The following is a 288,358-nucleotide window of genomic DNA, read 5'->3' as shown; positions in this document are numbered from 1 at the left end:
CTTCCAGTATTATATTGAAAAGCAGTGGTGAAAGTGGACATCCTTGTCTTGTTCCAGATCTTAATGGAATTGCTTTCAGCTTTTCACCATTGAGAATGATACTGGCTGTTGGCTTGTCATAGATGGCCTTTATGATGTTGAGGTACGTTCCTTGTATCCCAAGAATTTCAAGGGCTTTTATCATGAATGGGTGTTGCACTTTGTCGAAAGCTTTCTCAGCATCTATTGATATTATCATATGGTTTTTATATTTCTTTTTGTTGATGTGTTGGATAACATTGATTGATTTTCGGATGTTAAACCATCCTTGTGTCCCTGGAATGAATCCTCCTTGGTCGTGATGAATTACCTTATGGATACACTGTTGGATTCTGATAGCTAAAATTTTATTGAGGATTTTTGCATCCGTGTTCATTAGGGAGATTGGCCTATAGTTTTCTTTTTTTGTGTTGTCCTTGTTCGGTTTTGGTATTAGTGTAATGTTGGCTTCATAGAACGTGTTAGGTATTATACCTTCCTTCTCAATTTTTTGGAAGAGTTTGTGAAGGATAGGCACCAATTCGTCTCTGAATGTTTGGTAGAATTCATTTGTAAATCCATCAGGTCCTGGGCTTTTGTTTTTGGGGAGGTTTTTGATTACCATTTCAATTTCACTAATTGTAATTGGTCTGTTTAGGTGTTCTATTTCTTCTTTATCTAGCTTTGGGTGATTGTAGAGTTGTAGGAATTTGTCCATCTCCTCTACATTGTTGAACTTGTTTCCATATAACTGTTCATAGTAGTTATTAATTATTCTTTTGATTTCTGCTGTGTCTGTTGTGATTTCTCCTCTTTCATTTATTATCCTATTTATTTGTGCTTTCTCCCTTTTTGCCCTTGTGAGCCTGGCTAGGGGTTTATCTATTTTATTTATTTTTTCGAAGAACCAGCTCTTGGTTTCATTGATCTTTTGGATTGTTTTTTTAGTTTCGATTTCATTTATTTCTGCTTTGGTTTTTATTATTTCTTTTCTTCTACTGGTTTTGGGGGTTTTTTGTTGTTCTTTTTCTAGATCTTTGAGCTTCAAGATTAGGTTGTTTCTTTGAGTTCTTTCTTGTTTCTTGATGTGAGCATCTATTGCTATATATTTTCCTCTTATTACTGCTTTTGCTGCATACCATACATTTAGGAAATTGGTGTCCTCCTTGTCATTCAATTCAAAGAATTTTTTAATTTCTTCTTTTATCTCCTCGTTAGTCCATTGGACTTCCAGTAGTGTGGGTTTCAATCTCCACGAGGTAGGAGAGTACCTTGCCTTCTTTTTATGGTTTATTTCTAGCTTGATGCCTTCATGGTCAGAAAAGATGGTTGATATGATTTCAATCTTGGTGTATCTGTTGATGTTTGTCTTGTGCCCCAGTATATGATCGATCCTAGAGAATGATCCGTGTGCGCTTGAGAAAAATGTATACTCAGATTTTTTTGTGTTTAGTGTTCTATATATGTCTATTAAGCCCAAGCACTCTAGATCCTTATTTAGAGCTTTAGTGTTTTTACTTATTTTTTGTCTTGTTGATCTATCCATTGTTGATAGTGGTGTGTTGAAGTCTCCCACTACGTATGTGTTTTCTCTGATGTCTGTTTTCAGAGATGCCAATAGTTGTCTGATATATTTTGGTGCTCCTTCGTTTGGTGAATATATGTTAATGAGTGTTATTTCTTCTTGAAGTATTGTCCCCTTGATCATAATGTAGTGACCACTGGGGTCTCTTTTTTATCTTTTTAAGTTTGAAATCTGTTTTATCTGATATGAGTATAGCTGTTCCTGCCTTCTTTTTTGGTCCATTTGCTTGTAGAATTGTTTTCCATCCTTTAACTTTGAGTCTATTTTTATCTTTTGCAGCTAAATGTGTTTCCTGGAGACAGCAAAAGGTTGGGTTTTGTTTTTTAATCCAGCCTGCAACTCTGTGTCTTTTTATTGGAGAGTTTAGTCCATTTACATTTAGAGTTAGTATTGATATGTTAGCATCTGTATTTGCCATTGTGTTTGTCTTTCCTTTGATTTTATTTATTTATTTTTTTAATAACTTTCTTTGGCCTTCTTTTGTTGTTATTCGTCCCTCTGAGGTTCTGGCTTTAGGACTCCTTGTAGTATTTTTTGGAGTGGGGCCACCCCCTTCCTTAACTCATTATCCTCTCCCCATTACTTTCGGGTCAGGATATTCATGGTATTCCTCTCCGACTGTTCTATGATCAGCTCCTGCAGCTCCACCATCCCTCACTTCTGTTCAATTCACCCTCCTCAACTGTCAGCCCACCTGCACACCCACAAGTGCACACCCATGGGTGCACACCCACAAAGCTGTAGCCATTCTGAACTCCTTACAGGCCTGCAGGCACACTCCTGTCCTCTTATCCATAGGTTTTGTACGTTGTTCCTGAAATGCTCTTTCCCTGCCCTTCTCACCCACTCCTTCCCACCTCTCTTTATTTGGATAACTTATTCTCATCTTTTCAGGGCTCATGTTGGTTCTCATCTCCTCCAGGAAACCTTGTCTGAACACTCCCACTCCTGCCTAGGTTGGGTTCCTTTTCTAGTTCTTGCCACAGAGCATACTGGATACTTACATCATTACACACACCACCCAGAATTATAATTACTTACTTGTTTTTTTTCTCCCCAACTAAACTAAACTTTTTCCTCCCCAACTAAGCTCCTAGATGGGAATAACTATCTCTTACAGTCTTGCTATCCCAGAATCTAGCATAGGGCTTGGTTCATAATAAACATTTAATACAATTTTGTTGTGTTTTTTATGAATGAATGAGTCTCTTGGCACTATTGATGAAAAGAATTGGGTCCAAAGAGGACAAGCAGCCTGACAAATTCACTTTTGGGGGGTTAATGGCCTGGTCCCCTCTTGTTCAATGCAGTGTTTTTGCATGAAATCATGCTGTTGTTTTTCAGACAGGAGAAAAATATTCATCCCAATTTTTCTGTGTTTCAATTTGTTATGTGCTAGAGAGAGATCTGGGACTAGGCAGCCGACTGGGTTCAATTTGTAACAAATCTCCCGACCCATAAAATCCATTATGATTTTATGATTATATATCCTAGGAAAGATAATGACATCGTTATCATCACAGGTTAGGGCAGAGTAGCATGACACTTAGTGCATTATCTCTCAAATCCTCTAGCATCTTTTAACTGTGTGGTGCAGAGATTTCCTTATGTCTTGGCTAGATGCCGACATTCTGTTGGCTTGAAGGATCTAATAAAGTAACTAAACCAATGTGCTGATATTGCCAGATCTCCTCATGTAGTGGGGGAGAATGTGGGTCCTGCACTCAGACTTGTAGCTCAGATCTCATCCCTATGCTAACTATTCTGACATGAACACTTCAATTTCTTCATCTGCAAAATATGAGCGAAAATGCTATTTAATACATTCTTAGTACTGGTTTGGAGGCTAAAGAAAGGTGATCAAACTAAAATAATTTAGTGCAATGACCTGTAGGAAGTGGTTGATTTTAAAACTAGTAAGATATTGAGCTAAATTAAAACTAATAAGATGTTGAGAAATGTAGCAATGAATTTCAACAGAGATCAGACATACAAAAAAAGTTGAAATGCAAGTTAGTATGTAATTTAGGTTAAGATTTCCCTAAAGGATATTGTTTGTTTCTCATATAAGTTATTTTGAAAATCTATTTTATCTGGGAACAGCGAAACTATGGTAAAGTTCAGACCCAAAACGTTTAACATTAACATAATGGCACTTATTTTTTCCCAAATTTATTGAAGTATAATTGAAAAAGTTGTAGATTTTTAAAGTGTATCATGTGATGATTTGATATATGTGTACATTGTGAAACAATTCCTACCATCTAGTTAATTACTACATCCATCACCGCTATTTATCTATCTCTCCTCTATTTATTTTTGATGAGCACATTAAAGTGCTGCTCTTAGCACATTTAGCTCTTTTTCCAGGAAGTGTGTTAGAAACTAAATTTCAGTTACACAATAGAGTATTATCAGCTTTAGTCATATTATTTTGCATTCTATGCTCAGATCTTATTATCCTAAGATTGAAACTTTGTGCTCTATCTCTCCTTATTTTCCCTTCTGCCACCCCCCCATCCCAGCCCACAGTCCATGGCAACCACTCTTTACTCTCTGTTTCTATGAATTTGACTTTTAAAAAATTCCACATATAGGTGATACCATGCAGTATTTGTCTTTCTCTTTCCATTTTATTTCACTTATCTGAATACTTAGTGGCACTTTAATGTAGATTGTTTATTAAGGGCAAAACATTTGGGCATTTAAAAATTTACTCTATTTTTTCCTTTACAAGAATTGAACGCTTATTGCCATCATGGCTTTAAAACATTCACAGGATTTTTTTCAGTCTACAAGTTTTATGCATAGGTTTGAATATGAGAAAATATGGAGGACATTTCCAATTAAGATTGGAGCTCTTCCTGCTTATTGAATTGTGATCCTCTCAATTTTTCACTCTACATCCTTTATTTTTTTTCTTTTTTTAAAAAAAAAGATTTTATTTATTTATGCATACAAGAAGTGGGGTATGGGACAGAGGCATGGGGGTGTGTGTGAGAAAATTCACCAGAGACAGAGGGGGGAACAGAACAGGCAGACTGAGGACAGCTTCACAGTGCTGTGCTTATTAATCCCTTGAGCCACCAGGGAGGCCCCCTGCATCATTTAGAAAGAGCCTCACATGAGCACAGCAGACCTCTTCTGACTTGCCCGCTGCTCCCCTCAGCAGTGTATTTCAGTCAGTCTGCCTGTTCTGTTCTCCACTCTGTCTCTGGTGAATCCTCTCACCCCCCACACGTCTGGCCTGTACCCCAGCTCTTGAATGCATACATAAATAAATCTTTAAAAAAAAAGAAAGAAAGAAGCTCACATGAAGGACCTTACATTCCATGGGAATGCTATGTCCAAACATACTTCAGAAGCAGAGTGAGAAAGGGACAACCCCACAATAAAGGATGGAGATCCTTGTTAGAGATGAGACTGCTTTTTTTCAGAATTATGTAATTAATGACTTCTAAAAGACAGTGCAGTATCTGCTCCAGAAACAACAGTAAATCAATCCACTGCTCTCATTGAGATATTACTTTGTCAGTAGACATGCTCACCAAGTAATTAAAAAGAATCCAAACCCTGTCTGATAATGAGCAGATGGCCAATTTGGTTATTAAAGTGTCTGATATTGTTGAGTGTGCTTTCATGTTTGATGTTGTACTACAGTTTAGACGAATCAGTTGAAGAGTAATTTGTCAAGTTTGCATTTTAAGTTACAAAAATCTGACTGTAGTACTTACGAGCTAGGAGATGGTATAATTTAATCTTTCTTAGCTTCAGTTTCTTGATCTATAGAATGAAGGTCTGTAAAATGGTATATCTTACTAAGAGTTTAAGGATTACACAAGATCTCTGTGAAGTGGAAAGCATTATACCTGACTCAGAGCATTCAGTAAATATTATCTATTATAATCCAAAATCAGGGCACCAAATCTATCAGAGGATTTTTTTTAAAGATTTATTGATTGATTGATTTATACATACATATATACAAGCACTGGGTACAGTCAGAAGCGTGGGAGGGTGAGAGAATTCACCAGAGCCAGAGTGGGGAGCAGAGCAGGCAGAAGGACCGAAGTACACTGCTGAGGGGAGCAGCGGGCGGCAGAAGAGGTCTGCGGGCCATGTGGGACCCCCCTCCAGTGGCCGGGGAGCAGCCGGGGATCGAACCGGTGCTGCAGAGGCTGCGGGCAGCTTCGCGACCCAGCGCTCAACCGCTGCGCCACCAGGGAGGCCCTATCAAAGGATATTTTATGAGAGAAGTTGATGGCCCCCTGTAGGGTAAATGATTTTCAGGCTTTTCTGCCCTTCCACCATTAGGATTGCCCTGCCTGATGGTGGGCACCTGCATTTGTTACATTGTTATAAGTTGTGTTGTTTACTTCTGTGGACCATGGCTGAGTATTGAGATATTTGCCAAGAGAGGCAGAAGGGAGAGGCAGGGGAGAGAAGGGGAGAAAGGAGGCCAGAGAAGCCCAGAGTGAAGACATGCTGGGGGCTTGGAGGTCTACTGGCTTCCTGGCCCCCTGGCACTCCTGCCTGCCATGTGCCTGGTTGTGGAACTACAGGTAATAGCTCAATAAAAGCCTGAGAAAGCTACTGAGGGCTCCAGGACTCTCCTTTAGCCCATCTGCTTGGATCATAGATATCCTGCTCTGTCCCCGTCCTGCCATTACACCCTCATTTTATTGTGTGGCCCTCAAAAAGTTAAAAATGTGATGATTCTTCCCCCACTACATACATACATACATACATACACACACACACACACACGCACACTCACACACTCACATCCTCACCTGTCCTTATTAAAACTCCAGTGAAGTTGAAGTCCAGAGATATGAGACTGTCATAATGGAGACTGAAGTTCTCCTCATCCAGAAAGTTCAGTGATGCGTTTTGGAAACAAATATATCTAAACTAGCTGAGGTGGGGCAACAATGAATACTCTGAAGCGTACTCAGCCTTTGAGAAAAGAATGGCTGAAAATGTTTCTCTATTTTTTTTTCTCTACATTCACTCATGGCTCTTAAGGTCTTCCATCACCCCCATCTTTCGGGTTTTTATTTCCTGACCCTTTTTCTCTATCCACGTCCCATCCTGCTTCTCTCTCACTATGGATCTATGTTCTTCCTCTTCTTCCACCCAGATTGTCTTCTCTTCTTCCTTTTCCCTTACTGATATCTATAATAGTTTTGAAGAAAGTTGTTATATGCATTTTGTGTTCTGCATACATTGAACTGATTTGGCAGATTAAACTGTCATTGATGTTATGCCCTGGGTTGATATAGAATCAAAGAGCCAAAGAAGGGTTAGTTTAACTCTCAGTGGAGTAGGGGGTATATGTGGGGTCTGTTTAGAACACAAATATGAACTTAAAGGCGAGATTACTGAAGTCTCTGAAGTAATGAAGATTAACAATGAATTGAAATAAACTTCTTCATTCTGTCTGGAATTTGAGAATTAATGAATCTTCATTGGTGTCTGAAGGGGATAGTCTTAATAAAAGTAAAAGAGGCATAATATTGTAAACTTATGCAACAAAATTCCCTGCAGGTTTTTTACAGGCTGGAAACAAAAATCATTTAAGAAGGAATTGGATATGCTATAACTGATAGATCCTATCAAATTGACCTTATTTGACCAACCTTCATTGCTGTTTCAGGACCAACCTTCATTTCTCTTCTCAGGTTATGAATTACCTTTTCTTAAGAGCCATATATCAGCTCTGAGGATACAGGGAGTCCTGAATTTTTAATTTCATTCATCTTTCTGGAATGTAAAATTTTGTTGGGCCATAGTTATACAAAATGAAAATGTAACTTCAGAAAGACTAGTGAAAGGATAGTGCATAAAAGCTGAGGTGTGTAATCTAAATTATTGTCATCCCTAATTTGTTGACTGGCGATTTGACCATTTCATCATGCCTGAATGTTGCATGCTTCACTTACTACCTCTGAAAGTCATGACTGATGGTTTGTTTGGTCACATTCTCTCAAGAAATGTCTTTGTTCTGTAATGCAGGGATAGCTGAAAAATGACAGCATACAACAGTACAAGGAATCCAAGGTCTGGTCCCTAATCTTGAAACAATCAGAGGTGACAATAGTTTCATAGTTGACATACCTATGGGTATAAATTCATCTTCACATGTGGTCTGTGGTCAATCTTTCCTCAAACATTTCAATACAGAAAAGGACCTGAAAATGCCATTTATTTTTTAATCATGATTTTTAAAATTAGCACTTTCTTATTTATAGGCCAAAGAAAAACACTTTGGTCACTGTTTAGAAAGTTAAGTGAGGTCCTGATCTTTAGTTTCTGTTTCCTTCCCTGCACCTAGATACACCTTACATAAATATATTTATGAAATCACAGGAAAGTGGAATTGGGATTCTGAAATATTGCTAAAACTGGATGCTATTTTAAAGGAAACATATGTGTGTTAGACTTAGAAACATCTGTTCCTCAATTATAATCCTCCCCCCCCCAACTTTGAAGGTATCAAATTTGACATGTATTTTTTTTCACTGTAAATGTCTTATTTGAGTTTCTGGCTTTTTCCTCCAGAATGAATTAACTATAATTTTTGATTTGGAGGTGGGTGGGGGAGGTTTATTTGTTAGTGCAGATCAAACAGAACATCTGGGACATTTCACGCTTCTTTACAAGTGCTGAATAAAATGGACAGGCTAAGGAGCCTTGTTGGGTTTATTTAGCGATTTTTATCCAAAAAGCAAGAATAAAATTATGATTATGTTTATTTTAAAGAAACAAAACTAAGAGTTCAATACCTATTTCTTAATTTTTAAGAATCATAGCATTAGATGTGATTTTTTTCTTTTATGTTTTTTATTGAGACTATTATAAAATTCCTTTGTATAAAGATTAAAGTGAAATTGAAAAATGTAACAGGAGAAAACAAGATATATACTTTGTGCTCAGGAAAAAAGGATTGTCCCTTCCTATCAGGAAAAAGCAACCCCTTCAAATGAAACATGAGCACTGCCTTGGTTGACAGATTAGGACTATATCTAACAAGAGGCTAAGCAAGATAACTGACTAGGGATGGCTACACCCTGTTTTTGCTTCCACACATTTTCCTGTTGGGGAAGCCTAAGCAAAAAATGTAAATCTACCTCAGAGATGTTAAATCTTTAGAGAATTCCAGCCACCCACATTTTAGGGTTATAAATTAAACTCAGCATTGGCGTTCAGTATCATTGTACACAGCACACATTGGTAATTGGCTTTGGAAGTTTGATCAGTACTTTGGAATAAAAATAGATAATTAGGGAAAGATAATTATCTTTAAAATAGTTATAATTTTGGAAGGTGTTTGATCAGAGCATAAATTCTAGAGTAAAATATTTGCATTTTAAATACCTGGGACAATGGTATCAACAAAATGCTCCTAAGAAATTTTATGAGGTTTATTATTCCCTCAGTTATCCAAAACCTATCATACTAAAGCATTCATTAGGTTTCATCTTAAAGTTGATAGGACAGAGAGGTCATATTCGCAATAATACAAAGAGGCCAAAGTTAACATCTAGTCTGAGGTCCCACAACCTAATCTTAGAATTGTGCTGCCTCTCTTCAGATTTTACTCCCTACACTACTATAATATGGATTTTAATAGCCCTCTTGATCTTCCCAGCAACTGTTTCCTTTCCTGGTTCCTGACCCAGGCATATCTGGGTTATATTCTGTGGGGGCAATTTTTTTTTGCTTCAAATTGTGATTTTGGTGTTTTTACTAAACTTAGGAGAATAGAATAAATTTCTAAGAGGCAACAGAACTAAATATTTCTGGTTCTGATTACTCCCTGGTTTTCAGGATGACAACTAGTAATTCCAATAAATTGCACATAGAACTCTAACCGAGCCACACCAAATTAAGCCAATGCATTGATATTGTGCTGATTATTAGTAAATCGGTTGTGAGGGGATTAGGGCTTCTGCTTTCTCCTTTCATCATTGTGCTTTAATGGGACCATCTTTAATTATCCCTTTTGTGACTGTATGTAATCCAAAGAAATCTCTTGAAGAATGGGAATTCTAGGCATTCTCAGCAGGCAATGAAGAGGGCATTTCATAGCAAGTGGGTCTTGTGTCAGCTTTCATAATGTACACATTTAGGTAGTTCCTACACCTATAATTAGACCCATTACCTGGTATTTTATAAAACCTTGGGAAAAATCTCTGAGCAAAGATTTGATAAACATTTAAATGGCTGATTTCTCAAGGTTAATACTAAGTGGTACCTCTGAAGTTTTATGAGATTATAGTCTCCTGCCTACTTTCTGAAGAACTTGTCTGGGAGCTCTATATCTTGCTATACTCACAGAGCTATTACAAGAAACAAACACATTCCATTGCATCAAAAGCAGCTATCAGTGCTTTTAGAGCTATTTCATTCCTCATTTCAATAGGTATACTTAAAACTCAGTGGCCTGCCAAGATTGAGAACAATCAGTTCTCAGATAATTTTATCTGATGTACTATATCATTAAAGGAAATGTATTCAATCATTTATTATCTTTGATTTTGTATAAATTCCTTCTCAGTTCCAGTGTCCAAGAGAACAGTGTTTATTAGTAGTGCTGAACTCAAGAATGCAGTATTTAAGCTTCTCTTTACATTCTATGAAGCATAGCTTTAGGAATTCTTAGCCCTTATACTGTAACAATTCTCTGACCTAAATGGGTGTTGACCCTGTGTGGTTTTTCACAATGCTTCCATTGATAACCTAAGATGTCAATTACCAAAGTGAATGTGCTGGTGATGTCATTGCTGATACAGTTTCACCAAATCACATGCTCTACTGAGGCAAGAGAAACAAAGGTTGCAACACCCTAGTGGATGACCATGGTAGCAGTGATAAGGAGACCAGAGAAGTCATTAGATGCCAGCTTCTGACCAGAAAAAAACAGAGAAAACTATGCAAACTACACTTGTACCCTACAAAGGCAAGCAAAAAAAAAAGTAGCTACTTTTTGGGGGGTTAGGGAGAGTTGCTTTTACATAAAACAGAAATGCCAAAGAATAAAACTTCAAATTCTACTTTGTGACTTGGCAGAAAAAGAAAGCTATTATATTATAGTCATTCTACAAGGCACAAAATTAATTTTTTCATTTTATTATTTTTTTAGCTCTTACCTGGGAGCACAAAATTTAAACTTGGTATAATCTCATCTTCATCACAAATGGTATAGGCAGTTCATGAAAAATTCCCTAATTAAGAAACAGGACTTCCATCCTACACATCCTGAATGAAATAGGTTTCATTGTCTTGAACAGGTAGGGAGATTTCCAGAGGCACATATCTCTGAATACATGAATTTCCTCTCATGTTAACGCTTGGATTTCTGAGCATGGGGTGCAATAGTCTATTGTAATTTGACTAGAAGTTGGCAGAAAATACTAATCGCTATAAGGAGTCACAATTCAGAGACTATCATGGAAAGAGGGCAACTCCCCAGAAAACTTAGGGCCTCAGGCTTCAAGACAACTCATTTTAACCTGGCAGTGGGTAGTTATCACAGTGATACCTAGGAAGTACAAAAAAATTACAACAAACTTTGATTGAATTTCCATAGTACCACGATGAAAAATACACATTTCTTGCCCTCAAGTGCTAACTTATAGCTGGGGAAATATACAAGAAGACAGCAATCACAGCATAGATGAAAGGAATGACTAAAATTGGGGTCATAGAGGCACAGGAAAAAAAGGCACTTCCTTACAAAAGGCTTTGTGAAGAAAATGAGGCCTGAACCAGTTGCTGGATGATGAATGTGAGTTAGGTGAAGGAAGACAAGGAAGAAAGATAAAGAAGGAAGAAGGCCCAGGGCATTCCAGACAGAGGCAGAGCGGCCTGTTCAAAGACGTAGAAGCAAAAGGGACATTGCACTCCATTTTTTATTTATAAAAAAATAAATCTTTAAAAAATGATAAAGCTGTTTTGAATGTTCATAAAAATATTAACACTTTTCTATAATTCACCTATTTCTCAATAATTCACCACTAAGAACCCAAAACAATAACAAAAAAGGGCAGAGCTTTAATCACAACTGATTCTCTGAACAGGTATTATTCAGGCTGAGGGAGAAGGGTCCCTTGCTCAGAAATATGTAGTGTCCTTACCAACTTCCAATCACGTGTTGCAGATCCTGAAATTGTCATTAGAGAATTATTCTTTTTTATTTTTCTAAGAAGAGTAAAACAAACAGGCAAATCATTTGGAAAACTTTTCACAATATACTAATGCTGATCCTATATATATAGTTTATGACCTTGTTTAAAAAATAAGCAAATATAATATATGGTATTTGGAATAATTTCCAAATATATTCATATATCAAAAAAATCAAGATATTGATTAGTCTTAGAATGGGTAGTCATTGGAAGAGGTTAAGGAGGCTTCTAGGGTACTTGAGAAATAACTTGTTTCTGGATCTGGGTATTGATTACATAGATGTGCTCATATTGTAGATATTTTTCAAGCTGTATATTAATGATTTTGTAATTTTCTGTATTATTGTTTTATGTAAAAAGGAGTAATTTTTTGAATTTACACATATTAGAAACAGAAAATAAATGCCTTATGTTAAAACAAGTACCATATATACCTTATGCTTTGTAACAAAATTGACTCAAAATAGGTCAAAGATCTGTATGTAAGAGCTAAAGAATGTCTTAGAAAAAAGCAGGAGAAAGTCTTCATGACATTGAATATGTAATGATTTCTTAGATATAACATCAAAAGCATAGGCTACAAAGAAAATAACAGATAAATTAGACTTCATCAAAATTAAAAAAGTTTTGTGCCTCAAAGGACACTATCAAGACAGTAGAAAATACTTCACAGAATGGAAGAAAATGTCCAGAACATATAAATAACTCTATGATTCAATAACAACCCAAACAACCTAATAAAAATGTTTAAAGGACTTGAATATCCATTTCTCCAATGAGATATTCAAATGCCCATTAAGCACATGAAAAGATGCTCAATATCATTAGTCATTAGGGAAATTCCAAACAAAACCACGATAAGTTACCACAGTGAAATACCACTTTACACCCATTAGGATGGCTTTTATAAAATGGGTTGGTGAGAATATAGAGAAATTGGAATGCTCTTGAACTAACAATGAGAATATAAAATAGATCAGCCATTGTGGAAATCAGTTTAGTGATTCCTCAAAAATAGAATTATTATATTACTAAGCAAATCCAGTCAAAACTTAAAGCAAGGTTTCAGATTGTTGAACCAATTTTCATAGAAGCATTATTTACAATAGGAAAAAGATGAATATAATTCAGACATTCATCAGCAGATAAATGAATTAAAAATACAAATATTTAAACAATGGAATGTTACTGAACCCCGAAAAGGAATGAATCTCAGATACACACTACAACATGGATAAATTTTCCAAATATTATGCTAAGTGAAATAAACCAAACACAAAAGGACAATGTATGGTTCCATTTAGATAAACAAGCTAGAACAGACAAATACAAAAGACCACAAATAAAATAGTAGTTACCAAGGACTAGGGCAGATGGGACAATTGAAAGTTATTATTTAATGAGTGTGGTTTCTGTTAGGTATGATGAAAAATATCTGTAAATTCATAGTGATAGTTGTGCAATATTTTGTTTTTTTATTTTTTTAAAGATTTATTTATTTATGCACGCAAGAGCTGGGGTACAGGCTAGAGATGTGGGGTGGGGTGTGTGTGTGAGAGGATTCACAAGAGACAGATTGGGAAACAGAAAAGGCAAACTGACTGAAATACACTGCTGAGGGGAGCAGTGGGCGAGACAGGAGAGGTCTTCTTCACCATGTGGGGTGCTCTCTGGCTAGCTAGGGCTCGAACTCGTGCTGCAGAGGCTGCGGATTGCTTCATAGTGTGGTGCTTAACCCCTTGCACCACCAGGGAGGCCCTGTGTGCAATATTTTGAATTAACTGAATACCAATCAAATGCATGCTCAGAATGGCTAAAATTACAAACTTTGTTTTATATATTTTTGCCACAATAACATGGTATCACTTAGACTAGAAGTGATATGGTGGCGCAGCAGTTGAGCACTGGGTTGCGAAGCTGCCCGCAGACCCTGCAGTGCTGGTTCGATCCCCGGCTGCTGGGGAGGGTCCCATATGGCGCGCAGACCTCTCCTGCCGCCCGCTGCACCTCTCAGCAGTGTATTTCATCGGTCTGCCTGTTCTGTTCCTCGCTCTGGCTTTGGTGAATTCTCTTACCTTCCCGCACTTCTGACTGTACCCAGTGCTTGTATAAATAAATAAATGAATCTTTAAAAAAAAAAGTAAATTATGAAATGTCTAAGAGCCAATTTAAGAGAAGATATGTAAGACCTTTATGGAAAAATGTATAAAATCAGTTGAAGATCATAAAAAGAAGAGGTAAATAAATAGAAAGATATGTCATAGTTAAGATTAGGGGTACTATAGATGTCAGTTTTCCTAAATTAACTTGTAGATTAAATGTGAACCTAATGAAAATTCAAGTAACTTTTTGTTGGTTTTGTTTTGTCTTTAAACTTGACAAATTGATTTCGATATTTAAATATGAAATTAAGTGGTCAGTCAGGAACACATGAAATTTACTAGAACTCCTTGACAGAATACTTCAGCTAAACATTACACTTTATAATAAAACCATAGAAATACACACAGGAATGGATAATTAGATCAACAGTTGATGGCTTATCATTGGTACAACGGCCATCTAAAGAGGTCACTCCCTAATCTCACCTACTTTATGTCTTTGCTCACATGCCATCTTAGTAGTGAAGACTCCTACATACAATAGCAATATCTGCTCTCCCCAATCCTGCCAATCTTCTTATTTCCCTATTTTCTTCACAGCAATTTATAGCCCTTTCACCTAATAGTTTACTTGTGTATCTTTTTTGTCATCTGTCTCTCCACTAGATTGTCAACTACACAAAGGCAGGGATTTTATTGCTTTTGTTCACTGCTGTGTCCACAGGATGTAGAACACTACCTATTATATAGTAAATATCCAATATATTTTAATATAATTGTATGTGACAGTTTGGAATTCTCAGAAACAGACTCACACTTAAAAGTTCATCTAATATGTGATCAAGTTGGCAATGTAGGTTAACAGGATAGAATGAATTATTCGGTAAAGGCATTTCCCTTTAATTTAGCTCCTCTTATTCCTAAATTTGACTGGCATTGAAATAGTTGACTCCTACAACTATTTCATATCTTTTAGTTTCTCACTCTTTATATTATCCCCTCAATATCAAAAAGCACAAAGTTGTAGAATAAAATGAGACAATTAGCCATGAATATAGATTTTAAAATGGATCCCTTCCTTACATCATATCTAGAAATCAATTCTAAATTGATCAAGAACTTAGAAGTAAAAATGAAACTTTAGAACTCTAAAATAAGTAGAATTTATTTAAAAATCCCAGTCAAGAAAAAAGTTCAAGCAGAAAATATAAAATTACAAATAATCTGGTATGTTTGACTATATTAAAATTAAGTGCATCTATTCATAATGTAAACTATGTAAAAAGAAGAAAAATACTAGTCATATACTGGCAGAAGACACTTGCAAACGCATAACCCACAGAGAATTAGAATCTAGAATATTTAAAGAAAAAACTATAATCAATAGAAAAAGATGAATAATGCAATAGGAAAGTGGGTAAAAATCATAAATAAGTAATCTTTTAGAAATCAAAGACGTGCAAATTAAAACCAAAAGGAAATGCCATTTTTTGCTGTTTAAAGTAACAGAGCTCTCTCTTGTGGGTGGGCAATTGGTACAGCTCTTTTGGAAAAAGATTACCTTCTGCCCCAGCAATTTCATTCTTATGAGCATAACCTAGGAAAACAATCGCACCTGTACCCCTGGAGACACACACAAGATTGCTGTACAGAAGTTTGCCCACAACAACGAAATGCTGGAAGCAACTCAACTACACATAATCATAGAAGGGTGAAATGAATTTTTCTGGAGTCTAACAATGGAAATCTACACCACAGTACAAAGGGAAGACTCACACTTTGTGTCATCACGGAGGAGCCTAAAAACATAATGCCAAGGGCAAGGGCAAATCACAGAGGTGAACCTATGAATCAACTTATATAATGTGCAAATCCAGACAAACTTAATGTTTTCTCTAGCTGTAGCAAATTTATGAAGAAGAGCAATAAAGTGCTAGAAGTAAAAATGAATCATTGAGCATGACAGTATAGTTATTTACCCCTGGTTGAGAAGTAGTACGGTTATAAAGACATGGGTTGAACTTCTTTTTGATTGGATATTAAATAGAATAAATAAAACTAGTGTCTTCCCTTGGAAAAATTTTTGTCTGTGAAGTACCAAAACAAAGCAAAACCAAAGAACCCTATGGTTTATTTTCTGATGTTTTTGTGAGGTACCTCATATGCTCCACATTCTTCACAATTAAACTTCCCAAACGTGGTAGGTGCTATTATTCCTTTCCTGTGGAAAGGTCAATTAATTCAAGATCCTGGTGTGTCCATAATCTAAAATGAATTTGCTCCCCCTCAAAGTTGTAACTGTGTAATAGTTTCTTGTAAAGGAAATTGATGTGATCATGTCTGGCTAACAGGAAATTGAGCAGATAAGTGGTCAGACAATTACACGCAAGCTTTAATGGACCAGCAGCTGGATAACCTGTCTCTGTGTGTCACAATCCTCCATTTTGTTCCTCAGGCTGTATTTTGTCTTAGCACCATTTTTCATTATTGTGTATTATTTTAAAATATTTAAATTATTTTAAGAGATTAAAATGAGCATTAAAAACACCTTAACAAGCTAAAAATATTTCTCACAATATCAAATGTTGAGCCTGTAAACTTTTATTAGCCGAAAGATGCTAAATAATCATATCAGGAATTCAAACAACAGTACCAACAACCAAACTACTTTTAAAAAAGTTTTATTAGAAAAAAAATATTGTATTGCATATTTAAAAGTAACTAAACAAAGATCTTTAAAGTTATCAGATAAAAAAAGAACTTTATATGTAGAATGACAGTATTTTTTTTTTTTTTTTTTTACATAGGAGATCTGTGGTATAGGCCAGAGATGAGGGGGTGAGAGGATTCACCAGAGAGTGAGAACAGGCGGACTATTTACTGAAATACACTGTTAAGGGGAGCAGCGGACAAGACAGGAGAGGTCTGCTGTGCCATCTGGTTTAGCTCCCTGGCCAGCGATCAAAGTCAGGACATGGTGGTGATAGCACTGAGACTTAACACCTAGGCCACCAGAGAGGCCCAGTTTTTTTGTTTGTTTTAAGTAACATTGCATTATAACAGTATGTAAGCTTCAGGTGTTTACTGTGGATAATCAACCTGTGCATATACTACCTCAGGGTCACCCACCTCTAAAAATCTAAACCCAGGTAATAGATGTTAATGAGAGTTAGTGTGATGATTATTTTGCACACCTGAAACATTAATTAAATGTTCTATGTAAATTGTACCTCTATTAAAAAATAAAAGGGGAAAAATTTTATTAGAAATAAAAAACCTGTAACCATAGAACTAATTTGTAACTGCTGATTCTTGTAGAAGGTTGCATTGTCTTCCCTTTCTGTATTTGAAAAGGGAAAAAATTCATTCCATAAAAGCATTAGAGTTATCACCAAAGTACCATAAAACCCAAGGAGCATAGTTTAAGTCACATAAAATGTTGCTGGATAATTTGTATTGAAATGGACAGTCATACAAATGTAAAATCATCATTACATCTGTTACCTCTTAGAAAAAAATCCATTATCTCAGCATACACTAATTGTATATAGTTTGGGGAGTTGAAATTACTGTTTTGATATATAAAAGCAATGTTTAAAAGGTCTTTGGGAAGTAGTACTATAATGGGGTGAACTCAAAAATACTGTATTTGACTTATTTTTGCCACAGCTTAGCTGTGGGATCTTGAAGAAGTAACATTTTTTCTGGAACTCATTTTCCTTGTCTAAATCTCTTTTATGATTGTTTCCATTCTAATTTACAATGCTAAATTTTATTTTTGTCTTCTGATACAAAAACATGTTGTAGGGTAAGGAAAAATGTCAGGCTTTTCTGCCCTCTCGCCATCAGGACAGATGATGGATCCTTGCAGTCCTGAATGCATGCCTGATGGCGGGCACCTGGAGTAGGGTGTGGGCATAGGTAGATGGGGTTCACCTGGGCTGAGACTGGGCTTTTAAGGGCGGCGTCACGGGGATGCCAGTAGAAGCCGAAGAGAAGCAGAAAGGAAGATGAGAGCAGAGAAGCAGAGAGAACGCCAGAGAGCCCAGAGAGAGTGCGGATTTGCTGGGGCCTGGGAGGCCTGCCAGCCTCTCGGCCCCCCAGCACCACTGCCTGTTGTGTACCTGGTAAATCCCAATAAAAGCCTGCAAAAAACCACTGAGGACTCTGACTCCTCCTTTGCCGGGTCTGCTGGATCAGGAAACCTGCACTGTGTCATTTCTGCTCCTGCACATGTTATTTAAGCATGTGATACAAATATTTTGGGGAGCAATTATAGTATTGGGAATCATTAGATAATTCACCCTGGTGGCACAGGAGGTTGAGCGCAGCACTGTGAAGCTGTCCGCAGCCTCTGTAGCATGGGTTTGATTCCTGGCTGGCCAGGGAGATACCCACATGGTGCAGCAGACCTCTCCTGTCTTGCCCGCAGCTCCCCTTAGCAGTGTTTTCAGTCCGTCTGCCTGTTCTGCTCCCCACTGTGTCTCCAGTGAATTCTCTTACCTTCCCATGTGTAAAGGGCAGGAATGGACACAGTGTAGGTTTTCTGATCCAGCAGACTGGTTAAAGGAGGAGTCAGAGTCCTCAGCGGCTTTTTGCAGGTTTTTTATTGGGATTACCAGGTACACAGCAGGCAAGGGTGCTGAGGGGCTGGGAGGCTGGCATTCCTTCCAGCCCCCAGCAAATCTCCACTCTCTCTGGCGTTCTCTCTGCTTCTCTTCTTCTCAGCTTCTGCTGCTGCTGGCATCCCTGTGACGCCGCCCTTAAAAGTTCAGTCTCTCAGCCCAGGTGTACCCACTTCAGGTGCCTGCCAGCAGGCATGCATTCAGGACCACAGGGTTCCCTCATCTATCCTGATGGCAGGAGGGCAGAAAAGCCTGAAACCTTTTACCTACCCTACACCATGCCTCTGGTCTATTCCCCAGTTCTTGCAGGACTCAGTGGACTATGATGGACGATTGTTGGTGCTTTGGTGGTAGATGTGGTGTGATATCATGCATTTAGAGAAGTGTGAACCTATACCCTTAAATGTATAGTATTGTATACCAACTCTATCTCAATAATAATAAACTTAAAACATCAGTAGGTATTCCAGAACTATTTTAAATAAACCAGTAAATAAATGAATGAATAGCATAAACTCAGTGAAGCTAAACAAAGCTTATAATTTAATTGAAAATTGATGATTTTTACTTCATTTATGTATTACAGCAAATTCTGTGTATGAGTTTTAAATTATGTGACTTTAAACATATATACCGTGGAATATTACTCAGCATTCAAAAAAGATAAACACATGCAATTTGCAGCAACATGGATGGCGCTGGAAGGGATCATGCTCAGCGAAATAAGCCAGAAAGAATAAGAAAAATACCGGATGGTCTCACTCATAGCAGGAATCTAGAAAACTTAAATAAGGGACCAGGAAAATGAATAACTATAAGAAAGTGAAAATCAAAATCAACAAAAAACTATGAACCAGAGACACTCTATGGGGGGTAGGGGGCAGGAGGGGAGGGATTGGGGTCAAAATAAGGGGGTTGCAATTGTATGGGGAATATAAAAATAAAATTTATTATAAAAAATAAATTATGTGACTTTAATTGGACATTATTTTTAAACTCTACCTTTCCAAATTTTCTGACCCACTCACACACTAACTTTCTACAGAACTAGAGTTTTAAAAAATTACTGAAGGAAACTGACTAGCTAGCAAGTATTTACTTTTCACATTGGCATTTTATTGGCCAATTGACATGCCTCGACCCACTCACTAAACAATCTTGGGCATGTTAATTCTCCATTTTGGATCCCTGGCTCTTTGAAAATTGAAAATAACAATGTTGACCTATTTTGAGGATGAAACAGCTAACATAGTCATAAAGTTCAAAATTCATCAGTTAGTCTGTGGAAGGTTTATCTGTAATATTAATCAGTAAGAGGTATTTACTGTGTTGCTTCCTTTAGGGAAAATTTCTGGAAATGAAACAGTACCAATTAAGAAATACGGGTTTTTTCCATTCACCATTGCCAAAGATTGTTTTGGGGAGCAGGGTTGTTGTTTAGTGTGGGGGTTTGCTCTCCTAATTTTCTTCAAGGAGTTTTGGAAGTAATATCTTTATCCTTGTGGGGTATCTGCTGGGTAGCTTACCCTTCAAGATTATTTTCATGATACAGTGAAAGAAATAATGAGGAGGTGAGAAAATTTTAAGTCCAGAAACAGGTTCTTTGTGGAAAAAAATTTAGCACTAGTTCTTTTTTTCTTTTTTGACAATTGAGAAAGAATATTTCTGGATCGTTATTGCTAAATTTAAGATTAGACACTTTTTGAAGGCCTTATTACAAAATTATGAAGCTATTATATTAAAAAAATCTGCCCATTATAAATATAATTTCTAGTTTTGTTTAAAAAAAAAAAGGGAGTCTAAGGCTAGAAGGCCTCCTCTTCCTTGCAGATTTTACTGACTGTGGTAATTAATCTTAACATCTGTTAAGGTCACTTACCTAGTGAAATAATAAATTATCAAATAGCAGGATCATAAAAGAGTGACGATTGCCCCTATGTGGTACACCATATGGCCCAATTTAGTACTACTATAAGAAATGCCACATGCTTGGTATACAACAGGCTTAATATAGCCTGGATTAGCAAGAGTGGGATTCTATCATGCAGTGGAAGTACAAAGTTACAGAGTATAATGATAAATTTTGGCTTCACAAAGATGAAACTATTATCATTAGCCATTAATTGCGAAGGAACTTAAATCTTTTCAAATTAAAATCATGATGGATTTTAATCACTTGGTTAATGTTGGTAAATGATTATGCCTTGAGCCATTACTATAATGATCATTATTAGCAAGAGTCTGTTTTCACAATGCTTCTAGTGTTTAAAATTAATCTAGAAGTCAAGAGCCATTAAATCGTTTCACCTGCAGCAAAATTTAAAAGATGCGCATATTTCACATAAAAGCAATTTAAAAACAAAAGCCAAGAAGAATGCAATGGGAAAAGACGCATGAAAATTAAGCTATTAACTGCAGCGCCACCAAGTGACCAACCTCAAGATTCCATGGAGAAGCAAAAGGGCAAATACACCAAAGAAAATATAGATATAGTATAAACCTCCAGTAGATGTTCGTTATTGACTTATAATGGGTCTCAAAACTCTAAAAAAGTCAACTTCTAACTCTCTAGAACTACAGGGTTTATCTGGGAAACCTCAGGAGTCTGCAGTGGATTTTCAGAGAGCCTGCAATTTGCAGAACTGGAAACAGAAATGTAGATTACACCTTTAAACAGAGGGTAAACTTTAAAATACAAGAAAAAAATTGTGCTTGAGTGATGTGAAAGGTTGGCCATTACACATACCACATGGTGTCATCTTCCAGCTTGAGGAATAAAGTGTGAATATAAGGTAGAACAACAGTACAAACTTTTTAGTTATGTCTCCTATATTTGAGAAATCTCTTATCTGCTCCTTCGTGTCAGGTTTCATGTCCATAGTGTTGGAATCATACTAATTGTTTTCTGAAGTCACTTACCAGACTGGAAATGCTATTGCAAAATCACTTCAAGGCACATGGCTCCACAAAGTTTATATAAAAATATGCACATGAATGTTTGTATAGAATGCGATTGTACTGTGGCAATCTTATTGGTAACATATCTAAATTGAAGTAAAACACTAAGAACTATTAAAGGAAAAAAAGGGTAAAAATAGGAACATATTAATAAATCCAGACAAAAATCAGAAATAATCCTTAAATTCTTAAAGATTATTAATTAATTTATGAAGTATATCTAAGTTTCCAACATGTCAGCCATGGTTCTAAGTTCTAGGAATAGCATTATATCATAAACGTTGTTCTTCAAGTTGGGAAGTTATCATTAATAGGAAGGAGTTTTAAAATAATGATGGGCAGTTGAAGATGAGTTGAAAAAGAATGAAAAATTAGATTAGTTTCCAATGTAAAATCATTTCCATTTATAGAGTAAAATATCTGACCCCACCCTAATGACCTGTCCCTGAAAATGCTGTTTCTCACTTTAGGCCAAGTATCAGACACTGAAAACCAACCAATCAACAACCAACAAAAATTACTAAGGAAATGATGAGCTTGAATGACTAATGGAAACAACAAAGAGGAGCTAAATATAAATTATCTGACTCTATAGTTTGAATTGCCAGGTCTAAAAGCAGAAAACTGATATGAAGGTCAGTATTGTTTTCCAGTGCACAAAGAGATAACCTTGGGAGTGAATTGTAAGAAAAAAATGAGAAGAGGAAAATCTAGACAGTATTAAAATTTAGAAATTAGAAAATTTAGAAAATTTAGACAGGGAAAAAAACTTCATATCAGAAAAAATCATTTGTTTAATATCATCACTTAGGGGAAATTTTACAAGTTCCACTCGGTCTGTTGGGAGCCCACTGACTGGAGCTCTGGGGCATATATTATTAGCATCCCAGAAGGACAATGGGCTGGTGCTGCTTCACAGTTTCCCATTTACACTCTGTAAATGCTAAGGCAAGGAGGGGAAAATCATAGAGAGGGAATGGTCAAGGATAAGCAAGTATGTTTTAGTATAATATGGACATAAATTATGGAGGTTTTCAAAATTACCAAGTACTCAAACTGTTTTCTGCCTTCACTTGTTTATCTATCATTGTTTGATTCAAGGGGTTAAACTGATCTACTACTACTTTCCTGAGGAGAGAACTGGATTCCAGTATTTAGTGCCACTATCTAGACATCATACAGGAAATGTTATTTAGGTGGGGGGGGGGGACTGAGAAGGGAGTGGGAGTAAATGGAAGAGGAGGAGCAGGAGGAGGAAGAGCAAGGAAGTCAACACTTGCCAAACAGCATTCAAATGACATCTTCTCTTTCTCCAGTTCAGAAACAAGGAAATCATGCAGAAAGTCACCTGGCTAAGGTGAGTTAGTTAAACAGCATTCACTCTTCTTTCCTTTGACTTGTCTATTCCCTCGAGTTCCATTACAATGACCTCTAAGGAATGAGAATGTTTCTCATATTGTTGGACTGGTATAAACTGTAAATCATCACATACTGTGCAGTCACTAATTATCTTCTATTGCATTTTTAAAAGGTCAGGAAACAAAAAAAGCTCTGTTATTTCAATAACCACTTTTGGGTTCTGTAACTGGGCACCTTTTCTTGGCTTCCACTTTGAGCAAATTACTGCTTGGAGGTTGGAGCCCAGTCATTATTTTTATAACTTCTGCTTGGTGAGTAGACTGGGGCTCTTTTAGTTACTTAAGTGACTTCTGACTTTGACCTGCTGCCATGTTCCTCGACTGACAGTTGGCTGCATTGTTTTTTGGTTTCCTGGTAGTTTTGTTACTTCTTCTAGACCTAGGCTATGACCCTGATGTTGATTCATAGAACTTTGTTCTAATCTTTGCTTTGATCTATGGAGTCATTTTAAAAGTATGTTTTAAGGGGGCCTCCCTGGTGGTGTAGGGGTTAAGTCTCAGAGCTATCACACTGTTGCTGCTACAGCCTGAATTCAATTCCCAGCCAGGGAGCTAATCCATATATGGCACAGCAGACCTGTCCTGTACTTCAGTAGATCTGGCTGTTCTGCTCCCCACTTTGTCTCTGGTGAATCCTCTTACCGCCTGCACCTCTGGCCTATACCCTAGTTCTTGTATGTCTAAATAAATAAATAAAAACGAATCTTTAAAAAATATATGTTTCAGGTTTATTTTTTTTATTTTTTTTTATAAATTTTATTGTTATATTCCCCATACAATTGCAGCCCCCCCATTCTGACCCCAATCCCTCCCCTCCCGCCCCCGCCCCCCCTAAAAGTGTCTCTGGTTCATAGTTTTTTGTTGATTTTGATTTTCACTTTCTTATATTCATTTTCCTGGTCCCTTATTTAAGTTTTCTAGATTCCTGCTATGAGTGAGACCATCCGGTATTTTTCTTTTTCTTTTTGGCTTATTTCGCTGAGCATGATCCCTTCCAGCGCCATCCATGTTGCTGCAAATTGCATGTGTTTATCTTTTTTGAATGCTGAGTAATAATCCATGGTATATATGTACCACATCTTCTTGATCCAGTCATCTATTTTTGGGCATTTGGGTTGTTTCCAAAGCTTAGCTATTGTAAACAGTGCTGCTATAAACATAGGGGTGCAGATGTTCTTTGGAATTGATGTTTCTGTGTCCTTTGGGTAAATACCTAGGAGTGGAATTGCTGGATCATATGGAAGCTCTATGTTTAGTAGGTCCAGAAATCTCCACACAGCTTTCCACAGTGGTTGGACCAGTTTGCACGCCCACCAACAGTGCAGAAGAGTTCCTTTTTCTCCACACCCTCGCCAACATTTGTTGTTGCTAGTTTTTTTAATATGTGCCATTCTCACTGGTGTAAGATGGTATCTCATGGTAGTTTTGATTTGCATTTCCCTGATGACAAGTGATGTTGAACATTTTTTCATATGCCTGTTGGCCATTAAAAAATATATGTTTCAGGTTTAATCTGCTTAGTTCTGCTGGGAGAAAAGCTCTACTTTTAAGACCTGTGTCTAAGAATTTGTCAAGTAAAAACAAATTCTTGTCTTTTGTCATTTCAAGTACAAATGAATCATTACAATATCTCTGCTGAAGCAATACAGTTTAAATTATCATTAAGCATAAACTTTAGTTGTTATTAGTTACTCTTATGGATAAGGGAATTTTTAAACTACTTTTACCCTTTTATTTCTGCTAGGAATCAAGGTAGTGGGATTTTTTTTTTTTTTTTGGTTTGTTTGTTTTAATAGCAGCAGCTAGAAATACAGGTTCTAGAATAATCATATAACTGATATATCCAATTGGTTTACCAAAGCATTATGAAACATAGCTTATTATGCATACTCTGTAATTTTCTTGCATAAGTAAATTATTGTTATTTCCTTTAAGTACAGCTGGCATTCACATTTTTCTCCCTCCGTAATTTAGAAATTTTGATCAACAGACAGGTAAATAGATGGTCTTTTGTGATAAGTTATAATTAAAGTACCAAATGCTTACTTATGTTAGGAAATAGATTGCCTTAAAATACACCTATGCGTACCAGTTAAGTGGATCCACATGATTTCTATAACAGAAAGTACTTATAATGGAAAATTGCAATTCTGAACTATGGTGGAATACAAATACTAAATATCCAGCATTTGCTAGAATTATGCCACAATTTACAGAGATTCTCTGATTTACAAAATCATCAATTCATGCCCTCCCAAGACAGCATCCGTTAACATGATTGCCTAATTTCTCCGCGGTTATCTGCTTTAACTGTCAGAACATATGACTGGGCAATGGAAGATAAAATGACTCCTTTACCCGCACATGCTCCTTTCTCCCATAAATTTGTGATATGGGCTTCCAGGCCACATGGGTTTTGGAATTCTATATAATATGTCAGTTTGTACCCAAGGATAGACTAAAGATCTGAAGTCAAACTAATCATTTGGACTGGAATGGAACTTCTAAAATAAAAAGAAAACTTTTCACCTTTACGTCATCATACTATGCTTTTTTTTTTTACAAAGAAATAATGAATTTTTTTACAAAGCAATAATGAATCAAAGTCTTTGTAAACGTTAGATACTAAATCTGAATCATAAAATCTTTAATATTTTAGAAAGGGGAATTTAGTTGTTGCTACTTTTGTTAATATAGATTAAAAAGGTCAAATGTTGGAAGTTTCGTAAGATTTATAATGACATGAAATCACAGTGTATTAAGAAATTTCCTTGAACACAATTATGTGCTAAATGTTCTACTAGACAAATATCTTTAGTATTGTAGAGCTTCACAAAACCTGTAAAATAGGTCGTATTAATTCCTACTCAGAAGAGAAAATGATATAATTTGACAAAGTTGCTACTAGGTTTTGGTTTTAAACCTGTTCTTTTTACTGCGCTGTGCTGCATTCTTAGATTATTTCAGAGGTAATAGCTCTACTTTTCCCTACTTAGTCCATTAATTCTCTCTAAAATGTCCCTCAATTTTAGTCTGTTCGATAGACCAATGTTTAACCCTCTATTGAATACTTACTATCTAAGGTAGTCCTAAGTATTCCAATTTTGTATAGCTTTTTCATAAACTTTTATTCTTATGAATCAAAATTTGCCACACTATATATTTTCTACTTCTTCCTATTTTTGTGCTCTGGAATAATACAGAAAAGGCTAATTGCTCATGCATACAGCAGTCTTTGAAATATGCACATTACCATGCTTCAACATCTCTAATTCTTTTTTCTTTAAAGATTTATTTATTTATACAAGAACTGGGGTACAGGCCAGAGGTATGGGAGGGTGAGAGAATTCACCAGAGACAGAGCGGGGAGCAGAACAGGCAGAGGGACCGAAGACTCTGCTGAGGGGAGCAGCAGGTGAGACAGGAGAGGTCTGCCGCACCATGTGGGTATCTCCCTGGCCGGCCAGGAATCAAACCCACGCTACAGAGGCTGCGGACAGTTCCACAGCACTGCGCTCAACTCACTGTACCACCGGGGAGGCCCCAACATCTCTAATTCTTAAAAATTCGTGTATTGCAGAAATCATTGATTGTCCAATTATGGTCTGTAAAATAATAAAACATGTGACAATGATGTCTGTTTATTAACTGGAGAATATGGTTTCAGTTACCTGTTTTTCTGGATGGGTGTTGTTTATAAGAAAGCGATTAATGAGAAAGATATTCATGCAAGTCAGGATTGGGCTTGTATGCATTTACTTTTTTTTTTTAATTAAGAAGAAGTGCAAATGTGCATGTAAGGTATTCCTAAACGTTGCCAAGTTTGGTACTTTGGAATAGGATTTGTTGAGACATCAAATAAATGTACGAGATGAGAATAAGAACAGAAAATGCATAACTTATATGATACAGCATGAACAATGTCATTGTAATAAAGCTTTCAAGACTTGTTTCATAGTAGGGCATTTGGTAAAAGTAGGTCTGGCCTTCTATCCAGTAGAGAAAGCTAAACGCAGTTCAACTGTCTTTGTGATATGCCAAGGGAAGTGACCTAAGGTGAGTTTAGATAGATTTTTTTTTGTACTGTGGCTAACTGTCAGGGACTTGGAAAGAAAAGGACTGGAAAAGTAGGGCATGTGTAAGAAGAGGCATATGAGGGGCCTCCCTGGTGGCGCAGCGGTTGAGCGCTGGGTTGCGAAGCTGCCCGCGGCCTCTGCGGCGCCGGTTCCATCCCCGGCTGCTCCCCGGCCACCGGAAGAGGGTCCCACATGGCGCGCAGACCTCTCCTGCCGCCCGCTGCTCCCCTCAGCAGTGTACTTCGGTCCTTCTGCCTGCTCTGCTCCCCGCTCTGGCTCTGGCGAATTCTCTCACCCTCCCGCGCTTCTGACTGTACCCAGTGCATGTATAAACAAAACAAATAAATAAAAAAAAATGCCTCTATAAAAAAATAAATAAAAATAATAAAGTTTCAAAAAAAAAAAAAAAAGAAGAGGCATGTGAATGGACATGTAAGAGTGGGCAAAAGTGTGACATTTTCATATTTGTGTTAATGGCCACCAGAAAGCATCTGACATCATGTCAAGAAGCATTGAACAAACAAGTCAGCAAAATGACTTGCCCAGTTGATACTAAGCATTCTTTGTCATTGGCCACTCCAGAATCAGGAGGCAGATATGTGAATAGAGTAGCCCAGTGATGGAGACTGTGCGTGATGCCACCAACATGAACTCCTATTTAAGAGGCCAGTATTACTGTTGCTGTCTCTGATTTTCAATACTGAGCCTTCAGAGTGATGCTATTCCTCAAGGAGGCCAACTGTCCACTTCACAAGAAGTTGGCTACATTGAGCCTTTTCTATCCTAGAAAGGCCAGTGGTTCATTGTCACAGGGATAAATACCTATTCCAAATACAGGTGTTTTACTTTTTGCCTACAGAATCTGGACAAATACTGCTATTTGGAGGACTTGTGGAATGCCTTGAGCCATAGCTGGAAAGCATACATGCTATGAAAGACATAGTTTCCAACCAGGCGGAACCACTTCAAAGCATGACTGTGGGGTACACTGAACTTTTGATATACCACCTTGTCCAGAAGCAGCCAGCCTCAGAGGGTGCTGCAACATTCTTCTCTAGATAGAGTTGACATTTTGATGCAAAAGCAATCCCTCTACAAATATATCATTTTTAGGATGAAGTTTATGCATTAAACCAGAAACTCTTACTTAGTGCTGTGTTCCCAACAGGGTGTGGAAACCAAAGACTGAAAGCAAGATGGCCTTACCATCGCTCTAAATGACACACTGGAAGATTTTGTGCTTTCCACAATTATAAACTCACAAGGTTAGAGGTATACTGACCTCCAAAGAGAGACCACTCTTCTCAGGGAACAAAGAAGGGGTCCTCTTGAATTATAAGCTATGGCTGCTACCAGGGCACTTGGGTCTTGTGGTCCCTGGCTGGAGCAGACCAGAAGAGTGAACACACTGGCTGGGTCTCTTACCTTGATCAACAAGAGGAGGCAGAGCTGTTTTTTACACCATAGAGTCAGGGAGGAATATGTGTGGATCTGAAGTGATCCATTTGGACACTTCCCCATACCTCCTTGCCCCACTGTAATGGTTAACAGACAGGTACAGCACAGTGTTCTGAGAAACATGATTGCCAAAGGCTGATACACCTCAGAAATAAAGATTCAGGTAGCATGCTTGGATAAGGCACTTGGACATCTGGAGGTGGCAGCTGAAAGCGATGGGAATTTAGAATGCATAGCACAAGAGTAAGGGGATAAGTACCATTTAAAGCTCTGGGACCAACTTCAGTAATAACATGCCATTTACCCTGTTAATTTCCCTATAAGTTTTCCCTCATGAAGCAGGGTACAGGGAAACCATGGAGGAAGTTTTCCCAAAATGAGAATAGAGCAGATCTGTAGAGTGCATAGGATGGGCAGTGGCACCACAGAACTCCTGACTGATGTCCCTGTTCTTGTTTCTCTGTATCCATTACTGTGTTCACACTAAGGCCACGCCTCCTGAAGGATGCTCTAGGCCAATGTGTCTGGGCAGTGTACTATTCCCACCCATCCTACTGGACACAGAATTCCTATGACATTCCTATGCCCCAAGTCCTCAAATGTGGGTAAAACTTCCCTAGAACTGCATCGAAATCTGAGGCTCTTTCTCCTCCTCTCTTTCACAAGTGTAAGACCTAAATGATAGTGTATGTGCTCTCTGCACCTTCTCCTGCTCCCTCTCCGTTATCTTAGGTTTTTCATTGTATAACTCTCTTGCATGTCTAGTCTCATCTTGGTGACTGCTTCTCAGAAGGCCTAAACTAACATGGGAATCAAATCCATTGCAGCATCTCTTACCATCCTCTCTGCTCAGAAATCGGGAGCAGCATAATGTTTTCCAAAATGTTACCTGCTCTGCCTCTTTCCAGATATGGTTGTGATAGGAACCATAAGCTCCTTCTCCACAGGATCTCTTCCACAAACCCATCCTCCACTTCATATCCTCCTAACCCAAGGAAATTGCGTATGGAAGATGGAAAATAAGATGAAATAGTTAATATGGTTTTACATCTGACTTTGAGGCCCAAGCTCATTTATTTCATATCTAAAATCTGTGGCAGCTTGCTGCTCCTCTTCTATCATCCTGCTTATAGGACATCAACAAACATTTCTTGAGTAAATCCTTGTATTTCCTTCACATAGCACCAATTAAGGGCTCAAAATACTTGTGGTGGTAGATGCCAGATGCTTCACTTACTTCATTTTTCCTCATAAGAGAAACTCACCAACAGACTCCCACATTGCACTTAGGCTATGTGCACCCAGTTTATTTTCCCATTTTGCATTCTCTCAGAGCTACACCCTGTGCTTTTCCTCATTTGCCCTTTTCAACATGTAAAGCATTCGGTGTGTAGAATCAGCAGAATGCTTAGATCCTGGTTCTGACACTTATTCTGAAAACATAGCTCATTTATCCTGAGCCTCGGTGTCTTCATTACTAAATGAAAATGATACCTTCCTCAGGTGGTTGCTATAAGTATTAAATAAAACAAACTATAAATTATAAAAGGAGCACAAATGTCAGTCATCATTGGTTTTTGCTTTTCTGTCCTATTCAAACCATCTTAAACCACAAACTATTCCTTCAGAAACTTTTCCCAAGATGACTAGATGGTGATAAATCTTCTCTATTCTTTGTTCTCCACTTTACATATATGAACTTATTCTTGTTTGCTATGTAATGTGTAAGCAATATATTGCATACCTCTCTGGAAGCTTCCAGAAGTGCTTCATATTCTCATTTTGTTTTCTGTCTGAATTAATGTTTTCTCTCATATTTTATCATGAAACACATAAATATACAAAACCCTGAAAACAACTTTTTGTTACATCTTTCTCAGTGATCTGTTCAATTAAACACATAATGCATGCTTAAAATGATAATTGTGATAAGTGGTACTAATAGAAATATATTCACTGCCCCTCTTTGCTGGCTTCCTTTTAGGTCACTTTTGAGCAGGAGCTTTAAGAACTATTATGTGGTCTACCATTGCCCTTTTCTCCCTTGACATAAGAAAGCCAGTATTCCAAGTAGGAGCTGCTTCTTCAGGCTCAATATCTAGTATGAGAACCAAGCCATGTGTGAAATAATATAAAGGGAAAAAGGAATGCAGGGTGTACCAAAATCAGACGTGTCTGATATTTTATCACGCAACAATTCTCTTCCATTAAGACCCCAGGAATTGTCAGTTTACTATTGTGGAATACTAAACAGAAATGTGAGAGCATTCTTATATTTTGCTTTTCTTCTACTTTAAAAAAATAAAATATGGGGCCTCCCCGGTGGCGCAGCAGTTGAGTGCTGGGTTGCGAAGCTGCCCACAGCCTCTGCAGCACTGGTTCAATCCCTGGCTGCTCCCTGGCCACCGGAGGAGGGTCCCACATGGCGGGCAGACCTCTCCTGCCGCCCGCTGCTCCCCTCAGCAGTGTACTTCGGTCCTTCCGCCTGCTCTGCTCCCCGCTCTGGCTCTGGTGAATTCTCTCACCCTCCCGCGCTTCTGACTGTACCCAGGGCTTGTATGAATAAATAAATAAATCTTAAAAAAATTAAAATAAAATAAAATGTTTGTATTTTCCCTTATACAACAGTTCTATACCAAATGAAACTGGAATGAAACATAACATATGGATGAAAAAAGAAAGTTTCATTTGTTGCCAAATATCTTATCTACATAACATCTGGATTTTTAGAGCATCTGCACAACTGACAGTCTCTCGACTTTTCATCTCAATGTTTGGTAAATACAGAGAAAATATTTCCTTTCTAAATCTAATTCTTTTTCGCAGGCAGCGCTATCCTAATAGCATATTTGTTAATATCCTTATCACCCTACTATTTGGTCAAATAGAATATGGATACAATTTTAGAGCAAACTAAATAGTTTAATGTTATGGTACATGCCTACATACAAGCTCTGACAGTTAGAAAGGAAAATTCTTGGTGAATTCGTTCTCTATAGCAATCAATCTATTTCAACAGAGACTAACAATAGAATATATCAAAGCACTCACTCCACATTCAGTGGTCTCTATTGTGTTTGTCCTTTATGTGAGATGAGAGGATTCTATTCTTTGACCAGATGCTAATATAGTCCTATAACATCTGCATGAATGTCTGCTTGGCACTTAGGGTAAGGGGGGAAATTTGATTGTACTCTTGAGGTTATGGAACATGGAGACAAGCATCATAATCATCCTTTGCAAAAACTCCAAGGGGCTTAGTTACATGTTTTTCCCTTGTCAACATCTGTCAAGAACCACATGTCAATTACTACTCCATCTTTTCTCAGGTAATAAAGGAACAGAGAACTCCCAAATGAACAGTCTTTATCTTCCCAACAATATGCCCCAGGCCTTTGTTTTTGGATCTAGCCCTCATGAATTTTTGTCATTTTCTACTTACAGAGATCTTGGCAAAGAAAGAGTCCTGAATGGGAGAAAAGGGTGTGTTACTTCTAGTACAGCAAACCATATATGAGTGTCTTTGTTCAGGAGATCTAATAGAAAAAAAAAAGACAGGGGAATTTTAATTCAACTATTTCCCTTTCCCTGGAGCCACCTCCATGTTTTATTGAAAACATCACTGAACAGCTGATTTCTATTCAGTCTCATTCTGTATGACTGATTTTCTTTTCTTTTGCATTAGTTGCCCTCTACCTGTGTGTGTGTGTGTGTGTGTGTGTGTGTGTTTTACCTAGACAAAAAACCCTACCCTATAAAATAGTGACTAGGTAAGTGATGATACTGCACTGTCTAGCCAGGAGTATAATGCCTAGAATGAAACATAAAGCCACCTATGCTTCAAAAATACTCCTAGAACCAAGAAATGTTTAATGTGTGATCTAGGCAATTGGTTAGTCTTCCTTCTAAGACACAGCTCACAAAAATGAACAGAGATCTTATCTTAGCAGAATATTTTCATAGGCTTCCTCATTCATTTGACAATGAATCACTTGGCACATCATCATTTTCCTTGAATTCCAAATGGACCATTTGTCATGACTTTCAGACTAGAATCAGCAGAAAGATTCCATATTTCAGGTTGGAAAGCATTTGAAAATAGCTAAGCACAAATGAAGAGAACTTGTAAGTTGTCAGTGTGTTGCCAATGTAAGAAGGGGTTGAAAATAGCTATTTACCAAATTTTGCAGGTGGTTCACTTGAGGTTCTGTGTTCTGTTGTGAGTATTCTAGGTTGTTTTTTTTTTCTTACACCTAAATTTTAAAAGTTATGGTTATTCTATAGTCGGGCTTCAAAATTCTCGGAATTTTTCTCTGTGGAGCATAGTCTTGGATGCTAAAACCACGAAGACCCAGATCTTGCCTTCAGGAGTTTAGTTGGATGACAGAGCCAGACACTTACACAAAGAATACTATGCAGTTAACTAAAGATGGTTACACATACTTTGCTGCTACTCCCACCAAAGGGTGAAGTCTCCCTCCTCACTCCCTTAACAGTCTGGTCTCATGACTAATTTAATCAATAGACTGCAACAGAAGTAATGCTTAGCTACTTCTGTATCTAGGCCTTAAGAGGGCTTGGAGCTTCCACTTTCTCCCTTTTGGAAAATAACTCCCCTGTGGCAAGGAGTCCAGATTATCCCTCTTAAAATAGGCTATCCTGGAATTGGATAGCCTGGAATTGAAAATTGGAGGAATTGGAGCAATCCTGGAATAGAAAAAAACATGGAGTGTAAGATCACATGAACAAGAATTGAAGAGTCACAGCTGACAATACCAGAGCCCAAGGTTATGTAACCTTGGACCTACTAGTCAACCCAGCCTGCAGTTGGGTGCAGTTTCTTCCATAATTCCAGCTAATACCAAGTAGAATAGAAAGACCATCCATCCAGTCAGCCTAAAAAGTAATGAAAAATAATAAGTTATTCTTGTTTTTCCTGAGTTTGGGGAGTATTTGTTGTACATCATTAGTTCACTGGTACTGCTTACAAAAAAAAATATATATATATATAAACATTTTTCAAGAGTCATGTTGAAGCATAAAATGCAAAGAATAATGAATTAATAAATGAGTAGAAGTCACAGGAGGCTATAATAAAGTCTAACAGTTTTGAGAGGAAAACCTATATATGAATCTTTACCCCACTGCTTACTATCTTTATAATCTTGGACAAGTCGGGACCTTTCTTGAAATTCAGTTTCTTAATCTATAAAATGGAAATAATAATTCCTACTTCACAGAAATATAGTAAAGGTAAATAAATTTAATACTATTTACAAAGCTCTTAGCACAGCTCTTCGCAGAGATTAAGAGCTCAGTGCCAGCTATCATTCTTATAAAGTAATCATAGAAAAGCTTTCTGGAGAAGATGGATTTTGATTTGCATAAATATTAATTTTTAGATTTTATTTTGTAGTAATGAGATAGATTTAATTCATTTATCCCTGAATCTCCATGTATGATTCAGTTTTCTCTTTTCTCCTACTAGATTATAAATTTATATTGATTTGTATTAAGAAAGGTGACATAGTCACTTTGCAAAAAAGTGTCTTCGGCAGTGATATATTTCAAACCCATGTCCTTTCTGCTTGTGCATAAGTTAAATGTAGGTATGGCCATGAGACTGAATTCTGGCTGGTAGAATGTGGGCCAGAATGATAAATACTACCCTGGGCCTGAACCACAAATACCTCCCACCTCCAATACTCCCCAAGATTTCCTTTTCCAGTTTGTCTGGAACAGAAGTTCCTGTGAGGTGAGCTAGGGGATCTCTGTATTAAAATAGTGCATCTTTAAGGTGAAAGGAGCTTAGTGCCAAAACATCTTAGTAGAGAGCTATTCATACAGGAACTGCTTCACTGTGAAATAAGCAAGAAATACTTTTGTGTTGAGCCTCTGATAGTTCAGCATTTATGTAGTATAGTGGCTAGTATTATCATAACTAATGATTTTAATAGTATTCTGACAATTATTCAGAATTAATAATTCTGAAAATTATTATTTTGCTCCCCCATTCTTTTTTTCCACAGAAGTAAACTTACCTTTCACTTCATTCATTATCTCTGCCCTCACTTCTGTGCATTCTCTCTGTACTTTGCCTCTACCAAGGCCACCAAGTTATTTACCTCTCCAAGAGTTACAAAGCTTCTTCCCAAGCTTCTCCCAACTAAAGAGAAATAGGAACTTTCTTTTCCCCTCCTTAATTGCCATTTCCATTTCATTTTCTAAAATACAAACTAATACTCATAGCAGAGTCTCTGAGATAGGTGATGTTAAATTTTCTATAAAACAGTGGATTATTTTTAAGTGCTTAAAGTAATGAAAATTTAAAACAGTTGATTACTGATTGAATACAAGATACTATGTACTTTATATTGATTAAATTATTTAGTCCTCATAACAAAACTGTGCAATAGATATCATTATTATCTCCATTATACAGATGACAAAACCCAGACTAAGAATAAGCTACCAAAGTCACACATAGAAAAGCCAGAATATCTGAAACCAGAACCTGCATATTTACTTATATCTTTTATGGCTTCTCAGCATGTGATCATAGACATTATTTTCTATTATAGTGTGCTGCATGAATTAAACAGAAAATAGATAGTTTATGGAAAAAATAATCTGAAATGCTTGTTTTGAGACCAAAAGCCATTAACAGTATTGAGTTAAATATGAGATATTAGCGTACAGTCATTAATTGCATTATTTTCCATAATCTCTTAGACAGGAATTGTCACTCAGTAATTTGTAACATCCTCTTGTCCATAGGGTCAGGTGCTCTGCTTTGGAGAAAAAAAAAGTGAACAACGAGTCCTGGTGGTCAGTTTGCCCTTTTCAGTGTGATGAGTTACTGAATTCTTGTTTGCTTTTTCAGCTGAAAGCCTTCTTACAATGCTAACAATGTTACAGTGATATTTTTGGAGGAAAAAATCTCTCAAAAGCATCATCATAAGGAGCACCATGCATTAAATAATTATTATATGCCAAGAACTATGCTAATTACAGTAGCCCTATAATTGGAATTCTTATCCCCTTTTTAAATATGAAAAAAATTAAGGCAAAGATGCCAAGTTATTTACCACAATCACACAGCAAGGAAGTAGCAAAGCCTAGCTTTGAGCTCTGTCTGATGCCAGAGCCTGCCTTCCCAACTATATAACACAAAGCGCGATCTTCAGACACCTGATCTATGGATGACCCCTGGGTCAATATATGGCAGCCTGAAATTGATCATCAAGCTGTGAATGGGTCTTGGTCTCTCCTGTTTGGAGAGGGCAGCATTCTGGGTTATACTTCAAATAAGAAACCTCAAATTTGATGGCAGGAAGTTAAAAGTATGCAACTCTCAAAATAATGTACATGTATTTTATTATAGCTTTTTTCAAAAAGCAGTTATTTTAAGGGCACAACACTGAGATGGGTATATTGGAATTGATCTTTATACTCCCTACAGACACACACATAGGGAACAACTTCGTAAGTATTACTTGCTAGCAGATTGCCTTTACCTGGGAGAGAATCACTCAAATTCTAGAATATAGGCATACCATTCATGAACTATTTTCCTACATGTATCCAGTAAGGGACATTTGGGCAAAAAAGAGGCCCTCTAGATGGGGCTAGGAAGGAGTGTACATGTTCCTCAGGCTTTTTTTTTTTTAAGATTTATTTATTTATGTATACAAGAACGGGGGTACAGGCCGGAGGTGTGAGGGGGTGGGTAAGAGGATTCATCAGAGACAGAGCAGGGAACAGAACAGGCAGATTGACTGAAATACACTGCTGAGGGGAGCAGCGGGTGAGTCAGGAGAGGTCTGCTGTGCCATGTGGGTTGCTCCCTGCCCAGGGATTGAACTCGTGCTGCAGTGGCTGTGGATAGCTTCATAGGTTGTGTCTTAACCCCTTGCGCCACCAGGGAGGCCCTCCTCAGGCTTTTTAGGACCTAAAGAGCACAAATCAAAATCTCAAAGGAAGTATGTATATGGTTTATATAGGTCAATGTACATTTCTTTTTTCAAATAGAGATATGGAACTTTGTCTTTATTAGAGACATTTGCCAATATCTTCCTTTGTCTTTGGTCTAGGTCTTTGGAAGATTGAATAACCAATTTCATGGTTATTTCTGGCACCCCAGGACCCCAGCGATTATAGTGAAGTTATCATTATATCTAATTGGTTTAGAAAAATTGTCAACAAAACATATAGTTTGAATATTGTTGATAGAGGAATTATTCATTTTCAAACATAGGCAATCATTCTAGATGTAATTTGGAGCCAGATCACTTTATGGGTTTTTGTTATTGTTGCAATTCTTTCATCCAATGAAAGAATCAATGTGCAGGTGTTTTTGCCTTTCTGCAACATATGTTTTCCTGAAAGAAGAAAAAAACAACTCAAATCTATAAAATCACATACTAAAAATAGTAGGGTTTGTGGGCAAAATAGCATCGGGATCAAACCATTCAAAATGCATGTAGTTTCCACTTAAAACATGAAAGGTTCTAACTGGTGCTAACAAAACGCTATTATTTCTAAGAAAAAATACAGCATAATTTAGAAAGCTATTACATAAATTCTACTGCACAAATAGGACTTTGCATTAGAAAAAAAATAAAGCTAACTGGAAGCACTGGGGCAACTGAGAGCAAAGCACACAAGATTAGGAAGAACCATTCTTTATGGTTCTCTAACCATTCTTTAGAGAGGGCTTGAGGCTAAATGGAGCCAAAAGAACCATAGCTAAACTGGCCCGGGACAGCCCTGTCTGAGATGTTTAGCCATTTTAGGGCACTTTGCATTCAGCTGCTATTTGCACAGTGAGACAAGACATTAACTTGCTGGGAAAAATCACACATGAACCAGTGTGTCTTCACAATGACATCATTCCTTGATCCTTGTTACACAAGAGCGTATTCACATTGCAGAAACATGTATTAAAGCAGGACAAACTGTGAGAGGAAGTACAACAATATGATTCTGGAAGATACTGTGTTCAAAAACTGATTAAAAACTTTTCACAGTTAAAGTGGAAACTAGATTATTATTAGTCTGACTTTTAATAGAGAATGAGTTAGCTAGTTAACTTTGTCAAGTATGTTATATCAAATTTAAGCCTGTTAATGTTTAAAGAAATGTAATCACTACTATAAAGTAAAATTAGTGACACATGAAGAAAAATCTTAAAAACAAAAATCATTTACCCCAGAATATCTTGCTCTCCTGCCAGCTTCAGTCCAAAGTCATTATACATTTAGAATCAAAATGCAATAGTGCTGCTGAGATACTGTTTCTGCACTATTTAGTCAAACTTTTGAACTTTGGCCAGTAAAATTTTATAGTACATTTTTATGGGAAAAGATGAATAGGACTTCAAAACTATTCCCAAGTTTCTGTTATAAGAGTGATTTTTAGCTGTGACCTTAGTTCTGACTTAACATCGATTTTAACACTCAGCCATATAACCTATTTTATTTACTTCTATCCTTAATAGAAAAATTATTAGTATGATTTTTGAATAATTTCTTATGAATAATGAAACAATTTTAATTACTTTAAAGTTATGTTATCTAATATGGTAGCCACTAGCCACATATAGTTATTTAAATTAAAGTTAAGTAAAAATGCAACTTCTCAGTCACACCCACCACGTTTCAAGTGACAAGTGTATTGGACAGTGAAGATATAGAATATTTCATTATCAGAGAAAGTTCAACAGTAAAGCAATAACTCTATTGACCTTCACAGCTCTGCCAAATTTCTGAAAAAACACAATAAATCCATGGATCTGTGCTGTCATTAGAAAGTGTTAGTATACCTTCTGTACCTTCAGCCTCTTTTTCCCCTTCCTTTGCAGTGGTAAATGGTGAGATTGTTCTTCCTTCGTTTTGCCTTGGGTGCTGGGGAGAGAGTTCACCCAGGTACCCTTGGCCACAGTGGACCAACTTTTGCAAAATGCTGTCAGTGACCTGTTATTTCCTCGGCCCCAGTCATCTTCCAACTGCATCCCTATTTGTTTGCCCAAGGTAATTTTCTGAAGCTGTTGTGATATTCTGGCACTAATGCCAGGAAATTAACACAAAGTAAAAGATATCTTCAACCAATAGTTGATTGAAGGTGGAGTAAATATACTGTAGTTTCCCCTCTATTTTGTAGCATTGTCTGGAATGGCACAAGGTGGTAGCTTTTTGGAAAGTACGCTCTCTATTGATGATCTTTCCTCTCCTTTTTCAAATTTCATGTGAGTTTCCTTGTATTTCCAAATTAAAGTGTGCACTCAAATCTTTATCTCTGGTTCTCTTTTGGGAAACCCCAAATAAAACATACCCCAATGGAGAGGTGAGATAGGGTGATCAAAAAGGAGGTGGCATAACGATAATAAAGACAACTAACCTTTATATACAATCAGATTTTTAATCCCTCTACAACAAGAATTGATTGTATGTTATTATTCCCAATGTCTAACACACGTAATATGCTTAATAATATTGTAGGTTATGGTGATTCACACTTTTTTTAATATCTCGACAATCCTTATCAATAGCTATACTGCCATTTTTTTAGTTGAGTAAATTAAAGATCAAATCATTTAAATGAATTGCCCCAAGTTACATAGTAAGTGATTGTGCTCAGCTTTGTAAGGGTCTTCAGAATCCATCCTATGCTTATTTTTTTCACTGATCCCAGTGATCCCATGGTCTTGCTTATAGGACTCTTAGTGGACCTCAACTAGGGATACTTCAGGTGAGCATTGCAATGCCATGCTCTGTGTACCAACTTCTGCCTGACTGAATACAATGAAGAGTGTTATTTATTTCTGTCTCTGATTAGTGTGGTAGTATGTATTATTGGTCTCATACAATGGTTTCTATCTTCAAGGACCCTGCATATTTCTTTATCTCTAAATTTCATCTTAGAAAAAATATGAAGACAACAGTAAAATGCTTGGCTTCCCACTCTGTCACCTCTGTGTGTCACAATCTCTCCTGGATTCATCTTCCTAAGTCTCACTGACCTATATTATTGTACCCTGACCAAGTTTCCCCACCCATGCAGCACCAAGACTCTGGAACTATTGAGAAGTGAGAGGTACTTCTATATTTCAGGGAATCACTTTAAGTTCTATGCCTATCCTTAATTCTACTACTTTCTGAATCTTTTGCTTCAACTATTAGTTTGTTCCTTGATTAGGGATACTTTCCCTTTAAGGGAATGTTTTCCCTTTAAGAGGCAGTATCAGGTTTTGGTCAAGCTGACTGCCTCTGGAAAGAAAATGCCCAGATTAGAATTTATTTCCATTGCTTTGTGAGAGTGAGATCTTGGGAAAATATTTTAAATTCTCATTATTAAAATGGCCATCCTTCCAAAAGCAATATACAGATTCAATGCTATTCCAATCAAAATTTCAATGTCATTCTTCAAAGAAATAGAACAATTATTGATGAAATTCATATGGAATCACAAAAACCCCGAATAGCCAAAGCTCTCCTGAAAAAAAAAGAAGGGAATGGAGGCATTACACTCCCAGACTTCAAACTATACTACAAAGCCATAATCATCAAAACTGCATGGTATTGGAACAAGAACAGACATACAGACCAATGGAATCGAATAGAAAATCCAGAAATAAACCCACAGATTTATGGTCAACTAATCTTTGACAAAGGAGCAAAGACTATGCATTGGAGCAAAGAAAGTTTGTTCAATAAATGGTGCTGGGAAAACTGGGTCGCTACATGCAAAAGAATGAAGCTTGACCACTACCTCACACCATACACAAAAATCAACTCAAAATGGATTAAAGAACTAGACATAAGACCTGAAACCATAAAATATATAGAAGGAAATATAGGCGAAACACTACGTGATTTGCACATCAAAGACATCTTTACAGACACATCACCCAAAGCAGTGATAGTGAAGGCAAAGATCAACAGCTGGGACTACATCAAATTAAAGAGCTTCTGCACAGCAAAAGAGACAATAACAAAAACAAAGAGAAACCCCACTGACTGGGAGAACATTTTTGCACCCAACACTAATGATAAAGCACTGATCACAAAAATCTGCAAAGAGCTGATGAGACTCAACAACAACAAAGAAAATAATCCAGTCAAAAAATGGGCAGAAGAGCTAAAAAGAAACTTCTCTGAAGAGGAAATGCAAATGGCCAACAGGCATATGAAAAAATGTTCAACATCACTTGCCATCAGGGAAATGCAAATCAAAACTACCATGAGATACCATCTTACACCAGTGAGAATGGCACATATTAAAAAAACTAGCAACAACAAATGCTGGCGAGGGTGTGGAGAAAAAGGAACTCTTCTACACTGTTGGTGGGAGTGCAAACTGGTCCAACCACTGTGGAAAGCTGTGTGGAGATTTCTGGACCTACTAAACATAGAGCTTCCATATGATCCAGCAATTCCACTCCTAGGTATTTACCCGAAGGACACAGAAACATCAATTCCAAAGAACACCTGCACCCCTATGTTTATAGCAGCACTGTTTACAATAGCTAAGCTTTGGAAACAACCCAAATGCCCAAAAATAGATGACTGGATCAAGAAGATGTGGTCCATATATACCATGGAATATTACTCAGCATTCAAAAAAGATAAACACATGCAATTTGCAGCAACATGGATGGCGCTGGAAGGGATCATGCTCAGCGAAATAAGCCAAAAAGAAAAAGAAAAATACCGGATGGTCTCACTCATAGCAGGAATCTAGAAAACTTAAATAAGTGACCAGGAAAATGAATAACTATAAGAAAGTGAAAATCAAAATCAACAAAAAACTATGAACCAGAGACACTTTTAGGGGGGCGGGGGCAGGAGGGGAGGGATTGGGGTCAGAATGGGGGGGCTGCAATTGTATGGGGAATATAACAATAAAATTTATTATTAAAAAAAATGAACAGTGATGTAAAAAATAAAAAAAAAATGAACGTTGGAATGAATAAATAAATAAATAAATAATCTTAAAAAAAACGTAAATTCTCTAAACTTCAGTTTCCTGAACCACGGAATACAAGTGGTGATGAAAGTAAAGAAAGAAAATAGTATCCATAGGTTGTTTTGAAGATCAAATGAAATAATCCGTGCAAATTACCTGGCACATTACAAACACATAATCACTATTTAGACACCATTATTGGCCACACATTCTGTATGTAACACTTTCCCCCTCACTCCCATAAGCCCGATTTGGATTCCAGGAAACCCAGATCCATCACTGATGGGGTGGTCTGTGCCCTTATTTATCTAGAAATAGAATTTAGATTACTGTGTTACTTTTTTCAGGATTAATGGGGACTCTGGGAGTTACAATTCCTCAACTAAAAGGCATGCATTTTTCATGAGAGTAGTCTAGGGAGAAAGCCCATTTGTGACCAGGATGCCGCAAGATGGTAGAAACCATTTGCCTCCATGTAAAAGCCAAACCTGTTTATCTATCAGTTATTCACAAGACTGTGCTAAATGCTCTGTGTAGGTTAAACAGCACATTCTGTACATGAAGGCAGCAGATACATCCTGATAAACATATACATGCGCATGTGTTCATATCCAAAGTCTGCAAAAAGGAAGGGCAGAGCTTGTTCAAATAGAATAATTAAAGACTGAAAGGATGTTTTAAATAAAAGTCATCTAGTGAGCTATATGGTTAGCTATATTCTTATTTGCAATATTTTTATGTTTAAATTGACTAGCATATCAATCTATGAGACTGTGATCTGAACCAAAATTTTGAGTGCAGTCTGAAAAACAATTTTTTTTCTAATTCTAATATTCATGCATCTGTAAAGTGTTAAAAAAAAATACCTAAGAATTCCATTCCAATTGGTTATATATCTAATGAAGTGCCTAGTAAAGAATGTAAGTATAAGAAATTGGAAAAACCCCGCAAATCCCAGAACCACAGCAGCAAACCTCAAGTGATGCTGCCTTAATTTCCTTTTCCAGGCTTTTGTGCAGCAAAGCTCATTTTCTAGCTCACAGACACTTTCAAAATAGAATGACTTCTAAGGAAAATATACTTTCCCTTATATGCTGTCATAAACTGTAGATCTCAGGAGGACCAAGGATTTGGTCACACAATTGGAGTTGATAGGAATAATTTTTTTTCAGCATCTTATTACCAATCAAGATGGAGTCACACTTAACTCCTTAGAAAATTGTTCCCTGCGAGAAGCTTGCCTCTCGGTCTGGTTGCTTGACATCCTATTAACAAGCTGTCCTGAAGATGGCGCCACGTACTTAGCTATGTTACAACTTGCGTCACCTCCTGATTCCTTCTGAAACCACCAAGCCCCTAAGAGCTACACAGACTTACCGAAGGATCTCTAAGAAATACTTTCTTGAAAGGATAATGCTATATTAAAGTATAAAGATTAAGCTAATTCATTCAAGGGATAACTTGATTAGATCATTTCTTTTTTTTTTTTCTAGTTAGGAGAAGAAATTACAAGGAAAAAATACCATAAATGCCATTTGAGTTAGGTAAGGGACATGTTTCTGAAGGCCAAAGTCTGCTTCTGACCTTGTTTCTTCACCTTTGTTCCTTATTTCAGCCAGTGGTACTACCATCCACCAAGTTGCTAGAGCCAGAATCTTGAATCACATATTTGGTCCTTCTCTCTGCTTTAAATTTCTCTACTAGCAACCCCACAGCCATTCACCCCATCCTATCTGTTTTAGTCTTTAAATCTCTTTATGGTGTGTACATATTTCTCCACTCCCTCTGCTACCTGTAAAGTCCAAAGCACCCTCCCCTCCTCTCTTCATCACTGTTTAACTTTCCCCTTTACCACAGCTGGTCCCCCTTGATTTGCTCTCCACTCTACATTAGGATGATCCTTCAAAAAACAGACCAAATCATTCACTGTCCCTGTTTATAATCTCCCATGACTCCCTAGTGTTCTCAGATAAAGTTTGAACTCTTACATAACTTTACAACATTTTTTTTAATCTAACTTATTTATCTTCCAGAAGTCCCATACTTCTCCAGCTTCATTTTGTAATATATTCCTCTTGGTCTTCTGCCTTAGCCATAATAAATTCCTTTTCAATTCCTGGTATATTCATCTCAGAACTATTTATACTTGTTGCTCCTACTTGTGGTCCCAGTAAGAGTTGCAACTCAACCCTCCCTCCATACCCTGAGCCATCACCACCTCCCTCAAGCTGAAACCATGCTCACCCTGTAGGTTTCAACATAATCACCATTTCCACGTGGAACTCTTTCCCTCTAGTACATTGGCACCCAACATGGTCATATGGTTGAATCCTGCTTGTACTGTCCTAATTTTAATTATCTCTTTTTTTTCATAATCTCTTAAGTATTTTTTCCCTGCTAGGTTATAAACCTTATGAAAGCAGGGGCCGGGTCACCTTATTCAGCAGTCTTCCGAAGACTTATAAGGCCTTCCCTCTCTTGCCTGCCTATAATTTTCCCTCACTTCTTGGCCTGAAATTCCTTGTTAGAAATATAAAGTAAAATTGTGACTGAAAGATGAGAATTTAAAATGAAAAATATTTTCAGAGATTCTGCTTTTTAAAAAGCCTTAATTGGGACTCCATGGTGGCGCAAGGGGTTAAGCATAGAACTGTGAAGCTACCCGCAGCCTCTGCAGCACGAGTTCCATCCCTGGCCCCACCAGGAAACTACTTACATGGCGCAGCAGACCTCTCCAGTCTCACCCACTGCTCCCCTCAGCAATGTGTTTCAGCCAATCTGCCTGTTCTGCTCCCCACTCTATCGCTGGTGAATCCCCTCTCCACTCCTCCCTCTGGCCTACAACCCCATTCTTGTACGCATAAATAGATAAATCTTTAAAAAAAAAAAACCTAAATAATAAAATTAGGACTATATTTGGTCTTGGACCTATTTGGTCTTAGAGAAAATTATCTTATAACTTGACCAGAAAAAGGTTATTCTTTATGAGTCCCAGTCTTGATTCAAGGGCAAATTGATTGGAAGGGAGGAGTAAATCCTGGAAAAAGTTGCCTTCCTGATCCCATGTTGGAAAACCTCTCCCTTACACACTATTTTTTTTCCCCAAAAGCCATGGAAGAAGGTAAAATAAAACATTCTGATCTACTGCCACAATGTGAAATCCAAAAATGTGAACAAATAACAGTTGATTTTCTCAAAATATGTTCTATTGAATGCTTCTGTCTGGTCAAACATATTGGGAATTTCTGGGTCAAACAAAGTTAACTACGTCTTGCTTCTGTTGGGAGAAGCAATCTGCTCTGGTCTCTGAGCATTCCTGTGCATTTTGCTGGCTGTGCTGATATTGCAAGACCCTGGACACTTTTATGGGCCATTTCTGGTTGTGTTTCAGTGAGCAAGCTTGCAGCAGGCAACTTTCAGGAATGAGGCAGTCTTTCTCAGGAGCAAGAACAAACTAGCTAGAAAAGATGTGGGATTCCCCAAGCCAGGAAGTGAATTCCTTGATTCTAGAAAGACTTGCTTTCCCAGAAGCATCTCTTTTTACTGCCAGCTATGGTAAAATGCATTCTTTCCAGAAATCTCCCATTAAAACACAAGCATGTTCCTTAGAGGTGTGATTCATGAAGACATTAATGCTTTAATGTAGATTACTCTCTTAACATAGAGTAGATTCAGAGTGTGGACTCTGAGGGAGTATGTAGAGTGGACTATGGATTTGGAAAAGTCCTGGAGTTAAAATTGTGTCTGTGGAGAAGAGGCAAAATAGATACACCCCAGTGATGACTCGTATTTCCTCCTCAGTCCTCCCCAAATTTGGTACGGTTAGTCAGAATTTACTTTTTAAATGAATTGTGAGATGTGTATGTTGCCTTTTTCCCTTTTTATTTCTCTCTTTTTCCATTTGAATGTAAATGTGTCAGTCTCACCAAATAAGCAGGTAAAAATTTGAATATTAGGTTTTTCAAAGGAGAATTTGAGTCAGCAGCATTTGGGGGAGCAGGGGAGGAATTAACATGATTAGCTCTCTGGCAGATATTTCAAAGAAATTCTCCATACCCATAAGGAAATCTTTGGAAGACCACAGACTGAACAAGCGGAGGTTGAACTTTTGTCCTACACTTCCAGACTCTCGAATGTCAGTCTGGCTGGTCTGGTGATTTTGTTTTGTTTGTTTTATGTGTTTTGGGTTTGAAATATTCTTTTAAGTGGGACATTTACACTAGGTATGGCTCAATTATTCTTTCAATTATGGAAATTTCTGCTTGCAAACAATGCATACTCTAATACACTTCCTTGAATCACACTATTTTAGAAGCTGTTTATCACAGTTTCTTAAATTGTACATGATTTTGCTATGTTCTCATCACCATTTGGGAAAAGTTGTTCAGAGAGAATGAACTAAGAGTTCTTGTGTTTGCTGTCTAAAAAAAAACAAACCAAGGTTATGTGTACTCACTTGTAGTGCAGGACATTGTGCTACAAGAAACTGAGACCTTTTGTCCATAAAAAAGATGTTTCTCCCTTAGGTGTTTACACTGTGTTCCGCACACATCAGGTTTTATGCCAGAGCGAGGATCAGCACCATGTTATCCTACACTGGCATTTCAAACATCGCCATGCCAGATGGGTTATTACAAGAAATATGTAAAATGTTCCAGAACAGCCAATTAAATTTTTGTGTGTGTTATAAACAGATCTAACATAATATATTCACTCTGGAAGAAAGTATTCCTGGAACAACCAACTGTTAGTTCTGATGTCATTTTCAGGGTCATTTTCATTCATAGAAAGTCTCTGTAAAGTCATCAGGAAAGCTTGACCCTGACCATAGATGTTACATAAAGTACTGTGTCATTTGGGTCTAAATGAATTCTAAATCATCAGAACACATGACTTATCTTTTAACATAATCCTCTTCTGGAATACTGGGAAATAAATATTACTGCATATAGACTCATTGGTTATCAGAATCAAAATTCATAAGCAAACTGAAAAATAAGACTGCCTACAAGTTATTTTTGTCTCTGATTGTAGATGGGACACTCCTTTGGCTCCATAACCTTGACATGGTATTATCCCTTCATAGGATTTAACAGCATTTTCTGGCATAAGAAGGTCATATAAAACATTATTATCTATGCATTGTCATTGAACCTGAAATGAATCATCCATTGACAAATTATCACCTCCCCCCCCAAAAAAAGTGAATGCTTTCATTTTGTCTTCCAGTCTCAAGACAACTTTAATTGAAAATCTTCCTTTCCCTGAAACAAATAGAACAAAATATTTTAACAATGGACAGTTTTTTGGCTGCTTTATTTCATTTTCTCTAAGATTTTAAGAGGGGAAAGTACATTTTCGTCTACTCAGCACTGAGAGTTGATGGGAAACGTAGGATTTGCTCTTCAAGTGCCACTAGTGTTGCACAGCGTTCCTTATGTTTAGGACAGGTTAGCTCTGGGATCTAAAACACCTCATTTAGCTCAGGAAATTCTCATAGGTTCTGTCTTCTCTCCTGTTTCAACTCTTATCTGTTTGTTTCTTTGTTTGCTTGTTTTTTTTCAGTCATTTCCATATCTCTGTAATTTAGGGAGTACAACTTCACATCTCCAGATGCGCATGTGCTTTCACACACCCTCCACCAAAACCAAACTCAAACTCCACTGCCTCTTTGGTATCCCATTCCTACCCACATCCTCTCTTTCTGGTCCCCTTTCCTTCAGGTAACCAGTATATTTTTCAAAAAGTCTAAGAATTACTCTCTTGTTATGCTTTGTCAATTTGTTTACTTTGGTTGTTTAAGTTCTACAAATGAGTGTAGCTATCCATAGCTGTCTTACTTTCTGACTGATGGATGTTAAGGTGATTATGTTAAGTGTTTCAATTCATCTTACTCTTCTCGTGGCTCCCACTTTGTATCCTGTGCTGTCTTGTCTTCAATTATGCTCCATCTTAGATGTGTTGCTGCCCAGTTCATATCCCCTTGGGCCCTGCTATTGTAGTACACGCAGGCCTCACCTTTAGCTGCCAACACTTGCATCTCATTGTAGAGCCTATTCTGCCCATGTGCCTGGGAGCAACCCTCACCAATGACTAACACACTGGTGTATCCAACTTTAAATATCTGACTTTTTTTTTTTTTGGTAAACTATGCCTCGGTGTAGCTGGAGATAAAGAACAACAACAACAAATTGGAGTATATTTACCCTAGCCTCCTTGCCCTCAACTGGAAGACTTCTGAGACATACATTCTGCAACGACACCAGGATTTCTCTGGTAGTCTTAAGAGCCAGTTATTCATGGTAGTAATTACCTGGTTCTCCATTCCCTTACTTCTGTATCCTGGAATAACTTCCCAGATAGCTACCTTATTTTCAACTCAAGGTCTGTTTTCAGGGAACCCAAACCAAGATATTACCAGAAGATTTTCTTCTTTTCTTACATGTTTTTAACGTTAAGTCATACTTCAGCAAGTGATACAATACTCCATTTCCACATTAGGCAGCCAATAATATCCCAGATCCAACATTCTGGATTTCTAATGTTTTGAGATAAGGCTGAGAATTAGATATACTTTTACTTGAAAGGTATGACTTCACATGCTGTATATTGTCCTTTTATTGTATCTGTATTCCCGAGATGAAATGATCTGTTAGATTAATATACAAGTGATCTCTAAGTCTGTATTTCCAAGTCAGAATTCTCTCTTTCAATTTCTGAATATATATACTGAATGGCCTACTTTGTCACTTAGATATATCCACACCCATCGTATTAGACATAAACAATCTTTAGTCAACCAAATTTTCTCTTAACCTTGTTCTGCCTCCAGGCTTCTCTACATCATTCACAAAATTACTTTAAGTCAGAAACCAGAGAAAATCCTTGACAACTTTCATTTAATCCAATGTCAAGCAGGCATTTGTTCAGCTAAAGTAACAGGCAACTCAATTTACACATTCTTTATTAAAAGCCACTTTAAATAATGTTATTTTATTTTTCTCATATAACAAGTAGGTTCAAGGTAAGTGACTTTGGTGTTGATTCGGTAGCTTAAAATGCCCAGGAATATTACTACAATTTACTTGTTGTTCCTCAGTGGGATCAAGATGGAGCTGCATCATTTTCTTTTTCAAGGGAAATAGAGGTATAAAGAACCAGTACAGCCATGAGTTCCTTTCACCAGGAAATAAAGTTTTCCCTGAAAAACCTTGCAAAAAGACTTTTGTAGGTAGCTCATTTGTCAAAACAGTTAACTACCCCAGTTACATAGGTGACTGAGAAAGAAGGGAGCGAGGTTGCTATGATTGGATTATCCCAGTCAAGCTCCACTGATTAAAAAGGAGGACCTTGGCACCTCAAAAGAACAGAATTCTTTTAGTGCGAAGAAAGTGGAAATAGATAGATATTGATTAAGTAATTTGTAGCAGCTGCAAAAAACTCCATCCTCCTTCCAAATATTAATTTGGATTTTTTCTATCCTTTAATATCTCTAAAACTACTATCATATATGTTCAGAACTACAGCAACATACTCTTGATGACTATTCTCTGTTTCAAATTTCTTCCCTCCAATCTTTTTCAAAAAGGTGAGTTTGAACTTGTTATTCATTGACTTAAAACACTTCAGTGGCAAACACCAGGTTTTTTTCCACTTCTTATCTTGTCCTCCCTGCTTAGAACTTGCTTCACCAAACATTTATCTCTACTTACCCACTTTTAGCTAATTCCTTCTCATCCTTTAAGACTTTCTCTTATTCTTTCCACCACATTCCTCATTGCTGGACTATGGTAGGTATACTTCATGTGTTCTCAAGTACTGTATTTATATCATGTAGTTGCCTAATATAATGCAATATTGTATTATTGTCTTATTATATGGTTGTCGTCACCATTAGTTTCCTTAAAAGTAAAGCATTTGGGATTCCCTGGTGGCGCAGCGGTTGAGCGCTGGGCTGCGAAGCTGCCGGCAGCCTTTGCAGCACTGGTTCGATCCCCAGCTGTGCGGCGAGGGTCCCACATGGTGCGCAGACTTCTCCTGCTGCCCGCTGCTCCCCTCAGCAGTGCACTTCTGTCAGTCTGCCTGCTCTGCTCCCAGCTCTGGCTCTGGTGAATTCTTTCATCCTCCCATGCTTCTGACTGTACCCAGTGCTTGTATGAATAAATAAATAAATCTTTTTTTAAAAAAGTAAAGCATTTACTTTATTCACATCCTGTCCCCATTATGCGACACAATATCTTGCACAAACGATTTCAGTTAGTGCTTAATTGAGTGAAGATTGGTTGATTAAAGAATATTTGCATATTGTTTGTAATTGGAAAAGTGGGTAGTAATTATTTCTATATATATCTGGAATGAAAGAATGAGTAAGAGATAGTATAATAAAGTTATTGAGAGTATGAGGTCTTTATCCCTACAATCCAGTTCTACAAGGTCAACTTGGAGATCTTGAGCTAGTTGAGTTAATCTCTGTATAAGTTTCCTCATATATAAAATGTGGATAATAGCAATGCCTAAAAGGATGTTTTAAGAATTTCAAAACTTAATGCTCGCACACAATACCTGGCACTTAGCAAATGTTAAGAATTTTTTTTTAAATAAATGAATAAGACAGTCATATTTCCTGTCCCCAACAAGGTCATTACTGTCCAATGGAAATATAAGGTGAGCCATGTAGATAATTTAGAACTATCCAGTAGTCATATTAAAATGATTGGATTATCAGTAAAGTTAATTTTGAGGATTTACCAATACATCAAAATATATCACTTTAACATGTGGTCAATATAAAAAGCTTTTGAGATATTTTGTATTCTTTTTCATACTAAGTCTTCAAATCAAGAGTGTTTTTTTTAATATTTATTTATTTATGCATGCAAGAACTGGAGTACAGACCAGTGGTGGGGGAGTAAGAGGATTCACCAGAGATGGAGGGAAACAGAACAGGCAGACTGACTGAAATATAGTGCTGAGGGGAGCAGCGGGCGAGACAGGAGATGTCTGCTGCACCATGTGGGTAGCTCAGAGGCTGGTCTTCTGTGCTATGTGGGTTAGCGCCCTAGCTCCCTGGCCAGCAAGGCATAGAACCCATGCTTCAGAGGCTGCAGATAGCTTCACAGTACTGTGCTTAACCCCTTGCACCACCAGGGAGGCCCCAGAGTATGTTTTAAACATATAGCACATCTCAGTTCAGATATTTAATTTTTATCTATTGAATCTACATTTAGATATCATAAACTTAGAGTTAAAAATTAGACACATATTCAAGTTATTAGAAATATACTTAAAATTTTGGGGCCTCCCTGGTGGCACAAGGGGTTAAGACGCAACCTATGAAACTAGCTGCAGCCACTGAAGCACAAGTTCTATCCCCGGCCAGGGAACTACGCACATAGTGCAGCAGATCTCTCCGGACTCGCCCGCTGCTCCCTTCAGCAGTGTATTTCAGTCAATCTGCCTGCTCTGTTCCCCACTCTGTCTCTGGCCTATACCCCAGATCTTTATGCATAAATAAATAAATCTTTAAAAAAATTATAACTATTCAATATCAGCTTTAAGTTTAAATTTATCAAAACTAGTAAAATTAAGAGTTCAGTTCCTCAGCCACTCTGGTTACATTGTAGTGCTCAAAAATTATATATATGTATAGGACAGTCTAGGACTGGAGGAGAATATGATAAGCAAGCAGAAAATTAAGAGGGTGAGTAAATGCTATAAAAGGGGAGGATAAAGTGGTCTGGGAGCTCATATTAGGGGGGCAAATTTAGCTTAGGCAGAAGAATTTATCAAGGAAACTATGCAGGAAAAAATCCCATCTATCCTGAGGCCGCTAGAATAAGCCAGAGGCAGACAGGTGATAAGGAGAAATGAGCATCTGGCAGAGGAAAAGGTGTTGACTTTGTGAGGAAAGGTAACATTTTTACAGACCTGCCCATATTTCAGTTGGACACAAATACACAAATGCAGAAAATAGCATGATAATTGCCAGGGGCTAGTGAAGGACAACAGCAATTGTTTAATAGCTATGGAGTTTCCGTATTTAAGCAGAAAAGAGTTGTGGAGGTGGATGGATAGTGATGGTTGCACAACAACATGAATGTACTTAATGCCAATGAATTGTGACTTAAAAATGGTTAAGATAGTCACTTATATGGTATGTGTATTTTACCACAAAAAAAAGAAGTTGGGAATTAAATTTAAAAAGGTTGTTACTAATGTAGTCAAGAGATATAGATGGGGGCTGTAATGGAGTGAAAGAAATACAGAGGGAAAAAATGTGTTGATCTCAGGAATATTAGGGATATGATTAACAAGAATTTATTGGCGGCTGATTTTTTTCAAGAGGGAAAATTAGAGGCCCAACTATGTCTTAGGTTTCTAGCATGAGCAACGGGGGTAGACAGTGATGACATTCATTGAGATATGGAATAAAGATGAGACATAGATTTGACAGAGGTTAGGGTTGTGGAAAAATAAAGCGTTTGCATTAAGATTGATTGACTTTTAGGTGCTTGCAGGGAATCCAAGGGGAATTGTCTGGTAAGGAGTTGGGAATATAGATTGTAATTTCTGGATACCTGTCTTGGAACCACCCCCTCACATGGATGCTAATTAAAACTTTAGGTGTGGATGATTACCAACAGTCTGCATGGTGGTATGTGATTGGTGGGCCAGCCTATTTCCCTGAACTTTCTCTGTGAATTTTTTGCTTCCTCACCAATAGTCTGTGTAGTTTAAGTGAGACTCCCTCTTTGGGAAGCTATGGAAACAACCCAAATGCCCAAAAATAGATAACTGGATCAAGAAGATGTGGTACAGATACACAATGGAATATTGCTCAGCAATCAAAAAAGATAAACTCATGCAATTCGTAGCAACATGGATGGAGCTGGAAGGGATCATGCTCAGCGAAATAAGCCAGAAAGAAAAATAAAAATACGAGATGGTTTCACTCATAGAAGGAATTTAGAAAACCTCAATAAGGGACCAGGAAAAAGACAAATTATGGGGCCTCCCCGGTGGCGCAGCGGTTGAACGCTGGGTTGCGAAGCTGCCCACGGCCTCTGCGGCGCCAGTTCGATCCCCGGCTGCTCCCCGGCTGCTCCCCGGCCACCGGAGGAGGGTCCCACATGGCACGCAGACCTCTCCTGCCGCCCACTGCTCCCCTCTGCACTGTACTTTGGTCCTTCTGCCTGCTCTGCTCCCCGCTCTGGCTCTGGTGAATTCTCTCACCCTCCCACGCTTCTGACAGTACCCAGTGCATGTATAAACAAACACACAAACAAACAAATAAATAAATAATACATGCCTCTTTAAAAAAAAAGACTAATTATAATAAAGTAAAAATCAAAATCAACAAGCAACTATAAACCAGAGACATACTATGGGGGGAGGGGAGGGAGTAGGATCAAAACAAGGGGTGGGGTGGAAATTGTATGGGGACTATAACCAAGATAAAAATGCATTCATTGTGTAAAAATGAAAAATGATGTAAAAACATATAAAATTTAAATAATAATAATAAAGAATATAAAAACACAGGTCCCAGTCAAGTAGAGGGTCATTTATACCTGGTCACAGCCTCAGCTAATTAAATGAGAATGAATCTAAGGGCTTAAATAAGATCTACACATTTAAAAGGAAAACTTCTTCTGCTTGATCCTGATGGATAGAACCTGAAAAAATATGAACTAGGAATATTGCAGCTAGCATGTGAAGCCCAAGGACAACAATATAGATTTAAGATGAAGAAAAACTGAGTTTATGTCATTTCAGTCCTGAATCCAGTCATACCTAAAGCAAGATCGAACCCCAACCATATCAGTATGTGTCCCAATAAAATGCTTTTTTTTTTTTTTTAACTTAAGCCAGTTTGAGTTGAGTTTTCTGGATGTGCATCATAATGAATATAGGCATTTCTCACCTTGAATGATAATGCAGGACCAATGACCTGCATGCTGACACCCTCCAGTGATCTTAGTCATTAGGAATGTTTTTACCTTTCGCACTTTCAGTGCTGCAAAATATCCCTGTGATTTACTTTAATTTGGAGGCTTTTTGTTTTTGTTCTTGCCAGCATTACTTTTCTGGAACACCTACGTCCTTTTTGTCATGACCATTTTGCTCGTTTATGTTGATTCATTTCCCTTCATGAAATTCCTGGTGGTTACATGTCCAGAGTCTCTTGAAGGGTGACAGTTCCAACATTCCCACAGTCAGCTACTTCTCCTGTAACCCCATTTACGTTTCATTCTGCAAAGTTATGCCAGCTTCTGAAACAATGAAATCTACCTTTTCCAGCAGTCAAAGTATCTCCTTCATTTTGCTTATAATACTGTTTTCTTTCAACGAAGCAACTTATTTCAATGTTTGGCCTAATGCTAGTTAAACTGACTGATTTTTTTTTTTTTCATTTTAGTCTTCAATCCAAAGTAGAAGTGCTCCATCTCCACCATAAGGGACTTTCTGTTCTGAGTGTTTCCATGTATAAACCAGTGTTTATTCTGAGTGTTTCTGAGTATAAACCAAACAATGTTGACACCATTTAAAAGTGTACAGTTCAGTGGTTTTAGTGTATTCACAATATTGTGCAACCATAATCATTATCTATTGCCAAAATACTTTCATCAAAAAAAAAAAAAAAAAAACCAGCACTGTACCCATTAGTAGTAATTTCCTATTCTCTCTCTTCCCAACTCTTTGAAACCACTAATCTACCTTCTATCAGTATGGATGTATCCATTCTGGACATTTCATATAATGGAATTAAAGGACATATGCCTTTTGTTTTCAGCTTTTTTCACTTAGTATAATATCATCAAGGTATACCCAGGTTGTAGCCTCTATCACTACTTACTGCTTTTTATTGCTGAATAATGTTCTTTTGTACTGATATACATTTATCCATTCATCAGGTGGTGGGCACTTGAGTTGTTTTTACTTTTTGGCTGTTATGAATAATGTTACAATGAGCAAGTTTTTTTGTGTGTGAGTATATGTTTGCAATTTTCTTGGGGATATCCCTAGGAGTAGAATTTCAGGGCCATATGGTAACTAACTTTTTGATAAACTGCCAAACTTTTTCTATAGTGGCTGTACCATTTTGTATTCCCAACACCAAAATATAAGGATTCTTTCACTTCTTTTAAAAAAATCTCATCCGTGACTATTTCCTCTCTATTCTGCATGTCTCATTTTATTTCATTTTATTTCACCATGTACATTTCCATCTTACATCTTTGACTTCCTCATCCCACATTTCTTATCTTCTAAATATGCAAATAATAGGCTTTTCTTTGTCCTGGAGTCATTTATGACTTTCTTAGCCTGCACTGTATACAATGTATTTAAACTATGAAGAGCAAAAAATCTCTCACGTTTCAAGTTATTTGTAAAAAGACATATTCAAAGGTGGTTAAATATGGATAAGAACCCTGACTTTATTTGCCTTCCCTTTCTCTTCAATTATATTTATTTAATCCAATTTATTAATTTTGAGATGAAAAGTCTGAAATCATATTCTTAGTGTGTAGATGGTGTAAAGTGAAGCAAATTTCCTTTTACTGTGGAAGAAATACCTCAGTATGCCCCGGTCCATTGGACCCTCAAAATCTTTACTGAGGTGTCAAGCCCCTACATTTTCCTTGGATTTGCTTCCTGTCCTTTGGTATATATGGACCTCTTCAATGCATCTAGGATGTCTGTCACTTCCAACATTTTATATCTATCCACAGAATGGTGGATGGACAATGTCCTTGAAGGCTGAATTATGGCTCAAAGTACAAAAGTTGTTCTATCTGAAACAATATGTCAAGGCACACTGCTTCCGGTGCTCTCTACTTATTGGGATAAATAAAAAGAAAATTGTCAGGCCAATAGCTGAATAATAGGCATCAGAACTGTGTTGACTTATTCAACTGAAGAGGTCATGTGGAATAGTATCTGTATTTAATATCACCACTTGTTTAAATTTACAGTAATTCACTGACATTCTCCAAGACTCATCAGTCACCTGCATATGCTAAAGAAAGGGTTGTTCTAATGAGAATATGACAGGAATCACTACCTTTATTGGTTAGCATGAGTTATTTTATTGAAAAGAGATCTAAAATGATAAAGGCATTAAACTAGATGAATTAATTTCTCAGTAAATGAAAGTTCTTGTGTAAGCAGACTATAGTTAGGATGGTGGTAATGTCGATGATGCATTTCCTCTATCTTGTTCTCCACTGTTCCTAGCATTGTTCCTTGGTCTGCATTCCAACCAGCACAAAGGGAAGAAGGAAAATAATTAGACCCATGCTGCACTTTTAAGGTAAGATCCAGAAATTGCCCTCATTACTCTCACTTTAACCTATTGGCAAAACTTAGTCACGTTGTCATACATGAACAATATGGCAGGGAAATGTAGACTTTTTTTCTGGGAAAATGTAGGCTATTTTTCTAGCTAAAATTTGAAGATATTTCTCAGAGAAAAGGGGAGCATGGCCAGTGGGAGATAAGAATAGCTGTTGTCATATCACCTTATACATTTCAAACCTGAGATGCTGAACTGACCTCTGCAATTCCCCTAGAGTGCAGCTTTACTTGAATAAGGACTGGAAACTCAAATTGTTTAACTTGACCCTTTATTGCATAATAACCCTCATTTGGCAGTTCAGTCATCTCTACACATGGGAAATGTGGAAATAACCACAGTCTGTGTCTGCAATCTACCAATGCCATTTTGATAGAATTAGGCCAAAAAATCCAATTTTCACTTCACCTTCAAATGTCCACATTTTGCTAAGGAAATCATCATTACATTCTGACTATGTTACTTCAGAAGCAGGGGTCAATAATTCATGAAAGATCTACGTAATAACTTTAGTATAACTACGTAATAACTTTAGTAAATAGTCAAAGGTATTTTGACTATTTTGGAGGCAAGACCTTCCTTCAAGGTTGGCTGGCTTCCTCTACATTCAGAGCAGTGTGTTTAGAATCAAGTTTGAAAATTGGATGAAAACCATGATGACATCATGGTGAATTGGGAAAGGTTTCCATCAGATTTTATCATCCTTTTTTTTTTTTAAGATTTATTTATTCATACATACGAGAACGGGGGTACAGATCAGATGTGCGGGAGGGTGAGAGGATTCACTAGAGACAGACCGGAGAGCAGAACAGGTAGACTGACTGAAATACACTGCGGAGGGGAGCAGCGGGCAAGACAGGAGAGGTCTGCTGCGCCATGTGGGTTTCTCCACGGCTGGATCGAACCAGCACTGCAGACAGCTAGCTTCACAGTGCTGCACTCAACTGCCTGTGCCACCAGGGAAGTTCCTTATCATCCTTATGTTAATTTTATTATCTCAACCTGTTCACTCCTAGGGACCTCATGAAAAGTTAAGCCACTCACTACCACAAATATGTTTCTAACACCCAGTCACCACTCCAACTCTGCTGCACATTACAGTAAAATTCCCTTTGCCTCTAATTCTTATGATGTTCGCTGGCCTGTCACCCTAGAAACCCATGATCACAATTGCTATCAGGAATCCAAGTTCAATAGTAATGTTGGCCGCCTTCCTTCCCAGCCTGGAGAGAAGATTTTTGTAAAGATATCTTTGGTCTTCAAACAATGCATATGTGTTAGTTATAGTCAAGCATAGTCAGGAGGAAAGCCAGAGCATGATGAATTCACTTTACCTCCTTCAAATTTTAGATTGCTTTTTCCATATCATGGAAAGAAATAGTTTGTATTTCAGCTTCATGTAGGTTATTTTTGAATGTCCACTTTAATCAACCTGTCAGCAAACAATGAGAACTATTCCTAGCAGTTTCAGCAGCACTTGAATCTAGAATTCATAATTACAGCTGTATCCATAAGTTTGCCCTAATGTTCCATCCTCCATAGAGTGGTATATTTAGAATCTATTACCCCCACATTTGCCCTTCATTGAGAGAAATAAAAATAAACAAAATCTTGCAATTACTCACTAGCCTTCTGCGTGTGCTAGTGTTCTTGTCTCAGCTGAGCCCTGCTGAGGTCTGATAGCAGTAAAAAGATTGGAAGCCATACAAAGTGGAAAATAGGGGCAAGAAGAGAATTTCTTTTTTTTTTTTTTTAAGATTTATTTATTTATTTATTTATTTATACAAGCACTGGGTACAGTCAGAAGCGCGGGAGGGTGAGAGAATTCACCAGAGCCAGAGCAGGGAGCAGAGCAGGCAGAAGGACTGAAGTACACTGCTGAGGGGAGCAGCGGGCGGCAGGAGAGGTCTGCGCGCCATGTGGGACCCTCCCCCAGTGACCAGGGATCGAACCGGCACTACAGAGGCTGCGGGCAGCTTCGCAACCCAGCACTCAACCGCTGCGCCACCGGGGAGGCCCAAGAAGAGAATTTCTACTATCTTACAACTTGAGTACTTCAGATAAACCCTCAAGTCGCTGCACGGAACATGGCAGGAGGAGTTGCTTGTATTGGTTAGGAGGCGCTCGTGTCATTTGAGTGTTTAGAGTAGTTGGAGCCATCTAAATCCTCCCAAATGTTTCTGTTACATTTCTTGGTGTTTGCTCCTTTACAACACAGATCTGCATTTGGTTGTGGGGGGTATTGAAAAACTTCAGTTTCTGTTGCACAGAAAGCAGAAATAAGATAATTTATCAGTTAAATTATGAATGCTAAAATAACCAGTAAGTTCCCATAAACTATGTACAGTAGAGGCAAACCATTTTCTAAATTGGTGGTTTATTTGAACACTCAAGAATAACCAAAAAAATGTATACATCAATTGATGGGAATACCAGGCTTGACTGATTGAATCAGAGTCTACTTGGGAAAATGATTCCAAGATTGCACAGGTTTCTCTGTATGTTAAGAGGGAAGCAAATGGAGGTCATTTCTAGGTATATGTGTACATGCAACACTAAGAAATGCTGACATTAATATATAATATAACCCTGGAGACCACATTCAGTGCATTTTCTGAAGCAGACAACTTTTACAAGATAGTTTGGATAAAACTGACCATGACTATCTTCAGAGAAAGAAAAATGAGATATATTTTTGTGCGTTTAACTCCTGCATTGCATCATGCATATTAAATAATACATCTGCTTGTTAACTCCCCAACTTGAAATATATGTATGATTGATTGGTGCTTTCCATGTCTATTTTCCCATGCGCTATGAAGATCAACAATAAATATATTAACAAGATGTGCCAGTTAATCTTCCCTTTTCCCGCTCCCCACTCCATGTAAGAGTATTCTCCTTTTAAGTATAGAGGCAATGGATATGTCCAGGAACAAGGACTGAGCTTTAATTAGATAAGATTAAATTTTTCCAAATGAAACAAAAATCTTCAATTCTTTATTAAAATCTAAAGTGGAGGCATGCTAAATGAGTATTTTATTTTGAAATAGATATGTCCAGAGCAAAAACAATTCAAACCCTTCAAGTAAAACATATTTTAGTATAATTCTTGAATAATGAGCTTTTTGTGAAAAAGATTATGCCTATGATGGAGAATAGTTTATCTGCCTGATTTTGTTCAATCTGAATGAATTTCCTAAGTTCAGTTAGTTCACTACAGAACTGGAAAGTTGTTTTAAATTATATCTTCTTTCTCAAATGTTTTTAGTTCCTTGAAAAAAAAAACCTTCATGTCAAAGATAAATTAAAAGACCATAAATTTTATGAACCTTTCCTTTTACCTTCCAAACATCTGAAAGGCTCAGTAAATGATGGCTGGAGACAAAGCTTCCTTAGAGACTGCACCATCCTCAACCCCTAGCCACATATGCCACTGATGCAGGACAGGTCTTGAAAGTGGGCAGACAGACTGCATCTGTACAGGAGGGCCACATACCCCAGCCGCCATCCAAATCCTACTTCGCTTAGCCTTTAGTCTTCTCTGAATGTTAATATTCCTTTTCTTTTTCTTAGTATCCATTCTTTATCCTTGATGTCCTATTTCTTGTTAAGCATCCCAGTTAAGGCCATCACATTAAACCTCTCTCTTTCTCTCCTCGTTCCCTCCTCTTTCTTTCCTCCTTCTCCCCCCTAAAATGAGTATATTTCTGGATTCCTTTCAATAGTAGTCATGGACCAGAAAAGTATGGAGGTATCATGAGAACCTAGAGAGACTGGAAAGGTGTCACCAGTGGAAAGAAAACAAGAACATGTAAAGGGTAAGAGGGGGGCCACAGAAGACACTTGGGTTTAATTTATAATCTGGGCAATCTTGCTTGTAATCTGCCTCATCAAATTAAATATTCTTCAAGGTAAAGAAAACAAGGTATACGGACAGGAAACTGTGGTGCCTGACCTCACAGCTTCTCACAAATGCTAGGAGGGCAGGGATGGCTCTTCGCATTGATACTCCTCCCTCTAATGTTTTTCTAGCCCCCCTTTTTCTTCCAGAACTAGCTTGTCTGCCTATGGAGAGGATAGGTCTGTAAGTATGAGTGATGAAAGAATCTGAGACTATCAGACCAGCTCACAAAAGAGCAAAGATATCAAAAGGAGGAAATAGACTTAACTTTGGAGGTTATTTTTAAATATCTAGTCCCATTACAAGTAGAGTGTGTTGTGACATCATTGTCTGCAAAATGCCTATAATGTAGGCAAATGCATGTCATTTATTCATGTATGTATTAAAAGACCATAAATTTTATGAGCCTTTCCTTTTACCTTCCAAACATCTGAAAGGCTATGTATTTGTTTGTTTATTTTTACTGCTTGACTTCATAATCAGATTCTCCTGTTTGGACCCCAAAAGTGACTTGTCACTGAGTGAAGGTAATTTCCCATGGCAGGTGCTCCCAGCAGGTGGCTGTTCAGGGTACCTGCATGGAAAAGGTAGATTTAGTCAGAGATTTTATTTTAATATGAAATCTGTATTGCAGCCTGAGCCACTACTGGGTGATGTGCCAAAATTCATGTCTGCAGCATGATTTATTATGTGAAAATACCACAGAACTAATCAGTGGAGTTACTAATTAATACAAATCTGCATTTTTGCATAAGCAATTAGTGCAAGGAGAGAGCAGTGAAAGAGGAAGTTCAACTCCTTTAATCTCAGTGCCTACTCGAGCGGAAAGACCCACCAGGGCCAAACTCCAAGATCTACATTTGGAATTTTCCCCCTTTGATTAGTTAAAGACATGAAAGGTCAAACTATCAATATTCATGTGAAAATGTATTTGTTACAGAGGAAATATTTTATTTAAAGGAGGTGAAACTTTAGGAGTCAATTCTTGAATCAAAACTAGTTTTATTTTCCATTACAACAAAGTCTGAATAATATTCAGTAAGGATTTGGATAGCTAATAATAATGTTTTAAAATTATATTAATAATGGAGTATATGTTTCTAAAATGTTTAAATTAACAAAGGTCTTGCTCTTATCAAGGTCACATCTGTACTAGAATTTTTCTAGTGTATTTTGGAGAAGTCGTGTGTATTATGATGCGATACTTTGAATCTAGTATAATTTATAATTGTGTGGTTCACCAAGTTTGACATTATCTTTATTCTGAAATTATCAGAAAATAATGTCATTTAATTCAGTTAATTTATTTTCCTACTGATTTAATAGAAACTGAATATAACTAAAGAGTAAATAGGATGATCATGATGGAAAGAGACATCAATAAAATATATGCTCCATAAAACAAAAGTAAATAAAAACATTTTTAGAGATGATTTATTATTTCTGTGGACAGCAAACAGGAGTTCATTTTGATTTTGAAGTTGTGTGGCAAATAAGTGCAAATATTAGAACCATGGCTATCTTTCTGAAAGTTCTTTATCATTTCTTTGTTTCACACCCATTAAGTCTTTCCCCACCCCTAAACCTGGATATCTAGCTTTCAGGAAACTTATTATTTTTTTAAAGTGGATAATTAAGTGCAAATTTACAAGGTTCTCTAGAAGTTAGAGTGTGGTGGTCAATGATTTTATAAAAGAAGGTGGACAGGAAAAGCAAAAGCTGCTGGAAGGGGAGTGGTTTTGCTGAATTTACTGCAAATGTCAGGGTCAGCCAGGTGGGAATTGTCCACGGTGCTGATACGTAGAATTCATTTCTCCTACAAGCTGGATTGGGGCAACTTGGAGCTTACCTTCAGGAACTTGCCCTGTCTCCTCCCCCAACCCCTTGCAGCAGCCTTTGTTCAGAGGATGCTCAGACGCTGCCGGTCCATGTGTCTCTGCTCTCCACGTAGCAGCTACACCCAGCTACCAGGGATTGTTGCTTTCTGTTAAGGCAAAGGTTGGCAAACACTGGGCCCTCCACAGTTACCTGCCCTGCTGTCCACTTCAAACTACAAGCTGTTCCTCAATCACAGTGAAACAGGTGTGCACTGTGAGTTTATGCTCCTTACCTGAGAAGACACATACAGATTTATGCACACTCACATACCCACTTGCACTCACATAACTTACATCTCCCTACACTGACACGAATCACATACTCATTCACACACCTGTACATTCACTACACACAATCACATGCACACACATTTACATACACATTCCATTCTCATACAGTTCACACACGCTTATACACTTACAAATTCACACTTGCACATTTAAGCACACTCACACATGGAGCCCATCTGACAAACGCAGTCTTGAGCAATCATGTCAGTGACCCATGCCTGCCAACATGCTCCGAGCTGAGTTGATTTTACAGTGTTGAATCTCTGTAAGATGGTTTCAGGAAAGACAGTCAGTCCTGACCAGGAATAGAAGACAAAGTCCCCAGAAGCCTGTAGGCATCATGAGGTGAGCCCCCGGGGCCCGCTGGGACTGGAGGATGTAAATAATAAATAAAAGAGCCCAGACAGGCTGAGCTGGAGAAAGCTGGGTACTAAATCACTCCCCAAATCACAGCCGCGTCCTGCTCCATCCAATAGCTCTAAGCGATTTGTGGGGTTGGGGGTTGGAATCAATTTTTTTTCCGTTCTCGCAGGTGCAATATGAATCAATTATCTTAATTAAGATTATGCTGCAAGCCCAGGAGATTTGGGGAGGACGGATTTTGCGCTCGGGGCGCCGGCGAAGCATTTTAATAGCTTCTCTCTTGCTCTCGGCTCTCCCCCGTCGCCTGCCTGTCGAGCCAGGGCAGCTCCAGCCTCTGGCCAGAACCCGGGCGCCCTGCGGCCTCCCTCGAGGCGGAGGCGCGCAAACCCAGCGCCAGGCCCTCAATCTGGGTAGAACTCGCAGTGGCACCCTCCAGCTTCCCAAGGGTCACTGGGCTGCAAGGCTTATGAGGAACCTACAGCCCTCAGCCCTACAGTCTCAGCGGTCTACCATCTCACCAACTCCTTAGCCCCCACCACCACCGCGGCGCCTGAACGCATCCAGACCAGGACACCATACTCCTGGTTGGAGCGGGAAGGGGACGCGGGCTCCGCTCGAGGTCGGCGGGGCAATCCTGGCCACACTTGATTCTTTCATTGAACGCAAACCTCCCTTGCAAGAGCTAGCATCTGTTTCCCCTAGAAACAGGTCACAGCCAGGGACGCCAGCCCGGCCCCTGCTCTTTATCTTGGCCCTGTGAATGCGTCGCACTCCCCGCCCCCCGCCTGCTACACGCTTCCCACTTCTTAAGTCCCGACCACACGCCTCCATCCCTCCCCCCTCCCGCCACCCTATTCTCCCCGCCCAGGTCACGCTCCCCACTCCCCACCCCCGGCCACACGCTGCCTCCCGCTACACTTCCCGCCGGCTCTCCGGCTGCTGCTGTAACGGCCGGGACCGCCGGACCGGCGCCGCGCACTCGGAGCGGGGACCCGCGGGGCGACAGATTTGGGGCATTGCTCGAGGGCAGTGAGTCATGAAAGCGGCTTTTGTTGCCCGCGCGTGCGGTTCGCGTGCCGCTCAGCAGCCTGCAGCGCTCAGTGGGGACGCGAGCTGAGGAGGGAGCGCCGCTCAGCAGCAGTGGGGGCAGGAGGAAAGGGTAGCTTTTAGGGAATTGAGAGAGGAAAAGTATGCAACCGTCGGAACGAAGCCCAAAAAGGAAGAAGAGAATAAGAAGGAGCGAGGCGGTGGGCACTGTTCTCTGTGCTGGACCGAGACGCACCTCGAGCTCCCTCCTCTCCTAGCGTTTGGGTAGCCGCTGTCCTCCGACCCTGATTTCTCCACCCTCCCGCTCCCAACAGAAAAAACACCTCAATCCAGTCTTCATCTAAGATTCTCCCGCCTGGGTCTAACCTCCAGGCAGCGACCTCCTGGGAATCCTGAGGGCACTAGCTGAGTGTTGCCATGTGGGCAGCTGAGGGGTAGCCCGCACCTGAGCGCTGCGGGCTGGGAAGCACAATGAGAACCGCGGCGAGACCGAACCTCAGTGGGTCTCTGGAACATCCTGGAATGCCCCTTTCTTTGTACAAATTCCCCAGCCTGGCGAACAATAGGCAGTGGGGTGAGGGATAAATTTACGGGGGGGATGAATTTAATAATATCTGGCACTTAGCACATTTGAGTCTGGGCTGACGAAACTCCCCGGTTTCCTTCTTTGCCCAGGAATTTCTGGTTCCAAGAAGAACCTGTATTCCACAGGATGTAACAAACGGGAAATGTCTGCTTCCCAGGGGAGAGGGGAACCCCTAGTCGACCTGGTACTTCCGAGCAGCTAGAGCCCTCTCACTCCACTCTCAATGTTTTTCCCCTAAACTGAGAAATGAAATCCAAGGCAGGCGGTGCACATACCTAGGGCACAGTGGGTTAGCTTTTCTGGGCAACTCCCGGGACAATGGCAGCACTTGATCTGGTTCTGCTGCAAGTATTTTCGAACCTCCAAAGTTGTGATCTAGCCTCCAAAGGTTGTCATCCCGATGCTCCTCGAGTTTATCATCTCACTTAAGATACAGAAGGTGCAGGAGTAAGACAGATGGTTCTGAGTCTAGGTGAATTATTCTATCCTCCTCTGTTCCCTACTTCTGCATGGGAACCCAGCAGAGCTTTAGGCAAGGGGACATCTCACACCACATACCTCCCCTTTCAGATTTCCCCTGGAAGCGGTAGAATGCATATGCCAGCTTTCCAGACACAGAGATCCAGTTAGGACCCTCTTCTCCTCGCCCGCAGCATGTCCCCTGCCCCGGCCCTCCAGCTCCAGCCTCTCAACCCTGACAGTGTTTGCAAACTCAAGGGGCTTTTAGAGCAATTGGCTTTAAATAAGCAATTCAGGTTTGAGGCACTCATTGCAAGGGGCTAAGTTCTGAGGAGTTAGTTAATGGAGGCTTAGAAGTAAAGCTGGCAGAGAAAGGGTGAGAGGGAAGGGATCTGACCAGCATTTAAAAAATGTTATCAATCTGGAATGTGCTGCAGCAGGGAACAGCAAATAAAGAACTCACATTTAAATACAAACATGGCTCCATCAGAGTTAGTTGGGGAGCTCTGTAGTCTTTGCTTGGCTTGGTGGAGGTTGTGTCAGATCAGTTTTTGATTTCTGTTGGGGTTTGGGGCATTGACTCTTCCCAGAGTTGAGCTAATGCCCTTTCTAGAAAGAGGACAGAAAAGATCCATGTGGCACGAGTCCTGGGCCTGTTGCATCCTTTGAGAAGATTTATCTGAACCACGTACTTATTTACAGGCTCAAGAGTGAAGACTGAAAGGGCAAGGTGGCCTTTGGAGGGATCAAGGGTATCTGGGTGTGCGATCCCTTTGCAACAACCAAATGGGCTTGGTTAAAAAGTTAGATTTCAAACAAGAGAGGTCCAAGGTCACTGCAGCCACCTACTAGCTCTCTCTGAGCGCGAGGACCTAGGGTGGGTAGGGGAGGGCAGAGGAAAAAGGAAGTGGGGGTGGCTAAGGTCAGCGGTAGCTGAGGGTTAAAACTCACCGAGGCTGAGTTTAGGGGATTAGGGGTAAATTTGGGGTTGTGTGCAGGGTGGAGTGAGAGACACAAAGTTTCTATACTGGAAAAACTGGGAATGGGCGATCCAGTTGGGAGGCTAGAGGACTAGTTTCAGTGCTGTATTTACAGATGAAGCGGTTTTTATATGGTGTATGTATCTGTTTAAGGGGCTGGTGGGGATGATGAAAAGTCACCCTTTGGCGCCAATGAGCAGAACGTCTGCCAATGGGGAGAAATCAAGAGATCCACACGCAGAGAGAGCAGGTTGTCCTGGTGTCCGGGAGGGATCGAAAGGTGCCTGGACGCTTCATTGCGCATCTCAGTCTCCCCGTTTCCGCCTCTTTCACCTTTACACCATTGCCCGCCCTAATGCCAACAATTCTCTAATCTGAACCCGGGCAATGTTAGCTTTCCCGCTCCTTTCTCTCAAATCCTTTCCCCCGCCCCCGCTACCCCCTCTCCCCTTCTGCCGCCTGAAAGGGTTAATCTCTCCTGCGGGTAAAAACAGGTCCGCATAGTCTCTAACTGGCGACAGATGGGCCACTTTCTTCTGGCCACAAAGGGGCCGGAATGGAGCGCTCCGCGGCATACAAATGGGCAGGTCACGTGGTTCCCGGCTCTTGGCTGGACCGGGAAGACCATATGGCGCATGCCGGGGAGGAAGAAGAAGGGGCGGAGGTAGGGGTGGGGGATAGGGGAGCAGGAGTCGGAGAAGGGTGGGAGAGGAGCTAGGCTGAAGGGGCGGGGGCTGTGGGGGCTGGAGGGGGGAGTTTGAAGGGAGAGCACCGCCTAGACGCCTGCGCAGACGCGGGGTGTGGGGACCTGCTTGCCTCTCCGCTCCGCGCCCCGCCCGCGCTCAGCATCCCCAACTCGGCTATATAACCTGAGCGCCCGCGCCTCTCGGACACGAGGAATTCGCCCCACGCAGAAAGGCACGGCGTCCGGAGACCCCAGGGTTATGAGACCATCACTGTACAGGACATATTAACAACTACAGGTAATTACAGTTCTTTCATTTTTTGCTCAGAAATAAAAGCAGTTAATTGAAGACCCGAATTGCCAACGTATCCTGTATGTGTGCGTTGTGAGCGTGTGTGTCTGTGGAGACAGGCATTTCTCCCCATAATTGCAGGCAAGTACGCACATCTATTGACTCCCGCCACTCAAGTTTTCACTGCAGTTTTTTAAATGTATTTTTTTATTATTATTATTAACTTGGGGAAGTATAGGAACATCTTTGGATTGATTTTTTTATAATTCAAAGTAACATTATTTTATAGTGGTAATTTCAAAGTCGCGAAAGCAAATACTTCACTTTCTCACTTCTTTCAGTAAAAAGGTGCGTGTGTGTTGGGGAGTAGGGGTAGCCTGTGTAACCAACATTTATTTTATGTACATGTATCTTATGCACATTCAGAGTGCCAAGTTATTTTTTTCAGTGAATGAAAAGGACCCTGGTAATTGCAGTATACACACGCTGGAAATTAACTCTAGTTTAGAGCTAGTCTCGTTAAGGAGGGAGGGGATTTAGAGTAAGGGAGGACTTATTCCTGCTACCTGTTACTGCTCCAGAGTCGGCCAAGTCCTCCCAAGCCACTGTAGGAACTAAAAACTCAGTTGTTTTACTAAAGGCTTATTATTTTACTTACTAGAAGCGGCAACTTCGCCATTGCCAATCGTTGACCATTATAATTACACAATCTTTTAAAGGGGGATTTGAGGCGAACTTTGAAAAGCCCCAATAAAGAACGGGCGGCCCTTTCAATGGGCTGTTTATTAGACAGGAGCCTTCCGCACCTGATCCCAGGCGCGTGGGAGAGCGCTCTGCGCCGCGCCCCAGTCCTGGCCACGCAGCGAGGGCTTTTATGCAACGTGGAAATTCAGCAGAGGGCCAGGGGGTGGGAAGCGAGTAAAGAAAGGTGAGGGTGAAGTGGGAGATCTCTGCTCACTTTTCTTGCCAAATGTTTCGTTGATGCTGAAATAATTTGCTAGAAAATACTTTTCCTCCTCCATGGATTTGCTCTTCAATCGTGCTTCAGTATAATCTTCTTAAAAATCACAGCAGAGTTAGTAAATTACATAATGTCTCTTCCACTTAAATCGCTAAGTACCAAGAAGCCAGGAGGACACAGACGTGGGAACAGAATTTTGATTTTTTAACTCATAGTTTTTGTGGCGTTGTGAGTGACTTTGATTTACATGCGGATAAACATGCTGTCGCCAAAATGTACACTGATTTTTACACATGTTATCCTGCTGGGCGATCACTGTAAACACACTCAAGTGACTCACTAGAAAACTTACATACATACATACATGAATGCAGATATACACACATTCTCCTTCGACCCAGCCCTTTCTGTCTCCTCCGTGCCAGCGGGGCTCACACACACCATTACAAAACACTGCATTTAACTTTTCTTTCGGGGCATCCACTTTCCAAAAAGCTGGTACTTCTCTACACGCGCGCTTCTGCAGGGCTAGAGAGTGGGAGATGAAAGCGCATGTAGTTCTGGATGTGGCGTTTTCTCCTTTTCTTTCTGCTTCCCTTTCTCCCCTGTCGAATGTAGGGAACAGAAACATGACAAAATCCTACAGCGAGAGTGGGCTGATGGGCGAGCCTCAGTCCCAGGGTCCTCCAAGCTGGACAGATGAGTGTCTCAGTTCTCAGGATGAGGAGCACGAGGCAGACAAGAAGGAAGACGACCTCGAAGCCATGAACGCAGAAGAGGACTCGCTGAGGAACGCGGGAGAAGAAGAGGAGGAAGATGAGGACTTGGAGGAGGAAGAAGAAGAGGAGGAAGAGGAGGACGATCAAAAGCCCAAGAGACGCGGTCCCAAGAAGAAGAAGATGACCAAGGCGCGCCTGGAGCGCTTTAAGCTGAGGCGCATGAAGGCCAACGCCCGGGAGCGGAACCGCATGCACGGGCTGAACGCGGCGCTGGACAACCTGCGCAAGGTGGTGCCCTGCTATTCAAAGACACAGAAGCTGTCCAAAATCGAGACGCTGCGCTTGGCCAAGAACTACATCTGGGCTCTGTCGGAGATTCTCCGTTCTGGTAAAAGCCCTGATCTGGTCTCCTTCGTACAGACGCTCTGCAAGGGCTTATCTCAGCCCACCACCAATCTGGTTGCGGGCTGTCTGCAGCTCAATCCTCGGACTTTTCTGCCTGAACAGAATCAGGACATGCCCCCGCACCTGCCGACCGCCAGCGCTTCCTTCCCTGTGCACCCCTACTCCTACCAGTCGCCGGGGCTGCCCAGCCCGCCCTATGGTACCATGGACAGCTCCCACGTCTTCCATGTCAAGCCTCCGCCACACGCCTACAGCGCTGCGCTGGAGCCCTTCTTTGAAAGCCCCCTGACTGATTGCACCAGCCCTTCCTTTGATGGACCCCTCAGTCCGCCGCTCAGCATCAATGGCAACTTCTCTTTCAAACACGAACCGTCCGCCGACTTTGAGAAAAATTATGCCTTTACCATGCACTATCCTGCAGCGACCCTGGCAGGGGCCCAAAGCCACGGATCAATCTTCTCGGGCGCCGCTGCCCCTCGCTGCGAGATCCCTATAGACAATATTATGTCCTTTGATAGCCATTCACATCATGAGCGAGTCATGAGTGCCCAGCTCAATGCCATCTTTCACGATTAGCACGTCAGTTTCACTATCCCCGGGAAACAAACCCACTGTGCTTACAGTGACTGTCGTGTTTACAAAAGGCAGCCCTTTGGGTACTACTGCTGCAAAGTGCAAATACTCCAAGCTTCAAGTGATATATGTATTTATTGTTGTTACTGCCTTTGGAAGAAACAGGGGATCAAAGTTCCTGTTCACCTTATGTGTTATTTTCTATAGCTCTTCTATTTTAAAAACAATACAGTAAAGTTAAAAAAAAAAAAAAAGCACCACAAATTTGGTGTAGCTGTATTCAGATCATATTAATTATCTGATCGGGATAACAAAATCACAAGCAATAATTAGGATCTATGCAATTTTTAAACTAGTAATGGGCCAATTAAAAATATATATAAATATATATTTTTCAACCAGCATTTTACTACTTGTTACCTTTCCCATGCTGAATTATTTTGTTGTGATTTTGTACAGAATTTCTAATGACTTTTTATAATGTGGATTTCCTATTTTAAAACCATGCAGCTTCATCAATTTTTATACATATCAGAAAAGTAGAATTATATCTAATTTATACAAAATAATTTAACTAATTTAAACCAGCAGAAAAGTGCTTAGAAAGTTATTGTGTTGCCTTAGCACTTCTTTCCTCTCTAAATGTAAAACAAATTGCACAATTTGAGTAATTCATTTCACTTTAAAGGCTTTCCCTCTCCTTAAAATGAAAACCAGATCCATAACTCTCAAGAGGATGAAAAAAAGAGATGTATTCCCTATCAAAACATATCAATTCAATACATTACTTGCACAAGCTTGTACATACATATTATAAACAAATGCCAACATACCCTTCTTTAAATCAAAAGCTGCTTGACTATCACATACAATTTGCACTGTTTCTTTTTAGTCTTTTACTTCCTTGCATTCCATGATTTCACAGAGAATCTGAAGCTATTGATGTTTCCAGAAAATATAAATGCATGATTTTATACATAGTCACACAAATGGTGGTCTGTCATATATTCATGTAATGAATCTGAGCCTAAATCTAATCAGGTTGTTAATGTGGGGATTTATACCTAATGTAGTCAATTAGTACGGTAGCTTAAATAAATTCAAACCATTTAATTCATAATTAGAACAATAGCTATTGCATGTAAAATGCAGTCCAGAATAAGTGCTGTTTGAGATGTGATGCTGGTACCACTGGAATCGATCTGTACTGTAATCTTGTTTGTAATCCTGTATATTATGGTGTAATGCACAATTTAGAAAACACTCATCCAGTTGCAATAAAATAGTCATGAAAATCTGAGCAATTGTTGAATTTCTTTTTAAAGTAATTTTTTGAAATATTAGTAATTTCTGGGCAAAATATTTGCTGAATTCCTGGGTTGAAAAAATACTAACCCTATCTGCAGAATCTAATAAAACACAGAAGTTTGCTTTACTGTGCTCTCTACTCTCTTTATCTTGCTTAGGGAACCACCAGCTTTTTGGAGATAATAAAAGGATATCACTAATATTTTATTTCTTAAATTTGAGGCTGGAATGAGCCACAACAAACACTTGTATTTTTTAAAATTTTTGTTTTAAGTGTTTTCACCTTCAGCCCTTTGGCTTCTATTTTTTAAAATGACTTTGTGAGTTTTTTTTTTTTTTTAGGAGAAGAGATTTAGTTAATTATTAACAAGCAAGACTCAAACAAATACCCTAGCTTAGTTTGTTTACACATTTAAAAACATATAAAAATGTTACCACTTTCTTGGTTCTTTGTTCTATTTGAAATTTGTACATTTTCCTGAACTGAAATGTTCTCTGTATTACAAGCAAGTACTATTCCAAAGAGAAAGTTATATACCTTTAGAAAATTCCAGGGGGAAATGGCTTAATTAATTTAGAGAGTACAAGAAGTGACGTTTTATAATTGTTCCATAAATGTCTTGTGATGATTTCAATAAATTTTCTAGGAAAAGACAGTAATGAATTATTTGTACTCAAAAACATATTATTTGCACTAAAATATATTTTAGAAACGTATAACTAATTCTCCTCTCCCTTTGGAGCACTATTATGTTTTATCATAGACAGAACTCACTGGAAAAACTTACAGATGATTCTGTCCATTGTTAAGTCCACTAAAATAAGTTTGGCATTACTCTTCCTCTAGATATATTGACTGACAGGAGTGATTCCTAGGGAATAACGTTTTGGCACTTGTGCCCTGGCTCTACTGTGGTGCTCTGATTACTGTCATTAGTAACTCCATTGTTCCTCCTCTGATTTGGATGCCACATTGGATGACTACCCTTTTCCCAAGCTTGTTCCTTTAATCTCCTTCTCATTGGTGATTTAGGGGTTCCAGAAAGCTGACCTCATTTAGCAAGCTGCTCCAGAAAAATGTGAGTAATCTAATGGATGGGAACAATTAGCCATACTAATAACATTGCCAATGGGGCAATGTCAAGCTGTGACAGTAGCAGTAAGGAATATTTCAACATTAAAACAATGTTTGAGTGCAATTTTAAATATATCATTTTAGCATGTTTTCCATCAGCCGTCATCACATGACAGAAATACTTTTAAGTTAGTCCAAACTTTATCCAAAATGCAATAATATCATTCCAAGTGAATCAGAGTTGTTATTTTAGAATCAAGCTGTTGCTTCCTACATCCTGGACTGTTCTCACTGTTCTTACTTTAAGAGATATAATGCTGACATGATATCTGAACACTGCCTGTCTTCTCCCGCACATCATGAAGTGAGTATTCATATCTGGTATGGTCAATACAACAGCTCAATTTCTCCTGTAATTAAAATTATATCTATCCAGGCAAACAAAAAACTGTTGCTGTAGTGGACGGGAGAGATAATAAAACAGTGATATTATAAGAATTCTAGCCTTTAAAACAACAAGCAGGGAAACCTATACTGTGGATATTTTATGTAAGGTAGAAATGAAGACTGCAAGTTAGATATTTTTCATTTTTGCCTATATTCATTCTAAAACACAAGGATTCTTTCAGTCAGTCAAGGAGTAACTCACATGCCACCATCTTTTATTCAAAGGCAGGCACAGATGTTCCTTCTGCAGGGGAGGTTTTAATTTATGAAAATGATATTGTTTATGCATGAATGAACTGAATGCACTCTGCATAACACACAGCACTTCCATCTGATCAGAGAAATACCACAGAACCAGTGCCAATGTCAGAAACATATTCTACAAATTTACTCACTTAAATGTTTAATGAATATTTGGAAGGCATTTTCAAACCATAAGAATCTTTTCAATCATCTTTTTCTTTTCTTTTGGAATACTACCCATATTTAAAAGAGACTTACAATTTTTATGATTGACTAATGCCTATATCTAGCAGGTAAGAGAAAAAATGTCTTACTAATTGCAAGCATAAAGAAGAAACACTGGCAACTTTGGCTTCATTAGAAAAAAAATATTTTTTAGTGTTGTTTCATATGACTTGTTATGAGTAATATATAGAGCTGAGTGTTCCTTGGTCTTGAGCAATTGTTTATCAAATAAGATGCTAAAATTTACTTATTTAAAATGAAAATATTCTGAAGGTACTTCCAGGTAAAGACCGGTGTTTAAAATCAGCAGATAATTTCATTGTTGGAGATGAAATTTGGCTTGATATTTTAACTGGTACATATTTTTTTTTAACATTGTGTAACTTAGACTTCATTTATTTCAACAATTGTATTTATGCAATATAATTTACTTTAAATCCCCCAAAAGACAATTAAATGCAATTTAAAATGGAATTTTATAATATCTTAAGAATGTTCTAATTTTACCTTCATGATATGTTATAGAAAAATAACATTTGAAACAAACTATGTGTTCTAATTTATTAATCCTAAAATACTCCCTTTGTTTTTCACATTTGAAAGTCTATAATTCTTACAAAATTAATGAGTTTCTGAAAGAAGCTAGCAATTACTAAAATGATATATGGTTCATTAGCTAACAGTTTGAACCAAGCTGTTTTTGTTCTACAATTAAACAGAGATTTAAAGTGAAAATATCTATTAAACAATTAATAAAACTAGGCTTGAAAACATAAGCGGGTTTTGTCAAAATGGGACTCATAAGAACGTATAGTTGTTCTTGAATGACACTAAAATTTCATTTCTTCTCTTTTTCTCTTCCTGCACCACCACTATTTCCTGAAATTATCTAAATAAAATCTGTAATTCTGGGGTCTGATAAAGAATAAAAGAGCCAATGCAACATCTTGTGGAACACCAGGACTGAGCACTCTTGTTGGGGGCATTGCATGGAGGCATTCTGGCCTCAGATGCACAGTGATTTGTATGGTGGCATAATCATTGGCTTCTGGCCAGGCATTATGTTTCAGAGGACACTATTGTCAAGAACCATTCAACTAGAAATCTGCACTGTATGCACTCAGAAGTTGAGATCATCTGCCTTCCTATGTCAGGAAGAATTCTGTGCTGGCAATTGACTCATGCACTCTCTTCACACACGCTAGCACTTGGCTCTGATGGAATTAGCTGTGTAACCAAACCAGTGGCATCAACAAGACAGGGCTGCAACCTCCTGGGACTTCTGTTTAAATTGCTAATTTTTGAAGACCTTAAAATGCCGAGTATTATGTTAATACTGGACTAAATCTTCAGATATATTAAATGTAGATTTGGCCGTTGAAACCTTATTATGCTATTTGTCCAGTTAATTTAGGGGTAGATACTGATAATAATCATCTTTACAGATCCTGAGGTATGGAGTAATACAAAAGGATGGATTTGAGAGTCTTAGCACACAGCCATGGGAACTGGGAAGGTGGGGTGGGGGGAGGCAGGAGGTCAACTGGCCCCAAATGAAGCAGAAGAACTAACTGATTAAGAGAGAGTGGGTACTGAACTGGGATCAGTGACTAAAGCACTGGTCATTAGGACTGTGATAGAAGAAACATTGATCACAAGGTACCACCTCAAGAAGTGGGCTTTTAGTGAATGTGCCAAAATTATTCTATCTGGGAAAAAGTGCAGAAAGTTCTCTGGCTTCCCCAGAAAGAGAAAGCAGCCATGGAAGTGGAACCCACTCCCTCGTGGTCTCCCAAGCCAGCCAGGCACAGCTCACATGGCAAAAGAAGACAATAGGCTTGCAGGATGTATGTAGACATGGAGGACCTCGAAGATGAAATCCAAATGTTTCACCCCAAAGCCTGGAAGATTCAGTGATTGTTTCAGAGAACTTTGGATAAAGCGCCACCCTTCTCATGTTCCCCAGGTCCTTCTTCCATAATGGCTAGTGATCAGTGCAAAGGGTTGTGCTGAGAGGAAGATGGTAGAGAAGAAAAATTGGAGAGTGGGTTCCTTAGCATTCAATTCCATTTCTGAAAAGAATCCCAAGAGCTCTCTGAGATGTGTGTGTTACAATCATAAATGTAGCAAGGGGGACAGGCCATAAAAAGGGGTCTTTGGATGTGGGGAAAAAGTCAAGTAAATAAGGGAGCACAGAGCCTACTTGAGCCAAGGCAACAAGAAGCCAGCCTCTGTGATGGTCCTAGCGAGGAACACTCTAAATTCTGATGTCTGATGAGAACAGAGAATATTTTAGGGATGGCAGAGGAGATAAGTGTCCTGATATCAGCCCTGCCACTATGTGAACAGGGTGGGCAAATCATTTTACATCACATTTGTCTCTGCTTTCTTTGTCAGGATATATCTTTATAAAGTGAAGACCAAACATTAAAAAAAATGACAAAGAGATTGTTCTTCTTGTGAAATGACATCTAAAGACAAGAGAATAAATTCAGTCTCACATATATGAGGTAACTTGATCACTTACTTTGCTTTTGGGATTAAATGCAAATCCTGCTTTTTAGACTTTGATGTGTTAAGGACAGACATCCAGAAAGATGGCCTCACACATTACTAGGTCATTGTTAAGTACTTTTCATTCATTCGTATATTTCATCATCTAAGCAGTCCTGTGGCCTCTTTTACAGGTGACTAAACTGGAGGAAACTGGGCTTTCTATATACTTGCATTATCAGTTTCCTTTCTTCATTCAGACTAGTTCAAAAGCCACTTCCTTAACCACACTTTTCAGATCTCCATTAAAAGTAGTGATTACCTTTAATATACCATTGTTACATTGCCTTTCTTCCTTCACAGAGCGTGCATTTGTCTGATGTTATCATGTGATTTATTTAGTTCATTTTAAAACTATCTAACATCTCCCATAGAATATGGGCTTCACAAGAATACTCTTTTATTTGTTGTTGTTTCTCTGGTGCTTAGAAACTCTAAGAGATCCACAGTAAATATTGACATTTAAGGGAATCAACTCTGATGGCAAAGCCTGTTGCTTTAACTACTACTCTACAAATCAGGTCAGTTGAGATTGGAGAGAACCACTAATGAGTCTCAGTCCACTGAAAGTGATAAGCATTAATTTTATAAAAGGGGAACAATTGAAGCTAATTTTTTATGACACTGTACAAAACCAAGCTCCCGTCTTCCCCATTGCTTTTGAGGATCAGTAGGCATGAATTATCAGGCATCTCTTCTTTTTATCGACACCCATTGGTTAGGTATAATTTGGAATTGGAATTAAAATAACTAAAATATTAAAACTTTTGCCAGACCATCCCATTTCTTAATATTCACTAAGAACTTGAATGCATGCTATCTTTTCTTTTGTTTATCATTCTTTTAGCAGTTGCTCTTATTCTTTCACTAGTGTTATATAAAACTGTCTCAAGCTTTCTTATCATCATTTAAGAGTTAAATTACATAACCAGCAATTAGTTTGAGAATTTAGTAGCATTTAACAAATTGAAAAATAAAAATAGACTACTTATTTGTTGATAATAGTACAGAAATAGAAATCCACTGTTTAAAAAAAAAAAAAGGTACCTTACAGTTAGAGTAATTGTTAGTTAAATTAATTTTAATCCAAATAGAATAAAAAAGTGGTAAATTTAAGGGGAATAAAATTTTCCTTTTTATTACAACAGAATTAAAGAAGAACATAGAATTACTATTTTCATCCATATCAGGTATTTATTTTAGGACACTCTACGATTTATTATGAAAGATTCTTCGGGAACAGAACCAGGAGAATCAGTGTAAAATCACTGTAAACAGGAGAATCAGTGTAAAATCACTGTAAACTGAAGAACAATGTTCTTATAAAAATCTTATTTATCTACAGTCTGTGTTCTTGGTTGAGGTAAATGCTGCTGAATTAATCTAACTTATCATTTCTGCTTTCAAAGGTATAAGCAGCATATCAGTAATATTTCTCTAGTATTCTTTCTCAATGATGTCAGTTACAAGATCACTCCCACATTTGGTGACGACAATGAAGAGGTATTACAATGCTTCAGAGAACTGTTAATTCCTTAGCACTGGTGTCACTAACAATGGTAGTGTTTATCTGTTCATAGCAGGGAATTACAAATTTATATCTGTGGTAGGTACAAGTGATGCATCAATGCTCCTATCCTGGAGGAAAGAGGGCATTTAGTATTCTAAAAAGAAGACGTGCGAAAGCATCACTTCTCATTTTGTTAACGGGAGTTGAATAATCTTTATTTTAGCCAATGGTTAAATACACAACAAACAATAGTAACAAATGCATAGAAGTAATAACTGGATTCTAAGTAGGAATATTTATTAAAATATTTCTTTACTAAAAGAATTGCATAGAGCGATTAGCCTACCTATTTATCCCAACATGAAGTTTTGAGATACAGAAACTCTATTTGATGGTCTCCTTGACTCTGACTAGCATATTAAAAATGTAAAATAAAGAGATATTTTGTTTCTTAAGATTTCATTTTTCTGCAATTAATAAATAATACATTTATCTTCAAATATATTTTCAAGGAGGGAAATAAACCTCAGTAGTGTTAAATTGTACTCTCTCCCTACCTTCCAAGAATTCATGCCAGTCAGAACCTCAGAATGTGATCTAATTTGGAAATAGTGTCCAAGTAATACATCTTAAGATGCAAATTGGGGTAAGGTCATACTGACTTAAGGTGGGTCCTAAATCCTGCCCTCGTAAGAAGAAGACAGGGCATGCAGATTCACAAGCACATGGTACATGGGAAGAGTGAAGATGTAGGAATATTGGCATGTTCTATGAACAAGGAGAGAGGGACAGAGACAATTGCAGGACCAGCAGAAGCTAATCCATTTTTCTCTTCTCCTTCTCTCCCTCCCCTTCCTTTGCCCTCCTGAATGTCTCAGGTTTACTTTCAAGGGTTGGTTTTCTCCGTTTCTGTTGACTGATAAAGGTGTAAACTTAATGAGACAAAATGATGTGGGAGAGCAGTGACAGGGTCAGGATAGAGAAAGAATTTCAGAAGTAAGGGTAGAAAGTAGTGGGAATTTATTCCTATCAGGTTCTTTTATGTAAAGATGAAGTCATAAGTACCCTCTAAGAAAGAGGGGAGAGAAAGAATAAACTGTAGGTTTAGAATTGCCTGTCTGTGGATCTGGAGAAGAGGCTCCATTAAGACTAATCAATACTAGCTTAGTAGGGTTTATGACCAAACAAAATTTGGACAGATGACAATGTAGTTCTTTGTAGTGGCCTCAGAAGAAATCCTTCAACAGCCCACACTTCAGAGTGGGAACAGAAGATAGCAGCATGTTTTTATGACCTTTAGATAAAAAGGGTGAGGGTCCTGAGAAGAGAGAAGTTGAAATGAGGTACAATGAGGTCCTGGAGAGCAGAGAGTGAATCTATCTGGAGATGGGCAACAATTCTGCAATACATTGGAAGATAGAAAGAGCACCTAATGAATTTGTGACTCTGGCTCAGGAGGTTTTTAGCAGACCTGAGTGAGTGCTAATTGACTTCTTTTTCACTACAAAAGATAAGGTTTTATAAGAGAGTGATGAGCAAGCATAATATAGAGGAACTGTAGAAGACCAGACAGACATTTGGGCTAAAATACATGCTAAAAACAAGAAATGGCTTCAAAGAAAAGATGAAGTGCTTCTAAACATGCTTCAGGTGAAACCCCAATCAAGGGTGTGGCTGGAAGATACAGTTTGCCTGGATAAAAATACTTGTAAGAACATTAGGATCATTATATCCATAATACCCTAATTTGGAGTCTGAAGTAGAGAGTCTCAAGGGATTTGTGGGAATAGTTTTCATATATTGTGCTATAACATAATTTTATAATATGCATATCATGTAACATAACTATATATCATGATATATACATGTGGTTCTATATACAAGCACATATACCAGCTATCATATATTTGATATGTATAAATATATGTATTCATATATTTATAAAATATAAGTGAACCACAGGAAGAAAGCTTACAATTTTTTTAATCTTTTAGTCCATCTGGACTAAAAGAGACAGAAACAATTCAAACTTAAAGGAAGTCTCCAGACTTCCAATGTTTCGTGAATAGAAAAAGACTGAAAGGTTACTCAGCTGCCATCATGGGTCATTTCTTATTGAAAAGAAGAAAGGCATGGAGGACCAAAAGCCCAGAGGCTAGAGCCAAGTGCTGATGAGAACAATGAACTGGGGAGTTGTTTGTTGAGAAGCTGGAGATTCCATGGTCATTGTCATTACATTGGCAGGTGAGATGCATCATAGAACACAATCAAGCCATTTGTTTTGAGCAATTTCAATCTGAGTGCAAAAATCTGGCATATAAATAAAATGAGATATTTGACTTGGTGGGGTTCTAGAATTTTTTCTATTTTCTTTGTAATTGTCATAGGGACATATGGCCCTCTACCTTTTAGGCAGCAGGAGCCAAGGTAACAGGAACAATCTGACAGAGTCTCCACTCAGCATGAGAGGGAAGCAGTCCCCTTGACACATTGACAACATGCCCATTTAGCATCAGAAACAACAGAGATGATTGCAGCTAAAGCTCGCTTTACTCAAAATTTGTATTCATGTGGAGAAGTTAAAAATGTCATGAATATTTCCGTTTTCTTCACCTGTAAGTATAATATCAGAAGTGAATACAAGGACTGAATTTTAAAAGTTTATTCATTAGTACATTCAACATATTTATTGGTTACATATTAAGCAAAAAACCTTGTTTTAGGACCAGAGATGGAGCCATATACAAGCAGATTAGGTCACTGCATTCATTGACATCTGATGGGAGAGACAGACAAGAAACAAGTAAACAGATGAGTTACAAACTTTTAGGTAGCGGGAGATGCACTGAAAGAAATATAGTTGAGTAGAGGTCAACTTTTGATTGACCACTCAAGGAAGACTCTCCGAGTTCATCTGGACATGGCGGAAAGTCAAGCTACGGTGAGAGACGTTGCTGGACAAGTAAACCACATATAAAAAAGACTGAAAGTCTACTCAGCTGCTATCATGGGTCATTTCTTGTTATATCATAATATACAGAGGTCGGTGTGATTGGACACAAGTTTAGTAAGAATGGAAGAAAAACACTAGGAGATGAGTTTAAGCAGATGAGTAGCAGTTGAATCATACATGGTCTCATAGATCATCGTGGAAGTTTGGATTTCATTCCAGAGCAGCACTTGACTGCAGGCTCCTGACTTCTGGTTCTGTCTTCCATGCCTTTCTTCTTTCAACAAGAAATGATCCATGATAGCAGCTAAGTAGACTTTCACCCTTTTTCTTTTTCTTTTTTAATAAAGATTTATTTATTTATGCATACAGGAGCTGGGGTACAGGGAAGGGGGGTTTGAGAGGGTTCACCAGAGACAGAGTGGAGAATAAAACAGGCAGACTGACTGAAACACACTGCTGAGGGGAGCAGCGGGCCGAGTCAGGAGAGGTCTGCTGCGCCATGTGGGTTGCCCCCTGGCCGGCCTGGGATCAAACTCGCACTGCGGTGGCGCCCCAACCCCTTGTACCACCAGGGAGGCCCCTCACTCTTTTTTTATACACAAAAAGTTGGCGGTCCAGAGACTTCTTTTAAATATGAGCTGTTTCTGACTCTTTTAGTTCAGATGGATATAACTCCTCTAAAAACTTTGCAAACTCTCTTCACATGGTTCACTTCTATATCATGATACGTGCATATACATGATATACATGATATATATACATGTATATATATGAGCGCTGATATGTGTGCATGTATGTATAATGCACAGCTGGCCCATTGACACCTTGACTGTAATCCAGGAAACTGGGTTTTTTAACTTCTGACCTATAGGGATGTAAGATAATACATTTGTATCATTTTAAGTCACTAAGTTTGTGATAACTGGTTACAGAGGCAATAGAAGACTAATACATAGGGTGACAGGATGGTGAATGATGGAGGATACAAGGGCATCTTAGAGGAGGTGACCTTTAAGCAGAAAAGAGAATGAAGTGAATAAGTTAACCATCTGGTTGGCTGGTAGCGGGGGAGGGAGGAATTACTCCTGCTAGAGGGAATAACAAATCCAACGCTCTGGAAAGGGACTGTTCACATTGATTGACACTAGCAGGAAGGTTTGTGTGAGTGAACAAGGGGAAAAGTATTAGTAGATGACCTTGGAGAGGTAGCCAGGGGCCAGATTATCTAGGGTCTTATCCCCTTGCTAAGCATTTTGATTTTATCCCAAGTGGATGGGAGGTGGTAGGAAGGTTGTAAGCAGGATCCTGTTACTTTTTAAAGGGCAAAGTGACTGTTAGGTGGAAAATAGACTCTGGAAGTCTACAGGGGAAGGGGAAAACAAAGAGATTGGTTAGAAGGCTATGAATTTGTTTAGGTAAGAGATTCAGGGCTACAGACTAGCTTGAGAGCAGGCTGAAAGGAGTCTATTTCGCTGATGGAATTGACATGTCTTGCTCATGAGTTGGATGTGACGTATGAGTTGTTGAAAAACAAAGTTCATTAAAATAAATTTAGAGATCTAATTAGCCTTATTATGTGATTCATGAATCAGGCACCATCCCACCCAGCAAGTTGAAAGTCTCTGTTGAAGGTTTTTATAGTCAGAAAGAAGGTAGGACAAAGTTGCTTAAAAAAAAAAAAAGATTATTTTAGGCAAAGCCACCTACCCTTAAGGGAAGGCAAGGTAGGGGGGGAGTGTCTAATAATGCAGATGACATGACTAGTGCTAACCAGGAAACTCCAGATTGGTTTAGAATTCTACTTTTAGAGAGGTTCAAACTGCAGTTAGTTTAGGTTTTAAGTGCTGCTAAGTCCGGGATGATAACTCCATTTTGGGTCTATTGTTTCTCCTTTGTAACAGCGTGTAGGGTAAATGAAGAACAGTCAGGCTTTATGCCACTGGCCTCTGTGGCTATCACCTGAGGCCTTGAATGCTGGAGGTGTTTGGGAGTGCAGATGCGGGGCACGTGTGCCTGATGGTGGACACCTGGAGTATGGTGTGGGCATGCGTAAGTGGGCACATCTGTGCAGAGGAGGTCACGCCTATAGAGGCAGAGTGTGGCTACTAGAGGACAAGCAATAGCTAGGAGAGGAAGCCTGGAGGGAAGAGCATACAGACATTTGCAGGGGGGCCCAAGTTGCTGTCTCCCTGCTGACTTGATCCCCCTGAATACTTAAAAATCTGTGGGGATGATTAAAAGGGCTCCAAGATTCTCTTTTAAGCTGCCTGAATCTTCAGTGAACCTACCTAGCCTGGGATGGTTGCAGAAGAGAATCAAAGAGAGAAAGATGACATCAAGGGTTTCGATGACGCTATTTCCTGAGATTTGGAACATTCTAGGCAGGACAGGTTTGCATTGAACAATCATGGTTTGGTTTACATACATTAAGTTTTAAATCATACATTAAATTTTAAATGGTTATTGGACAGCCAAGTGAAGTGTGAGGTAGGCAGCTGGACACTGTCTAAAATTTAAGGGAGTGGTTGTTTGGGGCTGGTGATAGCACTCATAGAGTGTAAAGTGATGACACTGCTCAGGTGAGATAGAGCCCAGAGGTCAGAGCCCTGAGGGCGTTGAGACCTTTGGAGGACAGCTCATCAGAAGGGAAGACCTGAGAATAGCCCTCATCACTTCCATCTACAAAAAATGCAAAGCCAGTATTTTTGACCATCTGACCTGATGAAGCTTGAAAAATGGCAACATGCCCCTTTGCTAAGGTCCTACCACGTAGCTACCTACCATCTTGGCCTATTTGCCCTGGCTCTCTGTGAGCTTTTAAAATGCCAATGAGCTCTAATTGTGTTGATTGCCTGACAGCTGTGAATACAAGACGCTGACTCCAGAACTGCAACTCATTCTGTGGAGGGCACCAGCCTTCCTGCTAATGACTGCTGAGCTGAGCCACCTGAAGCCTGGGGTGGGGGGGCCGGTTAGGGGGGTAGTTGGGGGGTGTTAGCAGCAGCTGCACTTCAGCTCCAAGAAACAACTCACTGAAATCAGATCAAACTGAGGCTCTTCTCCGCCTAGCCTGGAAGCTTGGGTGGTTGATTTTGGAGCATTAAACAGTAAGAGTCCTAGCTTAACTGGCACACAGGCGCTTTATGTCTGAAAGGGATTTGGCTAGGCCTACCATCTCCACTGTGGTTTTTTGAAGTCCAAGTTTGAACAGAGGACCTTGAGAAACTCCTGTTACCCATGAGCTCTTCTGCCCAAGTTTGGAGTGTGACCAGCACCACTGGAACTAGATCCCTATTTTAATTTGGTTTAATTTCTTCTTTAAGCTCTGTCTTCCCTAACTTTTTTTTTTTCAGTACAATTATTCTTACCTTGTAAAGAGCCTGCCACTTTACCTCCTTTTCCCAAAACTCTGCCCCTCTTCACAACTCACTTTCTCCCTGACTGTTCTGCCATCACAGGCAGTCAGCTCCCTATTAATACACTGCTTAGTGCGGCAAAGCGCAGCCCTGACTGAACGCTGGAATCACCTGGGGAGCTTTCAAAAGTCCTGAAGCCTGGGTCTTATCCCCAGAGAATGCAATTTAATTGTCTTCAGTGTAGCATGGGCATCTGGATTTTTAAAATCTCCTGGGGTAACTTTAAGGTGCAGCCAGAGTGACTGAGAGCCAGCGGCCCACAGATTCTGTGCATTCCAAGATTAACAAACCACTGACTTCAGGACTCTCAAGTATCAGAAGAGTTTAGGATGAACCCTGCATCGCACTTTCCATTTTCAGGTAACAGGACATTAAAGCAGTAGCCTTCAAGGGAAGCCCTGCTGCTTATAGTCTATCTCTAGGGAAAGGCAAAACTGAGAGGAGATATCTTGGGGGACAGTGGGACCCTCAATACTTCATGAAGTGCGTTCCTCTGATACTAAGTTTGCCAGATAAAAATTCGTCTATGTGAGCCAGGGATTTATTTTGGCTCCCTCTCAGGGATTTTGGGAAGTCAGCTCTCACGCCGCACCACCTGCAGGGAATTCGGCTAGCTAGCAAGGGCGCGCAGTCGTAAAGCCCGACCTCTGCGCCCCAGAAAGCCCAGTGGAAACGAGGTGCAAGAAGGGAGGTTTCTACTCTTGCAACTCAACGTATGCTCTGAGAAGCAGAGCACCGCACAGGCACAGACATCACCTGGAAGTCTGAAACACAGAATTCGGGGTTTTATTCCAGACGTATTCATTAAGAATCTGCATTGTAACGAGATGCCTAGACGGTGAGCACGCAAGTTAAAAGTTTGGGAAGAGTTGGCTTATTCAACTGCGGGGGTTAGCAAAGAGCTAAATTCCACTGAGCAGTAGGGACCAGGCAGAGGGAGTCCCTATTCCCCTTCCAGGACAGGGGTCTTTGTGCAGTGGGGGCCAGACTGGAGGCTGGCTGGCCAAGGTGCCCGGCTAGGTCAGGGCGGCCCCGCCTGCCCGCCCCGCCTCCCTCCTGGGTCTCTGCCTGCGCGCAGTTGCTGTGGCAGCGCCAAACGCCATCGGAGCCGCGCAGCCTGGGCCTCTGCCGCCTCCTCCGAAGGCCCTCCCGGACCTCGGCTTCGGGCCCAACCTGCGGCTCTGTCATGCCCCGCGGGCGGCGCGGAAGCCGGGTGAGCTTTCTGGAGGGTGACCGCGAGGATGGGGCGCCTCCGGCGGCGGCCGCCAGGCCCTCTGCGCAGTGGGCGTCCCGGCAGCTGCCGGAGGAGGCCGCCGGGCAGATCCTGCTCCGGGGCATCTTCGAGATCGGAAGGGTCAGCTGCGACGTGGTGCTGAGCGAGCGCGTCTTGAAGTGGCGGCCTATCCAGCCCGTGCGCCCCGCGGGTGAGTGTCTGGGTTCAGGCGTCTTGGCCTCCCGCGGCGCCTCCTCGCTATCGGCGCCTTAACCCGCGCGGCCTCTCCGCCCTCGCCAAGCTCCTCCTCTGCCCCGGCAGGCGACTGCGTCCCGAAGCCAGCGTCTCCTCCTCCCCTCCCGGGGAGCGCGCGGGCCACTCTCGGGGGACCTCCTCCGGCTCCCCGTCCCCTCCCGCTTGGCTCTCCGCCTCCAGTGCGTTCCCTGACTCACGTCACACTCAGCTTCTGCTCCGCGTAGCAGAAGAAAGATTTGGTTCCCAAGGGGGTAATGTTTTGCAAACGCGAGGTCGCCTACTCCCCTCCACGTAGAAGTTTTAATCCATCAATTTCTGAAAGTATAAGCCCTTCACAGAATACACCTACATGTCGTTCTGAATCCAACTCGTTTTACTGATTTAGGAACACTGAACCCCGATGCTTTGATGCTTTGGGGTCTCCCTGGGCCTCTTCTGGGCCTCACATTGCCTTGCCATTGGCTAGAACCAAATCTTTAGGTTTAGTTTATAAACTTTCGATTTTTTATGTTGATTTTAGAATCATCATGCTGTTAACTTGCGGCTGTCTTTTATTGACTTGAAAACACAGTTATGCTGTCCTTCACAATAGAAACATTTCAATTCTTAGTCTAGAGATGATTTAAGGAAAACCCAGGAATGTGCTACAGACTCTTCTAGCTAAATACTAACTCATGAAATTAAAAAAAAATCACCTCCCCTCAAAAACAAGACACAATTTGCTATTTAGATGGCACAATAGAAAAATGCACAGAAGTCTAACAAAATGAAACCACTAGTCAGGGACCCAGCACTGGTGCACTGGGATATGAGTGTGAATTCTGCCTGTCTTGCTGGCTCAAGTAAAGGAAACGATCTTTGATTATAATTAAAAAGTTTCAGGTGTTGGGGAAACCAAGGTGGATTACTAACTCTTGAGTTAAAAGGTGGAGATAATGGACATAGCAATAAGATTGTTAAATTTGAAGCCGGGTTGAATTTGGAGCACAGGTGTTTACTGTAAAGAGTTTAGATTCACCCACAAGAGCTGATTTCACCTACATTGAAGCTAAGTTACTATAGAATTGAAATGAAACGTGTACAATGAGATTATACACACATAAATATCAATGTTGAAGTGCTGGTAAGAGAAAAAGCAAATAATGAAATACAAAAAGAAATCTGGTTTTTGCATTGAGTTGTGACTGAGGACAAATGGGCTTAATTAGTACTCCTTGCAGTAGGATTTAAAGATAACAGTCGTACTCCGAAGGTTGCAAGCGTTGGTTCTTTGGTTTTCTTTGCCTTCATCACGGTGTACCAGTTTATCTTTGTAAGTAATACCTAGTAGGCAAACCGCTTTGGGCGGTTTGAGTTAGAATTGTAGAAACCAAGTGCTTCCACTTAAATAAAATGAAAAAATGTTTTACTTAAGTAAAATGAGTAAGAAAAGAAAAGGAAATGTTAAGAGATGTCTAAATGTGAGAATATCTCCCTGATGAAATTAACTTATATGTGCGTGGTAAAAGGCAAAAGAACTTGTTTCAGAAAAAAAAAAAAAGGGGAAAAAACATAACTACTTAAATGGATGAAGGATCTAGGGGGGAACCATTGTCTATTGTTAGTTTGGTGGTGACTGGCTGTTCCAGGACAGGGTAGGGTGGGTTCACTAGTCATTATTGGATCACACATATGAAGTATTTCCAAGACCACTCAGTTTTTTTTAATTAATTTTTTTACATCGTTGTTTATTTTTAAACAATATTTGCTTCCCCCCACCCCCTCAGGTGTAGTCCCCATAGTTTCCTTCACCAATGCACCTGTGCACCATCACCTCAGTCCCCTGTGCTCCTCTCTCCCTCCCTCTGCTCCCTCTCCCACCTCCTCCCCTGCAGGATGCCTCTGATTTATAATTGTCTGTTTTTGCTTTGTTGTGTTTTTATTTTTTTACACTGATGTCTTATTTGGTCCCCCTATATTCCTGCTGTAAGTGAAACCATATGATATTTTTGTTTTTCCTTCTGGCTTATTTCACTGAGCATAATACCTTCTAGCTCCATCCACATTGCTGCGAATGGCATTTTATCTTTTTTGATTGCTGAATAATATTCCATTGTGTATATATTCCACATCTTCTTGATCCAGTCATCTATTTTTGGGCATTTGGGTTGTTTCCAGGTTTTAACTATTGTAAATAGTGCTGCAATAAACACAGGGATACAGGTGGTCTTTTTTTTGAATCAATGTTTTTGTGTCCTTTGGGTAGATCCCTAGGAGTAAGACCACCCAGTTTTTAAATCTAACAGGGTCTTAGTAATTTTTTCAATAAACTTTATTTTTAAGAGCAGTTTTGTGTTCACAGCAAAATTGAGCAGAAGATAGAGGTTTCCATATAATCCCTACCACTCACATATACACAAGCTTCCTTAACATTTTCCATGACAGTGGTACATTGGTTACAATTGATGAACTTGCATTTTGATGCATTATCATCAAAAGTCCCTAATTTAAGATCCACTCTTGGTGTTCTACATTTTATGACTTTGAAAAATTTATACCATATATATTAGTTATTGCCCTCTAGAGAAACCAAACCAATAGAATCTCTTTCTATAGATACCTATGAATGTATGTGAATAGATAGAGGAATGTGAAGGCTGAGTTCGGCCCTGTATGTTGTCTGTAAGCTGAAGGCCATTTGAAGTTGAAGGTTGGGATGTGCGAGCTAATGCAATTCTGATATGAAAACCAAGAACTTGTAATGTCTGAGGACAGAGAAGATGGATGTCCAAGTTCAAAACTGAGAATTTGTTCTGTTTGGGCCCTCAGTTGGGTGTACCTATCTATTTTGGTGAGGGTCTTCTTTTCTCAGTCTGCTGGTTCAAATGCTACTATGCCCAGAAATGTTATACAAGCTCTTTGAACATCCCTTAGCCTAGTCAAGAATAACATATAAAATCATGACAACATTATCCACTATTATAATATCAGACAATTTCATTGCTACTGAAAATTATCTGTGCTCTGCCTATTTATCTTTCCCTCCCCCAAGCCATGTCAACCCACTGATATTTTTATTCACTTAGTAATATATTTTGAGGTTCATGCATGTCTTTTTATGGCTTGATAGATCATTTCTTTTTAGCTATAGATGATAATCCATTGAGGATTTACCATAGTTAATTAAACCATTCATCCACTGAAGGACGTCTTGGTGTTTCCAAGCTTTGACAATTGTGAATAAAACTGCTATAAACATCCATGTGCAGAATTTTGTGTGGACATAGGTTTTCAACCTCTCTGGATAAATAGTAAGGCACACCACTGCTGAATTGTATGGTAAGGGTATGTTTAATTTTGTAAGAAATTGTCAAACTGTTTATAAATTTTCTAAAGTGGCTGTACAATTTTTGCATTCCCACTGGCAATGAATAAGATTTCTTGTTGCGGGCCTCCCCGGTGGCGCAGTGGTTGAGCGCTGGGTTGCGAAGCTGCCCACAGCCTCTGCAGCGCCGGTTCGATCCCCAGCTGCTCCCCGGCCATCGGAGGAGGGTCCCGCATGGCGCGCAGACCTCTCCTGCCGCCTGCTGCTCCCCTCAGCAGTGTACTTCGATCCTTCTGCCTGCTCTGCTCCCTGCTCTGGCTCTGGTGAATTCTCTCACCCTCCCGTGCTTCTGACTGTACCCAGTGCTTGTATAAACAAAACAAACAAACACACAAATAAATAAATAAAACATGCCTCTATAAAAAAAAATAAAATAAAAAAAAAGATTTCTTGTTGCTACACATTTTCACTAGCATTTGGTAGTCTCAAAAGTGTTCTGGATTCTGACCATTTTAGTTGACATGTAGTGGAACTTCTTTTTAATTTGCATTACCTTGATGACAAATGATGTGAACATCTTTTTAAGTGCACGTGGCTCTTTGTATATCTCCTGTGGGGGGTGTCTGGTAAGTTCTTTGGCCTATTTCTAAAAATGTATTGGTTGTTGTGTTTTAGGAGTTATTTATATATTTTGGATGATAATCCTTTGTGTTTTTTAAAATATTTTCTTCCAGCCTTAGTTCTCACTAATGAAATAAAATACCATGTGCACATTCCCTAATTTTCCAACTTGAGTAATGAGCAAAGACACTAACGTATTTTCTGAAAGCTTTCACTGCCCAAACTGTGATTAGTGAATGGGCTTGTTGGCAGGGCAGATGAGTATAACAATAGTAACCATAGTCCTCTTTACTGGGACTTGGAATAAAGGGGACTTGGAATAAGGGTGACTTGGACTCTGATTATTGTTCTTTAGAAGTGGGCTGTGAGGAAAACCTGTAATCAAGATGAGAGGCACCAAAGCTCCGCTGCTTTCTTTGGGTCTTTTTTTCTTGATCATAGAAATGTTTTTAATTTAATGTATTAGATCTGGTCAATCAAGATGTTAATCTGATTAGCAGTATTCCCTTAAATATTTTGGTGCTAACGTAGTGTGAGAGCAATTTGCTAGATGCTATCTATGAAGCTGTCTTCAAGAAGCCTTTATTCTCACATAGGAGATTCCAAAATAGGAAACTCATCAAGCATTAAGCAACTAATACATGCTTTGTGCATTGATACAAAAAAATCAGATGGGGGCCCTGCCATGAAGTATTTTTGCATTCAGAGGAGGGAGATATCTTTACTTGACAGGTGTTTCTTAATGAAGGATCAGTATTGTTTCAGTTTTATTTCCAAAAAGACCTTGAGTTGAATAGTAAGGAGTAAGTATTTTGTGAAGGGTTTAGGTGTCAAATCCCACAAATTTGGAAACTTAAAATAACAGAAATTTATTATCTCACAGCTTTGGAAGCCAGAATTCTGAAATCAAATGTCATTCGGGCTATACTCCCTCTTAAGGCTCTCAGAGACTTTCAACTTCTGGAATTTATTGACATGTGGTAGCATGTTTCTCATCTTTGCCTCTTTTCCTCCTATGGCCTGCCCCTCTGCGTGTCCTCTTTTGTAAGGACAAAGTCATTAGCATCTATCCTACATCCAGGATGCTCCCCTTGATCTTGTCATGAGTTCCTTAATTACATCTGCAAAAATCCTATTTCCAAATAAGAACACATTCTGAAGTTCCAGGTAGACCTGAGTTTGAGGGCAAGACTACGCTACCCACTGCGACATAAGAGAAAAATACCAGGTTGAGGGAATTCGATGTAGGCAGATATCAAAAGGCTGTTTTCTGGGGTATTGACTGGGAGAGACTGTCAGTGTAGCAGGAGGAGAACATTTAACAGAAAAAAATAGAATGGGGAGAGACCTTAAGACAGAGGTAAAAACTTGAGCTTTATTTAGTAAAATGTATGAAGGTCCTCTACCACCCCCCCTACCCAGGGGTTTTCGTTACATTTTTTTCAAGTTGCAGCATCCAGCTCAGTGTCCCTCTTTAGCAAGTTCTGCCACTGGTGATGGTGATGTCATAGTCATTAGTGAAAATCAGTAAGACCTGCTAGTTCTCTTCCATTTTACTTTCTTTTACCCTCATTTCCACATCATTTGCCTTCACCCATGGCGGCAGGATAGGTGTTTGTCCTCCCTGTTCAAGAACTTAACCACTCCTGGGCCTCCCGGATGGCGCAGTGGTTGAGCGTTGGGTTGCGAGGCTGGCCGCGGCCTCTGCGGCGCCGGTTCGATCCCCGGCTGCTCCCCGGCCACCGGAGGAGGGTCCCACATGGTGCGCAGACCTCTCCTGCCGCCCGCTGCTCCCCTCAGCAGTGTACTTCGGTCCTTCTGCCTGCTCTGCTCCCCACTCTGGCTCTGGTGAATTCTCTCCCTCCCGCGCTTCTGACTGTACCCAGTGCATGTATAAATGAATGAATGGGTCTTTAAAAAAAAAAAAAAAAGAACTTAACCACTCCCCCACCCACCAATCTCTTGGGCTTCGTCTAGGAATTTCTCATCTGTTATACTCTATTTCTTAGCTTTTCAGCATTATCGCTTAATAACAGTGATATTATTCAGGACTCTCTTGTCCTAACTGCTGCCTTTCTCTCTAGCTGCTACCCTGCCTCTTTTCTCACTTTCTCATAAGATTCTAGAAAAATTAGTTTACTCTCACTGCCTCCATAATTCACCTCTTAATTAGCCCTCAACCCTCTGAGACATGGTTTTGTTCCTGTTGAAAGTGCTCAGGGAAAGGGTAGCCATGGCCTTTCATTGCTGGATCAAATGTTAGCCGTCGCCTTTTCGGATTTCTCCTTCATTTGACTTTGGCTTCTGTGATACCACCAGACCTTAGTTTATCAGTTTCCCAGAGGGACTTCATTCTGCCTGCCTGTCAAATTTTGGTGTTCCCAAGGTGTCAGATCTGGGACAGTGCTCTCTGGGTAGCATTGTCCACTGTTGAATTCTCTACCCTCGGGCGACACATTCAAATCTGTGTTTGGTCTCGTTTTCAAACACTGCTAGATGCATCAAATTTAATGTCTATAAGAAAAACTTTTTTTCCTTCCAAGACTCCTGGTCTTGTCTTTCCTATCACTTTTGAAAATCTAATCAGTCAGTTGTCTGTCAGAATATTTAACTTTGCCTTTCAGATGTGTGTAAATTAAGGTATGCTGAAGAGAGGAGGGATGAAATTGCTTGGTTTGTGAGAGATGAAATGGGATTTTGCATGTAGTAGCAAAATTTGTTACTTATAGCAGTAAAAGTAATAAACATGCTGGCTAATAAGTGAACGGGCATTAAGGACACTATCTGGAATGTTCTCTAAGCTAGTAATCTGAAGGTCAGCTTGCCCTCACCATCTCTCACTCCTCCTCAACCAACAGTTCTATCCACCTTCTCTGCCCAGTCAATCACTACTCTAGCTCAGGCTTTTTTTAATTACTTTGGCTTCTCTGGCATTCTCCTTGAGCCTGTGCTTAAATGTTAATCTTCTCAGTGAGGCTTTCCCTGGTCACTTATTTAAAATTACCTCTGCATATTCTCTGGCTCCCTTAGTGCTTCTGTCCTTTAATGGCATGTGACCTCTAATGTATGTAACATGTACCATCTGTCTGACTCACCAGCACCCTACTTCCAGAGACTAGGGAGTTTTGTCCTATGATTAAACAAACAGCAAATTTATATAAACTAGGACGAATTGAATAGGGTTTTTAAAAGGCAGTATGTAGGGAGGGTGAGGTACCTCTGGGACTAGTAATAGGGAAGCAATATTGTTCTTAGGCCCAGGATGGCAAGTGCTGGCAGAAGTTGCCTGAACCTGAATCCAAGAGTCTATGTGGAGAGGGTCACTGGATAGTGACTGTGGCCTTTACCTCAGCTTGGCTGACTTCCTCAACCAGTTCCACAGGGCAGGGACTCAATATCTTTGCCCTCTCTTCTTTGTCCCTTACCATGATCCAAAGTCAATTAGAAGCCAGGAAACTACTTGATGTCAGCTGCAGTATGAGCGCCCAAGGCTCAGAGCAGGGGAGAAGAATGATGACTGGATCTGGATGGAGAGAAGGGAAGGTGTTTTGAACATCTGTTTTGTCTACTGTTAGCACCTGGAAAAGTGCCTGACACCCAAACAATATTTAGTGACTGGATTTGTTAATGAACCTTATGATTATGAATTTTGGTTTTAACCACTGCATTGTAATTTGATTACTACACTCCCACTTAGAGTGATTCCTCATCATTTCTTAGAGAGGACCACCCCCTCCTTTTTTAAAAGCATTAGAGCATTTAAAAAAATTCTTAGCTAATGTTGACCCATTTCTTCATTGCTCGTGGCAGGAAGGTTTCATCTTGCTCAGCTGGCATAAATTGAGAAGAGCATAAATTGACCAGGATTATGCACTATTATGCAATAGTAGATGTCATCTGTTCAGAAAATATCTTCTCTGTTGCCTGCAGTGGTGCCTAATGAGCTCTCTATTGGAATCTCAAATTATGGCCTTGACACAACATGATTGTGGAATTATCAGTTTAAGTATGTTAATATGAATCGCAAGTTAGTTGTGATCTAGGAAGGATTACAATTCTAAAAAAAAAAATGGAAGAGGTCAGGTGAGTCTTTTGAGGCCAAATAAGAAAGGACAGAGTCTGGGTCATGGCAATCTTCCCTGGCAGAGCAGGTCAAGGGTAGTACCTCCTAGTGTATGTGTGTTTGGGGTAGGGAGCGGGGGAGGGAGGGGTAAAGTAAAATTGAACTCAAAGTGAGTCATGGGTAGGTGCCACACACCAATTTGCATACAGTACTTCCCAACCCCCCTCCACCTGCAGTTGTACTTTCTGCAGTTTTAGTTACCTGTGTTGATCTGTGGTCTGAAAATTGTAATTAGGTCTTTTGAGAGCAATCATATTCACTTTTTTTTTTTACAATGTATTGCTATAGTCATTGTTTTATTACTTGTTAATTTCTTCCTGTGCCTAATATATTAAACTTTATCATAGGTATGTGCATAAAGGAAAAAAAAAATGCAGTACATAGTGACTTCAGTACGATCTGCAGTTTCAGGTATCCCCTAGGGTCTCATAGAAGGTATTCCCCCTAGATAAGGGAGCACTACTGTATTTTGTAATTTAGTCTTAACTTGCGCTATTACTGGCTCAGATATTTTTAGATTTAATATTTTCAAAAGCATTACTAATTGTCTGTTGATATTTTCTAAATCTCAACCAAAGGCAAACTTCTGGGAACATATGCTTACCGAGTTGTAAACTTCTATTTGAAATGTTAGACTGAAACAGATGATATAAACATTTTTGTGCATCTCCAAGCAGCATCCGTTTAATGTGTGACTGTATTATGTGTTTTATAATATTTTAATGTGTTCCCATAAAGGAAAAGTTACTGGTGGGGAGAGTTGGTAATGGGTAGATTTAGGCTATATTAAGTTCTTATTTTAGTACATTTAAGAATAAGCAGTTAGGGATCTCTGATAGAAATGCTAAATGCCCTCAAGTCAGTCTCCTAACTCATGCTGGGACCATTTACTAAGAGATAGCACCTTGAGATCTGAAAAGCACTGTAGGGTCTTCAGGAGGCTCCCTGTCCCAGTGTCCATAATCTGTTCCATTAGCAGTGGAAGAAAGATTTCAGGAGTGGGCACCAAAGGAAGTGAGTTCTTATCTCCAACCAATGGGGTGTCTCATAACTGACTTTGGATAACTTACTTAACCCTGCTGAGTTTATTCACCTGCAAACTGAAGAATTTATAATATCTTTTCGAATTGCATTTTAAAGAAATTGCCTGTTTCCATAGTGTTTCAGTATTAGGACATTTTAATAAGTTGGAGTCAAGTTTGAATGATCTGTGGGGTCACCACCTGGTGTGTGTGGAGGAGTGTTATATTTTATGGCAGGATCTTCACAGCCCTAATGAATACCTAATTAGAGGAATCGCATGGGAAATGTGGGGCCAAGCCCCCTGCTCCCCTTCCCCAGCTTCAGGGCACAATGATGAGAGGTGGGCAGTCACCTCAGCACAGGTCATGTCTTTGGAAAGAAGGAAATCATTTTTTGATAGAAAATTATTGGTGAAGTCTAGTGAAGTAGTTTTTTCATGATGGACAAAAGCACCAGCTTTTCCTTTCTTTATTCTTTTATTTCCTCTGTCCTCTAGTCCAATTTATAAGCAAGGATGCAATATGTTTGGCTAGTATTAGAATATTATGCTTTAAATATTTTTAAAAATGTAAAGTGTGGGTTTCAAGTATTAGTTATGGCTTGCAATTCTCTTATTTTTCATAGACTCACTCCCTCAGGTTATACAACTTCATGTTATTCTGGCCATGATTGGATTCAGCCTAATTAGAGCAGTGATCAGAAAATCTGAGAAGACCAGTTTAAAATAAGGTCTTGAAAGTGTTATTTTTGTTTTTTACAGGAGTTAACATGATATTCCTGTATTTTAAGTTTCCTTAAGCACTTATTTGCTGGAAGATTAATGGGAAAGGCAATGTGGAAAAATGTGAAAAACACAATCAATTTTAAAACAAGAGTTAGTGATTATGTGGGACTTAGCAGAGCTGGGTACATTATAAGTATTAATCTGCCTAAGCTGTTTGGGAACAGATGTACGTGAAACAGATCCCAGTCTTCTGTTGTGTACATCCAAAGTGAGACATCTGTTGGTGAACCGTGTGGTCAGAAATAATGGAAGCAGGGGTTAAACCCCAAAATGACCTATTACCATGTGAATTATTGAAGGACTAATTACACAGTAAAACATGATGCTTTGATTCATCAGTCTACTTATTAGAAAGAGAACGTTTCTTTAAAAAAAATTGTTAGTACGTTCCTAAGCTGTCAAATTTGGAGGCATTTTAAAGATGGGTGTGAAAAATCAAGCTTTCTAAGTAACTAATGTTTTGTTTATGAAAACTTTAAATGCTTTGACAGGTCTATTAACCTACTATATAAATATTGTATAAAGCTAATATTGCATAAATATTAGCTTTTTATTGAGAAAGCTGTGTCAATTGGTCCACACAGAGAAACAAATGCAGAGTAAATACTACAGCATGACTGTTCAGTTAAGCCTTCTGTGCTGAGGGAGTGCTCTGTGTCTGGACTGTCCAATGTGGTGGCACCAGCCACATGTGGCTACTAAGCATCTGAAATGTGGCTAGCATGACTAAGGAACTGAACGTCACATTTTACTTAATTTAAATTTAATTCCAAATTCAGCTAGTTGAGCTCATATTGGACAACAAACCTCTTATAAGTAAAGAGTTGAAAATGTTCCCTTTATTTCAAGGCATGGGTTTTAATATTTATTTCTACAGAAAGCTATGGTTTTCATCAGGAGCAGTGTTCTGGAAACTACCTTTGTGATTGCACAATAAATAGTATCTAGTGTTTGAAAACAGTGAACATACTCTGATGTTTACTCTGCCAGGTCCTATGCTAAGTATCTTGGGTAATATTCCAACATGATGATGTAGTCCAGCTAAGGTTTTCATCCCTAGGGCCCAGAGATGTTAACTAACTTGCTGAAGGTCCCACAAGTAATGGAGTTGCTGGGATTCACCACCAGTCTGACCCCAGAACCCACATTATTCCTGTTAGGTTATGCTGCATCCACAATTAAGCAAGAAAGAATCCCCCATAATGCTTTTAGGAGTCTGATGTTCTAGTTAGTGATGATGTAGGATCATGGTCCAAACTGCAATAAAAAACCTTTAAAACAATATTGTCTGGCTTTTTCAAGCCTTTAAGACTCTTCCACTATAGAGTGGCCAAGTTCTGAGTAAATGGTGAAACTGGTAGTTTTTAAAAATTATTTCCATGTAGAGCTGAGTGAGGAGTGAGACGGTAAGTAAACTGTAGCACACTGAACTTAAAGGGTTTCGAGATCAGTAGTGTTTCATGGAGACCCTATATTTCTTCCCTTCTCTGGAATGGTTAGAAGCTATTCCTAGATATTATATAATTACAAGTATAAACAAGGCAGGGATTTTAAAAATCATGCTATGTAATCACAATATCACTCTTCCAATTTAAAACAATCCTCTATATTCTTAAATACCCATTCAGAGTTCAGATTCCTGTTTCTTTTTCCCATTTTTATGTAAATCAACATTGAAAAAAGATTCATATTGCCTTTAGTTACATTATTGAATCCACAGATTTTTCCTTTTTTTTTTTTTTTTTTCCTTGTAGCTTAGTTTTTGAGCAAACTGAATTGTCTGATCCGCAGTTTCCCATAGGAATAGAAAGAGATTGGGGGAAAATGTCTATGAAGGTAAAAGAGGGAGGAAGCACATTGGCATCATATTCTGAAAGTTAACCCTCTCAAAATGATACTGTGAAGGGAGGGGAGGGTGAAGCCTATGGGGACAGGGAGAGCCTTAGTCCATGATGCATAGCTGATAAAGTCTTTGCTTACTTATGGTGAGAGCTTGGGAGAGACTACCCATTTTCATTCCTAATTTGGCGGAAATGGCCAAATCTCAAATGTTTTCAGGCATGAGGAGTGAAAACCCATGGGAGAGGGAATTGCCGGGGAAATTTGTGACCTTAGCTCCAGTTGACATGGATCTGATGGAACCAACAGCTTCACCTGTCAACTACTACACTCCTTGCAGGGGGAAGACAAGATCTTCCTCGAAAGGACAAGCCGGCAGCTCCAGCAACCAATGAGCTTTGTTAATGTCACTATTACTAACTCAGGTATTTAAACAAATTTTAGTTCACAGTAGTGGCTGTCTCAATTGTCCCAACTGTGTATTTGGGACAATTTCTTTTGTCTTTTTTTTTTTTTTTTGTATGAAGCTACTCCTCCGCCCTCCTGCAATTTTGTGCAGGAAGGTGTTACTTCAGAGGAGGGGATAAAGTGGGGAATGGGGAAGGGGTTCAGGAAACTACTTGAATCTGTGGGAATGAACTTGAGGTCATGGTGCCAGTTTGGGTTTCCAAGCTGAGACACTAGATGCAGTGAGCAGCTCAAGGCATGGAGCAGAACTGACCTCCAGGGGAAAGTGAGGCTGCTTCTCTCCCACAGGAGCTAGTCTCTTGATTGACAGTGAGGGCAGGAGCAATGTGTGACAGCAGTGCAGTGGGCCAGGTGATTGGGAAGTGCAGAGGGACAGAGGGAACCTGTAGAGTGAAGCCGGCCCCAGGAAGAGCCTGAGAGCTCACTGGGGAAGATGGTTGTGACAATACCAAGTTGACTTTCAAGTTGAAAATAAGAGCCCTTTCAAGTTGTCATTCTGGTTACTCTGTCCTTTTGAAAATTCCTTAGCCTCCTCTGAGAGTTTCCTTGTTTTTTTGAAATGGCAAGATATTCCAGAATCATCATGAATATTTTATGCTTCAGAACTGGCATCAACCGTATCGTTAAAGGAGGTGTTGTGCCTTTTATTGAGTAGGATCTAGAGACCACTGGGTGTGCTCATTACTAATACTTCCCCTAGTAGGTCCTGTTTCCTAGATTTTTCAGAAAATTGCTAGGAAAGATAGTTTTTTTTTCCCTAAGGAGGGAATTCTTCATGGAATTATGATACTTCCAGTTCAAGTACAGGAGTAAATATTTTTACTTTCTTTTTCTTACCCTTAAAATCCTGATTCGTTACACACTTGCTTTATTCTACAATACATATATACATTATAGAATAACCCCAATGCTTTCAACATAATTACTGAGAGTTATTTAAGGTCATTCTATAATTTTGTTTTTGTTGTTATTAGAGTATATGCTATGTGTAGTAAAATTACTGTGATTTAAAGATACTCAAAATCCTTCCTATCTGTGATGGTAGACACCCCCACTTCCATATGCAGAATTACTTGTGTCATTTTACTTTTAGTTTTGGGCATTGCTACATTAAAAATATATGGTCTGTCCCAAAGTCAAATCTACCAAGCAAGCTATATTCTGGAAAGTATAATTTTATCTGGGTCCCCTTTCCCCTTCTGTACTATAATACGTAAGCTTAGTTGTCCAAATTTTTGGTTTATTCTTTTAATTTTAAAATGTAGGCAAACAGTTACATATATTCTTTTATTCCCTACTCACCTTTTTATGTGCATAGGAACATACTACATAGACTTTTTCCCATCTTGATTTCTTTTTCAATTAACACCCAGCAGATCACCCTAAAGTATATGGCAAGAGTCCTCATTTCCGTTTATAACAGCACAGTCATCCATTGTGTACTATTGCTTATTGAACTAGCTTTCTGCTGAAAGTTTTATTTCTAGTTTTCTTTGCTAGTACAAAGTGTTGTGAAATTAAAAAAATTACATAGCCCTTTCAAAAGTATATTTTGGAATAGATTCCTAAAATTAGATTGTTACCTGTCAAAGGCAACATAACTATATTTTTTAATAGACTGTGTTTTACAACAGTTTTAGGTTCGCAGATCAGCAAGAGAAATGCATTTTATTTGAAACATCCTACCAAGCACCAAATATGCCGATGACTAGCAATGACAGAAGGGAAATTGAGAACTTGAAAAATTCACAAGCTAGAGAAAATGCTCTGGAAAGGCTATAATTGAATTTTGGCAAACTTAAGATCTGTGGGTTTGTTTGTATTTTTTCCCCATGAGTCCCGGGCTATCTCCTCCTGTGTCCTGTTTCTTACCAGACTGAGGCTACTCAAAAACAAATTTAAGGTAATTTTCTGAAAACAGTATTCATTAAATTTTGGTAATGATCTTCATATATTCATATTACTTAGGTATGTGATTGAAATATTAAAAATCAGTGAAATAATTTTAAATGTCAATTTTATATGTAGAAAATAACTATTAAATTCAGAAAACACTTATTTTATAAAATACTCATGTTGGATTTATTTTGTCTAAATAATATTTACTGAAAATTAAACTTTTAGGGTTACAAAATGTTTCAACCACATAATTCAAAGTACTAGTGTCCATCTGTGCAGGAAAAATAAGATCAATAAATTGGAGCAGCTGTTGGCATCTATTGGTTTCCTATTTTTTAGGTATGTTTTCATGTATTGAAGGTGTAAAGGAAAGATAGTATGTTTTTTTCTTGTTTCCATTATACAGATGAAAACTTACTATAGTTAAAATCTGGGTCAATATTGGCATTTTAAAAGTCCCTTTCATAGCCCACTTCTCTTAGATAATTATTTGAATAGAGCAAACTAAATAACATGAATACGCTTCTGTCATGGCATTTGATTTTTAATAAACTCTTATTTTAAAAGTAGAAATAGGGCCTTCCCAGTGGTGCAGTGGGTTGAGTGCCGTGCTGTGAAGCCTGTCCAAAGCCTCTGCAGTGTGGGCTCGATTCCCAACTGGCCAGGGAGAAACCCACATGGCGCTGTCTCACCTCTCATGTCTCACCTGCTGCTCCCCTCAGCAGTGTCTTTGGTCTGTCTGCTTGTTCTGCTCTCCACTCTGTCTCTGGTGAATTCTCTCACCCTCCCATGCCTCTGGCCTGTACCCCTGTACCTCTTGTATAAGTAAATCTTTTTAAAAAAATAAAAACAGAACTAATTAAAAAAATAAAAGTAGAAATAATTTTTTCTTGGAAAATTATATTTGTATTAAGATTAGCATTTTTCATATGTGGGGAAAAATGTCTACTACTCTGCCATCTGAACATAAGACAAATCTTTTGTTTTCCAGGTTGTTTGGACAGTTTACACTGAGACCAAATCTGTTGTTACTAATGCCATGGAAGCATCTCGTGGGTGCACCTAATTTTCCTCAAATTTCTTGGTACTTGAACACTTTGTTAGGTATTTACTACACTCCTCTTGTATCCCATTCTTTTGCATGGAGTAATCTGTGCATTGAAAATCTAAGTGCTTATTCAAATTTAACATTCCTAGAGCATAAATAAGTTTCAACAATCAGAATAGAAAACTATGCTTTTTGGCTTTGACTTTTATGAGACGTCCAGTCAATAACAATTCGCATTTCCCCTATATACATTGAATACTTCAGAGGTGGTATGACTAGTTCCAATATCTGATTTCTGAAGTTGAAGCTGATAATACCCTTATTATACTATATACTGCTTTACATTAAAGATTCAGCCAGCTACCAATTGCTTAACTACTGTGTATAGGACATAATGATTTTGAAATGAAAAATTTGTGTTCATCTCCTAAACAACTATCATTAGTTTTTGAAAATAACAACTGTATTCACCTTTATTTTTGAAAAGACTGGAGAAATCAGAAAACCCATGTTGGATGCCCTTATCAAAGCATTAGTATCCTTATTTGGTTAGTATCCTGCTCTTGAAAACCTCAGTGAAATCTGTTAAATGCAAACTCTGAAAATATAAAATAATCTATAATGTTCAATTTGCTGTTAAACAATTCTCTGCCCTGGGTATGATCTTCTAATTTTATTTTTTTCTTATTTTTCTGCCTTCGTGAAAGCTCTGGTCATTATTGCTGCCACGATGCTCTTTTGTCTGCACATACTGTTGCAACATAATGTGTTGTGCATTTGATATGGATATTACCATATTGCCATAAGGAGCTGCTATTATTTTAGATACCAACTGATTCCATGATAGTGTCAGATTTCTTTAACATATGCTTATGTTTTTGTACAAATGACCCCAAGAAACATCTGTTAGTTTTGTGGTGGTATCTACTGTTTCTTTTTTAGAAATTGACCTACTGGTCACTTTTTAATATGAATCTATAGTATTTCATCGGAACAGGTCCACTTTCTAGTTTTTATGCCATTAATATTAACAAAATTTTGAGTCAGTTTTATGGCATAGTTCAGAAAATAGCATTCTAGTGGTTTTCCAATTATTCTTTGGATTTTACAAAAATGTGTGGTAATTCCGGTATATCATTGTTCAATTCACATCCTGTGCGAGTGCTTATTTTTCTTAGTATCATTGATGGATATGTAAAGAAAGACAAAGGAAAGGGAAGTGACGTTTCTATAAAGTTGTGAAGTCTTTGTTCTAGGAGTCTGGAAAAAACTTGGGAACACGAACCATTGGTTACATTACAGGTGGAACCCCTTTTAGTTTGATGTGAACTTGACCAAGAAGCAGTGATCATAGATTTCCATTGTCTGGCATTTTCTATTATGCTTTTCTTTCTGTTTCCCCCAACTTGCTAAAAGATACAGCTGTTTTTTCAAAGACAGCTATATGATCTTATATTTGTGGCACTCATGCAAATCTAGAACTCAATAAAATTAAAACCAAAATTTTCGTTGGTTTTCTTTGGTCCATGTTTTCTAATACAAAGAGTATAAGTAGAGTCTTTTTTTTTTATTAGAGGAAAAACTGTAAAATTCTGTATTACTTGCATACTTGATACCAAATCTAAGCCCAATAAAGTAAATATTTGCAAGAGGTATAGTCCTTTAATCATAGTATATACCTTTGTTGTAAATTAATAACTTTCATTATCTACTCATCTGCTTCTGTCCATCAGATGTTGACTCCTCCAGATTCTAAACATGTTATTTACATCTCCATGCTCATTCAGTCGCTCTTGCTACTGTCCCTGGGGTGACTTATGTCATTAGGACAACCTTCTGTCCCCTATTTGCCATCACTTGGCTGAAACTGAGCGGAGGTTCTTGCCAGTTACCTTGGGTGCTGGGCCTGCTGTGGTCCAGCTTTAGCCTCTGTGGTGTCTGTGAGCTTTCCAATCCAAAACTCAATTCTGTGAGGAGTGACAGGATTGCTGAAGGCTTTAGTTTCAGTGCTAAAACCTGAGTGAGGCTGTGCTGAGTACCCAAATAGCACTCATTTGTGCCTGAAATAGAGTCAGGGGCCTCAGTGTCCCTTGAGGAAGAGGTATTTCCCTCAACCTTCTGGTTCCTATGTTCAACCATTAAGTGGGCTAGTGAACTGGACCCAAAGGGGAGTATAATTCCCCCAAATTGTGGTTTAATCTCTCTCTGTGTGTATGACAATGATGATGAGAGTAGAACCAAATAAGGAAAGTCTCCAGTGATTATTATTATTTTTTTGCCTCAAGTACAGCAGGCCATTTACTTTTAGTCATAGCTTCCCATCCATCTGTCCACCCCACCCTGTCCAGCACACTAGAGGAGACAGGGTTTGGGGAGGACATTCATGGAAAGGGTCTTCAGCTACTGGTGTATTTGGAATAATGTTTGAAGTGTACAATTCTGTTTAGCAAGTTTTACTTGATATTGTTGCCTACACTTTGTTTTTAGTACAAGAAATTTTGTACGAATTATGACAGGGGGAGAGGAGATAGGGAACAGAACAAAATATATTTCCATTAACTTTGTTTGGTGCCTGGTATGATTCCGTGAACAGGTGGGCCCATAATTGTTTGCTTGATGCTCTTTTTAAGAATCAATTATATCATGGGAAATTGAAGAATAGCAAAATTAATTTGTTGAAGCATTCTTCAGGAAATTTTGCATACATGTTCACTAGAGAAACATGGGGTTTCTCCCTTAAAGGACAAGGCTTTGTTTTGATTTTAATAAGACACACTCTTTGTAATTAAAACAAAATCCTAGTGTTAAGGGATTACTGTTTTAAATAATTAGATTTCCTTCCTTTGTTTCCCTTATCCTTGTATATGAGAATAAATCTAATGGTGTCTTAGGATAATAAATATTTCTAGATTAAATAATTCTCTTAGCCACTGAATTTTAATAATGCCTCTCGAAGTGTGTGGATGATAATTTAGAAAATAATGTAAGATAAGAAACTTGTTTTATCTTTTGGAAAGGCAAAGATACAACAGAAACTGGTTAAGAATGACAGAAGCTGTGGCAACTCTCTATTTAGTAGATGATTCGTGGATGATTGCAATAAGTTATTAAAAAAGCTAATTATTTGCATAACTTTATTTAATTTTACCCTCAACGATACTAAACTTAATATTCTATAGTGTTTCAGATAAATGCTTTCCTGAAATGTTGTTTTAACACCTGATGGTTTAGTTTAAAAAAATGGTTAGAGTTAAAATATTAAAAGGAAAAAGCAAAATGTAAACACCCAGCCCTGTTTCACTTTTAGAAAAAAATAAGAATGTCCTTTCTTTGTCATCTTTTTTTTTTTTTTTTTTTGTCTCCAAGCTCTAGAGCCCTTCTCTGAGAGTCTTAAATCATGTGGGAGCCCAAGAGAAGACAAGCATTAGGGTGGGTAACAAGTAGAGGGAATGTTTTGCTTGAGGCAAAATTTTCCTCCATATGGGACCCTCTTAAAACCCTCCTTTTAGTCTCTCAAGTCAGAACCTGAGCACCCAGAAAGAGGCTTTGTGTGGAGCAGCATTAGCAGCATTAGGGAGTGGGGGAGGTAGATGAAGGGTCATTTTTCTAGTTGGTCACTTCTGGGCATTGCTGAACTTTTTCAAATTGACCTGTGCTCTGCTTAATTCTGAGCCAATCTGGACCCTTAACTTTCCAGCCATAGCACTGCTGGGTCCTCCTGGGTTGGAAGTTCAAGGAGGCAGTGGTCTAATTCCAGTACAACACTTTAAAAAAGAACATTGCGGGCCAAAACAATAATGACTTTGAAGAGATTTTCAAGTTGACTCTGTAGGAAGACAACATGACAAATATTGGCTCTTTAAAATCTTCCATAAGGGGGCCTCCCAGGTGGCGCAGCGGTTGAGCGCTGGGTTGCGAAGCTGCCCGCGGCCTCTGCGGCGCCGGTTCGATCCCCGGCTGCTCCCCGGCCACCGGAGGAGGGTCCCACATGGCATGCAGACCTCTCCTGCCGCCCGCTGCTCCCCTCAGCAGTGTACTTCGGTCCTTCTGCCGGCTCTGCTCCCCGCTCTGGCTCTGGTGAATTCTCTCACCCTCCCGGCTTCTGACTGTACCCAGTGCATGTATAAACCAACCAAACAAACAAACAAATAGATAAATAAAATAAGACATGCCTCTAGAAAATTAAAAAAAAAAAATCTTCCATAAGGTTCTCAGTAATTTCATCTGTCCCCTCTGGGCTGTGGTGCATCCCTTGCTATCTCAATTCCCACCTGCAATAATTTAATGTGTCCCAATATAATTCTAGCATTCTAATGAATGATAAACTAAGTAATGACTTACTTTTTCCCCCTTTGGCATTAAATACTGTTGGATGCTCACATTTGGAAATACTGGGTCATGAAAGGGAAAGAAGGGAAACATCTTTTGCTTGATAATAAAGAAAGTCACCCAGTCTGGAAAATTCAGGGATTCTAAAGAAATTAAAACTTAGGACTAGTTAAGAAAGGATGGTGTAATAGTTTGCCAGAGCTGCTATAACAAAATAACATAGATTGGTGGTTTAAATGACAGAAATTGACTTATTTTTCCAGAGTTCTCATAACTAGACCCCAAAATGAAAGATGTCGTGAGAGGTGGTTTCAGGTGAGGCTGCTCCTTGGCTATCAGACAGCAGCTGTGTTCTCACAGGGCATCTCCTCCATGGAGAGACATGGAAAGAGATGTGTGGTCTCTGCCATTTTTTTTAAAAAAAAAATTTTAATAAGGACACCAGTCCTGCTGGATTAGGGTAGCACATTATGACCTAAGTTAACCTTAATTACTTTTAAAATGCTAAATCTCCAAGTACAGAGTTGCCTTACAGGTAAGGGCTTAAATATAGGAATTTTGGGGAGATTGTTCAGTCCCTAACTAGTGGATTTGCAACACTTCCTTTAGCTAAATCTTTTCCAACTCTGAAAGTGGGTTTTTACACAGAACAGATTCCTGCTGATTGTGAAGTGAGTTGTTCTCCTGATTTTTAATATTTAATTTGTGGTTACTCCCAAGTTATATAGAACACTAGAAATAGAATTGTTAGGTGAGTCCACTAAGTTAAAACATATTCAAATGGTTTGAAAAGGTGGGCTCTGTTTTAACATTTTAAACTTTAAATCTTTAAAGATTTCCTCAACTTTAAGTCTTGCTGGACTCAGGCAATCTCGTCAGCTTAAATGCAATCCTCACAGCAATCTTTCAGTTTTATGGGCTTGAGAACTAACAAAATAGCTGCTTTCAAAGCTAATGGAATACATCTGAATATCACTGGAACTGTCATAGAGACATAAGATTTTCTGAAATTTTGATGAACTCATAACTTCACCTTTTTTATTACAAATGTTTGGCCATAGATGACCATATCTGATCCCCTACCCTCATTTATTAAGGGCATAGTTCATGTTTTGGTACTGAAATCAGTATTCACTTACTCCACATCTTCCAGTTAAATCTTGTCAATAAATATCTTATATATTGAGAAGTTCTTAGGACTATCAGATTTTAAGAGCAACCTTAAAAGGTCATGCAGAGAAGTGATTTAGGTCAATGTTCTGCTTTCTTCGTCTAAACAACTCATTTGTGTGATGCAACCAAATACTGACCTAAATTTAAAAGTACAACACTGTCCTATCTGTTATCTAAGTCCTCTGTGCTATTAACGGGTGAAATAAAGAAAAGAGGTCATCGGCATTTTCTCCCTTGTCCTTGATTGTAGTTGCTTTTGTATTTGTTGGTATATTTTTGAAAGATAACTGAAGTAGAAAATAAAGATTCTATATGAAATCATAGTAAAAACTGTTCTGAAGATTATTGTGTAAATGATATTGAAAGTGATATATTAACCATGTTAAAATTCACACAAATAAGGACTGAAATTAATTTTATTTGGAAATAATGTCAATTAAAATTGACTTTTACTTTTGATTAACACTGCTTTTTAAAAGAGCCTTCTAAGTATTTAAGTTTCTAATTCTTCAGTTTCCCTAAAGTCCAGTGAGAAGCAAGTCCTCACCTTGGTTTGGTAAGGCTCTGAGCATGAAAAGCAACAGATGTTCTGCCCAGCATAATTATATGTATCCTGGAAACACATCTTTATAGAGTGGGATTGGTTCTTGGGAAAACAAAAATTTGGCAGACAAAGGGCATTAAATTGCTGATCTCAGCAGTAACTACCTGGGATAGATTATAATTATCCTGTGTAGGTAGTAACTGAGTGCTTGTATTAGAAAAATAATGTAATTTAAAATTACATTAAAAGGAAAATGAACTTGTGTAAACCTTAGCTTATCTACCCCTTAGAAAGCAGGAAAAAAACTAACTTTTTTCGAAAGATCTTTCAACTTTTTAGAAAACTTTTAGAAAAAGATTCCAGAATTTACCCTTTTTTTAACTTTTATATTTATTGATTTAGGAGCATATATGAAATTTCTGAACTAAAACCCACTATATCACTGCAATATTAGACATCTCAGACTTGCACAGAATTTAACTCTTATATACTGTTAGTAAGAATTTTTCCCATGTCTCTGTATCTTACTGCCTTTTTTGGGCACGTCCTGTGAAAATAGTGTTTTAAACAAATGAACTGATCCCTAATCTTCAATTATCAAAGTATTCTCTGAAACAAATTGAACACTTCGAGGTTCCTAGTTACTTGCATCAACAACTGTAGAAAAGCAGAGATTCCTGTAATTTAAATCTCTTCAGTTTAAGGGCATCTTAAAGTCCCCCCTCTCTCTCTTCTTCCCACATAGGTGAGACAAAGCAGAACTACTTAGGTCTGTGTCATGAAAATTATAGAATTATCTGGAGGTCAAATTGAGATCTACTGTACAAACCGCTTCCTAAATAGGTAGGTACAAATTGTGGAGCATTTTATAAAAAATTCTGAAGTTGACAGTTTTGGTTTTTGGAGTTTGAAGCTTTTTCAAAAAGAGTGTCCATAATCACAGTCAATAATCAGTTGGTATCAAGATCATCTAAATGTCGACTTAGTTGTTCATTTTCCCTTACAAAAACAATTTTTTTAAAAAAAATATTTATTATACAGGCACTGGGTACAGTCAGAAGCGCGGGAGGGTGAGCGAATTCACCAGAGCCAGAGCGGGGAGCAGAGCAGGTAGAAGGACCGAAGTACACTGCTGAGGGGAGCAGCAGGCGGCAGGAGAGGTCTGCGCGCCATGCAGGACCCTCGCTGGTGGCCGGGGATCGAAACGGCGCTGCAGAGGTTGCGGGCAGCTTGGCAACCAAGCGCTCAACTGCTGCGCCACCGGGGAGGCCCCCTTACAAAAACAATTTGAACAAATGGAACCATATATGGACAAGATACTATACTTTGAGATTATTCTGAAATAATTATGCTGTGGATCTCATTTTGTGTGTCTTAGATGGTTTAGTGTATATTTATGATTTAGTGTGTATGATTTAGTGTATAGATGATCTTACAGATATGTCATCAGCTAGTCTCAAATTCTTAGCAGTTCCTTCACCTGTACATTTTCGCTCTGGCATAGGTCTCATGCCTGTTGAGAAACTGCAGTAGTGAGTGAGGAGAACAGCACATTTCAGGGCTGGTGTGCTCTCCCAGCTCCTTGTGTTTCAATACCCAGGGTAGTGATGGGTGCAGTGTTTTCTTCTAGTCATAGACTGAAGACTTCCCTCAGCACAGTCTGTGTATTTCCATAACAAGTTTCAGGATCTAAAGAAAAATGATAGGATGAGGAAACCAGGTAATTCCGATCAAATTTCTGTTCCTCATTACATAATCACTAGTGTTCTGTCACAAGCATTGTTGTCCTTCCTGAAGTGGAGTCAGAATTTTGCATTGTGAGTAAGACACACATACCCTATTAGGATGAAAACAAACTGAACTTGATACTTGTCCTAAAATATTTGGGGACATTTTTGTGCCTAGCTAAGAGATACATGGGTCAACTTTTGGTATTTTTTTCTTCCTACAATTTATAATTCACCTTCCCATTATTTTCTATGCTCACTGAATTGAATTCCTACTTTTCTTCTTCTAACCTATTTCATCCATTTCCTAATAGACTCTGTGTACCAACTGAGATTTCTTAGTCTGCTTTAGGAAGGCACTCAGGATCCTCCTGAGTAGTAGCATCTACCTTTATAAGTTCAAAACAGGCTAGTGTAAGATAAAAGCTTACTCAGAGAGCCCTGCCTCTTATCTCACGCCACACATGAGACTTTCCAGTATTGGCGTGTGATTGCAAATGGTTTGTCAAAGTAGTTCAGATAAATATTATAACATTGATGGTAATAGCAAACATTGTTACATCTTATATATTACTGAATCATTAAAACAATTCTCAAAGGTAGAGGTAGCTAGCATCCCCATTTTCTAGATAAGAATACCAAAGAGGAAGAATTTAAGTAATTTCTGCAAGGTTGCACAAATGGCAAAAAGCAGAAACTAGATTCAATGCCTTTCATATGCAGCCATGCTTTTGATCACTAATCACTGCTACGTCAACTTGGCACCTTTTCCTTAATGGAAGCTGAAGTATCACTTTTAACTTGGGGTTCAGACAGACAGCAGAAGATATGCTGAAATGTGAGTCCATTCTGTTTAATGAACCATATCCTCTCAAAATCTAATTATAAAGCATGTAATGCAATTACAGGATGGTTCTCTATAAGTCTGTCTAATCTATAGAACAGAGGACAAAAAGTATGAACTTTGAAGCCCAATCCTAAATTGCAGTTTAGGCTTTGCCATTTGCAACTGTAATTGATAAACCCTTTAGCTTTCTGAGAATCTGCTTGGTCTTCTCTAAAATTGAAGGGAGGTAGGGATGCTGATCTCCTTTGCTGATCTCCTCTCTTACTACAACCTGAATATAATTGATAGTTAAATGAGATGGTGTGTCTGATACAGCGCTTCGCTTGAAGGTACTTTAACCTAATCTCCATTCCCTGTATTTTTGTGTCATGTTGTTTACAGTAAAAAGTGTTGCTTCCTTGTATGGCAGGTGACCCATAGATAACTCTATATATTTGATGTTAAATAAGAAAATTTTCCTATATGTATTTACCAAGCTACCAGTTAGTAAAAGCTGAGAAATGTCTAGATCTTCTTTCTGAATATTTTTTGGGAACATACTTACTTGGTCAGGCTTTTTAGGAGTTTTGATTTCTCAGTAAGGTTGATAAATGGACAATATATTTGAACAATATGACAGTGAATGAGAGGAGCCAGGTCCCTCTGGTACAGCAACCCTGATGGAGCCATAGTGTCCAGGCCTATGGAATTTCCTGTCTCAGCATGGGGAGATTTAATCCTTCTGATTGCCCAAGTCAAAAACATTTGAATAACTGTTAGATTCCACTCTTTCTTACTCACTCTGCCATACCGATTCCATTAACAAATCTTACTCTTTTCCTTTGAAATATATCCAAAATTGGGCAGCAACACTGCCATTCTCTTGGCATGAGACACCATCATTTCTTACCTGAAGTATTACATTATTTTCCTCATTAGTCTAACCATGTCCTGCATTAGTCTATTCTCCATGTAGTGACAGAAGGTTGCTTTTAAGCTATAGCAGCAGATCACATCATTTTGCCCAAGAGCCTCCAATGACTTCATATTTTATTCGGGCTAAAGTTGAGTCTACGTACTACAGTGTACACACCCCTACATGGTCTACCTGCTTCCAGCCTATTTTCATGTCTCACCCTTCTCCCCCATTCTCATTAGCACCAGTCACATCTCATATCTTATTGTTACTTGAATATACCAAGTTTGCAGTTGCCACAGGTCCTTGCAATTACTGTTCCCTCTGCTCAGAATCCTTTAAACCAGCTGTGTCTTAAAAAATTCATGTATTTACAGATTTCAGAAAGCTAATGGGCATATATATGTGTATATATATATATATTTTTTTTTCTGAAATCAGTCACTACATGGAGAAAATACACACACACATACATACATACATATACCCACACTTATACATACATACATACACCCACAGCTGGCCTTTGGTAGCATCTCATAATCAAACATCAAAAATATCCATGTTAAATGAGAGAAGTAAAAACATCTCAGTGTCAGTCAAGTTCAGTTTTTGTTGCAAAAAGTTCAGTTGTTGTTGCATTTTCTCTGCCAAATGATTTAAGAGAAGTACAGTTTTCAGAACTTTGAGGATTTTGGAATTACATACAGATGAGAGACTCTGGACCTTCATGGCTGGCTACCTTCTCTCCTCACCCCCATATTTATTCAATGCCTACCTATAGGACACAGGACTTTCTCTCTGTATAACAGGTCTGGCATGAGGAAAGTATTTAAAAATTGTTGAAAGAAGGGATAAAGTTCAAATTATTTTTAACTTAAATGTGTATCATTGGGATGACAGTGTGACCAATTTAAGACTTAGTTAACCATTAATAAAAGCAAAGTACTATTTGATTAGTGATAGTTAACTCAAATATATATTAATATATGGAATATCAGAAATACTTGGATGTATCATCTGCTGACACAAACCCACTGTCTTCTTTAGCATGGTAGTCAAACTCATTGAATGGTTTTATTGATTTCTGTTACTGATTTAACATCTAACTTTGTTACTTTTTAGTATAATTTGATCTTTTTCTCATTAACTTGTCTTCAACCATTTTTAAGCAGTTGATCAAGGATATTTCCATTAGCTTAATCTACCTAATAAACATGTTCAGTACTCATTTCCATTTTAAGTATCACATAACATTGACTATAAAAATATAGTAATAGAGTTGATTAAAAATAATATAGCAGGGCCTCCCCTGGTGGCGCAGTGGTTGAGCGCTGGGTTGTGAGGCTGCCCGCAGCTTCTGCAGTGCCAGTTCGATCCCTGGCCACCGGCAAGGGTCCCACAAAAAAAAAGCAAAAAACAAAAAACAAAATTTTTTCATAAGTATCACTTAAAATCTTAGCAATCATTTGTATTTCTTACACAAAGGAACTTACATTTAAGTGTGAGTAGAAAGTCCTATAATGATTTGTCTTATTTTGGGTTGACTATATGTAGGAGAAAGATAAGCAAGAGTGGAAATTAGTGTAGTGCCCTGCTTTTTCCAATAGTTCTCCAGCAATAAATGTTTTATTTACTTTCAGAAATAAATCATTTTTCTCTTCTTTAACCCTTTGAAATCATAATTTAAATTGCTAATTTGTTTTGATGGACACATACATTATTTTAACATTTATTTTCAATCAATCTTGTAATTTATATAGCTTTTTCCAGAATATTTGAAAACTGAAATTTCAGAAAATGAAAAGTGGAAATGTTAGGATAATTTACTGTATTTTCAAGTTGGCTTTTGATCTATAGACCAAAATCCTGCTTCAATCATGAGTTTTTATTGCTTTTCCTCATAGACTAGATAGAGCAGATGTGATTTTATTTTTTAATTCACATTATGGGGAGAGCTTACTTTGTCTTTTATGGAAAGGGTTTTATTTATCATTATAGCAACACTTCAGTTGCATAAGAAAATGCCAGCTTAAATACAAGCAGCAATTTACTTGCAGCCTTAAAGTTGGCAAGCATACCTTTAAACAATATTTTTGAAGATCTACATAGCTGGTCAAATGGCTTGTATTCAGTGCTATTAAATGACACAAACATGGACTCCTCTTCAGCCACAGAAGCACAGGTGGATGTCTTGGTAGCAAACCTCATGCAGTGTGACACATGGCGCAACCCGACATGGGGGCCGAGAGCGTGCAGCTTGAGCGAGGAGTCATTTTATGGATAGTCTTCTGGAGATTTGTATTTTTCTGTGAACAGCCACTATTCAAGACATTTACATATGAGAGCATTTGCTTTTCACTATGTGTTTATTATAATTTCTTTAGAAATAGTGAAGACCTGACTGTTGCAGCCTATTCAGAAGCCAAAGTTCCCCTACCCTGCCCATTGCCATCTATATAAATGATATTTTTGACTCTGTCCTTTATAATGTTGGCACCCTGTGCATATTAGATGTAATCAGGGCTGAAAGGAAACTTGAATCCATCTGGAAGCAATAAACTTTTCTAAAAGACTGCACAGTGTTATTTAATCCTGTGACTTCTTACTGTGAGTGAAATTAAGGTTTGATGCAGTTGTGTCACATCGTATTGATATCAAATTTATCTTTCTAAAAAAATGTCAGTGGTAGCACAGCACAGAGGAGAGGATGGCTTGCTGTAATCCTATAAGCTATTTTGCTTTGATTACATGTTACATAGTGTAGCTAAATGCATAAAATACTAGACCAGTATGTTTTAAATTTCTCTAAATTCTCTGCATTAACAGGTAATATTTTCTTACCATTGCTTTTGCCTTTCATCATAGTACTATGTGGTAGAAATTATGTAATGATAAAAGGCATGGAGACCATTTTAAAATTCTTTTTAATTGGGAACATGTATAAATACCGTAGATATAGAACACCAAGGTCAAAACTTTGAGCTGCTTTTCATATTAAACCTTTGAATCAATTTTAGGCTTTTTTCACAGCCGAGTTAACTTCCTCTAATTTCTACCCCAAACTGGTTTCTTAAATTTTCTTTAACATCACATTGTAGATAGGATACCACAGGTTATGGGTATGGGGGATTAAAGAGAATCATCTGACCAGCATAATATACAGTCTTTGTGTGTTAAGACTTAATTATTTTCCTAAGTGCAACTGAAAATAATCATAAGAAATTTTGTGGCATTTTGTGGGTAACTTCATTATAATTTTTCTTCCTCATGAATCACTTCTCATTGCTTTTATGAGTTTTTGAATGCCTAAAATGAAACAAAAACCAAACATGTTTGTCAAGTATATACTTTTAATGGTGGAAATAAAATGAAAGCTCATCCCCCTTGTGCCTAGCATATTAAAAATAAACATGAACTTTGTCTTGAGTGTTATTAAGTTGAATTTTTTAATAAAACTATGATAGGCTAGCTATATTAAACTTGTTTATCACTTTTCCTTTGTCTCCTTTGTCTAGACCTGCAGAGTTCATCAAATGAATAAAGGTTTACAAACCTTTAAAAACACCTCAAATTATGTATATTTGTTTTAAATTTACTGTTCTGTGTTCAGTATTTGTAACTTCTGGCACTATCTTTTTATCCTTTTTTCCACCAGAAAGGATATCCTTTCTCCCCTCCCTCCACCCCAACACCCAGTGATTCCATGTGACATATTGGGATCAGGAAGGTGGACTGATAAGTTCAGGTGTCCTGGTGGGAATCTCTCCCAGTCTGTTTCTGGATGATCAGGACTGTGGCATTCCATTTCTGGATGTCTTCATGGCTTTCTGGTACTATAACCAGTCTTTCAGTGAAAATTACTACTTCCTAAATCTTTTGTGTAATGGGTCGGCTTTCTTCCAGCAACACATGTCTACCTTGGCTAAGTTCAATGCCCTGAACTTTGAGTAGTTCAGATTTTCTTCTGAGCAGATAATACTAGTCTTCAGGGGAAAACAATGGAAGTAGTATAAAAGTGAGCCAAAGTATGTCTCAGCAGAAATCGTTAAGATTATCTGGAGGGGGCCTCCCAGGTGGTGCAGCGGTTGAGCGCTGGGTTGTGAAGCTGCATGCAGCACCAGTTCAATCCGGCTGCTCCCATGCCACAGGAGGAGGGTCCCACATGGTGCGCAGACCTCTCCTGCCGCCCGCTGCTCCCCTCAGCAGTGTACTTTGGTCCTTCTGCCTGCTCTGCTCCCCACTCTGGCTCTGGTGAATTCTCTCACCCTCCCGCGCTTCTGACTGTACCCAGTGCTTGTATAAATAAATAAATCTTTAAAAAAAAGATTATCTGGAGGGCTGTATGACTGATGTGAAGTAATGGGAGACCTGACCTGCACTGTAGGACCTTGACTGACCGTAATAGTGGAAGTCGTCAATGTGACCATGAGGTCCTCAGAAGAAAAGTATCAGTGAGCTGGCTTGGACTGTGAGATGTGTATCGTACCTTACCAAGCAAGAATCCCAGACGAGGGCATTATCTTTAGGCACTGGCAATAGAAGCCATCATTGTGGCTTAGTTCTAGTCCAATTCCCACAGACAAGTAATTCCAGGGCAGGGAAGATGAATTCTTTAACCTTGGTTCTCATAGAAAGAGTTGTCTATGCAGATTACATTAAACACAGAAGTACCTGAAATGTAGGAGGTGCTTCAATATATTACAGAAGTAGATTTGGGGCTTACTTTAAAGTATTGCAGTCTCCTCTTTAGATCTAGGGATTTCTCATTCCTCTCTTCATCACCATGTTTTTATACCACCACTTAATTACTATGGGGGAAGAAAAGTGTTTGTGTTCTGAAAAGGATTTGAAAGATCTTTGTGCCTTTACCCTCTGGCAATTTAGTGACTTACAATGTGTGACTGAATCTCATCTGAGTAGTACTGGGCAGGAAGAGTTTAGAGGAACTGGGAAATGAAGGATGTTTCTTGGAGGAGGGGCTTAATGTGCTTTGACAGATGGTTAATGTTTGAAAAAACTGGAATCAAGAAGGCCTTCCATTCGCTGGGAAATGAAGGAGCAAAGGTTCAGAGGCGGAAATTTATAAAGTATAATTAAGATATTATCTGATCGATCTTAAATAAAGTCAGTAATGTTTATTGGAAGCCTAGTCTGTAATCAAAGCATTGAAGTAGGTGCCAGGATACAGAGATTAGAGATGAGGACAATAAAAATAAAAGTGAAATGCTAAGAAAATGGAGAAAGCTGATACATTACCAGACATCTGAGATTCATGGGAAATCTGTACAAAGATAATCTGGTACGATATATATATGAACTACATATCATATGCACTGTTGTACAGATGCCTGAACTGATAATGCTAAAAAAAGACTAGGTTATAAGATTAAGTTGAATCAGTTAAGGGCAGATTTTCTGTTGATGGCATTCTAGAGACTCCTCATTTATGTCTTTTCTAGACATATAAAATGAAAGATGGGTAATTAAGTAGAAAGTAATGTCAAAGAATAAATAGTACCAATAGGAGTGTGTTAGTGTACCTGCTGAAGTGAATATTATGAAACTCAATCTTATTGCAAGCTAGTCATGTTACAGAGTATGAAATGTGAAACATGGTCTTTGAATTATTTCACTAGGTTTCAAATGTAATAGAAACTTGTTGCATAGACAGTAAAAATATTAATATTGTAATCTTACTTGGTACAAGCCTACCATCTTTAGGCTGTATTTTCTTAAAGTTGTGGCTGTCTTCACAACTGTATACCAGAGGTTCCCCAACATTTGCTCTTTACACTGCTTAATTATTGAGTACCACAAACAGCTCTTCTTTAAATATGTCTTACCCATTGATATCTATCATATTACAAATTAAACATTTAAAAATGTTAATTCATTAAAAATAAGTGATAACTTTATTGCATTTTATATAACTTTTTATTAATGATAATTATCTTCTAAAGCATTATTAAAGTAATGATTTTCCAAAACAATAAAAGAGCAGCATCATTTTTTTCACTACTTTTCATTTTCACAAATCTATTTAATAGAAGCCATAAACTTCTTTGTCAGAAGACTTAATAGAAGACAGCTGAATTCTCAATGTTGCTTCTACCTGTTGTGAATATTTTGTTTGGGTTGATGTATACAAGAAAAATCCAGTTTGAAACAGATATATAGATAATTGTGGATATCATTTGATAATACAGCAAAACTTACATAATAATTTCTCAAAGATTATTTGCAATGTAGTATCAGAAACATCAATGAGCTTGTCATCTGCTATTTGAAAATGTATTGGTCTTTTTTGCACTGTGAATGGATCTTTGATGATTTTGTAACATCCTACATAGGCTATTTCAAAAATTTGGTGTATTGAGTTATATAGACCTTCCAAATTGACATATCTTATATAATGTTTAAAAAATATTAAATACATTAATATCACTGTCAATCTCATTAGAAATTCAGTGTTGGGAAACCATCAAGCTATTTGTGGCAGATACAAATTTTACAAATCCACTTTTTTTTCTAAAGTGCTTGAATTTAATAACAACAAATATTCTCAAATGTTTTTCTTGGGCGACTGACTCAATTCCTTCATTTCCTGGGGAAAATTTGTCAAATATTCATTTCTGCATACCAAAGACTGTTCACCTTTCAAGGAAAAATGGTGTTTCTCAAAAATGGCTATTTCAGCTGCATCTCAAATGGTATAGGTGCTTTTCCTAGAGAGAATCATCAATTTGCAGCAGGTATGCTGAATATTTCTCACTTTATCACGCATAATGTTAAACAGAAATACACTAAGGATAGGGAGTTTGAAAAAGTGTTACTGCTTTTTCAAGGGAGGTTAAGTGAAATTGGCTGTTTTAAAATCTGGTTTGAAGTGATGACAATTTAGTGTCACTGACTTGACTTGGGTTGACACCAGATGTAACTACACTACTACTTTTGCACCATCAATGTAAATGTCAACATGGTGAAAAAGCACATAACAACTTTCATTGTTATAAAAGTCATTTTGTCCCTTTGACTTGCGGAGACTACACATTGACAACTGCTGACAGTATTTCATTTACTTAGATATTGAAGTGAAGGCTTAATTTGCCAATTCCTCCTTTTATTGTCTTTACAAAACAATAGCATAGGTATAGGCCTACCTTTTAGTAATGTTAGACATTTAGGGGGAAAGCTGATTTCTAAGAGCTAGCCAAGATATTTGGAACAAGAATAAATTCTCAAGAAAAAAGTTTGAGCAGAAGACTGTATGACTGGAAGTCTGTCTAGTAACCTAAATTTTCTATTTTATACTTTTTCCCCCAAGTAACAATTTTATGTGGTAGATCTCATTAAATATAGTATAATTTAAAATTGGAAATATCATTTTGCATCATAGAATTAAATGTTTTGAATAAGAAATTAGCATTTTTATTGTCTACTTCAAAACCCCAAACCAAAAAATATTTAAATTTATTAGTTCACTGTAAGTTCATTTTGGACTTCATGCAGAAATACCCATCTATTTTCAAGTACTTAAATTCTTAGGAAATGTATCTAAGAAGTTTATACAAGATAGAAATAACTAAATGGGAAATGCTGCCGATAGAAGCTTAGCATTAATTTTTTATTTGGTGTGATTAAAAATATGACTTGGATATTGGATTAGTAATTTCCATCTATTTCTCCCTGAAAATGTTTAAAATTTCCTCTAAATTTTTTTATAGAATAAAAATGCCATTTTAAGATAAAAATGTGATTTCTTATCACTCTTGATATGGGCATGTATTTAGGAAAATAAACTTTTCTGCTAATAGATAATGTCCTCATTTTTGATAATCGCAATGTGCTATGATGGTTTTTCAGTAAACTATGGGAACTTCCCTCTTTGTTTAAACCCTGGTTTAACCTGATTATTAACAATTAAATTGTGTTTTCTTCTTACAATTAAAGTGTATTCAAATTTATTGGTCCCTTGCTTCACAGATTTATCTCAGTATGTGGTGTATTCAAACAGAATTTTGTATTTTTAATTAGGGGATTAGATAAGTAATTCTGAAGAGCCAAAAAAATTGTTAGACATCACATTGCTTAACCATCTAATATACCACAAGTGTGTGTATACACTATGTTGTGGGAGCCATCTATCAGGCAGGCTTGTTTTTGAGTCAGTATTTTGAGGAGTGGACATGTGCAGAAACTGTGAGCACAATTAGCACCAAGCAGATAAATCCAGCTCTAATCCTGTTTACGGTCTGCATCAGACAGATGTGCCAAGATTGATTTAGACAAGCCCTAGGCTTACAGTAATATTTTTAAAAGTGCCATCCAGTGTTCTATTTTTGTTAAATCTTTGCTAAATATTTTTAAGTGTTGTTGGTTTTACTCTTCTTGTTAACCACTGTAACCCACTTTAAGCAGATTCTGCTTTGCTCTCATGGTGACGGGGTAACTTGCCAGGAGAGGTTATCTTTATTCCCTGTAATTAAATTGACTTTTCCCCCCAAGAAAATACAACAATAGGAAGTGGGCGCTGAATTAAATAAGTAGCATGATATCCAATAGACGTATACTTAAATCCCTTCCAAGAACAGATGGTCCCCAGTATCTCTGTAAGTAATGTGAGAGGACAGTTAATGTTCTGAAACAACCAACTATAACCAATATGATACTAAAGAACCAATAGATTTCAAATAATAAAAGACCTGCCACAAAGCAAAATTACATGTTATCTGTGAGGTTTTACTTCTCATAACCTTCAGAAAAGTATAGGTAGATGATTTTTATATTTTGATTTACTGTTAGCAAATATGCATATTGCAATATAACCTATGAACAGTATTTCATATTTTTCACTGACAGTATATTTTAATATTAAGGTCAAATACATTTTTATTTACCTTATGTTCAAATACACGTCCCAAGCTATATTTATTAATTTTTAAATTCCTTTTAATATACTATCTACCTATCTGCATGTGTTAGGCTGTACATGGGAATGTGACTTTTACATACAAAGATGAAAACTTTTGTAATTATTTGTGGCAGAAACTGGTTGCACTAAACAGGTGGTATCATGGAGCTCAGAACAGCTCTCCTGTAGATGAAAGTGTAAGCAAAGATATAACATCTACATTTATAAATAGAATTGTTTTTAAATAAAAAGCTGTGTTTTTTTGGTTCACATGGAGAATAAAGTGCTCAGAGTCATACTGCTACCACGGGTTTAGTTAAGTGTTTAACTTTTTTAGACCTCAAACAATTGTTTTCTCTATTTTCCTCTTAAATTGTTTTTGTTTGTTTTTTTTTCCCCCAGAAATATTTTTTTATTCTCAGTGTGTCAGAGAGTAAGTGTTTGGAGTGAGGGCTGAGGACAAACAATGACCACCTTAGATTTTCAGCTTACATTCTCAGATCTGTAGAATCTTCCAGGTCACTGGGGGTTAGCCTGAGGGCTTTCTACCTAGAAACCTGAGGAACATTTGGCTTTAGCTCTCTTTCAAGACTAGAAAACCAATGCCCTGTTGCCCATCTTAAGAATTTTAAAAACAAGATAGAAAAGCAGAGCCTAATCTGAGAACTGATTAATACATAGTTCTAAGTTTTAAATAAAAATGTAAATTCAAGTGCATAGAATTGTAACTTTTATTCTTGACTGTATTTAAAATGAGAAAACAATCTTCTATAAAATGAAAAATATACACATTTTTACATTTGTTATGAAATAGTTATATTCAAAATAAAATGAGTCCTGTGATGTGAGAACTGAGCAGATAGTCACGTAATATAAATGATCAGCATTACATGAGTAATAAATCAGAGTTTCTATGTAGGAAATTGGCGCCTGACAGAGTTGTACAGTTGCTGAGAAAGAAAGAGTGCTGGAGAACATTTGCCAACTGTTAGAAATTTCAGAAGTATTTTATTCACAGATCAATTATATTTTCCTTTCAAATACAAGATGCAATGTTTCTTCTGAAACCTGTAATAGTTCTTCTTAGTCTCTTCTTATCTTATTGGCACAGAGACTGTTCTAAATGAAAACTCCAAATTTGAATCTGTGGGTAAACACAGAGACTGGAAGTCTGAGCAGGGAAAGATAAATGTAGGGATATTCAGAATTTTCAGTTCCCTGAATTCCTGGTTGCTACTAACCTCAGAGCCTTTCAAAAGCTGCAGCATTTTATGATAAAATGCTCCTCAGTTAACTAGCCCATTTGTTGTCTGGCTGTTTTCCTAAGGACTAGTTTGAAGACAGAACAATGATTTGCCTAAAGGTTTAAGTTTGACTGGTTTTTGAAGGGTCAAAGTCCTTGCGTCCTTCCAATGTGGTTAAGAAATTGTGACAAAGGTCAGCCAAAGTCCTTGTATTTAAATCTTGCCATCTCTGACCTTGGGAAAGTTACTCAACCTCTCTGTCCTGAGTTTCTTCTCTTTTAGCATCTGCTTCATAGGTTTGGTGGCTGGTGTGAGGATTAAATGAGATAATACTTGTAAAGTGCTTAGGATAATAAGCAGATGCTCATTAAATATAGGCTAACCTGATAGAGAATGTCATTTTAAAAATTAAAGCAAGGAATATGATCAGGAACAGTTTTAGGGTGACAAAGGGAACACTTTTTCAATTACAAAAATATTTTCATTATGGAAAAATTAGAAATTCATGTAAGCAAACTAAACTACAGTCTTACCTTCCAAGTTTTCACAGCCATATTCATATGTGCATATGAAAATATATTATACATGCATTATATATTCAATAAACACAAAACAGTAACAGAAATGAACTATGCTATATATCTGACACCATTCCATTCAGATTTCTATATTGTAATGGTTAGAATATGCATTATTCTACAGAACCAGTACTCCATTGCACATATAGGTTGTTTCTAAGTTTAATGCAATTAATGCTTGGGTAAGCATTCTTTAGCTAAATTGTGCATATTATTTATTCCTTTAGGGTATATTTCTGGAAGTAAATTGCTAGGTGGGAAATGTATGTGTTTTAAAGCATTTTGCCTTTTCTGCACTTTTAAAAAATTACAAAATCCTAATTACAGAAAGGGGAAATTATGAAGGTTTATAAGGAAAAATTGTCTCATATATTCTACCTCCTATTTCTAAGAAGTAACCAATGTTAAATTTGTTTATTTTCTAATTGGGTTTTCTTTTTTTCTCCTTTTTGTGTAAGTGAGATCAATTTCTTTGGAACTTGCTTTTATTTCACTTATTTTTAACTGCTATGAATATCTTTCTAGGTGAGAACAGTCACCTTACTTGTTCATTTATGAGCCACAGATGACTGTGATTGAACCATACTCCTATTGAACATGAATATTGCTTTTATAAATACTCTTGCTTTTATAAATACTGCTGCAATTAACATTTTGAAATCTTTTGATACATAGTCCCAATTTGTTCCCCAGCAGTTACCATTTTTGCATTCCCACTAGCAACTGGGACTGGTTCCCTGTACTCAAAACTGTCATTGAGCATTAGTTTTGATCTTGTGCCAATCTAAAAGGCAAAAAATGGTATCTTGTTGTTTTAATTTGCATTTCTTTGATTACTAATTAGGTTGAACTTTTTTCATATGTTCATTGGTCAATTTGCATTTCTTCTTTTGTGAAATGCCTACTTGGATCTTTTATGTACTTTTCCACCAAAGTGTTTCTTTATTTGATTAAATAGTTTAATTAACTGGATATGTTGCAAATATTTTTGTCCAGTTAGTCTTTAAGATTTTTCAGGCATTAAATTATTTCCATATTAAATATTTGTTTTTTCTGTATGTCAGCTTTTACTATCATGCTTATGGCTATTCTAATTTATGGTTGTTTAAAGTTTTTTCTAATTTAGAAATATTGTTGTTTATGTTATGAGATAGGTCACTAGTTTCTCTCTTAAAAAGAATTCTAAATCACATTTTACAGAATATTTCCCATTTAGCTTAGATGCTACATTTCATTAGTGATTTTTTTAAATATATATAAGCATTTCTCAGACTATTCATTTATCTAATCCAAGATGTGTTTTTTTTTTAAAGATTTAGTTATACATACAAGAACTGGGGTACAGGCCAGAGGTGTGGGGGAATGAGAGGATTCACCAGAGACCGGAGTGGGGAATGGAACAGGCAGATTGACTGAAAAACACTGCTGAGGGTAGCAGCAGGCAAGGCAGGAGAGGTCTGCTGTGCCATGTAGGTAGCTCCCTGACTGGGGATCAAACCCGTGCTGCAGAGGCTGTGGATAGCTTTATAGGTTGTGTCTGAACCCCTTGTGCCACTAGGGAGGCCCCTAATAAGTGACTGTTTTATTATAGTTTAAAAAATGTTTGAGCATGTACTTCCCATTACTAATGTAATTTTAAAATATATTGTTGATATATTCATTCCAAGAAAATTTGCAAATCATTTGATCAGATTCCTTGTCCCTTATATAAAAGAAAATATCACTGAGACTTTGGTCAAGACTGCATTTTAAGTTGTTATTAATAACACTAGCATGAAAAGTGCAATATCTTGGAATTGATATGTCTCCATTCAATTCTTTGCTTCTGAGTATATTTTGAATGGCTTGTTCCTCATGTAAGTCCACATTTTGCTAAATTTATTCTTATATCTAATACAGTAATTGGTCTGAGATTTCTTTGTCCCCATTATGCCTTCTTTATGGATAGCAACATATTTATAACCAGCTTTCTTAGGGTATTTCTAGTTCTAAGTTCTATAATAAGTTCTATAAGTTCTAATGATTTTTAATTTATTCTTTTGGATTTTGCAAATATGGTGTCATCTATAAATAGTTATAATTTCAATTTCCCTTCTCCTCTTTCCATGATTGTTGTTTTATATTTCGTTTTCCTAACATAAGGTAAATGGTCAGAAAGTCCAGAATAATTTGAAATAGTAAGAGTGATAATAGATTTTCTAGCCCTGTTTTCAGAAATTTTTCTGAAAAATTAAACTAGCAAGTTTAATCCTAGCTGTTGGTTTAGTATATTTAAATTTGCAATTTACAAGAGATACGTCTTTTGTTCTAGTTTGGCAGGAATTTGTAAAATTTTCACCTCACGGTAATTTTACTCTGTTTTCATTTTTGCACATGTTATTTAACCACAGTGCACATATCCTTTCCTTTACATGTTGTCTTCAACAACCTGTCATTATATCCGGCTGTTAATGAACTTCTATTCTTTGCATTTACGTTGCCCTATTAGTACCAAAGAATCTTTTGCATGATAATTTATTATTACTGAAATGTTGCTCTGTGTTTTTTTTTTTTTTTTTTTTTTTTTGGAATTCTTCATGCATCAAATAGATTCAAATTTCTAAATGTCCTAGATTTTGTGTGGCAGGGACTCTTCTTTATTTTTCTATTTTTTCATTGTTGGGGAAAATAGACACAATTTTCCCTTTTCGCCCCATATGATATAGGTACTGACATAAGAGAATGTAATTAAATTACAGATGATAATTTTTTGGATTTTTGCTATAGTTCATACAATGATTTTGATTGAAGTTTTAATTTCTTTTCAGGTGACTCCAAGCTTGATTTGCTCTGTAAAGAAGAATTTATTGAACTTAAGGACATATTTTCTGTCAGGCTGAAACGTCGTTATTTTGCTAAACCAGAAGGCAGTGGTACTTTATTAGGTATCACTCTATTTTTTTGTTTGAAAAAGGAACAAAATAAATTAAAGGATTCTACACTTGATCTTATTAACTTAAGTGAAGACTACTGTGATATATGGTTTAGACAGTTCAAGAAAATTTTGGCAGGTAAGTGCTTCTAATGGGATTTCTTTTATGAGTATAGTTTCCTTGATTTGGGTTAAACATTATGATATTTTTATGACTACAGGAACCTCTGATTATGTTTAGGTAGCTTTCTATTCCTAGTTTGAGTGTTTTATTTTTATTTATTTATTTATTTATTTATTTGTACAAGCACTGGGAGGGTGAGAGAATTCACCAGAGCCAGAGCGGGGAGCAGAACAGGCAGAAGGACCAAAGTACACTGCTGAGGGGAGCAGCGGGCAGCAGGAGAGGTCTGCGCGCCATGTGGGACCCTCCTCTGGTGGCCGGGGAGCTGTCGGGGATGGAACCGGTGCCGCAGAGGCTGAGGGCAGCTTCGCAACCCAGCACTCAACCACTACGCCACCGGGGAGGCCCATTGAGTGTTTTATTATGAAAGGGTGCTGACCTTTGCACATGCTTTTTCTACATCAGTTTAGATGATAATGTGATTTTATTATTCTTCTATAAATGTGTGTATTACATTGATTTTTGCATGTTAAGTCATCCTTATAAACAGGAAATATATCCACTTGATCATGGTGTGTGATTATTTAAATATGTTACTGAATTTGGCTTGCTTGTATTTTGTTGAAGACTTTTATATTAGTGTTCATAAGTTTCATGCCTTGTAGGATCTTGGTCTGGCATTGAAATCAGGGTAATGTTGGCCAGATAGAATGAGTTAGGAAGTAATTCTTGGATGGACACTTCCATGAAGAAGCTTTGACAATCCAAAATAACACTCTTAAATAATTTTGATGTCTTTGAAAGTGTATTTAATTTTTTATTAATCTCTCTCTTAAGCTTAGAATTATTTTCCTTCCACTACTCATTGATGGCAAGTGCACATACGTACTGGGCAACTTGATAACAACAGGTTATTGAAGAAAATACTTTTTTCTATTTGAGGGTAGATTGTTCTAAAGGTGAATATCCAGAGAAAAGGAGAACATATTTACTACAACAATATATCCTAATGAATTCAGTGTATCTGAAATTTCTAAATGACATTTATATTTTATATATTAAATACATGAATACAAATACAATACAATTTGACTTTCTAGAAGATTAAAATATAATTAGAGTGAGTTTTAGGATTTTTTTTCCCTCATATATTTGTTTTTTTTTTTTTTTTTTTGTAAATCTTTCTTTCCTCTTAGCTGGTTTCATCTTGTTTGCCAAGTTGATCAGGGTAGAAGCAGCTGGCAGAATTGATGGTGTAAAATGACACAGGACAGAAATGGAAGCCAAAGAGCAGGCACATGGTGAGGATAGAAAGTTTTAGGCTAGATATCATTGCTCAGGAAGACTAAGGACTCAAGTTGGCCACAGGCAGCCAACTGATAAGGTTATGCTCATGGAAGAAAGCTGAAATACATTGTATTAAAACTAGGAGACACTGTTTCTCCATGGCTCTGTGCTTTCCTCTTTGTCCCTTTTTGGGCATTGTGGAGACCTGATTCTTTGCAGATGCAGGAAACCACAGAGGCCATAGTTGTGTTAATTTATCTGAAAGAGTGGATCTTTTACAGTGTTATTTTAAATTCATGTCAGGGAGATTTTTTGTAAGTCAATGTAAAAATGAAAAAATTAGGAAGTTCAATTGAATATGGACATATTAGGAAATTTATGGACAGGGTACTTGTGAGATTTTGTGATCTATAAAATAAGAATGCATCATTTGATTAGGAGAGATAAAGCTTTAGCTTGCACTGAAAGTCTGAGAAAATGTCCTCCCATGAGGCTTATGAAGGGCTGGCCGAGTGATGTGAGAGGCAATGTCCTCAATGTATCTCACCCATAAAATCTATAGCAAATAAGCAGAGGACATCACAACAAATCTCAATTTAGTAACAGCAATTTTATCGGACAAGAGGGACTTGTCCCCCTACCTCAAAAAAGCAAAACAAGAAACAAACTGTCCAAATTTTTTTTCCAGCTTAATGAATGATGTTTAGGCTTGGTTCAGGTTAAAACCTAGCTAAATTACCAAAATGAATAAACTACATATTTTTTAGGCTATTCTTTAGGAAAGTTACTTTTTGTACCTTTAATTCTGATAAGAGTTGGAGGCAATAAAATATATGGAACCACATTCTCTGTCATGGCCTGGAATACAGAGTGAGGTTGCTGGTTAAAAGCAAATAGACTGACTTAAAGTCAGCTACTACAAATAAACCAATAAACCAGGGTTAGAACAACGAAGAAACCTGACCAAGACTGTCTGAATGAACAATTGTGCCATCTTTGTTCTTACATGAACTCAGCAGCTCCTATAGAAGTAGCCAACTCTTCATCTCCATTCCTCACAGATAGGTAAGGGTCAGCTTCACCATACACAGGTGAACAGTCAAGGCTCAAAGCTCTTGACCAGATGTGGTTATTAAGGATACAGTCTTAGGAGGTTTTCCTTGATGTTTCTTTCACTTCCAAATCCATGCAACCCAGATGCTCTCTACAGTGTCTATCATCTGAGAGTCAGTTACAGTAGGCTCAGTGGAGGAGAACAGTGTTGTCTCCAGTCTTCCTGGAGGGGGGTGAGGGATGAGGGTGATTGCTTATCTCATCCAGGTCTTGGACCTGGTTGGATTCTGAGGGTTAGATGGATTACTTCCTGTCTCTTATCCACTATTCCTATTCTCTATGAGGCAGGATCAAATCTTGCAGATGGTGATTATTCCTTGATTCATAATTAATTTTTATTTATTTATTTATTTCATAGAGGCATGTTTTATTTATTTGTTTGTTTGTTTGTTTGTTTTGTTTATACATGCACTGGGTACAGTCAGAAGCGCCGGAGTGTGAGAGAATTCACCAGAGCCAGAGCAGGGAGCAGAGCAGGCAGAAGGACGAAGCACACTGCTGAGGGGAGCAGCGGGCGGCAGGAGAGGTCTGCGCGCCATGTGGGACCCTCCTCCGGTGACCCGGGAGCAGCCGGGGATCGAACCGGCGCCGCAGAGGCTGTGGGCAACTTCGCAACCCAGCGCTCAACCGTTGCGCCACCGGGGAGGGCCCATAATTAATTTTTTAAAATGTGCCCACACTAGGAATTTGTGTTTGATGCAGACTTGATTTGCATTTTAGGGGGTGAGAGATAGCGTACATTATAAAGAATTATATAAATGACTTAGAGTTGAATATTACATTTTTAAGTGCAAAGATTGCTTTTCACTGGTTCTATGGCAAAAACAGAACATCAATTTTTTTTGCATGGATTTATTTTGAATGTTATCTTTAATAAAAAAATAGAACATTTTCTCTGTTAGCCTTTTTTATCTTTCCTCCTGTCCTTGCTCTCCTCTACTGATAAAGACATATTCAAAGCTTCAGCTAGTTGCTTTGATAGTTTACTTTACCAATTATAATTTTAGTATATGTGGATATTGAGTTAGTTTCAAATATGCACATTTATATTTTGAACTAGAGTAATCAATGAGATGTTAGTAATTTCTGAAGAACAAACAACTGGCAGTGGTAGGAGGAAGTAGGCAATTCTCAAATACTTGAAGTATTTTTGTTTGTTTTTTGTTATCTCTCCATTTTTTATTTTTTTATTAATATTTAAAACTTTTTACATCATTGTTCATTTTTAAACAATATTTTCTTTCTCCCACCCCCTCAGGTGTAGTCCCCATAATTTCCTTCACCAATCCACCCATGCACCATCACCATAGTCCCCTGTGCTCCTCCCTCCCTCTGCTCCCTCTCCCTCCTCCTCCCCTGCAGTATGTCTGATTTATAATTGTCTGTTTTTGCTTTGTTGTGTTTTGTACTGTTATTATTTTTTTACACTGATGTCTTACTGGGTTTCCCTATATTCCTGCTATAAGTGAAACCATGCAATATTTTTCTTTTTCCTTCTAGCTTATTTCATGAGCATAATTCCTTCTAGTTCCATCCATGTTGCTGCAAATAGCATGAGTTTATCTTTTGGATTGCTGAATAATATTCCATTGTGTATATATGCTACATCTTCTTGATCCAGTCATCTATTTTGGGGCATTTGGTGTGTTTCCAGGTTTTACCTATTGTAAATAGTGCTACAATAAAGATAGGGGTACAGGAGGTCTTTTGAATCAAAGTTTTTGTGTCCTTTGGGTAGATCCCTAGTAGGGAAATTGCTGGGTCATGTGGTAGCTCCATTTTTAGTAGACTGAGGAACCTCCAGAGAGCTTTCCATAGTGGTTGGACAAGTCTGTACTCCCACCAGCAATGTAGGAGAGTTCCTTTTTCACCACATCCTTGCCAACATTTGTCATTGCTTGTTTTTTTGATATGTGCCTTTCTTACTGGTGTAAGGTGGTATCTCAATGTGGTTTTAATTTGCATTTCCCTGATTATTAGGGCTGTTGAACATTTTTTCACATGCCTGTTGGCCATTTGCATTTCCTCTCTGGAGAAATGTCTTTTATGTTCTTCTGCCCATTTCTTGACTGGATTGTTTATTTTGTTTTTGTTGAGTCCTGTGAGTTCTTTGTATATCTTTGTGATGGGTCCCTTATCAGATGACTGGAGTGCAAAAATTTTTTCCCAATCAGTGGGGTGTCTCTCTGTTTTGGTTAATGTCTCTTCTGCTGTGCAGAAGCTTTTCAGTTTGATGTGATGCCAGCTGTTTATCTTTTCCTTGACTTTCTTTGCTTTGGGTGATGAGTCTTTAAAGATGTTATTGCGATGTATGTCTTGTAGTGTTTTACCTATATTTTCTTCTATATATTTTATGATTTCAGGTCTTATATCCAGTCTCTTATCCATTTTGAGTTGATTTATGTGCATGGTGAGAGGTAGTGGTCTAGTTTCATTTTTTTGCTTGTGGTGGTCCAGTTTCCCCAGCATCAGTTATTGAACAAACTGTCCGTGTTCCGTTGAATATTCTTTGCTCCTTTATCAAAGATCAGTTGTCCATATAAGTGTGGTTTTATTTCTGGGCTCTCTGTTGAGTTCCATTGGTCTATGTGTCTGTTTTTGTTCCAGTATCAAACTGTTTTAATTATTATGGCTTTGTAGTATAGCTTGAAGTTTGGAAGTGTGATACTTCCTTTCTCCTTTGTTTTCATCAGTAGGTCTTTGGCTATTTGTGGTTTTTTGTGGTTCCATATGAATTTCATCAGTATTTGTTCTATTTCTTTGAAGAATGTCATTGAGATTTTTATTGGAATAGCATTGAATTTGAATATTGCTTTTGGTAGGATGGACATTTTAATAATGTTAATTCTTCCAATCCATGAGCAGTGGATGTCTTTCCATTTCTTTGTGTCTTCTTCTATTTCTTTTAATAGTGTTTTATAATTTTCTTTGTATAGGTCTTTCACCTCTTTTGTTAGGTTTATTCCCAAGAAATACTTGAAGTTTTAAGAGTAGTTCAGAAAGAGTAAGTAGATTAAAGTAGGTTTATAAATTAAATTCAGCTCAAAATTATTTATTTTTAGATCCTCCCCTGGTGGTACAGCAGTTGAACGCTGGGCTGCGAGGCTGCCCGCTGCCTCTGCAGCGCCCGTTCGTTCTCTGACCGCCTGCGAGGGTCCCACAAAAAAAATTATTTTTATTTGAAGAGAAGTACTTCTACATTCTAATTTTTACAACAGTTGTGCACAATCCCTTTTTTTATTCTTAGTAATAGTCAATACAGTTAGGTTGACTTTTCTAATAGGCAGTGTAGGCTAATTTACTCAATACATGTTTTGAATAGGACACTGTGTTAAATGCTAAGAATACAAAAATGAAATGAGATGTAATCTTGTATAAAAAGCCCTTGCCCTAGGAGACAAAAGAAAACCCATATTATACATGTGTTAGGGCTTCAGCAAATATATGAACTGATTAATAGGGGATAATAATTATTGATCATTGATTCCAAAATTCAGATCTTTAAAAAGATGTAACCATTAGATCTGTAGTCATTCATAAGCCTATGATGTAGTTTTGTGGTAAGTCATTTAAGTTTTTAAGCTTTTTTATACCTGATATGAAGATAAACCATGACCTCTAAACATAGCTCATGCACATTAGATATCTTATTTGTATTCCCTTTGGGTCTGATCCAGTTTATGCATATTTGGGTTTCCTAGAATAAGTAATCTAGAGAATGATAATGCCATAAACAGATAAAAAATCTGCACATTGGTTGATCTGAAGGAAAGATGTTCTGTTCCAGACATGTTGGAGCTATATGTATCACAACACTTTGTTGGAGGCACTTAGCAAGCTGGTGTTTTGCGAGAAACATGCAAAGAGTATAAAAGAGATGCAGAAGGAGTTGATAGGGCTGGATGAATGTTTGCAAGGGAGTAGTAGTTTTTTTTTTTAAGTAAATGATTAAATACAAAATGTGTATAGGCATATATTTAAATAAACAGAGAAGACAAAATCCAGAGCTAAAAAAATAGAAGGAAAGGTTAAAAAAAAAAAACACAAATGAAAAAACAATCCTTCTAGCACAAGACCTTTGGATTTTCTTATATTTAGGTTTTGCTAATTTATTTCCAGTACTTAATACTTATTCAGAGACAGTTAGCAAAGGTATTTTTAGCACATAATTGGTTGAGTCATTTTGGGTATTATTGTTTTACTTCTAAATGCTAATTTCATGAAGTAGGCAAATGTAAATGAGCCATATTTATTTAAATATTTTATTCTTATAATGTAGCCTGCTTTTTCATTTCACTCACTCGGTTTTCAGCTATGAAAAACAAAAGAAATGAAATACTCAAATGCTTGTTTTTTGTTTCTAAGAAGAGTAATTTTTCCTAGTTTCCCATGGGATAATAATGTTGCTCATTATAGGATGCTTTCCTTGATAGCAAATATCAGGACTTCCTAAACATTGACTTTGTTTAATACTTACATTGTTTTGTGCAAGAAAATCATAGTAGATGGTCTATTGATATTATAATGAACCAGGCAGAATTTTCTTATTAGGAGAACAGAATAATAAAATGTTTGGTATGCTGCCAAGTGATATGTTTATAAGGAAAAGTAAACTGGAAATTGGTATTATACAATGATTATTTTAAAATGAGCACTTGTTATATGTTAAAGTTTGATAGCTGTAGGCACTTCTGGTCCTGCACTGTTTGAATCAAGAAACTTGATTCTTTAGGGATACGTTATTTTCTGCATGAACATTGTCTGAAATGCAGGTAGTTTTGTTATTTCTTTTTTTTTGTAAACAGTGGATCAAGACAGTCTTATGACTAATTGAGTTGGATTTTATTATTAAAATATATATTAAAATCATGCATGTCAGTATTGAATGCTTTTACATCAGTATTAAAATAATGTGTAAACTGATTAAATATGTATCATTTATACATTAATACCAAAGCCCAATCCCATTTGAAGTACTAGACATAGCAAAGGTCATGTGATGTGTGTCTTCTGCACTGGTTTTGAACTAGTCCCTGTGGAGTGTCACCTACTCCCCCAACCCTTTTGCTCCCTGTGTGGATTCTCCACCTGCCATTACCCTCTTGAGTGTAACTCCTAATCAACATGCTTTTTATTGAGTAGTTCTGAGGACTTTTTATGTACAAAGCATTCAAAGCTTCCATATGTATGTGGAGTCTTATTTTTTTTAATCTGATTTTGTCATCCTTAGGAATAACTTCTTAGCATATTTCATCCAGTCATGCCAGTTTGGTTTACATCCAGGTAGATACAGATCTCATATCTTTCAGTTACTCAAATACACACTTGCTATGGCAGCCACAAATTTTGAATTTTTAGACGATCCATGATATTTTATTCTTTTCAATAGAAGTTACTTACCAAACATAGACATTTAAAGACATATGTTTTATCAAATCAAAGATTAAAATTAAGTTAAATAAGTTTGCCTGGATTTTTTTCACTCTTCCTTAACCATTGTTCCTTCTTTCTTTAAGCTAGACACAGTTTCTGTGAAAGTCTTAATGAGTAGTAACATTGCTTAGCTCTTCAAAAGATTAACATATTGAAAAGAAATTCTTTTGAAATTAAACCTCCAATTTCATTGAATTTGTAACTGAAAATATACATGTACAGAAATATTGCTATAATGCAAAACTTGCTCAATAAAGAACAGGGAAAATGACTATTTTCAAATAAATAGAGTTCCAGTTTGACATTTTGAGCCATTTCCATTCCAGCCATTAGCAATGTGAAAAATCACCTTAAGAAAAATTGACAGACATAATAAACTGTAGCAGTAGATCCCTGAGAAGTTTACATAATAAAACTGAATATGAAATAAGTATATTTAAAATGATCTAAAGAGAAATTGAGCACATAAAAGAATAGTGTGTAATCCAAAGGGATAGTAATTTTCCCAACATGTACATATATGTGAATTTTAGTTTCAAAAAGCCCATCCAAGGACCTTCTGTTTCTCAGTTTGAGAATTCAGAGATTCTGATTAAATGAATCTCAGTGGACCCAGGAATGAATTTCTTTGAGAAATCTCTTTAGTTATTTTAATGTGTTGCCAGAACCAAGGACTACAGATGTTGAAGATTTGACCTACAAGTTTGATTTAATGAACACATGTAGGACTCTGAACTCCATGTTTATCAAAGGTACCTTGACAGGTATATTAGTGGCATAATATTCTGTATTCTTGTTATGTTAAATATTCTTTAAAGGTTATCTCTTATTTTTCAAGATATTACCTGGCAACTGGTTTACAACTGGTAAAGACTGAGAGAAATATGTCAAGGGTTCCTCTTGCCCTTTCATATTTCTTATTAGCATCTGCTCTCACAGCTATTATTCTCAACTGAAGGCAAGAATGATAGAATTGATGGAATGAAAGCTTCGGAAACATAATAGTAATTATGCTTGGGATGAGTGACACAAAGCCATCTTCCCAGGGGTTTCTTGCTAGGTCTCTGTAACATTTTTCCCCCCAAGGGAGGGCTATATATATTTTTTGCACATAATTTATTATATTTTAAATAATGAATTGATATCATGAAGAAGAAAATTGTATTGCCAGATTAGTCATTGACAGAGTACCTGGGAATAGGATTGAAGAGGGACCGTCATTCTTGAGTTATTTCTGATACATTTCAAATTTCTTTTGCTAAGAAGAGGTCCTTGAATTGTCTCTTGTGTAACTAAATTACTTTCTTAGAAAAATATTAGGTATGCTTAGTCAGATCTTATGTGATTTTATTAAAAATCCTAAATAAAGATTTCTCTAAATATTTTCAATAAATGTTGAATTAAGTTTATGCTGTTAAATAAATTAATGCTTATTTCTTCACTGAATTATAGAGAAATCATTTTAAAATTTAAAACTTTAATAATAGTTGACATTTATTAAGCATTTACTTACTATATGCCAGATACTTTTAAAAGCAATTGTTATTAATTTTCTCATTAAATCCTCATCATAATAACATAAATGTTATGTAAAAAGGGGAATAATATTACTTATGAATTTTTTATTGTGATGTATGACGAATTAAAGTAATGCATTATTTAGCAAATGGTAGAATTAAAAATTATCATCATCTTTGTTTATGCAAGAGATAATTAAGGCTTAAAATAGTTAAAAATATTTTCTAATATGAAATTAAACAACTAATATATGGTGGGGGAACTAAGATCAAACTTGTATCTCTTGAATCTGGAACACAGACCCATAACTAATGTGGCGTTGCCTCATCAGTGGTATCCTGTACAATCATTCTTTTTTTTTTTTAAAGATACTTATGCATTCAAGAACTGGGGGTACAGGCCAGAAGTGTGGGGGGTGAGAGGATTCACCAGAGACAGAGTGGGGAGCAGAACAGGCAGATCTACTGAAATACACTGCTGAGGAGAGCAGTGGGCAAGTCAGGAGAGGTCTGCTGCACCATGTGGGTAGCTCCCTGGCTGGGGATCAAACTCATGCTGCAGTGGTTGCAGTTAGCTTCATAGTGCTGTGCCTTAATCCCTTGCACCACCATGGAGGCCCTGTAAAATCATTCTTAGGTGTATTATATTTACTGTAAGATTTAGTCTCTATTCTGAAAAAAAGGGCATTAAGAACATTTCTTTTTTGGAAGGAACTATATTATCTTGTTTGAACTTTATTCCTGTATAGTGTTCTTTTTTTCCTCCAACTTTGATTCAGAATTCTATAGTGTCTTGGAGTGCTACGTTCACCCTCTTAAACAAAAATATAAAATTAACGATAAATTGGTAAACTACTTGTGAAAATGACAGGTTAAGAATAGTGATTTTTAAGGGCCTCCCTGGTGGTGCAGCGGTTGAACGCTGGACTGTGAAGCTGCCCGCAGCCTCTGTAGTGCCGGTTTCGATCCCTGGCCACCGGTAGGGTCCCACATGGCACACAGACCTCTCCTGCTGCGCTTGCTGCTCCCCTCAGCAGTGTACTTCGTCAGTCTGCCTGTTCTGTTCCCAGCTCTGGCTCTGTGAATTCTCTCACCTTCCCGCGCTTCTGACTGTACCCAGTGCTTGTATAAATAAATAAATAAAATCTTTAAAAAAAAAAAGTGATTTTTACATGTGATGCGTTTTTCCAAATCAATATGTAAACATACTAATAGGCAAATTGACAATACTTATCAACAGACAATTCTTTTTTTTTTCAATATGTGGTATAATTTATTTTTGCATGTGCATTTCTCCATATTTTTATTTTTTATTTATATATTTTTTACATCATTGTTCATTTTTTTTAAATAATAAATTTTATATTTATATTCCCCATACAATTGCAACCCCCCCATTTTGACCCGAATCCCTCCCCTCCCACCCCCCACCCCCCAAAAGGTGTCTCTGGTTCATAGTTTTTTGTTGATTTTGATTTTCACTTTCTTATAGTTATTCATTTTCCTGGTCCATTATTTAAGTTTTCTAGATTCCTGCTATGAGTGAGACCATCTGGTATTTTTCTTTTTCTTTCTGGCTTATTTCACTGATCATGATCCCTTCCAGCGCCATCCATGTTGCTGCAAATTGCATGCGTTTATCTTTTTTGAATGCTGAGTAATATTCCATGGTGTATATGTACCACATCTTCTTGATCCAGTCATCTATTTTTGGGCATTTGGGCTGTTTCCAAAGCTTAGCTATTGTAAACAGTGCTGCTATAAACATAGGGGTACAGGTGTTCTTTGGAATTACTGTTTCTGTGTCCTCTGGGTAAATACCTAGGAGTGGAATTGCTGGATCATATGGGAGCTCTATGTTTAGTAGGTCCAGAAATCTCCACACAGCTCTCCATGGTGGTTGGACCAGTTTGCACTCCCACCAGCAGTGCAGGAGAGTTCCTTTTTCTCCACACCCTCGCCAACATTTGTTGTTGCTAGTTTTTTTAATATGTGCCATTCTCACTGGTGTAAGATGGTATCTCATTGTAGTTTTGATTTGCATTTCCCTGATGACAAGTGATGTTGAACATTTTTTCATATGCCTGTTGGCCATTTGCATTTCCTCTTCAGAGAAGTTTCTTTTTAGCTCTTCTGCCCATTTTTTGACTGGATTATTTTCTTTGTTGTTGTTGAGTCTCATCAGCTCTTTGCAGATTTTTGTGATCAGTCCTTTATCATTAGTGTTGTGTGCAAAAATGTTCTCCCAGTTGGTGGGGTTTCTCTTTGTTTTTGTTATTGTCTCTTTTGCTGTGCAGAAGCTCTTTAATTTGATGTAGTCCCAGCTGTTTATCTTTGCCTTCACTATCACTGCTTTGGGTGATGTGTCTGTAAAGATGTCTTTGATGTGAATATCACATAGTGTTTCGCCTATATTTCCTTCTATGTATTTTATGGTTTCAGGTCTTATGTCTAGTTCTTTAATCCATTTTGAGTTGATTTTTGTGTGTGGTGTGAGGTAGTGGTCAAGCTTCATTCTTTTGCATGTAGCGACCCAGTTTTCCCAGCACCATTTATTGAACAAACTCAACAGACAATTCTTAAAAGAAGAAATCACCATAGGGAAAAATATAAATTCACTAATAATAATAAAAGAATTCAAAACTTCACCCTCAACATTTAAAATGAGTGGTAATATTATAGTGCATTTTGCAGTATTTAAAATTCCTTATAGCAGCTATCACTACTAACTGAGACTTTTCAAATGCCTTGGAATGAACTGGGCATGCCTTATAAAAAATATAGAAGTTCTTATTGTTAGCTAAAAGGAATTTTGAAAACACTGGTTTGTGATCAATTTCCAGGCTTTATGTTTAGCAGAGTTTCCAAAGTAAATATTAAATGTTGTAAACCCACAGGAGAGATTGAAAGTTGAACCAGTCCTTAGATGAGAGTATAATGGATTGTCATTGAACAATTTTTTTCACTGAAAAGAAATGAAGTAAAAAGCGATAAAGCAGCATTCTCACAGTATGCCTAAGTAGGAGATGCATAATATTTCATATTAAGTGAAAAATTATTAAACCCCCTGGCATTCATTAGACTACCAGAATGCTAATGAAATTGTGTGATATTTATATAGATATTATATGTAACTCCAGGAATTTTAATTTTATATGAATATATTTGTTACTCTTTGAGGCAGGTAGGTGGAAATTTGCAAAGACTACATGCATTGTGATAACATTTTATAAATCAACCATTTTCCTCCTTATTGTTCTTTGAGATACTAATTTAAGTGGAAATTATATATTTTGAAAATTTTTGAATTTTCTGTTTATACACGTGGGTTGTTTCCCCTATGAAAGAGGAGAGATGGGCAACAGTGTGTGCGGCTTCCTGGGTTCCTCACAGCATCTGGTGTGGGCTATGTTCTTTTCTATTCAGTGCCTTTCTGCAGGTGAAAGAAGTGGCAAAGCTGGGAACTTTTATCTATTAAGGATGCTCCTAATCTCTTGTTTGCCCAGGGAGGTCCAGTTTGCAGTTTAAGGTTGGTGTAACCACCAAATCTTCTCTAGAGCTGAACCATACAGCAAAATCAGTTTTGTCTGTTAGTTTTGTTATCACTTCTCATGCCTCTGGTAGAAAATGCAATGACTTATGTTCTGATTTTTGACTTATACAGGTAATTCCTTCATAGACTATAAACTCCCAAGAGCACAGAGATTATTTTTTTAAGCATATGGACTAGGACTTAACATAAAGAAAGTGCTCAATGTTTATTTTTCATTTCTTACACTTGCCACAGTGCTTACCCAGTAAATGTAGATAAAGTCCACCAATTTGAGAGCTTGTCATGTATGCATTAGGCATTACCCTAGTTGCTTTAAACATCAACTAACAATCTTTACCACAGAAATTTGGGGTCAAGATATTTTCAATTTCTGCAGATAGGGGTACAAATTCTTGAGAGATTGACTGCCTTGCTCTGGGCCACACAGTTACCCAATGGTGGAATAAAACTCAAATCCAACCAAGCCTTTCTAACTAAAAAAATATGCTTGTTTTTCTGCTACACTGCTTACCAACAGGAAAACTTAATTATTTTATCAAAAGATGGAGTACAATGACTGCTTGGGGGACTAAATATATTGTGAACGATATAAAAAAACAAGTCCTCGGCAACACTGCAAAGGATACCATCAGTGGGTCCTTCTGGTTGAACTTCTGGAAGATGAGAAGTTGATGAAATTGGTTAGCTAATGCTGATACCTTGATATTGGCCACAGAGAGGGTCCCTTTAAATTCAAGGGAACAGGGCTTTCCTGTTCCCTGAGGTTAGATAGCAAGATTGGTGGGTCAAAATGGAGAGGACAGATATCTGCCTGACTTGTACTAGTGGTTTTCTTTACAAAAGGAAATATCATTATTTAGACATTTCTGAATTGTCTGAGTGTCCTATCAAAAACAAAAATTTCCCTTTTGTTAAAAAAAAATCAAGACTTGGAAGTTTAGTTTTTCATTTTTCTAAAAAAAAAATATTTCTAATTGAAGTAATATCCTTGGATATCCTCTTGAGGTATCACCATCCTAGTGACCCACCACCAACTCACCCATATTCTGCCACCATAGTCCATTGTCTTTCTTCCGTCTTTGTTCTTACTCCTTCCCCAGCCCTCCCCCAAGACTTTAAAATCTAAACTCTAACAAATTGTTGTTTTGAGATTCTTTAAATGGCTCACCACAGATGTTAATAAATCTGTCAGAAATTGGGTGATTTTCTTAGCTCCAACAGACCAGATGGGTGGGAAGGATGATCACCCTAAGATGCCATGACTGAGTTCTCTATTTATATTCCTTTTATGTAAGTGATAGCAAAATCTATCATTGCCCAGTTTATGAATGAGTCTTTGTGACTAATTGGATTTTTATCTGCATAATCTGGGTTTGGTTCCTAGTTTTACAGCTTACTTAGCAAACGATACTCCCATCTTTGAGCATCCTTAGAACCCACAATAGCAAAACCTTTAGCTTTTCAAGACTATTAAGCTTACATAGTCTTTCTAGAAAGGTGGAGGGGAGGGACTGTCAATTCCCTAATATATACTGATAGAATTCATTGTCATCATCATCATCATCATCTTGAATTCTTGGTGTGCCAAGGAGAGTGCTGAGTTTCATACATGCCAACTACTGTTAATTTTCACAACATCCCTGAGGCAGGTTGTATTATCGTTACCATTTTATGAACAGGGAGACACAGGGTAGAGGACTTAAAACAAGGTCACATAATTGTAAAGTTATATAACTGGGATTCAAATGCAGACAATTTGCCTCCCAGTCCATGAAAGTGTCTGTTTCCTAACAGTTTTACTAAAGGTTGTGTTTCAGGGCAGGGAAAGGGGCACCCCAGGACCCCGAAAAATGCCTGCTCAAAATAGGTTTTGCTATCTGCTGCATCAAGACAAAACATATGACTTTTAATGGAAAGGAACTTTAATATAATGAGTAACAAAGATAAAGAACATAGTTTTCAAATCAAGCACCTGAAGTTACCCTTCCCTTCGTGGTTAAATGTGCAGCCAAACAGGACTGGCCCAAAGCAAGGCCTGAAAGCCTGCCACTAGTTGAAAGCACCTTCCGGCGGGGAACCATAGAAAAGGGTCAGAAGCAGACAAGTCTGGGAGGAAAAGAGCAAAATCAAAATCAAGATAAAAGCTGCTAGTGTTAACCTCCCCATGGATCTCTCACCCACGTCTATTTAACCAGTCCAGGACCAAGAAGCCAGTGCAGCTTCTTCACATGTCTCTCTGCTCCATGTGCTTCCTCCAGGTCTCCTTCTGGCTCTCCATCCTGCTTCCTTCCTTCCCCAGTCTTCTCCCCAGCTGCTTCTCCCTGCTCAGCTCCAGGGAACCTGAAACTCCCCCATTTCCTGGGGACCACCCTGTTGCAGTTGTACTCTCATGCTTTACAATGTTTCCAATGTGATAAGTGAGAAATGGTATGTCAATAGTTTTAATTTGCACTTCAAAAATTATGAGTAAAGTTGAACATTTTTTCATTTCTAAGGACCATTTTATATCTTGTGGATTGTCTGCATATAACTTGCCCATTTTTCTATAATTTGTCTTTTCCCTCTCAGTTTTGAAAAGCTTTTTTATATTAGAAATACTAGTCTTTTCTGTGATATATTGCAAATATTTTTCTCTTGATAACAATTTGTTTCTTGGCTTATGTGTTTTTTTTTCCCAGTTTTTGTTTAAAAATTTTATTTTGTTAAATTTGCCACTGTTCTCTGTTGGCACCTGGTGTATCGTCATAGTGGAGAGCCAGATTATAGGAAATTCATCCATGTTTCCTTCTAATACTTGTGCAGTTTAAGTTTAAATTTAGATTTGTCATTCCATTTGGGGTTTGGTATTGATGTTATTTCCCCCCCAAATAGTTACCTGCTATCCTAGTACCATTTGCTAAAAAGTCTATTTTTGTCCGAGAGTTTTGAGATGCCACCTTTGTTGTCTATCAATCTAGCAATTAAGTTTCTATATGTACTTTGGTCTATTTCTGAATTTCTGTTCTATTCTATTGGTTTGTCTCTCTCTCTGTAACTGTACCTTTCCTAAAGCCAGTAATGTATATATCTTTTCAGTCTGGACTTTTAATTGGGAAAGTGATATAGTGAAATAGGTCTACTCTATAGTGTTTTCCAAAATGAATACAAATGCATATCAAGATTAATATAAAAGTTGGTTAAAAAATGCATGACTTACTTGGTTGAATTTTCTTTTTCTTTGCTCTCCTGTCTGCTTGTTCTCTCTTGTTCTAAATATATAGTCTTGACTCTATTATTATTTTAATACTTAACTACTGAGGCAATTATTCCCATCCCATGACTGAGGTGATAACTCTTTCTAGGATTGCTATTTGGTCAGGTTCAGCTTTAGAAATAGAGATCTTCACATTGGCATATTGTATGTGAAGTTAGAAGTTAGTGGGCTTGTTATTTTAAGCAGTGTATAGAATTCAGATTATTTTCATCTATGTGTAAAATGGTGCTATCAGTAAGTTTTTGATGATATTAAAGTGAAACTGATACATTTTAATATAAATCATCTACTGTGAAATATCTCCAACTCTGAGTTCTACTGCAAGTTGTCAAATCTTAAGTGTAAAAGACTGTTACACATTAACTGGGCATAGTTTAATATTAATAGCTCCTGAGAATCATGGCTGAGTTATTTCCTGTGTTTAGGTTCTCTCTTTGCAACAATTTTATTGCTTTTTTGTATAAAATGGCTGTGAATATACACTAGATTATGACAAGGTTCTGGGCTCTTAACTTTGATGAACACCGTGCCGTTTCCATCCTGCTGCACTCAAAACAGCACAGATGTGAGTCTGGGAGTGGCGTCCCCGCTGCTCTCATGAGCCTTTGTTTGGAGAACACCCTGATTAACCCCCACCCTTCATGGTTCATTGACTCACTGATAGATCAAGTTTAAACTAGTACATATTAGCACATTTGTTACTAACAGAGGAACAGTTGGCCATTCTATTTTACATTGCTGGTTCATTGCAAACTGGCATGCTAAAAAGTCTCTACTCCAGACTATGAATTGAGAGGTTACCAAAGGACTAAGACCTAGTCAGCTATATATTAATATTGCATCATACCTATATTTTAATCTTGGGTTATGTATTTGGGGATGCTTATAAAATTATGACTAGATAATTATCACTTTGAGATCTGTTTTTTGCAATAGTTCAGAGGATTTATATATCTCACTCTAGCTTTCCTTTTAAACAGTTTGTCATAACTGGATTGAGAGAAAAAAGCAAGGTTGTGACTTCCTGCTGCTCTGTGTTGTTGCATTCTAAAAATGATTTTCATAGAGTTCTTTGCAGCCAGTGATTTTACCTCAATCTTTACAATGTACTCTATTTGTGTGTTACATGGAAATGTTATTTTGGTCAAGAGAGCTAGGATGTATATGATTACTTTATCACAAACTAAATGTAACCATCCCCTGCTAATTTAGCCTTTTATTCACCAAATGTCTTAAAACTTTCTCTTTCTTCCTCACTTAATTTTCATAATTTGCAAATGCTTTTTCTCATGGAAGATAGGTTTACCAAATCATTTGGCAGTTTTGAGTTGTGAATTCTGTCTTGGCTTCATCTGCACTCAATAGTACCATTCCCTTGGCCACCTGCTTCTTTGCATTTCCTTTCTCTTGTGAAATGATGAGGCATGAGTGCCCCTATGGGGCTGAGGACAGCACTCTGAGTCCAAGCCCAGGGTAAGACAATCAAGGTTGCGTTTCAAAACAAACTAGTCCCTGGTAGATCAAAGGCTATTCCTTTCAGGTCTACTTTCTAATTTTTGTCATAACTGGTGGTTTGTTTCTGTAAGGCAGATTTGTTTTAGGTTCTGAGCAACAGGACTGGTATTATTTTCATTGCTGCTATAAAATTTAATTTATAAAAGATTTTATCAGCTCAAATATAAGTCTTTCTTCTGGTTATATGTTTGCAGGTATAGGAAGTAAGTATGAGATAGAATTTGAATTACTTTTATTTTTTTAAAGCTTAACATAGTATGAGTAAGAGGTTGTTAATATTTCTGAAAAATATTTCACAGGATTTGGATGTCTGTTGCAAATTCTACTTCTGATAAATCTTTGGCTCTTTTAAAAATATTGCCTTAACCTTTTTTTGACTTTTTTAGTAATTGAGCAGTTGAATTTTTGGACTTATTTTACAGCATGACACCTTATAAAGGACAGTTTTTTGCTTACATGATTGTCTTGCAGTATTCATCTTTTACTTTCTTTAATGCAATTGGAATTTGTTTTATAATTTTTTAAAAATTTGGTTATTGAAAAAAATTATTCACTATATATGTATGTATACTACACATATGTAGTATATACATAATACACACATATATACAGACACACACATATATGTATGTGACATCTGCTGTATGCCAGATACTGTTCAAGAATTAGTGATATAGCAGAGAGTGGAACCAAAATGCCTTTGACCTCAAGAAGTGGTTGTGTCTGTGGTCTGTTCAGGATGTGTATAGCAAAGCACCATAGATTTGGTGGCTTATAAATAGCAGAAACTTAGTCTCATAGTCAGTCCTGAAGGCTGGAAGTCTCAGATCAGGGTGCCAGCATGGTAATGTTGTGGTGAAAGTCATCTGAATGTGTTTCACATGGCAGAAAGAGAGCTATCAAGCTCTTTGAAGACTCCTGTTCCCATTCATAAGGAACGCATCATCAACACCTGTTTATCTCCTCCCAAAGGCCCAACTCCTAATACCTCACATTAGAAATTAGGATGTCACTATATGAATTTAGGGGAGGGGAATACAAACATTTAGGACATTACAAAGGAAAATATAAAAAAAAATCACAGTTCATGGAGCCTCCCTATTGGCACAAGAAGTTAAGATACAATCTATGAAGCTGCCCTCAGCCTCTGCAGCACAAGTTCAATACCTGGCCAGGGAGCTACCCACATGGTGCAGCAGACCTCTTCTGTCTCGCCCGCTGCTTCTTTCAGCAGTGTACTTAGGTCAGTCTGCCTGTTCTGTTCTCCACTCTGTCTCTGGTGAATCCTCTCACCCCCATACAACTGGTATGTACCCCAGCTCTTGAATGAATAAATGAATCTTTAAAAAAAAAAATCACAGTTCTATGATGTTAAATGGCACTACCAGGCAATGGGAAAGACTTATTATACATAGGCAGTAAAGGAAAATTTCAGTGTCTGTGAATTTTAGAAGAGAACTGAAAGTAAATTGAATAGTGAGCCACATGGAGGCAACAGTAGCAAAAGATTAAGGAAGAGGTAGAGTATGAAGGATCTTCCAAGCTTTATTGTTTTTTTACTTTTATTCTGAGAAAGATGGGGGAACATTTGGTAGTTTTAAGCAGAGGAATGACATAATAGAACTTTAAAAATGGATGTGTTTTGGCTGCCAGAAGTGATGTGTTCTGGCTGTGGATGTGTTCTGGCTGCCAAGTGAAGTAAACCATATGAGTACGTGAAAGGATTGAAGCAGGAGAGCAATAAAGTGGAAATTAGTATAATTCAGGTCAAAAGATGATGACTTAAGCAGGGTAGCAACAGGAGAGGTGGTGAGAAGTGATCAGACTTTGGATATGTTTTTGAAGATAGATTTGCTTGGATTTTTTGACTTATTGCATCTGGGGGAATATTAGAGAAAAAAGTCAAGAGTGACATCAAGATACTTTTTACTCAGGAAAAATTTCAAAGGTATAGAAAATATATTTAAAAAACATAGTGGGCACCTATATTTTTGCCACCTAGATTATACAGTCTATAACATTCTACATTTGCTTCAAACATTTTATTCTGTCAATGTGTTTTACGTTATAGCCATCATGACTTTTCTCCCCAAAATACTTAAGCATGATGTCTTTAAACAGAACTTCATAAATATCAAATATCATTATCCCACCATATGGGTGAAAAATTGATGCTTATTTTATCTAATACCTACCCCATACTGAGATTTCTTCCCCAGTTTCAAAATGCCTTTTATATCAATTTGTGGTGACTGGCATCAAAACCTGGATCATTCATTGAATGAAATACATTTAAATAAGAACATTATGACATTCTCCTCATTCTTTTTATTCTTACTTTGTCTTATGGAAGAGACTTGATTATTTGTTCTGTAGACATTTTACTGTGCATAAAACATTTTACTATGCATAAGGAAAACTTAGAAACTTAAGCATAGATACTAGTCCCTACTCTGAGCTCAGATTCAGTGGCTCTGATGTGGGCCTTTTTTTTTTTTTTTAAAGATTTATTTATGGATACAAGAACTAGGGTGTAGGCCAGAGGTGCATGGGTGAGAGGATTTACAGGAGACAGAGTGGGGAGCAGAACAGGTGGATCTATTGAAATGCACTGCTGAGGGGAGCAGCGGGTGAGACAGAAGAGGTCTGCTGTACCATGTGGGTTAGTTCCCTGGCCAGGTATCAAACTCATGCCACAGTGGCTAGTGATAGATTAATAGCGCTGACTATAACCCCTGTGCCACCAGGGAGGTCCTGATGTGGGCCTTTCTTCTGAGAAAGAGGGGGTGCTGGGCGGTCATTCTGAAGACTGAACTTTTGAGTACTACTGCTGTAACACTATCTTATTGTTTCTTGGTAGTATCTTTGAACTTGTTCTTTTACTCCCTATTCCTACAAACTAGTTCTGTGATTTGATTTAGAGGCTTAGTTAGTCATGTTGGAAATTTTGTGCTCGAATACTTTGTCAGTGATATTGTGTAATTCATACTTTGTCATCTCAAGTGGAACTTAATATCTGATTAGCTCACTATTAGTAAGGCTTTGAGGGATTCCCTAAAGCTAAGATCGATCCCTCCATTGCAATGCTTCTATTTGAAACTATTAGATAATTTGTTATGGTATTTAGGCTCCAAGGGAATATCTAGTTCTCCATAAATATTTCTCTCAATAGGTTTAATATTCATTGATTATCCTTGCCTGAACTAATTATTTAATTAGGAGCCAAACATGGAGATTTTCTGATTTAATTGTTCTTTCTAAATTCATGGTATTCTTTATAGGAAAAAAAAAAAAAGGTTAGTACTCCTACAACTGGGTCTTTCAGTTACACAGAAATGTAGTGCTTATTAAAAAGACTGGATAAATGCTGAGTTATTTTTGCTAATTCTCAGAGTAAAGTGAAGTTTCTGACTGGAGCAAGTGGAAGGATGAAGTTGGCATTTAGTGAGAAGGGAAAGATCGGGTAGATAGATTGGGCTTAGAGAGAAAAATCAAATTTTCAGTTTTGAATATGTTAACTTAGAGATGCTTCTTGGACATCTGTATTAATCACAGTTCAATTGCATAAAGCAAATATTCTAGCCATTTTAAATATGAAAGTTATTTTATATGAATAATGTTCTTAAAGGGCTACAGAAGGATTTAGCATATCGAATATGCTGGTGGTCTATAACTGTTGCTTCATTATTTTTCCTTTACCCCATATATGTGGCCTCAGGAAACACTTCTATGACCAACAGACTAAGGAAAATATATGGGGCCTTGTTTAGAGGCAGTTCTTCCTGATACGTAACAGAAGTGAGCTACTGCTGCATTACAATTTCAATCTCTCTCTCTCTCTCTCTCTCTCTCTCTCTCTCTCTCTCTCTCTCTCTCTCTCTCTCATTTTTTAAAAGCTAGCTAGCAGACAAGAGAAATCCTTCTCATGGGCAGAACTCATTTGACACTAATTGCCAAGGAGTGATGGCCAGAGGGGTTGATCAAAACATAGGCAGTGGTTAAGAACTTGGCCAAATTGTGTGGGGAATATAGCCAAAATGAAAATGCATACATTGTGCAAAAATGAAAAATGATGTAAGAATTATATAAAATAAAATATTTAAAAAAACTTGGGATGGGCCTCCCCGGTGGCGCAGCGGTTGAGCGCTGGGTTGCGAAGCTGCCTGCGGCCTCTGCAGCGCCGGTTCGATCCCCGGCTGCTCCCCGGCCACCGGAGGAGGATCCCACATGGTGCGCAGACCTCTCCTGCCACCCGCTGCTCCCCTCAGCAGTGTACTTCAGTCCCTCTGCCTGCTCTGCTCCCCACTCTGGCTCTGGTGAATTCTCTCACCCTCCCGCGCTTCTGACTGTACCCCGTGCATGTATAAACAAAACAAACAAACAAATATAATAAATAAATAAATAAATAAAAAAAACATGCCTCTATTAAAAAAAATAAAATAAAATAAAATAAAATAAAAAAACTTGGGAAAAAAAAAAAAGAACTTGGCCGAATAGTCAGAAACTTAGAAGAAAAGGATAGAGGTTGGTGACAAGTATGACAAGCAGAAGTTTATTGTTGACTTACATGAAATAAGAAAAAAATTAGACTTGTGTTTTATGTAAATGCTCACCAAAAAGAATTTAATCCAGAAGAGGAAATAATCTGGTAGCCAAGATACCCCATTCTTAAGATTGTCTGTCTGTGTCTTTAGAGGATCCACGGAGCTGATCACATAATCAAAGTGGCCCTCATGCAGGGGTGGGAGAAATACATGAGTTTAACAACAAGCGCTTGTACTCACCAAGGATGAGTCAGCCACCATTTCTGATGACCTGCAGCACATCAGCCTTGAACCCTGCATATGGCCCCATGTCCCAGAGCCACCAGCCAGCCACTAGGTGGCAGGATGACAACATTGGATCTCCCCCACTGTGGAAGATCAGGGTTTGGCCTCAGTGCTATGAATGCCTACTTTAGCATTTAGCATTGGCATTTTCTGTCTACCATGTTTCTGATACCACCACCTGAGGCTTTGCTAAATGCCATGTTTAGTGAATTTATATTCTATGCAATATTGATTTTGATCAAGGCATATATCAAATGAGGCAACTGGCTGATAACTATGAAATTTACTGGTATTACCATGTTTCCTTGTTGTATTATATTGTATCCCACCTAGGGGACAAAATGTAGTGAATTTAAGGTAGCTTTTAGTTCCATTAACAGAGCAAATGGGTCTCTGAACCAACGAGTAAGGTAGAAGCAGCTCCCCCCCACCCCCACTCTTTACTTCAGATATGATTTTGTTCTTTCCTGTGGGAATGAGTGGTTCATCATTAGCAAAAATCTTTGTTTTCACTCACATTTCCAAATACTCATCTCACCTTGTTGCTTTAGTCTAGACGCCCAGCTCTCCCAGGAGCTGATAGCTTCCTGCTGTCAAATGGTGGCTGTTTTCAAATGGTGGCTGTTTTCCTCTGCCATATATTTCACACCACTGCTCTAAGTAAGAGTAGTCAATGTCCATCTTCCTTGTATCTCACTGCTCATTTGAGAGCATTTTCTCTCCTTACCCTTATCCAAATTCTCAACATTGAAGCTCAGTCCATCAGACACCACTAGGAAGCACCACTTGTAGTCCTGTACAGCTGCTGGGTTCTTCGCCAGTCCCTGATGCTTCAGCTTTTAAGTTGTCAATCTCTCCAACTCTATTGCTGTCATAATTCTTTGTGTTCTTTGAGTTTTTGACCTCTTCCTTTTAAAGATGTTGCCTGTAACTTCATCCACCTCCTCCCCTAATCATAATCCGAGAGCAGGGGTTCTCAGTGTGGTTCCTGACCAGCATCACCTGGGAACTTGTTATGAACATGAATTCTTAGACCCCACCCCAGAATACTGGATATTTGGAAGTTTATCAGATCTTATTATCATCACCATTAATTCTCAATATAAATTTCAAGCATCCTATCCTCCTTGTGGCTGTTGCCTTCTGTCTTTATAGTTTACTCTCCCACTTCCTAAAATCTTTCAACCCCATTGAGACCCTGACTTATTGATTCCACCACTTTTTTTTACTAGTCCTTATACCTCTTATATCTTTGCTTCCCTTTTCCAGCCACACATTTGGATACTCCTTTTCTTTCACATACAATATCCAAAGAGTAAAGAAATCCTGTCAGCTCTACCTTCTAAATAGAGCTCCAATTTAACTTCTCTTATAATCTCCATTTTAAGCATTTCAGTTCAAGCAATTGTCTCCCACCTGGAATAGTTCAACTGTTTTGAGTTTGCCAGTCCTTGCCCTTGTGCTTCTAATTTCCATCCTGCAGCTAGGGTGATCCTTGTATAGCACCCAAGGCTATATTGTTGTATGGCTTAAAACTCACCATATTTCCTTCTCAGCACAAAAATCAAAGTGCTTGCAAACACAAGACACTCTGAGTGATCTGACCTTCCCTGGTCAACGAGTCATATATTTTTTCTGCCTTTACCTTGCCTCTCTCACTCTGCTGAGCTTCATTTTATGCTTAGAACTTAAAACCATGTTACATATCTTGAATTCCTTATCTCTGTGTCCATTATTAGAATCGAAACTTCCTGAGGGCAGAGGTTTACTTCACTGAGTCTCAGCCTCTAAAACCCTGCTTGGTAAACTTCAGGCATGCACTTATTTATGAATAAATGAACATATGTCATTGTTATTTGTATGGCTTAAGGTTAGTATTACCCTTTTTTTCAGCCATCAAATATTTGATCATCTATTATGTGTCCTGTACTAAGGAGATAGGATAAGAAAAAAAGTTTCCAGTTCAATAGGGGTGATTTTTTTTTTAATCTGTTTCTATCTAAACAGTGTAAGAGTCAATATTGTGAAGTATAAGGACCTGTAGGAACAAATTATAAAGGAGAAATTAACCTAAAGTCATGTGACCGAGGGAGGACATAAAAGGTTTCCCCAAGGATGTAATGACTCAGGTGCAATCAAAACAAAGAGTACAGGTTAACTGGGCAAAGTGATTATGGTAAAAGAAAGACTAGGTAGGTAGACACAGGGGACAGCAGGTACAAGGGCACTGTGGCAGAGGAAGCATGGTAAGGTAAGTTCAAAAACCTTAATGGAGTAGAGGGAGGCTTCCAAAAGGAACATCAGGAGGTTAGAGACTTTAAATTATCTGTTTATTCTACCTAATTAAGAATATTTTCAAAAATCCTGCCTTACTCAGTAGAAATCCCCCTTCTGATCTCTAAATTGATATCAAATTACCACCTAATTTATACATACTTAACTCTAGCTTTCATAATCAACATATTTAGTGAAGCAAAGGAAAAGAGAAATGAGAAAATACATGGCTCTGATGAAAACTTGTCTTTGCTGATTTATGTTTTAAAAATATCTCAATTTACCAGACTAAAGAATGGAAAATTCTGACCAATATTCATTTTTATTCCTCCTATTGTTAACTGAAACTTCAAAATAAAATGACCTATTTAAATAATTTTAGAAAATGTTGGAGGAGGGCGGAGCAACATGGCAGCGAGGAGACGCTGCGAGTAAGATCTCCCATTAAAAAAAAGTTAATAGGGAGGAAAAGCGGCAGGTCCCAGTGAAAACTGGGACACGGAAGATAAACGGGTGACTCCAGCAAACTACCCGAAGAAGAAAGTTGCCATAAAAGAGGACTAGAAGGGAGAAAAGCGCAGAACCCTGCTCTCCTCCCCCACCCACAGAGTCGGCACTCTCTGACCAGCAGAGAGGAGGGAAACAACAAACTAAAATGACCAACAAGTACAAACTGCGCAGCAAGCGGGACTGTGAGTGGAAAGGAACTATTGCAGCCACCACACCCCATGAACGCGAACCCTGCAGGATTCGCCGCGGCAGTGAGCTCCGGGCGCCATTAAACAGAGACCCCGCCCCCCAGGAGGAGGCCAGGACCAGCACACAGCCCAGTAAGCTTGCGCGGAAAAACGGTGCGGAAAAGCGGTGCCCTGGAAAAGCAAACGCGGATCGGGATCGCGCGGAAAAGCAGCGCGGTTGAAAAGCAAACTTGGATTGGGATCGCGGCTGCCCAGGTCCCCGCGCCTGCAACCTAGGCTTGCAGGGAGACGCGCGCGAAGACCCTCACTGAGTATCCAGGAACCAGGCACCCAGGCACGGGAGCGGGGTGCAAAAGACGCCATTCTGTGGACACTGAACTGGGCTACAGCCCGCGTCCTGGACCTGAGGGCTTTGGAACTGAGATCAAAAGCACAAAATTCGGGGCGTGGGTTCTCCACGACGGTGGGGCACAAGGCAGACACAGCACCCCAAAGCCATTGAGGTTTACCCTACCATTCCCGCTCTGTTTCCTGTCCCACGGGGTGAAAAAAAAAAACAAACAGCTCCCCAAGGGCTCTAGGAGAGATCACTGGCGCCACCTAGCGACTTGAAACCAGCAGAGGCTCCTGGAGGAGCCAGTGGCCAGCTGGGAAGTTAGCCCACGCTGGGCCCCTGCCAACCAGTAGTCTGAGCCCACAGGGGGAGCGAGTACCCAAAGCCGGGACAGACCAGGCACGCAGAAGAGTGTGCCTGAGACTGGACACTCAGGGAGTGTGTCCCGCATCGCCATTTTAGAACAGGGACATTTCTTCAGTAAAGAATGCCTGCAGAAGGCTCCCTCAGGAGCCAAAGGTGAGCCGGGGAAGTTCGCCCACACCAGAACACCTCTGGCCTGCAGTCCAAGCCCAGAGGGGGAGAGGGAACCCACCGCCGGGGCAGACCAGGAGCACAGGGGAGTGTGTCCCCACATCGGCATTTTAGAACAGGGACCTTTCTTCAGTAAAGACTGCTTGAAACTGACAGATGGCTCCTGGAGGAGCCAGAGGGGAGCAGAGAAGCTCACCCAAGATGCCGGCCAGTCCCAGCAACACAGTGTCCCAACGCATACGGCAAATTAGAAAACAGACAGTAGGGAGTAGAAGAACCACATGCAACATAACAACTCCTCAGGGAAGAAGCACACCACAAAAAGAAAACCAGCCCCCAGATTGCAACGACAGTAACTTGGAAGAACTTCTGAGCCTTCCAGAAAGAGAATTTAAAATTGCTATGATTAAAAAAATGACAGAACTCATAAAGGAAAACAATGACAAGGGAAAAATAATCAACGATCAGAAGAATGAAATTGAGTCCCTAAAGAGGGAAGTAAAAGAAATGCAGGAGATCAAAGAATTAATGGAAGAACTAAAGAATTCTGGGAAAAGCAATGAAAGCAGAATAGATGAAATGGAAGAACGAATAAGTTCTCTTGAAGACACAGAAATAAAAAGAACCAAAGCAGAAAAGGAAAGAGAAGTACTAAGGAAAAAGAATGAAGAAAGACTTTGGGAACTATCGGACACCATGAGGAAAGGAAATATAAGAGTTATAGGAATACCAGAAGGAGAGGAGAGAGATGTAGGAACAGAGAAAATATTCCAGGAGATAATTGAAGAGAACTTCCAAAATGTGAAGAAGGAGCTGAAAATTGATATACAAGAAGCAAGAAGAACACCAAACTTCCATGACGAAAGGAAAAATACAGCAAGACACATAATACTGAAGCTCCCAAGAATCCAGGACAAGGAAAAAATAATGAAGCTGACAAGAGGGAAGAAACAAATAACATTCAAAGGAAAACCAATCAGGCTGACATCAGACTTCTCTGAAGAAACACTATGGGCAAGGAAAGAGTGGAAGGACATAGTCAACAGACTCCAAGAAAACAGATGTCAACCAAGAATACTCTATCCCGCAAAGCTTTCCTTCCTCTATGAAGAAAGAATAAGGACCTTCCCAGACAAACAGAAACTATGGAACTTCATTACCAATAAACCCCCACTCCAAAAAATACTACAAGGAATCCTAAAACCAGAACCTCAGAGGGACGAATAACAACGAAAGAAGGCAAGGAAAAAAAAAAAAGATTAAAAGAATAAATAAAATCAAAGGAAAGACAAACACAATGGCAAATACAGATGCTAACATATCAATATTAACCCTAAATGTAAATGGACTAAACTCCTCAATAAAAAGACACAGAGTTGCAGCCTGGATTAACAAACAAAACCCAACCTTTTGCTGTCTCCAGGAAACACATTTAGCTACAAAAGATAAAAATAGACTCAAAGTTAAAGGATGGAAAACAATCCTACAAGCAAATGGACCAAAAAAGAAAGCAGGAACAGCTATACTTATATCAGATAAAACAGATTTCAAACTCAAAAAAATAAAAAGGGATCCCAACGGTCACTACATTGTGATCAAGGGGACAATACTTCAAGAAGAAATAACACTAATTAACATATACTCACCAAACGAAGGAGCAGCAAAATATATCAGACAACTCTTGTCCTCTCTGAAAACAGACATCAGAGAAAACACATACGTAGTGGGAGACTTCAACACACCACTATCAACAATGGATAGATCAACAGGACAAAAAATAAGTAAAGAAACTAAAGCTCTAAATAAGGACCTAGAGCATTTGGGCTTAACAGACATCTATAGAACACTAAACCCCCAAAAAATGGAGTACACATTTTTCTCAAGCGCACATGGATCATTCTCCAGGATCGATCACATACTGGGGCACAAGACAAACATCAACAGATACACCAAGATTGAAATCATACCAACCATCTTTTCTGACCATGAAGGCATCAAACTAGAAATAAACCATAAAAAGAAGGCAAGGAACTTTCCTACCTCATGGAGACTAAAAACCACACTACTGGAAGACCACTGGACTAATGAGGAGATCAAAGAGGAAATTAAAAAATTCTTTGAATTGAATGACAAGGAGGACACCAATATCCTAAATGTATGGGACGCAGGAAAAGCAGTAATTAGAGGAAAATACATAGCAATAGAAGCTCACATCAAGAAACAAGAAAGAACTCAGAGAAACAACCTAATCTCGAAGCTCAAAGATCTAGAAAAAGAACAACAAAAAAAACCCAAAACCAGTAGAAGAAAAGAAATAATAAAAACCAAAGCAGAAATAAATGAAAAAGAAACTAAAAAAAACAATCCAAAAGATTAATGAAACCAAGAGCTGGTTCTTCGAAAAAATCAATAAAATAGACAAACCCCTAGCCAGGCTTACAAAGGAAAAAAGGGAGAAAGCACAAATAAACAGGATCAGAAATGAAAGAGGAGAAATCACAACGGACACAGCAGAAATAAAAAGAATAATCAGTAACTACTATGAAGAGTTGTATGGAAACAAGTTCAACAATCTAGAGGAGATGGACAAATTCCTACAACTCTACAATCACCCAAAGCTAGATAAAGAAGAAATAGAACCCCTAAACAGACCAATTACAAGCAGCGAAATTGAAATGGTAATCAAAAACCTCCCCAAAAACAAAAGCCCAAGACCTGATGGATTTACAAATGAATTCTACCAAACATTCAGAGACGAATTAGTGCCTATCCTTCACAAACTCTTCCAAAAAATTGAGAAGATGCCCACTCTCACCACTGCTTCTCAATATAATACTGGAAGTCCTAGTCAGAGCAATAAGACAAGAGAAAGACATACAAGGAATCCAAATAGGAAAAGAAGTCGTCAAACTATCACTCTTTGCAGATGATATGATAATATACATAGAGAACCCCAAAAACTCCACAGAAAAACTAATTCAACTCATCAATCAGTTCAGTAAATTGGCAGGATACAAAATCAACACACAAAAGTCAGTAGCCTTCCTATACACAAACAATAAATCTGAAGAAGAAGAAATAAAAAAAACATCCCTTTTATTATCGAAACAAAAAAAATCAAATATTTGGGAATAAATCTAACAAAAGAGGTAAAGGACCTATACAAAGAAAACTATAAAACACTGTTAAAAGAAATAGAAGAAGACACAAAGAAATGGAAAGACATCCCCTGCTCATGGATTGGAAGAATAAACATTATTAAAATGGCCATCCTACCAAAAGCAATATACAGATTCAATGCTATTCCAATCAAAATCTCAATGGCATTCTTCAAAGAAATAGAACAAGTATTGATGAAATTCATATGGAATCACAAAAAACCCCGAATTGCCAAAGCTCTCCTGAAAAAGAAAGAAGGGAATGGAGGCATCACACTCCCAGACTTCAAACTATACTACAAAGCCATAATCATCAAAACTGCATGGTATTGGAACAAGAACAGATATACAGACCAATGGAATTGAATAGAAAATCTAGAAATAAACCCACAGATTTATGGTCAACTAATCTTTGACAAAGGAGCAAAGACTATGCATTGGAGCAAAGAAAGTTTGTTCAATAAATGGTGCTGGGAAAACTGGGTTGCTACATGCAAAAGAATGAAGCTTGACCACTACCTCACACCATACACAAAAATCAACTCAAAATGGGTTAAAGAACTAGACATAAGACCTGAAACCATAAAATATATAGAAGGAAATATAGGCGAAACACTATGTGATTTGCACATCAAAGACATCTTTACAGATACATCACCCAAACAGTGATAGTGAAGGCAATAAACAGCTGGGACTACATCAAATTAAAGAGCTTCTGCACAGCAAAAGAGACAATAACAAAAACAAAGAGAAACCCCACTGACTGGGAGAACATTTTTGCACCCAACACTAATGATAAAGGACTGATCACAAAAATCTGCAAAGAGCTGATGAGACTCAACAACAACAAAGAAAATAACCCAGTCAAAAATGGGCAGAAGAGCTAAAAAGAAACTTCTCTGAAGAGGAAATGCAAATGGCCAACAGGCATATGAAAAAATGTTCAACATCACTTGTAATCAGGGAAATGCAAATCAAAACTACCATGAGATACCATCTTACACCAGTGAGAATGGCACATATTAAAAAAACTAGCAACAACAAATGTTGGCGAGGGTGTGGAGAAAAAGGAACTCTTCTGCACTGCTGGTGGGAGTGCAAACTGGTCCAACCACTATGGAGAGCTGTGTGGAGATTTCTGGACCTACTAAACATAGAGCTTCCATATGATCCAGCAATTCCACTCCTAGGTCTTTACCCAAATGACACAGAAACATCCATTCCAAAGAACACCTGCACCCCTATGTTTATGGCAGCACTGTTTACAATAGCTAAGCTTTGGAAACAGCCCAAATGCCCAAAAATAGATGACTGGATCAAGAAGATGTGGTACATATATACCATGGAATATTACTCAGCATTCAAAAAAGATAAACACATGCAATTTGCAGCAACATGGATGACGCTGGAAGGGATCATGCTCAGCGAAATAAGCCAAAAAGAAAAAGAAAAATACCGGATGGTCTCACTCATAGCAGGAATCTAGAAAACTTAAATAAGGAACCAGGAAAATGAATAACTATAAGAAAGTGAAAATCAAAATCAACAAAAAACTATGAACCAGAGACACCTTTTGGGGGGTGGGGGGTGGGAGGGGAGGGATTGGGGTCAGAATGGGGGGGTTGCAATTGTATGGGGAATATAAAAATAAAATTTATTATTAAAAAAAAATTTAGAAAATGTTTTACTACCTTCAGAGGATATTGGAACCAAGACTAGATATGTTTATACAGATACCTTTGAAAGTCTACAAGCCTTCAACTACAATGTGCCCATCCTCACAAGCCCCAGTGATTATGTCTCACTTCCACAAACTATTTCTTCATAGTCATGATGTAGGATATGGGGAAAGAAAAGTTGGTTTTTATGATAGCAACCTTGCAGGACTGCCATTTGATGCCTAAATACCTTCTTTCCTGGCTTGTGTCTGCTTGAGAACTGAAGTAGTGCATTCCAATAAATTTACCAGGTAAGGTAAACTTGATTTGGATGTTTACTCTGACTCTTGGACTTTGGGATTTAGAACAAGTTTCTGGCCCTTGTCATGTTTTAGTAAAAAAAAGCCCTAGATTTATGTGCTTATGTTCTTCCTGGTTAAAGGACAACAATGCTGTTTTTTATGCTACATATATATGTATACATACATGTATATTTCACCTGATCCAGAATCTCACATTGTAGTATCACTTGACTAAGGTGATATCTGCTGATTTCCCCTCTGCAAATGTCCCTTTTCACGCTTTGTATGGACATGTTGAGTTATGGCGGGTGAATCAGAGCTGTGATGCTGGATGGGGTGGTAGGAGGGAAATGACAAGGGTGCTCTGTAGAGTAATAAGGAGAGACAGTTGAAGAATAAGTAAATATTTCATTTTGTTGCCACTGGTTGTTTTCAGCATCCATTGCTTGTTCTTGTGGTTGAAATAGTGATATCTAACTGTAGTTTCTTCCATGTTTATTAGTTATTCTAAGACTGTTCTCTCCCCCACCTCCTTTATTTGTGTGTTTGGTGTCAGTATGACTCAAGGAGTTGGGATTTTTAAGGATTCCACATAGCATGATCTATTACTCTCTTTTTTCCCACTTTGTATCACCCCAGGTTTGGCCACTCATAGCCCCAAGATACTGGGTCTTTCATCAGAGGTTTTTTTTTGTGTAAATTGTTAAAAAATAACAGATTTTTTTAGAGGACACTTGGGAGAAATTAGAAAGGTGAATTAGGTTGGTGATTAGGAAAGACTTCAACGAGGAGATGGTATTTGAAATAAGTTTTGAAAACTAGGTAGAATTTAGACACAAATGGGGATGAGGTGAAATGGAATGGATAACAGTGTGAATGAAGTTAAGTCTGGAATATTTGGTGTCTGGCAAGTCATAAAGTGGGTCCAGAGCATGATCAGGAAGCTGAAATGAGATACCCACTTTCTTAGTCACCTTCTTGCATTCCCTGTGCTGGTTTCACTACTTAGTAATTCCTCCCTCACCCCACCCTTCCATTTTGTTAAGACCTGGGATGAGGTGTGAGGGAGGAGGGAATTCTAAGTACTGAAAACTGCACCAGGCAAAAGACGATTCAAATGTTTTCTACTCCTGGAAGTATTTTCAGGGTTTCTAATGAGAATTAATCACTTTCTCCTATTCTGTCTTTTGCTGTTTCTATTTGGGGATATATCATTCTTTTTTTTTTTTTTTTAAAGATTTATTTATTTATTTATTTATACAAGCACTGGGTACAGTCAGAAGCGCGGGAGGGTGAGAGAATTCACCAGAGCCAGAGCGGGGAGCAGAGCAGGCAGAAGGACCGAAGTACACTGCTGAGGGGAGTAGCGGGCGGCAGGAGAGGTCTGCGCGCCATGTGGGACCCTCCTTCGGTGGCTGGGGAGCAGCCGGGGATCGAACCGGGCTGCCGAGGCTGCGGACAGCTTCGCAGCCCAGTGCTCAACCGCTGCGCCACCGGGGAGGCCCGATATATCATTCTTTATAGCATGAAGCACATGTTAGTCACTTGCCCCTCTTCCCAATCAGTATAACACTCAAATGTTTCTTAAATATGTTGAGAGAAAAAGGAGAGAGGATAGCTGGCTGCTGGGTGAAGGAGGCTTTGAATGGCATGTTAAGGGGTTCAGATTTGCTCCCCTGGCAGCAAAAAGCCATAGCATGACTGATAAGACCTATAATGCAAGAGGATGTGATAGAAGACAAGGAGGACTAGGGTGCCCCGTAAAATAGTGCCAGACAACCTGTCAGAATGAGACAGCCAGGAAAGGCAGGACACATGGGAGCAAAAAGTCACCGTTTTGTGTATCTGGGTAATCATTTGAATGTGGGCATTCAAATAGGGCAGGAATAGAACATGGCTTTGAGGTTTCAAGACTGAGTATTAGGAATCCAGAGAGACCTCTCGCCAAAATAGGGAGCTCAGGGTCATTACAGAGACTGTAAGGCGTTCAACATGATCCTAGACTTCCTTATCCAAACTCTCCCTAATTCAAAATTGTATGTGTTGTTGAAAGATTTAGTGAAATAAATTATCTTAAGAACTTAAGTATTATCGCTACTTGAGGCACAAAAACTGACTTTGGTGCAGTGGACATTTTTTCATTGTCTTTTAGTAATGGTTTTATTAAAAACTGGTGTTAGTAACTGCTTTTTAAACCTTGAAACATGGCCCTCTCAGTGCAGTTTATCATCAAAGAAATGTCAGTGCTCAGCTTTCTTTTGGCTCCTCTGTCCCTGCTGCCCCTTCCTAACAACAGAAAATTTGCTTTGCACCTGCTCCACTGGGTCCTAAGTGATAAGCATCTTGCAAGCCCAGAAAATTGTAGTATCAAATCTCAGCCCCAACTGTGAGGCAGCACTATCATCGAATCCCTGCTGAGAGGCTAAGAGGCATTGCTTTCCCAATTCCCAGGGGGAGAGTTCTTTCTCTCCTGGCTCCTTTTCAGGCTTGAACTCTGACCTAAACCCTCCCTTTAGCTCCAGCATGCTTTGCTCTGGGTGCTGCTCCTGACCCAGCCTGGCCCTGCCTTCTTTCTACTTACCTGGGCTCATCAGCAGGTTGACCTGGTAGCCTTGGGGCCGTTGGAGTGTCCAGTTCCAATAACCAGCATATTTATCTAAGGGAAGGAAATGGGCCTTTCTGTTTGTTACAGCCCATTGCTTTTCCTCTGAGAAACAAATGCTAAGGAACATTTGATTTATTATTTGTGATTTGGTAAATATGCATAAATATTTGCCTAATATTCTAAAGTTGCTTTCATTCACTTCTTCATGTGTTACCTTCTTTGTTAAAAGTGGTTATTTTAAGAGGGATATGCCCATTTTGCTAGCAGGAAAATGTAAATATTTTAAAATAATGCTATACTTAGAAAAACTCTTATTAGAATTTCAAGTAAAAATACCAAATCCTATTTACAAGGAGTATAACATTCTGACTACAGTATGTGATTTTAAAGGAAAAGAAAGAAATGCTAACCAACCTTCCATAACTTTGTTTATGTTCTTAGGTTTTTCAGATAGACCAAAGTCATTAAAGATACTACTAAACCCCCAAAGCCACAAAAAAGAAGCTACCCAGGTCTATTATGGGAAGGTTGAGCCACTATTGAAGATTGCAGGAATTAAGACTGATGTAACAAGTAAGTTATTTTCAGACTATAATTCTGCCATTAACAAAAAAAATCATACTTAAGGAAGCAAAATAAACTAAATTTGTGTCGCAGACCGGGTGTGCAGGGGAGCGCGTCCCCTGCACCGGCATTTTGCAGCAGCGACCTTTCTTGCTGGAGACTGTGTGAACCCAGCAGAAGGCTCACCAAGGAGACAGAGGTTAAGCTGGGAGGCTTGCCCATGCCGGGCGCCTTCTAGCCTGCAGTTCCAGCCCAGAGGGGAGCAGCACCCACCGCTAGGGCAGACCGGGCGTGCAGGGGAGCGCGTTCCTGCATCGCCATTTTGCAGCAGCGACCTTTCTTGCTGGAGACTGTGTGAACCCAGCAGAAGGCTCACCGAGGAGACAGAGGTAAGCTGGGAGGCTTGCCCATGCCGGGCGCCTTCTAGCCTGCAGTTCCAGCCCAGAGGGGAGCAGCACCCACCGCTGGGGCAGACCGGGCGTGCAGGGGAACGCGTCCCCTGCACCGGCATTTTGCAACCGCGACCTTTCTTGCTGGAGACTGTGTGAACCCATCAGAAGGCTCACCGAGGAGACAGAGGTAAGCTGGGAGGCTTGCCCATGCCGGGCGCCTTCTAGCCTGCAGTTCCAGCCCAGAGGAGAGCAGCACCCACCGCTGGGGCAGACCGGGTGTGCAGGGGAGCGCGTCCCCTGCACCGGCATTTTGCAGCAGCGACCTTTCTTGCTGGAGACTGTGTGAACCCAGCAGAAGGCTCACCAAGGAGACAGAGGTTAAGCTGGGAGGCTTGCCCATGCCGGGCGCCTTCTAGCCTGCAGTTCCAGCCCAGAGGGGAGCAGCACCCACCGCTAGGGCAGACCGGGCGTGCAGGGGAGCGCGTTCCTGCATCGCCATTTTGCAGCAGCGACCTTTCTTGCTGGAGACTGTGTGAACCCAGCAGAAGGCTCACCGAGGAGACAGAGGTTAAGCTGGGAGGCTTGCCCATGCCGGGCGCCTTCTAGCCTGCAGTTCCAGCCCAGAGGGGAGCAGCACCCACCGCTAGGGCAGACCGGGCGTGCAGGGGAGCGCGTTCCTGCATCGCCATTTTGCAGCAGCGACCTTTCTTGCTGGAGACTGTGTGAACCCAGCAGAAGGCTCACCGAGGAGACAGAGGTAAGCTGGGAGGCTTGCCCATGCCGGGCGCCTTCTAGCCTGCAGTTCCAGCCCAGAGGGGAGCAGCACCCACCGCTGGGGCAGACCGGGCGTGCAGGGGAACGCGTCCCCTGCACCGGCATTTTGCAACCGCGACCTTTCTTGCTGGAGACTGTGTGAACCCATCAGAAGGCTCACCGAGGAGACAGAGGTAAGCTGGGAGGCTTGCCCATGCCGGGCGCCTTCTAGCCTGCAGTTCCAGCCCAGAGGAGAGCAGCACCCACCGCTGGGGCAGACCGGGTGTGCAGGGGAGCGCGTCCCCTGCACCGGCATTTTGCAGCAGCGACCTTTCTTGCTGGAGACTGTGTGAACCCAGCAGAAGGCTCACCAAGGAGACAGAGGTTAAGCTGGGAGGCTTGCCCATGCCGGGCGCCTTCTAGCCTGCAGTTCCAGCCCAGAGGGGAGCAGCACCCACCGCTAGGGCAGACCGGGCGTGCAGGGGAGCGCGTTCCTGCATCGCCATTTTGCAGCAGCGACCTTTCTTGCTGGAGACTGTGTGAACCCAGCAGAAGGCTCACCGAGGAGACAGAGGTTAAGCTGGGAGGCTTGCCCATGCCGGGCGCCTTCTAGCCTGCAGTTCCAGCCCAGAGGGGAGCAGCACCCACCGCTAGGGCAGACCGGGCGTGCAGGGGAGCGCGTTCCTGCATCGCCATTTTGCAGCAGCGACCTTTCTTGCTGGAGACTGTGTGAACCCAGCAGAAGGCTCACCGAGGAGACAGAGGTAAGCTGGGAGGCTTGCCCATGCCGGGCGCCTTCTAGCCTGCAGTTCCAGCCCAGAGGGGAGCAGCACCCACCGCTGGGCAGACCGGGCGTTTGCAGCAGCGACCTTTCTTTGCTGGAGACTGTGTGAACCCAGCAGAAGTTCCCCAGAGGAGCCAGTGGTGAGCTGGGAAGGTCACCCAAGATGCCGGCCAGTACCAGCAACACAGTGTCACAAGGAATACGGCAAATTAGAAAACAGGCAGTAGGGAGTAGAAAAGCCACATGCAACCCAGCAACTCCTCAGCAAAATAGCACACCGCAAAAAGAAAACCATCTACCAGATTGCAACGACAGTAACTTGGAAGAACTTCTGAACCTTACAGATAGAGAATTTAAAATTGCTGTGATTAAAAAATTGACTGAAGTCATAAAGGAAAACAATGATAAGGGGAAAATAATTAATGACCAAAAGAATGAAATTGAGTCCCTAAAGAGGGAAGTAAAAGAAATGCAGGAGATCAAAGAATTAATGGAGACGCTAAAGAACTCTGGGAAAAGCAATGAAAGCAGAATAGATGAAATGGAAGAACGAATAAGTACTCTTGAAGACACAGAAATAAAAAGAACTAAAACAGAAAAGGAAGGAGAAGTACGAAGGAAAAAGACCGAAGAAAGACTTCGGGAACTATCTGACTCCATGAGGAAAGGAAATATAAGAGTTATAGGAATCCCAGAAGGAGAGGAGAGAGATGTAGGAACAGAGAAAATATTCATGGATATAATTGAAGAGAACTTCCCAAACGCGAAGAAGGAGCTGAAAATTGATATACAAGAAGCAAGAAGAACACCAAACTTCCATGACGAAAGGAAAAATACAGCAAGACACATAATAGTAAAGCTCCCAAGAATCCAAGACAAGGAAAAAATAATGAAGCTGGCAAGAGAGAAGAAACAGATAACATTCAAAGGGAAACCAATCAGACTGACATCAGACTTCTCTGAAGAAACACTACGGGCAAGGAGAGAGTGGAGGGACATAGTCAACAGACTCCAAGAAAACAGATGCCAACCAAGAATACTCTACCCTGCAAAGCTCTCCTTCCTCTTTGAAGAAAGAATATGGACCTTCCCAGACAAACAGAAACTCCGGAATTTCATTAAAACTAAACCCCCACTCCAAAAAATACTACAAGGAGTCCTAAAGCCAGAACCTCAGAGGGACGAATAACAACAAAAGAAGGCCAAAGAAAGTTATTAAAAGAATAAATAAATAAAATCAAAGGAAAAACAAACACAATGGCAAATACAGATGCTAACATATCAATACTAACTCTAAATGTAAATGGACTAAACTCTCCAATAAAAAGACACAGAGTTGCAGGCTGGATTAAGAAACAAAACCCAACCTTCTGCTGTCTCCAGGAAACACATTTAGCTGCAAAAGATAAAAATAGACTCAAAGTTAAAGGATGGAAAACAATTCTACAAGCAAATGGACCAAAAAAGAAGGCAGGAACAGCTATACTCATATCAGATAAAACAGATTTCAAACTTAAAAAGATAAAAAGAGATCCCAGTGGTCATTACATTATGATCAAGGGAACAATACTTCAAGAAGAAATAACACTCATTAACATATATTCACCAAACGAAGGAGCACCAAAATATATCAGACAACTATTGGCATCTCTGAAAACAGACATCAGAGAAAACACATACGTAGTGGGAGATTTCAACACACCACTATCAACAATGGATAGATCAACAAGACAAAAAATAAGTAAAGACACTAAAGCTCTAAATAAGGATCTAGAGTGCTTGGGCTTAACAGACATATATAGAACACTAAACCCAAAAAAATCTGAGTATACATTTTTCTCAAGCGCACACGGATCTTTCTCTAGGATCGATCATATACTGGGGCACAAGACAAACATCAACAGATACACCAAGATTGAAATCATACCAACCTTCTTTTCTGACCATGAAGGCATCAAACTAGAAATAAACCATAAAAAGAAGGCAAGGTACTCTCCTACCTCATGGAGATTGAAACCCACACTACTGGAAGTCCACTGGACTAACGAGGAGATAAAAGAAGAAATTAAAAAATTCTTCGAATTGAATGACAAGGAGGACACCAATTTCCTAAATGTATGGGATGCAGCAAAAGCAGTAATAAGAGGAAAATATATAGCAATAGATGCTCACATCAACAAACAAGAAAGAACTCAAAGAAACAACCTAATCTCGAAGCTCAAAGATCTAGAAAAAGAACAACAAAAAAACCCCAAAACCAGTAGAAGAAAAGAAATAATAAAAACCAAAGCAGAAATAAATGAAATCGAAACTAAAAAAACAATCCAAAAGATCAATGAAACCAAGAGCTGGTTCTTTGAAAAAATAAATAAAATAGATAAACCCCTAGCCAGGCTCACAAGGGCAAAAAGGGAGAAAGCACAAATAAATAGGATAATAAATGAAAGAGGAAAAATCACAACGGACACAGCAGAAATCAAAAGAATAATTAATAACTACTATGAAAAGTTATATGGAAACAAGTACAACAATCTAGAGGAGATGGACAAATTCCTACAACTCTACAATCACCCAAAGCTAGATAAAGAAGAAATAGAACACCTAAACAGACCAATTACAATTAGCGAAATTGAAATGGTAATCAAAAACCTCCCCAAAAACAAAAGCCCAGGACCTGATGGATTTACAAATGAATTCTACCAAACATTCAGAGACGAATTAGTGCCTATCCTTCACAAACTCTTCCAAAAAATTGAGAAGGAAGGGACAATACCAAACACGTTCTATGAAGCCAACATTACACTAATACCAAAACCGAACAAGGACAACACAAAAAAGGAAAACTACAGGCCAATCTCCTTAATGAACACTGATGCAAAAATCCTCAATAAAATTTTAGCCATCAGAATCCAACAATGTATCCATAAGATAATTCACCACGACCAAGTAGGATTCATTCCAGGGGCACAAGGATGGTTTAACATCCGAAAATCAATCAACGTTATCCAACACATCAACAAAAAGAAATATAAAAACCATATGATAATATCAATAGATGCTGAGAAAGCTTTCGACAAAGTGCAACACCCATTCATGATAAAAGCCCTTGAAATTCTTGGGATACAAGGAACATACCTCAACATCATAAAGGCCATCTATGACAAGCCAACAGCCATTATTATTCTCAATGGTGAAAAGCTGAAAGCAATTCCATTAAGATCTGGAACAAGACAAGGATGTCCACTCTCACCACTGCTTTTCAATATAATACTGGAAGTCCTAGCCAGGGCAATAAGACAAGAGAAAGACATCCAAGGAATCCAAATAGGAAAAGAAGAAGTCAAACTATCACTATTTGCAGACGATATGATATTATACATAGAGAACCCCAAAAACTCCACAGAAAAGCTAATTCAACTTATCAATCAGTTCAGTAAAGTGGCAGGATACAAAATCAACATGCAAAAGTCAGTAGCCTTCCTATACACAAACAATAAATCTGAAGAAGAAGAAATCAAAAAAACCATCCCTTTTGTTATTGAAACAAAAAAAATCAAATATTTGGGAATAAATCTAACAAAAGAGGTAAAGGACCTATACAAAGAAAACTATAAAACACTGTTAAAAGAAATAGAAGAAGACACAAAGAAATGGAGAGACATCCCCTGCTCATGGATTGGAAGAATAAACATTATTAAAATGGCCATCCTTCCAAAAGCAATATACAGATTCAATGCTATTCCAATCAAAATTTCAATGTCATTCTTCAAAGAAATAGAACAATTATTGATGAAATTCATATGGAATCACAAAAAACCCCGAATAGCCAAAGCTCTTCTGAAAAAAAAAGAAGGGAATGGAGGCATCACACTCCCAGACTTCAAACTATACTACAAAGCCATAATCATCAAAACTGCATGGTATTGGAACAAGAACAGACATACAGACCAATGGAATCGAATAGAAAATCCAGAAATAAACCCACAGATTTATGGTCAACTAATCTTTGACAAAGGAGCAAAGACTATGCATTGGAGCAAAGAAAGTTTGTTCAATAAATGGTGCTGGGAAAACTGGGTCGCTACATGCAAAAGAATGAAGCTTGACCACAACCTCACACCATACACAAAAATCAACTCAAAATGGATTAAAGAACTAGACATAAGACCTGAAACCATAAAATATATAGAAGGAAATATAGGAAAAACACTACGTGATCTGCACATCAAAGACATCTTTACAGACACATCACCCAAAGCAGTGATAGTGAAGGCAAAGATAAACAGCTGGGACTACATCAAATTAAAGAGCTTCTGCACAGCAAAAGAGACAATAACAAAAACAAAGAGAAACCCCACCAACTGGGAGAACATTTTTGCACCCAACACTAATGATAAAGGACTGATCACAAAAATCTGCAAAGAGCTGATGAGACTCAACAACAACAAAGAAAATAATCCAGTCAAAAAATGGGCAGAAGAGCTAAAAAGAAACTTCTCTGAAGAGGAAATGCAAATGGCCAACAGGCATATGAAAAAATGTTCAACATCACTTGCCATCAGGGAAATGCAAATCAAAACTACCATGAGATACCATCTTACACCAGTGAGAATGGCACATATTAAAAAAACTAGCAACAACAAATGCTGGCGAGGGTGTGGAGAAAAAGGAACTCTTCTGCACTGTTGGTGGGAGTGCAAACTGGTCCAACCACTGTGGAGAGCTGTGTGGAGATTTCTGGACCTACTAAACATAGAGCTTCCATATGATCCAGCAATTCCACTCCTAGCTATTTACCCAAAGGACACAGAAACATCCATTCCAAAGAACACCTGCACCCCTATGTTTATAGCAGCACTGTTTACAATAGCTAAGCTTTGGAAACAACCCAAATGCCCAAAAATAGATGACTGGATCAAGAAGATGTGGTACATATATACCATGGAATATTACTCAGCATTCAAAAAAGATAAACACATGCAATTTGCAGCAACATGGATGGCGCTGGAAGGGATCATGCTCAGCGAAATAAGCCAAAAAGAAAAAGAAAAATACCGGATGGTCTCACTCATAGCAGGAATCTAGAAAACTTAAATAAGGGACCAGGAAAATGAATAACTATAAGAAAGTGAAAATCAAAATCAACAGAAAACTATGAACCAGAGACACTTTTAGGGGGGCGGGGGCGGGAGGGGAGGGATTGGGGTCAGAATGGGGGGGCTGCAATTGTATGGGGAATATAACAATAAAATTTATTAAAAAAAAAAAAATAAAAAAAAATAAACTAAATTTGTTCTTAATCAAATTTAGGATACTCTGTAATACCTAATGCTTTTTGAAAAAAGTTTGCTTTCATAATCTATTGCAGCCAACTCTTTTAAGATTATAATTTAATAATTTTGTTTTCATTTTCAATGTTTTCACTTGACCTTTTTAAAAGCTTCAAAAATCATTAGGTTTTAAAGCAAGCTGCATACTTTTTGATATCTTCATTGAGATATTTGCTATTTACACATTATTTCTACAGTCTAACAAGCAATTGATGTTTGTTCACTTAAATGTTTGATGTTCTTCCATGAAATCCTTCATTAGGTGGTTTTTGTTCTAACTCTGACCCCTGCTGGTTAGGTCAAAACTAAGCACTTAATTGCTGGTTGGAAATGAATTTAGCAAAACCAAAAACTTAAAATTCATTCCAAAATAAGAAAAGCACTTAGATTGTGGTAAGGCAAATAGAAATTTGGTAATGCTACAGTTAATGGAAAGATTAGTAAAATCCTTTTCAACTTTTTGAATTTAGTGATCAAATTCCTTTGTTTTCTTGAGACTGAATTTTCTTATGGGAATGGACTGGAAAAGGCGGGTTGATGTTTTCCAGAATCACATCCTCAATTTTTGTGCTTTTGTTCTATGTAGTTTCACTAGCACAGTGCAAATTTGTAGTAAGTATTAATTGATGAAAAGAGTTGCATAATAAACCCATGCCGGAAACAGAGCAGAGAGCAATTGAAATCTCCTGGTCCAGTTATAAATTCCTGGGGAAGGGATTCAGAGTGATCTGACTTTGTTTAGCTGTAAGCTAGGGAGATGCATCTCACAATATAATAAGTTTATCGAAGTTCACACCTCATGACTTAATGGATTGGGATAGAAAGAATTTCCTAAAAAGAAAAGGCAGTCTTCGTGAAAAGTAAACGATACCAGGAGGCATATACTATAATGGAAGTCCAAGAGAAATTGCCCTAAAAGATTCTAGAGGAATTACTGAATTAAAAAAAAAATGTAGTGAAGGAGTCAGCATTTCAGCATTGTGATACTTGGCTTACTTAAAGGTGATCAATAAAGAAAAGAGATAATTCAGATATATCATTCCTTTCCACTAAAGTTTTCCAAAACTCAGCAGAAGGAAAAATTTGAAATTCATGGTTGAGTGAAACAATTGAAATTTAGGTGAAGTTACTAGCAAACCCAATAATGTGAATTATTTTATTTCATTGGTTTAATATCCAGAACAGTTTTATGTGGGTACTGCTCCATACCATTCAAGAAAGTTGTGTTGAACGGTTTGTGTTAAGCGTTACGCAGAATGCAAGATGAATAAGCTATGCTACCTACTCTTGAGTGACTTTTAGTTTATTAGAGACCCAAATATGCATTTAAAATAAATAATTTAAGACATACATTAAAAAGCCATAATGTCTCAGAGGGTGATACTAATTTTCATCAGAAGACTCAGGAAAAGCATTTGAAATAGAAATTTTAACTGGACAGTTTAGAAAGTCAGTGAAGGCAAAAAAAAGGGGGGGGTGGATTTCTGTGTAAAGACAGAAGTATGGGAAGGAAGGCATGCTAGTAGATACATACAAAGGGAGGGTGTGTGTATGTGTGTGTGTGTTCATTTGTCTTGGGAGTTCATTCATGACTTTGTCTTCCTCACTTTTGACTTTATCTTAATCAGTCATGAAATGATTGCCAGTGAATTGGTAAGAACTAACATACTCTAATCCTGAACAGGATTAAAATGTCTTCCTTTCAGTTTGATTGGCCTACTATAGTACCCAGGCACCACCTGGAACACACTCTCTTCTCCATCAAGATCCTTTTCATGGGCTGAGGTGAGACCCCCTTTTGCTTGAGGTGAGGATGCCTGAACTGAATCTGGATTCTATTAAGGAGAAAAGGACAAAATGGCCTCTGGGCAGGCTCCCAGCAATTTGCATTAGAGGATCTTTGTGCTGCACTCAGGAGTTTACGCATCACACATTGATCTGGAGCTGGTATAAATTTTTTATCATAGTGATGTAATCTGGTTTAGTGAAGATGACTATTCTGTCAACACAATGAAGAGTAGACAGGAAGAGGAAAGGCTGGAGAAAGGAAACTAGTACACGAGGCCTTAACTAATGTAGAGAAAATGATGAGAATGTATTTTTCTCCGTAAAACAATTGTATTGGAGAAAGAAATATGATTTAGGGTTATTTTCTTCTAAAATTACAAATGTCATAGACTCATATTTAGATTAACATAAAATTACAATACAAAACATTAAGCAAATTTAGAATTTACTTATATATTTGTGCCTAATGACTTCTTATTAGCTGCCTAACACTCCTCCTACAGGCAAAATTATAAAATTGCACTTTTCCTTAAACTTTTTTTTGGGTATATATAGGCTAAATATTTATGTAAAAAATGATTCCTATGTGTGAACACCTGAATGAGCATGGATACCTGAAGCATTTTCTAATCTTGCTAATTGCACAGTGTGGCTTTGTAATTGGAATTAGGTAATACATTTGAAACTACCTTGTATATTACAAAGTGCTCTAGAAGTAATGTCATAGATCTGGTTCAGTTTCATAAAAATATGTATTAATAAGGTCCAATTCACACTTCATTTGAAAGAAAAAATAGCTTATATGAAAGAATAAAGCAGAAAGTAGATACTTCTGCATGTGCTGTATGACTTGTTTTGAACGTATCTTGTATACATTATTCAGTCCAAATAGAATATGAATTACATAATAAATTCTACACAATGATTCATGTCTTAGATGGCACTGTATAAATAAGGATAGTTTATGGCTGGAGATACAGATTATAAAGTAATATTTCCATAAATTTCTTTAAAAAATGAATTTCACCTCATTAATAAAAACACACATGCTCTTTCATTTTTGGCTTGTGCCAAAACCTTGCCTACTTCAGCATCTTTTGAAATATTTGAACCAAAGTTGCATCCCCCCCTCTGCTGCCAGGACCAATGCAGCCTCTTAACTAATGGTATCAGAAAAACTTCTGAAAGAATCCAGAGAAAACAATTACTTTTTTCTGGCAACTTATCGGTATATCCGTCAAAGAAGACCTCTCACGGTAAGGCCATCTAGCATAGGATATAATTCCTTCTCTTCCTCCCCAAGTAGCATATCACTAAAGGTGTGAGAGGCATTTTGAGTGATCATAGATTCATAGGGTATTTCATGGGATAATAAAATGAAAAAAGCAAGGCAGCAGAGAAGTCAAACTAGAAAGAACTTGAGAGGCCATCTAGCTCAGTTTCGCCTGTGAGGTGGAGTGCAGATGTGTGGCACTCAGCAATGACAGCCCAGCTGGCACCCTGTAGTCAATCAGTGGATGTCATCACTAGCAGGGCTGTCACACATTCTTATCCTGAGTGATCTTGGTGCAGATTAGAAAAAGGCATCTTCTCTGTGCTGACTTCATAAAAAACAAATGGTGCCCTTTCTTCTGGGCTGATTCAACGCCTGGTCACCCAGCATGTTGAGTGAGGTGTTCTGGCTGGATTGAAAACCCACCTGCTCCTTAGCTTAAATGCCTGTGTGAGGCACACACTGTACCATGTGGAGAATTAGTGAGCTAACATTTGTCTCCTTGTAATTTTTATCTACCAGGGTAGATGTTATTTTTTGTAGTAATACAAAATATGTCCCATCTTGTGGATATGTCGTTGAGATACTAAAAAGCAGGTATCATAACTTCCCTTGATCTCTCTAGTAATATGCACATTCTCTTTATATTACCAAAACTGCTAGCTTTTAAGGTTATCATCATCATCACCACAGGCAGAGATGAGTCTCTGAATGCAGTCTTGTTCTCTGCCAGTTCAGGACCCAGGGGAGTGTCTGATCACCGAGAATTTTTACTTCTTGACCTACCCTTGACTGACCCAAGATAGTCAAAGTGAGATTTGTTGTCAGTTTCCTTTTTCCCCATTTAGAATCATGGTCCTAATTTTTGACATATTTACCAATTCTTCTCCTTGTATTATATATCTCATTGGTTCCTTAAGTCTCAATTTGAAACCTTCCCTTTCTAGGAATTGCCTCCTGTTATTCCTGATTTCGCCCAGCCAAAAGCTAGGTATTTTTGATAAAACTAAGTCACAAAAGATGCATGTAGACTAAGGCATTACTCCTTGCCAACTTTATCTGCATTGTAATAAAAACCTGGATAGGAAATGTTTATGCAATATATGGAGAAGGGAGCGAGACAACATGAATATGAGAATTTTGGGTGTAAGGTTCTTATTATCCTTTAAATAATTATGGATATTTATATGGGAATCCCATTTTCAATACTTAGATGCCAATTAGGGAATTGAAACTTTATCTCTGGGGATATGTAGAGCCATCGGTGTCGTTAATATAGGGAAGCACTATGATTAACTATGTGTTTGAGAAAAGTCACTCTGACTAGAGAGGGATAAAGGAAGACTGGAGAAGAGGCTATTGTGACTAGAGCTAGGGCACTGGTTTGAGAAAATGGAGGGATGCTGCAGCATAACTAAATACAGACACGTCTGCCCTAGGCATTTTGACTGGTTGTGGAGTGCGAAGGATGAGGATAATCTAGGGGGAAGTCATTTTCCTCTATTGGGCGGTGGGAAATAGATGATGGAACACAAAAAGAAAAATATAATTGAAAGACAATATATTGCTATTTGAAAGGTAGAAATGATGGATTCCATTTTTGAGTTTAGTAAATTTCAAGTACCTGTAGAATAGGAAAGAAAATAGCATTTCCATCTGAATGTGATGATGAGAATTTTTTCATGTGCCTGTTGGCCATCTGCATGTCTTTAGAGAAGTGCCTGTTTAGCTCTTGTGACCATTTTTTGGATTGAGTTGTTTTGTTTTGTTTTGTTTTTTCTGATGAGTTGTATGAGTTCTTTGTAGGTCTTGGATATCAGCTCTTTGTTGGATGTAGGGTATGCAACTATTTTCTCCAATTCAGCAGGGTGTCTTCCTGTTTTTGTGATACTTTCTTTCACTATGCAAAAGTTCTTTAGTTTGATGTATTCCCAATTGTGTATGTTATCTTGTGTTTTCTTGCTGTTGGTGCTGAATCTGCAAAGATATCACTGAAACCTATGTTGTAGAGTATCTTGCCTGTTTTCTTCTATGAATTTTGTGGTTTCAGATTTTTATAAAAGATTTATTTATGCATACAAGAGCTGGAGTGAAGGCCAGAAGTGCAGAGCAGGGGAGTGAGAGGATTCACCAGAGACTGAGTGGGGAGCAGAACAGGTGGAGTGACTGAAATAACCTGCTGAGGGGAGCAGCAGGTTAGACAGGAAAGGTCTGCTGCACCAGGTGTGTTAGCTTCATAGTGCTGAGACATAATCCGTGTGCCACCAAGGAGGCCCAGGTTTCAGATCTTACATCAAAGTATTGTGCCATTTTGAGTTTATTTTTGTGTATGGTGTGAGATAATGGTCTCATTTCATTCTGTTGCATGTGACTATCCAGTTTTCCAAACACCGTTTGTTGAAGAGATTTTCCTTTCTCCAATATATACTGTGGGCTCTTTTGTTGGAGATTAACTCTCCAGGAAAGTGTGGGTATATTTCTGGGCTCTTAATCCTATTCCATTGACTTGTATGTACGGTTTTGTTCCTGTACCATACTTTCTTGATTGCTGTTACTTTGTAATACCATTTGACTGATAGGTGATGTCACCTCTCTTTTGTCAGGATTACTATTTGGGTTTTTTTTATGGTTTTCATATATATTTTGGTAATGTTTGTTCTATGTTTTTTTGAAGAACACCATTGAAACTTTGATAGGAATTGTATTGAATCTTTATATTGCTTTGGATAAAGTGGCCATTTAACAGTGTTAATTCTTCCAATTCATGAGTAGGTATTATCTTTCCATTTCTTTGTGTCTCTTTCAATAATGTCTTATCGTTTTCATTGTAGAAGATCTTTGCTTCTTTTGTGTTCTTTACCCCTAGGTATTTAATTCTTTCTGATATAATTGTAAATGTGATTGTTTTTGTGATTTCTTCCTGTTCTATTTCATTTTTTTTTTTTTTTTGCCTACAGGAATGTAATTGAATTTTGGAAATTGATTTTGGAAATTGCCACTTTGTGTACTGCTTTATTGTTTTAGTTCTTTTAGTTGAGTGTTTAGAGTATATTTATCATGTAATCTGCAAGTAGAAATAGTTTCACTTCTTTCACAGTTTGGATTCCTTTTATATCTTTAATTAGCATAAGTGCTCTAAATAGGATTTCCAATGCCATGTTGAATAGTAGTGGTAAAAGTGGACATCCTTGTCTTGTGCCTGATCTGAGAGGAAAAGTTTCCAGTTTTTCACCATTAGAATGATACTATCTGTGAGTTTGATATGTATGACCTTTGTTATGTTGAAGAATGTTCCCTCTATCTCCATTTTTGAGGGATTTTACTAATAAATGTTGACTTTTATCAAATGCCTTTTCTGCATATATTGATATGATTGTATGATTTTTATCTTTCCTTTTATTGATGTGGTAAATTACACACCTCAATTTTCAGATGTTGAACTATCTCTATGTCCCTGAAATAACCTTACTAGGTCATGGCATGTGATCATTTTCATGCATTGTTGAGTTCAATTTTCGAAGATTTTGAGGATTTTGCATCTTAGTTCATCAGGGAAATTGGGCTATAGTTTTCGTTTTTGTTATGTTTGAGTTTTGATATTGGGCCTCATAGCATTCTTCTTTTTATGTTTACTTGGGGTAGGTTAATTTGCATCTGGCTCTTTCTGATTCTAGAGCCCTTACCATGCTGTCTGAAAACACATTTTGATTCCTTCTCTACCTGGAGTAGTCAGATTACTCTCAATCCTTTCCTGCTACATTTATTTTTATTTAGAATTATTGCTTACTACTTTATAGTGTCCATTTATTTTTTGAAAAGTTCATGCATTTCCTTTGTCTCCAAAATATCATCTCCTTGAGGTCAAGGAATTGTTCCTTATTCTGATATGTTATGATCAGATTTCTTCCATCTTTTCTGATTCTCTCTTCCATATCAATTATTTTATTTAACTTTTACAATGCCTTGAAAAATTCCTGTTCTTGGATAACTTGAATCAGTGTATAGTCAAATTCTATCTGCAAGATCAAAGGAAAAATACAGAATATTTCAATTTTTTTTACCAAACGAATATAGCATCATCCCATAGCATAATTTTAAAAATAATTTTGTATTGAATTTGAGAAAATTTACCAAAGTAAAAATATGACTTGATAAACTGACATTAGCATAAATATTTCTTCATAATACCCTTAAGTATTTTAATGTGTATAGGTAAGACATTTTTGTATTTTGCATTTTAAGGTTGTAAGAACTCATTGCTGTTATCAGTGAATGTTCAGCATACAATCATTTGTGAACACTTAACCTTCCAAGTTTATGGTATTATTTTAGATTTAGTTTTCTTGTAGCTTTCTTTTCATTAGAATTTAACAAGAGAGGTTTTATTCATGTGAATGTTAATAGCATTTGAATAAGCTATGGGAGAATTACAATGTAACGCTGCTGGATACAGAATGATGCTTTTAGACACCAAGACTAATAATTTTTAACAATATCTAAAAACATTGTAGGGAAAGCTTGAACCATGTTGGCACCAGGGACAGACAGGCATGAAAGATTAATGTAATCTTGCATATAATGATGCACATTCTTACACAAAAAATCCATCTGCAATGTCATGTCAGTCAGCAGAAATCTTTGATGGGTGGATACAGCTGGGCTGTCTCTTCTGGCAGAGCTGCCCTAGAAAATGCTAAATGTGGTTGGGATGCTTGGTGCCATCTGCACTGTGCCAGTTTATCCTGTCTTTACTGGCATTTACAATACTGCATAGGGCATCGTGACTGTAGAGACAGCGATAGGGAGTGACAGATTCATTTCCTCCGAGGACCCAGGCTCTGGTGCGCCTGTGTGCTCCCCTCCTCTTGGGCTGTGGTTCTGTTATCAATGGTCTTGGCTTTGCTTCATATTTTCACATCCAACTCCTCCTCTTTTCAGTCTAGCAGTTCCAGATACACATTCTTCTAGTATGTAAATCTTACACTAACCTTTCAACTAATTTATTCATGTGAGTTTGCCAAAGTGATTTAACATTGACTGTTCGGTGCCAACTAATATGCCTTATTTTCAAAATACTGCTGCTCCCAAGCTTCTGAGTTAAAGGAAATGTGTTTTATTTAGTGAACACTAAACAGACAAGCATCAAGATCAATTATCTAACTGCTATGTGTGGGATATCCCCAAATGACTTATGTACTTGGAACAAGTGTGGGGCCCTTTTTTTACATAAAGCTGTAAAATACATCAGGCAACTAACATTTAATCCTCTTTCCTATGATTAAAATATAAATATTCAAGAATAAATGTTATTTTATGGCCTCACCATATGTTTGTTATATTATCTTGCCAAACCAAGTTTAAAAGTATAAAGCATTGTTTAGAACTTTCACTTTGTGTATGTGTGTTTTTTTTTTTTTTAACACAGTAACAGAATATGAAGGACATGCACTGTCACTGCTAAAGGAATGTGAACTCCAGGGATTTGATGGGTAGGTTGTGTTATTTATGTTATCATATTACTTGTTATTAAATGTTTTCATCCTTGTATTTAGCACCTATAAATTTTAAGTATCTGTGAGATTTGTAACTAAACTCTTTCATTTTTATCTGTAACAAAAAATGATCACGATGAAAGGGCATGATATCCACCTCACAGGATCTGGCATAGGAAACAAAAGGAGAAAACTCATCATAAGTACCATGAAGCCTATAGTGTGTACCTTGCACTTATTTCACATGCATAATTTGTATCTATTATCATTAGTTCTTGACTTTCATCATGTGAATATCTAAAAAAAAGCATTGATGAAAATATGCTGTTAGTTATATGCATCATTGTACTAGAAGCCTCTTTTATAAATTTGAGTGTTAATAACTATGGTTCGTTTGGCTATGATTTTATAAAAACAATTTATTTTCAGAAAGAATAGAAGATGCTACTTTTAATTATCTCGTATAATTTTATGGCTGCCAAATAAGTGTTACCCACACTAGGCACTGGAAATTATTTGCTTCATGTTGCTGGAGGGTGCAGAGATTGTTCACTGGCTTGCAAACACTAGGAAAAAAGCAAGGGACACACTTAAATGGCCATTTTTAAAAAGTAAGTCATTTGGTTAAAGTGTAGGATTGCTATAGGAGATGAAACTAATCTCTTAGGGAACTTTTTTTTGCAAGAAGGAACATTTCAGAGGTGTAAAAGGTGGGAAGTGATTGAATTATTTGTATTACATGGTGGTGGGCAAAAGGGCAACCAGAGGCTCAATATCAGGAAGATCACCTGGACCTTTCAACTGAGGTCAAGGGTGTTGCTTTTCCAGAGAACTATTGGAATATTTTAGGGAGGAAATTGACATAGTCAAAATGGAACATTAATTAGCAGAGTTTTTTTCAAAGAAATGCTTAATATTTTTTGGTGAGAAAACAGTATTAGAGGATGAAAAAAAAATTGTAAGTAAAACATAATTTCACAAAGGAAATAGAGAATAAATCTAAATTATGTAAATATTAAGGTTGAATACTGAGGTAGGAGACTACTTCAGAGCATTATACTTATATTGATTAATAGGCTATGTCTAGGAAATTAATTTATAAGTAGACAATTTAAGAAAACTAATTGGGGTAATCATGCCCACTGGCTACCTATCTTAATATACTGTGCTGTTCTGGCACACAGTTTGTGAGTATATAATGGTGGTTGAATTTAAAACAATCCCTTTCTTTAACACATAATTATGTAATGGGATTAACAGACATCACAGATAGGAGACCTGATCTTGCCCATCAGCATTATGAAGTATTCTGCTAAACATGTTATCTATAAATATATTCTTTTGGTAATATACTGTGATTAGGATCATGAAGACCTTTGCAGAATGATGAGATGAATGCTCACGTACAGCACAGTAATAGTTTCCTCTCCTGAACGTGCTTGATTCTTTATTTCAAGTGACAGGTGTGGCATTAAAAGTTACATAGATCCTGTAGTTATTACCCACATTTTTTATAAACCAGTTTGGTCTGGCCATTACATAAATGAAGTTCCAGTGATTTAACTGTTTCTAAATCTTACAGTGTGTTGATTTAGAATGTCTATTGAAAGTCATGTATGTTCTAAAATCTTTTAGATTTTTTATTTGTATAGGCTTTGTTTTTCCAGTAAGACTTGATAATGGTGGTTGGGATTACTGATTTCATAAAGTGGTAATTTTAAATTGCTCTGTTTAGAATTGCATAGAGAGGTATATGAGAAGAACAATGAAAACAGTGTCTTTAGTGCTACAAAAGAACAATTCTCTAAGTAGTAGAATTGCTTGAAAATGGAATGCTCTCTGCTCTTTAATTCCTTCTTTCTGAGCCTATTTACGGAATGACTTCAAAACACACACACACACACACACACACACACAGAGGATTCAAGGATGGGTACAGTATCCACAAGTATCTTGGTATTTTGATGAAAAAGGGGCTTATAATAACCTTCAAGAACTTGAGCCGGGAACATCTCTGGCTTTCTCCAGCAGAAATATTAATAAGCAATCATTAGGAAATCACCTAAAGCATTTTAAACACAGAACCAGAGAAGTTAAGATCCAAGAAAATGGTGTAATTTTCAGTGAAGCAATAGTATTTGAAAAATAATGTTCAAGATTATTGAATTATTATTGTTGTTATCAGATTTTGAATTATTGAATTATTGAATTATCAGATTATTGAATTATTATTGTTATCAGATTTTGGAGTTTTTTTAACAATTACACATGTTTCCTTGAAAGATACAACGTGACATATTTCTAAATGCAATAGGGACAGAATATCCATACTTGTGACAGCTGGTTACCTCCAGTGAGTCCTAGCAAACACTCTCAGATCCATTGCTAGAATTTTTAGGAGCTTAAGTTCCCATATTGTCCCCTATTTATACCGGTTATGAATATGAAGTTCTATATAGGCAAATAAAGATTAATATCAGGTACATACATTAGAAGCAGTTGAATTTATGAATGTGAATATGGTTAAGCTGACTTATACTTCTGATGCAATTTTAAATACACTTAAAACTTTGTTTCATGGTTCTTAAATTTCAATTGGTAACATTACTGTTAATTTCACCATTAACTAGACCTACAAAAACCTACCTTTATATTATTGGACTAACATTGAGCACAGTGACTGTGATATTAGCTACTAAGGTTTTAAAAATTATCTTTTTTAAAAAATAAAGTCTAAATCAAAACCTCAGTAATATTAAACATTTCAAAGATGATATTGGTTGATAGTCAGATACTTTACCCAAATACAAAAATACCCATTTAAAAATGTATTATCACTTTTCACTACAGGTAGGATATAAGTTCCCCCAGTTGTACTTTTCTAGGCAGAATCATTCTACATGGGGTCACACTAAGATTTTTTTTTTATCCTAAAAACATAAGTGGTATCACACGTAAATAATTAGTTACTCGAAGGTTTATGTTTTAGAGTAACCCTCAGTTTTAAAAGGTTGATTTTTGTTTTTTCTTTTAGTATCAGACTTGTGATATGTTTATATATTAAGTACAGTTTCTAGGTAACTAAGTGGGGAGGCAATCTTAATGATCTAGGAGTTATCAAAATAAATATATTCCTTTCTAACTCATTCAGTTCCACATTGGTTTTAGGAAGAGAATATACTAGGTTTAATGGTAGTGCAGTCTAAAAAGAAATTTTCTGGTTTCAGACTCAAATTTTATTACTTCATTACCTTGGAAAAGTTACTTAATCTTTATATGCCTTAATTTCTTAATCTTTAAATTGAGGGTAAAATTATCTTACTCTGTGCAGTTACTGTTCAAATTAAATAAGTCAATACATGCAAAGTACTGAGACCAGCACCTGGAACATAGTCATTATTCACTAGATGTTACTTTATTTATTCTAATTATCTTCATTCATTATAGTTTCAAAATATTTAACAGACTGTGTTATGACAAACTTTCAAAGATTTTTGTAGAAGAGCATGTTCACAGAAATGCCACCGCTATTAATTCCAACAGTGTGTTTGACAGGTTCACTTTGCTGTAACTAGATGCAGGATCTGGGGATTGGGTTGCCATCTTCTATGGAAATTAAGTTCCTCTGTGCTAAGTTAGATGCTTGGTGGGATGATTTTATGTAGTCCTTTTATATCTCGCACACCTCAGCACACAGACAGATGTGGATCTGGGCGTTAAAATTAAGTTCATAGAGGGCCTCCCCAGTGGTGCAGCGGTTGAGCGCTGGGCTGTGAAGCTGCCTGCAGCCTCTGCAGCGCCAGTTCGATCCCTGACTGCCAGTGAAGGTCCCACATGGCGTGGCAGACCTCTCCTGTCTCACCTGCTGCTCCACTCAGTAGCGTATTTCGTCAGTCTGACTGTTCTGCTCCCCACTCTGGCTCTGGTGAATTCTCTCACCCTCCCACGCTTCTGACTGTACCCAGTGCTTGTATAAATAAATAAACAAATAAATAAATAAATAAATATTTTGAAAAAATGTGATTCCTTTAAAAAAAATTAAGTTCATAGAATGTTTGGACATCTGCTTTGAAGAAATTTTTAAGTTGTACAGCTAGGTTCAAATCGAACCTTGGGTTCCCCATTAAAAAGATAAGACAAACACCTATTTCACAGAATTCTGAGGATTTAAAAAGAATTGTGTTTACATTGTTGTTAATTTTTGGGTGGTGGTTGATTTCTCCCCTCAGGTGCAGTCCCCCTAGTTCTCCCATCACCATAGCCCATAGCACCCGTGATCTACCACCACAGTCCCTTGTGATCTTCCTTCCCCCGTTTTGACTCCTTTTCCTCCCCCTTAGAATTCTGAGCATTTAGTAGAAAAGAGCCAGCCTATCAGCTTACATAAAGTTGGCCCTCTTTTTCTCTGAATCACTGGCCACGTTGTGAACCCCTGGAATCAGATATTAAAGGATGCTCCTGGCCAAAAATGATTCCCGTCATAGCCCATGTGCTGGAGTCTGTTCTAACTTATGGAGTCTTTGGACTGAACCTTACCCAGGTGCAGGTGGCCAGGAGGCTAAGAGGAAGGTGGAGGGAGCTAATGGAAAAAGTACCCCCCACCTCTAGATTCACCACCCTCTGGGACTTCCTAAACAAGGGACCCAGTAACCCCTTTTGATTATGGCCCTTGGCACACCTTTTTTGTTTTTAATATATCAAATGTTAGTTTCTAGTATTTAAAATTAGGAGACTCGTCCAAAATTTAGGATATGTGATTTCTCTAGAAATATCGGAAGATGGATCCCCCTGGCCTGCCTTCTTGGTAAGTGAGGAAGCTGGGGGCTCTCCTGTGCACTGAGCACACTCTTCTGTTCCTGCTGGGCCCTATGGACCCTGAATTGTGTGGCACCTGTTTCCAGTAATGTAAAATGTTCCATTTTGTGTACATTACTGATATTTTGATATTTAAGATTACTTTGCATCTTTTAAATATAAATGATTAAAAAACAAATTTGTTTTTTTATATATTACTTTTAAAGAATCCCATCCTCACCATGCCTATAATTGACTTAAACAAAATATTAGCAATACTGTCTAGGGTCAATGGGTATTAACACTAATTTTAAACATGCCATATAGCAGTCGTGTCCAGGAGATGAAAACCAGTTCAGGTTTGAAATTACTCTACTCATATACTAATGATAATTATGAGTTTCTTAAATTAAGGTTTCATATTTTTATATGATTTTTATTGCTGTCTTATCTGTACTCTACTGAAAATTAGGATTTTATGACTGGCTTACACTAGTTAAATGAATTGCATATGACTATTATTAACATAAGCAAAGTGAGAATATGTGAATATTCACAGAGCAAAATGCAGGTCAGATGTGAGTTAACAAATGCAGATGTCTTCATGCCTCAACCCATTTAAAAGTATTGTAAGTCTGTGGTATTATCCCAGTGTATTTGTGAAGTAAGTCTTGCCAGGTTAGTACTGATGTCTTCTTAGTCACTGACACATACTACAGTCTTTGAAAGTGTACGTGAATAGTCGTGGACATGTAAGACTAATATTTTGAATCCTAGATGTTGTGAATTATTACCAATTATTTTGAAGTTCTGCAACCTTATACTTAATTTCTTCTTTCTAGTGTCGTCTGTGTTGGTGGAGATGGATCTGCCAGTGAAGTAGCTCATGCTTTGCTCCTTAGAGCCCAGAGGAATGCAGGGATGGAAACAGACCACATCCTGACTCCTGTCCGAGCGCAACTTCCCCTCGGCGTGATACCAGCAGGCAAGGGAATGAATGGCCGTGGACTGTTAGTGGAATTTCTCTTCCTATCTTGTCCTGACTCAGTTCCTAAGCTAGACAGTGCACAGAGTTAAATGCCCAGACTTTGAGTCTGAAAGACCAAAGTTTGGCATCTCCACTTGTAAATGTGGGCTGTGGACAAATTATTTGATTTTCTCTGAGCCTCATTTTCCTAATCCATAAAAGTGAGGTAATATAATATACATATATACTATGTACTTTACTGCAACATTATTGTAGTATTAAATTAGATGGTATGTGCAGAGTGTTTAATACATATATATAGTGTAGTTTAATACATAGTGTAGCAATCAATAAATGGGATTGTTATTATTTTACCTTCCCATAAAGTTAGAAAGATCACCCAGGTATGAAATCTCAAAAGAGGGCCATCCCAGTCAAGTTGCTTATGATTTTATATGGGGTAAAATGTGGGATTCCTAAAATCAAAGTACAAACAGATAACTTGGAAAATGCCAGAGGGACTCCTCCTCACTGGGAGTGTTAGTGCACTGGAGGGTGAGCTTCTTAAGGGCTGGGCAGTGTGTCCTTTTATTTACTACTGTGTCTCCAGCAGCTAGAATAGAAGGTGGCACAGTAAATGGTCAAAGTTGACCAAACGAACAAATGTGAAGAAGACATTATAAAGCAAATAGCACTTGAGTTAGGCCTAAAGATGGCTAGGAGCTAGCCTGAAGAGAATGAGTGTATTTTCTTGGATGCAAAAGTAATAAATGCGAAGGCAAAACCCAGGAGTATTGAGGAACAGAAAATAGTTGGTTTGTTGGGTGATAATGACATCACAGTAGGCCCAAACCATGGTAACTGCTGGCTGCCACAAGACAGTGTCTGACTTGTATTTGGTAAGCTGGGAACATTAGGAGTTTCAGAGCAAGGGCACTCCCTGCTCTGAAACTAGGGGGATTCCTGAAGTGGGGAGTGGAGTAGGACAGAAGGCCCTCAGCTCCAGAGAGAACTTAGAGCAACACTGTGGCCAGAAAAGAGGAAAACAGCTTTTGCAAGTTTATGGTGTTTCACAAGTCACTCCTCCTTATTTAAGCAAACAATAGTGAAAGAATGTGATTATTTCTTTTCATTTTAAAAACATCACACATTGTTATCAATATAAGAAAAGCCAAAAAAAAAAAAAAGATATGTTCCCTTTGGAAAGAGAAAATAATACACACATTAATGAGTTTCAGCATACTATTTATTGTTAAATTTTTAAAAACACAGGATATGCAAATACCCTTTTACAAAATATTTATTTATGCATACAAGAGCTGGGGGTGCAGGCCAGAGATGGGGGGGGGTGGGGGATGGGGGTGGGGTGGGGTGGGGGTGGTGAGATGATTCATCATAGAGTGGGAAGAGAACAGGCAGACTACTGAAATACGCTGCTGAGGGGAGCAGAGGATAAGACAGAAGATGTCCGCCTTTCCATGTGGGTTGCTTCCTGGCCAGCTGGGGATAGAACTCATGCTGCTGAGGCCAAGGCCGAGGATTGCTTCATAGTGTGGTGCTTTAACCCTTTGTGCCACCAGGGAGGCCCTGCAAATACCCTTTTAGAGTATAGTATTTTTCTGAAGCAAGGATTTAAAGGAAGATGAATGTTTAAATATATGCAGATCACTGTAATACTTATAGAGAAAACACTATAATAGACTTTAAGTAGAAGAGAACAAAATAATCCCAACTCAAAAAGAAAAAAGAAAGACACATTTTGGCACAGCTCTGTGGCCTGTGTCCTTGTATTAGCTCTGTCTAGAATGGTGAAATTTTGAGCATTTCCCTTCCTGCAGAGTGGATGTGCTTAGGTCAATGTTGGTCTTCATTAGTCTGATGCTCCTGAGGTCACTCACTCACTGCCATGCATCTAAAGTGCGGGGATGTGTGTCCCCATGAGCATGCGTTTAACATGCACACTGGTTAGCTACAAAAACGGGTGGTTATGCTTATCTTAAAAAAATGTAACTCATACGGGCCGCACGGACTGTAAACTTGAGGCCCACTTGAGTGCAGGTTCACCAATGTGCAGACACCAGGCCGCGTTGTTTACTGCTCTCTCAGGACATGGGCTACACCTGCGGATGCAGGGTTTATGAGGTGTTTAATCACTTCACCATTGCCAAAGCAGACGCGCTCCCTCCAGTAGTGCTAGTAGCCCATAAAGCCAGGTAGAGAAAAGGGCCTCCCTAGTGGGTTAAGGCTCAGTGCTACCACTGCTGCTACGGCCTGAGTTCGAGACCCGGCCCAGGGAGCCAACCCCACGTAAGGTGCAGGGGGCCTCTCCTCTTGCCCACTGCTCCCCTTAGTGGTGTAATTCAGTTATGTTCACTCTTCTTTCCTTGTGTGTCCCCTTCCCCTCCCCTCTCCCCTCCCCACCCTTCCCTTGTCTGTTTCCCCTACTCCCTTCCCCCTTCCCCCCTCCCAACAAAAGAACTTAAAATATGAGACCAGGTCTTAGTAAACGTTCTTTGTAAGACGTTGAAAGAACTGATGATGGAGGTAAGATGTTGAAGAAACTGATGATGATGGAGAAAAGTAGGGGAGCTCATCATGAGCCTGTGAACATGGAAGCAAGAACCCACAGCTGGGTGGAGAAAAGTGTTTGGTTTCATTAAGCCGATATCTTCAGCTGATTAAAAATACACACAATAGGGCCTCCCCTAGGCGGCGCAGGGGTTAGAGTGCTGGGCTGCAAAGCTGTCCACAGCCTCTGCAGCGCCGGTTCAATCCCCAGCTGCCGGACGAATGTCCCACATGGCGCACAGACCTCTTCTGCCGCCCGCAGCAGTGTACTTTGTTGGTCTGCCTGCTCTGGCGAATTCTCTCATCCTCCTGCACTTCTTGTATAAATAAATCTTTAAAAAAAAAACACACAATAAACCTATGCTTATTACAATGCACCTAGAAAAAAAAGTAACTCAGATTTTACAGAGGAATAGCATTGAATTTTATCATCATACCAATGGTTAAGCATATCTCTGATTTTGAAAGCATATTTTAAAAACACTGGATATTAGCAGAAATGCCATTTGGATACTTTTCTTTAACAAATATAGCCTGTTGTGAAAACTCTGGATGATGTATCCCAGCTTATTGATTCCATATAAATAAGGAGGAAGTTGTGTGCAGGATGTACTAAGATGAGGACTCTATGCCTAGTCAATGCTTTGATAGTCACAGAATTGGAATGAGAGCTAAGCAGGAAGTTCCCATCTGAACATAGAAGACAGTCTGCCTTTGAAGCCATTTACCTCCTGGAGAGAGACACCCAGAGGGAGAGTGTTTAGTAAATTATTCCACTGAGCCAACAGACTAAGCTGCTGAATTATGGTCAGACTCAAATGGATCAGATGTGGGGAAGCCTGTATTTGAACTGCTGGCCATTAGCAATGGTGTTTGTTGCTATGGGAACTGGTGCTAAGGAACTATACTGAGATTCCGATTAAAAGGGTGTTGAGGAGGAGGCTAGGGAAAAAAGCCTGAGAGGACATAAAAATAAAAAAGCAATCCAGTTGTTGTAAAACAAGGCTCAATCCACATACTGATGGTGTGAACCATATATTCCTGTAGAGTTCACATAAATAAATTCATGCTTTCCAATTAATTTGGGCAGAATAAAATATTGCCAAGGGACTGTTAATTTCTATGATATTTCAGGCAAAGAACCAAAGTGTAGGTGCAGTTTTCATGAGAATTTTAGATATGCTTGACTAGGAAGTCATTACATCACATTTATCTGTTTGGATGTGGGAGACATTAACGGCCTTATGAATATTCATGGTGTCTAGTTAATTAAGTTAATTGTTCTGCAGAAGTGCTTGCACTTCCAAGGACAATTTTTTTTCTTTCTTTCTTTTTGCCTCTGTTGTTGCTGCCTGAGACCTTCCATCAGTCATGCTTCACATGAAAAGCTACTTCTGCCCTACTCCTTGTACTTGGCACATTTTAGCAGGTCTGGGAGGTGGAAGGTGAGCAAAGTTGCTGGTAGCATTAAGAAAAATAACTTTTCAAGCTAATTAAAATGTTTACCTTGAGGTAGAACATTTATAGCTTTGGGAAGGATGCTAAAATTACATAGTTGCTTATGTGAGCAGCATGTTCTTTTGGCATGTAGACATCTTCGCAAATAGAGTACAATTTCCTTAAACAAAAACTGTGATCTGTTAGTTTATCCCAACAAAAATATTGAGCGATCAAGTTTTACAATTTAACATCCATTTTCCTCAGGAACTTTTTATTTCAGAATGTAAAAGACTGCTTAAAGACGATGATACATATTTCTCAGAATAGATGAGTAAAATAATTTTCTGATGTGTGGTCATGTTTATTTTCACTGCCAAGTTTCAGAGAATTAAGGGCAGTCTGCAAAGTTGCAAAGCCTGAGAAGATGCAAAAATAAAAAAGCCATCATTCTGGAAGAATTTGTGCTTGGGCATACTAGTGCATACTTCAGACTTGCAGGGGATAAAAGAGCTTTATTTTCTGGAGTCATGATATGTTATTGTCTGTTGCACATGACAACATTACATTATTTTTATAACTAGCGTTTCTGGAGCACTGCTTTTATGATCTACTCTGATTAACCATGGTAATGGGGGAAGTGTGCTTCATGGACTACTGTAATCCATCGGTCATCCTAAATATCTCTCTAATTGTGTGACCTCCTTTTAAACCTTTACCATAAATCTGATTGGGAAAAAAGATAGATTGATTTGTTTCCTCTCTTTTTTCCACCCATTCCAGATTAATTAGAATTAGATGGCCAAAGGGCAGGCAGACCACAGGGGGTCAGTGAATAACTTCAAGGGCCTAGATAATTGACTCCTGGGTAAAGATCCGTTTAAGAACTGGTTTCTGGACCACTTGTTTACAAACCTTAGGGTGGAAGTAAATCACTTTGAGAACTTGCCAAAACATGGCCCTTCTACACCTGGACATTCCAATGCAGTGGGTTGGAGGTGGAACTAAAATGTGAATTTTTAACAAGAACCAGGTAACACTGATGCTGCTGATTCCTGCATCACACATTCTAAGAGTACGTCTCCAAGTTATTGTGTATACACTGTAAACTGCACATCTTCCAAAATGCAGACTCTGACCCAGTAGGTCTGAAGAGGCATCTGTTGCTGTCAATACAGTATTAAGCACCCTGCTGTTGCTATTGGGGCTAGGTTGTAGACTGTTTTCTGAGAAACAAGAATCAGAACATAACTTCCTTTTCTACGAATCCATGGGTACCAGCTATAAAATTTTTTATTTTTAAAATATATTATTCTTACATCATTTTTCATTTTTGCACAAATGTATGCATTTTCATTTTGGTTATATTCCCCATACAATTGCACCGCCCCCTTATTTTGACCTTCATCCTTCCTCTTCCCCACACCCTCAAGTGTGCCTCTGGTTTATAGTTGCTTGTTGATTTTGATTTTTACTTTATTATAATTAGTCTTTTTCCTGGTCCCTTATTTAGGTTTTCTAAATTCCTGCTATGAGTGAGACCATCCGGTATTTTTCTTTTTCTTTCTGGCTTATTTCGCTGAGCATGATCCCTTCTAGCGCCATCCATGTTGCTGCAAATTGCATGAGTCTATCTTTTGTGATTTTGAGTAACATTCCATGATATATATGTACCACATCTTCTTGATCCAGTCATCTATTTTTGGGCATTTTTGGGTTGTTTCCAAAGCTTAGCTATTGTAAATAGTGCTGACCAGCTATCAAATTTGCTAGTGTAAATTTACGTTTGTGTTGGTGTTACTAGAGGTCTGAAAGATTAATGCTTAGATAGGTCCCTTATGAATATTATTTTAATGACAGTCTTGGTTGGTAATATCTAAATTGCTTTAGCTTTTCCAACTGAGTAACCCTAGCACCTACCAGTCGAAAGTCACACAAACTGAATAGTAGGTTATGTGTGACCACATGGGAATGTGCCTAATAAATCAATCCATGATAGGGGTGGTACATGTCACACCCTTTCCCAGATCCTGCCTTTATGGGACTTCTTTCTCATTCTCTAAGTTAAGAAAAATTGTAGTTTTAATTTTTAAACCCTTTATATCTCCTAACAATTGCAGAGACCCCTGATATTTGTCCCTTTACCCAAGATCTCAGACACAAATATTATAGGGGCCTAACTTGAGAGGGCTCTTTCCCTCTGTATGCTGGTCAAAAAATTCATTAACTTCTAATGATTATGAAAATAAAAGTGCCATAGTCTCGATACAGATTTATATACAATAGTAGATGCTGTAGAGTTACCTTTTGCATTTAGGATACCATTTTTCAGGTAATAGCATCCATAACTAGATGAACGGTTATAGCAAAATTTCTAAATTGTACTTAAAGCATGTCATTGTATTAATAGTGCTTAGGGAATTTTTTTTTTTTTAGTTATTTGGGTCTTTTTTGTCTCCACTTGTCTATCTCTGCTCTCCAGAGCCACTCTTCTGTTGGTGCTCATTTTGGTATAGCAGTGGAAGCCCATTTATAAGGATGGAGTAGACTTTGATATAGCTAGAATTTTGGGGGTAGGAGGGAGAAAAGTAGACATTCCTGGTGAGAACTGCAAACTAGATATTATAAACTATTTCCTAACTTTTAAGTTATTTAAAAATTAACCATGATTCGGGAACCATTTAATGTTAATAAGATTTCCATTAAATTTCATCTGCCATTTATACAGTGACATTTGTACAAAGTAACAAATGTTTAATTTAAAATATAGAGTGTATTGGGCCTCCCTGGTGGTGAAGGGTTAAGCACCACACTATGAAGCAATCCAAAGCCCTGCAGCATGAGTTCAATCCCGGCATGAGTGCAACCCACATGGCCCAACAGACCTCTCCTGACTCACCCACTGTTCCCCTCAGCAGAGTATTTCACGCAGTCTGCCTGTTCTGTTCCCCACTCTGTCTCTGGTAAATTATTTCACTCCCCCACTCCCACATCTCTGGCCTACACCCCAAGGTCTTGTATGCATTAATAAATAAATCTTAAAAAAATAAATAAAATATGGAGTGTGTTGACTGCACGTGTTTTAAATTGATTTGCAGGCTCCACTAATGTATTGGCACATTCACTTCATGGAATTCCTCATGTGGTAACTGCAACTTTGCACATTATAATGGGTAAGAATTCTTCAAAGGAGTTCATGTTCAAGTTTTTATTTGTATAAGGAGACTATTTTCTGTCAGACTTGTCTAAGGAAAGAGAGATTCTTTGTCTCACACAGCAGAGAAATGTTTGACTGAAACCCAAAAGTTAATAGGACAAAGCTTCACTCTTTGGGATGCTGTGTTCTTAGATTTTAGGCTCTATTAGCAATAAAGTTTTCCTTAATCTCGGTGGAAAAACTATTGTAATGATGTTGAATATCACTGTTTTATAGCTAGATCATGAAAAAATGTGTGTACTATTGAAGTATAATGTAATTTTAGTGGCCAAGATCCAAGGGTTAGAATTATCAAAAGGAAAAAAAAAAAACCCACAAAAACCTTTTCAGCTGGTGCCTGTCCAGTAGAACTTTTATTATCCTACTTGATGTTTAGTATGTAAGCTTAGGTAAAATGCAGTGGAAAATTGTTTATATTTAAGTTTACTTTGCAGATCTATTTCACGTTCACATTTTGAAGCATGCTTTATATGGAATAGCAGTAAGCTGCCATAATTGCTTTGTTTCTTTGCTTAGTACCTGAAAAACTTCCAGATGGCAATTGGAGTGGTGTAGGTAAAGAGGGGTGAAGAAAAAGCAAGGATATTCATTATTGCATAAAGTAGCTTGAGATATTCTTCTGAAATTACATGTGCTCTTCTGCATGCCATTTCTGGCCCTCCTGCACTACCTGACTAACATTTAGTCTAATATTGAAGGGCACGTGCAACCAGTCGATGTCTGTACCTTCAGCACCACTGGCAATCTTCTTCGATTTGGGTTCTCAGCCATGTTTGGCTTTGGTGGAAGAACCTTGGCCCTGGCAGAAAAGCATCGATGGATGTCCCCTAACCAGCGGAGGGATTTTGCTGTAATTAAGGCTTTGGCAAAACTTAAGTAAGATGTTCTTAAACCAAAAATTTCATAGAGTCAATGACTGTTTTTATTTGTTTCAATTAAAGTACTATTTTTATTTGTTTATAGCATTACATAAGTTTCAGGGGATACTTTGATAACTGTAAACACTACATTACCATCACCACCAAAAGTCTAGTTTCCATTCATCAACATGCAATTGACCCCCTTAACTCATTTTGCCTGTTCCCCAACCCTTTTCCCCTCTGGTAACCACAGTCTAAGCTTTGTTTTCTCTTTTCTTTTGTTTTTCTCCCACCTATGAGTGAAACCATACAATATTTGTCTTTCTCCGTCTGTGTTATTTCACTTACCATAATCGCCTCAAGTTCCATTCATGTTGCAAATGGCAAGCTCTCTCTATTAATTATAAATTTTATTATATTTTAGGCCAGAAGACTGTGAAATATCATTTTTACCACTTAATAGTTCTCAGGATTTACAAGAAAGGTAGGTAAAATCCTCAATGTAATCTATACATATCTGCCTCTTTCCTTAAAGCATAAAATTTGATATAACCATTAGACTTGTGATCTTTGTTTTTCTAACATATTAGCCAGGAATATGGAATTGTGGAATCCTGCAGAATCAAGCAGGCCATGTAGTTCTTCTTCTGACTTCAGAAACAACCATTTACTCCACTGACTCATCCAACAAGTATTTACTTAGTTCCTGCTTTACACAGGTGCTCGGAATACAATGAGTCAGTGAAATAGCAAGATAAATAAAACCTATAGTTTCTGTCTTCATGAGTATTTTAGTCTTCTGTGGCATACAAAGCCACACAATGGAAGTACTCTAATATTATAGTCAATGTTACTAATAATACCATAAATAAATCAACACGTTATAAGATTCACAGACTTTGCCTACTTTCTAAGAAAATATTTGAAATATATGATATTGGGTTCTCTAATTTTCTCATATTTAATGGATGCTACTTCCATGTATGATGTGTTTTGTTTTTTTTTTTTTTTTGCATTTTTTGTTTTAGGGAGGCACAGGGATCTCCCAAATCTGGTAAGTCTAAAACTATCTCTTGGAGAACTGAGTCAGGCTTTATTGAATTTTGCTTTTGTGAGTGAAAATAATTGACATCTTCATTACCTATAGACTGTAATGGTCACTGGCGAGTGATCCGGGGGCAGTTCTTGAATGTCAGCATTATGGCAATCCCTTGCCTGTGCTCGGTGGCACCTAGAGGCTTGGCACCTAATACCAGGTTAGTGAGCATTTTTATTGAATCCTTCTTACTTTGCTATAACCCCCATTTTTCTTCAGCATGCCACCCTATCTCTTGTCTATACAGAATTTTATGTGGAGGTAATCTGTCTTTGTTTAAAAAGAGATTCTAAAGGATTTGTCTTCAGAGCAGGTTGAGAACAACTTTTAAACTAGAAAAACTGACAATTCTGATCTTTCAGTATCACTGTGGCTAAAATAATATTCCTTGAATTTTATTGATGTTTTATTATGTTATGCCTACTAGACCTACTTTATGTTTACCAGTTGTTGAGAACACTATATTCAATTTTGATATTTCTTACGACTATCTCTATTTTCTAGTTTTAGTGCAGACATACATATGCTTTTCATGCTAAGGGATATTTAAGTATACCCTATACCTTTAGGCAAAGGAAACATTTCAGTTATATTTATGTGAATAGTGGTACATGTGAATCTATTGCCCACATTTTCTTTACAATAAATCTATATTTTATATCATTTTTAATCTACAAAAGATATTCTGTATCTTGTATGTTCTTTTTAAGCAGCTATCCATTTTTTTTAATTTTATTTTTATATTCCCCATACAATTGCAACCCCCTTATTTTGACCCTATCCCTCCTTTCCCCGCCACCCCCCTCCATAGTGTGTCTCTGGTTCATAGTTGTTTGTTGATTTTGATTTTTTCTTTCCTATAGTTATTCTTTTTCCTGGTCCCTTATTTAGGTTTTCTAGATTCCTGCTCTGAGTGAGACCATCCAGTATTTTTCTTTTTCTTTCTGGCTTATTTCGCTGAGCATGATTCCTTCCAGCGCCATCCATGTTGCTGCAAATTGCATGTGTTTATCTTTTTTGAATGCTGAGTAATATTCCATGGTGTATATGTACCACATCTTCTTGATCCAGTCATCTATTTTTGGGCATTTGGGTTGTTTCCAAAGCTTAGCTATTGTAAATAGTAAGCAGATATCCATTATTGGTCCAAAAATATTTCTCTCCCACTCCTATAGAGAGTAGAGGAAAGGATCATAAATATTACTATATAGTTAAATCTAGATACTTTAGCTGGAAGTGAACAAATAACTTTGTACTTTGCTGATTATTTAACTCTATTTAAGTGATGATTTTCAACTTTCCTGTAGAATGATTGTTAGCAAACTGGGTAGAATCAAAATTTCTCCTTGGCAATGGAAATGAAGGTATGTGGGAAGAACAGTCATATGTACCATTATTCAGACTCAATAGAGCTTAATATTCAAAGTTAAAGATGAAAAAGTGGGATTATAGACTTTGATGTTAAAAATCCAGATGCCAGAAAGCAATATCTGAAGCTTGTGTAATATAGTAATTGAGCCTTATTATCCATCCCTCAGCCCCCCACCCCACCATACCCTCAGAAATCCAAGTGTTGTGCTTCCTTTATGTAATCTACCCCACTGAAAGTGAAGAGCTGGCTAGCAGCTGAATCAGGGGCTGTGTTCAACATGACTAGATAATGCTTATCTCAGCCCCCTCCCCCTGACCTTCACGGGAGGTGGCCTCTTCTGAGTACAGTCCCTCTCAGCTTGCCTGGAAGTCCAGTGCTTACTCTCCAAATTTAATCAGATTGATGAAATTTTCAGAGAAGGATGACTAGAGATCTTTTGTATGGATCACAACCAAAGGTCCTATTTTTGCAGAGGACTTTACACTGAGTCTTGGCTGACCAGAGATAGAGATGAATGTACCTTCTGAGTGATTCAGGATAATTATACCAGAGATAATTTTTCCTCAGATAAGTTTCATTTACTTCAAAATATCTGTTTAAATTGCTGATAAGAACTAATACGCTTACATTAGTATTCTAAGATTAAACTCACCATCACATAAAACATTTCGAATAGATCCAGAGACATGGGGTATATTTCAATTAGGAAAAAGTATAGAAAAGCAGACATAAAATATTTTTCATGTTTGAGTAAAAATTAAGCAACCTTTAAAAGTAAAGGATGCATAAAACACTACCCTGAACATTTGCTGCTGTTTGTTTTGGTTGGGAGGGGCTGGCTTGCTGGGTAAAGGGAGCATTGATTGGGAAGGAAGAACTCTGGTCCCTGTTGTCTTTTCTGTTTGCTTTTTAATAAGTCACTTAAACTTGGGATATTCATTTTTCTTTTACATAAAATGAATGGCTAATAAATCTTCAAGCTCTCATATCTCTAATCTTTGATCAAACAGAAGGAGATTTTTTTTATGTCATCATTATTCTTGGAATAACTTTACATTTGCACTGAAATAAAACTAGATAGAAGTCATGTATTTCTGTACAATGCCTTCTAAAGCTAGATGTATTTGTGACTGGCCTTTTGGGACTAAATCACACCTCTAAATTTGCTGTCTCTTGTATTGAACCAGTTACTTAAGATTAAATGCCCGGTCATGTAAATGAACCCAACTGGCAGCATTTTTTGCTCCATTGCATCCATCCAAGGCCACTTTGACTTACTTACTTAGTGTCCCAAGTCACCTAGACCTTAACATAAGTAAATATTTAAGTCACTTTAGATTTGGAAAGTGTTGAACTATTTGTTAATACAAATGGTATAACAATTTTACAGAACATTTTAAAAATGCACATAGTTTCACATGTACAATTCCTAAGTAAATAGATTTTTAAATTCTATCTTGATATGTGACTAGGATACATAGTAGTTTGTTTAAGTTCTTAATGTAAGAACTTGCTGAGGAGTCAGCTGTCTAAAAATAACTGATTTGAAAGCTGTGTCCTTTAAAAAATAACACAGCAAGGTACAGTTTAAGAATTTTTGGTAAATTTAATGTGATTTATGTCGCCCAAAGCTTCTAGTAAGCATATCTGTTAGGAGGAATGAAATGGAGTAATTTTTGATGTGATATTGTAATGAAATTTTTACTGTTAAAATAATTTCAGATTAAATAATGGAAGTATGGCTCTTATAGTTGCACGAAACACTTCTCGACCAGAGTTCATAAAACACCTGAAAAGATATGCCAGTGTTAAAAATCAGGTATAGTAAAGTTTGTTATTTATTTACAAATCTGTATTAATCATGGAAGGAGATACTCTGTAAGAGTTGACATCAAGTCTAGCCTTGTTTTCTTAATTTATTAATCTTTTTTTTCCATCAGTAGTATTAGTGCATATTAGCCTGTTTTTAGCTAGGGGTGAGTGGTTGTATACATGCTTTTTGTCATTGTTGCTCTTCATACAGAAAAAGTAAAAAATGGAATGTTTTATTGAAATGTGAGTTAAAAAATGAAATGACATACCAGGGTGTTTTATAACATGGAAAGTAGTGAAACTTGAGATTTTTAGCCTTCTTGATTTTATGGCAGCAAATTTCCTCTAAAGCTATGACCTTCAGCTTTTCCTGCCATTTGTTGATTTATGTTTAAAAATATATCACTTTCTGAAACATGATTTTATTAAAAACTAGAACATGTGGCGACAGATTATATTTTGTTTTATGGGCTTTGTTTGAAAGAGACCTAATTTGTAGGAGATGGATCCTGGATATATGTGAATGTCTGATATGGTGAGTCTTGAGGTATATAGGTAAAACCCTAGCATCTCACACCTTCTTCAAGTATAAAATGTGTTTAGATGTAGTTGGGCGAGAACAAATGAGATGAGTGTATGCAGCCAGGGACTAGCAGCTGTGTCTTTGGTCAGAGTTAGCCATTGCATATCTCCCATTTCTGTCTCTGCAGACAGTGCCATTGTTGTTTCCAGCTGCAGAACAGAAAGTGAGGCATGCCTTGGTCCCTGGGGACCAGTCTTCCCTTGCCTGTGGCCCTAGAGAAGGCTGATGAAGGTGGGGAGCCTTTGGTCTCAGGTCCCAAGGACTTGGGAGCATCCTCCAGGGCCAGGAAGTGTCTTTACAGTTTCACAGAGCAAATTTCAAAAACTTTCTGTAAACCTACAAGCTTCAATAAATTTCAGAATTTTTACGTCAAGCTATAACATATTAGGACTAAACCTCAGGTCACATACATAAACTGAAATAGTTATTGTATACTTCTACTAAAAAGCTATTTGATAAACTTTAGTAAAAGAATTATTTCTCTTAGACCAATAAGAAAATTGAAATTTTAAGGTTACTTTGTGCCATTCCAGAGTGCTAACAGTTAAACACAACTATCCTGCAACTTTTGCAACCTAAAAAGTAAGGATGAAGCAGGCAAATGTTTGTGAAAACTACTTTGGCTTGAGCTTTTTCATTTTCGTAAATTTGGACATAGGTGATTCTTAAATTCCATCTCTAAACCTTACACTACAGTTAGCTTTACATCAGCTAAACTAATTCACAAATTAATGAAGTCAGTGGAATACATAAATCTTCTGTACCAATATTTTAATTGAAAAATTTATTTTATTGCATATACATTACTTGTCAGAAATGTATTTACCAATTACTAAATCACCCAACAAAACTTCCTTCCTGAAAAGAAACCCCTAGGCATGAGTAAAGTTTCAAAGCATAAAAACATCTGCATTTGTGTTGATATTGCGAGAGAGAGAGAGAGCAGTGAACTTTCATTTGTTTTATTTAGTTCAATTTTCCATTTGTTGAGACTTACACTGTTGAAGAAGTAAAGGTTCACCCAAGGAATACTACCAGTGGGCACAATCCAGGCGAAGAAGATAGACCACAAGAAATTGCTTCAGAGTTGAGTTTCCCTTGGAATGTAGACGGTGATTTAATGGAAGTTGCATCAGAGGTCCACGTTCGGTAAGTCTAATTACTTCACCATTTTAGGTGGCCAGCGGTAAGCATAAGTCACCTTCTTATCACTATGAAGTTAGCCAGTTGGCTAGATTGTTTTAATTAGTAAATCAGGGAAGCATAAAAAAGACACATGCACAAAAAAGTGTACCTCTTCTTAGAATATATACAGATAAAGATCTTAAATCTTGTGAAATCGTCCTAGTAGCAGATAGTTACAATTTAATGCCCCAGTGTTTTACAATTTTCTTTCACACATAAGGAATGCTTCATGTTCAACAGTTTGTTTTTATCAAGTCTTCTAAAGCATTCAGCGTACTTTGCATAGAAACAACTTTACATATTATTTAATTAAATAATAGCAATATGTAGAAACAGGTTTAGGAATAGGCAGACATATTCTTGGTAAGCATGACTACTCACTCAATGGATGGAAAAAAATGCAGGGGTGAGTTGTGTAGCCTAGACAATGAATGACATTATCAAGGAAGTTGGTTTAGAAAGATGTATAGTACTAATCCCTAGGGCTGATTTATCAGGACCTCTGTTTTTCTAGATTGCAGCCATTTCATACATTGCCATGGAATACATGTTCGTTGGCTACTATTAGATTTTATTTTTGTATTATTTGTATTTTTTTAACAAAAAAATTTGTAAATAGATGTGTGTCATACTTAACACATGTACGCATGTAAAATAGGTTGACAAAATAATCATTTATATTCTTTTCTCTTCTAGACTGCATCCAAGACTTATCAATCTTTATGGAGGAAGCATGGAAGAAATGAATGATTCCAAAGTAACATGTAATTGTTTATAAGATAAATGTGTAGATTAGAATTTTAATATGAAAAAACACAGGCATAGCTATTGTAATAGTTTAAAAATCACTATTTTTGATATTAAAAATTAGCTTCTAGGATTTAAAAACAAATTCTGGTTTAGGAAAGGTATTTAATCATCATCACATATCAATATTTAATGTAGAGAATTCCAAAGTCAAAGGTTCTTTCATTTTCCAGGATTTGAATTCATCACTTGTCAGTAACTCTTGGTTTGTTAATATTACAAGGTACCTAAATTTCAAAATTATACAGATATTTTGAAAAAGATATGATTTGCAAAAAAACCCAATTTTTTGTGAATATTAAAGTTGAGCATGGCTGATTTTCTTAACAATTTTAAAAACCTACCATTTTAAATACAGGTAGTGTTACAGTTCATATCTAACTGGGAAAAAATCTCGCCCAGTAGAGAACTATGCTATCTGGCAATTTCTGAAATGGAAAAGAAACACATTTAAATTTCCTCAGGGATCATACCTGACAAGGATGTTCTGAACTGGTTTTGGTTTCCACCAATAGTGCAATACATTCTCCTGAGAGACATATATTTTAATGGATGCTTTTTAAGGAAAAGTTTTCGATTTTTTGTCTGTGGAGACACTGAGTTTAAGAGCCTTCAAACTCACTGATTGGTTTTTGCCACTCAAGCTCTCAAACACCTTCACAAATCGAGCACTTGTCACTCCAGCCACCAAATGCATCAACTTTCAGGAGTTAGGGAAAAGCCTCCACCAACAGCGGTCTGCCTAACAGTCAGACTCCCCACTGGTCACCATATAAGAGGCAGATTTTCAAAATTATAAAGACAAGAATATAGGACAATTCTGATGAAATAAATATTACCATAAAAGAATAAATGCCTTTTGTACTTGCAAATTAAAGATGAGACTACTTCATTAATGAACAAAAGAACTTAAAAATGCATAGCAGGTGTAAATCTGTACTTTTACAGTGAATTTTGCTTCTCCATTTCCATGAAGAGAACTCTTACGTGTATTTGCTTGTAAATATTTTATAGATTCTAATTTACATGAGATTCTGGTCTTTGCAATTTTGCTTTTTAAAAATCGCTAGTGAGGTACAGTTATGTTTTATACATAAAGCCAGTATATTTATATTTCAAATATCAGCTAAAGTGCAATATTTACAATGTTTCAGAGGTTTTTTTGGTGTGAATTTACTCCTAGTTATCCTTAATAAAAAGTGTATCAAAGGAGAACTTGCACCTAAATGAACATATATTCTTAAAAAAACTTCTGTATTATACATAAATAATCTCATTAAGCTCAAACCACTGTATAAATTTGGTCTAAATTTTTCTCGATAACATCCATGATTTGTAAAATACTAAATAAACCTTTTAAAATAAAGATTCCTTTATTCATTAGAAAATATTTCAAACAAATCTCAAATGAACCATCACCCAATGCAGTTACCAAGGCAAGACATATGGTAAGTAATTTCTTTTAAAATGACAATATTTCAAGTCCAAAACAAATTTAGATGCATTATTTTAAGGTATCTTAGAAGAATTACCTTGAATGGAGTGAATACTTTAGTGTTTTTGTTTAAACAGTTGAAAATTTATCTTTGGATATATTAAATATTACCTTTGCAGTTATTTTTTTCTCCAGTATAATCACTGCCTGGATTTTCCATTTACCTTTACACAGATGTCACAGAATCATGAGTAAAAGAATAACACAGAAGTCTGAGCAAAATTCACATTTTTTGATAAAAACGTTTTCTTTACCCTGAGGTTGTTATTAGTTTTCGCAATTTGAAAGAAGTCTTTAATCATTTCTACTGTTCACATAACTCCAACTGTCTCTTCTGTTTTCTTCTTGTAGAATAGATTTGTACTGTCTTTTAAAGAAGCCAACCTGAAAATAGCATTGCACAGTCACTAGTGTTTAGTTATTATGGACATTATACTCACATTAAACAACATTATTTTTAAACAGCTTCCCATGTGATCAGTGAAAGTTAACTTAGGAAATACTGGGTTAAAAAGCATTTACTGGGCCTCCTCGGTGGCGCAGCGGTTGAGCGCTGGGTTGCGAAGCTGCCCGCAACTTCTGCAGTGCCAGTTCGATCACTGGGCGAGGGTCCCACATGGCGCGCAGACCTCTCCTGCCGCCTGCTGCTCCCCTCAGCAGTGTACTTCATCAGTCTGCCTACTCTGCTCTCCCCTCTGGCTTGGGTGAATTCTCTCACCCTCCCGTGTTCTGACTGTACCCAGTGCTTGTATAAATTAATCTTTAAAAAAAAAAAAAAAGCATTTGCTGTTACTCCAGTGCATCTCAGTGACACTTTCAAGTGCTTTTTAAAGTATTTCAAAACTACATCTCTATTTTGAACATTTGTTGAAAAATACTCCTTCTTAAAAGATAACTTATTTTCTAGAAAGACTTTAATACTGAGTTTAGAATAAACGTGAATCAGTACTTACGCATGCACTCTGAAAGCCACAAATTGACTTTGAGGAAAATTAAGAACAGCATTTAGAGCACTTTAATATTGATTATTAAAGGCTTACCTTCCACATGCCATAGGAAATCAATAGAAGTAAAAGAAGTCCAAGCACCAAGCTACTTGACACAATCGCTATTGTGAAAACACGTTTGGGTCTTTGATGATGTACTCCTTCAAGCAGAATCTAAATAAATTAACCAACGTAAACAACCATCACTTTAAAAACTTGCTTGTATTTCCTTTGCAGTACCCCCCACAAGCCCCAATTGTTTCGAGAACACCCACCAATCCTGTTCTTCCTCTGGTTCTAATATAGCCACAGGAAACAATGGGCTTTTTTCATGGTTCCACCCCACTTTACCACGTTCACCTCCCAGAGGAGCTGTGTCATTCCCTCTTGCCAATTGTGGAAAACATTATTTTCTTGACTTAGGTACTCAATAGGAGATCATTAACAATCTAGCAATGCTTTTGTCACTACAATCTTAAAATTTCAGTTAAAATGTTGATCTTACGTGTGCAACATTCTCTTCCTTGTTCAGTTCAATCACTTTAGGATTTGGCTCTGGAAAGGCTGTTGCTCTTATATCAAGCTTGAGTGCCGAACTCTCATCCTGTTTAATGTAAGAAAGAGCACCAGAGTCAGAGTAATTTCATTGAAGTCTTTTGAATATTTGTTAGTCACCTGTGCATGCATTTTCCCTGGATGTTGAATTTTTTTTCCCCAAAGTTTTCTTCCTCAAAGTGGACTTTTTTTGTATACTTAATATTGTAATGCGCTCAGAGATTTAATTTAATGCAGACTTTAAATTTCCAAGCTCCACAGCTTCTAAGGAATTTTTGAAGTTACATGAGAAATTCCTTCAAATCGAAAATCACTGGGGAATGCAGTCTTTAGATTCTTAGAGGACTATAACATTTAAAAGTAAAAACTACCATGTTTACATGGTATTTAATGTATTATGTACATCAAAAGGATATTTTTGTCCCCTAGAGGACAGTTAACAATGTCTGAAGATACCTTCTCCCCATCAGGACTTGGGAGGACATGCTACCAATAGAGGCTGGGATGCTGCTAAATATTCTCTACTGCTCCTGTGATGCCTCTGACAAAGAATTCTCTGTCCAATATGCCAGCAGTGCTTACTACACTGTTGAGAAACCTCGACTTCTAGAGTATAAGAATGCAATCTAAGGAAGTTGAACTGTAAGTTGATGGTCCCATGACATGTTTTAGCATAATGGGAACTTTCACACAAAACCAGACATCTCATAGTTCCAATATTCCTCTTAACAGAATAACTGCTATGCACATTAGTACTTTATAAAAGGTATCCCACTTAATCTATGAAAGTTCTAAAAAGAGATTATCCATATTTATCATCTATGGGAGTAAATAACGATTCCAGATAAAATACTTTCCAAAGTACTTGTCAAAAATGTGTACTTTGGATTTCCCTGATTACAAGTGATGTTGAAAATTTTTTCATATGCCTGTTGGCCATTTGCATTTCCTCTTCAAAGAAATTTCTTTTTAGCTCTTCTGCCCATTTTTGACTGGATTATTTTCTTTGTTGTTGTTGAGTCTCATCAGCTCTTTGCAGATTTTTGTGATCAGTCCTTTATCATTAGTGTTGGGTGCAAAAATGTTCTCCCAGTCGGTGGGGTTTCTCTTTGTTTTTGTTAAAAAAAACTAGCAACAACAAATGTTGGCGAGGCTGTGGAGAAAAAGGAACTCTCCTGCACTGTTGGTGGGAGTGCAAAGTGGTCCAACCACTGTGGAGAGCTGTGTGGAGATTTCTTGACCTACTAAACATAGAGCTTCCATATGATCTAGCAATTCCACTCCTAGGTATTTACCCAAAGGACATAGAAACATCAACTCCAAAGAGCACCTGCACGCCTATGTTTAAAGCAGAACTATTTACAATAGCTAAGCTTTGGAAACAACCCAAATGCCCAAAAATAGATGACTGGATCAAGAAGATGTGGTACATATACACCATGGAATATTACTCAGCATTCAAAAAAGATAAACACGTGCAGTTTGCAGCAACATGGATGGCGCTGGAAGGGATCATGCTCAGTGAAATAAGCCAGAAAGAAAAAGAAAAATACCGGATGGTCTCACTCATAGCAGGAATCTAGAAAGCTTAAATAAGGCCCCAGGAAAAAGAATAACTATAAGAAAGTAAAAATCAAAATCAACAAACAACTATGAACCAGAGACACTCTATGGGGAGTAAAGGGAGGGGAGGAATTGGGGTCAAAATAAGGGGGTTGCAATTGTATGGGGAATATAAAAATAAAATTTAAATAAAAAAATGTGTACTTTGGGAACTTCAGCCTTTCAAAGTTTTCCTAAAAAGACCTTATCCATAACAAAATAAATATATAGTAACTAAACTACTAGTTATTAAATGTAGCCACTTTCTTGGATTTAATCAATACCCAGCTGGGCATGCTTTGTGAAATCTAATTACTCCAGAGCCTATTTTAGAGTCGTATCTTTTTAATTACTGAATTATTATTAGTCATTGTATTCACAGGTGAACTGGTAAGTAGAAACAGTTTGGATTTCACTCCATATTATTTCTCAATTATTTGAATGCTTCCATGCAAACCATTCTACCTATAACATGATTGAAATTGTAGATTCTAGCTGAACTTATTCATACAGTTGTCATTTTATTTTAAACTCACCATTTCCAAAAGGGATGGTCGGCCTTCCAGCTGAATATGAACACTGGCTTCTTTTCCACTCTCCATTTTTCCAAAATTGCATAAGAAACTTAAACAATATGGGTCAACTTTCAAGCAGGACTTGGAAAAAAAAATAAATCTTTTTTTTAAAAAAGTAATAAAATTTTAATATAGTTTATTTATTTATGATTTTAAGAATTGGGGTACAGGCCAGAGGTGAGAGGATTCACCAGAGAGAGAGCAGGGAACAGAACAGGCAGATAGACTGAAGTGCACTGCTAAGAGGAACACCAGGCAAGACAGGACCAGGGATTGAACAGGTGCTGCAGACAGCTTCACAGCACTGCGCTCAACTCCTTGCGCCACCAGGGAGGCCCAAAATTTCATTACTTTTTTAAAAAGATGGCTAAAACATTTTACATGGAATTAAAAATATCTCCCCTCAGTGGCATTTACAACATTCCCTGCTTTAAACAAAGTACTTGAACTGGAGCACGTGCTTTCATTATTTTTATGAACTTAACATTTTGACAGATTTTAAACATGCTTCCTAATCAGAGTCAAAAGATTACTTCCTTAGTAGTGTTCCCACTGTATTGAATTCATGAAGGAAAACAAAAGTGAAAATTTAAGGCTATTCAACTGAAGATAGCATCTTGAGCTTATGAAGGGTCTACAATAATGTCTGTCTTGAGCAAAATGGACATTTGTTAGACAAATAAACTGCATAGTATAAATTTACCATGGGTCTATTTAAACCCTGAAATCATATCCGTTTTTCACATACACAAACATTACCTGATTGTTTCTCTTCTACCCTCAGTTGATAGCTCAAACCCATTAATGCTTGGTTTTAAGTATTTAACAGCAAATACTATACACAACAAACTTACCAATAGCATCTTATCAGTCTTCGAAAAGAACATGACTATGTCTTTCATGGTCTCCAATGCACTTTTTTGCTGTTCTAATGTACACACTCTTTGATAACTCTTAAAATGGCATTCTCCAACACTAGTCTATAAAGATAGAAAGCAAAAAAAAAAAAAAATCTCATTCAACATTGGATAGAATAAAAGCAACATGATTTAAAAAGTTCCAATTTCTTAATTATCTTTTCTAAAATATACACTACATCTGAAATTGTGAAAATATTGACAATTTTCAGGGGAGATATTAAATCTCCATGGCAAAAGGCAAAATTTTAAAGAAGAATATAGGCTCTAAACTGATCAAATAGTTTTAAACTTTTGGAAATAAGTACAATGTGAAAATGGACATTTGAACATTACCATGAAATTCAACATTTCTTTGGCTTTAGACACAACATATGTTATGACAGCATATCTTACCACTTAACTCTAATTCAAGTAATATTTTAAATATTAGAACTCAAACCTCCTTAGCAAGTTTATTTGATTGCTTGTCTTGAAGCTGGGAAGGTAAAAACAATTCTAATGGAATCATCAGTACATAAATACTGGCTTTTAAGTATTGGTTCTTCAACAGCAGTCTCAAGTTTTAAGGAGATTTCTACCAATTATATTACTTTTCCATATCACAAATGTACTGAAGATGGTGGAGACCTCTTATTGTAGAGATCAGATCCAGAGGTTTCACTGTACTCCTGTAGTTCTAATGCAATCTATAGAATTCAAGTATACTCAACAAGTGCATGGTAAACTCAGAGCTTAGCTCAAGTATGATTGAAAATAAATGTACAGAACTCTCCACTTCAGGAATACTATTTAGAAGAAAGGAAATTTTTACCTGGACATCCAAAATGTTGAATAGCTCATGGGTACGGGGCATAATTGAATTTGGCACTGCTATCTCCACACTGACATTTGGAGCCATGCTAGGGCCAGTGTTGATAACCTGAGAAAGAAAAATTTTACAATTATCCAATTAGGTGAACCAATATTTTATTATTCACCAACTAAGGAAAATGCTAATCTCTCTTATTATATACAAGGTGAAAGTTAAAGAGGTACAGAATTACCAAAACCGAAGTGCTCTAATTCCTATGATGTTTACTTCTCAGCACCGAGTGATTTGGGGAGATCACTGTGTAAACTGCATTTTAATTCAGAGTACTTACAATGCTAATGTAATTAGAAAGTCAAAAAGTTTTTAGAGACCATGCAAGTTTTTAATCATAATGACTAAAAGAATAGATATTTCATTATTGCTGATAAATGTAAAGATTGCAGATCTCCCTCCCCCCCCAAAGAAAATGAGCCAAGAGTTCTCCTTCTGAGAGCTTAAACCAATATAGTCAGACAAGAGATGTGCCACAGCATTTAAATGACCTGATTCAGATTTGCAACTTTTGAAAACATACGACATGGATGAAAAGAGTGTCCATGCTTTGCAGCAGGTTCTAGCGGCTGTAGGGCAACGTGAGCAATGGGTATCCAGCAGTGCCCAGACCTTTGGACAAGGTCTTCCTGATGACAGCAAATCTATCTAATCTACAACATTCTTTTTTTTAAAAAGATTTATTTATTTATTTATACAAGCACTGGGTACAGTCAGAAGCGCGGGAGGGTAACAGAATTCACCAGAGCCAGAGCAGAGAGCAGAACAGGCAGAGTGACGAAGTACACTGCTGAGGGGAGCAGCGGGCGGCAGGAGAGGTCTGCGTGCCATGTGGGACCCTCGCCTGTTGACCAGGGATGGAACCGGTGCTGCAGAGGCTGCGGGCAGCTTCGCAACCCAGCGCTCAAATGCTGCGCCACCGGGGAGGCCCCTAACCTACAACATTCTTTACCATTGTTCACCGAATCACAGTTAGACTTATAAAAATGCCATAATTGGACGGACTTAACCAAGCCCACACACTAGAAGTATCTATGGTTCCATTCACCACCCTCCCTCCATCATAACTAGAAATTAACTGAAGACGCTTGTTAATTTTAAATTAAAAACAGGCTCTCTAGAGTTCAGCTCACATTGGGCAACAGCACAATTTGTGGGTATGTCAAGGTGGAAGCTATATTTTTTTAGCACTAGGGTAATAAAAACATGAATGTACTTTGAGTCTCAGTAGGACTTCAAGGTCATTATTCCATAGATATGGGGCAGGGTCCAGGAATTTGTATTTTGTATTAACAGATCTGATAGGCATTCTGAATAGCACTGCCTTACCAAATATCATGTACCTTATCCACATTCATGCATACTCTATGGATTCTTATATACCTCAATGTTTGGACAGTACTTTTGGTTCCAACAATATTTTTGTGGCCATTATCTCTGTTTACTCATCATCAATATCCATGCTGCACCAAAAAGCTGGTTGACAGTAAAAAATGTTTTACATGAATACTTAGCTTTCAATTACAATATTTTACTTCTGGATGATGGTAGTACTCTACTTTTTAATTTTTTATTTAATATTTAAACAAGAAGCATCATTTGTCACAGAATATTGTTTTGGCCTGAAAGAAAGACTAAGTGGACCCTGAATGGAGAAGCTGAAGTAAGCGTTTCCTTTACATGGCCATGTTAAGGCTTGTGTGAAGCTTGATCCAAGCAGAGTTCTGATTTGCACCTGGAGATATCATGCTTTCAGCATGCATCTCTAACCGGTTTAGCTTCTCTAGTAACTTTGCCTTTTTAGTATCACCTCTATTCCTTCTTGCTCTTTACAACTTGCATTGTAAGGAGGGGTAAACCTGAGTAGCAGGGACAAGACAAATGAGAGAAAAAGAACATAATCCCCAGAGGAAAAGTTATATGTAGCCTTTTCCTTTTGCTACCACCCCCTCATACCCTCCATCGGGGTCCTGATCATCCTGACTGAGGGACATCACAGCTGTATGCCGTGCTCTGCAATGAGTCAGTATTCTCTCAGCCTCTTACAAATATCAAGACAAGCAACTTACATGAAAAGTGAAGTTCATTTTCTCCTCCATGCACATTTCAGGTTCATTTTCCTCCGTTGGCCCATACACAAACGAAGTTGGATTTACGAACCTAATAAAAAACAAACTTAATTTCACCTTTTCATTTGATGAGGTATTAGATACAAGTTTTTCTTTTTAGAATGGAGTATAGCATATCTTTTAATTATGCCATCACCAGAATATAGGTTTCTCCTAAACACCATGGGGTACTTTTGGTTTCTTTGTAAGATAAGCATTTCAGTAAACTGTAGTAATATGAGAAAACCCAGTGCTTGGACTAGAGTGACAGCATCTCCTTGTCTTTCCATCATTGCCTGGTACATTCAGCTTACCATTCCTTCCTTGTTAATCCTTAAATGGTTGATGTAAATTAGAAAATTATGAGAAAATCCTTTTTCCCTAGAGTTCCAATATCTTCCCTATATCTTTATCTTGCCTATTAATTTGTTCACATTCCGTGATTCCTGCTGGTTACTTATGAATGAACCCCAAGTCTTGGGAAAGAGTTAAAAACTAGTGAGTGTGGTAAATTTTTGTTAGAATACAAGCTTGGTGCTCTTTTACTTGTGGTTAGACATATACAGTAGGTATTAAACTTTAGGAGATATTCTCCTAGAGAAATACTAACTCAACAAGTTGCTCATATTGGGCAGGTAATATCAAATGAGAAGCCCATTTCACAGGAAAGCAATTAGAAATATTCAAATGGTTTCCATTTAGGTAGTTTAATAGTTGCAGAGCATTCCTTGCACAAAATAACAAGATATGCAAGAAGGGAAAGTGAGCAAAACATTCAAAATCAGACAACATGCCATACACCATTAGCTTTTTCTTGCTTACCCACTGACTTTCTAAGTCCTGCTTACCACTTGAATGGCTTTCTCTCCAACTCCTTTGCTGGATTTATCTTACACACTTGATATGTCATTCCACTAGTTTCAAACACTGACATTTTTATGATTTATTCCATCTTTAGATATGGTTTATACTTAGAGCAATAAGAAAAGTTCATCTTCCATTTGTCTATGTTTTGCTTTTAAAATGTGGTTTTAAAATAAGTTTATATATGGGGCCTCTCTGGTGGCACAAGGGGTTAAGACGCAACCTAAGAAACTGTTCGCAGCCTCTGCAGCATGAGTTCAATCCCTGGCCTGCCAGGGAGCAACCCACATGACGCGGCATCTCTCCTGACTCGCCCGCTGCTCCCCTCAGCAGTGTATTTTGGTCAGTCTGCCTGTTCTGTTCCCCACTCTGTCGCTGGTGAATCCTCTCACTCCCTATGCCTCTGGCCTGTACCCCAGTTCTTGTGTGAATAAATAAAATAAGCTTATATAATTCCAAGTAAAACCATTAAAAGTTTCCTTAATATCTCATTCATTCATTCATTCATTCATTCTTGAAACAGAAGAATTCACACCAACAATTACTAAACTCATGAGGAATCAGTGAATGCGGGCTCTGTCACTGTGGGTGAAGAACTCTGTAAATTAGGTAATAAGGAGTGGAGAAGAGTCCCTTGCAGCTGCCCCTCACCTCTCAATCTATTTGCCACAGGGGCTGACACAGGTTCTGGAGAGAAGTGATTTGGTCTAGCCCATGCATCTTTGAATGTCACTCTGGCCATGACCACTGAGTATAATCATGTAAAATGCACACTACCCAAGGCCAGGGGTCCTGGCCTGCCTACCACATAGCTGAAAGGCTTATAGGGCTCTTCCAGTAAGAAATCTAGTCTAGCTGGCATTAGTTTGATTTGGTCTAAGTGATGATTATACTGTGGATTAAAATAATAAGACACTAAGCAAGGAACTATTAACACCAAGGTAATTATGAAGAGATAGTTACAGCATAGGATCTTTTTAATTCCTTTACAAAGATTTTTAAAAGATGGTTTCGACCAATAATTGAATTCAACTGTAGGGGAGTTCTCTATCTACTTACCCATGAACACTTAGCATAACCTCATACTTCAGAGGAATTGCTAAAGTCACTTTATTTTGCTTCAGATTGTCCATTTCCCCTTCATTTTCACTATGAATAAAACAAAAAACAACCTATTAGACTCCATCCAGCACAAAAATCATCTTAGAGAGAAATCATTACTACATGCCATGTATACTTAATACATCTGCAATAGTGCTTTTTGGCGAGTAGAAGTAAAAGCAGAAGTGGTAGTAAAAATTTTTAATGGCAAGCCTGGAAGAAATTTGCTCTCATTATTTAAATTGCTATTTACTTCTATGCTGGCTAGAGGGTTTTTTTTTTTTTTTTTTTTTGGTGGTTTCTTGAATCTTGTAAGCGAAATTTTCTATTGCAGACAATAGAACACGGGCTCATGGTTCCCCTAAAGTCTCCCACCCCTCCCAGGATGGGTCCACCTCCTTTAGTACAATTATTTTTCACAACAAAAGATACCAGGTGGCATGCACTGTGATGTTGAGGTCCTCTTCTGCTCTGCTGAGTGAACTTGCATCCAGGAGAAAGCTAACGTCTATCTGTAAAATCACATAGGGAAAGCCCCTTTTTATAATCTGAAGTACACATTCTATAATCTGAATTTAAAAATTAAAATTTTTGTAACATCTTATGGTCTGTGAAATGCAGAATCAAACTGTTTTTATAGGCATTGGCTAGTCCCTACACCAGGTGCTAGCTCCAGAGAAGCTGCTGGGTTAGTGGCAATGTTAAAACACCAGCATTTCCACAAGTGATATTCAGAGACAAAGCCTCTTTTGAATGTAAAGACAGGCAGGTCCAGACTGACAAAATTAGAGATGCTTTAACAACTTGAGCGAGGACTGTTGCCAGAAACACCTTTTTTGTATAGCAGAGGTAACATGCCTGGCAGACAGGGCCACCTGGGGTGGGGTGGGGGAGTGTTGAGTAAGGGCGAGACAGGGAGCAGATTTGTGATTGACACACTCACATGCCCATCTTGACATAAACATGTCCCCCCTCCCACTTTGAACAGTGAACATAGCCAAGAATATAAACACAAGCTTAAAGATCTCAAGCCCAGTGGCCTTAATTTTATTTCACCACTAAGCTACTCACCCCAAGTTAAAATTTATAATTTTGTATGTAGCTTATAGAAAAAAAGTTACATTCTTGTTAGTAAAAACTTAAAATACTAAGTGCTTACCCTTGATAGATGATCTACATATATATAACCAACACTGCAGTCAAGTTTTACTATGCCAGAGTTGTCTGTTACTTCACAATTTATTTGCTTCTCTTCCTAAAGGGAAAATTGAAGCAACTAGTTTAGATGTGAGAGGAACAAGAATTTTGTAACATATGTTTAAGGGTGGTTTTTGAAAAGATCATCATCTCTGAAGAATTTGCTTTCCTGGAAGATGATTTTCTGTTTTATTTTTGAGTCTAAATAAATGATAGAAATATATGTGTATAGCTTTATTCTAATATTAGCATACATTCTCCACAGAATTATTCCTGACTTGTGGCTTTCATCCATGTTTGTACATTCTCTATTTAATCCAAGGCCTAGTTCCTTGAAAAGTCATGAGACAAGGAATTCAGAAGCTCCATTTTTTCATTGGTCCTTTTCTGGCTTGGAGGTGATAATGTGTTAAAGGTAACTGTATATAAACTATTAGCAATAGGATACATGTAAGTTCAATACATACATACTCAAGTATTCAAGGAAGTATACATTTCCATGTGTATGTGTATAGATGAAAATTTCCCAGAATATTTGTTTCTTCTTACCTTTGCAAATAGGAAATAAATAATCTTAAGAAAAAGGGTAATAGATATTTATCTGTGAGAAATCAATGTTTTCAATGCCCTTAGTGTGAAGAAATGGTCTCTGGATAAAAGATGGATAATATGATAAAGAATAGAGAGGCTCAAAAGAGAAAGCATTTGAGGCATTTCTTTTTGAAATTCAACTTTATTAATACCTATTCAACCTTATGAAATCCCATGATGGATTTAAATGCTCATGACTGAAGCACAGTGATTAAAAAAAAATAAGTTTTCAGGAAAAGAGAAACTTGTTCTGCAATCTAGCTATCAGGATTTCAGAATTTGTGGAGGATGGCTGATTCTGGCATTTTGGAGATCCTTTGACAGCTGGACAGTGTAAATTTCAAATGCAGAGCAGTAACTCTGGAAAGCCCAGTGTGGCAGACCAATAGTGGGTGTGCAGTGACCCCCCACCATGAGGACTATCACAGCCCTAAAGGAGGGTGTACCAGTGAGAAAAGCAGTGGCACTCAAGAAGCTTCTTGGACAACTGAACAATTATTTCACTCATAGCAATATTTGGGGGCAGGAAGTTGACTCGAGCTCAGTTAGACCCCAAGGAACTTGCCATTTTGATCAGGAGTATGGAGGAACTTTTAAAATCAATGGAAGCCCAAGTGATAACCCTAGTATTAAGACTAAAACCCAAGCATTCATACTTCAATTTGAAGGAAATTATACCACCTATCTATTTTTTTTTTTAAAGATTTATTGATTGATTGATTTACACATACAAGCACTGGGTACAGTCAGAATCGTGGGAGGGTGAGAGAATTCACCAGAGCCAGAGCAGGGAGCAGAGCAGGCAGAGGGACCGAAGTACACTGCTGAGGGGAGCAGCGGGCGGCAGGGGGAGGTCTGCGCGCCATGTGGGGCCCTCCTCTGGTGGCCGGGGAGCAGCCGGGGATCGAACCGGCACTGCAGATGCTGCGGGCAACTTCGCAACTCAGCGCTCAGCCGCTGTGCCACCAGGGAGGCCCCCTATCTATTTTTTTAACTAAGTATAATATCATAGTATCATGCTATTATGGTTTTGGTTTGTTGAGGTAAAGTAGGTTTACATCATTATGTCTGCTTTGAGGTTTGAGGGTTATAATTTAACCGCTACCTCTACAAATGTATATTCTCACACCCTGTCCAACATCAGTACCCCAAATAATCCTCTACCGTGTTTCTTGGGGCCCCTTCCCTCTCACACTCACCATCTAGTTGCCTAAATTTCAGTCTGATGGTAAAGGTTTTTTTTTGTTTGGTTTTGCCTGAACCTTTGTTATGTTTTCCTGTACTCCACAGGTAAGTGGGACCGTCCTGTATTTGCCTTTCTCCTTCGACTCATTTCTACTAGTATTATCCTCTCCAGTTCAATCAATATTGTCACAAATAGCAAGAATCCATTCTTTTTTTCACAACTGGGTAATATTCCATTGTATATTTCACACATACACACACACACACACACACACAGAGAGAGAGAGAGAGAGAGAGAGAGAGAGAGATATTTTTCTGATCTATTCCTCTGTTGTTGGGTATTTAGGTTTGTTTTTGATACTTACCAGATCTAGAATCTTAATGAAATAAAGACCGGAGGGCACTTTGATATGCAGAGTTGTTTCATATGCATCATCTCCAGCATTAAACAAAGATACATTCAACATTAATGTCTTCATACTTCCAACAGCAAGATAGGTTTTGTTTTCATGTGGCCTGAAAATTAAGTAGTATTATTTAGTTGTAGCTGGGAAATAAAAATCCCATCTCATTTATCCTCAAATAAAATACTGATTTGGAAAAACCATGGAAATAACTCCAAGAAAGTAGATGAAAATCCATGTTAAAAAAGAACTCAGTTCCCCATAGCTTTGAAATATTTCCCAAGAAAAGGCTTTTAAATAGTTACCATTAAACTTAACTGCTTTCGGTTTTCTTTCCAGTTTAACTTCTGCTTTCTATAATTTTAAGTTTTTCTTCATTATTTCACAATGTTTTTCTAAAAGCAAAGCACATTTCTTTCTTCTTAAAAAATCCTTCAATAGACTGAAACTAGCTGCCACAGAAACCAAGAAACCAAGGAGAAGGAGGAGGGGAATAGAGGGAACTAGGAGAAGAGAAGAGAGAGAAAATTTCCATCAAAATAGAAACTGTTTAGGTAGAACTGAGCCTGTCAGCATCGAGGACTACTATGTACAGAAAACAAGTCCAACTAAAATGTGTGGGCTTAGAATTTCTTAAGGTGTGCCGGGTACCTCTACCAATAACTAGACTAACAGAATTGCAGAAATGTTTCACTGCTCTGTGGAGAAGGTGAGCAGGCTGCTGTAAACTCAGATTTAAGTTCTGGCTCTATCCCTAGTTCTTCTGAGGGAGGAGGGCTCACTTAGCCTCTTTTAGCCTCAGTCACCCCATCTGTAATAACTACCATTCAGTGAAGATTTGGGTTATGTACAGTCTATGATATTCTCACAACACATTTATATATTAGGAACTTGAGGCTTAAGGAATTTAGCCAAGACCCACTGCTAGAATATTCTCAAGTCTCAAGGTCAATGAAAACTCTTAACCTACGCAGTTTATTCTCCCTATTAAAGGATTAGAAGTCATGAACACTAAAGAAAACTTTCAGGATACAGCATGTTATGATTCTGTAAGCTTTCATCATAAACAGATGTTTTTAGATATTCAATGGTAGATTTTTTTTTAAATAATTAGATCAACCAGAGAAGGATGTGAATAAGGACAGAGTTTAAGAATGGGTTTAAAAATTTTTGCTTTTAAGCATTACCAGAAGATGCATGACTGACAAACTGAACATAAAAGCTCCTGTATAGTAAATCATTATGTTTATTAACTTTGGTACAAAAATAGCCTTGAAAAAGTTTCCACCATTATAGAGCTTGTCTAGTAAAGGACAGACATAAATGTACATGAGTATAAATACAAGGGAAAGTTTATGAATGAAGGACTCTGGGAGACCAGAGCAGGGAACCACTTTTGCCTGGGGTGTCAAAGGCATGTAGTTTCTTGCTTTTCTATTCTTATTACATAGGGTGAGCTGAATGAAGTTTTTTTTTTTTTTAAAAAAAAAAAAACTCTTTGAATTAATAAAACTCTAAATAAAGCATTTAGGCTCATGATTGAACTTAACTTGGATTATACCCTTAATGCTTTCTCAAATCCTTCTCCAATCCAGTTTTCACATACCAAAGAGGGTCACTTTCCAGAAAGTAAATGTGCCTGCTTAATATCCTGCAGTGCCTTCAAGAAAGAGTCTAACTCATTGGCATGACAAATGAGGCTTTCAAGAACTAGCCTCTGTGTCACTTTCCTCTGCACCACTCACTTGCTTTTAGACAGGTGTGTTCAAACCCTACTTCCAGCAGCTCCTCGACTTTTAACATCTTTCCTCTTGATGCATCTGCCTCGCTTGTACTTGTTCTTCAAGGTTCAGTTTAATGGTAACATCAAATTCTTGAAAGTTTTACAGTTTTTACCCAGCCTAGCATTCCCCCTAACCAAAGTCAGATGGTGGCTTCTTCCAGAGTACCTAGGGCAGCTCTATAAAACATTATTTCCACAATCTGGTTTTTCTCACCACTAGACTACATTGTTCTGGAGAGATGATGGGTCATGACTATTATCATTGTTTTCTCAGGGTCTAGCAACGGAGTATTCAAAAATACAATTGGTATTTAAATGTATCAAACATTAAAGAGGTTTGGGTAACACTAAAGGAACACATGGGGGAAAATTGGGGAAACTATTGGATACATGTTTGCTAAAAGTTCATGAATTCATCATTATAAATTCTGTCGAATTATAGTTATGTTTATCTGTTCTGTGATGATACACAAATCCTAAAAGTGACACTAAGATAAGGAACATCTACACCACTCATGTGCTCTGTACCCAGCCAATACAACCAACGTTTTAGGAGCAATACAATTCATGGTAACCTCAGTCATAGAGAGAGGTATAGTTTTTGAGAGGTAAAATTATTAATTCTCACGAACATCAGAATATACACACAGGTTACAAAGTTTGGGAATGTTTCTCCACCTGTATGCCTCTAATACAATTTTGTGAAACTGAACAAACAGGTTACTTAAAAGTTCTTCTCCTCTTATCCTGATTTTTCCCATCTTCAACTTATTTACCAAGGCAGAACACACATGTAGAAAAATGCACTATCCTAAATATACAACTCGGTAAATTTTTTAAAACCGAATACATGCAGGAAATCAAGACCCAGACCAAAGAAAACATCACCAGCACTTGTGCCCCTCCAGTTGCTGCCCCACCTACCATCTTGCTTTTCCTAGTACAGACTGTCTTTGCCTGGTTTTATAATTTATATAAATAGAACCACAGAATATGTCATCTTTGCGTTTTAGCTTTTCTTTACTCAAGATTATGTGTGCAAGATCAAGCTATATCAATGCATAGAGTTGGACAATGTTTAATTTCATTGGTGAATTTATCCCACTTTGGCAATTCTACTTTGGAGCTATTATATTCCTGTGAGGAACACAAGTATGTAATTCTGTTGGATCAGTTGCCCTATCAATGAGCAGAGTGAAATGTACAGTTTTTTAATCCAGAATTTTAACCCAGATTTTAATTCCTCAAAATCTCTAAGTCAGGCTAATTTTAGCAATCAGCTTAAATTATATTAACAAACTGCATATAATTAACAGAACACACCATACTTCAAGGAGCTATATTTAAATGACAAAAGATGAAATGTTCTGCAGTGTAGAGTAAAAGCAAGCATACTCGGAGCCACTGTGTGAGAGTTTAGAGATGTTTCCTAAAACGCACATTCAGACCTCTGCGGGTTATGGGCTGCCTTGGTGCCACCATGACAGAGCTGAGTAGAAGACACAGACATCACTTTCCCACAAAAAATAACATAGTTACTACTTGTCTTCTCATGAAGAATGCTCTCTGCCATAGAGCAAGCTGTTGAGTATAATAAATTTCAAAATAAGCACACCATATACTATTACTGCATTTAAAAGCTCCATATTCTGACAATAGAGGTTTCATTATTTCACACAGTATGACACACCATTAGGAAGAAGTGACCCCCTCCCCAGAGTCAGAGTTCCTTGACTGATACTCAAGACACTGAGAAGAAAGGAATGAGAACATGTTCATATGCAGCTTCTCTAGCTTCAGATCTCTGGATTTAAGAAATCATTTCTTGAAGGATGTGTAATAAGCAAAGCAGTTATTCTAAAGCATGGTTATCATTTCCAGGTGAAAGACGCTTGATAGTATGCTATTTCTCCCTACATTTTAGGGGATGGCTGCAACTTACTTATGTCTGTGTTGAAAACCTTTGTGTTATGGTAGGAACACATCTGCTTGGTAGCACTGCGTTAAATGGCAGAGAGAAAACGTGTGGCAACACGGCTGTCCTACATTCCCCCTACTGTTCTATAATCATGTTACAACTAAAGGAACCTAAGAGGTTCTAAAAGTAAACTTCAGCTTGACATTAAAGTTTAATTAAGACTTGTAGAAGAGCTGCCTAGAAATAGACATTTATAAAATATTCTGGCTTGGAACCAAAGCATTAGTCACTGAACACCTTTGGGAAAGAAGTTGGCACTTAGACAAGCAACAGAAGGTGAAAGCACTGCATAAACAGCTAGGTTCCAAGACAACAGCAAATTAAAGAGAAACACAATGTTCACATTTCAGCAGCTAGACTCCTGGTTTATTTTCCATTTTTAAGCTATTTTGCTACATTACCATAATTATGATTCTACTTCCTTTTTTTTACATACATCTTACCGTATCTTGATTCATTAACAAGGTGCCATCGGGAAGATACCCACCAGCTTTTTATGTGAGACATAATAAAGGACCAGGTGCACATCTGGAAGTGCGACAAGACTGAACCAGAGCTTTCCCCGGGAACCATAGTTCATTCTTCATTAAAACATGCATAATGCAGACTTGAAATTTACAAAGCAGCCTAGAATCCACATAATTTAAACAAATGAAAGTACTGTGTACATACAGAATCATAACTTAATAAGTGAAAGAGGAAAAATAGAAAAATGATGTATTTCAGTAGTACGCTCTATGTTTTTTCCTGAGTGAATGATATTGTTTTATTTTGCAAGAAATGCTCCCCAGAGTCTTAGCCTAATGAATGCAGTTTGTCTCGATAAAATGAATTAATGCTTTGTTACTAACTTGTTTTTAATCAAGATGCTGAGACCAAATATAACATAAACTGATGTGTACTTGTGTCAAGGTACCTGCAGTAAGTCAATAGGCCCGAGTAAAATGTTACCTTCTTTTCTCTTTACTATTGACTTGAGGAAAAAAGAAAGCATTAGAAATTTCTCATTAATACACCAGTTACCTGACATCTAGAAAGGCTTTATTAAATACAGGCAAACTCACTGAGGTCCAGAGGAGCACAGCCAAAGAACATGAACTGGAAGACTGAACTAGTATTAGCATGTGTCAGTGTATAAAGCATATAACTCATCGTCCCCAAGCTCTAACATTAATGAGGAAATTATTCCTATCACCTCCACTTTCAAAATGAAGGATTTGTTAGATTTGCTGTTTTGGGGTACCAGTTTAGTGGCAGATGTTGTTCATAGGTCACTGTCTTGCAACAGTGATTTCCTTTCTTAGCTACTAACATAACCCCAGGTTATTCAGGTAGAACTCCCCCGATAACACAGAAGACAAGGTCCTTGTTCAGCTTCAGGGAAAGGTTATGATCAATCATAATATGATCAAAATCTCACCATTCTCCTTCACTGGGGTAGATTTAAAGTGAGCATGGGACACAGACTGGGTTAATCAGAAGTCTGCTAAGTGCCTGGAATTGTCTTAGGCAGCATTGAGAGGACATAGAATTTTGCTCTTGCTTCCTATTTCTTGTCAGGTCCCTGGGCACTGCTACCTCTGGTGATCACAGGGCAAAAGCCAAGAGAAGTGGAAAGATAACCATGAGTATCCAGTTTCAGGAGCTCCACACTAAGCCTGAAAGCACCTCCTCCAGACTGCTTACTATGCAAAATAATTAAATGCCATTATTGTTTAAGTCACTATTAGTCAAATATTCTGTTGCTTGCAGTTGAAAGCATTCTTAATTGATAGGAGCAGTTGTTCAGGAAAAGCCTGCATGGTTTACCCGGAAGCACAACTGAGGCATAGGAGTGTCATTTACATCGACAATATAAAGATTTGATTTCAAACTGCTGATGGAATGGCAAGTGCCTTCTATATTTGTAATCTTGATCAAATTGTGTGTGTTAATTTTCATTTTACAGTGGCAGTACATTTGAATATAGTTGATTTTTCTGAGACTTTATATTTGGGGAGGAAGCTCAACTTAGAAAAATAGGACAGACTGCATAAGTACTGCTTAGTTTGTGGTTGGCAGTCTACTACTGCAGTGTTCAGAAATTCATGTCCTTTACTGAGTACATACATTTACCGAGAGCAGGTCTACAGCTCTGGGGCACATAAATGCCACTGGCGTCTGTAGAGTTATAGTCAGGAGAGTGCATAGAACATATTGCCTATTATTACTGAGTAGAGAGAGGACACTTTAGTGGGAGAAGCAAATTTTTGTCTAATACAGTATAATTTAATATGCAAAGCAGCTTGTGAGAACCTCTCACTGTGAGTGTGAAAAGGTAAATAGAAGGATTTTCAGGAATTAGGAAATTCCTGAAATAAGTGATCATTTGCATTAAAAAAAGCCTTTAAATTCCCTAATTGATACAAAAGGTGTGGTGTTCCTACTGTATTTTGCACTGGCATTCATGATACTGTAAATCTCAAAAGGCTAAAACCTGTTGACCCAGTCATGGTCAGCAGCACCCCCAGGATATAAAAAAACAACAAGCTGGGGAAGAAGGCTGGAAAGTATATAGAAAAAGTTTAGAAGTTATTGGCAAAATTTCAATTTATGACCAAACTAAAACTTATCATGATCTATATATATTAAAATCATAATGTATCAAAAATTACTTTTATTGAACCTTCATGTGTGCCAGGTTTTGTTTGTTGTATTTGGCCTGTATTATTGCATTTTCTCTTTAAAACAACTTTACACAGTAAAAACTATCTCTTTATCAAAGGGGAAAGAGGTTTCACAGAGATTAAATCAGCTAGAAAATGGTTGGTAAACTTGAACCAGGTTATTTTGACTTCAAAACTGAAACTCCTAAAGAGACTTCCATTGTCCCAATGTATATTCTTTGCGCCTCTGTTAAATATTAGTTGACCATATATATGTGGTTTTACTTCTGGGCTCTCTATTCAGTTCCATTGTTCTATGTATCTGTTTTTGTTCTAGTACTATACTGATTTTATTATTATGGCCTTATAATATAGTTTGAAGGTTGGGCCTGTAAATGGTGCTGAGAAAACTGGACTGTCATGCAAAAGAATGAAACTAGACTACTATCTCACACTGTACACAAAGATCGACTCAAAGTGGATAAAAGACTTGGATGTAAGACCAGAAACCATGAAATATATAGAGGAAAACATAGGCAAAACACTCCATGACATAAGCTTCAGAAACATCTTTAAGGGCACATCTCTAGAAGCATGCAAAACAAAGGAGAATATAAACTAGGACTACATAAAATTAAAAAGCTTCTATATAACAAAAATAGCAACCAACACAAAGAGACGCCCTACTGAATGGGAGAAAATTTTTGCACACCATACAACTGATAAGGGACAGATATCAAAGATCTACAAAGAGCTCACACAACTCAACAAAAGCAAAGCACACAAACCAATCAAAAAATGAGCAGAAGAGCTAAATACTCTTTTCCAAAAAAGAAATTGGCAAATGGCCAATGGGCATATGAAAAAATGTTCAACATCACTTATTAGGGAAATGCAAATCAAAACCACAATGAGACACTACCTCACAACTGTGAGAATGGCCCATAAAAATAAACAAAAACAAACAAAAAATGCTGGTGAGGAAAACAACATTGCTAGTGGGAACACAAATTGATCCAGCCACTATGGAGAGATGCATGAAAGTTCCTCAGAAACACTAAAAATGGATCTACCCTAAGGACCCAGTGATTCCACTCCTAGGAATCTACCCATAGGACACAAAAACACTAATCCAAAAGGAAACCTGCACCCCTATGTTTATTGCGGCACTATTTAAGATAGCTAAGATGTGGAAACAACCTAAATGCCCCCCAAAAGATGAATGGACAAGAATATGTGGTCTATATACACAATGGAATCCTACTCAGTGATCAAGAAAGACAAACTAATACCATTTACAGCAACATGAACAGACCAGGGAGGGATTATGCTATACAAAATAAGTCCGAAGGAAAAAGATCTATATCGAATGGTTTCACTTAAATGGGGAGTATAGAGAAACCAAACAAAGGATCAGAAAAACCACAAAACCTGCAAGCTGACCATAGATTTGAGGCAAACAGCAAGGCAGTAGGAGATATGGATAAGGGTCAAATAGGGGAGGGACGAGCATAAGGGACTGTGGTGATGAATCATAGTGTTGTGGGAGAACTACAGGATGAGGGGAGAAATCAAATACTGTCTAAAAATTAACCATGATGTAAGAAAAAAGCTACAAAAAACAAAAATGAAATTCTTAATCACTCTATCACATTGATTCTCAGATTTTAGTGTGGTAAGAACCACTTGGAGGCTTATAAATAATGAACATTTCTGGTCATGTCTCCATAGATACTGATGTGTATGGTCTGCATAAAGGAAACTGCATTTCTATCAAACATTGCAAGTGATTCTCATGAAGGTGACACAAGGAACACAATTTGAGAAACACTGCCCTGCACTCTGTTGGCTGCCATTTGAAAACATAGTGGACTTAGTTCCACTAAGACATATATTATCTCTTCAAATTAAAAATTCAAAATAGACTGTGTAATTTCTTATTGTTATAAAATACATATTCAATTAAGGAAAAGCAAATAATTTGATTAAATGAAAAGTAATGCATCTTAATTAAATAAGATGTATTTTCATTCTGAAGAAAAGAAGCATTCTTAGTAATTTTTCCATGTAAAGGTCAATGTGTCATTTTCTCAAAGCCCACAGGGATTGCAATAAAAGGTGACAAGCCCCCAGCAGAAGTGTATGAGTTAAGAATATGAAAACACTCCTTTTTTATAGCTTAGATAAACAACTCCACACACAACTTTTCTTCCTATCTAAGGTCTAGAATGGCAAAAACAATAAGGAAACTGAGCATTTTAGGAAAACACCAAGAAAAGTAAACATTTCAGAAAGAAAATACATACAGGAAAATGATGATTATAAATTATTCAACTAATAAATCAACAAAGGAACCACATTTCATGCTGTGACACAAAGCACAAAGTTAGTAGTCATTGTTTTGGGGCTATACAGGCAGCCAATCTGGATAATTTAAGTATATAAAGTCCAATTATCAATCAAATAGGTTAGGGCGCTTCTTGGCCCTCAAACTGTGGATGCTTAAGGCTATACTGGCATTGCTGACATGAAAATAATTAATCTATTCTCTGCCATATGTGATCTCACCCCAGCAGGGTACACAACATTGTTTGTCAACCTTTTTACTCATTTTTAGTTGACTTCCTACCCTGTTTATCTTAACAGCTATTCTGAATTTTCCCCCATTTTGTTCTAGTTCCCAAATCCCTCAAGGCCCTCACTTTCCATATAAAAGCTAGCTTTTTATCTTGACCATCTATGAATTCTCGATATTTCCCTTCCTTCCACATTAAGATTTCTTAATATCAAACATCTTTTCACAGATACTTAAGATAAAGAAAATCTTAACTTTTTTCTAAGGCTAACTCCACCAGCTGAGTCTCATCTGGTCATATATGCTATTTCTCTTAGGATCTTGTTCCATTTCCGGCAAACATCTATTAGTTACCTACAACATTTCAGGCATTGTGTTAGGAGCTGGTGACAAAAAAGAAGGGACTCCACTTTGAAGCAACTTACAACACAGTGTGGAGACAGACATTACAGTGGTGAGCTCAGGTGCTATGGGACTGGGGCATAGGGTGACTTCAGTTTATGTAGCTGGGGAGAGAAGGGGCTTTACCTAGGAAACCTTGACTCAGGAAGGCACGACGTGGCTAAGCAACTGTAAGTATTCCACCTTCAGAGGGAAAAGTCCCATGAATTGGGGGGAAAGGAAACTCAAGCATTTAGATTAAATGCTGCAATGAGCCATTCAAGTGTTGCTACCATATGTGTGGGTTAAAAGTTCACTCTGGAAACTGTGGTAGAGGATTTAGAAGAAAGCAAAATCTGAGACCAGTAGTCCCAAAAGCAAGACAGTTCCGCAATCTAAGTAGGATACTGACTGGAGCAATAGTGATAGAGATACAGAAGTATGATGGATTAAAAAATACATTTAGGTGGTAATATTACGGGACATACTAAATTAGATATCAGGAATAAGAAAGAGAGAAGAATGCAGACCGTGTTCTAGATTTCTGGCACTGTTGGTTAACTAAGGGTTGTGTCATTTGGTGGGCAATGATTGGGCACCCAAGGGGATATGCCTCATGGATAACTGGATGTGGGGGTATTGAGCTCAGAGATACTGACTTGGCATCAAAAGTGTAGGCAGGCCAGGTAGTTGTGGGCAAGAGTATCTAGGGAAGATATGGAAGTGTGAGAAAGGAGTGAGAAAGGACCATTTAGGGAAATAACAGCTAAAATCGAAGATCTTCTAAAGACCACGAGGAGAACAGGCTAGAACGTTGAAGAGTAGGATGGCATCACAGAACTTAAAGCAAAAGTTGTTCAGAAGAGAAAGTAAATAACTGTCAAATGCTTCAGAGGAGAGTGCAAGGAGAGCCTAAAAAGTGCCTCCCTGGATTTAGGGAGATTTCTCTTTCCAATTGATTCTTTTCCCTGCCTTTGTCCCTTGCTTATATCTTCCTACGATTAATAATATTTGATAAATACATAAAAACGTGTCTGTTGAACCAGCTGATTCCCAGTACATTCTCCTTCCCTTAATCATGGACTGTCATTTGGCTACCACCACACTGAAAATTTCTACCTTAAAATTTGCCAGTGACATCCTTTTCTTCCATTACTCACATTTTAAATGCCAACTCCTGTGACCTTTCTGTATGTTCTCTGATCTTTTAATGCCTTTTTACAATATTAACTCTTCTTTTTACAGTATCCATAGGTTATTTCACCATGGACTTGGCTCTTCTCAGTTCTCTGAAGATACCTTTTCAGGATCCCTCAAGGACTCCCTATTCTTGGTTCACCTTTAAATAAAATTGCCCCAGCAAGATTTGATTTTTAGTTCTTACCTTTATGACATTCTCATATCTACACCCACCCCCCCACCCCACCCAATTCTCAATCCCCAGGCATTATCACTAGTCACTAATGTATAGAGGATTTCCAAATATATCTTGACCTAGATTTTCAAGTGGAGAGCTATGTACAGAAGTCCTTCCAAAGTCAACATGCCCAAATCTAAACCTGCCTCCTTTACATCCCTACCTCCCCCAAATAGTTACCCATTTTCCTGTCCTTTGGCTAATGCCCTTTTCACTTCTTTCAATTCCCAAGAGTAATCAGCCTTCAATGTGAACTATGGATTCTCTCTCTCTAGTCTTCATTTTCACATTTTCCCTCTGTTATGCAAAACTAATAGAACAGGAAATCTAGGCATAATACAAATCTGCAATGTTTCATTCCCCATCATAAATTACTAACAACAATCAACATTCATCCAGTTTTCACCTTGTACTAGGAGCTATTCTGAACACATCACATATTTTCCTTTCACTGTTTTCCCTTCTATGAATTTAGAAGCAAATACGAAATTTTTTTGTACATCAGTTTGAATTTTGTAATCAGATTCCTGGGTGATAAAAAATTGAGCATTGCGTAGTGAAGGTTAGCTCATTTTGACACCAAAATTCTATTAGCTGGCATTTACAAATATCTAAAATATAACTACAGTTCTGATAATGACAGCCCAAAGCACAGTTAAATTCTGAAATACCTCCTGGGTTTTAATAAAGATAAAATATGCTTCATAAAGCTAGGTGCTCACAAATTCTCATTCTTTCAAAAGAAATGGTAATCTCTAAGTTGTGCACCGCTTGGGGGTGATGGACAGATCACTATATCTTTCTTGGGAGTGTGAGGTTTGTTTCTAGTTCTTTAAATGCTACCAAACCCCAAGGATTAGTACTTAGTCTGTTTCTCTTTGGAATCCCACACATACACATTCATTATCACATCTTGATGAATAACAGAATATGTTACACTTACCTCAAAAATCCAACTTTTGCAGAAACCTGCAAATCAGCAGAACAATTTTCATAGGCACAAAATCTTGCAAAGTTTACCTGGAAATAAAATATGATAAAATTTGCATCTTAATCAGTAGGGATATGTTTCTATGTTTTTAATTTTTTTAATTAAGGTAACATTAGTTTTCAACATGGCATATGATTCAGAAATACAGCATCCCACCTCTTCAAGTGTATGTCACCACACCACAACCATCACCAAGAAAAAGACATTCATAAACACACAAGGGAAAATGAAATTAATTTTATTCTACCTCACCTGAAAAGTTCCATTTGAGAATTAGTAGGTTTAAATGGCAAGTAATTGCATGGCTAAAGAAACTAAATTCTTCCAACAGGCAAATGTAAAGCCTAGATTTGTTAAGCAGAAATATGGTCGCTTTTCACAACTATTATGAAAGAAAAATTAAGCTTAAACAAACTGTGACAGTACCTTGCGCAAGTGTTTAAAACCTGTGTTGCTAGGCTTTTCTTTGTCAGGTTCCTCTCAATTTAAAATTTTCTGTGGTGGCAGCAATCTGACCCCATTTGTTACAGATAAGCATGACACTTAATTTTCACAGATGGTAGGACATTGCTTTGTATTTGTTGAAAATAAAATGTAGACAATTTTCAGGACACATTGAATAAAATTAGGTATATCATGAAGGTTCCAGATGTTGTTTAATTCTGGGTATTTTAATAGAACCCAGAGATACTCTGCATACCACATGGAAAGACCCAAGGAATAAGCTGGATGAAAGAAAAAAACAGAAATAGAGACAAATTAAGGCAGTTGAGAGGAAAATGTGAAAGAGATGCCGCAGAAAGAGAAAGTCAGAGAAGGAGTAGGTACACAAGATGGGAACAACACGCACAGATGTGCACAACACGCCACAGACAGCCTCCACCAGGGGAGCAGAGGCAAGGTAGAAACCCTTCTCTAAATGATTAAGTAAACACGACTTTTTCCTACCACTCTTATTTGTAACAAATGTCATTTAAGAATCAAAATATAGATTATCCTTAACGTAACTATAATACTTACAATATTGAGATTTTCATTACTAAAGACTTTTTAAAACAATTGATATTGAAAACTGAAGCTCAACAGAAGAGCGAAAAAAACTGACTTCCATAAATATTTTCATAGAAGGATAGAGAAAAAACTTGCATTTAAGATATCACCTTCATTAGACCTCTGATGTCTTACAGTGACTGAGGGACAATTTTGTTTGGGCAAGAGATGAGCTAGACTTTTAAATCTTCCTTTCATCTTTCACATTCTGCATGGCACTAGCAAATACTTTGATACTTTGAACAAAAGCTTCCACCATGCCCCAAATATCTAGTTGAACATGTTTTTGCATTGTTGGACAGTAAAGGTCAAGACAACTGCATCTTGGCCATAATACACACTGTCAGGGAAATGGTCAGAAAAAGCAGTTTACTGGTTAGAATAGAGGATCCTCTGAATATGCAGGACATGGGTGAAAAGCAGAGTTAACTTTCAGAATAAAAAACTGTTGTGTAAGAGAAAACGTTTACAAATGAGTAAAACCCAGAAAGGAAAATTGACTAACAAATTATGCGTGAATCCATGGCTAGAATGAGTGAGATAAAATCGGGAGGGTGGGATGGAAAATGAGAATAAGGATCAACTGGACACACATGAGGACACCAGCCAGCTGACCCATGAACACAACTCACTTCCACCCCATGTGCTCCCTTGTCATGTATTTTCTCCCCTGCAAGGCACCCAGGAAAGAAGCGAGCATTTATGTGTATGGGAAGCCATGGCTATGACTGTGTATTTTTAAATATTCAATTCAATATCCTAAGGGAGATGTAAAAAATAAGTAAAGAACAAACAAGACAACAAACCATAAATCTTTTTACATAATCAACCCATTCATAAAACATTTGAAGTGAATCTAAGCTCATTTCCCCAGAAATATAAAATACTAAAAAATTCTTTAATTGTATATCACAATGTTTTGAAGAAAAGGGAAATATGCTTACTGTTTTTTCAATCTTGTCTTTTTCTTTCTTCCGCTGAAGAATTGGCTGAAGAGGCGGGAATTCATCTGTGCTTCGTTTACTGATGACGTGATGCCCAAGGTGATAAGCAGCTTCAATCTGAATTGGGGTGAGGATGTCCCGCACATCTTTCTACATAAATTTCAAACCATAAAAATTAATAATGACAACAAGCATGTCCATAAAAACATATAGAATGCTCATCTTTTTTTCTGCAGTCTAAGACCAAACAACACATGGAAGTCAAAGAAAAATCTTACCTTTTAATCTAAACTATTTCAAAAAACTTGTATGTTTTTTCACATTATAAAAGCATTCCTATTTATTATGAAAAACACAAAAATAACACCATCTAAAAATAGTTAGATCTACATGTGGGCATATTTTCTTCCATACTGTTTCTATGCATACTTTTTATAACTTGATATTATAACATAAGCATTTTTCATTATAAACTCTTCACAAATAATTTTAAAGTGTCAATCAACATTTTATTCTATTTAATATTTCCCTGTAGCAGACTTGTAGAAACATGAAATTGCTTTATTTGAGTTTTCTTTAAATGCCTCTCAGTAACATTTTGATTCAAATTGATTCATATTAATTATGAAGCTTTATTTTCTATTCTTTATGGACCTTTTTCAACTTATATTTTCTAAGACTTTATGAATAATATAAAGGGAAACTAATTGTTTTGTGTATTTAATATTTTATCCTAGTACTTTACTACATTATATTAGTTGCTACAGTTTTTCTGTTTATTATGCTTTTATTCTTCACAAAGATGGTTCTTCAATGTATCAGTTACACAGGATTTATAACTTGTTTGGAATCCATTTTACTCAATAATTTTACTTACTAATTTTTATACCTGGTTCCTCATTCTTAATCTCATTTATATATAGTCAAAGTTAGTTCCGAATGATTAGTTTTTTTTTTTCATTTATTGTCTACTGCCCCTAAATTTATTACTCTGTCAAACCACATTTTTATTCTTTATTTCTACATGCAGGAATTATTTTTATCTTTTAAAAACATTTCACCAAGAACTTAAAAATTATGTTTTCATGTGATTACGTACTATCCTCCTCATTAAAGGGAATATATTACATCACTATCAAAATTATTAACATACATAGTACAAATAGAGTTATAACCAACAAGAGAGCAACTTTGAAAGCATTTGGCATCCTGTTAAGGAAACACTTTCACTAGATAGTAAAGGTGTTCTAGTATCTCAATCCCACGAAGATACATGGAAGTCAGGGAAGACATAAAATATGGTATCTTGGAGAAAGCGTTTATCCAAGATGTCCTTATCATAGAAAGGAGATTTTAAAAGTGTATTAAAATAGTTTCCCTTTTTTCTCCTTATCATGGAAGAGGGTGGGCAAATCATATCTTACTAACAAAGCAATTCATGAGGTTTTATTATAAAATTCAACTACAATTATATTGTAAGAAGTAAGACATGTTGATGGCAGATCTATAAAACAAGTATCTCAGGCATAACAAAAATTAAAAGTGAAAATGATGTCAGGACTTGAAAGGCAGAACTATTAGTAGATATAGTCCACCCACACAGGAATTATGCAGTTTTTTTGATATTCGAATTATTACTATACTCAGAAGGTACCTGAAGAATTGGTCACACACTTCAAAGCATTTCATACTAACAAGTTCAACACAAAGTTCGGTTTTACCCTACTCTTGATAATGTGCATTTCAATCTACAAGTACTTCTTGTTTAAATAAACAGATTTACAAAGAGCTACTTTACTATTAAAGAAGAGACTTCTGTGTTTTCACCAGGACTAGACATATTAACAAACCATAATTGAAGTTTATATTTATGCATGATGAGTTTCTCAGTAAATCTATGACATGACAATTGACAGACCTCCTAGGGAGTAATGTCAGTGGACCAGGTTTCTATTTAAAGACATGTCAGGATTGGGATACAGCTTACACATTACCGTCTCAAAGCAAATAAAGAACAGCTTTCTAAATTTCATCAATTAATAGTCCCTCATGAATAGAAAAAAATACTTGTCATGCAGACAACTGTTATACTACTTCATCTATGGCAACCTTTGCCAAAATCAATGAAGTAAATAAAGATGACACATAGCTCATAAAAGGCTGCATCTATTCTATGTCTTTACATAATTATAAAAAAGGATGTACTCTTCCATATCACAATATTATCAATATTGTCAATATTATCAATATTATCAATATACAATGGTTAAAAGCAAGTAGAATGGAGGTAAAGTTCTTGGGTTCAAATCTCAGATTCAGCACTTATTATCTTTGCAACCTTCGGCAAAATGCATAGCCTGACTCAATTACATCAGCTGAAAATGGGAGTAACAATGATGATGGTTTTGATACTGACACATTATTGTTGTGGAGATTCAACAGTACATAAATCACTTAGCACAATGCCTGACACTTAGCAAGGACATTAGACATGATATTCAAATGCATGTAATTTCAAAACGTAGCTATGTAAGCCAACCAAGGAATAACTGAATTTTAGTTTCTTATATAGATTTCCTTCATTATTCAAAAATTAGAGAATGCCTATTAAGTATGATTTGGTAGATTATTTTTGGGGTGTGAGGATGCTGTTACTGTTTATATTGCACATGCCCAGAAACAAAAAGTAACCTACCAAATCATACCAAATAGGCATGCTTTGATTTTGGATAGCAGAGGAAACCTGTGATAGAAATTCTCATGGACCTCCCTGGTGGCGCAAGGGGTTAACCACCGCACTATGCAATAGCAGCCAGCCAGGGAGCAACCCATATGGTGCAGCAGACCTCTCCTGACTCGCCCACTGCTCCCCTCAGCAGTGTATTTCAGTCAGTCAGTCTGCCTGTTCTGTTCCCCACTCTGTCTCTGGTGAGTCCTCTCACTCCCCGCATCTCTGGCCTGTACCCCAGCTCTTGCATACATAAATAAATCTTAAAAAAAAAAAAGAAATTATCATGAACATTTAAAAGGAATAAGAAAAAAAAAGACTACTGTCAACCACTGATTATTAAATAAAATATAAATTACATATAGAGTATTAGACTTGTCTTAAGTGGTAGGAACCTGAAGATTTGGAGCATGAAACAGAATACTCAAGATCATTCATTAACTTTCCATACTTATATAAGGAGATTGTTAAATTACTTGATAAGTGATCGTCTCAACACGAAACTTTGACCATAAAGGAATGTTGCAAATCAAGGCCCAAATCCCAAGTTATCAACTTGTGAAAACAGAACAGCTTGAAGCCCTGAGTATTACAATAGCAAACTTGATTAAATTATTCCCTAGGTGTAGGAGCTAGACAGCCACTGATTGTCCCTCCACATGTCCACTGTTTTAATTCTTCTCAACAAGCTTGCTTTGACCAAATCACATGTTATCTAATTCATACTAATTTTCCACAAGGTCTTCTCTACATCTGGTGTATATTACTTTCATTATCCTAATTAGCTATTAATTATGCTTTTCTCACAATATATAAAATGTATGTGCACTCTTGCAAGAACTGTATTTGACAGATATTCACACTTATTTAACTTTAACAGCTCCACCTAAGGACAAAAGCTATAATATCAAAAATGTCTTAAAGTGACTAATTAAGTGTTTGGAAGGAAAAAGTAGATTTGCTTAAAATTTTTAATTTGGATGGGCATGTGCTATCTATATTAAAAGTAATGACAATTCCATGCCACATTTTTATGGACAATTACATAAAATAGGGTACCCACAAGCATGCAAATTAGCAGAGGCCTGAAATTTCACAAAGCCTGTCTTGTTGACTTTGATGGAAATTTGTATTTATGGCCAACTTGAGAAATGAAATGCAGGCCCATATCATCTTACTATGTTTACGTAGTGAAGAAATTTATTTTAAGGGTGGAGCCAGGAAATACTTATATTCTTGAATGAAAGAATGATGGTATAAACATTTGAAGATATCTACTCATAGACCTACTGTGTACATGGCAGGCTCTGGGGATACAAAACTGAAAGTTACTATCTATGAATTATAGACACTGCCTATAACCCATAAATCCACAATGTTTTGGGGGATATACTTGAGTAAAAATATGCAAATAGTACAGAAGAAGGCAGGCCATTTAATCTGTGCTTGAAAGGGGATGTGAAATTCTTGTATAGAATAATTTTAATCAAGGTATATGTTAAGACTTATGTTTTTGTGCCATACGGGGAATGGTTTGGTGAGGAATAAGGTTAAAAGTATCTCCTCTATCCCAAATGTGTAATTAAAAGAGAAGGACTTAATAAAAGCTCAAGTTTTATGATGGAATTTGGGTTTAATTGCCAGATTCTCTATCATCAAAGACGTTAATGAGTTTTATAAACATAAGTAGGTTTAAAGACTTTCATTTGCATGAGATAATCAAGGAATTGTGAACAAGACTATAAACAAAATTCAATCTTTTCTTCACCTTCAGGTCCCCAATGACTTTTCTATGTAGCAATATTGATGAGATTTTTTTCCCGCTCATTCTCCTTAATACTCAATTCAGCAATTTGCTGATCCCACTTAGACCTCCAATTCAACATTTTTCCTTTTGTCCTTTACTCTCAATTTGTCCTTTGTCCTTTCTCCTCTCTTTATTCTACTTCAACTTAATGGCAGCAATATAACCATTTGTTTGCATACTCCTTCAATGTTGTCACCTTCCTTAGGAAACCACAGCTCTGGTAACTGTAACTCTTCATTAGCTGTAATTTTCACCTGTAAGGTTAAATGATGGGAAAAAACAACCATACTGAGTAATCTCACTTATGACCATGACAAAAATAGATCATAATTTAGACATATCACAACCAAATTGTACTTCCTGACTCTCTCACTTCCCTAGAAGACTATTACATCTTCCCACACCCCACCTCCCCATCCCTACTCAAGCTAATGCATTTGCTTTGTACATCACTGAGATAGTAAAGCAATCAGAGAAAACTTCTGCAGTACTCCCACCACAGCTACCTAGCATCTGCAAACACATGGAGCTGAACTATGCATGTGCCTACCTATAACATTTAAATATTTAATACAACCCTTGTCTTTAAGAAATATGGTAAATGCTTCACTCTATTAAAGCACATGATCAGCACAAACACATGTTTTTTTTTTTTGCATAGTCACCATTTATTTTTTATGGTAACTATTTTTTTAATTTTTATATTCCCCATACAATTGCAACCCCCTTACTTTGACCCCAATTCCTCCTTTCCCTGCCCCACCATAGTGTGTCTCTGGTTCACAGTTGTTTGTTGATTTTGATTTTTTCTTTCTTATAGCTATTCTTTTTCCTGGTCCCTTGTCTAGGTTTTCTAGATTCCTGCTATGAGTGAGACCATCCGGTATTTTTCTTTTTCTTTCTGGCTTATTTCACTGAGCATGATCCCTTCCAGCATGATCCCTTCCATGTTGCTGCAGATTGCATGTGTTTATTTTTTTTTGAATGCTGAGTAATATTCCATGGTGTATATGTACCACATCTTCTTGATCTAGTCATCTATTTTTGGGCATTTGGGTTGTTTCCAAAGCTTAGCTATAGTAAATAGTGCTGCTATAAACATAGGGGTGCAGGTGCTCTTTGGAATTGATGTTTCTGTGTCCTTTGGGTAAATACCTAGGAGTGGAATTGCTGGATCATATGGAAGCTCTATCTTTAGTAGGTTGAGGAATCTCCACACAGCTTTCCATAGTGGTTGGACCAGTTTGCACTCCCACCAGCAATGCAGGAGAGTTCCTTTCTCTCCACATCCTCGCCAACATTTGTTATTGCTAGTTTTTTTAATATGTGCCATTCTCACTTTTGTGAGATGGTATCTCATTGTAGTTTTGATTTGCATTTCCCTGATTGCAAGTGATGTTGAACATTTTTTCATATGCCTGTTGGCCATTTGTATTTCCTCTTTGGAGAAGTTTCTTTTTAGCTCTTCTGCCCACTTTTTGACTGGATTATTTTCTTTGTTTTTGTTGAGTCTCGTCAGCTCTTTGTAGATTTTTGTAATCAGTCCTTTATCATTAGTGTTGTATGCAAAAATTTTCTCCCAGTCGGTGAGGTTTCTCTTTGTTTTGGTTATTGTCTCTTTTGCTGTGCAGAAGCTCTTTAATTTAATGTAATCCCAGCTGTTTATCTTTGCCTTCACTATCACTGCTTTGGGCAATGAGTCTGTAAAGATGTCTTTGAGGTGCATGTCATGTAGTGTTTCACCAATATTTCCTTCTGTATATTTTATGGTTTCAGGTCTTATGTCTAGTTCTTTAATCCATTTTGAGTTGGTTTTTGTGCATGGGGTGAGGTAGTAGTCAAGTTTCATTCTTTTGCATGTAGCGACCCAGTTTTTCCCAACACCATTTATTGAACAAACTTTCTTTGCTCCAGTGCATATTCTTTGCTCCTTTGTCAAAGATTAGTTGACCATAAATCTGTGGGTTTATTTCTGGGTTTTCTATTCTGTTCCATTGGTCCGTGTGTCTGTTCTGGTTCCAATACCATGCAGTTTTGATGATTATGGCTTTGTAGTATAGTTTGAAATCTGGGAGAGTGATGCCTCCATTCCCTTCCTTTTTTTCAGGAGGGTATTGGCTATTTGGGGTTTTTGGTGGCTCCATATGAATTTCATCAATATTTTTTCTATTTCTTTGAAGGATGACATTGAAGTTTTAATTGGAATAGCATTGAATCTGTAAATTGCTTTTGGTAGGATAGCCATTTTGATAATGTTAATTCTTCCGATCCATGAGCAGGGGATGTCTTTCCATTTCTTTGTGTCTACTTTTATTTCTTTTAACAGTGTTTTATAATTGTCTTTGTATAGGTCCTTTACTTCTTTTGTTAGGTTTATTCCCAGGTATTTGATTTTTTTTTTGTTTCAATAATAAAAGGAATGGTTTTCTTGATTTCTTCTTCTTCAGGCTTATTGTTCGAGTATAGGAAGGCTACTGATTTTTGTGCATTGATTTTGTATCCTGCCACTTTACTAAACTGATGGATTAGTTTAATTAGTTTTTCTGTGGTGTTTTTGAGATTCTTTATGTTTAGTATCATATCATCTGCAAATAGTGATAGTTTGACTTCTTCCTTGCGTATTTGGATTCCTTGTATGTCTTTCTCTTGTCCTATTGCTCTGGCTAGGACTTCCAGTATTATGTTGAAAAGCAGTGGTGAGAATGGACATCCTTGTCTGGTTCCAGATCTTAATGGGAATGCTTTTAGCTTTTCACCATTGAGAATGATATTGGCTGTGGGCTTGTCATATATGGCCTTTATGATGTTGAGGTATGTTCCTTGTATCCCGAGAATTTCAAGGGCCTTTATCATAAATGGGTGTTGCACTTTGTCAAATGCTTTCTCAGCATCTATGGATATTATCATATGGTTTTTATATTTCTTTTCGTTGATGTGTTGGATTACGTTGATTGATTTTCGGATGTTGAACCATCCTTATGTCCCTGGAATAAATCCTACTTGGTTGTGGTGAATTATCTTATGGATGCATTGTTGGATTCTGTTGGCAAGGATTTTGTTGAGGATTTTTGCATCAGTGTTCATTAGGGAGATTGGCCTGTAATTTCCTTTTTTTGTGCTGTCTTTGTTGGGTTTTGGTATTATTTGCATTTAGTGTAATGTTGGCTTCGTAGAACGTATTTGGTAGTATTCCTTCTTTTTCCATTTTTTGAAAGAGTTTGTGTAGTATAGGCACTAATTCACTGCTGCACGTTTGGTAGAATTCATTTGTGAAGCCGTCTGGGCCTGGGCTTTTGTTTTTGGGGAGTGCTTTGATTACTGCTTCAATTTTGCTGCTTGTAATTGTTCTGTTTAGTTGTTCTATTTTTTCTTTGTCCACCTTTGGATGATTATATCATTCTAGGAATTTGTCCATCTCTTCTAGGTTGTTGAATTTGTTTGCATATAAGTGTTCATAGTAATCTCTGATTATTCTTTTGATTTCTACTGAATCTGTTGTGATTTCTCCTTTTTCATTTATAATCCTATTCATGTGTTTTCTACCGTTTATTCTTGTGAGCCTTGCTAGAGGTTTGTCTATTTTGTTTATTTTTTCAAAGAACCAACTTTTGGTTTCATTGATCTTTTGTTTTTTTAATTTCTAATTCTAATTTCTAATTTATTTCTGCTTTGATTTTTATTATTTCCTTTCTTCTACTGGCTTTGGGGTTTTTTTGTTGTTCTTTTTCTAGTTCTTTGGGATGTGAGATTAGGTGGTTTCTTTGAGTTCTTTCTTGTTTGTTGATGTGAGCCTGTCTTGCTGTTTATTTTCCTCTTATTACTGCTTTTGCTGCATCCCATACATTCTGCAAAGTGGTGTCCTCCTTGTCATTCAACTCAAAGTATTTTTTAATTTCTTCTTTGATCTATCTCCTCATGAGTCCAGTGGTCTTCCAGTAACGTGGATTTCAATCTCCAGGAAGTGGGAGGGTTCCTTGTTTTCTTTTCATGATTTATTTCTAGCTTGATGCCTTTATGATTGGAGAAGATAGTTGGAATGATTTTGATTTTCATGTATCTGTTGATGTTTGTCTTGTGGCCCAGTATGTGATTGATTCTGGAGAATGATCCATGCGCACTTGAGAAAAATGTGTACTCGGATTATTTTGGGGGCAGTGTCCTATAGATGTCTGTTAAGCCTATGAGTTCTATGTCTTTATTTAGGACTCTAGTGTCTTTGTTTATTTTTTGTCTCGATGATCTGTCCATTGGTAAGAGTGGGGTGTTGAAGTCTCCCACTATATATGTATTTTCTTTAATATCTGCTTTCAGAGCTGATAATAATTGTCTAATATATTTTGGTGCCCCTTCATTTGGTGAGTATATATTGATGAGTGTTATATCTTCCTGATGTATTGTTCCCTTGATCATAATGTAGTGTCCCTCTATGTCTCTTTTTACTTCTTTTAATTTGAAGTCTATTTCATCTGATATAAGTATGGCTGTTCTGCCTTCTTTTTTGGTCCATTTGCTAAAAACATGCTATCTTATAAGAAAAAAAAAGAATGCTTAACTCCACTTCTCTTGTCAGTTACTGACTTCAGACCCAGTTTTTTTTTTGTTTTTGTTTGGTTTTTTTTTTTTTTTTTGGTTCTCTTTAGATAAAAACTTTGCGAAGAATCACCAATACTTTGCCTCCAATTCCTCTCCTCCTTTTTCCTACTACTCCTCTGAAATACTATTGTCACAATCACCAAAAGCCCCTGGCCCACATTGCTAAGCCCAGTGGTCAGTTCTCAGGCCTCATCTTAGTTGACCAAGCAGCAGCACTGAAGGAATACATTGTAATAACTTTCTCCCTTGCTCTGCTTTATTCACTTTACTTCTAGGAGGCCACAAGCACTTGGTTTTCTTCCTTACTAACCTGTTGGTCATTCTCATTACCTTAGAATGCCTTTCTTTTCTCTAGAATCTTGTACAACCAGAAGTGCAGACCTTGACCTTCTCCATCTGTGATGACCTCATGGCTTTAAAAATCACCCATATGCTAAAAATGTATGTATATTTTCAATTCTATGCCTCTCCTTAATTTCAGATCAATATATACAAAAGCATAATTGATATTTATACTTGCAAGGAAAATCAGGCCTCTCCAGCAGATACACAGCCAAACCCCAGAATTTTCCACTTTAAGATTATTTACCTTGCAATATTGTCTCTATTGATGGAAACTATCCTCCTTCAGTTGTTTGGGCTATAGACCTTTCAATCATCCTGAAGCCCTTCTCAAATGCTCAAACCAGTATCTCAGCAAACTGCAGGATCTGCCTTCAATAATTTCTCACCACATCCATTGCCTCCACCTTCATTGGTGGTTTTGGAGCCATCATCTCTCACCTCAGTTATTATAGAGTCAACCATGGTTCTCTACCTTTTAGTCTCAATACAGCAGCTAGTGTGTTAATACTAAATCACATCATCTCACTTTTTGGACCCAAACTCAACATTATATCCTCATTTCACTCACAGAAAAAGCCACAGGTTTTGTATGATGTGACTCTCTTTCCATTATTATTAGTTCACATTTCCAATCATCCTTACCTCCCCATTGTTCCCTAAAACAATGAGGCACATTCCTTTCTTGTGGCATTTTAATCTAGCTTTTCTTTGTAATATTTTTCTCCTAGACCAGGGATCCTCAAAGTAGGAGTCCTAAGCCAGTAGCATTAGTATCACCCAAGTATTTTGCAGAAATGCAAATTCTCAGGTCTTACCAGATACCTACTGAATAAGGAATTCTAGGTGGAACCCAGCAATTTGTGTATTAATCAGTCATCTAGATGATGTAACAACATGCTGAAGTTAATAACCACTGATCCTGGACATCTATTGATACATGGGTAATTTCTTCACTTCCTGCAAGTTTGTTTAAATGATGGTTTCTGAATGAGACCTATGATGACCACTCTATTTAAAACAGCATCTTTTACTCCTTCTCTAGCATTCCACAATTTCCTGTACTCTGCTTTCCTTCTTCCTCTTTATCATCATCCATATCTCCTAAAATATGCAAAATTTACATGATCTTTTTACATTTTACCCACTGATCTACACACATGCCCCAACTAGAATCTCAGACAATGTAGGTACTCAATAATTAAGCACCATTTATCAATTAACTTAAGTGCTTATTTAATATAAGACAATTTAAGATATGGCCAAAGGGAACAGTTATACAAGGAAAGCATGCCCAACTAGTTGGCAGGGAATCCTCTGAGAGGTGGGGACTATACGCCTGAGTTCATAATTAACAAATGTCATCACATTTCATTTTAAGGGATGCTGAGGTCAAATATGTCTATTAACTCTCCTGATAATGGACATGTTTAATTGAACATGGGAACAATCCAAACATCCTGACCACTATTTGTCTTCTTTTCCCACTATTAATGAAAAGATAGAAGAATAAAGGTTACTATCTAGTCTCTCAGACTGTAGAATCATGGCAGTGTTAATGTCTTAGCATGCCTCAGGCACCGTGCAGAAGTATTATGTGCTGATTATACCCCTATATTTTCTTAAATAACAGGTAGAGCTTCTTGATGGAACTCAAGGTTGTGGGCAACTGATTCTGTGGTTCCTCCAATCTCCCTGTGTTGGTTGTAAGAGAGGACTGGAGTTTGTCTTTCTGTATATGAGTTTAAAAATGTCCCAAAGCAATCTTGGAATGAAAAAAATGCTGAAGAAAGCAATTACTTTTTTTAAAAAGTCTCTACTATGTACCAATGCCAGAGCTAAGTGCTTTTGTTTGACATTAGCCAAGGTCAATGGCTGTTATCTGCTGCCACTGACAATACAGTAACACTGTAAGTTTAAGTACAACACACACAGGAAATTCTGCTTAACTGTCATTTTTACTACAGACTTATTCCGAAGAAAGTGTACAATTTTGGTGAACCCTTGTTCATAAGAACAATGCCAAGAAATAGGACTAAACAAATCAGATAAAGTTTCTGCCATTTACACAAATTCAATGTAGTATGTTTCTTTGTAAATATTTAATGTTAATCCTTATGTTGCCACTAAATAATCTCAATGTTAGTCTACAAAATTGACTAACCTAAGTAAAATCACAACTACGTAGGATTAAAAAAATCCACCTCTAATTCCTAGCATATAAAAATAATTACATTAATATCATTCTATTTTTTTGGCTCTCAACCATCTAATAGCTTTATTCTGGTACAACAATAGAAAGTATTAAGGGAAATGAGGAAATTGCACAGGGATTATAGCCTTAGCATTTAATAGGGTATTGGAGTCTTGATGCTTGTTTGCATTTGCTTGGAATACGTATCTAAGGGAAAATTAAGTTCTAAGCTGAGGCGACTATTTAAAATCCCAGAAAAGGCTCCTGAGAATAGTTGGCTTTTTTGTGACAATAGATTTTCTGATGAAGTACACAGCTCCCTAATGAAAAAGACCTGGCACTGTTTCATAGGATAACATTTGACCAATGCAAGGGACTTGATGATAATTTTGGGAATGAGTGTTTTAATAAAAGAAATATGAAATCGGCTGTGCTTTGGCAGGACATACCCCAAACCATCATGAGAGCTGTCATCCCAGCCTACAGATGATCCCCAGGCGACACTACAACTGTGCAAGTTCCCACTGACATCACCGACAACGCTGGCTCACAGACAAAGACATAATCTAAAAGCACTCATGATAGATTCTGCTTTGTTAAAGTCAAATGAAAAACCAACCAACTTCCCCACTGCCCTCTGCCCACCCCCACCCCCAAAAGCCCTATCCTGAAACAGTTCTGAGGCTCAGCAGCTACTTAATGTATAAGTTTGGAGGCAAGCCTATAAACAAAGTTAGGAAAATAGCAATTGTAGAAAAGGAAAGACAAATCTTTAAAAAACGTGATGCAATAAACATGATAAATATGAAATAAAAAAGTTGCAAAAAGCAAATGTGAATTATCCAGATCTCAGGATTATCTAACAGTTCGATTCTGGAGCAACAGATCATTAGGTTCAGGAGAGGATAACACTTGCTTCATTAATACACTGATATAAAATGAAAATGCAGTAAATCTATTACTGTATTGATAACACTGACATATAGATAACATTGACATATAGATTAATACAAACTAGTTAGGGTTACCCGCATAAATGCTTGATGTGTTTGACAGTTAGTTACTCTGCTTGACACTTTCATGCTTCCTGTAATCACATCAGAAGTTCCATTAGAAGAAAAGTAAAATCTTGATGGAGTCTCTGTCTTTCGGTTCACATCCAGACTCATGTTATAAAACAAAACTGCAAAATCGTAGAGAGATTGCAATTAATATAGTTATCTAAAAATATTTACATTGTTACATGCGACATGGTAAAAATAAATTTAGTGGAAATATCTTAAATTCTCTCATCATTAGTTTTTTAAATGATCCTGAACTATGAAAAAGGGAAGAGTTTAAAAATATGAATTTTAAAATCTTTATACATTAATAAAAATTTATTAACTTTTCTCTAGGCTTCTATTTTTTAAAATGATATTAATATCTTTGGTGATCTGCCTAATCTTTCTATATATAAATGTCTCAATACTTGAATTCCAAAGCTGTTACTAATAATAAAAGTCCTGAGTAAAATTTCTGATTTCAAGTCCTTTTTGTCCTTAAAACAGCTAGCTAAGGAAGAAAAGACAAAACACCACAGGTGCTCAAATCTCACAGGCAATATTCTGCCTTGTGTGGTAACACATCTAATTTAATTTTTGGTTAATGTCATTTGTTTGTTTCTGATTGAATGAGAGGGGTTGCTATTATTTTGTTTTGTTTTTTAAAGTAAGCTGAACACATGTTTAAAAAGTCAAATCTATGTAGTTTACGCAAAGACCCCTTCTTTGTCACCAAAGACCCAGAAGTCTCCTTCATGTTTTCATTGTTTCTAGTTTGACCTTCCCATGTTAATTTGTGCAAACACAACACACATTGAAGACATTCTCTCAATATTCAATATTGGTACGAATATATTTCAAATCTGGCATAGTAAATCATCTACTAAAGAGGATTTTCAATACATAAAGAAAAAAATTAAAAACAGCTCCCAAATTCCAAGCAGATCTTACCAAGAAAGTAAGACCCAGTTCTTGAATCTAAATGGGTTCTTTACAAACTGTATCTAATGATATGCTGAGATATGACTCATTATATAAGGGCAATAATTCATAAGTAGTATTTTAAATAACTTATACAACTCCTGAAGTTCTCATGTACATCTAGGAGTAACTTACTCTTCTGGATAGTTTGAGCTATTTATTTCAAGGAAGCATGGATATAAAACCTGTATTACTCCTACAAATTTCAGATAAATTTTCAACCTACCTTTTATTTAGAAAATAAACTCCAAACCAATTGACTTCAAAATTATAATAACCAAGATTCAATACCTCAGAGAGATAGCTATAATTGAATATCTATCCACAAATTTATCACCCTGAGCTCAGACAAAAAGTAAGTGAAAAGGTATGAATAACAATCCATTCATGATATGAGGAAAAATGTATTGGTTATATTAAACATGCTTACATTGTGAATTATTTCTCTCAAGGAGTCATTTTATGACAACTATAAAGCATGTTTTGTACCAATGCTGTGGTTATTTATGAGTTTAATATATTTGTTTTCAATCACTTTTTAAAAAATATCTGCTGACAGTGGAATTGGTAGTACAACAAACAGTGATTTTACATCAAGGGAAATAGTCCAGCCTATTAACGTGCATCTTTCAGATAATCCATCAGCTTGTCTGTGTTATTGGGGTCACACTTTCAAACTGCACTTCGCCCATCAATAACTGGATGAAGGTCTTGCCCACAGTCCTATCATTCAGCTCTAGCCAGGACCCTGGCAGAATACAATCAAAAGTGATTCTGATGAAAAGCAGATCCCAGACTCATTCTGTCCGTCTCCTTACAGGCTTATTCAGACTGAAACCTGTTACATGCCCACAGTTTGACTTAAGAAACATTTGCTGTCCTTCATATTGTTAGATGCCTACAGCCAGAAAGGTTATGAGTACAATCAACTCTAGATGGTTCTTGTGAGGCTCAAGGACTGAATTATAGATGTCAAAGTGATAAGCTCAAGTATACTTCTCTCCTATGATGGGCTAGTTTCAACACACATAGAGCAGAAATGGAAGCAGGATGCTCCAGGCTTACTAGATTTCACTACACCTAATTGCCAGTAGGGGCTACAAGAATCAGATTCACACTGAAATAAAAATGAAAGGTAATTTTTTTGAAATTTGTCATTTTGGGCCAATTTATAAAGGTCTATCTGAACCCTTCTGTAGACAGAGAGGGAAGTTAATTGGCACCTCCCTAAATTCATTCTGTTTCATTTATCCTGTAACTTATTTTTGTCATCTTGTTTAGAGTCAATTTAACTGGTTGTAGAACCACTATATTAACATCTTAAGCACTACAAATAATACTAAACATGAGCAAAAAAACACACAAATATGTATTCTAATATTAGCTTTAGTATAACATAATTAGGAATGTTTATCTGCCATAAAAATATAACACTTATAAAGTCACATGTATTTGCCTTGAGATTATTTAACCCCAATCCTGGATGAGCCATATAATACTACTTTCTCAAAGCAGAAACTTGAGAGTTCCCTCTGTATAGGGAAACAGGCATGGCTCTCAGGAAATGATTGTCAAATAGTAAGTCCTTAAGAGATGTGTGTTATTTATGGAAATTAGAATCAGATTCTATACTCCAGGTAAGCTTCTTCAATTACTCAAACAGACTAGAATAAGAAGAGTCTCCTTCCTCTTGGATCTTCCAATGTCAGCTAGTTTAGACTTTAAGAAGCCCAGTAAAACAAAGGAGGAACCGTGATGTTTTTCTACTCTAAAGACATCTTATAGACTAAGCTCAGTTAGTTCACCTTAAATAACACAGGAAGTGATACATGGCTTCTTGCCACAACTTCTGAACAATTACAATCTTAACACACCCCACACACTGACATTCCAGGTGGCTGCTTTTTCCTGTGCTAAAGAAGACCCCATGGTGAAACAAAGTGAGGGTTCATAAGATGATCCAGAGGTGAGTGACAAAGGGCACACTTCATTAACTCTTCATTAACTCTGCTAGGGTACACTTACCAATATAACCTGGAACTTCTTTGCCCTTGTATGAGAAACAGAGTGTCAGATTCATGCACACAGAAGGCAGCCCATTTTCAATACAGTCAAACTTCGTTCTATTTACTGACTCGGGATGACTTAAGAAAGCATCAACAATCACTACAGGTCTTGTCCTAGGAAGAAAATAAAATTAGCAATATTATTAATTGCAGAATTATTTTCCTTAAGAATTACTCTGATATTATCAGCTTCCATGGACTAAGTAATTTCACAAAACTGCTTGCTTTCTTAATAGTCTATGCATATATGCTCTTAAATTTCCATACATGAGTAAACAGAAATTTTCATTTAAATTTGTAAAAATATTGACTTTACCTGATGATTTGTTAATTATACTTAAGGTGAGAAAAGCATCTTGAAGTTCAAAAATTAAATTTCAGAATATCAACAAGAGTATTACAAGGTCACTACCATGATTTTAAAAGTTGCCTCCCATCATTTACAATTAAACCCATTATCATTAAGCAATGAAATGGTTCAACCTTACCTTAGCAACACAGCAGAATTAGACCGAAAAGCACCAACTGCTACATCTGGAAGATAAAAAACAATATAGATTAATGATCATCGTTAGTCAAAGAGAATTATTTTTCAACCATAAATGCTTAAATACATTTCACTTTTTGAATATTTACAGAAAATTAATTAGAAAAGATATGCTTACATCTTCAAGTTCATTCCACATTTGTCTGAATCTATTCATTTACAGTGACATTCACCCATTTAAAATATAGTAGAAAAACAAACTTTATGCTTAAAACTTAAATATATATAAAAGAAGGCTTGTAAAAAATACTCAATTTTTGGATTAGAAATAGTCAACCAGAAATCTTCTTTCAAAGTACAAAAAGTGGCCTTCTTTTAATCATGTGTTTCATTAATTTTCGTGGAAGCGTCTCACTATTTTCAAGAACAAGGAATAAAATGTTAAGAAACTATTAGTGTAGAGCTCAAAGAATGACTTATTATTTATGACCTGTCCTTGAATTCAAAAGAGCCTTAAAAATGAAAGAAAAAAATCAGTAAATTAGAATTCTTCTATTCAGGTTTTATGTACTTCACAATAAAACATCTGCAATAGTGCTTATTCCAATTTATAAAATACACTTATACTTACCTACATATCCATTATTATCTGCATCAATTTGTCCAGATATAGACTGTCCAAACATACTTAGTGATTTACTAATTTGAATTCCTTCAATTCTCTGAAAAATAGGTAAGTTGAGTAGGAAGCAGTTAATAAATACTGAATATTAGAGACAATCAATGACATGGTTAAATATGCCTTCTTATGTGCTGGCACATCTATTAACAAAACAGATTTCTGATAAGTCAAATACTTGTATCAAAGACAGACAAAAGTTTCCAGTTTAAAGTGGGTTGTGTTATCATCTATTCTGCAATTAGAAAAAAATTTATTATTTTGTACTTTGTGAACAAAGGGAAAACCACATAGGGTAGATCCCTTAAATAGTCCTGGTTCCTTCACCCTAGTCTTCTTTCAAGCTCTGCTTCCCTGACCAACATGAATAATAACCACACAAGTAGTCTGGAAAGTAAGACATTTGTAATCACTATGTGCTTCCTATTCTGTATGCCTAACTCTATGTTCAAGTACTGATTTATAAGTATTAGGCTGCAATCCATCCTAAGAAAACCAGTATTTTTTAATTACACAAGTATGCATCTTTCATATTAAATATAGAGGGACATTTGTGTATTTTGTACAATGAAAAGTAACAGTATTCACTAATGCTTCTATAAAAGTTGCATTTGGAAAAAATGTTTTTCTCTTTATGATTATGTAGTTTTTAATATACTGAAAATACCCTAATTTCCCCGATATAAAAGTCAGAGTTACATTAGGTAACTTCAGTAAAATACTATTGTGTAACTGCTCTGCACTGAAACCAACACCAGGCATCACGAGTGTCTGCATTCCCTATGAAAGCGTCCATGAAACCAGGGCTTTAGTCACAAGGCAAGACGTAGTTAATCAAATCCAAATGGACTTATTTGAAACAGTTTAGATATTAGCTCAGAAAAGAAATGAAGGGAAATGCAGAGGGAACTCTTTTAATAGGCTAAAACAAATTAGAATGAAATTGAAACCAGAATTCTTATTTTAAAAAAAATGTTTTGTTATTAATGACCATAAAAATGAGCCTATATACTTATTAGTGAATAAGGAAGAAATAGTAAAATAACATATTAAATATTTAAAGAGCAAACCAAGAAAAGTCGATTGACATTAACACGGAAAGTTATTTTTTCCTGAATGTTTTATTCTTTTAAAAATTTTTTTTCACATCATTGTTCATTTTTAAACAATATTTGCTTTCCCCCACCCCCTCAGGTGTAGTATACCCATATAACTTCCTACACCAATGCACTAATAAGGAAAGTTTTTCTTTTTTAAGATTTATTTATTTATTTATACAAGCACTGGGTACAGTCAGAAGCGCGGGAGGGTGAGAGAATTCACCAGAGCCAGAGCGGGGAACAGAACAGGCAGACTGACGAAGTACACTGCTGAGGGGAGCAGCGGGCAGCAGGAGAGGTCTGCGCACCATGCGGGACCCTCCTCCGGTGGCCGGGGAGCAGCCGCGGATTGAACCGGTGCTGCAGAGGCTCCGGGCAGCTTCGCAACCCAGCACTCAACCGCTGCGCCACCGGGGAGGCCCACTAATAAGGAAAGTTTTAAGGAAGCTTTTTTATTATCGAAGCTGCTTTTGGGAATAGAAGAGCATCCTACCTGTGAGAAGGCCGGTGAGATCCCGTCTGCTCGGCCATTGTAAATGTAAATGGCACCTTGCAAGTTATCTTCTTGTGGAGCTCCAATAGCAACATCTATGCAAAATTTAAATGGCCGAAAAATTCATTCTTGATACAAAGAATGCCTCTCTAAAAGCTCTCATTCATGCACCTCGATTCATATCACACAAGAAAACTCCTACCAAAAAAAAAAAGCTTTCCTCACTGGATCCAAAAAAACAATTACAAAATACTAACATCATCACAGCAATATACAGAACTGCACAGAATAGTTTGAGCTTAGGAGAAGCAGAATGAATAGGTCTGAAAAATTCTCACAGAATGGTGAGGCAGACAGCTAGGGTCTGACCCCAGCACTGGGTGTGCCCACCTGCACTTTGCTGGGTCCATTCCTTAACCTTTGTTTGGTTCCCACACATACAGCCTGGGCTCTGAAGAGAAGACGCCTTGGGGAAGAACAACCTAACTCATGTACTGCTTATAGCAGCACCTGGTATATATTAAGTTTTATTATCTATGAATTTTATGACCATGAAATTCTCTATTTTTGAGATCTCAACTTCCCCTTATTTGCAAAATGACTTGTGAAAGTGATTGTTTATTAATACACACACATCCATACAAAGTAGATTTTAGAAAATGAATTTCTTCTATAAAAACTGCACCACCTTCACAATTTCGAGATTCACATCAGATTATAATACAAGAAAAAGGGGATTTCATCAACTGACAAAAGAAACTTAAGCAAAAACTAAACTATAAATGTTGTGGTTGCTCAAAGTGCTATAAATATACAACAAATATGAGTAATACTCCATGGAAAAACTTTAACAACTACACTGGTGGTTTTTGATTACTATTTCAATGGGAATTAAAAAAATATGTAACTCTGCCAAATGAACAATTTTTAAAAGGCAAGTTTTTCTATTTTTCATCTAAAAATGTAGACATACCTTACACTTTGTTTCGACATACTAAGCCTACCTGCTTTTGCCTTTTAAAATTATTTTCCTATGTAAATATACCATTTATTTATTTATTTATTCAGTGAGTAACCACTGAGCACCTACTGTATTCCAGGTGTTTTCCTAAGACTGGCAATACAGGGCAGCGACACATAAAGGAAGTGATGATCTAATGGGGAAGAGCTGCAAGTAAAAATGGAGTAATAACAGGACACTGGGACACAAGGTGGTGAAAATTAAAGGTGACTTCTCAGAGGTGTCTAAATTGAGATTAAGATTTTGACAAGTCATAGCCGAGTGAACAAAAGCAAGAAGAAGTATAGACAGAGGAAACTGATTAAGGGAGCAAGGGGTAGCATGGCACACGTTAAGAATGATGGTAACCAGATTCATATACGCAGGAGGAGAAAGAAGGGACAGGAAGGAGGGAGATAAAGGAAAGGCGTAGGGGGTAAAGTATTCTATAATCACTAAAGACAAACCATCTGCAGTGTGATTAAGACTGGGTTTTTTCTTAACGATTGTGCTAAATCCTAGGCAACTAAAATTCTGTATCTTGATTTTTAATGACATTTAAACAGATATTAAGCCTGCAATATGAAGTTGTCTTTAGACAATTACAGGTTCAGTTATTAGGACTAATGATCTATCTTAAGATACTTTGAAACAATATAGATGAGCCTTTTCAGTTGAAATGCTAAAAAGGCCCAAATCAATTTATTTTTTGATAATTTGACAAAAGGTTTATTAGACAATCAAAATGAGGATTCAAACTCAGGGAGCAGTCAACAAATTGGCACATTCAATTTCATTCCAAGAAGAATGGATTTATTCAGTCTTTGGCTATCTGATAAATAGATCCAAACTCTTACTTATTAGCAGCATTATAGTCAGATCTGTTATATAATCTACTAAAGTTATAACTATCATAGGAATGAGGAAAATTAATGTTTTTCCATGTCCATTCAACCTTAATTTGGGATACAACATATAGAACAAACACTGACATATCATATTATTGTTACTTTTCAGTTGAACAGAAAATTTCATTCTGTTAACATAAATCATACAATCATTAAGATAATCATAATCTCAGCATCAGCTAATAATTACATAGTGTTTAAAAGGTCAGGAACTGTGTTAGGGACTGTATACATTAGTGCATAGGATTTTCTTTTTTTTTTTAAAGAGTTATTTATTTATTTTTATACAAGCACTGGGTACAGTCAGAAGCACGGGAGGGTGAGAGAATTCACCAGAGGCAGAGCGGGGGAGGGGGGGTGCAGAGCAGGGAGCAGAGCAGGCAGAAGGACCGAAGTACACTGCTGAGGGGAGCAGCAGGCGGCAGGAGAGGTCTGCACACCATGTGGGACCCTCCTCCGGTGGTCGGGGAGAAGCCGGGGATCGAACCGGCGCTGCAGAGGCTGTGGGCAGCTTCGCAACCCACTGAGGCCCTAGTGCATAGGATTTTCATGACAACTATATCAAATAAGCATTTTTCATTCCTATTTTACTGATGAGAGAGCTGAGGCACACAATGTAATTTGCTCAAGGTTGCAGAGCCAGAATATAGCACAACTGATGTAAATCCTGCAGTGTAATAGCCTGTGCTCTCCACCACTATACTCTATAAAATTATTAGGTATAGGAAGCTATATCCAAAGTTTTGCCCTCCCAGAACCAATTCCTGTTCAGCCTCAAAGAAGTGTTGAATTAATAATTTAATAATATGTCTATTTCAGGGACACATAAGCAAAGGCAGCTAATACTTTATAATTAGTGGGTTATCGTTGGTCTTATTTCAAAGCTATTTAGGCATACAGTCTAAAATTCAAGTGAAGGAGGTGAGCAAGATGGTAGCAGATAAAAATGTCAGGTTTTCTTCTTCCACTTATTCTCAACCAAACTGCAACCTGACAAAGCCAACAACCCCCATTGGGGGCAACAATACATTGGGAGCAACAATACAGGAGAAAGTGGTAGGAAAAATTGCAATTAAGCTGTTTTAAAAGCAGTACCAGGACAAGAAAACCCATGAGGTGGTGAGCTATTGTATAGAGTCCTCTGCTGTTAAATGCACATGCAAAGATCAGACTTTAAAAACTGGGCACTGCACTGAAGAAGGGGGTACAGAGTTAACATGTAGGACAGTGAGTGCACCACTGGAGAACCACAGGAGTAAGGGTGCAGGGTGATGATTAATGGCTTCGAAGTGAGGCTCCTTAAACTAAAATAGTTTGAGCCCAATATGACAGGCTACAATTTGCAGTTTGTGGTTGTGATGCATGAAACACCTGCCTTCTCCCACCGGAGCCAAAATCAAGACATGCAAATGCTCACAAACCAGAATTTGAAGCACCTGGATCTTAATAACAGGACACAGCGTCCCAAAGGAAGGCTTTGCTTCCTTGAGAAGCAAAGAGAACAATCCACAGCTTGTGGCTCTGTCTCAATTATAGTCTTCACTCAGCTCTGCATCTATTACTCAATCAAGGCCTGGAAGTTGAGGCTGGCACACTTCTGTAGGAGACACTGTGGCAGAGGGGTTGATTGATGGGAGGGGATCACTGTGGACGCCCACCACATCACTTGCTTGGGCACCTGCAGCATTGGAGGAAGCTTGAACACTTGCTGCTCACTGGAGGTAATCTTTGTCACCATTACAGTTCCATTACAGGCCCTTCCAACCTGTTACCCTGCTGGCACCAGTGCCTTCATCATCTGAACAGACTCAAAGGCATCAGTGATGCATGTCAATTCTATCTCTATAAAATTAAACCCGGACGATGTATAGAAAAAGATATGTTATAAACATGTACTGAAGTAAACCAACATAAATGTAGCCACTCAATGTAAATGTGCTGTGAATTATAAAAAATTCTACATAGCATAAAAATAAAATAGTAAAAATGATCATCTTAATAATCTTTCAGACATGAAGATATTACTTTTAGGGGCTCACTGGTTAGGACTATAAGAGAAAGCATTGTCTGAAACCCAGGCTCTCATATCCACTCCAAAATACCACATTGTTCCCTGAAGCTTTCCTCTAAATTTCTTTTCCTAAGTATCATGGACAAAACACTTTCTGTCTGTCCTTCACACCACTGGAAAGTTGCCTGGGGTTTTCCTAAGTACAGGAGTGATTTTGATAAGGGAACTGGCCAACTATCATGACATTTTTACAGCACTGATTATAAGAATTCAGGTTTGTTGTTGACACTTTGATGGCACAAAAATTATTTCTCATATGCAACGCACACATGTGCATGTGCACGCCCATATGTTTTGATACATTCAAAATACTGAATGGTCTTCCTCCAATGTGTCAATTAAAATGATATGGAAGGAATCAGAAGTAAACAAAATAAGTACTTTGTTGAATGATTTTGGTATTAAAGAAGTTAATTTTATCATATAACATATAAAACAATAAGGTGCATAAACATCCAGAGATGTTTACTAGGTAGTCTCCTTAAACTCACTACTTAAATAGGTTGTTTTTTTTTTTTTTGGTAATGTCTTAGTCTTATATTTCACTTTATTATAAGTGTTTTAGAGTGTCACTATTTCCTTCATTTATTATAGCACACGCAAAGGTGTCAGGTATATCTAACACAAAATAATTGCTCAATAAATATAGGATTGCTGACTATTTGTGAAACATAATGTCCCTCAAAATTTTACAGATGTTTTAATGAAAAATGTCTCGTGTAATCATAATAAGCATAAAAATATCTACATATACTTTTTTATTTCCTTTTGTTTTTAAAGTAGTGAAAAATTCTAGAAATAATAATTGTACAGCAAATCACATCTTATATTTAATAGGGTTCATTGGAAATACATAATCAATATGTGCTCTTTTTGTAGAGTAATCCATTTTAAATATTTTAAGTAGAATGAAGCACCCAGGGATAACAAATTAAGGAAGTGGGCATTTATAGTATTCCTTCACTTATTGTCAGGATCCAAATTATTTGACCTAATATTACCATATACCAATTGCCAGTGACAATATCAGGAAGACACAATTCTGGACCCTGAAAATAAGTATAAATTACTTACGTGTTGACTCTAAGAATTACACATTCTTCTCTGAAACCCCTTTGTCTTTTTATACACAGTTTAACAGACTTTGTCATTTAGTTTTAGATTTGAAAAAACACTTTAAAAGGGAAGGATGCAAAAGACAGGTACTTAAATGAAGGCCTGATATCTAGGCAATCATTATCGGTTCCATTAGAGATGCTTCTGTATCAGCCACTGTCTCTAACTCTGTTGCCCCTTTATCAATGTGCTCTTGGGATCCCCAAATCCTCCCACAGTGCAACTGTAAACTAAAAAATGCCTGGAAAAGTAGGGAGAATGCAGATCTCTACTCTGGCTCCAGATCTGTAGCTGGCCTCTGCTGGTTCTTTCAGCCTTTGCTGTGCTGATTGTTAAGGAGTATGGGCCTTATGAGCATATAATAAAAGTTTTTTCTTCATTTTTTAACATTCCTGAAATAGGATCCTTCTTATAACAGTGTATCACAATTCAATAAGTAGCAGATTTTAGGTGCACATAAAATATTGCAATTAATCAGTGTTGCCTCCTAATCAATAAAAAGAGCTATTTTGAATGTCATCCCTTAATAACAATGGCAAGAATCAGTAACTGATAACTGGGCCTCCCTGGTGACGCAGGTGGTTGAGCACAGTGCTGTGAAGCTGTCCGCAGCCTCTGCAGAGCGGGTTCAATCCCGGCCTGCCTATGAGAACCCCACAGCGCGGCAGCCTTCCCTGTCTCGCCTGCTGCTCTCCTCAGCAGGGTATTTTGTCATCCTGCCTGTTCTGTTCCCCACTCTGTCTCTAGTGAATCCTCTCATGCCCCTGTGCATCTGGCCTGTACCTGTTTCTTGTATAAATAAATCTTAAAAAAAAAAATTAAAAAAAAGATAATTTTAAAAAAACTTGATAACTTAAAAGTCAGGTTTAACACTAAAAAGGAAAACATGTAGCACACCATTTTGGCTCCATTTTTTATAGGACGTAAAACAACATAAAACTAATCATAGGGCCTCCCAGGTGGCACAGGGGTTAAAGTCAGTGCTATCAAGCTATCACCAGTCACTGTAGTATGAGTTGGATCCCCCGCCAGGAAACTAATCCACATGGCACAGCAGACCTCTCCTGTCTTGCCTGCTTCTCCCCTCAGCAGTGTGTTTCAGCATATCTGCCTGTTCTGCTCCCCACTCTGTCTCTGGTGAATCCTCTCAACGCCCCCCACCCACATCTCTGGCCCACACCCCAGTTCTTGTATGCATAAATAAGTAAATCTTAAAAAAAAAAATAAATAAATAAACATATTCTTCTCCTTGTGCAGAAATCAAGTATCAAATTAGATACTTTTAATTACCTTCAAAGCCATCATTATCAATGTCGCCAAGATTAACTATAGATTCCCCAAATCTTGCTGCATATTTGTCACTTCCAATGAGTTCTGTTTCTATTTCATTCATTACTGCTCCCTAGACAGAAAAGGGGAGAAAAGGCATCATTACAACACTCTAACAACTTTACACATGATTTACTGCTGTAATTGGATATGGATTTTTTTCTATTGCTTCAAACAAGTTGGACAAACTACAAAGTAAGCTTTAGTACACACATCTCAGTTCAATTCAATAAATATTTATCAAGTATGTCAACACATATAGTAGGATGATTAGAGCTCAGAGGACATAAAAAAATTGTCAAATGCATGATCCCTAGCTTTGAAAATCCAATAAATCACTTTGATAACTCAATTTAGCAAATATTTATAGAGCTCCTACTAACGGCACACTGTGCAAAGAGTGAACAGGTGCAAGGGGACAAGTATTTGTGTACAAGACACCTTCCTTTTCCTGAAGTAGCTCACAGTTTTAGGGATGACTTAGCACTGGCAATTGGAGACTCACAAGTTGTACTGCTTTGCATAACAGGAAGGAAGCTGAGTGTATCCAACTGGCAGAGCCAGGAGAGATTTAATCAAGGAGACAGCATTCAAGGTAACTATCCAAGGGTCAGCATAATTTTGATATACAGAGAAAATTATCACACACAAAAAAACAAATTTCAAAGTATTTGGCTATAACAAATAAGATAAAAAATCTCAAAGATTGGAGTCTTGAGTTTTTAAACTAAAACCAGGGGAAATGTACTCTCCATTTGGGGAACATCAGGAAGCCACCAAAAGTTTCTGAGTTGAGGAGTGCCACAACTGCAGTTGCATGGATCATGGATTGGTAAAATGATAAAGCTGGAAAATAAGTTATTATAAGAACTATTCAATAATGCTGCAATAATGAATCATTACAATAATGGCTATCAGACCTCTTCCCAAGCTCTGATTAAGTCACTCCCTCATAGTAATAATAATTTTAAAAAATCCAAGCATTACTTCTCACAGATCTTTTCTTCTTTAAAAAGCCTATCCACCATTCCCTGACCACACAAGTTTTCCTCATGAGATGACCTTCATCTTGCTTTTTGAACTAAAAAAATCCCTATTACTGCTCCTGCTTGAACACTTCCCTTGCATTAAAAAACCTTGACCCAAAACCAAAGTGAATTACTTCATCCACTTGGGATGTAATAATAATGTGCCCTTTACCATGATGTATTTCCTTATTTACTCGCATGTTTATTTCCCTCCTGGTTTGTGAAGTCCTAGAAATCAGGACAAAGATTATCCTCAGCATTTCCAGTTGTTTCATTTGAAGATATTCATTGTTTTTATTTTTTTAATGAGCGACTTTTTAAAATCATCTCTCCAGACACAATCACTGGCACCAATAGCAGTGAATGACTATCAAATGAATAAAGAGCGAGAGCTTCACTCAGAGGGAAATACCTAATTTAAGGAGATGGAAGGAGAGACTTAAAGGAAGACAAGAAGACACAGACCCAGAACAATACAAAGGCACAAAGTCCCGGGGTGGGGAGTGGGGGTGTAATTAAAGAACTGATGTCATGCTAAGCTTTCTCCAGTTACAGAGAATATGGCCAAGAATTTACCGGAAATCCTTATGTAGTAGTGCCAGTAAGAGGAAGCCAGATTCATTCAAGTATCATTTATTTTTGAGTACATTCTAAAATAATTTGAGTATCTACTTGCCCAGGGCCTCTTCTAAGCCCTGAGGAAACAGCAAGAAAGAAAATAGATGAATCCTCTCCACATAGCATCTACACGGCGGCAGAACAGACACTAGCAGTAAATGCATAATGCCAGGTAGTGGCATTCTAGAGAGTACCATTTTAGAGAGCTCAGAAATAGCAGGAAGAAAACAAGGGGAACATCATCTGTTCCAGGGGTTTTAAGAGCTGCAATAAATTATTAAATTAACCCTATAGTTTAACAGTGGCACCTCAGAGTAGGGATGAGGGAACAGTGGGTAGTCTAGTGGGTAGGATTCCTCCTCTTGTCCTTAAGCCAAGGAGCTTTACTTTTACCTGTTATTTTCATTTTGAGATAGCTAAGATTTCAATGAGAAAAAGGCATTATATTATTTACTGTATATATGCTACTGCTGAAACTGTTTTCAAAAAGTTTAGTTGTAAAGAGAAGGAAAGGAACTATGCAGAGTGAGGATTTGGCTAGTGTAAGAACACAGTTTATGCACAGGGACATATGAAATGTCCTTGGACGAATAAAGTAATGCCTGCTAGCACTATAAGGAGATACTAACGATCAATTTGTGGATGATACTTCTTTTATTAAATTTAGATTTAAATATAGTATACAAAATCCCAATGCATAAATAACTACCCTCCTCTATACCTGGAACTGTGAGAATCTCCCACCTTTATAAGAGTATTGTCTCTTTTAATCTGCTGCTTAATAGAGGAACTTAATAAATGCTCTGAAACCAATGAATAAGATTACAAATACTTTCTTGAAGCATTTTACTTTGTTGAATCCTGACTGAAAACACCGTGCCTTAAGAAATGAGCCAATCTCACAAACCTGTTCTCACTCTTAGATCAAGGACAGGCCTAGATGACATTAGGCTCTTCGGGTTTTTTGTTTTGATTTAATTCCAAAAGTGAGACTGATAACGCCAGCAAAACTCTTAAAGCTGATCTGCCAGGTAATCAGTTTCTACTCTAAAATATCTGCCATACTTTAAAACTCAACTCGTACTTTAAAAATCATAGCATTAATTGCCTATTTACATAACTACTATATGCGCATTGGACTAAGCTATGTCAATTCTACATTCTTAGTCATAGTTTACAGTTTCCACATTTCTTTCTAAAATTACTACAAATAGAAGATAATTATCAAATTATATGAAGACTCACTACAGAGTCAATAAGAAATCACATTTTGAGAGTTATGTAAAAACCATTCTTTCAAATTAGATTTGCCTCCACTACTTGAATGAACACATACAGACTGTGAGTATGTGTATTCCAACTGATCTCGTACTTCTGGAATATCAAAATGGGACAGATGTCCATTTGTCAGTGTGTTCTGTGTCATTTTTAGACCATCAGCATTATTAGTAGAAATTTTATACTTTCATCAGCAGGATAAGCCTAAGAATCTATAACCTTGGGACTCTGCAGAAAGACAACCTTCAGTTTTCATCATAATCTCATAAATGGCTTCCAGTTTTTAAGCAATCTGACATACCAAGCCGGAGTTGATGTACACGAACACTCTCCCTTCCTCCCTGATGACACTCTGCATGGGGGCTCCAACGAGTAGGTCGGAGAAGCCGTCTGCATTGAGGTCCACAGCACAGACAGATGCTCCAAAGTAAGACCCAAGCTGCCCAAAGCAAACCAGATCCAGTCACTGAGTGAAAAGCATGGTTACTCACAAAAGCCCATGGTGATAGCAAAGGTAGAGACATATTACCTTTTTACCTTTCATTTCATGTAAGATGTTTAGTTTTTTTTCCTCTATGCTGAATATGTATGCCTGCAATTTGGGAAAGTAATTAGAACAGGTTAGACTGACAGCACATTGAATTATTGTATTTGAGTGGAGGACTATGTGTACCTTGGTGGGGGCTATGGTGTGGTAACATACATCTGAAGGGTGCGATCCTATATCTCTAAATCATATACAGTGTGATAAACAAATGTTAACTCAATAAAAAATTATTTGACTGAAACATAACTTATTACTGTTCAAATATATTTTTTAAATCCTTTCAAGAGTGATACAAATGGAAGCACAACTTTCTCAGACACTGTATTAATCCCTCACAGACAGCAGAGAAAGTAGTATGCCTCACTTTTCAGTGTAAGGCTCAGCAAAAAAATTTAGTTTTTAACACCCATGCCACAACAATGTAACTATAAATAAGTAAAATAACATTTCATTTCCTTCTTCTTAACCACAAAACATGAAACTGTCTCAATTCCCCTTCAGTTGTAAATTTTCTAAAATAAATATAGTCCTGGACATAGTGAGATTAATTCACTCATGAGAAAGGAAAGCCTGATGGGATTTTTATAATTTCCACAAAGTGCTTCCACTAAATTTCATCTAAAGCCAGGCAACTATCACAATTCTATTAAATTCAGCCTGTTAATCATATTTCTATTTTCCATTTTTTAGAATTTTTCAGTTCTTCCTTTAACATCTCATTCTCTCATATAATCTATTTGAATCTCTGTGAAAAAAAATACTAAAGTGCTGTTCTTACTTTACCAATCTGTTCGTGCTGTGGGGCTCCTCCAACTACTTCAGTAGTATGTGGACTCCGAAAATGACCAGCTCCAACGGAGTAGCCTTCAAGAAAATGGAACACCATGTGAAGCTCCTCATTTATGACGGGTAGACTGTATCATAAACCTTCTCATAAAATTAAATGTGACTGAATTAAAAAAAAAGTACAATAAACAGTGTTATCAATATTTAGTGAATCAATACTCAAAATTGGTCATTGACTACACATTGTAGAAATTAATAATGTGTATTATGAAAAGAGTCACATCTATTTCCAAGTCCTAAAAAATGCAGATAGTTCCTTGATTGTGGTTTATTAGTCTCTGTCTAGTATAAGGACATGCTAGATTTCAAAATTAGAACAAAATTTTAATGTATATAAAACATTTTAAATCTAGAATAATAAAGTCTCCCTAAACTTTGATATGAAAAGCTTCCTACTGTGATAAAAATTTTAAAACACAAAAGTGGAATCATTTTATGTTCTCATGTGCTAACACAACATGTACTTCACATGTAGCTTGGTTTAAACAAATCTGTATTGAAAAAACTATAGAAAAGTGTTCTTTTTATTATATCAGGAATTAATGCTAGAAAAATCTTGTATTTTTGTATAAATGTACATTATAATATGTCTTAATACTGAGTTATTAAATAAGAGGAGGGGGTGAACAGGGTGGGCAAGAAACAAGATAAAAATAGTTAAGCTATGAAAATACTGTAAGAACTCAGGAGGCAAAGGTCAAAGTGCTGTTTTTAGACCCACATGTTTCACAATGTTACACTTGTCTGGAATGCCACCCACAGTCCCATCAACTTCCAGTTGATCCTTTTAAAAAAACTACACTTATTCAACCACTCTTACATGTTTAAATGAGTTAACTCATGTATAGTGTTCGCAAAAGTCCCTGGGATACAGAAGGTGCTCAATAGATGCTACCTATAAACCAGTAAGTTGACTGCATAAATACACATGCTTACAAGCATTTTACTGTAAAGAGTAAACTGACCTAGGAGTTCTCATCTAAGAATTATATATTGATGAATGTAGTCACATATGTAAATTTAAATTTTTAAGTTAACTGCAGTTCTTACATTGTATCCTTAAAGACTTTATATACCCTTTATTTAATGGCTATTGACTATTTTAATCTTTTCAAAAATGTAATTTCCCTTATTTAAAATTACTAGGACAGGACGTATAAGTTAGAGATTATTTAGCTTGTCAATTTTTACAGTACCTAAATAACTTCCAAATTTTACTTGATTCTTTTGGTCTAAAAAAGCCTTGTATTTATTTGTAGTTATGTTGTAGACAAAAACAGAACCAGTCCAGTAAGATGATCCTGGGGCTCCCATCACAATTAAATCCTGTTAAAAGAAAACAACAACAACAATTTGTTGTCAATTAAAAGTTTAAACTCACCACCCAAATCCTCCTTGGAATAAAATTTTAAGTAAAAAATGAAGAAAATAGATCTTTGTACTAGATTTCAGAAATCTGAACAATTTGTACTTTTTTTAAAAAATCAGGGAAAAGCCAGAGAAGTTAGCTAATAGAGTTTTAACAAAATGTAGAATTTCAGAGAAGAAATTTTAAAATTCCCACGAGATTCCTAATAGTGTCCACTTATCAGAAAGCAGACTTTCAAATCAAAGGTAGAACCGTTAAATACTAAGCTTTCAGGAGAAAGGCAGCATGGTGTCTATTAAAGCAAATCATATCTGGGTAATTCATTAGTGCTCATTAGGAGATAATCATGTGTTGCCAAAGAATAGAAAGTAGACTTAATTTATTTCAATTTGCAAAAAGCCGTCGATTAATTTCCTTAACTATGTTAGCTAAAGAGAGGGAGTGCAATGGAATTTAGAGCATATTTGATGATAAAAAGAAGTTTTTTAAGAAAAGGAAACAGCAAAGTTTGTGAAGACTTTCAGCAATCAAAACCTATTTAATATATTTCTTAATTTCCTAAATAATCCTGAACTTTTAAAAAGGGTCAATCTAAATATAAAAAAAGCATTGCTATATATTTTTTGTACATATTTTTGGGAAACTGCTACCACAATGCATGATACTGCTAATCTTCATAGATCAGAAAGCATTCATGAGTTCATGAATAATGGGTTTTTAAGAGAAACTGGGAGATTTGGGGGTTGACTACAACTGCCTTTTCATTTATTTTAGAATGTCAGAAAAAGAATAAAGTTTGTGAATACTGTACCTTACTTAAAATGATATTAACTTTTCATAATTTTAATGAATACTGGACCCATGCTTACTCTCCCTCTCAACTAGTAAGAAAAAAATCACACACTTGGATATTTTTAATTCCCAAGTTAACAAAACAACTATAGCTACTTTTGATATCCATTCAAGTATTAATGAAAGTGACATACTTTAGGATATAGCATAGTTTTTTTGGCCTTGTGTAATATAACCATCTAAGTATTAAATTTTTCTCAAAATAAATGTGGAGTATTGAGTGGTAAGAATTACGTTATGATAATCTCAAATATGAAACATTGTTCAGATGTTACACATTTTCATTTCAAAGCATGCCTTTTAAACCTTCAGAAGAATTAAATTCTGTATGCAAACACTAAATAGCAGCTCTATTATTTTTTTGACTATTACCTGTGTGTAAAAACTAGATATTCCAGCTTGACATGATGCAAAATTTTCTCCAAATTTTCTCACATAATCTAAAATTAAGTAGAAAAACAATTCAGGATTTCATGTAAAAATAAAAATATAATCTGCTTAATTTTGTTACAGATCCTTACAAATATACCTCTTGAGGTCTGTATTTTACACTCCAATTTTATAAAGTCTAACTGATAAACTTGAAAAACACAAGTCTCTCCCATTTAAATCTTCAAAATAAACCTATAAAACAATAATGAAAAAACATCTACTCCTGCCTCTTTTTTTCATGGGAAGAAACAGGCAGCACACACACAAAGAAAATCAAGTGAAAATTTAAGAAAAAGGTAAGATTTGTGGTTTCTAGTCTAAGATTTCCATTTTTTTCTTATCTATTTATATTTTTTACACCATTTGTCATTTTTTTACAGTGTTTGCTTTCTTTTCTCAAGTATAGTCCTCATAGAATTTCTACCACCAATTCATCTGTGCACCATCACCACAGTCCCTTGTGCTCTTCCCGCCCTCATTTTGATCACACTCCATCCCCCTCCCCTGCAGAATGTCTAGGATTTCCTTTTAAAATAGGCTTCATAGATTTTGCTTAGTTGAAAATAAAGGCTGCAGTCAAGATCTGCATGAAGATGGAGGGTCTTTTTATTACAAAGGCCCCATGATTGGATGCTCTGGAACTTACTACAAAGACAAAGCTTTACTTCTGAAAAAATAACATCAGCAAACCTCTATGAAAATAAAAATCAGAACCACACTTTAATTTTGGCTTTACTAACCAGAAAAATTAGATTGCCAAGTCATTTATTTATACAAGAGCTGGGGTACAGGCCAGAGAATGCGGGAGGGTGAGAGGATTCACCAGAGACAGAGTGGGGAACAGAACAGGCAGACTGACGAAATACACTGCTGAGGGGAGCAGCGGGCGAGATAGGAGAGGTCTTCCGTGCCATGTGGGATTCTTGCCAGCTGGCCAGGATCGAACCCACGCTGCAGAGGCTGTGGACTTCACAGTGTGGCGCTCAACCGCCTGTGCCACCAGGGAGGCCCTATAATTACTACTCTTGCATGATTTTTCACGCCCTTAAAAAATTTATATTAGCGCGTCGCCGGCACAGGCATTTTGCAGCAGGGACCCTTCTTGCTGGAGACTGTGTGAACCCAGCAGAAGGCTCACCAAGGAGACAGAGGTAAGCTGGGAGGCTTGCCCATGCTGGGTGCCTTCTAGCCTGCAGTTCCAGCCCAGAGGGGAGCAGCACCCACCGCTGGGGCAGACCGGGCGTGCAGGGGAGCGCATCCCCGGCTCTGGCATTTTGCAGCAGGGACCCTTCTTGCTGGAGACTGTGTGAACCCAGCAGAAGGCTCACCGAGGAGACAGAGCAGGGACCTGTCTTTGCTGGAGACTTGTGAACCCAGCAGAAGTTCCCCAGAGGAGCCAGTGGTGAGCTGGGAAGGTCGCCCAAGATGCCGGCCAGTACCAGCAACACAGTGTCACAAGGAATACGGCAAATTAGAAAACAGGCAGTAGGGAGTAGAAAAACAACATGCAACCCAGCAACTCCTCAGCAAAATAGCACACCACAAAAAGAAAACCATCTACCAGATTGCAACGACAGTAACTTGGAAGAACTTCTGAGCCTTCCAGATAGAGAATTTAAAATTGCTGTGATTAAAAAACTGACAGAAGTCATAAAGGAAAACAATGATAAGGGGAAAATAATTAATGACCAGAAGAATGAAATTGAGTCCCTAAAGAGGGAAGTAAAAGAAATGCAGGAGATCAAAGAATTAATGGAGACGCTAAAGAACTCTGGGAAAAGCAGTGAAAGCAGAATAGATGAAATGGAAGAACGAATAAGTACTCTTGAAGACACAGAAATAAAAAGAACTAAAACAGAAAAGGAAGGAGAAGTACGAAGGAAAAAGACCGAAGAAAGACTTCGGGAACTATCTGACTCCATGAGGAAAGGAAATATAAGAGTTATAGGAATCCCAGAAGGAGAGGAGAGAGATGTAGAACAGAGAAAATATTCATGGATATAATTGAAGAGAACTTCCCAAACGCTAAGAAGGATCTGAAAATTGACATACAAGAAGCAAGAAGAACACCAAACTTCCATGACGAAAGGAAAAATACAGCAAGACACATAATAGTAAAGCTCCCAAGAATCCAAGACAAAGAAAAAATAATGAAACTAACAAGAGGGAAGAAACAGATAACATTCAAAGGGAAACCAATCAGACTGACATCAGACTTCTCTGAAGAAACACTACGGGCAAGGAGAGAGTGGAGGGACATAGTCAACAGACTCCAAGAAAACAGATGCCAACCAAGAATACTCTATCCCGCAAAGCTCTCCTTCCTCTTTGAAGAAAGAATATGGACCTTCCCAGACAAACAGAAACTCCGGAATTTCATTGCGACTAAACCCCCACTCCAAAAAATACTACAAGGAGTCCTAAAGCCAGAACCTCAGAGGGACGAATAACAACAAAAGAAGGCCAAAGAAAGTTATTAAAAGAATAAATAAAAAAATCAAAGGAAAGATAAACACAATGGCAAATACAGATGCTAACATATCAATACTAACTCTAAATGTAAATGGACTAAACTCTCCAATAAAAAGACACAGAGTTGCAGGCTGGATTAAGAAACAAAACCCAACCTTTTGCTGTCTCCAGGAAACACATTTAGCTGCAAAAGATAAAAATAGACTCAAAGTTAAAGGATGGAAAACAATTCTACAAGCAAATGGACCAAAAAAGAAGGCAGGAACAGCTATACTCATATCAGATAAAACAGATTTCAAACTTAAAAAAATAAAAAGAGACCCCAGTGGTCATTACATTATGATCAAGGGGATAATACTTCAAGAAGAAATAACACTCATTAACATATATTCACCAAACGAAGGAGCACCAAAATATATCAGACAACTATTGGCATCTCTGAAAACCGACATCAGAGAAAACACATACGTAGTGGGAGACTTCAACACACCACTATCAACAATGGATAGATCAACAAGACAAAAAATAAGTAAAGACACTAAAGCTCTAAATAAGGATCTAGAGTGCTTAGGCTTAACAGACATATATAGAACACTAAACCCCAAAAAATCTGAGTATACATTTTTCTCAAGCGCACACGGATCATTCTCTAGGATCGATCATATACTGGGGCACAAGACAAACATCAACAGATACACCAAGATTGAAATCATACCAACCATCTTTTCTGACCATGAAGGCATCAAACTAGAAATAAACCATAAAGAGAAGGCAAGGTATTCTCCTACCTCGTGGAGATTGAAACCCACACTACTGGAAGTCCACTGGACTAACGAGGAGATAAAAGAAGAAATTAAAAAATTCTTTGAATTGAATGACAAGGAGGACACCAATTTCCTAAATGTATGGGATGCAGCAAAAGCAGTAATAAGAGGAAAATATATAGCAATAGATGCTCACATCAAGAAACAAGAAAGAACTCAAAGAAACAACCTAATCTCGAAACTCAAAGATCTAGAAAAAGAACAACAAAAAAGCCCCCAAACCAGTAGAAGAAAAGAAATAATAAAAACCAAAGCAGAAATAAATGAAATTGAAACTAAAAAAAAACAATCCAAAAGATCAATGAAACCAAGAGCTGGTTCTTCGAAAAAATAAATAAAATAGATAAACCCCTTGCCAGGCTCACAAGGGCAAAAAGGGAGAAAGCACAAATAAATAGGATAATAAATGAAAGAGGAGAAATCACAACAGACACAGCAGAAATCAAAAGAATTATTAATAACTACTATGAACAGTTATATGGAAACAAGTTTAACAATCTAGAGGAGATGGACAAATTCCTACAACTCTACAATCACCCAAAGCTAGATAAAGAAGAAATAGAACACCTAAACAGACCAATTACAATTAGCGAAATTGAAATGGTAATCAAAAACCTCCCCAAAAACAAAAGCCCAGGACCTGATGGATTTACAAATGAATTCTACCAAACATTCAGAGACGAATTGGTACCTATCCTTCACAAACTCTTCCAAAAAATTGAGAAGGAAGGTATAATACCTAACACGTTCTATGAAGCCAACATTACACTAATACCAAAACCGAACAAGGACAACACAAAAAAAGAAAACTATAGGCCAATCTCCCTAATGAACACTGATGCAAAAATCCTCAATAAAATTTTAGCTATCAGAATCCAACAGTGTATCCATAAGGTAATTCACCACGACCAAGTAGGATTCATTCCAGGGACACAAGGATGGTTTAACATCCGAAAATCAATCAACGTTATCCAACACATCAACAAAAAGAAATATAAAAACCATATGATAATATCAATAGATGCTGAGAAAGCTTTCGACAAAGTGCAACACCCATTCATGATAAAAGCCCTTGAAATTCTTGGGATCCAAGGAACGTACCTCAACATCATAAAGGCCATATATGACAAGCCAACAGCCAGTATCATTCTCAATGGTGAAAAGCTGAAAGCAATTCCATTAAGATCTGGAACAAGACAAGGATGTCCACTTTCACCACTGCTTTTCAATATAATACTGGAAGTCCTAGCCAGAGCAATAAGACAAGAGAAAGACATCCAAGGAATACAAATAGGAAAAGAAGAAGTCAAACTATCACTCTTTGCAGATGATATGATAATATACATAGAGAACCCCAAAAACTCCACAGAAAAACTAATTCAACTCATCAATCACTTCAGTAAAGTGGCAGGATACAAAATCAACACGCAAAAGTCAGTAGCCTTCCTATATACAAACAATAAATCTGAAGAAGAAGAAATCAAAAAAACCATCCCTTTTATTATTGAAACAAAAAAAATCAAATATTTGGGAATAAATCTAACAAAAGAGGTAAAGGACCTAAACAAAGAAAACTATAAAACACTGTTAAAAGAAATAGAAGAAGACACAAAGAAATGGAAAGACATCCCCTGCTCATGGATTGGGAGAATAAACATTATTAAAATGGCCATCCTACCAAAAGCAATATACAGATTCAATGCTATTCCAATCAAAATTTCAATGTCATTCTTCAAAGAAATAGAACAATTATTGATGAAATTCATATGGAATCACAAAAAACCCCGAATAGCCAAAGCTCTCCTGAAAAAAAAAGAAGGGAATGGAGGCATCACACTCCCAGACTTCAAACTCTACTACAAAGCCATAATCATCAAAACTGCATGGTATTGGAACAAGAACAGACATACAGACCAATGGAATCGAATAGAAAATCCAGAAATAAACCCACAGGTTTATGGTCAACTAATCTTTGACAAAGGAGCAAAGACTATGCATTGGAGCAAAGAAAGTTTGTTCAATAAATGGTGCTGGGAAAACTGGGTTGCTACATGCAAAAGAATGAAGCTTGACCACTACCTCACACCATATACAAAAATCAACTCAAAATGGATTAAAGAACTAGACATAAGACCTGAAACCATAAAATACATAGAAGGAAATATAGGCGAAACACTACGTGATTTGCACATCAAAGACATCTTTACAGACACATCACCCAAAGCAGTGATAGTGAAGGCAAAGATCAACAGCTGGGACTACATCAAATTAAAGAGCTTCTGCACAGCAAAAGAGACAATAACAAAAACAAAGGGAAACCCCACCAACTGGGAGAAAATTTTTGCACACAACACTAATGATAAAGGACTGATCACAAAAATCTGCAAAGAGCTGATGAGACTCAATAACAACAAAGAAAATAATCCAGTCAAAAAATGGACAGAGGAACTAAAAAGAAACTTCTCTGAAGAGGAAATGCGAATGGCCAACAGGCATATGAAAAAATGTTCAACATCACTTGCAATCAGGGAAATGCAAATCAAAACTACCATGATATACCATCTTACACCAGTGAGAATGGCACATATTAAAAAAACTAGCAACAACAAATGTTGGCGAGGTTGTGGAGAAAAAGGAACTCTTCTGCACTGTTGGTGGGAGTGCAAACTGGTCCAACCACTATGGAGAGCTGTGTGGAGATTTCTGGACCTACTAAACATAGAGCTTCCACAGGATCCAGCAATTCCACTCCTAGGTATTTACCCAAAGGACACAGAAACATCAATTCCAAAGAGCACCTGCACACCTATGTTTATAGCAGCACTGTTTACAATAGCTAAGCTTTGGAAACAGCCCAAATGCCCAAAAATAGATGACTGGATCAAGAAGATGTGGTACATATATACCATGGAATATTACTCAGCATTCAAAAAAGATAAACACATGCAATTTGCAGCAACATGGATGACGCTGGAAGGGATCATGCTCAGTGAAATAAGCCAAAAAGAAAAAGAAAAATACCGGATGGTCTCACTCATAGCAGGGATCTAGAAAACTTAAATAAGGGACCAGGAAAATGAATAACTATAAGAAAGTGAAAATCAAAATCAACAAAAACTATGAACCAGAGACACTTTTTGGGGGGTGGGGGGCGGGAGGGGAGGGATTGGGTTCAGAATGGGGGGATTGCAATTGTATGGAGAATATAAAAATAAAATTTATTAATTAAAAAAATTTATATTAATTTTAGATATTTTATTAGGTTTATGCCATCTTGAATTTTGTATACAATGTGGCTAGGATATAGCTGAATAAAAATAAAAACTTTACCGTGAAAGCACTTTGAAGTACAAACTATAAATCACTAGGATAAAAGGAATAAACAGAGAAACCCAGACTGTGTTTTAATGCAATTGAGAATTTAAAATTCTACTTTTTTATTCTTGATATTCAAAGGAGATTGGGAACATAAATGATGAAAATTTCTCCATGACTTCACATTCCAGAGGAAGGACCTTATTATTAATAGTATCTCTCACTGAATTTGCAGTTGTTCAAAAAGCTGTCAAGTAATAGAAATTTCCTTTGGACACTGGGATAAGCATTTTGGTTAGAAAATTTAGAAACTAGCATTTTCATAATTCTGAGTTTTCCAAAGACATTTTTTAGAATTTTAGTTACTACAGATAAAGTTTTTAATACTCTGTCAACATTCACCCGTAGCTTTGCTCACTTCAGTTGTTTATTTATGCTCTAGATCTGTATGCACTAAAGCTAACCTTGGCTTAGAATTTTCATGGGAAAGGCCTTTCAAACCTAAGACACCAATCATTTGTTGTTTCAAGGACAATGTGAACTTGCAAAAAATAAGAGAAACCAAATGGAAAAGATTTGTTTACACTTATACTTTGAATGTTTCTGAATTTAAAAGCTAAAAGTAAAGCAAGAAACCTGAATACTCTTCTTACTTCTGATTTAACCTTTTAAATCTAATTTTATGCTTTAAATATCCTACACCTATTTGTTGGGCGTTAGGCTCATTACACTGAATGAAAATAAATTAAATGAAAAAGGTGGTAATTATCAACAAGATTCTAGAATTACTCAAACTGTAGAATTTATGTTCTTAAAAACACAAAGGGCATTTTTGAAAACTAATACTACAGTAATTGGGCAGAAAATGACAAATATTTTGAGTAGTTAAAAAGAAGAGCTATTTCAAAGAGCTCCTTCACTCTCAGCACATCCAAAATTGAAAATTAAAAGAGTTTAAAGCATTTACTTGTTTCTCTTGAGAGGTTAACATAAAAGTCATGCCTTACCTTGATAACAGGGAGCTATTCTTTTACTCAGTTTGGTTCGTAAATCAGCAGGTATTCCATAGCAGATACCCGAGGGGAGCTTATTCTCATTCTTCATGTAAAATATGTTTTTCCATCTATGTCCACAAGCCTGAAAAAAACATAAAAGTAGAACAAATGATGTGAAAATCCCAACCAAAACACCTGCTGTTACAGTGAACCAATTCCAATAACCTACCACTATGGATCCATTTTCTCCTGGCTGCCTGGAAAGCGTGACTCCCAACCACTGATTGTCTCTTTCTTCCAAACAAGTCTTTCCACAAGGTTCTCCATCAGGGCTACCTACAGCATGCAGAAACATTTTCATTATCAGTTATCTTGAAAACAAGGTTACTCTGCCAGAATAGAGAAAATAAACACACATGTTCATCCCAATGCTTTTCCTTCATTCAGGAGGGAATGCCTTCATGCCCTACTTTTCTATGATCTTATATTCTGTGCATAATGTGGGATAACTGAATTCTCTGTGCCAATATAATTGTTCCCTTACAGGTGATTTTTGTTTCTAGAAATGACTTGCAACTGGCACACCATGGAGAGATGGCCTCCATACAGGAGATAGCTGGGCAAGATTACCAAGATGGGAGAAAAACAGTTTAAACTAACATAGTCTGTGCAAATAAAACTGCAGTGTGTAACATTTGGCAAAAATACTACACTTTTGTTCTTACCATTTATCTATCATTGCAAACAACATCACTGGTCATTTTTAAAATCATGTCTTGTATTGAGACATTAAGAACAGAAAAACCACAATACAACCCTTAGCATTTAAGTGACAGTTTATTGATGCTGGGAGGTGATGATTGAGCATGTGGCATGTATACCCTTGGCATGCTGACAATGCCTAGCATTTAAAACAAACAGTCCTATGGTTAATATTTAGTGGATTTTGTGACTTGTTCTCAACAAAGAAAAAAAGACTCAAGAAAACAGATTTCAGTAGCAAATAAAAAACTTCAATAATGCACTTAGCAAATGCATGAAAAGCCAAAAAGTCAAACATAAATAAAATATTACTCAAGGGAAACAGTATTTTTAAGCTGTATGAGAAAGTGATCTTCCCAGCTTTTTTTCCATTTTTTAAAATAAATAATGTATGTGATAGCTGGGATCCTGAATTGCAGTGATTTTAAATAAATGATTTGGGGGGGAACATGATACATTCAGATTCCTTTTGCTGTCTGCAATTTCAGACTCTTCAATGGCTCTGTGACAGTTCTGTCCCACCTGAACTTAGTTCCAAGGTGTAGGGCAAGGAAAAATGTCAGGCTTTTCTGCCCTCCCGCCATCAGGATAGATGATGGATCCTTGTGGTCCTTAATGCATGCCTGATGGCGGGCACCTGGAGTAGGGTGTGGGCAGAGGTAGATGGGATTCACCTGGGCTGAGATGGTGCTTTTAAGGGCAGCGTCACGGGGACGCCAGGAGAAGCTAAAAGAGAAGCCGAGAGAAGGCCGGGGACCCCAGAGTGAAGACCTGCTGGGGGCTGGGAAGCCTGCCAGCCTACCAGGCCCCCAGCAAGCCTGCCTGTTGTGTACCTGGTAATCCCAATAAAAAGCCTGCAAAAAACCACTGAGGACTCTGACTCCTTCTTTACCCGGTCTGCTGGATATTAGAAAACCTGCACAGCGTCCAGTCCTGCCCTTACACAAGGGCAAACAAATACACTTGCATTAATTTTGGTAAGAATTTGGAAATTTGGTTTATTTTAAAGATTTATTTATTTATGCATACAGAGCTGGGGTGTAGGCCAGAGGTGTGCTGCAGTGGCTGCCAATAGCTTCATAGTGCTGGACTTAACCCCTTGCGCCATCAGGGAGGCATCTTGGGTTTATTTTTAACAGTGGTTTTAACACTGGTCAATGGTACCAAATTCTTACCCATTAAATCATTCTCTAAATCATTAGGCAGTCTCCTATAACCCTGACCCCTAGATAAAGTTTTCTGGGCAAAATCAGAACACATAACAAAGATAAGGCTAATATTTGAAAGCAAAACTGTTTGTTTGCAATAGAATGTGATTACTTTTTTCTAGCCAGGTATCTTGTACAATAGTAACAACTGCCACCTATTGGTTATGGTTACCTAAAGCCCAAGGCCAAAAGGATGATGACTACAGATAGTTCTAGTAAAGAATGCCTGGGTTGATCAGCATTATCTGCTTGGAATGGGAAGGTAATTATGCTGCCGTCCAAACCTTAACAATGGATGATGGCCCAGTTGGAAACATAAGGACTCTATTAAAATAAAGGAAAACAGGAAGGGAGAGGAAAGGAGAAAGGTAATTATGAGTGTGTTAGGTGGAAGAGTTTATTATTGTGGCTATAAAATGCCAATGTAATTAAAGGAAAAAGAATGACATTTTTAAAATTTTCATTTTGATGCAATTTTCAGGTTGACCTCACTAAAATCACCAGTTACACTTTTTTTTACTAATATCAAAAATGGGTAAGTGGTAGATTCTGTCTACCTGATGTTGAAGTTCCTCTATCACTGACACTTCTATGAAATATCTTTTCTGAAACTATTAGTCTTTCTAAAGGCACAGTCCATAAACTAAGGTAGTAGAGAAGGAGGGGAAATAGGAGAACAGAGGACAGGTCATAAATAACACACTATTTTTGCTAAAATGCAATGTATTTAATGGACATGTTCATCAAGATGACATGCAGTATTTACCTATAAATTTAGTGCTCTAGAGATACCCACAATTAAAAAAATAGTGAACAGACAATAGTTTAGAAGCACAAAATACCAAGTAAATTGCTTGATGAAAATGGTCCCAAAGTTCTTGCCCATCAAAACAGTGGTAATTCTCTGTGTCTTAGCTGAGTTCTCCTTATCTGTACCATTTAAAAGGAAGACTAGAGAGACTTGTGTTTTCGAGGGCCACAGCTGACTCCAGATTGCAATCTTTCTGCTTTAGTTTTAGCTTCACCATGTGTGTATCACATTATGACTTGGAGCCTCACAGGTAGTTTCCACACATCACAGCCAAACTATTTACTTTCCTACCTGATCAATGCCCTTGCCTTCAAATACCTTTCTCTCCTGAGTGTCTCTCAGGCTCTGGGACGCAGACCAATTCCCTCCCCTCCACTCTCCTCGTCCAACTTTCTCGTGGCCTGAGTCACAGCCACTGGCTTTCCTGATTTTCCAGTTTGCAGATAGCAGATCATAGGGCCTTCTCAATTTCCACACCCGAGTAAGCTCTGGCAAGGCTCCTCTTCTCCATCTTGCCACTTACCCAATGGGCTGTTTCTCTTATGAACCCTGACAAAGTTCATTTACTTATTCACAACTGCCCTGTCTACTTCCAAGCCTTGGCAAACACGACCTAACTCATCTAGACCAGTATAGTATCACCACCCCCAGTCCAGCCCAGAGTCCAGACATATGTGCTGAAAACAAAAGAGACAAGAAATGCAAAACTATTCAAAGTTTGGATTGTGGTTTGACTAAGTACCTCTATTTGTCTTCTGTATCTTAAATTAAAATGTGATTACACAAGAATGAATGTAAAGGCAAAATGATAATTCACAAAAACAACAAAGTCATGCAACAATTGTTTTCACAGAAGAAATAAAAAAAAAATAACAAAACACCAGACTTAAATCTCTCCACGTTCCTCTTTTCCACTTCCCAACAATGCTTCTGCCTCAGAGGCAGCAAGCAGCAGCAATGCTAACACTTTCAGCCCTGGTTACAAGAAACAGTTCAAGGAAGTCCCCACTACTGTCCTGGGCCTTTCCTTAATTTCTGGAAACTTCGTACCCTTTTTTTCTTGTAATATTTGTAGAATCCTGGCCAGAGGTAAGGCAGCTCTATCATCAGCTTAAACTGGATGCCTCCCCTGTCGATTTCCTTAACCTCCCGTGCTGCTGAGCCCACGCCTTTCTCATGAGACTCTCGGCCTTGACTGGCCATTAGAATCAGCTGGGGGGACATCTGCACAATGACCAACACCTGACCTCCAGCCTCAGAGGCTCAGATTTTACATGTGTGGAATAAGGTCCAGACACCAGAATTTTCTGAGAAACTTCTCAGGTAGCTGTAGCATGTAGCGGGGCTTGCGAACAGTGCTCTAGAGTGCAGACAGGGATGTCTTCTCCTTGTTATATCATATTTGAATAGAAATTACTCTTTAAAAAAATAATTGTAATGCCTTTTTGTTCTTTGTTTCTGCTAAATATGGAAATGGGATTTCTATTGTGAAGCAAAATTTTCTTTATGTGAAACTACACTATTTCTAATTTGGCCAGAAATGATGGTTATTAGAACTGTCATGAGAGCTTATTCTAGGAATTTCCCTGACAGAACATCATAAATAAACTCAGATTATGTTTATATTTTATCCAAATGTCATGCTGAAATGATTTATAATCTGGTTTCCAACTCAGCTCATACATAACTAATCTAAACTCTTAGTAAATCAAATCAACTTGTAATTGAAAAAGTACTTTACATGTTTTAACATAAAAGAGGTCAACAGAAATTAACATGTGATATTTTTCCATGTTTTTATACAACTAGAATGACTAATTCTCAGCACAATTGAATGCCTTTTCCCAGTGGATACCAAAAAGCAAAGTCACAGAAAAATCAAACCACTTATTGTCACAACTAAGCCTGCCATTCTCTTTCCTTTTTCAGTGTTTTTCATTTTGAAAAGAAAATGCAAAGATGTATACTTACTGCTTCACTTCTTTTTTATTTCTATCTAGTGATTTGGTGGAGTTCACACACATTTATAAATGTGAATAAGCAGTAATTTTGACAGATGAATTAGAAGGGTGCTAGTACAAAGCCAATCAGGTATTTTCTTTACCACTCCCTTTTTATTGTTATTCACATCACCAGTTCTAATATCATTGCTCGAAGTGCCAAAATATGACAGAGACTCTGGAAGACTAGGTTATTTGGTGTTACATATCACCTGATGAGAGCAGATTTACTATTTTGTTGAGAGTGAGTTCCCACAGCACAGCTCTTCCCTACTTTCCTTTCAAAATAGGATTCCCTTCAGATTTAACATAGCAACAGATGATCTGAAGGGAAGCAAGCATTTGCAAATTTGAAGATATTCACAAAATGTGGTAGGTGAGGACAATTTAAAACTGAGAATCAGCTGGAGCCCAGAGAGCAAAGGGTTTCTGCAAGGACTATGGGGTGTGCATAAGTTATGTGTGAAGTGCTTAGCCCAGAACTTGGAAGAAAAAGCATGAAAACATTGGTTGATGTTGACACCATTATTATTATTATTTTAAGGATTAAGCTAAACATGGGATTAAGCTCCATGTATGTCATGGAACATCTCATCCATAAAATATATGTGGTACATGACTGTCAATGGGACCTTATAATACACATTAACTCATTTAATTTTCACAGTAGTAACTCTAGTTGCTATTACCAATCCCATTTTGCAAATAAGAAAATTGAGTCTCAAAGAAGTGTCTCGCACAAATCCATGGGACTGGTAAATGGGAAAGATATGAATGAAAAGTAAAAAACTTTTAGAAATCAAAGAGCTCTGTTACTTCCCACTAACTAGTACAACAGAACTCTGCAAGTATTTCAGACATATGAATAAAATACAATCAATTTCACTGCCTTTTTTCAGCTGAAAATGTATAAAATATGACTAATCTGACCAAAGATGATGCAGTCCATTTTGTGGTGGTCAAGAAAAATTTCACACTGTCCAAAACTCAACTTAGATCAGTTCCCAGTATTGTGGCATTTCCACAGAGGCAGGACCAAAGGAAAAGATCAGATTGAAAATTCTTTTTAAAATTTTCTTACAGCTTGAGTAAAACCCTGAGTGGGGAGGGGAGCCTGGGGCTTTTGGATGTGATGTCATGTTGGGTTAACTGCCAGCATCACCACCTGTGGCTTCCTCATCAGCTCAGTCATTCAATGAGCAATTTCAGTCTGACTTTCTGGCTACTAATGTAACATACACATTTACGGATCTTTCAGAAACATGTGCAAAGCTTTCAAGTTTCAGAAAAATAGTGGAAGTCTTTAGTTTCACTGAAGTCTTTAGTTTCACTAACTTCAACTTAAGTTGAAGTTCTATTCCACTGAACGATGATTCCTATATATTTCAGATTCTTCCACTCTAAATTTTCATAAATGAACCCTAAAAAGTGAATAACCATTGTTCTAGTGTATGTTCTCTACAGAGTCACTTATTGAAAATATCTATTTGTAAAAGCAATAATTATCAAATGAAATATAATTATAGAATTCCTTCTCCCTACATACATGGGAAAATGGAAAAACATGAAGGATTGAATGAAAAAAATGACAAGCTCCTAAGATTACCATGATAAGGATATGAAGGTTATGGAAAAATTATGCCTGTGCACCTAGCAGGTGTTCAATAAATGGCAGGGGCTTCAGTGCCTGCCTACCCGTGTGATGCTGATTCTGGCTTCACCAGCAGAGGGAGCTCACAGTGCTGTGAGATTTGATAGTAGCCTTCAGAAGTTCTCTGAAAGTGGCCCCTTCTTTAGTTTTTCTTTTCAAGTCTACTCTATATATCTCACTAATCTATGTACTTTTCTCATACACTTAATAACACTTAGTGGTGATGTTTCTAAAAGATAACAGTGATGTTTGTGAATTTAATAGTAATAATTTTTGAGTAATGAAAATTAAATACCCAAGTTTTGAAGATGACATGGGAATGAAAGTACTAAATTTCCAAGACCATTTCCTCCAGCTCAGCTGGTGGTAAACAAGAGTCAAAAGATCAAGTTAAACATCTCTCTTTGAGGAACCATTTTCAAAGCATTTTCTTTCAGGACAAACACTACTTAAACGTCATTCTCAGATGTCCAAATCAAAATCTGAAGAAAAAAAAAAAAGGCTAATAATCAAGTCTTATTTGAGAAACAGTTCACATAATTATAAATCTGAAAAAAGCAATTCTTTCAGTCCTCTACTTTATTTATTTTATTTGATTGTATTCAGGAAGAGTTCAGGACAGACATAAATGTTCCCAGGAAATAGTGGCAAGCTTTGGGGTTACAATTTTATTAATCTAGATTGATCCTGAATTTATCATTACACCTCTGAACTCTAGAAAACCACTGCTTTTGAGTTTGATTTTAGGTTCAGGGTCTCTCGTTCAGGGACTTGAACCCCAAACTTCTTTCATTCCTTTATAAAACCTATACAAGCTTGTTTTTGTTGTTGTTGTTTTTTAACAAAATACAGTAGAAAAAAGTACCACAACTGCCAGGTTAGGTTAATAGAGTCTAAAGAGGGAATATCATCTTACAATGATCACTGATTTATTATATATGCTTCCTATCTATCAAATATACTTTAAGTACATATAAACAAACATGAGCTCTTTTAATTTTTATTATATCTCTCCAAGGCAGATATTATTAGCATGATTTCACTGATGGGGAAGTTGAAACAAAGGGTGTGCCTAAGGTCACACCAGTAAGTGGGAAAGAAAATATTTCAAACCCACACTGTCAACCACCAGCCTAAACTACCTTACAATGCTTTGCATTAGTATTTTCCCTACCATAGTTTTTTAGTAAATCTCCTGGACTTAAGGGTTTATTTCAAAAATTACCACTACTATATGGATACCATTCTGAGTGTCTCTGAAACAAGAACAATATAAAAATGTAAACAGAAAAAACCTCCAGGGAAATCTGCTCACACTTAATGTGAGGTGGTCAAGAATGAAATTCTGTGTTTTATTTTGGAATTCACAGGATGGGGCATGGAATATGGAGGAGTAGGTGAGGAAGATAACTGTTTAAAAATATGAGTGTGGGTTCATTTCTGGGCTTTTGGGCTCTTGATACTACTCCACTGGTCATTCTTTATTCTAATATCATACTGTTTGAGTAGTACAAAGGAAAGGACAAAACAAAACTAAACAAACCTTAGAAATGAGTGCAGATTTGAGGTGACCAGAAGGAGAAGGGGCAGGAAGTGGAAGGGGAGGTGGGATTCCAATGGACTATGGTGAAGGATTATGAGGGGGTTCTGGTGGTGGTTGTGGTAACATATACCTGAAGAGGTATGAAGCTGTACCCCTAAATCATATACAGTGTTGTAAACCAGTATTACCTTAAAAATACAATTTAAAAAATAATAAAAATAAGAATGTGAGAATTAAATATCAGTCAGGGAGTCCATGGCATTGCCCCGTATGTAACAAAGTGGGTCAGACTTAACAAGTAGTCACAGATATGAGAGGATATGTCAATGTCCTACTCTAAAGAGTGGGACAAGATGTTACAGAGACAATAATCTTCAGATAAAATAATGATATTCCAATGAATACTATAAAATTTTCACAAAAATTAAAAAAAAAAACCCACAAAGATGCTATTGGGATGAGACAGCCATAGAAAGTTTTCTCAAACAGGTATATAATTCAAGAGTCCTCCTAATAAGGTGTAATCTGAAAGAACATATCTAATCTACTTCATATAATGTTTCTCCTAAGAGTTTTGACAACTAAGTCTATATTTATTATTTCTGAATCCATTCATTGTAAGTTATAGTATTTCATATAATTGATATAAAAAATATGTTCTACATTTTTAAAAAAAATTCATAGTGGTAAACTAACCATCAGAACATACACACTACATTGTTGGGCCCAGTCCCGTCACCTATAAATCACTTCCATATTCTATTTGTTGCTTCAGCTACTCTTAAAATTAAAAATTTCTGTTTTTAAGGTTGGTTAGTTACAAGCTCCTTAATTCAGGAATGGTTGTTACTGTTTAGATTGCCTTGAACTTAAGGCCGACCTCGGTCTCTTGGAATAATCCTAAAATGTACTGTAAATCCCAGAGATAGCCACACAAATCGGAAAAATGTAACTATCTGCATCATATTTATTGAGCTTTTACTCTATGTTCATCAAAAACCAGTCAGAAAATGTCTCATTATCCAAACAAATTTTTCTCCCCCCTGTATTTCTCTATATTTATTAAATTTACTTATAGTTATCTTTTTGCCTGTCTCTCCTGTCAACTAGACTGAGTTCTTTGAGGACTTTAGTTATGTTTTATTTGACTTTGTATTCCCTGTATCTAGCATAAATCATTGATAAAATGTATTTAATTCATGAAAAAGTAGTCTGTTTAAAACAGTTCTCAACACTGGCTACCATTATTTTCTCATTCCTCACTTCTCAATGCTCTGCACTCTGGTTGAACCATTACAACATGCCCTACCCACTATTTCTAATGAGCTGATTTTCACCAAATCCAATGAAACCTGCTGAGGTCTGACCTTGCTTAGCCTCTTGGTAACTTTTGATCCTGCCAAACACTCACCTCTTCTCTAAACCTCTTGTCTTTGGACTTTCATGACACATTGCCCTAATTTCCTTGCTATCTCTGTATTTTTCAGGCTCCTTCTCCCTTCCGCAGTGGTTCTCAACCACTGAATGAATGCTGGAATAATCTGGGCCCTCTGGAAAATCCTGATGCCCTACTTAGATGCGCTCTCAGAGATTTTATTAGTTTGGGATTCAATTACCAATCCTTAAATGTCCTTAAAGTTCTGCAAGAGAATCGAAGTTGTAGCCAGAGGAGAACCACTCTCTTGTTCTAGTCACTTCTCAACTGTAGGAATCTTCTGGGACCTATCCTGTGTCCTCTTCCCAAGTTAAATGTTCATGGTTTGATTACTGACTCTGTTAGTCACTCTGAACTCTGAACTGCCAGCACAGACTGCCCTTCTGCCCACCAGATCCATAATCTACTTGGCTACTAGATTTGTATTTCGTTGTCTCACAGAGCTGCATCAACATCCATCCAACAGCCCAAGTCAGAATCTTGGGTAACATCTTTGAAACCTCTTTCATCTCTCTCATTCAGTAATTACCATGTCCTCCTGAATCCATCTTCTAAACAACTGTAGCATCTGTTTTTCTCCATTTCTGCTGCTACTGTGTTAGTACAAGTACTTATCTCATGTAACCCACATTACCGCATCTTCCTTTAACTGCATCACTACCTTTAGTCTTGACTCATTTAGTCCAAAGCAACCAAGTGATCATGTCCCCTTCCTCCCTAGACACTGCTTTAAATACCTTAGGATAAATTCATATTCTCGAAAAGAGCTCACCAAGTTGTACCAAAAATAATCCCTGCCTATCTTTCCAACTTACCATCCACTTCACATTCTACAGTACAATTGTATGTATTTCTTTTAAAGATGTCAGGCTCTCAAAGGCCTCAGAGTTTCACGTACACTGCTTGCTCTGTCTGGTACCCTCTCCCATACCCTCTTCCTCCAATTAACTCTTGAGTGTTAAGTTCCTCATCTGAACAGCAATTCCTTAGGAATACATCACCTCATTCTCCCAACTAGATCAGATCTTCACATCATGCTTTCCTACATCACTCTAACCTTACACTGTAAACCCCTTGCAGCAAGGGGCCTGTTTCTTTTGTATGTCCAAGTTCCAGCCCTTCAGCATCCCTCAGTAAGTGTCTGAATCAATAAAAGACCCACACTTACAAAGGATTACCATATGTGGTTCCAGAACTGTTGCCAAGGGGGGATATTTTCCAGTCATTAGGAATATCATTCAGTGACTGAGTAAACTAAAGGCAAAAAATAAAAATGTATGCAGAAAACCTCATCTCCCAAATTAGGTGGCGATCATTCTTTTAGAGACAGAGTTTGGGACACTGCTGGGAATCAGGGAACTTACAATTCTCTTAACATAATGGTTCATTAATGAAGCACCCTGTCTTGAGATTTTTCTGCCTAATTAGCATAACACCCAGTTTCCAGAGTTTTCAAAGTGACCAGTCTGTATTAATCTCAGCTTCATAAGCTATAATCAGAGCATTGCCAGTGAAAAAGGAAAGTTGTCAAGAACATATTTGAAGTTTCAACAGTGAATGTTTGCCTTTTAGCGTTAAGCTAATAATTCTTGAGAATGAGGCAGAAGTGAGAGTGAGATATCATTAGCTTAATGATGCAATGCTAATTAATTAACTTCACCTCTTCCAAATAGGTTATATAATATGAACCAAGAGACTAGTTAAGGCAATAAAATTTCCAGAAAGAAATCTGAAGGGAAATAATGATGACTAACTTGTGATGGACCATTTTTGTTTCCAGCAAGAAAAAAAAGAGGTGCAAGAGGAAGCTCAAAGGTTCACTAACTATGTAACACTTGGTCTTGGAAGAAAAGGAAAAGTCCTCTTCACTTAATCATAGGTACTGGAAAAGTACTTGCTAAAAACTTAATGCTATTTTTAAGCAAGGAAGTTATATTTCTTTAGAACAATGCTGGCCAATAGAAATATAATACAAGACATATATGAAATCTTTAATGTTATAGTTGTCTATTTAGTAAAAAAAACTGAAATTTTAGCATTGTAGTTTATTTAACCTAACACATCTCAAATATCATTTACATATGTAGTCAATATTAATTTTTAAATATCAATTTCAATGTCATCAGTATCTAAAAAATTGAGGGATTTCTGGGCACTAAGTTTGAAATTTAATATGTAATTTACATCTCAGAGCCTCTCAAAGCAATCTAGCTACATTTCATATGCTCAATAGTCACAAGTGGCTATTAGCTGTGTAACTATGTAACTTCAGACTCTATTACCCAGATGAATGTGAATCAACTCCAATCTAATGAAAAAAACTGGAATACCCTGAATGACCAAATAAAGGGAAACTTTTTGGTATACTTTCACAATCATTTTATATATTTTATTCCAATTTTTTGAATATAGGCAATTCATGGACAGACTATGATTAACTATATTAACTATATTAATAAAGTCATTATTTATGATGCCTTAATTTAGCAATCATCTGTGATCAGTTTCCTTTTTAAAAATCTTAGCGAGGATGCAGAGAGCTAGAGTGTGAAAGAAACTGAATGAATGGAAATCACTGTGGCCTCCCAAGAGGAGAAGCCTTCCTAAGTGAATGTGCACTCAGACCCTTCTGATGGGGAGACTGCCTTCTTTGGTTAACAGAGGGAGTGTCAAGGAAATGAGATGAGAAAGAGTGCTCAGGCAGGCACAGATGTAAAGGAAGCTTATTCGGTCGTGTGCAGGAAGAAAAACACCTCTCATATACTCAATTCACTTCACTAAAAAGGGTATCTCACTTTTGACAGCCACGCCCTGAACATTTAATATAAAAGGGCATTTGTTGCTCACTTTGATTAAGGCTACAATGAATATACCTACATCATAACATTATCCACAGGATAGGCACAATGATCTCTTTTGAGGGGACATATTTAACTGATTCAAACTTTGGGTTGAAATGCTGAAACCAAAAGACTGGTCCAAGTGGAGATGGTCCCATTTTTAAGAGCTCTTGCACCTTCCACTCCTGACAGTGAGTTAAGGTATTCCCCATGAACTAAAACAACTTATTTACTAAGCTCAATCTTTTAGTTGCTGTTACTGAGGTGACAATGATTTACAATGCTGTGTATGATCTGAAAGTACAGTATTACAGCCTTCAGGTATATCTCATCACACCAAAGCCACCACCAATGCAGCAATAGTCTTCCACCATCACTCAATCTTTAGTTATTATACTGCTCTTTAATGAGAGTAACAAAATATTTTCATTACGTTCTATTTTGGTTTATACATTTAACTTTTGATTTAGTTTATTATCCTAGTTATTAACTTTAAGCTGCTTAATTAACATACAGATATAAAGTTGAAAATAAGAGAAAGGAAGAAATAAACTATTTTTTAATGTCTGGTAGGCATTTTCCATATATTAAAGTTGCTCAACGTTTGAGACACGATAACTAAAGCCGTCATATATAAAAGGCTGTATGTGTATGTATGTGTAAATATTTTTTCTTAACACTTCTCCATAAAGACTAGTAAAATCTACAAACCTGAGTATCATTAAATAATCTTTGCTTACAAATTTATTGTTTTCAGTATTTCCTTTCCAGATTTTATAAATAATCCCTTATTTTACAGTTTTATCTCTGAGTTTGTTCTATATAGAAAAACATAGTATTTATATACATATATAAATTATATATGATTACTATATATATGGAAGAGGAAATACAATATTTAAGGGAAATAATTTCAGGCAAACTTTTGAAAGGTACTATGCTGTTAATATTTCAATCAGTGGATTGACTAGAAAACTTGTCTTCCTTTCTGTTTTTCATCTCAGTAAATGCTCCTTTTGTTGGCCAAGAATTTAAAAATATTTTTGATTGTCATTTCTCACTGGTGTTCTTATTCACCCATCAGGTTGATAACAATTAGCTTTCATTTTGCTTTTATTCATTTATATATCCACTGAATCTTGCCATAATTCACACTTGTTGCATATCTACTATATTCTTATTTCTCTGAAGATATGTCTGTAGTTGGTCCCTATGCTCTACATGCAAAAGAATTGTGTTTTTCCTTCAATTTCAACATATATTATCATCATAACTTTTATATAATGACATGAACTTTGTAGTTAAACACAGACATATAGAAATAAATTCAATTTCCTTCCAGATAGGAAGTAAGTGCTAAATATCAGTAGTTACAATGTCAGAGATCAACAGACAGTAACAGGACAATACAAATGAAATTTTTGTCTCTTGAGACCTTGTCAAAATCCTCTGGCAGATCAAGATTGTCTGCTCCATTCTCTAATATTTACTCTACAACTCTCTCAAGCAATGAAAAATATGCTTTGCAGAATTATTCTAAAGGGATATAGGTCTGTTCATGCTTTTGTAGTCTCCCTTTTGTAGTGTTATGCTTTTGTAGTCTCCCTTTTGGGGTGGAAAGAAGACCCTTAAGAGAGGCTGGGCTTATTCTACATGCTACCAACAGTGCCTAGACATTTATAGATGCTCTCTGGGTTAGAAATTAAAAAAAAAAAATCCATTATGTGCACAGCCTATTTGAATTCATTTTAAATGAACAAAACCAGGGCCTCCCCGGTGGCGCAGTGGTTGAGCGCTGGGTTGTGAAGCTGCCCGCGGCCTCTGCGGCGCCGGTTCGATCCCCGGCTGCTCCCCGGCCACCGGAGGAGGGTGGCCACCGGAGGAGGGTCCCACATGGTGCGCAGACCTCTCCTGCCGCCCGCTGCTCCCCTCAGCAGTGTACTTCGGTCCTTCTGCCTGTTCTGCTCCCTGCTCTGGCTCTGGTGAATTCTCTCACCCTCCCGCGCTTCTGACTGTACCCAGTGCATGTATAAAACAAACAAACAAACAAACTAAATAAATAAAGCATGCCTCTATAAAAATAAATAAATAAATAAATAAATAAATGAACAAAACCAGCTTCCCTGTGAGAAAAAAGCAAAGACTATTATTAAAAGAAAAAGGAGTTAAATATGCAATAACTAACTTATCCCAAAAGTCCATTGACAGCTAAGATAAATATGGAAAAGCAGCAACTGTGACCTTACATTCACCATTCACAGCTGACTCATCAGCGCAGCCAACAACATATTAAACTTTTCATTTAATTACCTTTGCATTGGGGATGCACACAGGAAAGGAAAGGGCTTGGACTTTGGAGCCAAGCAGAGTGGACTTTGACTTGAGGTCTCATCTTCCACTCACTAGCTAAGCAATATTAGAAAAGGTTCTTGCAACTCTCTGAGTCACAGAATCCTCATGTGTGAAGTCAATGTCAACCATGACCCAAAGATGCTTTCAGGGGAAAAAAAAGTTAAGCAATATATATACAGCAGTGCCTAACAGTGTTGGGAGCAAGAGGAGTCACATTAATATTAGTTCCCCTTTCTCCACCCATGTATCTGTGCAAAACAAAATTACTTTTGGCTTTGAAATAAGAACTTTCCGCCTCCTCCACCAGAACACATTTCTCAATTTGCCACAAATCTGAGACATCACAAAACGACTACATATGGAGGGGTCCCTTTAACACCAGAGTAGTGTCTGAAAAGGAAAATTAATATTAAAATGTTAAACTTCATCGTCATTATTTTTAAAAATGGAGATACCGCTTTTTTCTTTTGTGTCTTTTACATTTTACAGTCAAAATAAAACCATATAACTTTTTTTAGAAAGTCCTCAGGCTAACTGACAGGATATGGGATCAATTCCAACTTCTATTCTCCTATTCTTTAGCCAAGTTGATAGGTCAAAGATGTAAATAAAATTCTTCTGTCCAGTCTGAGCAGGATCCTGTCGGTGATGTGCTGAGACTTCAAAATGTGTTTTACACATAAAGGGAGAGAGGGAAAGCTGAAGAGAAGGAATCATAAGAAACTTTCCTCTACCTAATTTTGTCAGAGTTCTGCAATCACTGTCATAAGCAAAAGGAAAAGAAACACTGACAGAAAAAAGTGATCCGTGCTCCCGTGGGGTCCACAAATGAAAGGGGTAGGGTGGAGGGGTCACTAGTTCCCTGTCCCAGAACCAACTTACCCAGCTGGAGCTGTTCGCAGGTCTGATTTGGATTCTTTCCGATCCCGCATCTGTAAATCGCCCCTGGATTGACTACTGAAGCGTTGGCGAGCCAGTTGGCCTTGGGTGCCCCCACAATGAGCCTGAAGTGAGAAATGTGCACAAGCACACATATCACACAGATGTGAGCTGTGCTGCCCACTGAACTCCTGATCTAAGCAAACAGCTGGCGAGGGGGGCTCCCCCTCCTACATGAACCTCCGTGCGCATCCAACCTGGCACCCCCAACTCAAAAGGCCCTCTGGGCGCTGCCACTCCAACATAACTCAGTTTCCTGCACCAGTCGGCTGGCCGGGGCAGCGTTTCCCAACAGCCTCCCCCCACTAGGGGAGAAAGTTTGAAGCCGGCAGGGAATCCCTGAGGCGCCTTTCACCACTGACTCTGAGAAGCCGAGAGCTTGGGGTCGGATTCCACTCACCAGCGGTTTGCCCCGTGGCTGTGCAGAACCACCGAGTAACCGAACAGGGTGTTGGGGGGGCCCTGGAAGAGCAGCGGGCTCATGGTGTCCACGTTGTAGGGGTGCCCAGTGGGGAACCCCAGGCACAACAGCAGCAGCACCGCCTCCCGGACCATGGCCCCTTGGGGGCCCAGCCTGCTCCTCGCTTCCCCAGCCATGTGCTCTCGGAAGGGAACATTCAATCCCAAAAAGCCACCGTCCCAAAGTCACGCGGGCGGGAGGAGACGGCCAGGGGAAGAGAGCCCCAAGAGAAGAGGTGCCGCAGCGTGTCCAGCGCCTGGCGGGAGGGAGGGAGGGAGGGAGGGAGAGAGAGGGTGGGAGGAGGGACCCGCGGAGGGGAGGGGAAGTTGGTGGCCGCCCTGCAGGCGGAGCGAATGGGGCTGAGAGCCGCTAGGCACCCCCACCCCCCCCCCACCTCCCCGCAGGGCCCCACAACCGGTTTCTGCAGACTCGAGGTACCAGCTTTCGCAGGGGTTCTGAGCTTGGGTTGTTGGGTGGGGTCCCGGGGCGTGGTGCGGAGGTGCAGGGCAGTCTCCCCGCTGAAGTGGCTGTAGGGGGCGCTGGGGGACCTCAGCAGCACTGGACACGCGGTTGGGTCTGGGTGTCCCAACAGAGGCGCGGATGACTCTGGGCTTCCTGAGCTTTGCAAGGGTGGATCAGGAAGCGGCACAGGGCTTTGCCTTTTACCCGTGGTTGGGGCCTGATTATGAGGCGGCATGGTCCCAACTTAAGCCACATGCACCCCACTATGAGTGCAGAAGCTCACCAGCTTACTATGACCCAAAGATCAGCCACAAACCCAGGGATGGGAATCATAAACCGGGATGGAGGCCAGGAGCCTCCCAGATCTGTCCTTGATAGTTAAGCAGTGTGTCTGATTTGGGTGGTGGGGGGGGGGGGGGCTAAGTAACCACTCAGGAAATTAATCAGAGGGCTACAAATTTAAAGTAAACTAAAAGAACTCACTGAAGGTGTTGGGGGAACCTTCCTGTGATAATGGCTATTCACTTCAGGTCTCCTGTACCCATCTATGCCCACTTCCTTCCGCCCCACACTTCCTCTTAGCTCCTAACTGCTGCAGAGTGCCCTGGGCTGAATGGCACGAGGTTAAACTGTTGCTGAGTAGAACAGCGAGGTTGGGTTAAGAAAGCACTAGGACTTGCCTCACTACAAGGGATCCCCTGGTTCTTGATAGTGCCGGTTTGCATACATCCACCCAGTTGCCACAGGATACACCTGTCCTCAGACCTGATTCAGAGTGAGCTCAAGACATAGATGCACATTTGAAAATGTGCTACAGACACACAGCCCACCCAGTACAACTGAACTGGGTGATGATTCTCACCTTAATGCATCTTAATGCCCCAGGTTTCTTTCCAGAGCAACTAGAGAGACAGTTGTGGATGATTAGGGCACAGGCGATCCGGCTGACATTTGCAGGAGATGCAGGTCCAGTTATTAACTATTGCTATGTGAAAAAATAAAAGAATGAGAAAGGATTTAAAAAAGGGGAGTGTATTAAGGCCATGCTTAAACAGCACAACTTTAGCTGTAAAAACAGACAAATAATTAAAATGTGTTTCTTCATTCAGCATATTCTTTGAGCTAGCCCTGTGGTAGGTCCATAGGACACAGCTGCAGGAGGTGGTTTTAGGAAAACTTTTCAGCCAAGTGATAAGGAGACAAACTTTTCCTAACTAGAAAAAGTTCTTTATGTTTTGGGGGCACTTAATGAGAGGTGCTGGAGAAAGAGGAGTGAGTTAGTGTAGGGGGCAGGACTGGACCACAGTGCAGGTTTTCTGATCCCATGCAGACCAGGTAAAGGAGGAGTCAGAGTCCTCAGTGGTTTTGCAGGTCTTTTATTTGGGGTTCACCAGGCATATGGCAGGCAGGGGTGCTGGCTGGGGGGCTGGGAGGCTGGCAGGCCTCCAAGCCCCCAGCAAGTCTTCATTCTATCTGGGCTCTCTGGAGTTGGTTCTGCTGCTTCTCGGCTTCTCTTTCGGCTTCGGCTTCTACTTCTGCTGCTGCTGGTGCTGCTGCTGTCCGCCCGTGACGCCACCCTTAAAAAGCACAGTCTTAGCTCAGCTGAATCCCATCTACCTATGCCCACACCCTATTCCAGGTGCCCGCCATCAGGCATGCATTCAGGACAAGGATCCATCATCTATCCTGATGGCGGAAGGGCAGAAAAGCCTGATATTTTCTTTACCCTACAGTAAGGTTAAGCAGCTTGGGAGGAAAAATGAGGGACAATGCCAGACTCCAAGGTGAAGAGGGAAGCAGGGACACCTGTGATCCTCCTAGCAAGGTTAGGATGTTTCATTCCCTGACAGGAAGCTGTTGATAGGTTTTTCTGAGTAAGCTGAGAATTTCACAAGAGTGAAGAAAAGACTGAATACTAAAACCTAACTTGGGCAGCTCTCTAATGAGAAAAGAGATGATGGAAGGAGCAGAAGTAATAGCGGAAACATGGATTCAAAAGATAGAATCCAACAGAACTTGGTGATAGTGCTGGTAAATATGCATGTGGGGTTGGGATGACAGAATGATGAGCAAATTCTGAGTTTGGGGGTCAGGGTATGTGGTGTTAATGCACAGAGAAAAAAACATGGTGGAGGAAAGAGGTTATGCATGTGTGTGTACCAGGAATGCACACGTGAGGGCACAGGTGAATTAAGTTTAGATGTGAAGTCTGAGATGTTTATGGGATGTTAGAGTAATCTAGCCAAACCCAGATGATAATTTTTACTCTTTTGCCAACACATAAGAGGAATACTAACCCTCTCTTATTATTTACAATAAATGGTATGTGATAATCTATTTTAAAATGAAATGGTTACCCAAAAAAGTAGCTATTAAGGCCCATGGTGAATAGTTCTTGTTTCTGTTTTCACAATGAGAGTGTATTTATTTCTAAGTAGATAGATCTATGTGCTAATTCCCACCCAGTTCTACAACTAGAATATAATGTCATCATTCTGAAATAAGTGCTCTCTCTAGTTTGCAGCCACATTATTCCCAGTTGAGAGCCAGGAAGCAAGTATAGCAGGTCTTCAAATAACACCCCTTCATTCAAAGCCTTTTCATTATAATGTTGATAAGGGGAAAAAAAATCCCTGCTGATGTTGAACAAAGGGATGTTATTTAAGGATATGCTTTCATTATTTCATTTTTCTTAAAGCTGCAATTTCTAGCAAGTAAGGACTTAAAGGCATGTCCACACTGTCTGGACTGTATATCAAAGGCATGTCAGAACCACTGATAAGAACCCCTATATCTTTCTTCCCTCCTTTCACCAAAATCTTATAAATGGAATCCATGCTTTTCATAACATAATTAAGATGAGTAGTGGGCAGTAAGGTGTTTGATGGCACAGGACCTTATTTCTATGGTTAGGGTTAATTCATCTTTCCAGAAACAGCCACCCTTCACTACCTCACAGTTATGTTATTCCTGAGTTTCCTTCCTCAAAGACTTAGAGAATACTTTGCTTTCCTAAGTCAGCAATTACTGCTATCTCTTTAATCAATGATCTTGAAGGCAAGTGTGGGGAGGGGGGAAGGGAGACAAAAGGGAGAAGAGGAAGACTTTTAAAAGCCATTCATTCCTATCCCTTATCCTCAGCTGAACTTAAATATTCAGTTATTCAATTGTGTCATTTTATTAATATGCATCAAGTGGCCCCTGTGTGTCAGGAGCTGCACAGAAGACTGAAGACTGAAATAAAACTAGAAGAAAATATAGGTGCTATCTAACCTTAGTAAAAACTCCTCCCCAGTGGAGAGGATTCTGATATGGGCTCACCCAACTTCTCAACTGTTATCAAAAATGAGCACTCTTTTTTGCAGACCTCTCCACTCATGAACTGCCTGTTTAAAGGACCCCACCCATCCCCCTTCAACCTGGCCACTCTGAGTCTCCTCTACGGGCACCCTCCCCACACCCCCCTCAAAAGTGTTGCAAAGATCCCAGGCTCCATTCTGGGGCCCCTCCCCTTCTCCCTCTTTAGGAAATCTAAGCCAATTCTTATACCTATTAAGTACCACCACTAAACACCACTGAGTCCCCAATCCATGCCTACAACCTGGACCTCTTTTTGGAGCTCTGGGTTCATATGTTTTATTGCCTCTTCTGATGTCTCTGCTTGGCTGTCTAATGAGTGTGGGATACACAGTGTATTTACAGCCAAGTGCTGGTTTTCTCTCCCTCCATATAAATGTATTCTTCTATCCAACTTCTTCTTTTCAGAAAATAGCATTCAGTAAAACCAGCTGTCTGGGCCAGAAACTTGGAAAGTGATCCTTGATTCCTCCATCTCTATATTTCCCACATTTAATCCATTGATCACTGAATTACACCAATTCATCCTTTAAAATACACTTCAAGCTCATCTATTTGTCTTCTTCCACCTGCTACTACCCTCATGGACAATCTCATCTGGGCTGTTCTGAGATCCACTACCTCATGTCCTTGCCCACCACCTCCCCCAAGCCCTGAATTCTCTACACAGAAAGTGAAATAAGATTTTTAAGTTCTAAATCACCATATGCATGGCATTCCCTTGCTTAAATAATTTAAATAGCTTCTCATTGCTCTTCTATTATAAATCACACTTAACTTGGCCTATATCAGAACCCACTGATCTGACCTCTAACAACTTTGCAGCTTCCAATATGGCCTGCCTCCACCCATCACTTCACTTTTTGCTTTAATCCCATCAGCCTTCCTTAAGTACCTCAAGGTTTTTCCACTCTTGGAGCCTTTGTCCATCTGGTTCCTATGCCTGGACACACACTCTCACTTATCACATGATTCTGCATTTTACAATTTTAGCCTAACAGTATCCTCCTCACAGGGGATACTCCTGTTCATCCACTTAAAATAGGTTACCATATTGTTTGGTTATAGACAACCCTGTTCATTCTTTTCATAGCTCTTTAATTTACATTCACAAATTTGTTTACTTTTCAAGTAACTTCTCTACAATATGCAAGGGGACACACACATTGTGTTGTTACTGCTGCTCACCACTAAGTTTCCAGCACCTGAAATGCTGTCATGCAAACAGCAGGTGCTCAGTAAGTACTTTCTGAACTGAGAGTAATCTGTGTGTTCATAAGTTCATTTTCATCTATTATATGCAAAACAATGTGTTGGATCCTTTAGCAGATGCAAAGATATGTTAAAAGTGAGTCTGATCTAAAGAGTTTGTAATTTATAAAGAGAGCTGCAATTTCTTAGAATGTTCTATACATTGGGAAAGGAAAGAACAGGTGCTTATTAACAAATGGTGTGGTGTGAAGAGTAGTCAGGAGACCTAAATTTAGAGTATAGAGCCGGGTATATTAAAGAATTGATGTAATTCATGAAAGAAATTTGACATGAATTGTCAGGTTTTGGTAAGAGGGAAAAGTAAAATATTATTGGCATTTTAAAGTAGATAACTGGGGCCTCCCTGGTGGTGCAGGTGGTTGAGCGCCTGCACTGTGAAGCTGTCTGCAGCATGAAGCTGCCCAAAGCTTCTGCAGTGCGGGTTTGATCCCGGCCGGCCAGCTGGCGAGAATCCCACATGGCGAAGCAGACCTCTCCTGTCTCACTTGCTGCTCTGCTCAGTGGTGTACTTCATCTGTCTGCCTGTTCTGTTCCCCGCTCTGTCTCCGATGAATCCTTTCACCCTCCTGCACATCTGGCCTGTACCCCAGTTCTTGTATAAAAATAAATAAATCTTTTAAAAAAATAAAGAGCATCTATTTAAAAAAATTAAGTAGATAACTGGGGTAATGAAAAAACAAACCAAATGTAACCAACAGAAAGATTTGGAATGGGGAAAGGAGAGTGGATAATGCTGGCTGGTTCTAGAGATGAGTCTGAGATATTGGTGGAACATTTATGGCCACATCTAGCACATAATACTTGTTTTTGTTTTGTTTTTTACTTTTTCTTGATTATTTTTTAATTACTAAAGGAAAGCATGTGACATGTAAACACTGAATGACATATTTTAAAAGTTTCTAATATCTCACTGCCTCCCTCCAAGCCAATCTTCTGAGGTACCAGAATAAAGTGTCAATAAAGTAACTGACCTCAAGTGCTTGTCTCAATGTCTGCTCTGCAGAGCTTCAGACTAAGATAAGGGGATTTTTTTTTTTTTTTTTTTTTTTTTTTTGGTGGGACCCTTGCCGGCGGCCGGGACCTAACCTAACCTAACCTAACCTAACCTCAGGCAAAGATGAGAGAAACATTGGAGCTGGGGAGCTGCCAATGCACTGAGCAGGCAGAGCTGGAGTAGTAGTCCAAGGGATGGGGGCAGCAGCAGTGGCTGCTAAACTGCCAATCAAAACCTTCGGTGGTTTTGATTTTTCATCTTTTTTTTTTTCCTAGTTCAAAGGGAAAAACAAGAGCAGGTAAAACATATAACACAGTGCTTAGCACATAATAAATACTCTTATCATCATATCACCAACATCATCAGTGGCATAATTTGTATAGATATATGAACTATCTATAAAATAAACTATGTCTAGAAATCTGACCTCAGGTCCAAAGACTTACCTGTGGAAGGTTGACTTAACAAGAGACATTTTCTATCTCTTTTTGCTGATATATTTTAGATACTCATTCAATAAATATTCATTAAATACTTATTGTGTACTGAGAGAATGCTGTGCATCACATGGCAAGCAGAGTTGGGCTCCTTATCCCCTGTCCAGATGACGTTCCAACTGGGCAAGCAGAAAACAAAGACTACTCATCAAATGTTTCCTATTTTAAATCCTGTCACTTTTCAGTACCTTCACATATGCAAGTAGATGACTCCACAGCACAACAATGAATATCATGCCCTGCTCAGAGGCTCCTAACTTGTCTAACCCAAGCTAATGAAATTAGAATTTCCTGCCTGGGACTTAATACCCTCTATGCTTGACCTAAAACTGTCTACTCACCCCAAACATAGCCATTTTTTCCTTTTCTTTGGAAATGTTCCTTCTAATTTGGGAAGTTAGCAGAAAATGTAGAGGAGGATCCAATGTAAGGTGAGTCTAACCCCAAGTAGAGGGTTATTAGTACTTTGGTGGGGGGCATGGTATGGAGATATCTATCTATCTCTATCTATTACATTATATGTAGTTATATTTGAAGAAATGTGAGCCTGTATTCTAAAACATATACCAATGCTACCTCAACTAAAAATAAAAAGAAATAGTTAAGCCAGTAGGTGTCAAATATACAAGATAGTAGATAACAAAGAATTTCAATGAGCAGTATGTATTTTTCTGGTTTGGCTGTTTGGAGCAATTTTTCTAGAGTCGAAGGGCTAGAAGGGTAATTTTGATAAATTTTACTTTTTACCTGTCTTTTCAAGCTCCTTAAACAATTGATACTTTATAATTCTTAAACCCAGTCTATTTCATGTTCCAGTTCAGAAAAAGAAACAATGACTCCTCTTGTTAGAGTGTATAAAGGACTTGGTATAAAATCATTCTCCCCTCTGAGAACATGGTTATTACGTGGCAACATTTTATCTCATAAGTAATCTGATCTAAAAGATTGGATTTGTGCACTGAAATGATTTAACAACTGGCCCATGCATGATCTCAAAGGCTCACAAGACACACAGATAGTTTACATCACTCTTTTCTATTATCAGAGTGGAGAGTCCATGTAAAAGTGCCACCTACCACTGTTTTATCTGAAACCTTTCCTCCGCATGACCTCATCTTGAAAACTCTGGCTTCGTAGACATTTGAAAGGGGACATGGTGAATAAATAGTGTGAAATTGGTTAAATGTGGATATAGTTATGCCCTACAACATTTATGTGCCTCTGTCTGCCAAACTTTAAAGACAAAAGAGACGTTAAAAAGATGCTTTAATTTTTGAAAAGTTAGCTGGCAATATTATTAGACAGACAACACATACACATATGAAACTATTTCCAAACAATTTATAAAATGTGAATATAGCACAAATAATAAAATGTAAAATTTATGTTTTATGAATAGCAAAATGATGTTATTTTAGGGGGAGGGGGAGAATGAAAGAAATTAGTTTAATTTTATACTTATCTTACTTTCTTTTCTTTTTTTTAACCAGACCAGCTGGAGGAACATAGAGATTAGTCTTTGTAGACCAGATAAAAGAGATAAGAGAACATCAGAGACTAAAATATCATCAGTAAATAGGAAGAATGTAAACAGTGGAAAGAACTTATACTACTTTGTAAGGACAATAGTGGGAAGTAAGAGAAATGATTTAACACACCAAAGTTTCCTGAGTTGTCTATAATCCTGCAGAAATTTGGGGGACATAATCATAATGTAGATTAGAGAAATATAATATTATAAAAAATAATTTCAGCTCTATCTATCAACATTGGAAGATCAGCAAACAGCATGAGTACTCTTATTTTTTGAATATACTGAAAATCAGTTTTGTTTATAACAGTTGCCTAGTATATTAACCCAGTAAAGTAAATTTCCTCTGTTTATATAGACTGCAAAAACTATTTTGGTTTTAAAATCACATGTTGTTCATGATGAACTGGTTAGAATTGTGGATAAAAGTGAAAACAATTATTTCAAATCCATATTTTTATTATATCTAAAAGATGGTAGTACAGTAATGATATAAATATTTCCTTTGTGGATTGAAGACATATTTCTGACATGCTTTGCACAAAAATCAGCAGGTTTTCAAACACAGACAACACATACAAAAGAAAACTACAGACTAATCTCCCTAATGAACATGGATATTAAAATCCTCAATAAAATCTTAGCAAACCTAGTCTGAAAATGCATCAAAAGATGATATACCATGACCAGGTGGAATTTATTCCAGGGAGACAAGGATGGTTCAAAATCTGAAAATCAATTAACATAATTCACCATGTCAACAAAAAGAGAAATAAAAACCACATGATCATATCAATAGATGTTGAGAAAGCATTTGATAAAGCTCAAAATCCATTTATGATGAAGGCCCTAGAAAAACAGATTAAAAGAAACATGTCTTACCATAATAAAAGTCATAAATGACAAACCCAGAGCTAACATCATTCTTAATGGTGAGAAACTGAAAGCCTTCCAGTAAGATCGGGAATAAGACAAGGATGTCCATTTTTTCCACTGGTTTTTAATATAATACTGGAAATCTTAGCTAAAGCAATTAAGAGAAAAACTTGAAGGAATTCAACATGGGAACAAAGAAATAAAATTATCATTACTTGCAGGAGATGTGATAATATATATAAAGAACCCTAAAAAATCAAGGGAAAAACAATAAACCAGTTTAATAAAATACACAAAAATCAATAGCCTTTCTCTCTATATGCAAACAATCTGTCTGAAGAGAAGGAAATTAGGAAAACTATCCCATTTACAACTGTACCCTCCCCAAAATTAAATACCTGGGAATAAACCTAACAAAGGGGGTGAAAGACCTACAAACAAAAATTACAAAACACTCATAAGAGAAATAGAAGAAGACACAAAGAAATAGAAAGACATTCCCTGATCACGGATCAGAAGATTGAACATATTAAAATGGCCATTCTGCCAAAAGCGAGTTACAGATTCAATGCAATTCCAATGAAAATATCAAAACAGATGAATGGATCAAGAAGATATGGTACATATACATATACTATTCAGTGATCAAAAGGATAAACTCATGCCATTTGCAGCAACATGGCTAGTGCTGGAAATGATTATACTAAGCAAAATAAGTCAGAAAGAAAAAGACCAGTATCTAAATATTGATGTTTCACTTATATGTGGAATATAGAAAAATTGAACAAAGGGTCAGGAAAAAGGCAAAACTTGCAAGCTGACCATGGCTCTGAGGCATACAATGTGTGTATGGAGGGAATTAGGGGTCAAAACAGAGGAGGGATGAGCACAAGGGACTGCGGTGATGGATAACAGAATGTATGGTGGTGGGTGGACGACACCTGAGGTGAGAAATCAAATGATCTCCCCAAATTAACAATGATGTAAAAAAAAATTCATCAATGCTGAAAGTTTTTAAAGATCAGATAAAAAAAGTGTCAAACCATATAGGCATTTAGAAGACCTGAAGTCTGATAAGCAAGCTGCCCTTTTATTTACACAACACTTTGCATTAAAATTAGAAGGTTTAATTAGAGTCACTAAAGTTATTTTCATTTCCAAATTGTTACTGCTTGAAGTAACCATACACAGCTGAAGGAGAACCTTGCTCTTTCAAAACCTCCAACAGCAATCAAGAAAGCACACATAGATAGGTAAAGGGCATTCAATTCACTTAGTAACTTTATTTAGGAAGATGATTCAGCTCTAAGGGGAAAAATTTGAATCTTGAAAAAATGTCAACATCTATGTCTATTTGTCAGTATCTATAGTTCCCTACCTATCTACCTACCTACCTATCCATCACCTAATTTATCAAATACTGCTTAGTTAAGTATATGCAGAATAGAAGAGTTTAACTTTTGCTTTCCAAAAAAGTTGTATGACACTCATTTCTAGTCATGATATTATGATATATAGAAATACATATTTTGTTTTCATCTCCAGTTCCTGGTCAGAGCTGCTAAAATCTTGTAATTTCCGAACTGATAAAGGTGAAAGGAACATCTTCATTTGTCATATTTGGGTTCTCTCCTGAGTTTCTGAAATAATTTGAGAGGGATAAAGATGACTTTTGGAAAGCCCCTGAGAACCAACCATGTGATCAGAGGACTGGAACTTTCCCTCCCTCTCCTGTCCTGCAAGGAAAGAGGAAAGGGGCTACAAATTGAGTTCAAACATCAGTGGCCAATGATTTTGTCAATTGAGCCTATGGAATAAAACTTCCACAAAAAAACTCTAAAGAATGTGGTGTGGGGAGTTGCAGAGTTGGTAAACATGTTGAAGAGCTTGGAAGGCGGTCCTGAAGCTCTGAGCATCGACTACCCCTTGCCCTGCCCTGTGCATGGCTAGTACTGAGTTGCAGCCTTTATAATAAACTGGTAATCATAGTTAAGATAGTTTTCTGAGTTCTGGGAGCTA

The 288,358-nt window shown here is 37.7% G+C and overlaps 3 protein-coding genes across 5 annotated transcripts; 2 read left to right on the top strand and 1 right to left on the bottom strand.

The window, feature by feature from the left end:
* Positions 1-67,829: 67,829 nt before the first annotated feature.
* On the top strand, positions 67,830-68,900 carry NEUROD1 (neuronal differentiation 1; the record flags this gene model as incomplete). The annotated part of the gene is made up of 1 exon (XM_084237642.1): positions 67,830-68,900. The coding sequence occupies one exon, from the start codon at positions 67,830-67,832 to the stop codon at positions 68,898-68,900; it is 1,071 nt and encodes a 356-aa protein (XP_084093768.1).
* A 14,913-nt stretch (positions 68,901-83,813) lies between these two features.
* On the top strand, positions 83,814-193,598 carry CERKL (CERK like autophagy regulator; the record flags this gene model as incomplete). 3 transcript variants are annotated; one of them, XM_084228865.1, is made up of 13 exons in its annotated part: positions 83,814-84,051; positions 122,263-122,505; positions 156,995-157,126; positions 172,863-172,926; positions 178,566-178,708; positions 185,794-185,868; positions 186,611-186,788; positions 187,197-187,256; positions 187,801-187,826; positions 187,920-188,028; positions 190,963-191,059; positions 192,606-192,784; positions 193,517-193,598. In XM_084228865.1, 13 exons carry the CDS (start codon positions 83,814-83,816, stop codon positions 193,596-193,598), a joined length of 1,626 nt encoding a protein of 541 aa, XP_084084991.1. The 3 variants fall into 3 exon arrangements, with proteins under 3 accessions (XP_084084991.1, XP_084084992.1, XP_084084993.1); XM_084228866.1 differs by lacking the exons at positions 172,863-172,926; positions 178,566-178,708; XM_084228867.1 differs by lacking the exons at positions 156,995-157,126; positions 172,863-172,926; positions 178,566-178,708.
* Positions 193,599-195,307: 1,709 nt separating this feature from the next.
* ITGA4 (integrin subunit alpha 4) lies at positions 195,308-277,487 on the bottom strand (the record flags this gene model as incomplete). Its single annotated transcript, XM_084242177.1, has 28 exons — positions 195,308-195,506; positions 196,163-196,282; positions 196,614-196,712; positions 198,802-198,921; positions 199,695-199,820; positions 200,572-200,679; positions 202,692-202,782; positions 204,654-204,743; positions 205,128-205,207; positions 205,855-205,950; positions 208,034-208,184; positions 219,795-219,871; positions 221,837-221,986; positions 234,529-234,683; positions 237,550-237,704; positions 238,079-238,124; positions 238,709-238,799; positions 240,350-240,444; positions 246,735-246,846; positions 249,999-250,136; positions 250,227-250,289; positions 251,023-251,108; positions 252,287-252,416; positions 253,684-253,751; positions 261,362-261,491; positions 261,579-261,685; positions 276,834-276,955; positions 277,291-277,487. 28 exons carry the CDS (start codon positions 277,485-277,487, stop codon positions 195,417-195,419), a joined length of 3,093 nt encoding a protein of 1,030 aa, XP_084098303.1. The 3' UTR covers positions 195,308-195,416.
* Positions 277,488-288,358: the final 10,871 nt, after the last annotated feature.

The sequence above is a fragment of the Talpa europaea genome, assembly GCF_964194135.1.
Source record: "Talpa europaea genome assembly, chromosome: 1".
Taxonomy (NCBI): domain Eukaryota; kingdom Metazoa; phylum Chordata; class Mammalia; order Eulipotyphla; family Talpidae; genus Talpa; species Talpa europaea.
Note: the sequence above shows the minus strand (reverse complement) of the source record. Positions and strands in the feature narration are given on the sequence as shown.